Source organism: Sturnira hondurensis, unplaced genomic scaffold (genome assembly GCF_014824575.4).
Source record: "Sturnira hondurensis isolate 20B ecotype Veracruz unplaced genomic scaffold, ASM1482457v3 Scaffold0020787, whole genome shotgun sequence".
In the NCBI taxonomy this organism is placed as follows: Eukaryota; Metazoa; Chordata; class Mammalia; order Chiroptera; family Phyllostomidae; genus Sturnira; species Sturnira hondurensis.
Window position 1 is genome coordinate 1,108,195 of NW_028093418.1, and position 286,507 is coordinate 1,394,701.

At 47.7% G+C, this 286,507-nt stretch overlaps 2 protein-coding genes, 1 long non-coding RNA gene and 1 other non-coding gene across 6 annotated transcripts; 2 read left to right on the top strand and 2 right to left on the bottom strand.

The window, feature by feature from the left end:
- Window positions 1-21,445: 21,445 nt before the first annotated feature.
- On the bottom strand, window positions 21,446-25,914 carry LOC118976180 (uncharacterized). Its single transcript, XR_005064207.1, has 3 exons — window positions 25,618-25,914; window positions 25,140-25,234; window positions 21,446-21,504 (listed from the first exon to the last, which is right to left on the bottom strand). It is a non-coding gene; the product is annotated as an uncharacterized LOC118976180 (long non-coding RNA).
- A 7,387-nt stretch (window positions 25,915-33,301) lies between these two features.
- Window positions 33,302-237,882, top strand: MYRIP (myosin VIIA and Rab interacting protein). 3 transcript variants are annotated; one of them, XM_037030387.1, is made up of 18 exons: window positions 92,104-92,108; window positions 106,099-106,108; window positions 113,071-113,074; window positions 113,290-113,511; window positions 166,037-166,173; window positions 171,470-171,550; window positions 175,146-175,243; window positions 175,462-175,542; window positions 178,643-178,765; window positions 188,547-188,700; window positions 191,506-192,143; window positions 202,429-202,668; window positions 221,071-221,265; window positions 228,252-228,413; window positions 229,691-229,795; window positions 229,906-229,966; window positions 231,844-231,959; window positions 235,710-237,882. In XM_037030387.1, exons 4-18 carry the CDS (start codon window positions 113,294-113,296, stop codon window positions 235,740-235,742), a joined length of 2,442 nt encoding a protein of 813 aa, XP_036886282.1. In that variant the 5' UTR covers window positions 92,104-92,108; window positions 106,099-106,108; window positions 113,071-113,074; window positions 113,290-113,293; the 3' UTR covers window positions 235,743-237,882. The 3 variants fall into 3 exon arrangements, with proteins under 3 accessions (XP_036886280.1, XP_036886282.1, XP_036886281.1); XM_037030385.1 differs by lacking the exons at window positions 92,104-92,108; window positions 106,099-106,108; window positions 113,071-113,074 and adding exons at window positions 33,302-33,674; window positions 58,854-58,997; XM_037030386.1 differs by lacking the exons at window positions 92,104-92,108; window positions 106,099-106,108; window positions 113,071-113,074 and adding exons at window positions 109,722-109,739; window positions 111,872-111,874.
- Window positions 237,883-253,664: 15,782 nt separating this feature from the next.
- EIF1B (eukaryotic translation initiation factor 1B) lies at window positions 253,665-256,220 on the top strand. The gene is made up of 4 exons (XM_037030622.1): window positions 253,665-253,946; window positions 254,886-255,049; window positions 255,463-255,564; window positions 255,807-256,220. The coding sequence occupies exons 1-4, from the start codon at window positions 253,916-253,918 to the stop codon at window positions 255,849-255,851; spliced, it is 342 nt and encodes a 113-aa protein (XP_036886517.1). The 5' UTR covers window positions 253,665-253,915; the 3' UTR covers window positions 255,852-256,220.
- Window positions 256,221-279,850: 23,630 nt separating this feature from the next.
- LOC118976252 (U6 spliceosomal RNA) lies at window positions 279,851-279,957 on the bottom strand. The gene has a single exon (XR_005064227.1). It is a non-coding gene; the product is annotated as a U6 spliceosomal RNA (small nuclear RNA).
- Window positions 279,958-286,507: the final 6,550 nt, after the last annotated feature.

Consider the following 286,507-nt stretch of genomic DNA (forward strand, 5'->3'; position numbering starts at 1 on the left):
CCATAGAATTGGAAAAATTAGCAAGTATGGTTACGAATGAGACAGACATAGAGAAAAAAGATGGTGAAAAAAGGCATCTGATAGCAGGGAAGAGAAAACTGAATGACATGGTAGAATTCCATACCCATGAACAGGTAAAGAGCTGCATGGAATCCCATGTAGGTGAGTGTGTTTTGCTGGCTTTTGTCACCTAGAAATTCCCAGTGGCTGTTTTCAAACTAGTATTTCCAGTGTCCAAACTAAAATGTTTCATATATGCATTAAGTATAAAATATTGTGATATATATATATATATCAATGTTATATATGTTATATATATATAAATTATATAAAATATAGTCTTTTCTATTATTTAAATAGTTATTGTTCAATGTTTCAAAAAATCTTTGAACTGTTGGGAAAGGGCATATTTTACCTCCCCTTACAAATTACAAATAATATACAAATTATTAACTATTTTCTCTTTCATTCCCACATTTTCTAGAGCAACACCAAATGTATTCATTTTTTTTAAAAAATACATTTTATTGATTATGCCATTACAGTTGTTCCATTCTTCCCCTTCATTCCCCTTCACCCTGCACACCCCCTCCCCCACCATTCCCCCGCCTTTAGTTCATGTCCATGTGTCGCAAGTTCTTTAGATTCTATATTTCCCATAGTATTCTTGTCTTCCCCCTGTCTATTTTCTATCTCCTGTCTATGCTACTTAGTCTCTGTACCTTCTCCCCACCCTCCCTCTCCCACTCCCCTGTTGCTAACCCTCCATGTGATCTCCATTTCTATGGTTCTGCTCCTGATCTAGCTGTCCACTTAGTTTGCTTTTGTTTTAGGTGTGGTTGTTAATAACTGTAAGTTTGCTGTCCTTTCACTGTTCATATTTTTATCTTCTTTTTCTTAGATAAGTCCTTTTAACATTTTATATAATAAGGGCTAGGTGATGATAAACTCCTTGAACTTGACCTTATTTGAGAAGCACTTTATCTGCCCTTCCATTCTAAATGAAAGTTTTGCTGAACAGAGCAATCTTGGCTGTAGGTCTTTGGATTTCATGACTTGGGAATACTTCTTTCCAGCCCCTTCTTGCCTGTAAGGTCTCTTTTGAGAAATCCACTGACAGTCTGATGGGAATTCCTTTGTAGGTGACTGTCCCCTTATCTCTTGCTGCTTCTAGGATTCTCTCCTTCATTTTAATCTTGGCTAATGTAATTATGATGTGCCTTGGTGTGTTCCTTCTTGTGTCCAACTCCTTTGGGACTCTCTGAGCTTCCTGGATTTCCTGGAAGTCTATTTCCTTTGCCAGACTGGGGAAGTTCTCCTTTATTATTTGTTCAAATAAGTTTTCCACTTGTTGCTCTTCCTTTTCCCCTTCTGGTACCCCTATAATTTGGATGTTGGAATATTTAAAGATGTCCTGGAGACTCCCAAGCCTCTCCTCATTTTTTTTGAATTCTCATTTCTTCATTGTTTTCTGTTTGGTCATTTTTTTCTTCCTTCTGATCCACTCGATTGATTTTAGTCCCAGTTTCCTTGCCATTACTATTGTTTCCCTGTGCATTTTGCTTCATTTCACTTAGTGAAGCCTTCATTTGTTCCTCTAATTTGTGACTAAAATCAACCAGTTTTGTGAGCATCCTGATCACCAGTATTTTGAACTGTGCATCTGGTAGGTTGACTATTTATTTGTCGCTTAGAAGTATTGGCTCTGGGTCTTTGAGCTTCTCTTCTTCTTGAGCCATAATGTTTTGGTCTGTTTGCTCTTGTTATGTATGAGGTGTGAAGGCTTAGGTGTTCACCAGAAAGGGGCAACCCAGGTCACTGGGTTGTGATGCTATGTGTGGGGGCAGGGTCAGAGAGGGGCAAAGGCATTTTTTTATGCTCTCTCTTGGATTTTGGTCCCCTCTGCTGCTTCCCACAAGCAAATTGGGCCCTTCTGGTGCTAGTTCCCAGATGTGTGGGTTTGTGCACCCTCCAGAACCCTGTGGGTCTCTCCAATGAACTCTCTGTGAGCCTAGGAGCCTCTCCTGGCACCCTGATCCCAGAAAGTTTTTCCAATTGGTGCTGTTAGGCTTTATTACCCGGCACTGGGGCCCTGGATTGTGTGGTCTATCTCACTGCTCATTCCTTTGCCTGGTTTATCTGCATGTGAATGTGACCGAGGTCAGCCAGCCGTCTTGTGCCCTCACTGGGTCCGCCCATTGCCACCCCATCCCTGGGGTCTTCCAACTGCTGCCTGCATGTCTGGGTCAGTCTGGCAGCTTTTTCCTGTGTGATCCCTCTCTGCTAGCCGCTGACTCCTCCCCTCTTACCGGTCTGGATGAGTGGTTTGTTGTTGTCGGACTTCAGTACAGTTTAATTTTCTCTCTGTTTTGGTTGCATTCTGGTTTTAAAATATTTGTTGTTCATAAACTTGGTTGTGTGAGGAGGTACAGTGTTTCCACCTACACCTCCATCTTCTATATTCACTTTTTAATATAGCACAATTCTGCCCACATCCCAAGTCCCTGAGTCTCCCCTCTCTCCCTGAGGCAGATCTAGCTCCCTAAGTGGAATTCTAGAAATAACCATTGTTATAATTGTTGTATGTACAGTTGAGTTATATAACTTCCAAGAAGTGAAAATCAGATACATTCAGAGTTCTCCTTTCTGTTCTTTCTTGGGGGAAAGCAAGCCATGTATTAGGCTGGTTTAGTCAGTGTTGGAGTTACCTGTACCAGGTCCCCTTTGTGGAGCCAGTGGACCCACCTTCTCACCACTGTGAACGTTGGCTACTCCTGGCTCTCAGCTCTTCCCTTCTCTCAAGAAGACTTGTTTTTGGCCAAGGGGACCTTGCTTGGGAAATGCATGGGAGATTGTGTCTTCTTGCACCCACCCTCCAACTGATTGATATGTGGTTAAATTATTGAGTTGTTGAAAATAGAGAAATCTGAGCAGGAGGATACAGGAAATATCAAAAAGACTTAGTTCCTTTTTGGAGGCCATCCTTCACAGTTAACTGAACAACCCAGCCAGGGTCATTCTCCTGACCAAAGGAGTGAAGTGTAACATCTATGCCAACTCCCACCTCTACAAAAAGGAGAAGGCAGGCAAGTGGCTGAGCATGAGGCATAGAATCTAAAAGCTAAAAATCAAGACACAATGAAACCTAAAAATGACCCAAAAAGCCATGTCTGGGGGGACTGAGCAACTGGCAGCAAGAACTTTGAAGACAGTGTTGAAGGACACATAATGCTTCTTAGGAAGAGAGATGGTGGAGATTTATAGTTGGAAATGTACTGGAAACAACTGTAGAAGCACAACTAAAATTAGCTGCTATTGGTAATAAGAATCCTCCCATAAAAGTAGCAGTAATAAAAAGTAACAATAGCTATTGTTGACTGAGCACCTGCTGAGTGTGAGTTTGGTGCCAGGTTCTTTACATTTATTCATCATAGTCCCAGAAACTAATCTGTGAGGCTGGAATGAGACCAACACTCATCTCTTTATAATGCCATGTTTCCCCTTATTCCATTACAAACTCACAAGGAAAGAGTAGTGTGAAACAGGCAGAAAAAAAAAAGAAATGGAACCCTTAAAATTATTTTCTTCTCCTTAGCACACAGCACAGTGCCAGGCAATAAATATTTGTGGAATGGATTTGTGAAAGAACAGAAATTTAGATATCTTGGATGGTGGAGCCAGGCACTGCATTTTTTCTTTGTGTTGCCCCAAGCTTTCTGCATTAAATTTGTACTTTCATGAATTGGAAAATTGTGAGTAAAGATAACTATATCTAATGTTTAAATATTTTGAAAATTTAGGACCAATGTAATTCCTAAATTAAGAGGGAATTTTGTATACATAAGAGCTCATCTAGTGCCCCCCCGCCCCCTACCACTTTAGGCTTTAATTTGTTAGTACACATAAGTCCAACATTACGGAAATGCCTCTTTCATAGACTTTCAGCACACGGACAGCACCCATAGAATTCGCAGTGAAGGCGGCTCTCAATCCAGAAGGAGGGCTGCAGGAGCTCCCCCAGAAGAAGGGGGCTGCTATTTAGAGCTCCTTTCCTCTGGTTTCTGAAAAGGGAACCTCTACTTTCATTCATGGTCATGCAGATGTCTTTTATTTATTTTTTAATTTTAAAAAAATATTTATTTACTTATCCTTAGAGGGGAAGGGAAGGAGAGAAGGAGAGAAATATCAATGTATGGTTGCCTCTCATGAGTCCCTGCTGGGAACTGGCCTGCAACCCAGGCATGTGCCCTGAATGGAAGTTGAACCACAATTGTGTGGTTCGCAGGCCCGTGCTCAATCCACTGCGCTACACCAGCCAGGGCAACAGATGTCTTTTAAAAAGAGAGAGGACATCCTAAACACGTTCCTTCAGGCATGGGCCTGTGCTCCATGGCAGCCAGAAATGAACAAAGGCAATCCCAGGTAATCCAATGGCAATGAGAACCCCAAATTACGATACTAAGAAGTCAACCCTGCACTTGGTTTCCAAGAATTATGTCCTAAAGTTCTGTCCTTAGGTGGGAGAAATGAAAATGCTCTGGAATGTCACTTTCTTTGCCCCAGTGAACCCACTTTCTGATAAGCAATCAGTCCCGTCTAATAGGTCATATTGACTGAGGAACTGAACTGCACTCCCATTGTACAGATCAAGAAACTGAGGCTCAGAAAACTTGAGCAATCTGCCAAGGAACGTAACTAGTTGAAAGCAAGACTGAAACAAGAGACCAGGCTTCCCGATCATCTTATGCAGTTTCTGAGATACCCCCAGCAGAGGAGACTTTGTCCTGGCTCTTCTGGATAGTTCACAGTCCAGAAGTCACACCACCCTCCCCTCTCATCCAGGACCTCTTCAGCCACATCATCACCACCTGATTCCTAAAAGAATTCAGCATCTGCCTCACCTTTTTTCGTGTAGTCCTTTCCCAAGCCTCACCTGACATGTCTCCTGCCCTCAGCCTATACCCTGCAGGTCTGTTCCACAGCTCCATGGACAGGCCCAGTCCTGTGAAATCCACTTTTCTTTGACCTGTCTCTGCAAGGAGCCCCATTGTCCGACGATGCTGCTCCTTGCAGAATGCATGCTTTCTTCCAGCTGTCATTCAATAAAGCTCAAACTAGGTTCTGTTCAAGAGGCCTAGGTCAGGAGCTTAGAAACAAAGTAGCTACCTACACTTCCTGCTTGCCCTGTTCCTAGCCCGGCTTTTCTGACAAAACAGCATTTTATTTTATATTTTTGCCCTATTTGTAGTTGTGGGGAACTGTCCTCCTCCCCTATTCATGAGATCCTGCCTCTGTAATCTGCCAGCTTCCCCGTTTCCTCTGTTGGGCCCTCACTTGCTAGGATACCTGGAGAAAGGTTTTTGCTTCTTAACTCCACTCTAATTAGACATGCATTGATTACAGATTAGGCGAATTCATATTATCCACATATTTTACTTATATAAAAATGTCACTTTCATTTGGTTTAACTTCATATAGGAAAGTCCCACATGAACGCCAAGACACCAGACCTTGTTGAATTGTAACTGGATGAACTTTGAAAGAAAGGTTATCTTTCAGGTAGTATATTTTTATTTTTGGAGCACCTGACCTCTCTTCTCACATACATGCCGTATAGCTATACATCCTCAGGTATGCATGGGACTGTCTGTGTGTATTAAACACATATGTCTTGATACCTTTTATGTTATTTTTACTGACTACCCTTTCACACAGGAGCATTCTTGTTTATAATTAAAAACGAAGCCAAGGCCCTCAGTCCTGCACTCTCAGCACAGACCCAGAGGGGCTCCTGTTTCCAGCTGTGTCTTCAGCGGGCAGGTTCTAGCAGGGACCACAGCCTTCAGATACTCTGAACTGGGCATGGCAATATCATTCCACCGCAGGTTTGATTATCTGCCAAGAGAACAGCCAAGTTCAGAACAGAGGAGCCAGCGCATCTGCTTGCTTGGGAGGAAGTTGGGCTCAGTCACTGCAGAAGGCCTCAAAGTGGGGCTGGCGCAGTTTGCAATTAGACATTCTCATTTGCATTTTTCTTACTAACAGCTATTTAGAGAAGAGCTTTAGAGATGCTGGCTCATGATTAAGGAAACTGGGTCTTCTTCTATCCACAGACTTGCAGGCAGGAGGGACTTGGGCAAAGCTACCATTTAAATACTTAAGGGAAAATGCTTAAAAAGCACATACCCCACCTCATTTTCTGTGTTAGGAACACCTTATCATCTCAGGACTGTTTCACAGCAGATTTTAGGTTATGATACATTGTAGCTGGGGGGTCTTAGATAAAGCATTCAACCTTTCTATACCTCAGTTTCCTCATCTGTAAAATGGGTTAAGACTGTGTTCCTCATGGGACTGTTGGGAGGACTGTGTGGGATAAAGTTTACATTTTAACGGAGAAGGCAGAGAGAAAACAATGGCCAAACTAGTGAGTGTTTGGTTGTTTTTTTGTGATGAACAATGAAAAGGAAATATTCAGGGTACCACGAGAGTGACAAGGGGAGATGTGAGTTAGTCAGGGTGCCAGGGGCAGCTTTGTGTCTTAGGGAAGATAAATAGAAGAATGATGTCATTATTATATCTAGCTAGGAAAAGACAAAGTGAGCATCTTGAGATTATTACCAAAGTTTAGATTGGCATGCTTTGGATAAAAGGGGCTATACATTCTTTTTGTTCTCTTCGTATTTCTAAATATGCTTAGTTAAGCAAAATGAAGGAACTGCCTAAATTGGGTTCTCAACAGTGGCCCTGTTGACTTTTGGGGTGGCATAGTTCTTTATTGTGGGGTCTGTCCTGTGCCTTACCAGCATCCCTGACTTCTAATTACCTCCTAGTCATAACATCCAAAAATGTCTCCAGACATTGCACAATCTCCAATTGAGAATCACTGCTCTAGTGAAGTCATCTTAGAATCACAGAGCATTTGGAGTAAACCAGTAATAAATAGTTCCCCATGTTTGAGGATATTAGAGAATATATAAAGATGAATGAGAAAAACAAAAACAAAAACAAAGTTGGCCTGAGCCTTGGTCAGAGTCTGGAGTGGGTTGTGTGGCATGACTAGTTATGTCTGAGACATGACTATTGCCAACTTCATCAGCTGTAATGGGGTTGCCCAGATGTCCCATCCTGGAGTGGCTCCAGATAGGGCAGGTCACAGATAAACCTGTATAAAATCTGGGAGGCAGATGTGAAACACCAGCCGTCCCTCTCAGAAGGACTTCAGGGTCTAATAGAGTGATGGACAGATGTATGGCCAACTTCACTCTCCTCCACTCCTTGTCCAGTTCTTCTTTTCACCAGCTGATACCGCTGAGCCACGGCAAGCCCAGCTCACCACCAGAAATGTGACCATGGACATGCAGAACAGCAACCTTACAAAGACAACAGCTTCCTCTCCATGCAGTCCTGCTTGGGTATCTGGGTAACTGGGTAACCTGCTTGGGTAACTGGACACGCTTGGCTTCTCTGAGTTCCCGGCAAGCTCTGACTTGTACACCTGACTTGTGTATCATGAAGTCTAATTAGGCCTAATTTGCTGACCGCATAATCCCTCTTGTAGAACTTCGCTTCCCCAACTCCTCTCACAACTGGAAAGTGTCCAATTTCTATAATAAACCCAATCCCATACTCCATAACACTCAGTGGTATTTTAGTGATTGTACATTGATCATATCTCTCTATTGCTTAGCCCTGCCCAGAACTAGAATTTCAGAAGCCACTGCTATCTAAGCCACTGTGGTTACCACATCCGTCCCAAGGGAGGAAGTGTACAGCATGAATCATCGCCCAGGACAGAGGCTGAGAGAAGCAAGGCAGGCAGTCAACTTCCTTCCTAATTCAATGGGCACTAATCAATTTATCTCTACTATGCCTGCTCCCAGAGCTCAATTTGTTTTGTCTACATTGGAAGACGGTAGATTAGAAGAAAATTAACTCTTTGTAGGTTGAAAGAGTAAGGCTTTCCCACTAGCAGCCCCAGGTTTAGGATGTAAACCATGGTGATAATTCAGCAGAGCAGGGCCCGGCACATCTCAACGGAAAGTGGTGACCCCAGTGCAACCTTGGGCAGAAGCAGACCCAGAGACAAGGATTTGAGGCAAGTTGTTCACTTAATAGGTGATGTGTGGAGACTGAGAGAAGCATGGGGGAGTGAGGCAGGGTAGGGGAAGCAGCCAGTAAAGGGTTTGTTATCAAGCTGGTGGCTGCATGGGTAGCTGGAACTCAATTCCACTGCAGAACTCTGGAAACCAGTATAGAATGCACCAAGTTATTCCAGCTGGGGTTGGTGACTTTTGGGAAGGAAGGGTATTGTGCTCATTCTTGGCGTACACTTCTGACGTGCTCTACACACAGGCAGAAGACCCCAGCTGCCACAGATGCAGACGCCGGCAGCTTGGAATTGGCCAGCATGCACTACAATGCTAAGGCCCAAGGAAATGTGCAGAGAGGCACTGACAGCATCTGTTGCCTTCTGCAACACCAGGTTTTGTGCCTAAAGCTCAACATGCATATAAAAAACAGAGCTTAGAAAAGAAGCACATCAAAAAATTAAAAAAGATCTGTCCTGTGTTTCGCCTCTAGTCCCAGGAAGTGGTTTACACTCAAGTCCTGCAAACTAGAATTTTCTCTACTCATACTCCCCTGGTCAGTTAAGAGCGATGTGAAACAAGTTACATCTGTTTGCTCAGTTTATTTACTTCCAATTTTTCTGGCCTTATATCATCTTCAGACTTGATGCTCATTCCTCCTTTTCCTCTTCTGTTGGTATCATTGCACCAAACAGAGGAAAGGGGTAGCAGATTGTTATAGGAAACTCCACAAGGTGAAATTTGATCAGCAGCGGCCTTTGGGTGTGGATTTTAGTTTATTGGGAAAACCGATCCCACATCCTTTTGATCTACAAGAGGACCTGGTTCAACCTTATATCGTGGACTTAATGGAACACCATAAAGAAATGGCCCCCTAATTCCATTCTCCATATTGTGAGTTGGCCTTCGGTAGAAAGCATAAAGAGATTACAGGAATATTGCTGCACATTTCTCTCCTGCAGGAAGTGTCTTTAGCCTGTGAGGGTCTTTCATGGTAAAGGGATAGGATGGGACAGGGCAGGGCTCCAGGGCACTGACAGTTCATTCTGGCTCCTTAGGGCTGGCTCAGGTGAGCCCTCTAACAGAGGAGGGATAAGGGCCCTGGAGTTCCTCTGTGGCCCAGGGTTACTCCAGAGCATAGGTGGCAAACACCAGGCCTGAGAGCCAAATCTGACCCTCCACCTTGTTTTATCTGCCTGGCACCTTGTTTCTACCTGGTGACAGTGCCAAACTCTCGCTTAACTGTTAAGGAGTAGTTACATTTATTCAGTCCTAAAATTACACTTGGCCCTTTGAAGGCAGCGTTGAGGCTGATGTGGCCCCTGGTGAAAATGAATTTGACACTCCTGTTCTAAAGCATAAGGATACATAAAGGGATCCAGGAAAAGGACTGAACTAAGAATGAAATGCACCTATGACTGGAGTTCCACTTGTCATGAAACTCAAGGAAAAAGGAATGAAAGAAGCGGAAGGAAGAGGAGGAGAAAGAATAGAGAGATGGGTTAAGAGTGCTTCCTGTGTCCCAGCCTGTGAAGTGGGGTTATAATTTGAGATGATGTCCTTAAAGCTCAGAGAGGTTGGGTAACTTTTCTAAGATGGCTTAACTTGTCAATGGCAAAATTCAGATTCAAACTCAGTCTGATTTACTCCAAAACTTGCTCAACTTGCAACCCCACACAAGCATACTTGGCAGGCAACTGGGTTTGGTGCAGCCCCCAGCAGAGATAGGAGGACCCAATAAATGCAGGTATCACAGTGTCACTCACTACCCATTCACTCACATTAGTAATGGTAACTAAGTAATAAGTCATATTTGAGAAATTACTATATGCTATACACTGTGCATGCCACTTAATCTTCAGCACAAAGTTATTGCACATTAGAATTACTTGGGAAGCTTTATATTTTTAATTTTTATTTTTTAAATACATTTTATTGATTATGCTATTATAGTTGTCCTATACCTCCCTTTATTCCCCTCTGCCCTGCACACCCTCTCCCACCTGCATTTCCCACCCCTCTTAGTTTATGTCCATGGGTCATACATATAAGTTCTTTGGCTTCTCCATTTCCTATACTGTTTTTAATCTCCCTCTCTTTATTTTGTACCTACCATTTATGCTACTTATTCCCTGTATTTTTCTGGCATTACTACCCTCCCCTTTCCTGATGATAACCCTCCATGTGATTAAGGCTCCACAGATCTTCATTTCTGTAATTCTGTTCCTGTTCTATTGTTTGCTTAGTTTGTTTTTGGTTTTAGGTTTGATTGTTGATAGTTGTGAGTTTGTTGTCATTTTACTGTTCATATTTTTTTCTTTTTCTTAGATAAGTCCCTTTACCATTACATATAACAAGGGCTTAGTGATGATGAACTCCTTTAATTTGGCCTTATCTGAGAAGCACTTTATCTGCCCTTCCATTCTAAATGATAGCTTTGCAGGGTAGAGCAATCTTGGATGTAAGTCCTTGCCTTTCATGACTTGAAATATGTCTTTCCAGCCCCTTCTTGCCTGTAAGGTCTCTTTTGAGAAATCAGCTGACAGTCTCAAGGAAACTCCTTTGTAGGTGACTGTTTCCTTTTCTCTTGCTGCTTCTAGGATTCTCTCCTTCATTTTAATCTTGGCTAATGTAATTATGATATGCCTTGGTGTATTCCTCTTTGGGTCCAACTTCTTTGGGACTCTCTGAGCTTCCTGGATTTCCTGGAAGTCTATTTCCTTTGCCAGACTGGGGAAGGTCTCCTTTATTATTTGTTCAAATAAGTTTTCCATTTGTTGCTCTTCCTCTTCCCCTTCTGGTACTCCTATAATTCAGACGTTGGAGTGTTTAAAGATGTCCTGGAGATTCCTATGCCTCTCCTCATTTTTTTGAATTCTTGGTTCTTCATTCTGTTCTGGTTGAATGTTTATTTCTTCCTTCTGGTCCAAACCGTTGATTTGAGTCCCAGTTTCCTTTCCATCACTATTGGTTTCCTGTACATTTTCCTTTATTTCACTTTTCATAGCCTTCATTTTTTCCTCTAATTTGTAACCATACTCAGCCAATTCTGGGAGCATCCTGATTACCATTGTTTTGAACTGTGTATCTGATCGTTTGGCTATCTCTTCATTGCTTAGTTGTATTTTTTATGGAGCTTTGGTCTGTTCTTTCATTTGGGCTATTTATTTTGTCTTGGTGCACCTGTTACATAGTAAGGGGCAGAACCTTAGGTATTCTCTAGGGTGGGGCAACCCACTTCACAGTGTTGTGATACTGTATGTGGGGGAGGGGTCTGAGAGGGAACAATCCTGCTTGTTCAGCTCTCTTCCAGCTCTCAGTCACTTCCTCTGCTACCCATAAGCAAATTGGGCCCTTCTGGTACTGATTCTCAGGTGGGTGGGTTTGTGTATGTTCTAGGACCCTGTGGGTCTCTCCAAAATGAACTCTCCTATGAGTCTGGCAGTTTCTTCCACCTCCTCAACCCCCACAGGTGTTTCCAGTCAGAGGTTTTAAGGCTTTATTTCCCTGCACAGGGACCCTGGGTTGCTTGGTCTGTCTGGTTCCCCAGTTGTTCCTCCTGGTTTATCCACTCTCCAATGTGGGACTGCCTGCTTTGACAGCTGCTGCCTTGACTGTTTCGCCAGCTGCTGCCTTGTGGTGAGTTCTCTCCCCTCCACTGCCCCTCTCCACCCCTCCTACTGGTCTGGATGAACTTTTCTTCTTTAACTCCTTGGTTGTTGGACTTCCATAGAGTTCAGTTTTCTGTTAGTTCTGCTTGTTTTTTGTTTTTAAATTTGTTGTCCTTTTTTTTTTGGTTGTGCGAGGAGGTACAGTGTGTCTACCCATGCCTCCATCTTACTTGCGAAACTTTTAAACATATGAACTCCTGGTGGCCTCACCCTAGATCAATGGTATTAACTCTGTTGGGATTGGAACAGAGCATAAATATATTTTAAAAACTCACCTAGAGTACATAATGAACAACCAGGGTGAAGAACAGTGGTTTGCGGACTTGAGCATGTATCAGAATGCCCTGGAGAACCAATAAACAATTTCTGGGCCTCACTCTCAGAATTTATGATTCAGTAGATCTGGGCCGGGGACCACAATGTTGTATTTCTAACAAGTGCCCAAGTGACACTGATGCTGCTGTCCTGGGGCCCTCACTTTGGGAACCATCTGCTTAGGACAACTTTGAGGGTGGTATAGTAGTAATTCCCACGTCACATATTAATCAGTTGCGGTTTGGTGATGACCAAGCCAGCACTCAACCCCAGTCTGTGACCCATACCCTTAAAAATCTATGTTCTATTTGCCTCCTCTTGCAGAGAAGTTGATCAAGCCTGACGGCCAAGTGCTTCACTGAAAAGCAGTTACAGCTGAATTCCAACACTGCTTCAAAGGCTGCTTGTGGGCTTCACTAAATCAGTTCCAAATGCTTGCCTGCTAGCAAGAAGGAAGAAACAGTAGAAATGACGAGCTAATTTTGTTTCATTAATCAAGATAGCATTAATTGCTCCAATCTCCCTAATGAAGGGGAGCTAATGCGTACAATAACACTTCATCCAGCCTGGCTTCCAGGAGCCACCTCGAGGGCCTGTGCTTAGAGACTAAAGGAAACCTCTTCTGGATAAATGCTGTCTTGAATGGACTCAGCTCTCTGTGCTGCCCGCTTAGGCAGCTAGGATGACCTGTAGAAAGCACAGCTCTTGTTCCAGGTGATCCTGGTTCCAAGCCTCAGGTGCCCCGATGCTGGAAGGCTTTGGCTCATGTGGAATTCAGGGATGGTCTCCCAGGTGGATTTAGATCCTTTGTAAATGTCAGAAGCTAAAGCCAAAAGGCACCATAAGCAAAATGATTACAAATTTAGTTTTATCCAGCATTTTTTTTATGGTCGCGGAGGTGAATTTCAAGACCTTCAGATCCCAAGTGATAGCACTTTCAACTTTAATTTTCCATTGAACTTCTAACATAGGCTAAGAGCTTCAAGGCTCTTGGAGGAGGCCAGGCTTCCATTTTTGTGCTTTCCCTCCCTTCGAGCTTTCTCCTTGGAGCAATGATCCCTTCATTTACAAAAGGGGGTGGAGCTGAGACTTGCTGTGATAAGGCTGCTCCCTGACTCTGCTTTCTCCTTTCCATCTTCTCCTTGATCATGGTTTTTTTGATAGCCATTCAACTAACAAGCTGATAGAAAACAAACAAAAAATGATCTTTTGTAGATTCTCTAAAAACAGCCTGAGATGCATTGTTGTGCAAATGATTGAGGGAGTGGTTCCGGTTCCCCCTGAGAGTAAGGAAATAAGGCAGCAAAGCGAGAGAACCTAGGCTAAGAGGTCAGTTCAGCTGCCATCCAGCCTCAGCTTGATCCCACGGGCAGTTCTGGAGCAGGGGTCACAGCACAGTGTTCCTTCATTTTGGTGCCCTGCATCAGCAAGTGATTGGCTGCAGGCCACTGTTGGGAAGAGGGTAATATCTCAGAAATTTCCAGAAGTGGGTCTCAACAGATGAAGGGCAAGTTTCAGGATAAAAACATGAAAATAATCTGAGCGCCCATCAATAGATAAATGGATAATAGAAGGAGTGTGATGTATATACAAACACATGCATATCATACATATAATAATATAATAAATGATATATATGAGTGGGACCCCCAAAACAAAAATTTATTTATAAAAAATTGTGTATTTATTCTTGTATGTTTAAACTTCGGTTACTTTCAAAGTACTCTCCATTTGATGTGATACACCTATTGAGACTTTTTTCACTACTCAAAACAGTTTTTCAACTTGTCAGTTTCTATGCCTTTTAGTGCCCCTGCCATTTTTTGTTTCACTTCTTCCACATTGGCAAAACATTTCCCAGCAAAACATTTCCCTTCAAGGACTGTTTTCATTCAGGAAGATAAAAAAAAGTCATTTGTGGCAAAATTGGGAGAATAGGGAGGGTGGGGGATGGGGATCATGCTGATTTCAGTCACAAACTGCTGAATACTCAGCAGGGCATGGGCAGGCACACTCATAAATCACCCATCATGAAATGGGTAAATGTGTTGAGTTTAAAAAAACACTGAAGCCAAACGCAGCCTCTCACAACAGCGCCAGCTGGTACATTGATGCAGATGGGTTCCTAGAATACTCACCCAGCAGGGGAAACCTGTAATACAAGGGGCCTGCCCTCCATAAGATAATTCTGATTTTTTGGAGTGTCCCCCTCATATATAGTGAAATATAGTGTTGATACATGTGTCCCTTCTGTAAATAGAGCCAAAATATACTTTTTCCTAGTGTTAGAAGAAAACCATATAATAGCTGCAGTTTCTGTGATTTTGGTGGTAAGGCCAACCCTCTAAAACATTAAACTTAAAGATTCTGCAGGCAACATGCATCGCGGCTGGGCAGCCTAAAGTAAGAATAAACAGAAGGCTTGTGGGATGGTAAGTAAGCAAATAATCTTGCTGAGTATTTCAACTCTAAAAAAAAAAAACATTTGAAAGTAAACTCCGCCACAACAGGAAATATAACAGCTATTCCAAATGGTCATCAAACATGTCACCAACCTACCCGAACAAAGCTGGATTGCTTACTGGGAAGCAGTAGTTTTTCCAGAATATAAAAAATGTCAACCTTCTTTGTGCCTGTTAACTCCAATGTTGAGAACTACAAAGCAATTATAAACAAAATAGAAAAGATTATGAGAAAAATAGAAAGTATCAGGATTCTGGTTCCTCCACCTGTTGGCTTTGTGAGCCTAGAAAAGCTACTTAACTTCTGAGCGCATGCTTTTTTATTTTATAATGGAATTATTACCAATAACGTAGTGATTAGAATATCGTCACAGTGAATAAAGCGTTTGAAGCAGCGTTGATAACAGGGTGGGGCGAAAGTCCGTTGACAGTGCGAGTATGCAAAACAGAGTTTACTCTTGTATTATTATTTATTAATTATTGTATTATTTTTCATGTGAACAACTGTAAACCAATGTTTGCCCCACCCTGGAATAATATGTTACTTTTGTGTAAGAGAAATAATAAAATGAGACACTATACCCAGAAGTTCTACTGTGTGGAATTTAGCCTACGGGAGTGATAAGAGGCATTCATACCATGCCAATTCATTTACAATGCTCTTCACAGCACCCTTATGGGTATTCACAAGATATCGTCCAAACCCTGTACAATCAGGAGGGTGGCTATGTAAGTTATCATTCAAACAGGAATTCTTCTGAGAGTGAAAGGCAGTGGTATTAGTAATTAAACATTAAATATTATTTTAATTAATAATAATAAAAACCAGGATAACAGGTAGTCAACAGGGATGGTGCCAGACAAGCCAGCATGTATTACATATAATCAGGAAAAAGTTACTTGGAAATCTACTGAATTCTAACAGAAAACACAGGGCAATGAACCAAGAGAGGGCATGAGTTGTGGGGTCTTTCAGCTAATGCAGGCTGAGATGCTCCCATTCTAGCATCAAAGGGCTAGAGCGACTCAGAAGGAGGCTTTCCTGGGAAGCTAACTTCTAGTTCTTGGTCCTCATGAATCACCTGCTTACAACCTGCTGTTAGACATGACCCTTTCGTGATTCCCCACAGTGCACCTAGAATTTCTTCATCCAGAGTTTTGTTAACTTTTAGGTCATCAGAGCAATCTAACAATATCTTGAAGCCATAATTCAATGGAAGAAAAGTTACTCAATGATAGAAGGACATTCCTCTATACACACACACAGCTGCTAATGCGCCAAGAATGGCCATGCACAGAGGGAGCTTTGAGAGTTCGGTCCCAAGTGTTGTGGAGGCTCAGAGGGTTGTCTCATTTGGCCAGCCTTAGCAGAAATAGAATCAGGAAGGCTCTCTGAGCAGATGGGACGTGGAGGCAGAGGTTTGAAGGACGTCTTCACGTACTGAGGTGGCAGGAAGCCTTCATGCAGTTGATAAATGAGGTCTACCCTGAGAGCCCAAAGAAAAGACTCCAGGAAGGATGGATTGAAAAGGGTGCGCAGGTCCTTCTGCTTCTCCACCTTCCACAGAAACTCTCAGGTTGCAAGTCTGGCACCTAAGAAAGTCACTTCTGTTTGTGTCGGGGTGTAAGAGATCTGCTGGACCAAGAGCTGCCTGTGTTTTATTAGGTCTCCATGCCCACAGCCTCCTTGGGTGGAATGCAGGACAAGACACACAACTAGTCCATGCTGCCTTTGTCCTAACTCTGATGTGCCAGGAACTATCTGTTGGTGCTCTAGCTGCGAGGGGAGCTGAGAATGACTGCCATTGTCTATCCAAAGAAAAGCAGCAAGTCTGTTCTGCAAATGGGAGTACTTTAAACTACTCTGCCTGGTACCAGCACAGCCACTGTGAGGTCGACCTACAGGAATTTTCTTAGCAGCAACGGGTTGTCCCAGATATCTGAGAGGATTGGCGCTTAGGAAATAATCTCATTACAGTTTGCACCATCAGACAAAGGAACTCAATGGCAACATTATTAAAAGATAAAGTGGAGCTGATTTGCAGATCTAAGGCTGACTTCTCTTCTCTCCCTTGAATCCACTTATCACGCGTACGTGGAGCAGAACACCCTCTTTTCCCAGGGTCCACCATGTCAGTGAATGCCATCCCGATCCCCATAAACCTGTCTTTCTCTTACCCCCCACTTCCACTCCATCAGCAATCCCTGATCACTCTGCTTCCAAAACACATCCAAATATTGCCCCATCTCTCCACTCCTTTGCTCCAGCTCTGACCAGGCCGCCGCCAGCTCACTTGGCCTGTGGTCATTGCTGCCTGACAGGTCACCTGATGCCAACCACATCCCTCCACTACTGAATGTGCCCAACACAAAACCCAGTACCGTAGCAGGAGCATTGATATGTTCACAGGGTCAAGCTGAGTACCGCCTAGTCAAAACCACTCTAGTGGCTTCCCATTCCATTAAGAGCCTACAGGGCTGACCCCATAGGCTCTGGACTCCTTGCTATCACTCTGACTTCAACTCCCACCACCATCCACACTCCTTCCCGCCCCAGTCACTCTGGTCCACTTGACATTCTTGGGACCACACAGCAGGCTCCCTCCCTGGGGCCTTTGCAGTTGCTCAGACCAGTCTTCCCGAAGATGCCCAGGAGACTTGCCTTCCCACTTCCTTCAGATCTCTTTTGACTCAAACACCACCTCCTCAGGGAGGTGTACTCGACGACTCTAATGAACAAAGCACTGTCGTGTGGTCTCCTTTCCTCCATGACAGTTAGCAGGAATCCTCCCACCTCACAGAAACACACACTTGTTTGTCTGTCTGTTAAGTGCCTGTCAGCTCACTAAAATGTAATTTCCACAGACAGCCAGAAATTTGTCTTTTTAAAAAACAATATTGTACGCCCAGCCACCTAGACTAGTGCCTGGAGAAAGTCGATGTTCAATAAATACGTATTGAACAAACGAACAGTAACTGAAGTATTGCAAATCATTAACTTTGTTTAATGGCAACCCAAATGGTTCCTGTGATTATGTCACTGTGACTAACTCCCATTTTTAAATGCTTTCTTAAGTACAATGACCGCTGGGAACTGAGCCTTGCCCGGGGATCACAGCAGGACAGTGTCATGCACTTGAATATTATCCATCATATGTGTGACAATAGAAAAAAAAAGTTGCTTTCAACAGAGAGCAATTGCTCTAAAATATGATTTCTGGCCTCACTTTGCAGATATTTTTTTCTTCTGGAGGCATTTGGTGACGAGGCAAGGAGTATGACTCCAAGAAACTGTCTCCTTCTTTGGGAAGGAGGTGGGGCAACATTCTGTCCCCCCCCCACACACACAAACACACACCCTAGATAGGTAGAGATGTACTGCTATGTGTGAGTACACACCCACACATACATACAGATGTGCAGTAATTTTGTGTAGTATTTTTAGAGAGGGGAAGGGAGGGAGAAAGAGAGGGAGAGAGACATCCATGTGTGGTTGCCCCTCACATGTCCCCCACTGGGAACCTGGCCTGCAACCCAGGCATGTGCCCTGACTGAGAACTGAACCAGCAACACTTTGGTTTGAAGGCTGGCACTCAGTTCACTGAGCCACACCAGCCAGGGCTAGATAATGTTTTAAAGAAAATGTATATACATTTTGCTTTACAAATCAAGGCACAGTTTCCTTTAAATAATAAGCAGGCTTATTTAAACAATGACTTCTACTGTTGGGATGCACAAATAAGTAAGCACAAATTTTGAAGAGGAAAACGCTTCAGCTATCATGTGATAACCCATTACAAATCCTTTCCAGTGAAAAATGTTTAAGATGGATTAAAGGGAAGGCACAGGTAGTTCCATGGACAGTCTCGTGCATTTGTTCTGGGTCATTTTAGCATGTGATAGATAAATTCGGTGAAAAATGCGTTCCTTCTGGGATTTCCCCACTGAACAAGAGACAGACTTAAAAGGCTGACTTTTCAATATTAAGGCTCTGCTTTCCAGAGACTCAATGTCCCATTGTTCTCTAATTGGCTAACTGGCGGGGGCGGGGGTGGGGGTGGGGTTTCCACGGCCTCATCTGCCTGCATAGTAACGGGACCTTTAAAAAGCTGGGTGAGTTTTGGGTTGTTTTATTTTGCTTTGCCTGTTGTTTTTCTTTCTTTCTTTTTTTTTAATGAACTAGGCGAGGCTATTAAAGAATAGCCCAGAAAGGTAGTTAAAATATCATTTTTTAAAATGAGCTCTAGAATTTTCTTGGAAATAAGGTCTGGGTTTACAGATATGTGCTAATAATTATAATAAAATGTGGGGACCTTCCTATATCGTTTTGAGATTCCTTTTTTTTTGTATTTACAATTTGATCATTATAATGTGACCTTAAATGAAAGTTAATCCCAAATAAACTCACAACATAATTGTTTGGTTAATTTAATGAAAGTGAACTGAGTTGGAAGAATGTGTAGTAATCATGAACAAACACGAATTGAGGAGAGTGAAAGTCTGAGAAGCCCGAACACAGTGAATAAGTAGGAAGGGTGATACCCGTTACGTTGGCCCCTGGGTTCATTGTGCTCAAGGTGTAGACAGTTAATAGAATACTTGAGGAGCGGAGAGAAGAGACAAAGGTGCTTCATAAAATACTGCAGATGAAACCCTTCTTGTACAAGGGCCACTGCTCAACTTGCTTGGTGCCTATTAAACACCAAATTGTCCTATTTTTGAAAAACAGGAGCCCTGCGGAGCCCTTCTTTCTCTAGTCTAGGCTCACACCCTCCTTTGTCCAGCAGGATGGGTGGTGTGAATGTCAACAAACTTTCCCGACTTCGTTTTGCAGTGTTTCATGGAGCATCACCAAGCATTTCAGTCCTGTTAGCTGGGTGTCCTGGGGTCTGGGTCTGCCACGTCTCTCCCCATGCCTCATCCAGTCATCCCGGCCACGAGGGTCTCTGGGGGACAGGGCGCATTCCCCCCTGCAGTTTTTACCCTACCTATTCTCAGCTAAGGTTCTGCGCTAACCCCTCCCCTGTTTTCTAGCCCTGGTGAGTGGGGCTATAATCCTAGGCCCCCCACTTTTATCCTTCTGGACAAAGACCTAAAGCAGGTGGAGCTCTAGTGCCCACCCCACGGCCCCTCCTCCCCCTTATCGTCAACCTTCCAAGCAGGAGGTACCGTTTCATCACACCAGCCCCAGGAGAAAAACATCAGCCAGCAACAGGAGGGATGAACAGGCAAACTTCTCAAAGACACAGAACTTGTCTTATTCATGTTCACATTTCCAGACCTGCCAACAGTGCCTCACAGTCATAGGTGTTCAATAAATGTTGGTTACACTGAACTTGAACTTCTTTTCCCCCTCCCAACTTCATCCATAGAATTGGTGGCTCCATTGTAAGTTTCTTATGAAGCTGTCATAAAATATTTTACTTATAATGCCTAACATATATGATTTGTTTCCGGTGAACAAGATTTCCAAAATTGAGATGCCTTAACTTAAAATTTTTTAAGTAAGATATGATATATAATTTTGGACCTGAGGACCATGATGACACATGAGGTTAACTATACGCATTAGTCAAAAATTGGCAGTTCCTAAGGTGCCCTTCGATGGTTAAATAGATAAACTGTGTTATTCTCACTCAGTGGAGTACGATACAGCAGCAAGAGTGAACAGCCTACAACTACAAAGTGTGGCTGACTCTCATGGGTGTCATATTCAGAGAATGAAGCCACATGGTGAGTATAGTGTGTGAGTTTCTTTATAGAAAGTACAAAATAGGCTATATTAATCTATGCTACCAGAAGTCATAATAGTGGTTATTCTAGAGACAGATGTTCTCGGCCAGGCATAATTTGGTCCCCAAGGGACATATGGCAATGTTTGGAGAGTCATTTTGGTTGTCGCACTGGGGTAAGTGTTGCTTCTGACAGCTAGTGGGTGGAGGCCAGTGATGCTGCTAAATACCCCACTATGCACAGGACAGCCCCCACAGCAGAGAACGGTCCAGTCCAAAACACCCATGGTGCTGGGGCTGAGAAGCCCTGTCTGAGAGGGGCAGTGGCTGAAAGTGGGGAAGCTTCTGGGGCCGGGTAATATGCTGTTTCTTATCTGCATGCTGATTACATAAGTGTGTTCAATTGGAAACTTCATCACGCTATACATGTATGGTATGTATACTTTTCTGTATGTATATTACCCTTCAACAAAAAGTCTTAAAAAATTTAAAAAGTTATCAAGCTTTAGAAAACCCTTGTTTAATAAAAATATATCCTAGGACTGAATTGGAGGATATATTACACAGCTGTCAGTTTACATTGACCAAACCATTTAAATTTAATAGAAAACAAAAAAATGTAGAGAACATATTAAATGCTTAATAATAAAACAAGATGTAAATATTTCACTGATCACATCTCATTGAATGTCAGAATTTAGGGCACAGTTTAAAATAGCAACAGCAACTTTTTTAAAATCATCACCCGAGGACATGCTTATTGATTTTAGAGAGAAAGGGAAAGAGAGGGAGAGAGAGAGAGAGAAAGAGAAACATCCATGTGAGAGAGAAACATTGATTAGTTGTCTCTCACACATGACCTGCCTGGGAACCAAACCTGCAACCAAGGTATGTGCCCTGACCAGGAATTGAACCTACAACCTTTCAGTTTATGGAATGATGTTCCATCCAACTGAGCCACAATAGCCAGGGTAGCAACATCAAGTTTAAAAAAAAAAAAAAGAATTATACACTAACAAAAAAATGCATGAATGTTTAATTTATTAAAAAATCCTGTTGACCTGCAGATAAGAATCTGGCCAAGTCACTTTTAGAGTTTAGTATGTCAGCATCTGCAGAAACCAAGGAAGAAAATAGCCACTTTAAGAAAAATGCCTCTTGCTAGGACCTTTTTCTTCATCCTGAACATCTGCAGCACCTTCTGCTCTGTGAGTGTTGCTTTGCACTCTGGCCCCTTAAAGAGGGGAAAAAGAGACTGAAGAAAGAGGTGGGCCACTCCAGATTGGTCAGTGGCAGGTTTAACAAACAAGAGAATTTATATACAAGGTTTGTCTATGGGGCCACAGGACAAGTAAATCTCTGCACCCGCTTTCCAAAATCTTAAAAGTTTATCTAGAGGCTTTAACTGGGTTCAGTCACATAGTCAGTTCAGATGACCTCAACAACACCTACTTTCTGAAGACTGTGTCCTTGAAGCAGCTCCTAGTGTGGGAATGGTGGGCAGAAGGTGCATTCCCAGGACAAGGGAAGGGGTGAAGAGCCTCCAGTTGCCAGGGTCCAGCTCAAGGGTCAACTGGCAGCCACATCCTCTCAATGATCTCATCCAAAAGGGGAAAGATTCTCTGGTCCATCAAATTGACAATTTTTCACAGCGTGACTTGTGCTTAGAGGGTATTTTAAATGGAAAAGTCTACTATGGCCATTCAGCTATGCCTTGCATTTCCATGTTGGGTGTACTGGGTGCAAATAAGTTGTCTTTTTAGTTCACAGGCCTCCGACCAAGGAAGCCTCATGTGGCAGGATGTAGGTCCCCAAAACATGCACTCCAGTCCAGATGGAAGGAGATCTTGGCGGGAGGGAAGTATATTTTGCGTATAGAAGAGACATGACTCACTGGGATTTGAAGATGGATGGTGGAAGATTATTTACAAAAACAGTCGTAATTATTTCCTTTCCTCTAAGTAGACCTCCATGCAATGTGACTTTGTGGCTCTTCTCAGAGGAAGACAGAGTCTATTCCGACCCCCCCACTCCTGCCCCTGCTTTACATCTGAACTGGACTTGAGACTTGTTTTGACTAATAGAATGTGGAGGAAATGAGGCCATCCCAGTTCAGAGCCTGGTCCTCAAGGCCTTGCTGCTCCTACTCACACTCTCGGAACCACTCCCCTGACACCTGAATTGGCCGAGGTTGGTCTGCTGGAGAGTCAGAGACCACGTGGAATAGAGACAAACGATCCCAGGTTAGGCCATCGTAGACCAGCCAGGCCCCGCGATGCAAGGGCTGCCTGTAGACATATGGAACAAATCCAGCCAAGACCAGAAAGGGGGGGGGGGGACCCTCAGCTGAGTCCAGCTCAAACCACAGCCCACAAAATCATAAACTAAATAACTGGGAGTGATTATTTTATGGAGCATGTACCTTTGCTATCAGGAAGGTGGCTGCCAGCAGCTCTGACCCTTAATCTATTCATGTCAAGTCCAGTTTTACTAACAGGCCCTCTTTCTCATTGTTGAGGGAGAGACCCTGAACTGAGTGTCAGTGACCTAGCTCAGGTAACCTAACTCAGTCACTGGGGCCAGAGGCTTGGAGGCTTGGTGACCATACCTGGGTCCTGCCCAGAAAATGCAGCCATGCAATGGAATGAGAACGTGGTAATTCCCCAAAAGCAAAATACACAGGATACCCAATGAACAGTGTGCTCTGTATCTCGTTGCCTGTGACGTGAGAATTAAGCTGCTGGGGAGTTTGTAACTGCCTGGTTGTTCATGACTTCATAGATTCTACCATTAGCACAGACACTGGAGCAAGTCATTCGTTAATTACCCTACATACATAATTCAAAACATGAAATATTACCAGGAAAAAATGTCCATTTAGAACAAATTTTGTATTTTGGGTGCTCCAGTGTTTGCCTATGTAGGTGACTTATTGATATTTCCTACCATATTTTAACCTTGAAGCATACCGGAGGTCTTTTCTCCTTAAAATGAAGGAAGGATGTGTCTGGCCAGTTTTATGTCCTGACGTGTTACAGGATGACACACAGACGAGACACTCCTGTGTTTAAAAACATGAAGCAACACGTGAAGGAGATGTCAGTGCATAGTTAAAGTACAGGGAGAATCGACAGACAATGGACAAAAGAACACTCTTTCCTTTGATCTTATGTAATAAGCTCTGTCTTCTAGCCTTTTGATTTTGGCTTGTGGGTGTGCTTGACTTGGATTCACCTACCCTCAAAAATAATGAAGGCAGAGAGGCGGACAGGGCACATGAGTAAAAAAAACATCTGGTGGAAGAAACTGACAGTGCTTAATAATCTTTCAGCAGATGAAGATCGGATGGGTTCCTTCTGTTAAAACACTGGCTTGGGGATGGCAATTCACCACGCCATCCCTGTAAGTACACCACTCGGGGATCAAGAGATGAATTTGTAATACATCCATAGGATGGAATAACCTGTAGCTATTAAAATAGTGACATGGGAAAGCATACATAGTATTTTACCAAGTGAAAAATATTTCTAGAAGTGCATTATGTCATCATTTTCACAATGTATATATATTATATATGTAACAGTGGGGGGTCTCCATCATTTGAGAGCATTTCTCCCTTTAATGCTTCTTTATGCTTTACAGGCTCCCAGTGTAAGAATGTGTCATGTTGGCAATTGTAAAATGTAAAAATAAAATGCAAAATATATCCATTAACTATAATAGTACCACATAGAAAGTCATGCTGACAAAATATTTGCAACTGGAAAAAAATGATTCTCTAGCTCCTCAAGAGGTGCCCCTCTGCTATGAATTTTGAAAGCAGTATTACAGTCTGGTGGGGTATGTTTGAGGGCTGCCAGATTGAAGGTAAATTAAATAGTTACTACATCTACAGAGTATACCCTGTTCTCAGACCCTGTTCTAAGAATTTTACATGTTTTAACTTATTACTAATCACAGCAGCCTATGAGGTAGTTAGTGATGTTATCTTACAAATGAGAAGAAATGAAGTATGGAGATTTTAAATTAAGATGTGTTACAGTTAGAATCTGGGGCTCTGGCTCTTGACAGCTGTTCTATAGTTCTCTCCTGTGAGAAAGAACATTCCAGGTAGCACTCATCTGAAAAGGAAGGGTTTCTCAGAAAAAAACCCTTACGTTTAGCAGATCCATGGGTTTCTTTTGTTTAGCAGATCCATGAATGCAGCGTTCAAGTAGCCACTAGACAGCCTTGACCTCCTCCTCTTTATCTATTCACAGAGGAATTCACCTTGATTTGGGGGGACAGCATGTATCATGTAGAAGCTGGAGCACAGAAAACCACTAAAATAAATCATTGGTCACATGACTGCTGACTTACAATCCATTTTATTCAGTGAGTGAGGCCACCCGAAATCATCCAGCCGCCCGCTAACCTGCTTCCTGCGTGGGTTCAGCAAGATCAGCTGAACCAGTGCGTTTCCAAAGACACCTACCCAACCCGCAGAATGCTGAGCTAATAGATGCGTACTGTTTTACATTGCTGAGTTTTGAGATGGTTTGTTACACAGCAAAACCTAACTGATACAGTATTCTGGACATGGAGTCTTTCCCTTGGTAACTGACTCCACTTTGGCTCTTAATGCCTGGACAGAACTTCTGAAGTTCAGTCAAACTCCACATCAGGTCCTTGGCCTTGGCAAGTACCCTCACATCCTCTTCAACAGCACTGCCTAGTTCCTCCCCAAAGTGGTCCCTGCAGGTTTGCTGGCTCTCAACTCGCATTACCTTCAACACTGTTTCACAGGGAGTGTGCGGGGATTTATGGATTCCTTCTATGCTGTGTAAGAGCCAAGGAAGTACCAGGGTACCATCTCCTGTTCTTTCTTACTTTAAATCTGCCAGTTTCATTCCTCTTTGCCTGCACCTGCTAGGTTGCAAGATGGAAGCCATGTGAGGCTGTCTCCTTCCAGAGTTCCAGACTGGCTGTGGAAATAAATAAAGGCCATGCAAATAAGAAAAACACAATCACTTATGTTTGGTAGGGTCAAAGCCAGGCAGGGTAGCAGGGAAGCTCTATAACCAAAGTACTAAGGAAGGCATTAAGTCTTATCCTCTGATTAGAGGTTGTTGGCATAGGGAATCCGGATGCAGGGTAAGCAGAGGTGGGGCATCTATGTGATTGGTTTGGAAAGCATATTTATTTGGCTTTCTTTGGTTGGTCCTAAGTTGGAAGCTGGTGCAAAAATTAGAAAATCTGGCAATTACTAACAAAGAGTTAATTGCTCTGAACCAATTGCTATAAAGGGTGTGTTTTCATTTCCTGAACTGGTTGCTGCCGAGGCTGTAAGTCAGCATTCTGTTGTTACCTGCGGGCTGACCATTTCTGACTTGCATATTCAGACTCCCAGTCTCCCTTCCGGACAACCTCTCACTGGCAAGAGGCTGACCAAATCAGGAAAGGCTGTAAATCCAGATCTTCACTCTTTGGGGATTGTTCAGTTGTCTCCAGGATCAAGTGTTTTGCAAGATTATTTTGAACTTTCTATTGTTGTATCATCATGGTGATTTTCTGTTAAGAGAGCAACTATGCTGTATGCAATAAGCCAGTATTATAACCACTGACCCAAACTAAAATAATTAATAGCCCCTATAAGATACTTCAGAACCAGGATTGTTTAACACAGATCAGATAAACACATTAAAAAAAAATGGGTCCTGGCTGGTGTAGCTCAGTAGATTGAGCATGGGCCTGTGAAGTAAAGGGTCACTGGTTCAATTTCCAGTCAGGGCACATGCCTGGGTTGCGGGCCAGGTCCCCAGTAGGGGACACATGAGAGGCAACCACACATCGATGTTTCTCTCCCACTCTTTCTCCTTCCCTTCCCCTCTCTCTAAAAATAAATAAATAAATAAAATATTTTTAAAAATGGGCCATAAGAATCAACCTTAAAAAGTCAAGAAGGTTTCTCCTGAAGGCAATATACTGCTTGTTCTATTTTGCCTGTTTCATTAATCTAAATACAGCAAGAAGGTTTAGCAATGGCACAGACACCACCTTGACTAACCAGCAAAAAAATCTGCAGAATGCAATGGTCCATCACTACTTGTGACAGTGAGTTGAGATTGGTCTGTATTTCATCTGTGGTGAAGATAGCATTGCTATAAGTTCTGCCAAAGTTAATATTAAGTTGCTTCTAGTACTTTTTGTTTGTAGGATTTCCATCCTTGGGAACACTGCTTTCATCGTTCCTGTACGATGAAAGGATTGGATTATTAAGGCCTGAATAATCAAGGGTTGGCTTGTTTGGGAACTTGCATTGGAGTTGGCACTTCCTAAACTGGTGATTCACAGAATTAGGGTCTCTGTGTACAGATCAGTCTTGGAATGCCGTTCATAAAGTGCAGGATGTATTAGTCTGAGGCGCACAAGACCAGCCATGCTGGCTGCCAAAGAAGCAGTAGCCCGGGGGAGCGCATGGAGATTCAGGAGAGAAGGAATTGCTGATGACTGGGAGGTGGGAAGAAAGGCCCTCCGTTAGCCTAGTTACGTATTTGGATCTCTACTAAACTGTTTCAGGGGGCAAGTCATTGGCCCATCACTCCATGAAGGTTGTTGAATTCAAAGGTAGAGCCAATTGTAATTGGTTCTTTTCCTGGGAGAAAAGGGCACTACCAAATTCATTGGTTTATTCAAGGTCATTTGGCTATGTAGATGCAAATGCCATTAGCTGCAATTTCCTATAATCTTGTTTGATAAGACTGAACTTGTCCAGAGGGTTTTTTGGTTTTTTTTGTCATGATGATCTGATGATGGATGGCAGAAACAGCAATCAGTAAGATTCAGGCCAGTGGCTACGGGATAATCCACGAATGGTCTTAGAATGAGTACGTTCTGGCCTAACAACTATAATGAAGAAGAAACAAAAGAGAAAATGGGCCATTCTGGGTGGACAGCAATGGGGAGTCTGAGCAGAGGAATGGTTATTAGCGAGCAGATGAATCACAAAACAGGAATTAGTCAGGGATCTTGGTTCCATGTCTTGGGCAGCACCATCCACTACCCTAAATTATCTGCAGTTTCCAAAGATCTTGGGTCAGCTGTCTTCTTCCAAAGAGTAGCTGCTATGGGTGGATCTCCAAGAATCCTAAATTTGAGGTCTGTTTTAGGAGTAGTCTGCCAACTGTGTGGAATTCTGAGTTACAGCTTTAGCAGTGAAATGTGAAGCCAAGGATTAACTCTCTGGAGTTTCACTACTGAATTTTGAACAGTACCTGAAAGGTCCCTTCCAATGAAGTCCAAGAGGAGTTTTCCTCTGATGTCTTGTTGGATAGATGAAATCTCCTGGTTTAAGACCAGGAGGAGGCCGAGGCTCTTTGAGGACATGTGGAGAGCAGGCAGCCTTAACCTGTTGATGAGAGGGCTGAGTCCTTGCAGTATTTGGCCATCTCTGCATGTAGCAGGGCAGAATGTCAGAGGTGAGGCCTCTAAATACACAGGTCTTCCAGTTCCCCATGATAGCGGGTAACTGGTGTGTCATCTCTTAGGGAGTGGGCTCTGTGGCCGTAATCCCCTATAGTTCCATCTTTTCTCTGTGTGCATGATTGGATTATGGTCTAATCAAATTTTATTGGAAATGTTTTATGTGTGGCTTTTAGGGGACTATACTTGGGGTCTCTCAGGGGCTCAACTCTCTGCCCCCTTTGTATTCAGGGTCCACCTCAAATGCTACACTGTTTCCATCTTCTCACCATCCTCCCCAGGGGACCGAGAAAGATTCAGTCCCAAATCCTTGGGAGAACTGAATAGTGTTTTTTAGCCTCTCACATTAAGTCTAAATAACTTGCTTGTTTCCCTGGGAGAGAGAGTGCTGCTTTTTCTTTTTCTTTTTTTCTTCCTGTAGAGTAGAAACTTCTTCCACATTATATTCCCTTTCTCCCTCACCTTTAAATCTGTCTTCCAGTGGGATCCCTTTTTCAGTCTCCTGGAACCACAAGCCTCTTGTCTTAAAGGTAGTGGCGGTCATGGTGGAGGGGGCATTGCTGGGAGGAATAATATCCCCAGGGAACTGGTAATATCACTGCAACCAGCAGAGAGATCCATCACCTCTCAAAGGAACTTTAAAATATATTAAAATTCAGGTCGCCTGATTACCAAACATCGGGGTGAATATTCAGCAGGCGTGAAAGCTTCTGAGCATCTCCAACTTGTAAATGTCAATGGATGAGCATTTTCTCTGGCGTCTTCATTCATTCCATGTCTGTCCAGCACATCCTTTGCGCTAGGCTCTGTCCAAGGCGCTGGGAGATACCAGCAAACAAAACAGAAATCTCTGCCCTTGCACACATTTTATTCTAGTGGGGAAGATACACAATAAGGACTAAGCAGAGTAAGTGAATGGTGTGTTAAAAGGTGGCCCGTGCTATGGAGCTAAGAAAACGCAGAGCAGGGCCGGGAGGATCAGGCACCAAGGGAGAAAGGCAGGCTCATGCATCTCCTTGTCTTTGATGATCCCCGACTTGGCCGTTTCAATAGCGAACTTATTGCTAAGCCTCAGGGAAATAGAGTATGACAACGGAACCTTCCCCCGGGGTTTGAGGATTGTTATGAAAGAGATACACACTCACACTCTGGGCTCTGGTTAAGTCTCCGGATATTGCCGCTGATTTTATTAATCCTCGGCACAGCTGCAGGCTGAGTCAGCTGCCGCACGTCTCCACTGGTTCCAGATTCAGAGAAGCATTGTATCTGATGGGCTGTAGTGGTTATTCACGAAATCTGGGCTTTGTGGTGGAGACCTGATTTTCAGTCAAAACAGAGCAAAAGAGGAGAGAGTCACAAATCCAGATTCTGTAGGTTGGTAAGCACAGATACTTTCGTAAAATAACGTTAATATCAGTATCTCTCACCAGCATCAGGGTCCCGTATTGGATCCCCACGTCAGTGAGTGACAAGATGCCATTATTACTTCCACATCGTTCTCCAGAGATAGAATCAACTTTACTAAAGAAAGCAGCAAAGCCTTTAAAAAGCCTGTATGTAGTAGGGAACGAAGAGCTGTGCAACGAAATATTAATTATTCTAAAGGATAGCCTGGAGAAAAATACTACGTTTACCAGAAACAATAAATTCTTTTCTCTGCATTTCGATTTCTGTTTCTGCCAGTACAAGCTGTTTCACCAACTCGAGATACACACACGGTCACATGTCTTCTGATTGTTTAAAAAAGGTTTTATTTATTTATTTTTAGAGAGAGGGGCGGGAGGGAGAAAGAGAGGGAGAGAAACATCAGTGTGTGGTTGCCTCTCACCCCCCCTCCCCACAGAGGGGACCTGGCCTGCCACCCAGGCACGTGCCCTGACTGGGAATCGAACTGGCAACCCTTTGGTTTGCAGGCTGGTGCTCAATCCACTGAGCCATACCAGCCAGAACCTCTTTTGCATTTTCAAAAAATTAATCTCTGCTGAAGAACAGAAAATTGCAGAATCACCATTTTGAAGCCTCCCACCCACCTTGAATTGTCCAAAAACGTGAATATTTTCCTTACACAGTGAGCGGTTTGGATGCGTGCTGTGATCCCCTGTCTCGGGGTTGCTCGAGATAGGGTTGTTAAGGACTAGTCCTGTGTGGCCTGCTCTGCACAAGCTTTTATGTGAACGGAAGTGTTCAGTTCTGTAGAACAAATGCCCAAGGTGCAATTGCTGAGCTGTATGGTAGGTCTGGTTTTAGATTTAAAAGAAAGAGTCAACTTATTCTCCAGAGTGATCTCACCATTCTACACTCCCACCAGCAATGAATAGGTGACAGTTACTGTTTTCTCACCAGCATTTGGTGTGGCCACTATTTTTCACCTTATCCATTCTGTTAGATACACAGTAACATCTTGTTATACTTCTGATTTGCATTTTCGTAATGGCTGATGATGTTGAACATTTTTCCGTGTGCTTATTTGCCTGCAGTGTACGCTTTTCAGCGAAATATCCCTTCATGCCCTCTGCCCATTTTCTGATTGGACTGTTTGGCTTTTTACTATTGAATGCCGAGCATCCTTTTTTTCTAGACATGAATCCCTTGTCAGATATGTTATTTGAGAATATATTTCCTAGAATATTATTTGTCCTTTCATCCTCTTAATAGTTTGTATAGAATGGAAGTTCTTAAAAAACTTTTATAAGGTACCACTTACCAATTTTTCCTGTCATCCACTTACTTTTCATTCAACAAATAATTCTTGCATGTCTACCATTATAAAGACACTATTGTAGGCACCCACAGGAATCCAAGATGGGACATGGTGCCAGCTTCAAGGCATTCCCACTCTTGCAGCGGACGTTGGATGGAGATACATCCAAATAACTAACATTGTATAACAAAAAATCAGTGCCATGGATGAGACATATTTTTAAAAAAAGAAAATCAGATACATTTTGGATGATAAGGAAGTAGTAAGTGAAGGTTTCACCACTTCTATGCCAGAGAATACTACAAAAGGGCACAGAAATTGTCTGTATAAACTCACTTTTTCCAGGTTAAAATTATAATTTTTAGATAACTAACATATATAAAATTTCGTTCTAGGCAAAGCAATTCCACATACATTGTATCAAGTAATAACCACCGTACAGGGCAATGGAGAGGACCGTAAGTTTTCTTTAGAGAATCTAGGGTTTGGTGAAGCTAAGGAACCTACTCAAGGTCACACACACAGGAAGTGGTAAGGGCAGGCTGGCACTCCAGTCTTGTGATCAATGCCCTTTTAATTCTACCCAGAATCCTCCTGAGACATGTCCTTTTCCTTTTAGTATAAACTCATCAATCTCCTGGCTAAGAAATGGACTGTCTGATTTACATTTTAAAGAACACAAGATGCATTTCCTTGGTGCGCAAATCAACGAGCTCTTCTTGATCAGGAAAGACTGCATTAAAACTTGTACCGTGGTCCAGATCATGCCGTGGATGGAAAAACAAGCCCGGCCTGTGCATCACGAGGGCAAGAGAAGGGATGGATACTGCTGGGACTCAGCAGAATTTTGCTGAGTGACAGCTCAGGCTGGAGCCATCAAGGAGGTAGCATTTTAGGTCTTCTTCTTGCAGGCTCATTGGTACCCACGGCATCTTCCCATGCCAAACCTTTCATGGGGGATGATTTTTTAAAAAAATCAATAACAGCTCTGGTGAAGAATTAATGCTGCATCTGTTTCTGACCTGAAGGACGACCAATAGGGAACTGGGACTCTTTCACATTCATAACGTCTCCGCATTTCCATCTCTACTTTCTTTCTGTATTATTTGTGACCTTAACCAAATCACTGAACTCTTCTGTATTTATTTGCCTTTCTTTTAGAATGTTTACTACTCAGGCAAAATGTTAGGACTTGTAAAGAGGTGAGTTTATATATTTAGGTCAGTTTTGCAAACACCTGCGTAGCCTCATTCTTGCCATGATGCAAACACTGTAGGGTCACCTGTGGAGAGTAACTCTTTCGCATTTTACATTCACTTCTCCACTCATATACCTCACTTGACCCCCTCATTCCACGTGTGCCAGAAGTCAGACCTACCGTCTTGTGTAACAAAGAGTAAACATAAGGACCAGACAACTACATTTTCTCCAGGGGACTACCTAAGAACAGGATAGTAATGGTTGCCTCCAGGGAGAAGAACTGAGAGGCTGGGAAACAAGGGGTGGGAACTGTGTACCCACTTACACATTTTGAGTTTTGTACCACGCCAGTGCTAATCAAGTATAGATAAATAGAAATAAGTTGAATAAATAAAATAGAAACTAAACACAAACTTCCTTCTACTTTAACCAGTTTGTAGGTAATATTAATAAAATCCCTTTAAGAGAGGAAAACAGATCTTTAGAAAATTCAACTTCTTTACCTTCCAAGTTCCCTTCTGAGAGGATTTTTTTTTTTGTTCGTTTGCTCGCTTGTTTTTTCTGCTACGGACAGATCAACAAACAGGCGAGCCATTCATTTCTGCTGCGCAAATTTACGTGCTGAGAACAGCCTCAATTCACCGTCTTGACTGAGGATTCCCAGGGTTTTAGGAATCACCAATGTAGCTCCGCAAACGTTTTATTGGAGTGACTTCCATCCTGCAGCTAAAATGACGATGTGTTTTCCTAGCCCAGTAGTTGGAGTCGAAGCATTCCGCTGTCTTAGGAAGATTCCAGGCCTTGTGCCTGATGGATGCAAACGCGCCGTGAAGCTCTGGCCTGCAGCGGAACCTTTCGACTTCTAGCCACTCTTCCAGGACCTGGTGCTCCTGGCCTGGGCCCGGAGGCGTTCCTCATCCGCCGAAATCTTGGAGAGTCCTTCCACCAGCACTGGTCACTAACCCCTGGGTGCAGCAAGACCGGCTTCTGCGGATTTGGCCGCACAGTGGCCCGAGGCAGTTCCCCAGCCCAGCGGGAACCCAGCCAGTGTCCGGAACGAACAAGCATCACTAGCACAGTAAAGTCACGAGAATGAGAGGAATACAGACTAGGGCATGGGTCACTTCGTTGACTTTAAGTGCCCAGGGACTGACTGTTAAGGGAGGGAGGAGTGTATCTGCGGAAGCGCCACGCCACCCCTGGTGAGGATCCCCTGGTGAGGGTCGGACGGCAGGGTGCCCTCAGTCCAGCCTGCGACAGGCAACATGGAGCGGAGGGTCCGATGACCTGTCACTACATAGTCAGGAGAGCCCCCCTCCTCCCTCCGGCCACCACCCCACGCCGGGTTCCCAGTGGCTGGGGACAGGAAAAGCCTTACTTCGAAGCTGGGAGTGACCTGAGGTCTCGACTGGGGGCTCCCGGGCCGCCACTCAGACAGCGCACTGCGCCGCCAGGGAGAGCCCAGGAGGGGGCGCGGATCCCCGGCCAGGCTCGCGCAGCCCCAGCCCCGCCTCCTCCTCCGGAGGCGCCCCGCCCTCCCCGCGCGTGCCGCCCGCGCGCCGGGGGAGAGCCAGAAGAACCGGCGGGCAGGCAACCCCTGCCCCAGCGCAGGCGCCGTGGCACACCGCTGCTCTCGCCCGCGCCTGGCCTGCGCCCCCGCCCCGCCTCCGCACGCGCCCCCACTCGGGGCGCCTCTGATTGGCCGGCAGCTGGGCCAGGGTGTCAGCGGCGGCTGCGGCCAGGCTGGCCCTGGGTGCCTGCGGCACAGGCGACTCCATCGCAGCCACTGCCGCTGCCGCGCTCTCGCCTCCAGGCTCCTCCTGGACTCCCGCTGCGGCTGCAGTTCCGGCGGCCGAGCCCCGCGGCGTTGCAGCTCGGAGCAGGCGCGCCGACCCACCCGCACCCCTGCCTCTCAGCTGGCAGCCTCCTAATACACGCGCTGCGCTGCGGCAGGTGCCCCCGACACCCTGAGGCGTGGTGGCCCGAGCCTGGCCACCATCGATGACCCAGGTCACGGACCTACTTCAGCCTGGCTACCGCGTGTGAGTACCGTCCCCTCCCCTCCCGCGGCTTTGCGCCACCGTCCCTCTTATGTTGCGGCAACTTCAGGGGTGGGTGTGTGGAGGTGTCTCGCACGTTTCCCCACACCCCGCGCGGGTCCTGAGCCAGGGTCCCGGGCAAGGCCAGTCCACCTCTGCGGAGGGGTTTGGGGCGGGAAATCGAACTTGCCAGGGCACCGTCGCAGAGCGGGAGCCTCACCTTTCTCCCGCTGCCGGGGCTGGACTCGCCTCTGGTTTTCCCTGGCGGTTTCTGATCCCCACCGGCCACGTAGCTCTTGGGCTGCGGTTCAACGTGCACCTACTACGCTACGGGCGCACCGGTGGGGCGCCTCAAACCGTCGAGTAAGCGCCGGGATCAGCCCTGCGCAGCTGATTTGACTCTTCTGTACTCTTAATTTCTGTAAAATGGGGCTAATCAGGGACTCGCCCAAGGTCACGGCTGGTGCGCGGAGTAAGAAGAATCTGAATCGAAAGACTCTGGCCCGGTCCTCGGACTGTCTGGAGAGGGGCGCGCTGTTTCAGGGTAGAAAGTGGGGAGCGTGGGGGTCACCTCAGCTCAGTCCCGGTCTCTTCCTCATACTCCCCCCAACTCCGCCTTATTGGAAGAGGTCAGGCGCTGATCCCAAGGAACCCCTTAGGGGATCTTTGGGGTGAGTAAGTAGAGGAGCAATTCTGCGGGGGGGGGGGGGGGGGGGGGGGGNGGGGGGAGGGGCGGGCTTGGACCTGCGACCTGTGCGGCATCCCTTCCATGCCCCGTGAATTTGCTCACGTTTCGGCAGGGTTAGGGGAATTCACTAAGTGCCTCTATGCCTACATCCATCCCGTTCCGTCTCCTCCCAGATAAGTGCTGTCCTCGAGGACCCGTATCCCAGAGACTCTGACTGCCCACAGCAGCTTGGGCCCAGGGATTTCCTAAGAGAAACGGCTGGGCTCTGGGGTTGGCTTCCCCAGCACTGGCTCCCGCCAGCCTTTAGAAAATAAATGCCTTGAGTTTGGCTTCTTGTCTGCCCGTTCTCCCTCGCCCTTGATCTGGATTTCACACCTTCTCCGGGGGGGTTAGAGTCCGGTCCTGGAATATGTAAATGTTGTCAAATGTGAATAGTTTACGCCAGATCCTTTGAGGCAGCGCCTTTGGGGCTGTGAGCTGTTCTCAGAACTTTGGGCTGGGGAGAGGGTTGACCCTCCTCTTTTGAGGTCGTCACCCCGTTTCTCCAACTGAGCCTGCCTTGCCCCAACTCAGCGATGAGAGGACTCCTAAGATAGTTTCGTGAAGTCTGACAAACATCTTTGAGCCTCAACTTTTTAGTCTATGAAATGGAGCGATTCCTGTCTTTTGGGCTTCCCAAGGCAGTTGGGGTTCAGGGGACATGACATATGTAAAAGTGGAAGGAAGATGGTGGAGGAGGAACTGAACTGTAGGTGGCAATGGAGGAAATTAAAAAAAAAATTTTTAACAGCAGTCTCTAGGCCCCGATTTACAGACCTAAAAATCCCTCCTTCCTGAGAAATTTGGTTTGGTGAGACTTTGAAAATGCTACTTTCCATCCGCCTGTTGTTTTCGTTCCTGGCCATGGCAATTCAAACCAACAGAGGTATAGACTGTCTCCTTTCTCGCTGCCCAGAGGGACAGAAGGAGAGTTCCTCTGTGGCCTTGGCCTTGAGTGCAGTTGATTCACACAGACTGAAATACCTCCTAGAGAACTGAGCACGCCCCCTGGCTTTGCCTTCCTGGTTGTGACCATGGTGTCCACAGGCTTTTGTCTCAAAGGCCAGCTAAGGAGGGAAGACTGGCCTGAGCTAGGTGCATTGATTTTAATGTTACGCAGAAGTGTATGCATGGCAGGTGTCCACAAACCAAGCAGACCTGTGAACTAGTGCCCAGATTAAGACCTAGAATGTTCCCCGTCTCCCCATGACCTCTGTAGGTACTCTCTCCCAGGGGTAACCACCATCCTGCTTAGCTTTGTCCGGTGGCTCTTACTTTAATGAGTCTTACGATTTATTTTATCATTTCAGTTTCAAAGCAAAAATGAAACTGCTAGATGATTTTCTACTTCCTTTTTTTTAGTGTATACAAACCAAAGATAGTCAATTATACCTAAGCTGGTCCAGAAAGCTAGAAGGAAGAATTCGGTCCTGAGCCGTGGTTGGACTTTGAACCGGGTTTGCCCCGCCTGATGCCCTAGTCATCGGTTCTCCGCTGGCGCAACCCGCCGGACCCCAGATATAACAGGGCTGACACGGTTAAATGGAGGGTGGTTCATTCATAGTGTCTTTGAATAATGCAGATCTGAAAGAGTGTGAGAAGAAAATATGAACGAAGAAAATATATGAGTGAATTTTCCCTTGAAGCATACAAAGTGGAAATAATTTGAACTCCTCAAAGTTAAAAATCGGTGAAAATCACAGAATTTCAAGGCTGTGATTTTATGCGCTGTTTGCGTTGTCGCCACACGGTGGCGCTACATTGGCGGGAGAACTGAAATGCCCACCGTCCTTTCCAAAGCCCTCCGAACAGAATCGCAGGAATGAGATCCAACCGTTTAGGATCTGAAAGCGATTTCCAAACACTGGTTGAAACACCAGGACGAGGCAGGCATCCCCTCCGATGCCTGCTAAGTTCATGGATAGAGCGCTATCCCAGCGTTTTAGGAGGGTATCCTGTGGGTCGGGGCAGGTGGAGCTGGGACACTGTTGCTTTCTCTCTAGTAACTCCTGGAGCTGCAGCATGTCCTTGGAATTTCGAAGAGGGTCAATTGAGAAGCTAGTTAAGGTTACGTTAGGGTCCTTCTGGTGTCATTTCACTCCAGAATCTCCCAAAGATGTGAGAGAAGGAACTCTCCTTCCTGGGGCCGGTAGATCTTTCACTGTATCCAGCTGTGGAAACCTGTAGGGAACCCAGTCAGTGCCCTTCCCCCGCCCCCCGTCACCTTTTCATTTTACTGTTGGTGTGACCGAGAGGCTGTTTAGATGACTTTAGTCTTGCGATGGCTGCCACACCTCTGTTTGCTAAGCGTGTTGGATATTTGCCATGTGCTGCTGGATACATAACATATTGTTATGTATTCACTTAACCTTCACAACAGGAGAGTGGCTTCCCCATTCTGCGGTCCCCAACGTGGTCGCACCAGGAACGGTTTCGTGGAAGACAATTTTTCCCTGGATGAGGGTGGGGGTGGGGTGGGAGTCGTTTCCGGATGATTCAAATGCATTGCATTCAAGCTCACCTCCTGCTGTGTAGCCAGGTTCCTAACAGGTCCCCGATGATACTGGTCTGTGGCCAGGAGGTTGGGGACCCCTGTGACCAGGAATTTAAGGACCTGGGCCTTGAAAATTAAGCACGTCTTCTAAGTTTACACACCGTGAGACCCAGGACAAGGAGCGAGCCAGGTGTCTCAGACAACCTCCCTAGCTGAATTGCAGCCTTGTGCAGGGTGACAGAAGTCTTGTAGTTTCTCTTGTCCTTCCTGTACCCAGCATACTACTTTGCATTTAGTAGCTACTTAGTCTAAGTATGGGACTGACATGAATAGAACATTCTCTACTGAGCAAGAGGGAAATTCAGACACTGAAGGGTGAGAATTTGGGGTGGAGTTCACGTGACCTGTAATGTTGGGATTGAGTGCGTGCCTACTATGTCTTGTCTTCTTTCGTGCTTACCCTTCTCGGTAAATGGAGACCTGCCATTGATTTTTGTGATTGCTTTTCCCCCACCTGGTGTTGGTTTTGACACGTGTTAATTACATAGGTTGATAGCAGTAGATGTAATACTTCTTTGATATCCCAGAGTTTAAATGTTCCCCATTGGCGGACAGAAGAGATGTTCTTTCCCTTTGCTGTTGTAGACACTACGGCAGGGATCTCCTTGGTGGAAATGCACAGGAGTGTCTAGGGTGTGTGCCCCCAGAAGCTGAAAGTCTGGGTAGTAAGATGCTCTCGCATCAACAGCTGTCTGTTGCTGCGGCCCTACGACGTTTTGCAAATTGTCCTCTGAAGCGGCTGTGCTATTTATCACTTCCACTGGCAACCTGTGGCAGTTCCCTGGATCCCCATATCCTTGACTGTGGCTACTAGGAATCAGAGGCTCTAATTTTGGTTGATGTGATAAGCATGGAATATACTTCACTGCTCTTTTACTTTGTTTCCCTTAGAAATCTTTATACATATATATATATATATATATATACACACACACACACACATACATACATATATGTGTGTGTGTATATAGATATATATACACACACACTTTAGTTTTCAAGTTTTCTTTTCTATGCATTGGTATTTTTTATTAGGTAAAATTTTAGATCTTTAAACTCATCTGAGAGTTATATTTCTATACAGTGTGAGGCAGGGATCTAATTGGTTTCCATGTTGTAAACTATGCCTCCATCATTTAGTGAACAATTAATTATTGTTCATTTATTTTGCTGCTCTGTCATTTACCAGTTTCTGTTATACATTAGGGTCTGTTTCTTCTGTGGTTTTTATGTTTCCTGAGCTAATACCACTTTAATGTAATTATTAAGGCTTTATAATAAATCTTTCCTTCCTAGCCTTTTTCTTCAAAATTGTCTTGGCTATTCTTGACCATTTAGGCTCCTTCGTGAATTTTAGGATCTATCCTAAATATCCCTTTCCCATGAAAAATACTGTTATCAAATGTTGGGAAAAACACCAGATAAAATTATTGTTTTGTCTCTTCAACTATAGTGCTAATCAACTCTTTTAAGTTCTCCTCCTTCACTGTGAAAGTTTGGTTCCCATTTCATGTAAATTCACACTAAGTGATTCTTCTCTGGTACCAGTGACCCTTGATTAATAAGGCCCCCATGGATATGATTTTTAAAGTGAATGCAGTCTCTTTATATTCAACAACATATGAGCGGCATTAATATCAATAATTCTTCTCTGTCATTTTTATTCTCCTAATCCATAATTTATTCAACAAAATCATTCTTTTTAAAACACGAAGCAGTTATTTTTTACTGTGAAGCAGTTACTTTTTATTGTAACTTCTTCATCTTTGTACATAGTTTTACTTGCTTAGGGTGAATTACTTTGTCAACATTTGTTTACTCTTGAAAAATTTTTGATCCATATTGCCAAGTAATCCTCCAGGAAAGTTTATACATTTATTTTCCCACTGGCAGTGCCTGAGTGTGCCAGGTCCCGGTGCTGTGCCAACAGCAAATACTCATCACCATGGCCAATTTCACAGGCAAAGGAAAACCCCAGAATCTTGATTTTGCACTTGGCTCTTTTTTTCCCCATAGTGAGACAGAATGTATCTTCGTATTTATTGGCTCTTCACAGCAGATGTAACTGTAAAGTTCTCCATAAGTGTTGTATCTTTTACTTCCTGTAAAAGAACCAAACTTACATTATCACTTGGTGTTTTTAAGAGAACTATTGGATTGTTTTATGCACATCGTGTTTATACTTTAACTGTTCAATATCATTCCATCGTATGAAAGTGCCATAGTTTATTGACCTGCTCCTCCATACGGACACCTGGTGGCTTCTGTATTTTTTAGCTATTATTGGTTTGGCCAAAAAGTCTGGTGCGTTTTTTCTGTACGATAACTCTAGTAGCACTTAGTTGTCTTTAACTTCATTCTAAACTGTTTTGTTTGATCGTATTGTGGCAGCTGTCGTATCAGCATGCCTTTTAAAAAAAACTTATCAGACTTGGTGAATTTTTGTGCAGCCATTTAAATACTGAAGATGGAAAAAGGTATGCAACACTTTGGACAGTTATGCTTTATTATTTCAAGAAAGGCAAAAATACACCTGAAACACCAAAAAGAGAAATTGTACAGTGTGTGGAGAAGGTGCTGTGACTGACTGAGTGTGTCAAAAGTGGTTTGTGAGATTTCTCGGTACTATTGAATAATCCTTTGCTGCGGGGCTGTTTTGTGCATTGGAAGATGTTTACCCCTGGCCTCTGCCCACTAGAAGCCAATAGTGGGAGGTAGCTAATGTACTCAAAATGTCCAAATCAATACAGTTATTGGTGAAAGTGAAAAATGTGTCTTTTATTTTACAGAAAAAATATAATGGACTCTTTTGCCCAATATATAGCTGTGTGTAGTAACATTGTGAAACTCTATTTAGGCACATGCAAAAGGAGTTCTTGAGAATATACGCCCAGAAATAGAACTGCAGGGTCATAGTTTATATAAAATTAAAATTTGACCACTCGGTACCAAATCACTTTCTAAGGTGGTGATACTCACTTAAACTTCCAGAGCGGTGTATACATGTAGTATCTGTGCATTAGGAAACAGTAATACTAGAGAAGGAGGCACAGAAGTAAAATGCCCAAGGTCTGTCCAGAAAGTATCTATCCAGGTCATATGAAAAATAAAGGCACTTACCGAAGATGATGCCAGATACAAGAAACACTGTACAGGACAATGAAGCCTCAGTCCCCATCAAAGTCAGTGCCTTGGGACCTCACACAGTTCCCCCAGTGTCTCTTCCCCTGTTCAAAACACTCTGCAAAACCCTGTGTCGGAGTCGCCATCAGCGGCCCCATCATATTTTCCTGAATCTCATCGATGGCCTGAGATCTCTTCCCTTTCAAAGGTGATTTTGGTTTGGGGAGAAGCCAGAAGTCACAGGGCGCCACATCTGGGCTGTAGGGGTGTTGAGTCACCTGGGTGATGCGATGTTTTGCTCCCACAACCAGACGGAAACTCAGAGGCTGAGATCTTACGTTTCCCCTTCTAGACTCATTGTTGCGAAGGTCTTGGGAATAGGCTTTTGAGACTCGGGAGGACAGGCATTCAAGACCTCAGGGGAATCTGATGAAATGGAAGGATTTTAAGAAAATGCCATCTGGAGCACGCACACTCTGGAGCACCTAGCGCTCATCTCTCAGGCGGGGCTCCTGGCAGTCTTCCAGGTAGCAGCGAAAACAGTGGGGGGAAAAGCTTTATACCATTGCTTTGGTTAAAGCACTGTCCTCAGTGAGTCTGCTCAAATAAGACCGTTCAACGCTAGGCACGTCGTCACCTGAGTCCATTTTGCTCATTCAGGTGGCTTCGCCAGGTAGGTGTTGTCCTTTAACAGGGGCCTGAAAATGCGTCTCAGGGGCCGTAGCATTCCTCACCTTGGACCGTGTCATGTTATTTTCCGGAATCTAGCCCAAGGGGGACAGTCGTCAGTGTGGAAAGCCCTTTATGCACTTATGCACGAAGGTGTTCATCAGAGTTCTCTGTGAGAGTGTCCGAAGTGGGAATCAACCCAGGTGAGCAACACTGGGAGCCGGTCAGTAAGTCCATCCAGTTACTGTAATGTAACGTGACCATTAGGGGTGCTGCTTCACAGTGGTCAGACTAACACGGCGATGCACTGGGGATACAATACTCAGCGAAGAGGAGATGCTCCATCTGCGTGTGGAATAGGACAAAGCAGCACAGCTCCTGCAACAGGTGGGGGGAATGGCCTTCAACCAACTGATGTGTTAGCACTGGTTGTGTTTGTGCGATAGTGTCAGGTGATTTGTTTTCTTCTATGGCATTAACTAATTTTCTTAAATGGCATTTCTTTTGGTGGGCGGGGGTGGGCGGGGGGCTGAAAACCACACACAAACTCCAGAGGGGAAATCAGAAGAAAGAGAGGTTCCGAGAGCTGTGACAGGCTCCTCGTGATGAGCCCCTGGGTGGCGTGTTCCCTTTTGGTAACTGTTTTTGCAGAATTGAGACTTCAGAAGAAAGAGATGGTAGAGAGGGGGTCCGGGAAAAGGGCCCTGGCCAGGCCGGGTGGGGGCACACATTGGCCGGAGGCCGCCCCGCCCCATCTGTGGGAACTCAGAGCAGGGCCTCGCTCCTTACGTCTGGGCTGCCCTGCGTCTGACACATCTCTGGGTTCACGCAGGCGTTCAAGGTGTGCTTGGTGGCTTTGGGGCCCACGGGCACAGGCTGTGACACATCCCACTGCCCACCTGCGGAAAACTTACGCTGTGCTTTCAGGGCGTTCCCTTTGGATTTTGGGGGTGGGGGAGTGAAGAAAACATTCTTTTTCATTTCCATCCATTTTGAGTTAAATATCCATGGGCCTGACTGCACAGTCTCAAACCGCCTCGCCAGCCTTCTGTCCTCCCATTCAAATTCCCGAATTGCTTTTTTAAAAAAATAAAACTGCAGCTACTTTTGCCAGCTTGTGAAGAGTTCTATAATGTCATCGATGGAATTCTCTAGCATGCCTCAAATTATCCTGGAAGCAGCTAACTCTAATTAAAGCATGTGTCTCTGAAACTCCTACTGATGGAAAATGTATTGCGGATCAGGCTGCTGTTAAAGATCATTAAGCCGTTTCCCTCCGGCTGTGGTACTGAATTGGAGATTTCTTTTTCATCACCTAGGACAGCTTCATTCTCCTCTTCGCTGTCTATTCAATAAGATATTATCTGGGGTCAAATCTCTATAATGTTGTTGCTTATATACCTTTGAATATATCCACAGTTCGAATGGACTGGCTGAGCACACTATCTTATTGTAAGCTTTCCTATTTGAAATAGTTTCCTTTTGAAAGGAAGTACGCTCCCATCTAGTTTAAAAATTTATTTCAACTTTCATTATATTGAGGCTTCAAAGAAAAAAAGAAGAAAGAAAGAAACCTGTTTATTGCATTCGGACCTTGGGTGATTGAAGAAGCACAGCACGACAGAGTCAGATCAGAGGGGTGTTTTGAAAATCATCTGGGCTGGAGGCCGAAAACCGATCCTTTCACCAGGGAAGGCAGTGTGTGGTTCAGACTGGTGAATTCCATGAACGCGAGTCCATGCTAAAGCGTCTTTGCCATAAAATGAGTTTCTTGGTCAAGTCACAACGTGGGGGGTGGGGCGGACCATGACAGTGAATTAACTGTTCTCTAAGAGACGGATAAAAGTGCAGGCAGCAGCCTCTCTGGGCGGAGATGGCAAATCTACCTGTCTGTTGTAGGGAAGACTCACTACACCCTGCAGGACAGAAGGGTCCCTGTGACCCCTCTGCCACCAGGCGCTGACAGGTTCCTCCCCCACGTGTCCGGGAGGGCCTCCGTGCTAGGCTCTGCTGTCTGGGAGGGAAGGCCTCAGCGGTTTGCAATGGATAAAGCCCCCAGAGGCCGGCTGTGAGGTGGCACGCATGCGCAGCCGCGAGGTTGGGCCCTGCCGCTGTGCCCACTTTGCTCCCTGGTTCTCTGCCACCTGCCCTCCCGGCTGTCATCTCGCTCACTTGATTATTGAGAACTTCCACCTAGACAGTCAGATACCATCACACTGTGCTCCTCTGGCAGGTCTGTCACCCGCAAACCTCTTTCCCAGGTGTCCTGGCCAGTCCTGTTCTCCCCGATCCTGGTCATGCTTTTTTTAGTAACTGCCCATGAATTGGTGTAGGTCTGTTAGCTTCCAGGTACCTCTCAGTCCATGCACCATGGAAATCAATATACTGCTTAGACTCCTGCCTGCCACATGGACTGCCCACGGCCTTTCAGAGCCACCCCTGAGTGGGGCTGTGAGGCTGCAGCTGTCCCCTTCTGGGTGGTGGCGATGGCATCTCCTAAGCCCTCCACACATCAGGCCTGTGGTTTCTCCTCTTATGCTGTCTGGTCATCAGGAAGGTCCTGTGAGGTCGTGTGTGTGGACTGAGGGAGAGGTGACAAAGTGGCAGACACAGGAGCCGTGGGTCCGCATCCCCTGCCCGTGCCGCTTGGGGCCGCTTGGGGCTGCCGTTTTCTACGCCATTGCCACCGGATGGTGGGTGCCCACTGAACCCAGCCAGCGTACTAAGAATCTCCAAGCTGGGTGGTCACATGACCACCGATGTTCCCCAGTCAGGCATTCAACGCCAGAGCCCACTGCCAGCAGGGACTGTTTCTCAAAAGGAGACTGGCTGGCTGTAGAGGAGGGGGTGGCTCTATTGTAACAGCCCGAGAGGGCTTTGAAAAGCTTTCCAGAGGCTCTCTGCAGCTGCCCTACTTGCTGTGGACACCGGTATCATCGATATCATCGGTCTGCTGGGTCCTGCACGAACAAAGGGGCGGTGCGGTGTGCCCTGCTGCCCGAACTCGCTACAGAGCCTCCCCTTGCTCTGGGTCCTGCCCAGAACTGGCCGCCGTACTGTGGGCTCCGTATGTGGCTGAAAGCGGCATACTTGTCTGTTTCTTTGTGTTGTCTCCAAAATCCCAAAACGCCCACCAAACTTTAAGCCATTTTTTTAAAATTTAAATTTAAAGGCTAGGTGGTCATGATGACTGTGATAACAATGAGACAACAGCCCTGGACTGCCTAGGACAATCCATCAGAGAAAAGAGCCTAGAAGGGCTCAGTGTGTCCTGGCCACCCTCGTGTTCGTGACCACGGGAGCCATCAGTCCTGCCCCTGTGCCTCCTTCTTGAGGAGGAGGGAGGGAAGGCGCGACCCCCCCCACCCCCTGCGCTGTGGGGAGTTGAACTTTGAACTGCCTGAACGTTTTCCAGAAGGAAAGAGTTTTAGTCTTTCCAGAGAGTAAGTCAGTAGGGCTGAGTCGTTTTTCTCTGCTTTCTTCTCAGAGCTCTCATATGGCACACAGTGGCTTCCACTTACCTGCTTCTGCCCTGGCCACCTCGCCATCTTCTCCACCACTACCTGAGTGACCCCAGAGAAGCACAAATGCTGTGCCTCCAGTTGCTCACCTGCTTAGGACCCTGCAGTGGCCCTTATGGCCCTCATGTGAAGTCCAAGCTCTTTGACAAGGCTTCATAGCCTCCCCCCGCAACCCTGCCACAGACGGACAGAACAATAAGCACATCTCCCAGGGATGCACCAGTTCGCAGTCTTCACTCAGCCTGGATACCTGGGCCCCCTGATCCCCTTAGGGCCCTGGCCCCGGCAAGGCTAACTCCTGGGAACCTCCCTATTGCTCCTTCGTACAGTGGCTCACAGCCCCTTCTGCAGGGGGCCCTTCCCACGCTGCGCCCACCTGTCCTTTATCGCAGGCTGTCCCAGCCTGTACGCAGCGAAGGTGTGGGAGGTGAGGAGAGCCCTCTGAGGTGTGCGTACTAAAACCCCAGGCCCTGCAGCTGTTATTTGCTTAGACTATACTTGTGGTGTTTACATATAAATTGATACTTCTAAGTGGGTACCTGATAATGCTTTGCTCTCTCTAGAAGGTAAATGTTCTCCTTTTCTCATCTACTATTTGTTGTCGTAATTGCTTTATTTTGAGAACAAATGGAACAGTTAAAGTTTAGCCTATCATGTTTGATCACCAATTCAGAGTTGATGAACTCGTGAGTTTTAATGTATGTATTTTTTCTTAGTCTTATGATCTCCAGTGTAATTATGCAGTCTAGTTCCAAATACAGCCAGCTGCCAGCTCTTATCTCGATGTACTTTTATTGTGCAGACAGAAGAAATGCACCAGACTTTTAAACAGTAGAGACAGCAACAAGCATCATTATCCAGGTGAAACTGAAGAGGAAATTCTCAGTAGGCTGAAGAGTTGTGTACTTTCATTGCGTGTTGGTTGCACTGTCCTCCGTGCAGGGGACCAATGTGAAATCACCCGAGGGGTGGGAAGCAGACAGGGGCGCATCACAAGGCTCCCACTCTGTCTAGAGCCTCAGAGAACAAAAGCAGGGTATTGAAGCCGGGGCTCTGATTCAAGACGCAGAGAAACACCCTGGGCTCTAATGCAGATGCTGGGTTTTTGTCCCTTTTAAGTGCAGTCCCTGCAGAGAAAGCCAGAAACATGTCATCACGCTTTGTAAAGCAGGCCATCTATTTGCTAATAGCTTATAATTGTGTGTGTGTGTGTATTCACCAGAGTTCTCCAGAAAAACAGAACCACTAGGATGTGTATATAAATACATATATATGTGTAATACAGAGACATTTATTAGAAGGAATTGGCTCACTTGATTACATGGGCCGACCAATCCCAGGACCTGTATCTGGAGGGAGAACCCAGGGGGCCCATGGTGTAGGCCCCGTCCAAAGGCCAGCGAGCTTGTGTCTCAGGAAGAGCTGATGCTTCAGTCTCAGCCCAGGGGCAGGAAAAAGCCAGTGTCCCAATTTGAACACACCAGACAGAAAGAATTTTCTCTTACTTGGGGGAGGGCCAGCCTTTTTGTTCTATCCGGGCCTTCAACTGATTGGATGAGCTCCACCCACAGGAAGGAGAGCAATCTACTTAATTCAGTCCAGCGATTCATATGTTACTCTCATCCAGAAACCCTCACGGGCACATCCAGAGTCATGACTGGCCGAATATCTGGGCACACCAGGGCCCAGGCAAGTTGAGACATAAAATTAACCGCCACAGTGTCTGCGAGTGAACCCAGAGCCCAGACTGTCTGTAGTGATTTCAGTCCCTCTGTGCACTGTGTCAGGAATGTGAAATCAATATGAATCAATATGACCCCCTGCAAACTGGGCTGGGTGAGCTGGGCGTGTGGGGGCCACAGAGCAAGAGTCCGACCTTCGTGCCTTTGTGTTTAGACCAGAGCCCCTCAGCCAGGACACTCAGTGCCAATGACACTCTGGGCCAGGTGAGTCTTTGTTGTACCTCACAGGACATTTAGAAACAACCCCCGATCTCTACCCATTAAATGCCAATAGCATGTCCCTAGGTGTGACAACCAAAAACTTCTCCAGACTTTGCTGAATGTCCCCTGGGAGGCAACCTAGCCCTTGGCTGAGAGTCACTGGCTCTGACTCCTACTCTCCTGGTGCTCAGAATAGTAATTCTTTTGGATGAATCTTCCGTTGCAACCTCCACCTTGCAGGCTCACACTTGAAGTGTGGGAGTTATTAATATTCTTGAAACGGGCTGGATGTCCTCCAGGGTCTGGTGCTGGTTTGACAAGACTGCTGGCTCTGAGTTCAGTGGGGCTGACCTTTTCACAGCAAGCCATGTCTGTTACTGAAAGCTTGATCTCATTTACTGGGAGGTCAAGATCTGCTTTTTTGGGACATTTGGTGAGAGGCAATCTGCCTCGCATTCCTTCGGGTAGCCCACCAAGAAGATGTGACATGAAACAGACATTTTCTTGTGGAAGTAAAGATTATGTTTATAGAATGTGAGGCATGGGTTGGGTGATGTTAGAGTCTTTCAGGTAGATTGGAATGAATTATGCTATTTGGAGGCACAGTGGGTAGAGCATTGCCTCGGGAACGAGACCCATGGTTATTGGGATGACTAAGTTGATGACCTTGGGTAGATGACTGAATCTCTCCAAGCCTTTTCTTCAGGGGAAGAATCAGATTGTTGATATCTATTGCTTGGTTAGGTAAGAACTTATATATGTGTTATTACTTACATTCCTTTTTCTTTCATTTGTGAAAAACTGAAATCAACTTTGTCTCTATCATTTTCCTTTTATTTGGAATATTTATCTCTTCCTCCCTACATTAAAATCTCTACTATAAAAATTCATATCTGTCCCTGTGTTCTATAATTCCAGTGGATCTAGTCAATGAATTAACATGGTTATTTCTAAAAAAAAAGCTTTGTGATGTATACTTAGGCACAACATTTATATTTTTAAGCTTTAGCTTCAAATGCCTGGAAGGTGATTTCAGCACCTCTGTAGGTGAGGAAGTGGCAGGCCTTTTATTCATACATGTGATTATGCCCGTTTGGGTTCTTTTTCCTGCAAGGACATTTTTGGAAAGGGACTTGGAGACCTCGGAGAGAAAGGAATCGGACGTCTCAAAGGATCTTGGTACTTGATGATATGAACCCAGGTACTTGATGGAGAACCTGTTCATGGAGGGGCCTTGGGGATCACTCAGATCCAACTACGAACAACGTCTGGGTTACTTCATGTAAGATTCAGATTTCAGGGTGGGGGGTCTCATTGGCCTGGCCTGAGTCCATCTTGCCTGGAGAGACTAAAGCTCCAAGGTGGGTGGTCCCACCAAGACCTCCGGAAATGAGGCAGCGGGAGTTTCCAAGAGTGAAGTTAGGTGGTGGTGCCAGAGTGTGTGCTGGTGGGGGCGGGTCCTGGGTGGAGGAAAATGCCTGTCTGTTCTCGAAGCTTTATGGGAACTACCTGAACGGACCAAAGCCTGGTGGGCAGAAGCTACTTCGATGTGAATAGAATAGACAACAGGCTTTAAATTCAGAGGCTATGAGAAACCTCTTCTCACCCTTTCAATGGGTTTGGTCAATGCTTGGAAGTTCACCTGCTAAAGATTTATATAGGAAACTAAAGCATACACTGGAATGCAAATTCTAAGCAGTTTAAAACAAAGTTTTTCACCCGCCTTCTCCCTGGTTAACTTGCATTTTTTCCCCACTGAAAATTCCAAATTCAAACAGCCTTTATTTATGAGCTTAATTTCAGCAGACACTTTATCAGCCCCTTGAGCAGCAGGGCGATGTGATCACAGGGGTTTCTCTGGGTGGCAGCAGGAGCTTCTATAATTGGGTGATATGCCGGCTGATAGGTCTTTTAGTGTGACTTGAACAATGTCACGTCTTCAGGTTTTCCGCTCTTGATTCCTGCCAAAGAAATTATAATGTTGATATTCTGGCTGAGGATTTTATTCTCTCCAGTCTCCTTTCTTGTGTCAGTGGGCTGTCAGCCCTACTGGAGACTTGCTGAGATTTAGTGGCACATGCCCTGGGGACCTTCTGGTGCTGGGTAGATAAATCTTGCTCTGGAAGCTGCCAGGGTTCATCTGATCTCAGGTGCTGGTAACTGTGGCACAGGCAGAATGTACTCTGAGAAGCGTCATGGGGGAAGATTCTAGGGCTTGTGCTTGAATACATGCCAATCAAGGGCTTCAAGTGTATCAAACTGCAAGTTGGAATGTCAGTCACTGAAAATGTAATTATTTGTGGGTTTGTGATTCAAGTTCAAATGTGAAAACAGCATGGGCTTTAGGACTATCCTTTAAAAATTATTTCATACCCACGGAGGTAAAGATTTGGTCAGTGCAATGGCTTCTTCTGATGACCCTTCGAGGAGCAGGGTAGGAGGGTGAACAGGTGAGGAACACAGATTCCAAGGTCAAGTCTCCTCACTTTTAGCTTGGCACAGCCACTTACCAGTTGCTGACATTGTACTGCTTATCTAACTCTCTGTGCCTCAGTTGCCTTCAGTGAAAGAAGAGGACTGTAATAACTGTGATGTGACTTTTGACAGACTTTAGAACAGAGCCTGCTGCAAATAAGACATTCCATAAAAATGTAGCCACCATTGTTATTATTTAGTAACAAGCATCCTCATTATTAACATTACCTAGACTACACATTAGACTGTGGAGATACTGTTTGCAGTGATGTGACGATGTAGCAATAGAAATATTTCAGAGTCATCTGGAATCATTTTTAACTCTGTAGACACAATTTCTCATGTTATTAGCATACAGCAGAAAGAAGGATAAAAGGGCTCATAAAGCACCAAGCATTCTATACGTATTACAAAATATTACACAAAGTACATAGCAAAAAAGTGGACCCAGCACAAGCTGCTATGCGTCCTGGGAAGTTTTCTGCAGATGTCACACATTGTGGCCGCCTCGCAACTATCAGACTTTTGTATCTCTTTGTGTACTTGGCCCTCGAGGTTCATTTATAAAGTACGGACTACTAATGAATATTTTGTCTCATAGCCTGTCTTTATTTTTCAGAAACCATATTATTTTTCACTTACTTTTCTTCCAATAGGAGATATATATGCTCATATATCCATATATATCCATACAACTATACACACGTTAGTTTCTGATTATAAAGTTAATACTTACATGGAGGGGCAGGCAATCACTGTCTTAATATTCCAACGCTCTACACACTTTAGTCCAATTTTCCAACAGTGAGCACCTGGTACATTCAGAAGGTAACTAATGAACATTTTTGAAGACAGGCATACTACAAGTCTTCCTACCAAATGTGTTTTCTAAAGCATGTTTTACTAAACAATATGCCAAGGAGATATCAATGAACGTAGATATACCAAATTCTGCTCTTTCTCAAGGTATACAGAGTATGAAGCAATTTAAATTTGTCATAGCAAATCGACTTTGATACAAATACTACAACTTTGGCTTTTAAGTTGTATCACAGGAAAGCTTACCACTCAAGGAAAGCTGTTGGTAATATTTCTTGTGGTTTTCTTTCTGCGTGTTTCTAGTCTATTTACATAGAATTGTGTTGTTCATACTATTATTTTCTACCTTTTATTGAGCCATGCCGCACACAGAAGAGTGCACAGATAAAATGTGTGCACTGCAGTGAGTTTTCACAAACTGAACACGTCTGTGTAACCAGCACTGAGATCAGGAAACAGCATCTCACCTGGGCCCTTCCAGCCACTGTCTTTCTGCCCGGTGATGACCTCCCTGGTGGGGACCAGGACCCGCTTCTAACACTGCAGAGTGGGTTTGCCTGAGTTTGAACTTTAAATCACTGGAATCATCAGTATCTGTTCTTTGTGTCTAACTTGTTTGGCTCAACATATAATGTTTGTGACATTCACAGATACTGTTGTATGTAGTTGTAGCTTACCCATGTTTATTGCTGTGTAGTATTCCACTGGCTGAATGTACCACAATTTAGTCTCCAGTTGATGAATACTTGTATTGTTCCTAGTTTTGGTCTATGACACAGGTGGCAAACACAGGGCCAGAGGGCTGAATCTGGCCCTCCACCTTGTTTTATCCACCTGACACCTTGTTTCTACCTGGCAGCAGCTCTGAGCTCCTTGCCCCTGGTTAAGAAGTAGTTACATTTATACAGCCCTAAAATTATATTTGGCCCTTGGAAGACAACCACAAGGCTGCTGTGGCCCCCGATGAAAATGAGTTTGACACCCCTGGCTAGTATTAGTAGTGTTGCTATATATATTTTTGTATTAACAAGTGCTTTTGGTGAACCACCTGCTATATTTTTCATCTGATTTCTTCCCTGAACATTTCATACATGTTGTTCTTTTAAATGCATTTTCGTGGGCACAAAATATTCCATTGTGTGATTGTATCACAATTTAGCCAATTGTACTCTTGGACTTTCTGTTTATTTCCAATAGTTTTCTATAATAAAGAATACTGAGCTCTGGCTGATATAGCTCAGTGGATTGAGTGTTGCCTGGGAAGCAGAGGGTCGCTGGTTTGATTCCCAGTCAAGGCACATGCCTGGGTTGTGGGCTCGGTCCCCAGTAGGGGCCACACAAGAGGCAACCACACATTGATGTTTCTCTCCCTCTCTGTCTCCCTCCCTTCCCCTCTGCCTAAAAATAAATAAATAAAAATTTTTTTAAAAAAAGAATACTGAGATGAAGAGCCTTATATATCCATCCCTGCACATTTCTCCAATTTCTTGAAGACAGTCCTTAGATCGAAATGGCTGGGTTGATGTTTAGGCATATTTGGTTACTTTTGGATGGCCATATTGCCACCTAAAACATTTACATTTATAGTCTTCCCACTGCTGAGTGTGAGTGCCTGTGTTCCTCCAGTCTTATTAAGTGGAATCGCAGCTCACTATAACAAGCAATGCTTTGGTCTCTAGTGACGTGGAGTATTTGATCAAACTATGTTTTAGACATTGGTAGCTGCTGAATTGCTTTTCCTCCCCTGAGCTTTGTAATTTAATCTTTTAGAGAATTTGTTATATTTCTTAGTATTTTTAAAGGAGATTTAAAAGATTAAAATAATCATCTTTTCTGGTTGTCCCCAGATTGTCACTTGCCTTTTAATTGTCTTCCTTTGCTATGTGAACTTTTTTTATTTTATGCAGAGCAAGGTCTGATGTCATGCTTAGGTTATCCATCAAGTTCAATAGGTTATCCATCAAGTTATAACAGAGAATAACCTAGTCTCCAAATTAAATAATAAGTTTCTCACTCAGTAAAAGTTTTATTTGAGTCTTAGCTTCTGACTTGGTCAAACTGGCTGAGAGGTGATGTGGGACATAATGGTTAATGTTGCCCCGGCAGTTTCGAAAGGGAAAACACTGGCGGGGGACTTTCCATCCCAGGCTTTGAAGTGTGTGGCTGGCCTAAAATCCGCTGGTAGAGCCCCAGCGTAGGACAGGCCAGGACAGTACGGCCTGGGGAAGAGCTGAGTGTGTTTGTGTGCCGATGTGTGTGTGTCTATCGATCTAGTCACAAGATTGGTCAATAAATGGTATTGGGTCAGTGGACCAATCATATCAGGCTTGTGAGAGGTCTAAGGACTATTTGTTTGTGAGTTACAGAAACGAGCAAAATGGAAAGTTAATGTCAGTAATGAAAGGGCATTTGGTGGCACTCTTGGGCAGCATGGCAGCAGGCCACCACGACAGGCACGCTGAATGTCAGTACCATTCCCAGGCATGTGACTCTGACATTGAGTGCTGGTCTGGTCAGCTCTGCCCATTGGCAGAGCCCCGCCTGCTCTGGGCAGTTCCTGTGAAACACCCTGGAAGGTGAAGGAGCGGAGGTCAGGGAGCACTACTTGCTCCAAGGAAGAGTCGCCATGACAGTGTATCTCCTGTGTCTTCCTTTCCAGGCCAAGTTCGCCCCCTTCCCGGACCCCATACCAAGTGCTTTACGTGGGAGAGGCCTAATATGTAGATTTATGTAAATGTCTTATTTATAGGAATAAGACATTTCAGTTCTCATCAAGGTCTAGCCATGGGCAAAGAGGGAAGCCCCAGAGTATCTACCCTCTATCACTTTTAGGACTTTGGATGTCCCAAGTTAATCTTTTGACTTTTCTCTCTATATTAGGGGCATCATCACATACAGAAATGCACACCCAGGCTTACTGTGGATTTGTAAAGATCCCATTCAATCTTTTGTCCTTGACCTTTCTGTTCCCGAAAGTCACTTGTGTGTGTAAACATTGACTTTTCATGATGAACCTTTGTGTGTGTACTTCGTATTCTTGGAGTTCTGGTTTTCTCATTTGCAAGGTTTGTGCTAACCAGCTTCCCGTACGAGTGTCCATAACCTTCCTCATGCAGTTGCTGTAGCCAGGAATAGGGTGGACAATTCTACCTTTGTTTTGGTCTTCCCACTTTGCAGTTGTGTGCATTTGGTTTCTCTTTCCAAGCCATCATCTTCTAAAGCACCTCCAACTCTGTAGCTATGACTAAATCAATTCAATAATCATGTCAGAACAGCTTCTGGAGTTCGTTATCAGGGACAGATTTACTGCAGAACTTCATAGATTGGCATTTTTTGGATGTGAAGAGGCAGCTGTTACCAAAGAAAGAGGTATCAGTAGATAAATACATTTGAGAAATATAGGGTTGGGGGGTAGAGAGATTGAGGAAAAAAAATACAGGGTTAGATGGAACCACACTGGTTTGTCAGGGATAGGCGTCTTAGAGGCCCTGACAAGCTTACATGCATTCTGCATCCTCAGGCAGCTGTGCAGTTTGAAACATTTCTACAATTTGTTTAACTGCAGAGTTCCCCTTTCTCCATAGCGTGTGGGAACAGTAACCCGAGAAATAGACAGTAGGGAAATGGGGATAGAATTACATCTTGAAGTTGTATTAATTTTCTCATTACTTCGTTTTAAAATGTACCCTCTCTATGACCACAGTGGTTGGGTATAAAGCAGAGCAATCCACAGGCAGGCCCACGGGTCCAGGTGTCTGGAACCCTGAACCAGCTTTGGTCTGGGAAATCACGTCCTTCATCTGGGCTAAATCACATCTTTCTTCTGGGCTTGCAGTTTGTCATCTTTCCATGAAAAAATCCTACCCAGAGGGCCTCTGTCCCAGGGCAGTGAGGCATCTCCTGCTCTAAGATGCTATTTCTCTTGTTGCACAGGGATTCTATTCATGTTTGTTGTAGAGGAAGGAAGACGCTGTCCCCATTTCCCCAGAAATGGTCTCCTCATTATTCTCTGGCTTTACCCAGAGAATAGCAGCAGTTTAGAGCTGCTGCATTTATTTCTTAAATATTTTTAAAAGATTTTATTTATTTATTTAGAGAGGGGAAAGGAAGGAGAAAGAGAGGGAGAGAAACATCAATGTATGGTTGCCTCTCACACACCTCAAACCGGGGACCTGGCCTGCAACCCAGGCATGTGCCCTGACTGGGAATCGAACCGGCAACCCTTTGGTTCACAGGCCCATGTTCAATCCACTGAGCTATACCAGCCAGGGCTGCATTTATTTCTTTACCGAGACCATTTATTCCTCTTGGGTCCCAATCATTCTTCTTAGATTTGATATGATCAAAGCCTCCACTTCAGTCTTTTACTAACCGGCCATCTTAGAATCTCATTTAGAATTCTCAGAAGCCAAAAGCCAGTGAAGTAAAGTGAAAAGGACAGATGTGTCACTTTCTGGGAAACTCCAAAGTGCCATTATCACCTTTAATGGGGTGTTTTATAGAAAGAAGTCAGCCCGCAGTTTTACTGTGTCCTCTTTACTTGTTTCTTGGTAACCTTCAGAGAAGATGGCAGTTTAGGAAGCTTCCCTCTTACCTTTGCAGCTTATGGGTGGGGCCTTACTTCCAATTCACTTCTCGGGACCAGCAGGTGCACTAGGTTCTCTCACTGTTCCCCTTCCCACACTGCGCCCCTCACATCCCTTGGGCATGGGGGACCAAAGACTTGCTTTTGACAAATAGCATTACTAGCATGAAAAGAATTTTAATGGATGAAATATTTGTTGTGATTTGTTGGTTAAACCTTGAGATTAGTTTGCATCACACAGTCATGAGGTTTTTCATTAACAAGACTGTTGAGGACTGAGACTGTTCTGTTCTCTGTGATCACTGCCATTGTTTGGAGCAGAACCCCTTCGTCTGAATAGTGACCAAAGAATGGGACCTCCTGTTCTTAGTGGTCACGTGTCAGAAAGAGAGGGCAGAGAACTCTGGACCTCAGGTTCGAAAGTCTGAGGTCCAGGGACTCCCTCTGCCTCTCCCAGGAAGGTGTATGTGTGGAGTGGAGCTATAGCATCTGAGCCGGACCCAGGCACTGTCAGACCCTGGCTGTTATTTGTCATTTGTCTCAGTCAGAACATGTAACTATGAGCCTGCACATTCTCACTTGTAAGTGGTGACAATGGTAGTGATTGCCAATAGGATTTTGTGGGAATTAAGAATATTAAATATTATAGATGTATATAGATATATATGAAAAGGCAAAGTATCTGGAACATGGTATGTGTTCGGTCATAAATGGGTGATAGATGAAAATCACTATCATCATTTTAATTATAACTCTCAGATATTCCTTGAACAATCTTTCATGTTTTCACTTTGAAAATCATGTCTCCAGGAGGATGCATGATGTCAAATATTTGCTCTAATTATAATTCAATTCAATTTTCGTGCAGTGCTAGGTTTATTGTACTGCCTGTGCTTGCGAATGACGCCTTACAGGCAGTAATAATAACGACGACGCCGTAAGCAGCAGCAGCAGCAGCCCCTGCTGTCTCGCGAATGAGACAGAAGCCGCCAGAGCTCTGATGCCCTTCCTGAGTCTCCCCAGTCAGATCCTCTCTCTCCTCTCAGAGGTCTCGTCTTGTCCTTTATAGCTGTCCCACACTTACTCCTAGAGCATGTATATATTCTCTGGCTTTGTGTGCCTTCAAGCTTCATATCAAGGCCATCAGGCGGCATGCATACTGTACATGCAGACACAGGTGGTATGCTTTTCTGTCTGAACGTCGTGGGTTTGCGATGCAGCCACGAGGACAAGTAAGCCCGCAGTGTGCCCCCTTTCAGTGCGTTAGAGCATTCCATTGTGTGCAGCGAGTGTACGCCGTGCGTCCTGCTTTCTGCTGATGGGTGTGTGACGTCATTTCTAGCTTTCATTTATGATGTTTTCATTTATTCTGTGCTATTTTCCGTGTGGTCGCTACTAATATTCCTGTGGGAGATGGAGCTATGGAAAAGAGGAGTGTTTACAGGTGGAAATAGTACAAGCTTGGATGTTTCTTAAGATTCAACCCAGTTGGTGCATCTCTGCAAGACTGTATCTGAGGAATACATGCAGGTGTGGCAGAAATGTTAGTTCGGAAGGTACATGCATCTTCACCTTTCAAAATGACGCCTAACTGTGTTGTGAAGACATTGTACCAATTTGTCCTCACTACTTGCCATTGTCCCATCTCCTATCAGCCCTCAATGGAGGCTTTTTATTTCGGTGGGTGTGGTTTTAATGTGCATTTCTGTGACTACCAATGAAATTAAGCATCTTTTCCTATGGGCATTGGCCATTTTTGTGTCTTCTAGACAAAAATGTGAAAGTGGTTTTGGAACTGGCCAGTGGGTAGAGGCTGGATGGCTTTGAGGTACGTGCTGGGAAGAGCCTAGATATCCTCAGAGGACCTATGGGCAGAAATACGGACATTAAAGGGGATCATGCTGAGGGCTCAGGAGGAAAAGGAGAGCTGCAGAGAGACTTCTGTCACCTGGGAGGAGACACATGGGCGTGCACAGAATGTTGGTAGAAGAAATATGAGTGTCCAAGGGTGGTAGGGTGAGATCTCAGATGGACATGAAGACCCTGTTATTGTCACTTGGAGGAAAGGCATACAGTGGCAAAGAACTTGGCTGAATTGTGTTCTAGTCTTTTGTGGAGGGTAGTACTTGTGAGAGATGAAATGAGATATTTAGCTGAAGGGATTTCTGCGTAAAGTATTGAAGGCATGGTCAGGTTTCTCCTTGCTGCTTAAAGCAAAATGGGAGAGCAGAGAAATGCACTGAGGAAGGAATTGTAAAGCAAAAGCAACCGGCACCTGAAGATCTGGAACATTCTCTGTCCATACTGCAGAAATGAGAAAGCCTGTCTGGAGAGAACAGCAAGGGTGTGGCTGGACAGCCACTTGCTGGAGAGATCACATGGGTGACTCAGGGATCCAATGGACAACTCCTGCAGAAACTGGGAATGGAGATTCCGTTATCTGAGAAAGAGCCACTGAGGACCCTCTCGTCTGGTGGCTGCCCTCCCCCGCCACCCTGCACCAAATTCCACTGAAAGGCGACAAAGATTTGAGAACTTGGCAGTGAACAAAAACACTGCCAGTGTAGACTCAACAGACACTGGGTGAAATGAAGGCAGGCTGTTGGACTATTGCGATTCTACAGGGTGAGCCGTTAGGGCTATCTGGGTTCAAACATGTTATTTTTCAAGAAAAGGGAAGAAGGATCCTATAGACAATTCACAGGTCTGCGGGGTTGCCATTGCCACTGCCACTGCCACTGCCACCGCGGCCTGGTGTAGGCGGCTCTCTTCTCAGTTACAGAGGACAGGGCCACCTCCCTGATCTCAGCAGGCCAAGCCACTGTGGCTGCACCCAGGGCCAAGGGGGCGGGACAGCCATCCTCATGGGCTCACAAGGCAAGATCACCCTGGTGGGCACATAAAACAGAGCATGGAGCCGAAGAGGATAATTCTTTGACCTTAAAATTGAGTAGAATTTGCTCCATTTTCAGACCTGCTTGAGACCTTGTACCCCTTCTTTCTAATTCCTCCCATCTAGAGTGGGAGTGTCTGACCAATGCTGTCCCACCCGTTGTCTTTGGGAAACGGGTAATTTCTTGTCTGGTTGGCCAGGCTCACAACTGGAAAAGAATTTTCCTGGAATGAGTCAGAGCTCCAGTCTCGCCTATGCTTAATTTAGTTGATATTTAGATGAGATTTTGGACTTAGAGGTGATACTGGAATAGGTTAAGACTTCTGTGGCTGTTGGTGTGGGGTGAATGTATTTTGTACGTGAAAAGGATGTGAATTTGGGGGTGTCCAAAGTGTGGAGTGCCATGGACTGAGTTGGGTCACTCCCAAATGCATATGTTGGAGTCCTAACCCCCACACTTCAGATTGTGACATTATCTGGAGATAGGGTATGTAGAGAGGCATTTCCATTAAAATGAGGTTGTTAAGGTTGACCTGAATCCAATATAACTGGTCCTGTGATAGGGAGAGATGTAGACACAGACATGCACAGAGAGAAGACCAGGAGAAGACACAGGGAGAAGACAGCCATCATAAGCCAAGGAGACAGACCTCAGAGGAAACCAGTTCTGCCAACGTCTTAATCTCAGACTTCTGGCCTTCAGAACTGTGAGAAAATAAATCCCTGTTGTTCCAGCCGCCTCCTCTGCGGAGCTGTTACTATAGCCCCGGCAAACCAATACAGCTACCTGCAGGCCGGTAGCCTGCTATCTAGATTAACATAGCTTCGTAGTGAAGGAATCCAGTACTGATTAGAGGTGGTGAGAGTAGCCATTCTCTCCTCTTTCCTGATCGGGGTGAAACGTTCAGTCTCTTATCATGAAGTACAAGGTTAATTACAGGCTTTTGTTGTTTCTATTTTCCTTGGAAATAACCTGTGCGTGGTTGAGGAAGCACCTTCTACTCTACGTTTGTGGAGGTTTCTATTGTGAGTCAGTATTGAATTTGGTCAGATGCCTTTTCTGCATCTGCTGAAATGATTACAGGATTTTCCCCTTCTATTCTTTTAATGTGCTGAGTTACACTGATTGATTTTTGGATGCTGAACCAACCTTGCATCCCTTGGTCATGGTGTATAATAATTCTTCTGAAATCTCGCTGGGTTGGTTGCACAGATAGTTTCCTGAGGATGTTTGCATTTGTGTTTCTGGTGGCCTTCGTCTTCAGTTCTAGGTGATTTGCTAGAATTATTTATTGATTTCATCCCTGGGTGCAGCCATTTATTAAAAACGATTTTTAGACCTATAGTTCCCCATAATTATAAGGTATGCACTGCTGTGAGGCATTTCTTTGAAATCCTTTCTTTTCTACCACTGAAAAATCACTAAATAAAATTATTTTAGTATTTTTCCCTTTTGCAGAAGAGAATTTATTGATTTCCAGTTTCTATTTCCTAGTTATGTGCTGGGAAGTTCAAGGACGTAAAGTGTGTATAGGATGTTTTCTGAAGTATTGTAATTTACTTTATTTTGCAATCACATATACTACTTTGAATTTAAAACTTCAAACCATAGAAATTGAGAACTTTTGGGGTATTGTCTCTTGGTGCTTCATGGAAACCCACTCTAGGCCTCATGCATCGTTCATTTCGTTGAAGATAATAACTCATTTATTTCCAATTTAAGACTTAGCGTGAATGCAACTGGCAGCCTTGCTGACGTCGTCTGTGTTTGCTGACCCTGTATTTAATTTCATCTCAGGACAAAATTGGTTGACTTTACCCGTCCGTAGTTTGAATCTTGCCCTCACTTTGTGGCCTCTCCTTGATTTCTCAGGCCTTGGCCGATCGTCCGTGTTTGGCATTAAATCATGGGGAGGAAGCTGGACCTGTCCGGGCTGACCGATGACGAAACCGAGCATGTTCTCCAGGTGGTTCAGCGGGACTTCAATCTTCGGAAAAAAGAGGAAGAGCGACTGAGGTGAGATGCTTCTGTGGCCTTCAGGGGCGCGGTGAGCCCTCTGGGGACAAGTGGAAGCGGGTTTCCCGAGAAGGTTCCTCGCCATTGGCTCTGAGTTCGGGAGCTTTTGTGTCCCTTTGCAGAAAGGCTTGCCAGCTTCAAGGCTGAGCATCACAACGTCTGCTAAGAAACGTGACCGTTCACCCTCCCAGTCAAGGCTTTGTTTGGCCTGCTCACCCTGTCGAGTGTTGGCTGTAGACTGGGTGGGGTTTGTGATGGCTGGGGCTGCTTGGGCTCCGTTCTGGCTGTAGCTTTCCTGTTGGCAGGCACTCCTGAAAAATGACTAGTGTCCCGTGAACAGTTCTTGGGAGAATGACACCCATACCTACACAGTCGTCTGCCAGAATCCCCTCCCATAGCACAGGAAAGGGGCTCTGAAGGCCCTTTCTGAGTATGAAAGTGACGTCAGGTTGGAATAGGATCAGCTGGCCCAGCCCCGCCCTCCTCATTTTAGAGATGAGGAAACCGAGGCCCAGAGGACTTGGGTCTTCTGACTCCTCTACAGCTGGTGGGTCCTTGTGGGATGTTCTTGGAAGTCCTCTCGCTGCTCAGTGGGGCCGAGTGGAGGAGTCAGAGTGATAGAAACAAGGCCACGTGGTGGACCTCATGCGTTAGAACCAGGGGCAAGTCGGTCTAAGCTGCTGCTGGTCATCCTTATACCTGTTCTCCCTCCAGGTGCCATAGCTTTGTCATGCGCTGTCTCCCTCCTCAGCCGCTGAGTTCCAATCCCAGTCTTTGTTGTTTTTTTTTAAATTTTTCAGTTACAGTTGGCATGCAACATTATGTTGGTTTCAGGTGTACAACACAGCGATTAGTCATTTCTATAACTCACGAAGGGGTCACAAACCCCAGTCTTTGTCAGGCCTCTCCTGACTTGGTTCCTGCACGGGGCAGGGCTGGGCCCTGTGGGTTCTACCTCCTGACCATCTCTCCGACACCCCCACTCCAGGCCAGATGGCTCTTGTGCCAGTCCTTGCCAGAATCTTCCCTGCGGCCCTCCTGCCTCACTGTCTGCCACCGCTCCCCCAAAGAGCCTGTCCGCCCCAGGGATGTGCCCCCTCTCAGCTCGAGTCACACCTGGTCCCACTCTGTTACAATTGATACAGCGCATTTTCCTTTTCCATTTCCTTTTCTTGGGCTACCCTGGACTTCCTGTTTCTTTGCACTATTACCTCCTATGCTAGATTGTAAGCCACGCCTGTGTAACCATCTTTATTTCCATCGTGTTTTTGTCTTCCATATTGTAAAGTCTTAACATAGGAATGGGCAAAGTAGGTTTACACTTGTAAGTCCACAAAACACAAAGTTTATTCTTGTACTATTATTTATTCTTGTGTTATATAGTTTTCCATACAACTATAAAACTACTTTTGCCCACCCCTGTATGTGCTTGTGCTTGTTAGAAGGAAGACAAGAAGTCTGTTAATTAACTAATTGGTTTAAAAACCATGTGCCAGGCACTGTTCTGTCTGTTGGGGCTGTAACTGTGAGCAAAACCAGGCTTTGCCCCTGGAGTTTGTGTCCAGAGCCACACTGACCACACTGCAGCCCCCAGACAGGGGGCGGCTGCTGAGCCCTCGGGCTGTGTCGAGTCTGAATTCAGAGGCACTGTGGGTGTAGCAGATTTCCAAACTTGAGTACAAAAAAAGGTCAAATATCTCATTAATAATGTTTCTGTTGACTACATTTTGCAACACCAATATTTTAGATATAAGAGGTTAGAGAAAAACATTAACGTTTTTTTTTTCTGGTTTTTTTTTTTTTTTTTTTTAGTATGGCTATTAGAAAATGTAAGTTGAGAATTTTTGAACTCGAGAGTGACATGATCTGACGTCAGTTTTAGGGGGTCTGACATAGGGGGTCTACATCCAGCTGCTCTGTGGGGACGTAATTACAGGAAGGCTGGGGAAGCGGTGGAGAGGCCGGTTAGGAGGCAGTTTCAGAAGCCTGGGTGAGTGTCCTGCTGCTGGACCTTGGAAGCCTGTGTTGAGACCTGGCATCATGATGCAGAGGTAGCCTGACTCCTAAGAAATAGGTGGAGGAGAGTTGCTGATGGCCAGCAAGGGCCTCTGCGTGAGAAAGAGGCAAACCTTCATTAGGTGACGTCCCTCAGACCTGGGGGTTTACGTGTTATAGCCGGATAGCCTGGTGTTCCTTTGGCTAATGCAGTTTGTGAGGCTAAAAGGAATTCAAGTGTTCGTGCCTGCACCCTCGACTTGGCAGCGGAAGAAGCCGACTCCGGGGGTGCCCTGGCAGTTCCAGGCTGCGGTGCCAGGGTGACCAGCCTTCTTCTGCCACCTGGCCCCTTGGGTCGTAGAAGACACCTGTGGAAAGATCTGCAGATTTCTACTAGAATCATAGTTTATACCCTGTGATCTTGTATTTCAGGCACGTTCACAAAAAGTGGTTTTTAACAGGACCGTTAATTACACGGTACTCTGGTGTTCAGAGGGAGTCTTGGTGGCATTTAATGGGATAGCCACAGACTCGAAAAGTTCTCACTTACCATGTGCTTGCAAGACGCTAGTTAGCATCTGGATAAGGTCCAAAGGTTTGCTGCCGCTCTCGTGGCCTTGGCGAGTGGGGGCAGCAGGGATGATGTTTGAAGGACCGGTTTCCTGCAGCTGCGGCTGGCCATTAATTGTCAGTGTTTGCCGAACTGACAGCGCGCTCATGCCTGCCAAGGGCTGCTGGGCCCAGGCGAGGCCAGGCCCAGGGGAAGGAAGGGAGGGCCGGGGTGGCAGAATGACAGAGACCAGAGAACTTCCTGTCTAGCTTTTTTCCCTAGAGAGGCCAGGCCGCCAGGGTCCTCAGCTGCAGTGTGTCAACTCCTTTCCCCGGGTAAGGAAGGGAGCAAGACGTACTTGGAGACCCATTTCTGCTGCCGTAGTGGCTTCAGTGACTCCCTTGCTGATGTGGCCTGTGTCTGTGTGTGGGGGAGGGCAGTCTTCCACCGTCCAGAGTTGTCTCGAGGTGGTAAGGAAGTAAATAAGGCCTTCCAGGGAGCGCGGAAGGACTGCTGCAGGGAAGCAAAACCAGAAATAATGTGTGTGTCTAGTCTACGGAAAGTCCTTTGAGGATTCGTCAGTTTTTTTTAAACTAGAAAGAATGCATGTCCTTTTATACGAATTAAAATTGTATTACAAGAACTTAATTTTTCAAGAAGTTTCCTTTTCAGAAAACAAAATGCCTTTGTACGCAGGGTTCTTTGTTTGGACAGTTAAATTGATCTAACGAATTAACGAATATTCCTGGTTACCTTCTTCCTGGAAGCTGGCAATCTGTCTGCCTGGTCTTTGCTCGGTTGGAGCCAATACGCCCTACAGCTGATGAAGTAGCTGAGTGTGCACAGCGCACATCTGGCCCTTGGGGCTCTGGAGATGCTGCCCAGTTAATGCACCTGCTGTCTCGGGGTGGCGGTGCCATGAGGCAGGAACTCCTTGCTCGGCACTGGCTGAGCAGAGTGGCCCGCCAGTCCCCTGGCTGCCCTGACTTCGCAGAGCCCAGAGGAGCATTTCACGGTGACGCGGAGGGTCTGCCACTGCTCTGTGTGACAGTCGCTTTGTGATGGGAAAGGCCCAGAGGAGTCAAAATTGGGAGATGCCGGACGAGAACCTGGACATTGTGGGGGGCCAGAGGGGGACCCTCTGAAGTGGGGAGGAGCGTAGGGGGCAGTGTAGGGGGAAGAGTATCCATCTCCAATCTACAGGGGATCTCACAAGATTTTTAAAAATCTCCTTTTTATTTATTAGTATTTATTAACAATGAAAGGGTCAAGTATATTAAATCTAAGCTGTTGGGTATCCATTCATTTACTTTGGAATCGTATATTGAATGTCAACAGCTTCCTGGGCAAATGTGAAGGTGGGGGGGGGTGGCAGGAGTGGGGAGAGGGGGAAGGGCTCACCGGATCTTAATCCACCAGGAAGGGCCCAGAAGGGGAGAGAAAAACATTAAGGCAGACCCATGGAAATACTTGCATCTCAGGGGTGGGAGGCAGGAAGGAAGGCTTCCTGAGGAGGGCACATGGGATGTGGTCCTTGAAAGACAGACAGGATTTTGTAAGTGGACTGATACAAAGCTCTGGGCCACAGGGAGCATCTGGACAAAGGAATAAGGGTGGAAAACAGGACATGTTTTCTCAACCCAGATCAGGGCCTGTGACTTTGCCATGCTCTTGGTCGTGTTGAATAGAGTGCAGTGTTTCAGGAATATCACCTCTTCGCATTCCCAGAAGCCCTTGGGGGGTGGGCGCGGGGAGGTGAAAAAAACAACTATTGTTGTCTGTTTCCAAAATGGGGATGTTAATAGCTTGCTCTGGCTGCATGTAGTGAGATATAAATTCACACCCAGGCAGTGGTGCCCATAGCCAGGGCCAGTAACGGGGAGAGCACACGATTCCTGGTGCTGAAAACTGGGGCCCCCAGACTCCATGCAGCAGAGGGGGTACAAGAGGGGCCCTTTAAGAAATTCAGCACCTGGCCTTGCAGAAACCTGGCGTATGTGCAGGGATGGGGAAGTAGAAGTCAGGACACGGGGAGGAGGTCATTGGGGTGTTACGGGAGTCATCAGCAAACGTGTCCCCGAGCACCTTAAACGTGGCCTGCCCAAACTGAGATGTAATCTGAGAGTAAAATATGCTCCGGATTTCTGATCTCTAGAAGGAAAGAAGAATGTAAAGTCTCTTAGTAATTAATTTTAATATCAAAAACACCATCTAAATTACATTTCAAATAAAATGTATAATTTAAACTAATTTTACTTGCTTTTGAAAAATTTTTGTAAATATGACTACTAGAAAACTTTGTATATATATATATGTATATATGTGTATATATATACATGTGTGTGTGTATCTATCTATCTATCTATGGCTCACAGTGTATTTCTATCGGACAGTGCTGGTTTAGAATACCAAGTTAGGCAGTTTGGAATTTATAGGGCCCAAAGGTAAGATTTCTTCTTCAATTTTGTTAGGGGCTCGTCCTTTTTAAACGAGGTTTTTAGGTATCAGAAGGACCCAGCTGATGTCTTAGTCACCTGCTCATGTATTGGCCCTTGCCATATCTACTGTCGTCATCTCGGTCACATGCAGGTGGGCTCAGACTCGTGCACCGGGACTGGCGTTACTGCGGAGTTCAGACAGGACAGCACAAGGTCACCGTGGAGACGGTGCATCTCAGGACAGAATCAACCTTTTGATGCTTCTCTGAAGTTAAATGTTGATCAAGTGGGTCTTGGCCTTTGAGGAGTAAGTGACTTTAGATTGACCTCATATTTATACTTTTCATCATGTCAGTGGCACTATGCAATTGTAAGTTATCACCTGTTTGCCCGTGGGGGCCTGCCTTTACAGATGGCCAAGAGAGTTTAAGGCTGCCAGTGTGTGTTGATGTAGAAAAAAGGGGCTCATGTATAATTCTCTTTACTTTGAAATCTGCAGCCCTTCAAAGATGTATAGTCACTAATTTGCAGATTCTGGCTTCGTTCTCCCCATAATCCAATATGTTTCAATAACAATTTTCTCCTAGGTTGCTTTTGTGACTCCAGGTTCCTGATCTTATTTACTTTTCCATTGCAAATGTCAGAGGTTCAACTGTGCTGGGCTCTGATAAAGGTTTCGTGGCAGTGATTCTTGGCAGGACCTTCACCTCTCAAACCTCTGGCTGCAGAAAGCATTTCCTTGACATGAGGTGTGCATAGAACTCAAGACTGAAGAGGGAAGTCTGTACAGCTGTTACAAAAGCAGCCCTCTTCAACCATAGTCACTGAGGCACGAACAAAATCATTTGGCCAGAAGTGATCCCAAACACAGAGTGAGGAGCACAGCGGGGCAGTGTGGGAATCAGAGTTTCACTTCTTCCTCACTGTGCTGTTGGAAGGACAACTTCATTGTTCCCATGAACTTCAGTTCCTGGAAGTGGGCCCCTGTCTCTGTTGGACCCCAGAAGCCATCAGGCCCTTCTCCTGGTCCAGTCTCTAAGCTGATACCTTCATACAGAAATTCACCTACAGCCTCTCTGATTCTCAAGGTGACTTATAAGAAGCCCTGTCTCCCAGAGGGGAGATTCTTGTTCCAGCTTAGAGATTCCTTTTTAGGAAAGCATACCGAGGCCTTGGGTCCCCAGAAAAGCTGGGCTCCCTGTGTGACCCGAGTCCCAGGCCTCCGCGGTTCCCCTGCCCTTTCTGGTCCAACTTAAACAGGCTCCCATCTGCATCAGCAATTAACACATGTGGATCAAGCCCCCTTCCCTGGCTGATTCTTATCCCTACGCCAAAGTGCTCAGCTCCTGGGTGTCTGGCTGCATTTGGGGTTTCTACGTATGCCAGCCCAGTAGGTTGGCGGGGTCTCTGGTTCTGACCACTCCTGGAGCTAGACCTGGAGTGGCGTGTCTCCTTGGCCTCTGTCAGGCTCCCCCAGTAGGCAAGCAAGCAGTCAGCTCTTGCAGCTGAGCCAGTGACCCTGGTCGTCTCCCACCTTACAATGCATGCCTTGCCTATTATATCTTCCAGGCTGACCGCCTCACAGCCACCAGGCCACCAGGGCCTGTCCCCTGTCTGATGTAGGGTGTGCTGGGCTATGACTTGGCCTCGTTCGGTAGCGGGAATGTACCTGGGGCCTGGGCGTCCTCACTTCCCAGGCTGCTCCTGGCTCCTGGTGAGAGGGCCATGGTTTTGTGTTGCTCTCCAAACCCTATCTGTAGGACCCCCCACCCACTGCCCTCCTCACCAGCGCAGAAGCCTACCTGAGTGCACCTGCCCGGGACCAAGGCGCAGGCCAGACGACTGATGGCTGTGGCTTGTCTCCTTCCCTGTGCCACATCTCTGAGCCCTGAGAGGAGGTGGCTGGCGCCAGAGACCTGATTTCCCCAGGCCCTGGACTTTGGCCACCTAGCCCTGCCCTGCCCTCTGCCACTTCCCTTCCCTTCCTGCCTACTCCCACTTCCCCTACTGGGCCCGCTCCCCTGGCATCAGGTTCATTCAACCGGGTGAGTCCAGAACCAGACCTGAGAAGCTTCTGTTGCTGCAAGAGCACAGTTTTGTGTGGTCCTGAAGCTGGTGCAGTGGCCTCTGCTGTCTGTTTGCTTTGGGGCTACGTGTGGAGACAGGGGGAGAGGGGCGGAAAGAGACAGGGGCTATACAATTCCCTGTTGATGGTGTTCGATCCTCCTTTCTCCACACCGTGTTGATTCATTTTCCATGAACCTCAGAGCACAGGCATGGCGCTGGTATTTAAGGCCAGACGCCGCGCTGCTTGTCTTGCTGAAAATGCAAGAACTAAAGGGTTTATTGGTGCTGGTTTGTTTTGTAGCCAGAGAATCCTCACCTGATGTTTGACCTTGGGCGTGTTCCTTCATCTTTCTGTGCCTCCGCTTTCCCCACCCACCCCACCTCCCTCCACCCCTGTGACAGACCTGACCGGCACGTGGCAAGGGGTAAATGAATTAGTAGGTGAACAGCCCTGAGGACAGCCCTGGGACACAGTAAGGACGCGTGCAAACTCAGGGTCTGTGCGCAGCCTTCTCTTGGCTGAATTATTAGGTCCATAAATTAAATAAAGCGACCTTTAAGTATCCCTATCTGTGTGGTAAATTGAAGTCGTTTTATGGTTTGGCTTTTCCTACTGCCAACTGCTTTCCCTCTTCTTTTGTTATTAGAGAATTCCCCACAGGCAGATAGAAATGCGAGGGTTTGTTTGACAGCGGATGTTTACTTAGCTAGACCTTCCATGTCTCGCTTCATTTTGTGCGTTCACTTCTGTGCTGACCTGCTGTGACCAGAGGAGAATTAGCTGCCAGGATGTTTACTCCTTAGAACCCGAAACCCTGTTGCCTTTTACTTGCAGAGGTAGCCTTGTGCATTCCTGTCTTTGTCTGCATACCTTGCGTAGGGACTGCGCCGTGGCTTCTTTCCTCTGTGATTGTATCAACAGAGACCTAGTACGGTCACCCCTCAGTACCCGTCGCCTTCCGAACTCGTCAACCCCTGTTCTCGTCGCATTTTGACAAGAAAAAAATGTTTCAGCACTTGGTGCTTGCTGGGGACTCATCCCGCTTGCTGGAACTTGTACGAGTCGCAATGCTGCCCCGCAAGAGAAAATGCCTCCTCATTTCTCGCTTGCTCGGTACTCATCAGTTGGGGCACTCATCTCGAGTTCCAGAACGAATTAACAACGAGTACAAGGTGCCACTGCATTTCTATACGAGTGGAAAATGGGTCAGGGGTCAAATGCAGGGTGCGTTTCTGGATAGTGTCAGACAGGGGTGTAGGCAGTTGGGGTGACTGTCAGCTGTCAAGGACTTGGAGATGCTGGGGCACAAGGCAAGAAGAGGTCTTGTAAATCACAGGTCTTGGGTGCTCAGGGAACAGTGAAATTGAAAAATAAAGCGTATTCATGAGCTGAGTAGATTGTCAGAATCCAGCCCAGGAATTCCGAGGGGTGGAGGGGACCTTCCTCGCCTTCAGGGAGAAGCAGATCAGGAAGTTGGGGAAGTCGTTCTGTAGGGAGGCCAGGCAGACCCGGGGGCCAGGTGTCATTGGCTTGTGTCTCCACGTGGGACTTTCTTTCCAACATTACTCAGGGAATGTGTATGCTTCCCCCAATCCCAAGTCATGAGAAAAATCAGTAGAGACACCCCCAAAATAGAGGAAAGTGTTACAATTTTCTTGTGAGAAATAGTGCTTAATAATCAATGGCGAGGTCGTATTGGTTGGAAGGGATCCCACGATGCCAAACAAAAGCAAGAATAGGAAGCACTGACACATGGAGTTGACAGTGAAGGTCAACATTTTAGGAACAGAGCAGGGCAGATGGGAGAGGAGCAGCCGTGGTCTAATCAGTCATTCTGTTCTCTGTCGCTGTTTCCATGTTTTAAGTGTGTGCCTGTGGCCCCAGTGGCTGCTAACCTAAGTCATATTTGCAAAAAATAATATTACCAAGTACATAGGCATGCTACACTTTATACAGCTCCTATGAGTGATGTTTCAGGAAAGCTTGAAGACAAAGTAAGTTGTTAACTTGGCAGTTTCAACACGTATGTCTGTGTATTGCCCAGAGATCCAGATATTATGCCGTTCAGAGACTCCCAAGTAACATTCAGCCTCATGTTTTAGTGTTTGAGTATTTGGGACAGGCTGTATTCTTTGTAAATACTACAAAGCTGAGTACTTCTTTTTTTGTTAAATATATTTTTATATGTACCTAATAATAAGTAAAGAGTATAAAGAATGTTGGAAGTTTTTATGATTCTGAGATTTCCCAAGAATCTCCAGAATTCTGATTTCTTATCTGAATCCCAGGGATCACGTCTGTGGGGAATTCGGAAGCGCTAGCGTTGGCTGCAGTCCCTCCAGGGGAGGGACCACAGAGCAGCAACAGGGGATTCGTGATGCTGGACAGAGACAGGGATGAGAGAGGTCCACTGTGGGCCACCTGGATGGCTTAGCTGTTTGCTTACAGTCAGGGAGCTCCAGGTGTCCGGGAAGCGAACAAGACCGGGTAGGATGCAACGAAAGTCCTTGGATATGAGGCCTCTCTAGATGCTCACGTTGGCCTGCTGAATACAGTCAGGTGTTTCTCACTGAAACTCAAGGAGGTGGGAAGCTCCAGAAAGAGAGGAAGACCCGGAAGGCAGACCCTGTGTCTGCAGCACATGGAAGTATGCTTCCATCAGAACAAAACAGGGGTCTGTACCCCTGGCCCAAATGAAAGGGCGCTCAGGGCCTGGAGCTCATGGTTCTGGGCCCTTCCAACCTGGCAGACCCTGCTCAGGGCTCTAAGTACCCTCTTGGGCACGTACGAGTTGCACTTAGGTTTTAAATGTATATACATGTGCATATATGTGTGTGCACGTGTCTGTTCCTCTGGAGTGAACTAGCTGTCAAGATGCTTCAGACAAGTTTCAAGGTTGTCATTCTCTGGGTCCTGAACCCCCAAACCTCCCAACCTGACTTTGTGGTCTAGAATAGCTAGTGCTTTATGGACTTGGTCTAATTTAGTCTTCATTTCAATTGTGTGAGACAGGCATTATGATCCCCATTTACAGCTGAGGAAACAGAGCTCAGCGAGGGGAAGTCACCGACCCAAAGTCATCCAGTCCTGGGGCCTAGCCCATGTTCAGACCCCCGTCCTCCAGTCCGGGTTGAATCAATCCTTCGGTGCTTCTAGCCTTTGGATCCCAGACTTGAGAGCTGGAAGGGCTTTCAAGAGACTGTGGGCGGCCTGTCCCTCATCTCCCTGCAGGCGGGTTGTCTTTATCCCCATGCGCAAGATGAGCTGTTTGAGCACTTTTCGGGCGCCTTGCATGAGACCAAAGAGTAAAATGTAAAAGAGAAACTAGAGCCTTGCAGTTCCTTCTGTCAAACCCTGCGGCTCTTTTCTTGGCGTTCGCCATTAAGAATGGACAGTTTAGCCTCAGGGATCAGCGGATCATTTGAAAAGGTCTGTGCAGACCAGACCTGTCCTTGGCTCCTGCCCTGTATTTGTCAGCTTGCTACTCTGCGTGATTGGGCCCCCATGGCGAGGATGCCTCTTTCAGCCACCATCTGTATTTATCTGTCATCTATCTATCTATCCATTGTCATGCTACCTTCTCTTTTTATTGTATGTTTTCCATCACCATCTAGTCCCCTTACACCCCTCTCCCCCACTGCACCCCCCAGCACACTGCTGCCCACGTCCATGGGTCCTTTTTCCTTTTTGCTCGGTCCCTCCACCCCATAAACTCTGCCTCTTAGCTGTCACCCCGCTCTCTTATCTATGAGTCTGTCTCTATTCTGCTTGTTAGTTCAGTGTGTTCATCAGCCACTTCATTGAAAATCAGGTGCATGAATCTGGCTGCTTCCCTAGTAACAGTCTGACTCCAGGGTGTTCATCTTCCAAAGGTGGGAAGAGCGGCCTTCAGCATACCTGGGGCAAGATGCTTGTTGGGAAAATAACGAGGGTGTTCCTTATGACTGGTGTGTGATTCTTAATGAAAGATCAGCCTCTTTTCTGTCAAGTCGGGGTCTTTGACATTTTTTTCTTCACCAAGGTTTCTAAGGCAGAGATCCCATGCATTTGGCTCATGCCCTCTGTCTCCCCACTTAAAAAAAGGGGGGGGGGTGTGCATTCCTAAATGGCTTCTCTGTGCCAGGATCCCCTGAGCAGCCTCAGACCGGGTGGGGCCTCCGAACTGGGGCTCAGACACACTCCTGTGCTTTCTCCTCAGGCAAAGCCGGTTCCTGCCACGTGGGCCACCTGGAGCTTACATATCCAGGGCCTGTCGCCAACCAGAGGAGTTGGAATTTGTCCAATAGCATCAGGGTGGCCTCTCTCCGGGCCTGGACTTTATTGGGTGAGCCCAAATTTAAAGGAAGCTAATGAAAGGGACTCAAGTAAGAGCTGCAAAGTGACTTGAGGCCTAAAAGATAGCATTTCAGGAGAAAAATGAGCAACAGCTGATGATAATAGGTTAAAGTGCTGACTTTAATGTTCGTAACAGTAGCAAATTTTGTTTAGTGGTGCTCAGAGAGCCTTTAGTTTCCCTGAATGATAACAGAAGGAGAATTAACCTCATTGCATATAAAGGAGAAAAATGAGCTCGGGGAGGAGAGAGAGAGGAGTGATTTAGAACTATAATGAATGAAGTCATAGGTAGAATTGCAAAGCGAGGGAGAGAATGGGGTTCACGTGAAGAGGAGGAGAGACTTAAGGACGACAGTCTGGAGAAGCAGGTGCCAGCCAGCTGTGCCCCGGAGAGGCAGGGACGCGTGCCATCTGCCTTGAAAGTGAGCGCACCTGGGCCACTGGCATCCAGGTCAAGAAGCGGGATGTGAGCAGCTTCCAGAAGCCACTCTGTGCCCCCTTCTTGTCACCAGCCCTCAGAGACAAGGCCAGTCTGGACTTCTAGTGGCACGATCAATTTTGCCTAATTTGGAACCAGGAGACTCACACAGTATATGTCCTCTTTTGAGTTGGGTTTCTCTTGTTCAGTATTGCTTATGAGATTCAGCCACACGTTACGTGTAATTATAGGTTATGTATTGTTCTTGCTCTATAATATTTCATGGATCGATCCATCACACATCCAGAGGGCCATCTGGGTAGTTTCTAGTCTGGGCCCGTTACCGATGCTTCTGCTGTGGGCCCTCTGCTTTGAGGTGGCCATATGGATGCATTTCTGTTGGGTGCATACGTGGGGTTTCTGACTCACAGACAGACATGTATTAGCTAGAGCAGATACTGCCAAATCGCTTTCCCAAGCGAAGCAGCTGCACCGCGTTCTACTCTCACCAGCAGCACATGAGAGTTCTGATGATCCCATATTGGCACTGATGCTTGGTATTTTCTGTCTTAATATTAGTTTTTATGGTGATCCGCGGGGGCTAACACAACAGATGGGTAAGCTGAGGCATGGAGAGGTGCCTGTCATCCTGTTGCTTACAAGTGGCCAAGCTGGAGTTTGAACCCTCACAACCTGGCTCCAGGGTCTGTACCCCTCCCAGCAGGTGATCCTCCCTTCCTCCTTGGAGATGCTTGTCTCCTGAGCAATGCCCCACGCTGGTCTGCCCCCCGGGCAGCCTGCCTCTGTGGCTCCCCATGTCACATATTTTAACAAAATCTCACATTGTCAGCCATTCAATTGTTGAGCCAGTTTAAAAATGCGATTTCTGGACCTAGGAAAGCTGCAGGCTGCCTCAAAAATCTCACTTTGACTTCAGATTTCAACTCGAAATCCTGTAAATGAATTTCCTAACGAGCCACAAAATCAGCTCACTTTGGGTTCATCTCTGTCTTCTCCGGCCAGCCTCCAAGGCAAGAGGCCAGTTCCACCAGACGGGAAGAAAAAGAGCAGCAGCCAGCTCCCAGCAGAGCCCTCCAGCAGGGGACCGGCCAGCGTGGGTGCCCTTCCAGCTCCATCCAGTCCCCTGCAGATGCTCGTGGTGGATACAGCTACGTGGGGAAATGGGCAAGGAGTGGTGAAAAAAAGAAAGCAAGATCAAAAATATGACGATCACTGCGATTGCGTCCAATAAAGCACACACAGACCTGAACATGTGTGTGAAAAGCAGGAAGAAAAAGCTAGAGGTTCAGGCATTCCTTTTGCTCCACATCCTTGCCAGAACATGTTATTTGTGCACTTTTTGATGATAGCCCTTCTGACTAATGTGAGGTAGTATTTCATCATGTTTTTTTTAATAATTTTTAAAAGATTTTATTTCTTTATCTTTAGAGGAGAAGGGAAGGAGAGAGGGAGAGAAATATCAATGTGAGGTTGCCTCTTGTGCATCCCCTGCTGGGAGCTAGCCTGCAACCCAGGCATAGGCCCTGACTGGGAATCGAACCACGATCCTTTGGTTCGCAGGCCCACGCTCTCAGTCCACTGAGCTACACCAGCCAGGGCTCATCGTGGTTTTGATTTGCCTTTCCCTGATGATTGCTGATGTTAAGTGCCTTTTCATATGGCAAAGGGGAGGGAGAAAGGGGGTGGGCTAAAAAAATGAAGGGGGAGATAGTCCATAATGCTGTGGTGAGGGGATGGCGACAGGTGGTTGTTAGAGTCAGCGGGGCTGCCATCTTTACATATTGTCAGATGTAAAAATGTCAGCTCCCTGTACTGTACAGTTGAACCTAATACAGCTAATATCATATTGTATGCAAACTATACCTCAATTTTACAGAAGAAAAAAAGGCTAATGGTGATTTCCTAGGTTGTAGGATATTGCATGGGTTTATAGTTTCTTGTATTTTGCAGAATTTCCACAAATTGCTTATATTGGTTTTATAAAGAAAAATCCAAATGTATAATTTTTCTTTTATGTGTTGCTGCCTATATTTGGGAAAGTAGCTTAGAATTGTAGTCATTTTGGACACGTGGAATTTGTTATGTTTAAAAGCCCACAACCACAGCGTAGTGATGAATGGCAAGGTAGTGCAGGAAAGTGAGTAACATCTCACAGCCCATGTCGTGGGGAGGGAACAGGTCCGCACTAACCCATTCTGAAAGTAGAATGGAGAAGAATATAATCTCTTTGAGTATACCATATACATGTATCAACAGGTATGTATATGTCCATAAATATACACATGTACACTCAGACGGACTATGCACACATGTGTGTCCATATGTTATTTATCAGTTTATTTATCCTAATTCTTATTAGTCCATCCTCCTTCATAAGATACATAGGTGTGCTGAAGAATTGGGAAGTAAACCATGTATAATAATAGACAGATGTTAAACAGCTGTTACAGTTTCTATGTTAAAGTACACACTTTTATGTGTGTATTTTTTAACCAGAGTTGAACTATATGTACATAAATCTTCATGGAAGTATACAGAATAATATCACTGATTATTTTTGGTGATTCTGTTGTGAATTATTTTCCTTTATTGTATCTGCAAAATTCCTACGATGCATATGTGCTAGTGTTTACCAAAAAAGCCGTAAGATTCTCGCTAAATTTTGAAACTTTCAAGTGCCCCTCCTAAGGTGGGTAAGGGTAAGGAGGAAGAAGAGGCCGCATGGTGGAAACAGGCTGCTGACCTTTACTTCCTACAGGGTCACTGAACTGTGTCCTTCAGGACACAACTCTCTTTGTTTCCAAGCAGATACCATAGTAAAAGAATTTCGCATGTTGTACTAGACCCTTTGCAACGATGAGAACCTGTCCTCGGCTTTGTTCTCTTTTCAATGGTGTGTTTTGTCTTCTATCATGTTTATAGATTATTGGTCCCCACTTCTTTACTTGTCTTGACAGATAGTAAGTTCATGATTTTTTTTCAGTGACATGTGATTTCTTGTAGTGCTCAAATGTTCCAGTCTGCTTGGAAGGACGGACATATCCCACTGGGGACATTTACGTATTTATCAGACCAAGCAATGGCACAAAAATGTGTTAGAAAGCAAATAGGTATTATTTCATGTATTCAAATTTGTTTCTTTAAAACATGCTTTCTGATTATAAACATGCAAAATATAGAACGCTATGAAAAGCACAAAGAAGTTTAAAGAGCATAAAAATTACACATAATTACACCACCTTAGAAAAAAACCACTGTAAATACAGTGGTAAGTTGCCTTCTAGATACTTAAGCCGATTACAGTGAGTTCCTACCATCACTGGTGGTTACGGGGCTGTGTGCCGTGCAGCGCCGGTCTCTGGGGGGAAGTTTGGGAGCAGCACAGACATGATTCTGCCCCCTTACTAACCAGCTAACTAGCCGGGCATCTGTGTGTGTGTGTGTGTGTGTGTGTGTGTGTGTTGGGAGGTACACGAGAAGCAGTGGAAAGCAAAACAGGTGAATATTTTGGCAGTTCAGTGTGAGAAGTATCGTTGTGGGGGGAATGTAGTCTCTTTAAAAAGTGTGTGCATGTCTATGTACAGTTGGCAAATTTTTAAAAAGTAAAAGGGCATCCTGTGTCATTCCCTGCCTCCAACTTAATATTATATTCACAAACGGCATTAGATATGAGTATATTATATTATGTTCTATTGTAGTGTCATATCGTAAGTCACACCATATTATATCACACAATGTCATATGAATGCATCTTAATCTAACCATTCCTCGATTATTGGATATTTGGGTTATTTATGATGTTTATAACATAAAGAATGCTGCAATGAAATATTATAAAATTTTGTCATCTTCCCCAGCCTTTTTTCCCAAAAATTCATTTAAAAAAATAGAAAGACTGGTTAAATGTGTAAAATGAAGCTTTTCTAGGCTGCAGAGACCGAGGTGGCTTCCAGGGGGTCCCGCCAGCTACCGCCCAGGTCTGCTTGGTGGCGGAACGTTTTGCGTTTGCACCTGAAGCCTGTGGGCAGCATCCAAGTGAACGCCCCCTATGCCAAGTCCTTCGTGGCAAGAGCTGCTGGCATGGGTGCTGTTGATCATCGGTAAAGCAAACAGAGCCGAGTTCCACGTGCCACGGAGCAATGGCAGCGGCCCTGGGGGCTTAGGGCCCCTCTGCGCATGCAGACAGGAAATAAGTGCAGGCCAAAATAACCAGAGAGCCGTGTTGCTGCAGTTTCTTTTAAAATAATGTTTTACTTTTCAATTACAGTTGATGTACAATATGATATTATTTTCAGGTGTTTGACCCAGCGATTAGACATTTGTATAGTAAGCGACCACCCCGATGGCTGTGTCAGGCACGGGAGGCAGAAAGGACCACCAATCTGAAGACAGTAAGCTCTGGGCCCTTTGCACCAGAATAAAAATGGTGTTATGTGAACCCTGCTGAAACCGTTGTGTGTTACCTGTCTCCTAGGAATTAGGATCCATCATATAGGCCTGACTTTTCAGATTTGTGGATTTTATAGCAATAGGAATTAGCAAATTTCCCTTGTGGTTGAGACATATCAGTTTGGTCCACAAAGGTGACTGATGTTTTTGAAACCGAAACGAGATACTTGTTGGCTGCGGCGAAGCTGTGTGGACAAGATGGCGCAGTGTTTCCTACAGGCTCACTTTTAGTTCTGAGGACTTGGACTCCCGCGTCCTCTGGTTCATCTAGGGCGCAATGATGAGCTACATCTCATTCAACTGTGGGGATGACCACCCTTTATGACCACATTCTCATTTGCTTTACATGTTTATAAATGCTGCCCTTAGTTTAATGATATTAAAGCTTTATGCGTCCCATCCAATGAAGAAAAGACAACGGCAGACACCTTGCCATTGTTTCACGTCCTCTTTGCCAAGTCTGCTTGGTCCTGTTTTCAGAGCTGGTCCTCAGGCCTGACGTGGAAGTGAGAGTCCTCTCTGTGTGGGGAGAAAGCTCTCAGCTGGGGATGGCTGACCTGGAGCAGGCTTGGGGCGACACAGCTCTGCATGTTGGGGGACCTCTGCCTCGTGCTTGGGGCTTGATAACACTTCTCTTGTTACCATACCCAGTAGTGGATCACTGCCCTACGAGAGCAGTACATTCCCCTGGAATTACCTCTTAATTAATTCTTCTGGTGCTTAATCATCATAAGCCTTACTTAATATCTAGGCAGGGTAGGAAAGTGTCGGTGGGGTTTCTTATATCAGAAAATAGATGAAGTCCCTGGAGACTGTTGAATTGATTCCCATTAGACATGGATTCAGAGGACCAGGAACTCACCAGCTCTCTGCTGTTCTGGGCCAGGTTAGCATGTAGGTGGGCTTTGTGGAGACACTCAAGGTTGATGGACTCTAGACCATGGTCATTTTAGTGTGTTGGAACAATTTGTGATGTTCTATAGCAACAGCATGTGTTTTGCATTTTAGGGAAAAGACAGAGGATCAGGATTGGTTAGGGCACAAACCAGGGCCTGTCTGACTGTTTATACTCCCATCCCAAACCACCCAGCAAAACCAAACGAAAAGAGAATTGGGGACAGGAATTTGAACGTACCATGGAGCATGCTTTGGAACTATTAAAAAATAGGCTGTAGTCAGCTCATGTGTGAGTGAGTGGTAGTAAACTATTTCCTTTATGGAGAGCAATGTGACCAGTAACTATGAAAATCACAAATGTGTACAGCCTATAATCTAGCAGTCTCATGATCTCAGAGAGTTACCTGGAAATATACTTCACTCATTTGAAATGAAGTGTATTTGAAGTTATAATTGCAATGTTGTTTAAAACAGACACCCATGAGTTACTGGAAAAATAGACTGTAGTCCATCGGGATGACGGAATGCTGTGTTGTTAGGAAAAAGAACGGGGAGGTGCTCTCTCCTGAGGTACAGAGAGCTCCAAGGTATGTTACATAAAAGTGAGGTTCAGGACAATGGGATGATACCATTTTGTCAAAAAAAAAGGGACAAAAAATTGAAAATGCAGAGACAGACAAAGAAAGAGGGAGAGAGAGAAGCAAGGCGGGGCAGGAAGGGAGAGAGATTCCGTGCGTGTGTGACATACCTCTGGAAGAATACACGTGAATCACGTAGCTTTGTGGGGAGAGAAACTGAGTGGCTAAGGGACAGAATTAAGGGGGCACCCTTTATTGCAAACCTTCTAGGCTTTCTAAATTTTGAACCATGCCATTATAAAACCTCAAATCACTTGTAAATGGAGCCTAGAAAAACATTCCTAAGTGTCTTAGTTGCTTGGGTATTGGATAGATACTAAGGGTTCAGCAAAAGTTTATTTCCTTTTCCCTAGACTTGAAAGTAATGCTATTATGTATATACTTGGAAGATGCATTGTTTATGAGATTAAAAGTCTGCTTTTACTTTTAAACAGGAAGAGAGTAATACTCATTTATATATTTACTGTCCTCACTGAAGTTTCAACACATTTGTGTAGAGTTTATTAATATTTCACTGGAACCTAATTCCTTTCCTTTCATGGGGTATTTTTGTTAGTTTTATAGTTTTATAAAATCTTGCCTGGAAGAATCTCCAAGGTAGTTTGGTAGAGCCCCTGAGGAAAGGCTTCTCAGAGAAAGTCGAGGAGGTGCATGAGGTCCGCAGCTCATGCCAGGCGGTGTTCGTGTTTAATTCGCTTACTGTAAGAATATATCTCTGACCCAAGGAATCACAGTTATGCCCAGACATTTAACCTCATTCCCAAGGCCTGTCACTTTAGCAGGAGTTTCAGCAGCAAGCCAGAAGCAGTGAGTACTTTCCAGTCCTCAACCCAAAGGCCTCTCAGCTGTTCCAGAACTCAGAGTTACTAAAATAATTGAGTCGATTAAAATTTAATCAAAAGAGAGACCTTAGATTGAAGGAAAATGAATATAAAATAGACGCGGAGTAATTAAACTTTTAAAATTTGAGTTAGTGTTAAATAACGGTCCTTATGATTGTAAAGCTTAATATGGCATCAATATAATTAAGAGAAGGAACTATAAAAAGCATTAATGATCTGACTATAAAGGCTGCAGTCCGATTGGTGGTGGGTAAGAAGGTGGATGATTACATAGGCATATCTTTGGGTGCTGTTTTATTCTTTATGGTGATAGAGAAGATGATTAAAGTGCTTAAAATATGCAAATAATTGCTTAAAAAATTTAAAAGACTACATATTACGTTTGGATTACCAGAGAAAGAGAAAAGGGGTCCAGGGAAGCCTTTTCCTGAGAGGGAGACATATTGGGGGTGGTGGGAGAGGCAAGGGAGCAACAAGAAAGCATGAGATAAAATGACACAAGAAGATCAAATTTATTATCCCAGTTGATGTGAATTTGTTAAAATTCCTTTATTTTTATTTTTTAAATGATTTTCTCTATGGTAGACATCCTTTAAAAAAATATTTAATTTGTTTATTTTTAGAGAGAGGGGACAGGAAGAAGAAAGAGAGGGAGAGGAACATCAATGTGTAGTTGCCTCTCACATACCCCCTACTGGGGACCTGGCCCACAATGCAGGCATGTGCCCTGACTGGGAATCAAACTGGCAACCCTTTGCTTCACAGGCCCGTGCTCAATCCACTGAGCTACACCAGCCAGGGCAAAACTCCTTTATTAAAAAACAATAAAAACCCTCAAATTTAATAAAAAAGCACAGTTGGTGTTACTACCAGAGATCCACCTAAACAAAGCAACATGCAAAAAATAAAAATAGAAAAATCATGTTGGCAGAATTTTAAGCTGTCCCTCAAGGCTCTGTCCCATCTGACCCCCGTGCTGGGGCACCAGCCTGCGAATGTCTCTCGTGGTGGTGGTGATGTGTGATACAGCACAGCCAACTGTAAGAAAAGGAACTTACCCGGCTGGGCCTGGCTGAATCCTGTGAGCCCTATAAAAGCAGAGAGTTTCCTCTGGCTGAAAGCAGAAGGCAAAGCCAGAAAGATCGAAAGTGTGAGAGGATGCTTCCAGCACTTGGCTATTATAAATAATGCAGCTATGAACACTGGGGTGTGTGGGTTCTTTTGAATTGATGTCTCAGGATTCTTAGGGTATAATCCTAGGAGTGGAATCGCTGGATCAAAAGGCATTTCCATTTTTTAGCTTTTTGAGGAAATTCTGTACTATTTTCCAGAGTGGCTGCACCAGTCTGCATTCCCACCAACAGTGAGCTGGGGTTCCCTTTCTCCACGTCCTCGCCAGCACTTGTTGTTTGTGGATTTATTGATGATGGCTCTTCTGGCAGGTGTGAGGTGATAGCTCATTGTGGTTTTCATTTGCATCTCTCTGATGGCCAGTGATGCTGAGCATCCTTTCATATGTCTCTGGGCCCTCTGTATGTCCTCCTTGGAGAAGTGTCTGTTCAGGTCCTTTGCTAGTTTTTTAACTGGATTGTTTGTATTCCTGGTGTTGAGTAACAACAGTTTTTTATATATTTTGGAGAGCAATGAGGAAAAATTGGGTGAACCATAATAGAGCAATAAAATAAAAAAGTTTTAAAAATTAAAAAAAAAAGAAGTGTGAAAGGGACTTGACATCGGCGATGTTTTTTACTTCACAGGCCTCGGCATGAGGATTTTTGAGAGTTTCCCAGGTGGCACTAAGGTGAAGCCAGAGTTGAGAGTCATGCTCTAAATTATTCTGTGCAAAGAAATGTTACAAAGAACCTTGATATAATGGATTATTTTCCAGGAAAATATAAATTTGGGGGGATAAAATTAACTACGAATGTAATACATGATCTGAATAGATCACCAATCTTGAAATAAATATGTCAAATGGCAACTTCTCACAAGGCAAGGGATTTCTGTAGCCCAGGAGACAAAAGACCATGCCAGGGGCGCCTTTGGTGCAGGGCATCTAATAAAGCTGAGACCCACCGCTTTGATTCTCTGCATAAGAATGCATTAGAACCTCCCCCCCTTCATCAAAGGGCAAAGAATATAATTTATCAACAATCCAGGATCAAAGGGGAACGGAAAAAAAGATCTTCTCTGGTCTGCCCTAAGAATTTCTGACCATAAGGCAGGCACCCTTGCATTTGCTGCCCAAGTTTCAATGACCTGTGCGGCATCCACACCCACAAAGGTGAGTACATACAGGGGTCCCAGGCTGGTACTGTTCCCTGATGCCTAAAAGAAGCCAATACAAATTCTTCCTGCAGGAACCTACCTTCATTCTAGGATTGAACAAATTTCTGCAGGAAAAGTTTCAGTATGAGCAATAAATCATCGAAAATCACTAATCACTTAAGGAAACAAAGTAATGTAAGCTGGGGGAACCAGAACCAGGTCTGTAAAACATAGAGACACAAGAATGAACACACAGAGTACACAATAATGCTTACTATGCTAAAGAAATCAGGCAAATATAAAACATGAATAAAAACAAAAATTTAAAGAGGAAAAGAACTTACTAGGATAAAAATATATAATGATTTAAATAAAACCCTAATCAATACATTACATAGCAAATTAAACATAGCCAAAGAGAGAATGCATACACTGTAAAATGAATTTTTGAAGTCTAGAATGCAATAGAGAGAAACAGCCCCCTGCACGCATGAGGGCTCAAGAGCCAAAGAGAGGATGGAATGAGGAGGGCTTACCGAGAGTTCCAGAAAGCAAAAGAGAGAAAGAATAGAACAGAGACACTATTTGAAGAGATACTGGCTGGAAATCTCCAACAATTGCTGAAATATTCCAATCAAGATTTTCAGGAAGCCCACAGTTTCCAAGAGGGTTGCATAAATCTACAGCTGGACTCATATGAGTGGAGGAGAAGAACACCAAAGACAAACAGGAGATCTCAAAAGCAGCCAGAGGTTAAGAGGTGTAATTCAAAGGAGTATCAGCCAGACTGACACTTGATGGTCAACTGTAGGGGAATAATACTTCGGAGTAAAATTGGGAGGCGTTGGGAACGGATTGAACATGGGCTCATGGAGGAAGCATTTCAAGAGCACCGTCATTTCTGGGATGCACAAGATACCTTCATTGAGAGAAGGGACACTTAAGGAGAGCCGGGTTTGAGGGAGAGACATTCATGCGTTTGCTTTAGACAAGGTGAATCTGACATGCTTTGAGACCTCCAAAAGAAGGTGAGTTTCGTTTCCCACCCCCTTATCTAGCTCACAGATTCTATCTTGTCTAAAAACATGTTACAAGGAACTCAGTCACATGTCTTGTTGAAACTGACTTATGATACAGGGGTGGGCAAAAGTAGGTTTATCGTTATGAGTACACGAAATGCAGGCTTCATTCTGGTATTATAATTTATTATTATATGATTTATCTGTATTACAACTGTAAGTCTACTTTTGCCCACCCCTGTGTTTTAATGGTGATCCTTCGTTCTGTCAGAAATGAAATTCGTGCAGGTCCATCGCTTCTGTGTGACTTTGGACATAGTCACTCAATGTTTTGGAACCTCAGTGTCTTTGTTTGCATCCTGGGAAAAGCAGCAGGTGACTCACTGAGGTGTCGTGATAACTGAAAGATATGTTACCTCTGGAAAACCTTTTCTGTATAAAATGCCACACATTCTATTTATTTATTTATTACTATTTTGGCCCAGTGTTTTTTTAAATTTATTTTTATTTTTGTTGTATTTTTCATGACCGTTTAACCCCCTCACACCCCCTCCACCCAGCAATCACCACACTTTGGTCCACGTCCATGAGTCCTTTCTCCTTTTTACTCGATCCCTCCACCCCCTCACCTTTCCCCTAGTAGCCATCAGCCTGCTCTCTATCTACGGGTCTGTCTCTATTTTGTTGTTAGTTCAGTTTGTTCACTAGATTCCACATAGGAGAGAAATCGTATGGTATATGTCTCTTTCTCTGACTAAAATGCCGTACATCTTAGTTAGTGATTTCTAACTCCTCAGAATCAGCTTTTTTCCCCCAAATGCTTATTAGCCACCTGTTCCATTAACTGCCTGTCTCGAATTTTATTGGGCATTGATTTCAAGCTTTATGTTTAAATAGAATCTACCTTCTTTTCTTCTCTTTGGAAGAGTGGGTTACCATTGATTTGAATCAAAGACCTGGGTGCCTATCCTCGGAGACTGTTGACAGTGGTCTGTAATTTCATGTCCAAGTTCTTTCTGGGCCCTGGGATGTGATTTGGCTCAGGTGGGCAACTTGAAGCAGTATAAGGCCACCTGTGTGCTTTTTTGTTTCAAGTAATTTCATCTCTTGTCTTGGGTTCCAGTTTCTTATTTTAACTGGAAAATAGTCTCTTCATTGGAGAAGATGGAAGAGAAAAAAGATGTTGAAGAGTCCTGAATTTCCCACTAGCATCTGTTAGCTAGCATTACACCATCTGCCCCTAGCGACGCCACTCTGTGTCTTATTTCTAGTGCCCCGGAACATAATTTCAGACATGATTTATTTTTAGTGTCTTAGCTCATTGGGAGCTTTTCTGTATATGTTCGTATAGATCTCTGCCATTTATTTTTTATGTCCTTTTATCTTCAGGACATATTTGTGACAAATGTGCCTCCCTCCATCTTTAGTTTGTGCTTCTGGAATTGTTGCTCTTTCAAAGGATGCCCAGGGGCAGGCGGTTTTGCTGGGCTCTGCTCCGATTCCAGCAGGCTTCCTTTGGCAGCAAAACTGCGGGTCTTCATGGCTTGACCCGCTCTGGTCAAACTACCAACCAGCGACCAGCGGGCGTGCGGGGGTGGGGGTGTTGGAGAGGGGCAAGGGAGCAGCCCCCGGCTAAAACACACAGACTTCCAGTGCTCTTACCTGGGGGTCAACCGTTTTATTTGAATAAATGCTTTTGATTTGCTAGGTGCCTTTGGTCCATTTCCAGAGTCCGGAAACAGCTATTTTTGACAATTTTGGGGGGCAGTGTTTTACCTTGTCTTCCCTAGTCCACCAACGTGGGCAGGCTGAATTGAGCACTTGTGATAGCAGGTGTAAAAGAGACAGGAAAAAAGGCCACTGGGTCCAGGGGACCAAGCAGGAATGGGTGCCAGCTGCCTGGGCCTCCACTCACCTCCCATCCTCAGTCCCAAGGCAGGCTGCTCTCTTGATCTTGGCATCATTTCTGGTCACAAATGGGGCCAGCAGCAGATGTGACAGTGACCTGCTGTTCCAGTCCTCCATCGCCGGCCCAGGGAACTCAGAGAATCAGAGGGTTCGGGTCTTAGAAGTAGTGAAAAGTGAAACCCACTAATCCCACATCACGACCACTGTTCAGTATATGTCTGTGTCTCTCCTGCCACATTCTGTCCTGCACCTCCCCACCTTCCCCACACACAGCCCTCACATCCAAAGAGGGGACCAGTCCTCACTGAGCATTCATTCCTGAGACCCTCTTGTAAAAAGCATGAGCCTGGTTAGTAAAGCAATTGCTTCATTTTACTTCGGGAGGCAAAGTTTAGTAATAGCATGCAGCGAACTGTTGTTGCTTACGATGGTAAGATTGTACTTTCCCCCTTATCTCCCTAATCATAGCATTTGTAGTTCATGAACAGGCTGACTTGCTGTCCTTTCCTCCTCCACCAAACAGAACTTTTAAAAATCTGTACAGCTTTGCCGAGGAACAGTATTATATAAAGACAGCCCTGTGCCTGCAGTTAAATTAGCGTGACCAGCTCGAGTATCAGGTTAATGCTGTTGGTACCACATGGGCAAAAGGAGTTGTACAGTTGTTCATATGAAAAAATACTTGCAGGCTGTGGTTATTCCAGGAGCTTTATTAACTCAAAATAATGAACTCTGTGCTTCACATACTTGGAGCTGTAAACTTACTTTTGCCCAGGCCAGGAAAGTGGTTGTGGGTTTCTTCGGGCAAAGTTACAACGTCAGGGAATTGAATATTCCGGCGCACCTGTGTTGGTTCAGCCAGAACAGGTTGCTAATTGAGACAGAGGCAGACGCTGCCTTAAATGGGATCTTAGGTAAGCTATCTTAGTCAGTGCTGGCTCTAAACAATTGCATTTTTAGGAGGCAAGTTGTACATGGGATCTTTCTTCTGAAAAGCAACGCCTTCCCCTTCATGAGGAGTCCACGGTGCAGCCAGGAGCCACACGGGGAGGAGAAGTGTCACTTCGACGGCTGCTACGCTTTTAATGTCACGCTAAGTGGGACAGCACTTTGCAATCTCTCAACCACAGCAGTTTCCTCTTCTCATTCAAATCCGAGCCTACAAACATTTCCCTAACTACCATTGGAATCCAAATTGTTTATCTGGCAGACCTGCGCAAGCTGAATTCTGGAAGGAAATCTCGCTTTCAAAACATATCTCAGAACACTGTGTCCAGGGTTGCAGCCCAGGACCGCGAGTCCCACACATGCTCACATGCTGTTTTCCAGGCAATTTTTCTTGATTTTTTTTCCCTGAAGAAGCTAGACCGGTGCTTGTTGGTGGAGGGGAAATGGTAGCAGGAGTCCCAGAAAGCCAGGGACCCAGGCACTTTTCCCTGATGACATTTACTCATTTGGACCCCAGTCTGACTTCAGAGAGGATGTGATACAGCTTGCTGATGTATCTGCACCTCAACTAGAAGCGGGGCAAGAGGAAGGAGTGGAGAAACAGGACAAGATTGACTGTCGTTAGTTACTGCATATGTGTCTAACCTTTTCGCATCTCTGGGCCATGCTGGAAGAAGAAAAGTTGTCTTGAACCACACATTCAATACATTGCGACGCATAATCACACACACACACAAATCTCATAGTGTTTTAAGTACGTTTACAATTTTGTGATGGGCCACATCCACAGCCACCCTGGGCTGCAGGCAGCCTGCGGGCTGTAGGTTGGACAGCCCTGAGAGACTGGATCGTGGGAGAGTCCTATCACTCAAAGCTCATTTTCCTCCGGTGTTCTGTGAATCCAAACAGGAAAGGAGAGTATTGAATCTGGATGGCTGAGCTGGCTTCGAGGAACAATATCACTCACAACCCTCTCATTGGCTGGCCTCCCTCTCTGAAAATTTCCCGAAAATTTTCCAGACTTTGCAACCACCCTTCCATGGCTGGCTGAGGCATCTAATGTCAGAGGGCCACAGGAGAGCGTCTTCCAGTTCTACCCCATCACGTCTGGTTTTGTAATCAGCTGCCTCAGTGAGGCACATTTTCCTCTTCTGCCGTGAGATACCTACTTATCGTCGGCTCAGTCGGCCACCTGTCTGGCAATAATTAGGGCTGTGAGTGGGGAATTGCAACGAATGAAAGGCAAGTGGTTCCAGTGGGCCCAAGGCATCAGGGTATTCGGAGGTGGTCACATGGATGGAACAGCAGGGGTAGAATTATTACTGTGTGGTTGTATTTCATGAACAGAGGATGAGTGGACTTTCTCAAAAGATTTCACAAGGCTGGTTATACACAGTACAGTATAGCATAATCATAGGGACACTTGATGTCTAACTGCCTAATTCACTGGGGTTCAAACTGCAAATCTGCTTTTTTTTTTTTTTTTTTTAGCTGTAAGACCTTCAACAAGTAACGATTCCTCAGAACCTCAGTTTGCCCTTTGGTAAAATGGCTACAATAATGCCACCTGTCTCTGAGTGGTTGTGAGGGTCAGATTACGCACATAAAAAGCTTAGGCACTACCCGATATACAGTAACCCCCCATAAATGGTAGCGATTATTGTGTCTACATTTCTGGGCTTGTCGTTGCATTGTACCTCTGCATGTTCATTGTCGGAGGAACTGATAGTCAGTGAAAAGAAGTAAACGCAACTGTCAATCTGCTGGAAAATGATCTGGAGATGGGGAGGAACCCAGAAACACTGTTGGTTATGTATTCTCCAGGTTCGAGCTTTTTCACGCGTCCAGTGAAGGGATGGAAAGGGAGCGTCTGTAAAGTCCGTTCTCCAGTGGAAATCCTCTGGGGCTGAAAGGGTGCTGTTTGCTTGTCAGAGAGATGCGCACCCCTTCTGAGAAAGGCCTCAGTTGTGCTCGGAAAGGGGTGGGGGCCAAGGGCTCTGGTGCAGTTACCTGTAGAGACATTGGTCCAGAGCCTCCCCCACCTAGGACATTCCAGTGGTTGGGACAGAGGGCCAAGGGCATTCCTAAATTTTGGGGAATCAGGGCCTCATGTTTTAGAGCCCTGAACTGTTGTCTGTGAGCCTGACTTAGAATTACCGTGTAGGAACCCAGACCATTTCTGTCTGGCCAAGGTGCTGGGTATTGAAGTCTGAAGTTACTGGACTTGGAAATGATTACTGTGTCAGAGTGGTGGAATTATGAATGATTGGTTGATTTTTTCAACTTTATATTATAAAGTTATAATCTCAATCTTACGAAGGAATGTGTGCTTAAGACAAATAAGGCGATGGTGAGTTTAATACAATGATGTACAAGTAATGACATAAACTCATGTATAAGAGGGGCCTCTTATCACCTAGATGTGGTGGAAATGGAGACAGAAAACACACGGTTTGTCTTAGAAAAGGCCTGCATTTGAATCCAGCTCCAGCACTTTCTGAGTGGCCAGTGCCTGGACATATGACTTCTCAGAACATCAGTCTGAAAAGAGCACCTTATCTGAAAAATGGGCAATCTTACCTGATGTAACAGGTGTGCAGACTAGATGAGANTTTCATGAACAGAGGATGAGTGGACTTTCTCAAAAGATTTCACAAGGCTGGTTACACACAGTACAGTATAGCATAATCATAGGGACACTTGATGTCTAACTGCCTAATTCACTGGGGTGCAAACTGCAAATCTACTTTTTTTTTTTTTTTTTAGCTGTAAGACCTTCAACAAGTAACGATTCCTCAGAACCTCAGTTTGCCCTTTGGTAAGATGGCTACAATAATGCCACCTGTCTCTGGGTGGTTGTGAGGGTCAGATTACGCACATAAAAAGCTTAGGCACTACCCGATATACAGTAACCCTCCATAAATGGTAGCGATTATTGTGTCTACATTTCTGGGCTTGTCGTTGCATTGTACCTCTGCATGTTCATCGTCGGAGGAACTGATAGTAGTGAAAAGAAGTAAACGCAACTGTCAATCTGCTGGAAAATGATCTGGAGATGGGGAGGAACCCAGAAACACTGTTGGTTATGTATTCTCCAGGTTCGAGCTTTTTCACGCGTCCAGTGAAGGGATGGAAAGGGAGCGTCTGTAAAGTCCGTTCTCCAGTGGAAATCCTCTGGGGCTGAAAGGGTGCTGTTTGCTTGTCAGAGAGATGCGCACCCCTTCTGAGAAAGGCCTCAGTTGTGCTCGGAAAGGGGTGGGGGCCAAGGGCTCTGGTGCAGTTACCTGTAGAGACATTGGTCCAGAGCCTCCCCCACCTAGGACATTCCAGTGGTTGGGACAGAGGGCCAAGGGCATTCCTAAATTTTGGGGAATCAGGGCCTCATGTTTTAGAGCCCTGAACTGTTGTCTGTGAGCCTGACTTAGAATTACCGTGTAGGAACCCAGACCATTTCTGTCTGGCCAAGGTGCTGGGTATTGAAGTCTGAAGTTACTGGACTTGGAAATGATTACTGTGTCAGAGTGGTGGAATTATGAATGATTGGTTGATTTTTTCAACTTTATATTATAAAGTTATAATCTCAATCTTACGAAGGAATGTGTGCTTAAGACAAATAAGGCGATGGTGAGTTTAATACAATGATGTACAAGTAATGACATAAACTCATGTATAAGAGGGGCCTCTTATCACCTAGATGTGGTGGAAATGGAGACAGAAAACACACGGTTTGTCTTAGAAAAGGCCTGCATTTGAATCCAGCTCCAGCACTTTCTGAGTGGCCAGTGCCTGGACATATGACTTCTCAGAACATCAGTCTGAAAAGAGCACCTTATCTGAAAAATGGGCAATCTTACCTGATGTAACAGGTGTGCAGACTAGATGAGACAATGTGTGTGAATTGCCTGGTGAAGTTGGTGTTCATTCCTTCTCTCCCTCTCCCGGCAGTGGGGGGCTGAGGGGTCGGGGTGGGGAATTGATGGTGTGAGGAGTGACCTCTGGACAGATCCTCAAGACTAGTGTTGCAGGTGTTGGACTGTAAGAAGTGCGAACAACTTCCACTTTGTTTTCTCTTAAGCCTACCTGGTCATCCATCCTTCCTTCCATCCATCCTTCCTTCCATCCATCCTTCCTTCCATCCATCCTTCCATCCATCCATCCTTCCATCCATCCTTCCATCCATCCATCCTTCCATCCTTCCATCCTTCCATCCATCCTTCCATCCTTCCATCCATCCTTCCATCCATCCTTCCATCCATCCTTCCATCCATCCATCCATCCATCCATCCATCCATCCTTCCATCCATCCATCCTTCCATCCTTCCATCCATCCATCCTTCCATCCTTCCTTCCATCCTTCCATCCTTCCTTCCATCCTTCTTTCCTTCCTTCCTTCCTTCCTTCCTTCCTTCCTTCCTTCCATCCATCCATCCTTCCATCCATCCATCCATCCATCCTTCCATCCAACCTTCACCTTATTTATTCACATGTGCATGCATTCATTTATTCCCTTATTCAATCAGCCCTTTTTATTGAGCATCTTGCATGTAAATGTGATCCCATTAAAACCTTAAAGCTTAGTTCTAGAATCAAAGATACCAGAAGAAGGTGAATATGTATGTGTATATGTGTCTGTTTCTATTTCTACAAATTATTTATCTGTATTGAAAGTAAAAGCGGTATTTTTCCATGTGATCTGGCTCAGTCACTTAGTGTTTACTGATTACCAATAATCTGTATGTTTATATTATGTAGGAGAAGTGTACATCTTCAACATCAGTTAGTTTGGGTCTCTAGAGAATAAACCAAAGAGCAGGTCTGCGAGGATTATGTCTCAGCACTTACATGCCATTCTTTTTTAAAATTTATTTTTATTTTTAATTTCAATTTTCTTATATTAGTTGTTGTTCAGGTACAGTTTTCTGCCTTTGACTCCCATCCCAGCCCACCCCCCAGCCCTCCCCACCTCCCTCCCATTTCCACTCCCTCCTCTTTTTGTCCATGTGTCCTTTATACTTGTTCCTGTAAACCCTTCCCCTTTTCCCCTGAAATTCCCTCCCCTCTCCCCTCTGGTCACTGTCAGCCTGTTCTCTATTTCAGTGTCTTTGGTTATATTTTGCTTATTTGTTTGTTTTGTTAATTAGGTTCCTGTTAAAGGTGAGCCTTCACTCTCTTCCATTTCCTATGCTCTATGGGGGGCAGTATGTGGTGCTGCACCCACCATTCTTGTTCTTTTAGATTTTCTCTTTAGCTGCGTATTTAAATTGCTCTCACATGTCAGCGCCTGGCATTTCACCTGAGAGTGCCACCTGGTGCGCTCGAAATGGCAAAATATTTTCATCCTTCTCTAGTCTGTTTCTCCTGATTAATTTTCAGCTCTTAATTACCATGAAGAGCAACTTGGGTCCTATTCTGTTAGTTTCACTTCAGAAAGAAACTTTGTTAAGATTTTTTAAAAGATTATTTATTTATTTAGTTTTAGAGAGAGGGCAAGGGGGGTAGAAAGAGAGGGAGAGAAATGTCAGTGTGTGGTTGCTTCTTATGTGTCCCCGATAATATAGCAGGTAGGAAATTCCTGGCATGAGTTCCAAATGAAAGGACGCGAACATATCATGCAGCGACCATTCAGGAAAGAGGCTGTAGTGCAGGGCCCTGCTGACCATGTCATTCTAGCCCGAAAGTGATACCGAAGAACCTCGCTGTTCTCCGAGAGCCGTTTCTACTGGTTATTAAGTTGTTATAGATAAATTCTAAACCTCTGTTCAAGGCCTTTGCCTCCCCTCTTTAGGAACTGGACACAGGTTGTCTTTTGCTCATGGCAAACAAAGTCTTGTTTGGATGGTCAGTGAATGCCAAGGTCACTCTGAGGCCCGGCTGGGTAAGAAACCCTTACTTCAGGGTCAGTCTGCAGGTGCATCACCCAGAAGAGCTTGCGGACTCTCAACAAGTTGTCAGGAAACTGTTTTAAGAAGAAGGCAGAATCCTAGACACTGCTTGGAGAATCGCAGCAAGAATGAACATCTTGGGTCATGTTTATACATTCTCTAGCTCTCAGAGGAAAAAGGATAGGTGTACTTACTACATGTGATAATAAAAATAATGCTTTCATATTATATCTTTTCAATCACTATAGACTTTACATACATTTATAATAAAATTCATTGTTTTTGAAGTCTGAGGCATGGGGTAACAATTTGATAAAAGTTTTTTTAGGTACAAGTACAAAGTTAGAAGCTGTTCTTTATAATTTGTTTCATGTCATCCCAGAAGTCCCTTAAATGGACATGTTTCATATTAAATTAAATTTTGTTTCATTGACTTGATTAGTGTTATGACCTGATTGGATTTAACCTTCCTTATGTACATACCGTGGATCCCAGAAGCCTCCAGGCGAATTATTTGGATGATTTTTATACATTCCTTAAGACCATTTTCTGGATGCTATGCAACTCTGAATTGCACTAAAAGAAGAAAAAAGCATTTGACCCAACTAAGTGTGATTTCTTTCCATTTAAACTTTGAATTCTTACATTTGGAGCTACTTAATGATTTGCTATTTGGTCTTCTTCCCCTACCCCAAATCAGTGCAGGTTTAGTTTCCTTAATTACAGTGATAACGAATATTTTTAAAATCCCAACTCTTTCCTCTCTCTACTAGACATTTGTCCTAGTCGGGCCCAGTCAGAGAAACAGGAGGGGATCTGTACTGAGCCGTACTGCACAGAACTGGCGGACGTGGGTATGGGAGCCACACAGACAAGTGAGCGACCCCAGGGCAGGCCATCCCCGAGGGCCGGCTGGACCCTAGTGCACCAGCTGAGCTCTCTACACCCTCCCCCACCTTTCTCAGGGAAGCCTCCATTCTGCTCTGAAAGCTTTTCGAGGGATAGAATCAAGCCCACCCAAAGGATCTGCAGCAATCTCCCTTACGAAAGCCAACTCCAATTATGAACTTGAATCATGTCTACAAAATAACCTTCCTAGTATAACACACAGACTAATGTTGAAATACCTGGAAATCATAGCCTAGCCAAGTTGACATTCAAAATGGACCATCGCAATATTTAAATGTAAAAAATCTCAAATTCAGCAAAACGAATATGCATCATCGTGTGTGTTTGATACCAGCTGAAACCAGTTGTTCTGTCAGTATGGCAATGGAGTGAGAGTAAACGTTCCGGTCCCTCCTGTCTTGGGCGGGGGGAGGGTGTTAAAGAAATGATGGGGGTGGTTGTCCCCGAGCTTGTCTGTCCTGCAGCCAAGGCAGGCAGGCAGGCAGTCGGGTAGCTCCAGGCCTCCCAAGTATGTCCACCACAGTCCCTTCTGTCTTCTCTAGCTCCTCACAACTCGCCTTCCTGGTGGGCTCTGCGGAGTAAGTCGAGAGGGCTGTCCTTGGCTGGTGCTTAGAGTGTGTCTGTGGCGGAGCAATGATCCAAAACAGCTGGGTTCAAACCCAGATGCTTGAAAAGCCAGGCGAGGGCACCCTGAGCTTCACCCAGACTGCCCCTGGTGCCGGGGTAGTGGCTCCCCGGCCATTGCCAGGAAAGGGGGGTTGGAGACTCGGGGCATTCACAAACACCGCTGACCCCTGCGTGCTTTCCCCTCTCTCCCTCTGAGGATAAAGCTTCTTTAAGGCACAGACTTAAAGAGCATGTCACAGTGAATATCGTAGGGGGCAGTTTCTTTTTTATTAAATGCATCGGGGTGACAGTGGTTAATAAGATTACACAGGTTTCAGGGGCACCGTTCTGTGACACGTCGTCCCTATGGTGGACATCGTGTGCCCACCACCCGAGGTCAGCTCTTCTGTCACCAAGTATTTGGCCCCCTTACCCTCCTTCCCTCTGGTGACCACCATACTGCTGTCCATGTCTATGAGTTTTGTTTGTTTTTCTTCTCCGTTTGTTGTTTTTAGTTTTGTGTTCCACTTATGAGTGACATCACATGGTTCTTGACTTTTTCTGTCTGACTTACCTCATTAGCATGGCATTCCCAAGGTCCATCCCTGCTGTCACCAATGGCCGTGTTTCATCTTTTCTTATGGCTGAGAATTCACATTCCGTTGTGAATATGCACCCATCTCCTCCATCCAGTCCTCTATCGAAGGGCACTTCCGTCGTTTTCATATCTTGGCCACCGTGAACGACAATGCAATAAACCCAGGGGCACATTTAGACCTCGGGAGAAAACAGTGTGTTCACATTAGGATAATTTGAGGAGGGGCTAACATAAAAAGCCTATTGATAGGGTGTGGATTCCAGGGGGACCCCAAGTGGTACGTAGTACCTCGTAGTCATACTCATCGCCAGGGGAGAAAGAGGTCACTGGAAGTCTGAAGACAAAGTCTGGAGTGGAGGGACGCGGCTGTGGTCCCTGCAAGCCTGTCACATGGTGGGCACAGTGAGAATGGGTCCTGGGGGGTAAATGGGGGGTAGGTAGTTCCGGGTCTGTGACCTCGATAGAGCTGTGTCGTGTCTCTGAGCCCCAGTTTTCTCATTTTAAAACAGAGTGGTCATCATTATCTGGCTGGGTTAGTTTAAGAGCAGATAGTATATATAACTTTAACAAACAGGTGGCATTTAATAGAGTAGCAGTTATTGCTATTATTATCATTGCCAGCATTGTTATGTTAATTAACCCCTAACATAGTCCTGAGGTTCACATGCCAGTAAAGAGAGAAGATACTCAAAAAGCATTTTAAACTGTTCCAAAATAACCATGGCATCTTAATAGTATATTTATGTTTCCCCTTTAACCCAAATGCTGATAATACTAAGACAAAGCTCCCGCCTCCTCTAGATGCCCCCTTTTCCCTCCCCACGTGCCGAGAGAAAAGAGAAAACCAGTAAATGACACCAAGTTGAATTCCCTTCTGTCTACCTCATGGTGGAGAATCTAAAGAATAGAGAAAATGGCCAAAAGATTTACGTAGGGACAGCGGAGAAAAATTGAGGCTCATGTGCATTTCCTGACTTTCCTCTCACGGCAGTTCAATGTGATTTTATAAATGCTGTGAGTATTCGGCAGGTAATGGCATCGCGATACAATAAATGTGTCCACATCTGTCATTTCTCGTCCCTATAGTGCTTAGGATTACACAGGAGGATTTGCAGATACAATAGCATATAGATAATAGTGTATGAAGATAGTATAGATTACTGTGCTTTATTTACGGCTTAGACCACCGGTCAAATAGAAAGGCAACTGGAAACATCTCTGAAATTCATCTCTGAGAAGGAGCAAAGGGAATCTGTTATCTTTGCAAGAGAGAAATCTGCACCTTTCAGGTCCTGGGGACACGAGCCAAAAAAGCACACTGCTTTTGAAAGAAACTCTTACTCATTCCTTATGACAAGCGCTTGGTGCTGTCTGCATGGATGAGAATCCTGGCTGGCAATAAAACCAGGGCAGGGGCTTTGCTACAGTTTACCATATTACATCTATGAATAATTCATGAGCCATCTGTTGGCCAGAAAGCCAGTTAAGGAATTCTAATAGATACATGATTTCCATTCGCTCGGATAGAGCCACACTGTTGGCGTTTACAACCTTCCCGAGCAATGAGATGCCAGGGACAAATGTAACTGACAGTCACAGGCCTTTGGTGTTCCTACGCCTTAATCACCTCAAAGCACAGTATCAGATATCTTCTCTTCTAGGACTATTGGCAACAAACTGTTGGCAACATGTTAAATTTCAGTTACTTCTTACAATATCTTGTATTCATATGAGTAAGACGTAGTGACTCACAAAGACAGTTTGGAAGAAATAGGGATATTCACCCTGGAATTTTCTCTTTTTAACAGCAATAATTATTAACAACACTAGTTTCTTCTCTGAGGTAGTGACTTTTGGCAGTTCAGTTCGTATTCAGAAGGTACTGAAGATGTGATTATTATTAGCACCGCTTTCTTTCACAGAATGCAATTATTCACATATTAACTTCTTTTATGTGGGACAGGAAGAGCTCTGCATCAGCAGAGGGACGCACCTTTGAAGTCTCCCTGACACAAAATGACTTTAACATGGAGTTAAACTTGAACTGATAGGAGTTAGGGGGACTCTCAAATGTCATCAGTGTTGGCTTTTAAGAGCGCCTGAGCATGCTGGGAAAAAGAAGGACTTAAGTACACTTTAAAAAGTATCTCATTCCACTCAGATCTCTGATGTGTTGATGTTTTGCTTTAGCACATGCGCTCTCATTGTTTTCCGACCTAGGGGAATGTTCTGGTTACCCTGTGGCCGATGACAATGAGTTTGCATGAGAACGGACTGGGAGGGAGAGACCTGCGTTGCATGAACTTCAGGGCTCTCTGCTCACCCCTCGGCCACTTCTCTCTCCTCCCCTCAGTTTTTTCTTCTGAGATGAGAGAATAACCCCTTACAGTGGCCACGGAGCTCGGTTCTACTGGTGAGCAGCTCCTTTGGAGGAGAAAAAATTTCACACCCTGAACGCTTTGATTTTCTCTCTCATTTCAACCGGCTTGAGTGATGATGTAACTCTGCTTATTGGTCTGTCTTTGTGTTTTGACTAAAGATGATAAAATGGAGATACAGTGATGTAACAGTTTTCTGAATAGAGGATATATATATAAGTGTTTTTGTATGGATTTTTATTGTGAAAGGTTTGGAGGGAATATTGCTAAATGTTGAAAATGATGAACCCTGGGTGACTTTTGTTTTCTCTTTTGTACTTTACTTTCTAAATGTCCTTTAATTATTAAAAGAGTTGGGTTTTTAAAAAGGTGGCAACAAGGAAAAGTGCTCACTTCCCTCTGTACCTGGTCCATTGAGGAGCGCACCCCAAGGAGGCCCCATAGCAGTTTGGAAGGGGCTTCCTTGGGGTGCACAGGGGTGGGGAGGGCGTTCCTGCCAAGGACCGAGGGGGTCCCAGGGTGGCGGGTCCTTCAGGCCAGGCGCCGGCTCAGTCAGGTCCCTGGGGACAGACGGCTCACCTGAACCGGGCTCCCAGAAACTGACTGCCCAGTCGGAGCACAGGAGCCCCAGCTGACATTGGGGCTCTTCCCACCTCCTGGACGGGACGCCCTGTTGACCTGGCTGGGCCTTCTCCACCCTGCTAGGTACACAGCTGACGTTTGCTGCACACGGAGCCAGGGCAGACCCCATTCTCATGGGTGAGGTCTCTGGCATCCGCCTTCATGAGATGGGTGCACTGCTCCCCTTCAGGTGCCCGGCACGGGGGACTTCCCGTGAGACGTGGCTGGGACGAGGCCAGCCTTGTGAAGGGGAGAGATGCGTAAAACACAGTGAAACTAGAAGAATAGAACTTGCGATCCTTGGGGCTATTTAATTTCTAAGTCAAGTTTTATTCTCCCATCTTTTACGCCTTCTGACCTCTTCCTTTGTGCTTTCTTCAGACTGAACCTTCCAGGCTTTTCATGGAAAATGTTATCCCCTCTGTCTTCCCAGGCGGTCCATGTTGCTCATCACCTTCCACTCCAAGGTCCAGCTTTCCCCCTTTTGTGTTTGCCCAGGAATTCGTCCATGCATCAATGTTTGTGGAGTGCCGGTTGGAGGTGTGCGAGGGCCCGGGTGGGGTAGAGGTCTTCACAGACCCATTTATTAATAAAAGGGCTCTCCAACCCTCACCTCAGCAGGACCCCTTAGAGATGAGTTCCCTGTGGAGTTAGAATGATTAAACCGTGCCCTCCAGGTATACTTCTAGACCCAGGCTTGGTACCATCTTACTCCTGGTGAGGGCTGATACTAATGAATGCTTTTGAGTTGAGACCTGGGGTAGGATACAGTGTATCTGTGAAGTTATCAATATCTACCATGGACTTCGCCTATAACAAAGAAATTCAGGCAAGCTGGATTTTGTACATTGGTAACTACCAGACCCGTGTGATCTGGAGGTTTTGTTTTGACTGGATAAGGGTACTGATATGAAATCAAAACAGGGAACATCTCAGTTCGAGACACTGAGGTTAAGAATGAGTGATGAGCACTGGAAGTATTGGGGCATCTGCACTGTGGCCGATGTCTCCCAGGGAAGCCTGCTTTACCTGCCTGTCCTTAGGCTGAGGCGACCTTGGGGCTGTGCAAAGTCAGTGTCCAGCCCGTCCCCGAGTAAGTACCTCTTGCCTCTGTAACATTGTGAGAGTACCTGTGGACTCCATGCTCCACCTAGGATTGCGATTTCTCACTGCCGCACGTTTGTGTGGGCACGATCCAACTTGGAGCAGTTCTTAAATTCGAGTGCAATGCTCCAATCTTTTCTATTACTAAATTTATTGGGGTGACATCGGTTAATGAGATTGTACAGCTTTCTATGATACGTGATCGATGTTGCATCGTGCACCCACCACCCGGAGTTGTGTCATCCACCGTCACCATGTATTTGACCCCCTTCCCCTTGACTGCCCCACCCCCCTTCCTCCCACAACCACCATACTAAGCCTGTGAGACAGAAAACCAAAAGCAGCAGGTGAACAAACACGGAAAACAAAAAACTTAATGCTGTCATCTTCAAGTGGGTAGCTCCACAATCTTGTCACAGATATCGCTTGAAAAAAAAAAGTACTTTATAACTTCTCCTTGTGCATTATTTTCTTGGCGACATCAGAATCCTCCTGGACATCACCTAGATCCCCCGTCTCTGTGTTCTCAGTGGTAGCACTTTCCACAAAATATTCGGTACAGAATTTGCTTATTACCTCACTTTTGGAAAATGGCACAAAACAGGAGGAAATTATGCAGGAGGAGGAGAAGGCCCCCTTTCGAAATGGCCTGGGGGTTTCTTGTATTTCCGTGCTGACTACTGGATGAAAACAAACTCTAACTACTGAGTGCATAAGGCCTAAAGGTTTTCATACACTAAAGTTATGCGGAGCACTCAACCCAGACTCTGATGAGTTTGTCTCTTGGGATTTGCAGTGTGATTAGAACTAAACAGCCCTCTTGCCAGATGTGCTCAGGCGAACAGCCTTGTGTCGCACACTCTGCCGGAGGACGATTCCATGGCCTTGAATAGGTTTTTAAATGGCAAGTAAATTGGGTATTGATTAGCTTTTCAAATGAATGCAGCCACCGCAGAAATACTTCATCACCTTTAATAAGTATCAACATGGTACTTTGGCTGAGACAATGAACCTCAGTGGTGAAAAGGTTCTCACAAGATCTGCCTGAAGTAGCCAGTGAGTGAATGCAGGTTGCTCTGGTTCGTGCCGCGGACACAAAGGTGGGCACAGAAGTTCACTCTCCGGTGGGGAGGCAGAAATCAGTCCGAGAATCATAGAAGGAAGTGTGGAGTTACTATTGTGGCGCAGGTTGTGAAGGAGAGGGGTCCTCATGCTGCTTAGGATGGCTTTTCTAGAAGCGGAGTCAGGCTCAGGTGCCGCTCACCAGGTTTGCTGGGGGGGGGGGGGGGGGCGGNGGGGGGGGGGGGGGGGGGGGGGGGGGGCGCGGCTCTTAGGAAAAGGGGTCTGTCTAGAGCAGGGGCAGACAGGGAAGGGTGAGGTCTCAGCTGCACTGAGCTTCAGCCTGACCCCAAGGGGAGCTCTGGACCGTGCATTGCTCCAGGGCTACCCCCAAAGGGCTAGCCTTTGGCAGTCTCCCCAACCCTGCACTGGTCAGACATCAACCAGGGTCTGACCTGGGGGGTGGGGACAGTGCCCTGGGCAGGGGGCTGTCTATAAGACCAAGGGCAATTTTCCCCAGAAGGAGGGTGAGAACGGAGAGGAGGAGTGTGTGGAGTTGTGAGGGGCCCTGGGCACATCCAGGGCAGAGCATCTACTGCAGAGCACAAGATACAATGTTCTTCTTTGTTCACGTGGGTGGTCTCCCGTGCCACATAAAAAGAGCCAATGGTCTGAACAGGCCCGCCAAGGACGCTGAGACCTGGGATGCATTCCGACCTTATCTTACGGACATCTGTGCTCAGTTGTTCAGTGTGATGCTTATTGTCACTGTAGTTACTCTGTCCTGGCCGGATTTCCAGTTACCTTTGCTATGCAAACGGTAATGCAAGGTTTGGACATCATTTCACATCAGCACAGGCTGAGGCACGCAGTATCACTGCTCTTGGACATTTTTATGCCCAAGGTGTGGAAGTGTTCTAGAATTCTGCTTTAAGTTAACACCTGACATATGGTATGGCTTTTCTGCCGCTCAAGAAATCTTTTTTCCTTCACCAAACATGATCAGAATTTCTGTCTTCATTTGAAATGGGCCCCTGGTTGAAGAGAGAAGAAAGAGTCTTTGAAATCAACCCCCCCCCCTTTTTTTAAATTCCACACAAAAGGATTGCTGGGTACGGTAGGCTTTCTCATCCGGGCCGCCTCCCAACCTGTTACATCTGCGTGTTAATCGGTCTCTTAGATCCTGGCTGCCTGGGCTCTCTGCACAACTGTTTTCAATATTATCACTTCGCTTTATTATTTGATGTCCATTACTTTTTTTTTTTTTTTTGCTCCCTCGCATGCTTCACCTTTCTGAGTTCTACTGGAGCACAGTTTCCATTTCATAGCAAATCAAGGGAGGTTATTGAAATCTGGTTCTTCATCCAAAGAATACACTGCCTCCTGCGTTCCTCACTATTCCTGTCGTTGGGGCCCTCTGTGGAGGACATCGTGGTCCTTTCTTCGAGGCGTTTTGAGTCATTTTTGTGATCAGCCCGGCTGCTGGATTTAAAACAATGACAAGTTCCTGAAGAGACCATTTTATCTGACGGATTTCTTCCAAGTGCGGGAACGTATATTTCTTATAAGACCCATCTAAGGGCCAAGTTCACGTCGGAGGTTTCACAAATGCATGTGGCGGGCCCACGGTGCACTCGCCAGGGGTCAGGGTTGGGGGGAACCTCCTGCCTGCAGGAGGGGCTCAGGAAATCGGTGCAGGCTGAATAAAACGGAAGTGGCTGGGTTGGAGAATGCAAAGACAATCACGGTTTCACTGCACTCAGAATACGAGAAGGGGACGTGGTCCTGCCAAGACATGAATATAATGCAGCCTAGTGTGCCTCACTGTCTTCACCTAGAAACTAGGGTCAAGATTGATCTCCTGAGAGTATTAAATGAAGTCATGCCGGCGCAGCACTCAACAGAATGACAGACCCAGTGGGAGAGCGCTGTTTAGTCGGGAGCGATGCCCCACGGGGAGAAAGCAATCGATTCCGTAGAGAGTGGGTGGGCACGCTTACCCAGCAGAAGTCAGCCAACTTGGTGCCCGCGAGTTGCACAAGATCTGTGGGTCTTCCCTCCATTCCTGAGCTGCGTCGGCAGCGACACCCCTGTCCGTTGGTGGCACCGTGTAAGTACATTTATGTGGGATGAGAAACTGGACTCCTGTAGACAGGTGCGATCCCCTACTATCGATTCACATTTTTGTTCGTAGAATTGCCAGTTTCATTGCCAAAGGAGATTATCAAAGGCACCGCTCACCACTGCTGTTACACATTATTTACAAACACTCACTGGCCTTGACTGTGTCGGGCAACAGTCATGGCTGGGCGTTGTGGTTCAGAGGCCCAGGGCCTGCCGAGTGTCTGGGGACGACACAAAACTATTTTTGTGACCAATTTAGTCATTTCCACATCATAAAATACCTGCTGTGGAAAAGGAACCAGTAAATGTTAGGACTTTGAAAAAACATTTTAAAGGAGGGGTGTGTCTTTTTAGTATCTGCTTTACATTCAGTTTTTTTTTCCCCTAGTTGTTGCTTGAATTATGGTCCTAATGACGAGGCCTGTCTCCCCTGAAAATGGAATCTTAGGAACACCTTCTGGTTCCTGAGGCAAAAGTATCTTACAGTGCATTGGTGAAAACTCTGGCAGGATTATCTACCCAGTCACATCATCGAACTCGTAGACAAAATATGCCACCATCATTTCTCATAAGTTCGAGTTGCCTAGAATAATATGGAAAAGCATTCGTTGTGATGATGGATGGCTATGACGTGTTTAACCAACGTTTGGAAATGTTTAAAACCTAAGGCAACCACAGACACTTATTTCTTCAGAAATCTTTTTGAAATTTTATTTCTGATGAGGCTTAATCCATAACCAAATACCATTGCTAAATATAAACCTGAAATACAGGTTTCTGCTCTTGGAAAGGGTGGGCCCGGATGACCTTTCAGCTTTCGCAGGATCCAGGCGCTGCTAATCCCTGCCAGCGCCCGTGCCCTGTGTGGGGCCGGGATTAGACGCTGCCAGGAAAGCGTGAAATTGCGCTGCAGTGGAAGAAAGAAAATCTGAAACAAAACGGAACAAAGGGTAAAGTTACTTTCCTTAGCATATCAGGTACATGTCTGTATGTTTATATCAATTTGCTGTACACCATGAATCTCAACCCTAAAACTCGAGTAATAGGAGTTACCGATCACAAACATTCTCCATCCCAGATTATTCGGTCGTGATTGTGATGCTGGCCTATTTTGACCTTGCTGAGTACAGTTCCTAAAGGCTCTCCAGCTATATCACTGCACCCTGATGCCTGATCTATTCCACTTATTTATCTAACAATAGCCGACAGCCTGCCACTGGGCCCTGAGGGAGGGCCGGGCACGCAGTGGTGAGTCACCCACACAGGGAGGGTAGTTCACGAGCAAACAGACGAAGAGATATGGAAAGTCGTTAGCTGCAGGCTGTGGTGAGGGTGGTGCAGAAGAGACTGAGCTGTAAGCAGACAGGAGTAGGGACGTTCTCTCTGCAAAGCATGGGAAACGCAAACCTTTCTGCCAACCCGATCACCCACGCCACACAAGAACTTTACTTTAGAATTAGCATCCAGGAAATGTTCCCTGTGGTTGGGAAATGATGAACTTCCTTCTTTGTGAAACTGAAAGTTCTATGACATGCCCTTTCTCCTCCTTTGCCGTGGTTTTCAGGAAGCTTGGAGAAAAGTTTTGTGCCCAGTGAAAGCATTACAGTTTCCCCTCTGGTCAGTATATTTGTGCAGCACGTGAGCCGCTCACCCTCAGCCCCTGCACCCACCGGCCCCAGGGGTGTGCCGGCGAGAGAGTGGGTGGGGTGGGGCAGCCTGGGACAGCCCAGACAGACGGGGTGTGTGTGTGTGTGTGGCCGGGGGTGGGACAAGACTTTCCAGGCCGGAGCAGAGACAATTGAAGGGGAGTTTTTAAACAATGTTTCTCAGCGTGCTGTGCCACATAACTCCCGCCTCCAAACTCAGTGAAATCAACATCACTGTCCAGCGTCTGGTAGGAACTGGATTTGTGTTTGGGGGAGGCATTCACCTGTTGAGGGACCTGACACTGGCCATAGATTTAGAACAGATATCCCAAAGGGGCCAGCCTCATGTGGGTTCCATCTGGCTCCCGATTTTTTTTTGTTTTATCTCTTTTCTGATTTAATTGTATTTACACATTTACAAATAAGAACATTGGTGATATCTACATACAGGTCTTCCCCTCCCCTCTCTCTCTCTCTTTCAACTTTCCTAAGTACCTGGATTAAAATCTTTGCGCTGATACCTACCAGTGACCCCCTGGGACAAGATGCTTAGCAGTGGGAGCTGCGGCGCCCACCCAGGCCCCTGTGTCAGTCCAGGGCACTCAGCCCAGTGTCTGCATGTCTCGGCTGCTGATGGCTTCCAGCTGCTCCCAGAGCAGGAGGGTTTTTCTCCCTAGAGGTGGCGCCCTCTTTGGGTCAGGCGTGGAGTAGTGGTTTCCCACAAACAGGACTGACTAATACAAGGGTAGAAGAGGCTACCCTCTTTTCTCAGAGTGGGACCGGCATTTCAGCACCACCCATGCCTGAACTCCCCATGGGGTCAGACGGAAGCAGACTCCAGCTGAGACCACTGCACTTGCCTGCACTTGCCTCCTTCCTCTTTCCTGTTGTGTTTCTTTTTCTTCCCTTATTTCAGTAACACTCCTCCAATTAGTCCTGTACACAAGAATGCCTGTTCTTTGGGCTCTGCTGTCTCTGTTGCTCACTTTCCCCCAGGTACCTGTTCTCTACCTGCTTCTCCAGCACAGTGGGCTTTCTTATCCGTAAAGTGAAAAAAGACTTAAAAACAGGCCTTCAAGAGCTTGTGTGAACTGTTGTTACCGTGTTGAGCTACATCCTGTGACTAAAAAAATGTCAAAAAGCTGGAACCTTACCCAAAGACTGCGGAGTGTCTTGTTATTCATTTGGAACATTCTAGTCATCATGGCCCAATAGGTGACACCCAGTCAGCTTGCTGAGCAATAATCTTCTTTCCCCTTTCTAAGTTCAGGGCTGCCCTCTAGTGGGCACTGAATAAATGTCCATGGAGGATAATAGGCAATGAAACAGAACTCTTGCAGCCGCATAGCAAACTGGGTGCAGATTAGTGTGTCTAAGCGTCAGTCTCAACAAGCTTCTAGCTGCCTCCGCAGAGAAACTCCTACGACCAGTGAGAACATGTGTCCCTATTCCCACGAGGCCTGGGTTTGGAGCCAGAAGGAAGCTTAGGGAGATCTCGCCTCCAGCTTCTTTCTCATTTCCAGAGAAGAAACTCAGATGTCCGAGAGGTGAGGGTAAATGAGGGAAACTGAATTCTCGCTGTGGCTGGGCCCTGGCTTTCAACTCAGAATGCTTTCGTGTGGTGTGATACTGTCCATGTGGACGTGGATTCTTTCTCTATAAGTAGTTCCCATTTACTTAACTACATTATTCCTATTAATTTTTGTTATCTTGCAGCTTCTCCCCGTGTTTCTCACTTTTCCCTAGCCCCCTGTCCTCTACCACCAGTGGCCGGTCCCCACCCCTGTTGGCACCAGGGACTGGTTTTGTAGAAGACAGTTTTTCCAAAGGTGGGGATGGGTGGTTTAGGGATGATTCAAGTGCATTACATTCAAGTTCACCCCCTGCTGTGCAGACCCCTTCCTAACAGGCACAGGCCCCTACCAGTCCATGGCCCAGGGGTGGGGGACCCCTGCCCTAACTGCCTCTCCAGCACAATAGGCAAGCTTCCCACTCTAGGACATTTGCACTGGCTGTTCCCTCTGCCTGACATGCCCTTCCCTGCACTGCCTCCAAATCTTCACTCAAATGTTGCCTCCTCTCTCTGACCACCAGCACCCCAGGTCTCCCCGGACCCTGCTCTACTTTTTCTTTTTTTTTTTCATAGTACTTATTACCTATTAGACCACATAGCTTATTTTTTATTATGTAAAAAATCCCTGAGAGCAGAGATTTTTATCTCTTTTGTTCATCCACATAATCCATATGTCAGTGTATAGTGCAAAACAGGGACTCCCTAAGTACGCATCCAGTTAGTTAACCTTCCAAGATGAGTTCGTGATCTCATGGGAGGGCTACTGCCTCCTCCCCCTGCCACCTCCTCACTCCCGGCCAGTTGGGTCTTTTGCTTTTTGTGTGATTAATTTACTTATTTTGAACTCAGAATAAAAGTCACATGTTTCATTAATAGAGGAGCCCCACCCTTCCAGGCACGGCGCTCGTTAATAACAGTGAGCCAGTCACTGCGATTCCGTAGGCTTAGATTGGCCCGTAAGAAAAAGTCAGCCACCCACGACTCAATTTTTCCCTCTTCTGCTAAGCTTTTTACGGGGAAGTTGAGGTTTCAGTTATGTTAGTCTGACCTTTGTCCCCTCTGAAGGTGAGCGACTGCTGCTGTTTTCGAGAGAGTAGAGGCTGCTCTCTGTCCAAAGCTGAGCACTGTTAACATTTTGGTGTTTGTTATTGTAAGGGTTTTTACACTGTTTTTTATTTTTTAATTTTCTTTTTAATTACAGTGGACATTGGGTTTCATTTTATATTAGTTTCAGGTACATAGCATTGTGGTTAGACAATCATGTATTTTATGTGTTCCCCTCGATATTTCAAGTCTCCACCTGGCCCCATACTTATCAGTAGTTATTACAAGATTATTGACTACATTCCTTGTGCTGCACTTTACATCCCCGTGATTATTTTGTGACTACCAATTTGTACTTCTTAACCCCTTCTCCTCCTTCACCCGGCCCCCGGCACCCCTCCCATCTGACAACTGCCTGTTCTCTGTATCTGTGAGTCTGTCTCTCTTGTGTTTATTTTGTAGATTCCACATCTGAGTGAAATCATATGGTATTTGTCTTTCTTTGACTTACTTCACTTAGCATAATACACAAGGTTTTTAATTAAACATTTTCTTAATTCAGTGAGAAAACAAAAGCAATTGGAAGCAAACTACCTCATCTCTCTGCCACGGGTCTGCCCTGTGCCCCCTCAGAGCGGGTGACCAGGCGGTGCACATGGGTCGAGATGAGCAGCGCGGGCAGACCCCAGCGTTGGGGCCTGAGGTCACGGGCGCAGCGGGCCTGCGTCCTTTGGGTCAGAAGACGTGTTTTATTTACTCTGGGCTCAGGCCCCTTAGCCTTCAAAGACCGTCCACCTTCCCGTTAGCTTCTTTAACCTGATTTCAATTTAATAATGACATCATTTTAGATTATGTCTGCCTGCTCTGAGTTTTCCCATTAAATGGTCATAACTTAATTACTCAAAGGATAACGAAGTTGAGCTTAAAGTACAAACATTTCTTTTTTAACTTAAAGTGTAAACACTTTTTTCAGGGGCTTATAACTTGAGGTATAAATTTAAATCACTTGTAGTCTAAACATTTCTTTATAGACGTAGGGGAGTCCCCAAACTCATAGAACTACGCATGTAAAAAGGATTTGCGAATGTAAATTTGTAAGTGTCACACAGAAATGAGCACGGCCTGTGCTGCAGTCTGCAGTCCTGTCAGCCAGGAAGACAGTTCTGAGTGTTCCCAAGTGACTGCCGTCGCCCCTTCTTTACCGCATTACGTCTAGGAGGAGAGGAGGGATTGTGCTTGCAACAGCATCGGCTCTCCGGGAGAGGCTCCTTCCTTCCCACAGCGCGACTTCGTGTCCGAAGTTCCAAAGCCAGAGTGCCAAGCAAAACACCCACACAAACTGCCGCCAAAGGCCCTTCAGCCTGCGTGGAGCTGGCCATGTATCTGGCCAGCTCCAGATATCTGGTCCCTGGCCATGTCGTGGGAAGATCCACGCTGTATCTGTCCATAGACGCCTAGAAGGTTCTTGAGAGACTGGAACTTGATGGTCTATATGTTACTTTCTTTTCCTCCCTTAATTTTTTGGTGAGCCTTCATTTTGGAGATAAAAGCCAGACTACAAGGCAACAAAGCTGCTGAGATCGGCGTGAAGTCCCGCCCCCAGCTCCCTCTTCCCTTGAGGTGCTGGTCTGGGCAGTGCACTTCCGTGATGAATTAACATCCTGTGAGGTTTCACAGGTGAAAATCACACACACTCATTCGTTTTTCCTAACGATACTTTTAGATTAGAAATGTGGCTGGTGACCTTCTCCTTTCTCTGTTCTGGATCGGAATATCTGGAAAACATTGGAAGCTTCTGCATTTGAGTTTCAATTTTCATAAACTCCTTCAGTATAAACACTTCAGTGGTACTTCCCAGAATGTGGCGTGTGGACCAGATGAACGTGGGTGGTACAGGATTAAAAGCTTTTTTTTTTGGTTAACAGTTATGTTTTTGTTTTAATGTATATTAGGAAGAAATTTAACAGACGTATTTAGCCTGGTATTTCATGGATATAAATGCTTAGAATTAGTCAAAATGATATTTAGTGTTTTTAAGCGAGATATTTAAAAGAGAAATGTTAAGTAAATAGTAACAAAATTGATTTATACATTTGGAAAAAAAATTTTAAGTGGTGGTCCACAGGCTCACAGTGAGAGAGGGATGTGTTCAGTGGGCAGAGGCCATCAGACTGTGTCTTAAATGGCAGAGGATGTGGAAAGTTGTAGACACAGGTCCATGACACGCGAGAACTTGGCAGAACCCCGTATGGAGAGATTTCTTCCCAGGCCTTCAGGTTTCCCCCACTGGAGAGTGTGCAGCTGCCAGAGGTACTGTCCATGCAGAGTGGGGGTTATTTTGCTGCTCTTACAGGGTTTTGTCTCATGGAGACGTGGTGGCAACGATTCAGACTTTCACTTTCAGAGTTAGAGAACAACCACGCGGCTGCAGCTCAGTCCCTACAGTCACGTGCTCAAGAGACACCGAGGGGCTCCTCTGTGCAGGGGGTGGGGGCCGGTCAGGTGCTGGGAGTGGCGGAACGAGGGGGCCATCCATCACAGGGTTTTAAGCCTGCAAGTGACTTATCATGTTAGCACTGCTGAAATAGCACTCTGCTGTCCCGATGATGGGGTGGCCCACAGAAGAGGGGTTGGCCATGAGGCATGGTGGTGGCTTGGACTATCGTGATGGCAGTGGCAATGGAGAGAAACGAGCAGATTTGAAAAATATTTCAGGGTAGATCCAATTGGCTGTCGTGGCTGATTGCACCCTGTGCATGAGAGGAAGAGAGAAGTCAGGGGGGTGCTGGGGTGTCGGCTCAGGGGGCCCTGTGGAAGGCAGTGCCAGTCCCCAGGGCTCACCTGACATAGTGTGGAGTCCCCGGGTCACGCTCTCTAGGAAGACCGCAGTTGGTGGCTTGTGGGTTAGTCCCCACTGAAGGCTACATTGGGGCTTTCTTCAGGCACGGAGCCAAGCAGGTAAGAGGCGTGTGATCCATGTTGACTGAAGGGCTAGTCGAGAACCTGGGGATTAAGACCTCGTGGGTGGGCGACTTATGGTGCAATGCAGTCTCCTCTGGTTCGTTTTATATTTTATTTTGAACAAATTATTTTGAAACTGGACTCCAGTTTTGCCTTGCCACTATAAAGACCTGCATGTAAACACAACAGAAGCCCCAGTCTTTGGCCTCAGACCCATGAGAATGTGCTCAGTGATGAGCAGAGCTGAGACCATGGGGACAGCCTGGGGCGCCCAGATACTAGAGAGTAAAGCCAATCAAAGCCATGCATTAAAGTCAATCAATAGCCGTACATGGAAAAAATATCCATCGCCATACACATATCTGTGTTTATATACGTATGTCTATATCCATATCCATATCTATAGGCAGATAATTTATTTTAATAGTACTATAAAGCTAAATTCCAGAAATTACTCTGTGAGAAAATGTAGGCTCAATTTTCCCATCAATCAATGTAAGTGATTTACTTACAAGACTCTTAAGTGATTTATAGCCACTTTGGAAGGTGAGTGGCACGTTAGAGCTGACGGAGAACATGCAGGGAGTGTAGAACCAGGGAGAGGGCGACAAACAGGAACAAGGCAGAGAAGGTGAGCGAGAGGCAGGGCTGAAGTCAATGGCCCAGGACAACCTATTAGGATACGAAATAAGCCCGCACCCTGTAACAGCCCCTTGGTTGGGGTCTGTGGGGGAACTGGTGGTCTCTCTGGGAGCCCGTGAGGCATCTTCCTGAAAGGTACAGAGTGGATATGTCCACGTGAGGGTGGGGCCAGAAAAAGAACAAATCTAGGAACGAGACCTCCTTTGTGAATTGCTGGAAACTGGGCACTGAAGACCCGCTTGTCCGTGGGTTGAGTCTCTTGACACAGAATCTCCCTGGTTCAGAACAACTTGAACGCTGGAGACCAGGGATGGGGAACTTGGCCTGCGTCCAATACAGGAAATGTAACAGACCGGAGAGGATGTGCCGACCGCGGCAGCTCTGGGAGATGGGGCAAAGAGAAGGCAGCAGACTAGCTTTTCTTAATGCATTCTTTCACCATTCTGACAAGTTTTGGAGATTCTGTACTTTTGTGGCTAGCTCTATATATTCTATAGAACAGCGACTTTCAACCAGTATGCCGTCAGATATTTTAAACCATGCAGTACCTGACTAAATATTTAGTCAGGGGCACTGGCCTCTTTTTCCTTAGATTGCCAAATAAACAAATAGCAACAGCCAATATGATAGCCGTCCAGTGTGAATGAATCAAAATTGTACCTATTTTTGTTGTTGTTGGATTGGCAAAAAATATGCTCTTTGGTGTGCTGCAGAATTTTAGTAATTAGATTATGTGTGCCATGAGATGAAAGGGGCTGAAAATCACTGCTCTGGGATATATAAAGAGTTCCTATAGCTCTTTCTTCTCAGGCCTTTTGGGACTCTGGATGTGAAGGAAGACGGCTCCCCAACCAGGTCAGGTCCACATTTACTCAGTATTGGGGTCATTGTATTCTTGCTTCCCTCTCTGAAAAGCTTGCATCCTGACCTCCAGCTGTGCAGTATGCTTCGTGCTGCTTTCCTGACCCCAAAACGAAAGCTTTGGGAGGTTTATATATGAATCATTTTCTCAGGGCCAGGTGAGTGCTTCGGGGTTGTTTCAGCCCAAGTCCGACTGTGAAGTCTATGAACTTCCTGCTCTGCCCATCTGCCATCCTGACTACGTAAGAACATCCCGACAACCTTAGAGACTTAATCACTCTCATGGAGCCCTGTTCTTGAAACCCCTCGATGTCCATAAACATGTATAAATGCAGTGAATTTCAGCGTAAACATGTCTGACTCGGAGTTCCGAAACTTTCTGCTATAAAGACACTGTGATGTCTTCTCTGCCAAACAACTTTCAAAGGATTACTATTATTTTTTACCTTTACCTGAGTGAGGCAGAGGAACCAGAGAAATATTAGAGAGAGTGCACTTGGTAGAACTCAGAGCCACAAAGCAGCTGCTTTGCTTGAAAGGAGTCCGTGGCACCCCAGAAAGGGCCCGCCCTCCACCACGGTGCTGGGACAGGATGACAGTGGCACTGTGCTGGGGGTCAGCGTTCCACCCCGTGACGAGCCCACTCCAGGACATTCCCTCCTGCTTCTTCATAATCCCCACATGTGAGGTGTGTCTATGGTCATCATCTCCCCCACCTCCGGGCTCCTGGCGTATTCACCCACATCTGTGACCCTTGGTGCCTGGCACGGCGCTACGAGAAAGTCAGCATTTGTTAAATGCATGAAATAACACATGTCCACGTTCAGGCCTAGTTTTACCATCAGGTGTGGTTTCTATAATTAAGTGTATTATCTGGCTTTATTGGCCATAAGCTCTCTCTTTGTTAATTGCTCCAGCATAAAAGTGATGCACAAAATTAATAAGCCACGAGAATCATTTTTTCAGAATGGTAAGATGAGAAGTATTAGCACACGGGAAATAGACTTTAGAGGTGGGTGATTTGAGGCAATGCGATTTGGTTTCACAGACAGGATGAAATATTGAGTCGTGGGAACATCGGCAGCATTGCTCCTCACGGTTAGTGGCTTACCTTTTAGCGCAGCTGTTGCCCTGGATGTGTGTTTGAGTGTCCTTTGAGTATCTTGTCTGTATTTTGCAACACAGAATAGTATATAATGCACAATACTTTGCAATTCTCCTTTGGAACCAAGTCTAGGGTGGTGAAGTAGACATAAATGAAATATACTAAAATATAATGTATCGACGCACATAGACCGTCAGAATTGTGAAAAGTCTACGAAGGAGAAAACCAAGGCTCTGTGAGAGGAAATCACTGGGGGACTTAACTTACTCGGAAGGGTTAGGAAAAGCCTTTCGTGGAGAAATGGAAGGGGGTGAATGGACTTAGGATGAGCTTTCTTTTCTTTTTTTAAATTTTATTTAATCTTTATTATATTTTTCCATTACCATTCAGTCTTCTTCTACCCCCTCAGCAATCACCACACTGTTGTCCATGTCCATGAGTCCTTCTTCCTTTTTGCTCAGCCCCTCCACCCGCTAACCTCCTCCCCCAACTAGCTGTCATCTGTTCTCTACCTATGAGTCTGTGCTAATTTTCCCTGTTAGTTCAGTCTGTTTATTAGATTCCACATATGAGTGAAATCATATGGTATTTGTCTTTCTCTACCTGGCTTATTTTACTTAGCACAATGTTCTCCAGGTCCACCCATACTATCACAAAGGGTAACAATCTTTTTTTTACAGCCGAGTAGAGTCCCATTGTATAAATGTCCCGTGGTTGTTTCATCCACTCACTGTTGATGGACACTCAGGCTGCTTCCACATCTCGGTGATTGTAAATAATGCTGCAGGGAACATAGGGGTACTCATTCTAGGATGAGCTTTCAAGAAGAGAGACTGTGTAGGCAAACCTCACAGAAGGAAGAACAGGGGATTTTGGAAGAACAGCAAGAACTCGAACAGGCTGTGCAGTTAGAGCCTCCTAAGAGGAGGGGGTCGGTGTGGAGGCCAACAGGCCACGTGTGCTCCTGTTACATCTGGAAAAAATACTGGAACCTGTGAAAGCATGTGAAGCAGGTGGGTGACCCAGATTTTCATCCTCGAAAGGTCCTTCTTGCTGTGGCTTGGAGAAGAGATTGAGGAAGAGGAAGAAGTCTCCTGGGTTTACAGAAGGCTGAGGCCCTGGTCTCAGGAGAGATTAGACCAGGTCAGACTTCAGTGTAGGGGGGGGGCAGTGGGGGCGGTGGCAGCAGGCAAAGCAAAGATGGAGACAAGTGAATGAACGCCAGATCGTTTCTATCTAGAAGATACAATGTGTCGAACCTGGATTGACTATGATAGGTAAGGAGAGACAAGACCAGGAAAAAGTCCCGAGTCTGGCTTCAGGGGTTAGGTGGCTGGAGGAGTGGTTTTTCAGGGACTGATCAAAACTGGTGTTTGCGGTCCCGTGAATCAGGACACAAAGCTCATAAAGCCCAAGGGATTCTGTAGATTGAGTTCACAGAGCTGTTCTGATCCCCAAAGACTTTCCTTCCTGGATGTTTTCTTCCACTTAACTTAGTGTCTCTGAAATATCAGTCAAAGCTGGTTGATGGAGGAGGCCGTTCTTACACTGTTTACAGGCGTCAGAGCCACGGGTGACTTAGCTCGGCTCTTCATCTGAAGGCCTGGAAAACGGCATGTTCGTGCATCAAGACAAAAGCCCTCTCCTGTCTCCCTGCAAACATTTCGTTCAGCAGAACATATACATGCAGTGTTTTACCTCCTGGTATCAGGAGCTGGCCTAATGTAGCCTCCCCTTTAAACACGAGACTCAGGCTTCCCGTATTACCCAGTGCTCCAGGCACAAACCAGTATCGGAGAGCGAGGGGCAGAGTGCGCCCCGCATGACTGCAGGTGCGTGAACCAGCTCAGGACACGTGGAAGCCGACGCCACACGCACTCTTTGAACTGGCGTGGGAGGGTGTTTATGCTGTGCTGTCGGTGAGTGGAAAATGAGGTTCTAAAACCAGATGCAGATTTCCAACTGTGATGGAAGGGTGAAGTGAGCCTCTGCAATCCTTCTTTGTACTAAAAATACTAATGAAATATAAGGTTTAATATAAGAAAGAGAAAATATTTGCAAATCATAAACTGAGAAGGGACTCGTATCTGAATACATGCGAACTCTTTCAATACAATAAAAAGACAATCTGCTTTAAAATGGGCAGAGGATTTGAATAGATTTTTCTTCAGAGAAGACGTGCAAGTGGTCCGTACGTATATGAACAGATGCTCAGCATTATTTGTCACTAGGGAAGTGCACATTAGAACCACAATTACCGTATTTTTCAGACTATAAGACACACTTCCCCCTAAATTTGGGAGGAAAAGGGTATGTGTCTTATAGTCCGAATGTAGCTTGCCTGGCTCTCTGTGGAGGGGAAGGGGGGCGGTGGTGGAGTGGAATCACAGGTTATCAAATATTTTACTACATTTTTCACTTCAAAAAAATTTTTTTCTATTTTCCTCCTCTAGAACCTAGGCGCATCTTATGGTCCAGTGCGTCTTATAGTCCTAAAAATATGGTAGATATCCCCTCATACCTCCTGGTATGGCTATAACAGAGTTGGTGAGGGTGTGGAGAAATCAGAGCCCTCATATTCCAAGTGGTACAGCCATTTGGAAACGGTCTGGCAATGTCTTAAAAAAGCCAAACACAGCATTACTGTATGACCCAGGGATTTCCGTCCGGGAATTGAAAAGCTAGATCTGCACGAACACTTACACAGGGATGTTCAGCGCAGCCTTGTTCACGATGGCCGAAAGCAGCAGCAGCCTGGGTGCCCCTCAGCTGAGGAACGGACAGGTGAAACATGACACGCCCATGAGCGGGACATGATTTGGCAGCAAAAAGGACTGAAGTGCTCACGTATGCTACAACAGAGATGAGCCTTGAACACGCGCAAAGAAAGAAGCCACATCAGCAGGCCACCTGTGGTCCAATTCCACTCATGTTATGTGACCAGAATAAGCAAAGTCCTAGAACCAGAAGGTGGACTGGTGGCCAGCAAGGACGGAGGGGGCAGACGGGGGGGGGGGGGGTGACTGCATTAGTGGGGGCTTCCTTTCTGGGTGGAGGCTAGTGTTCTGGAACCAGACGGTGGCGGCGCTTCACAGAACTTTGTGAACATACTAAAAACTCCTGAATTGTACACGTTGAAGAGTAAATGTTATGGGATGTGAATTATATGTCAATTTTTTTTTTAAAGTCAACGGGGAAAGTAGGAACTGGGAAATTCCCAGGGGGTAGAAGTGAAGAGGGAATCTGAAACCTGAGTGATCAGCCTCCTCCACCAGGCAAAGCAGGGGCCGTGGGCCCTGCCGGCAGGTGGCTGCGTGTCCCCTTTGACCTGGCGGCGGGATACGCAGCCTGGGGGCAGGAGATGAGGCTTGAGCCTCCTGGAGCTGAAAATGAGATTCCTGCATAAAGTTCAGGGTAGAAGGCTAGGCACAAATAAGCAATGTTTAGAAAGAAAAGGGGGACATAATTCCTTGAATGGAACAGAGGGCTTAAATCATACGAGAAATCTGTGAACCGATTGGTGCCTACACACCCGAAAATCTAAACAAAAAACAGTTTTCTGGGCTTCAAAACTAAAACAGTTTCTACAATATCATTCCACTTTCAAATAGGAGGAATTTGGGAGGCAGAGAGAGGGAGGGACAGGAGAGGATGGACGCCTAAATAGCTCAGAGTAGTGGAATACAGGTAATTCTCACATTTCCCCTTTCCCCTAACCCTGTCTCACTAGTTGCCGCATGTGTCGGGCAAAGGTGTCTCCTCTCTACGCCGCCATTGTTTACCATTTATGTGGATTTTGAGAGTTTTCCTCTGGTCGGTGGACCAGAAAAAGGGAGTTGTCTTTTACCCAACTCTGAATCACCCCTGCTTAGGATGCGCCCATCACCCAGCTGCTCTTTATTGACTCGCATTGATTTGAAAGCTTTTAAAACCTCCGGGCGCTTCCGTTTCCAGGGCCGTGAAATGGGGCCAGCGCATCCTCATGGACCCTAGTCCCAGCAGGGCTGTTGTGAGGATGGATGTTTTAGCACAGTGACACAGTAACAGGATCTCCTGCTCCTTTGAGAAGGTGTTAGTTGATTAAGTTAAAGGTTTTGTTTTTCGAGGATGTGCTTAGTTTTGTAATAATAAAATGTACCTCAGTCTAGTGTCTGAAATAGAAGTAGTAAGGTTCTCGTGCTCTCCCTTAGAAAATGTGACATATGGAAGCACACAAAATTAGTTCCCGTTTGGGTACCATGTCGGGTGGTTGATCTCCGTGAGTTTTATTGTTGCCCAGGAAGACCCCCTGTGTGGCTCGGCCTGGGGAAGGGCTGGGGTGGGAACGCTCTGGGGAGAGAGCTCCCTGACCTGGTCTGCTCTTTCCTTCTCCTTCCCTGTGCCAGCGAGATGAAGCAGAAGCTGGACGAGGAGGGCAGCAAGTGCAGCATCCTCTCGAAGCACCAGAAGTTCGTGGACCACTGCTGCATGCGCTGCTGCTCGCCCTTCGCCTTCCTCGTCAACACCAAGCGCCGCTGTGGGGACTGTGCGTTCAACGTCTGCAAGAGTTGCTGCTCCTACCAGAAGCACGAGAAGGTGTGGATCTGCTGCGTCTGCCAGCAAGCCAGGTGAGTGGCGGAGTGTGCCCCCGGGTCTCGGCTGGGGCCACCACCCGTCTTCCTTCAGCCAGGTGCGACCAGCATGATTGATCGGCCTGCAGTGCTGAGTGCGGCAGAGAGATTACCCAGGGGAGGTGCTGGGAAGGATACTGTGTGAGCATCCCAGAGAGGACGAGAAGGGGTCATATTTCTCCTCTGGCCTCATCTGTTCATTCATTTACTCCACAAGTGTGTGTGGGCATCTTGGGAATTGGGCTGGAGGCCAGAACCGTGGTGCTGAGTGAGGCAGGTGGCTTCGGGGGTGATTGGACGCATGAAAGTCGAGATGCTGTGCCCAGCCGGTCGGGTGAGTCGTATGCAGCACTCGGCTCACACATCTGTCTCGGCTCCACTGGGCTGCCCACCCTGTGGTGGGTGCTTCGAGGACAAGGGACTGTCCCTGTCTCATTCAACTCCCTTTGTAGCATGTACGTAGCTTGACGTGTAAGAGGCGCACAAACCTCTGTGGGCTGAGCGATAGACCAGGACAGGGTTCAACAGCAGAAAAACGCATGGTTCAAACGGGGTTTTGGGAACTTTAACGAGAAAAGGATCCAGAGAGTGTTGGGGTGTCCTGAAGAGGTTTTATAAGAGGGGCCCCCAGGTGGAACTCAGGAGGAATCACAGAGCATTCTTGGACAAGGTGTGGCCTGCATTAAAAAGACAGGTTCCCAGGGTGTGGGGGAGGTCTAGAACAGACGACTCCTTCAGTGGTTGGTTTATGTGAAGAATTTGGGTTTGATCCTTAAGGGGCTGTGAAATCGTAGAAAACAGCAGCTGAAAATCATTGAAGTAGCAGTCATGAAAATACGCTATCCTTTACTGTTTTTTGATATATTCACCCACACACAGAAAGAAGAAATAGTATCCATACAATCTTTTTTTCTTCAGTTTTTCTGTTTCTCTTCTGCATGGGTCAGATAATCTCCAAATTTACTGAACCGTTAATCGCAGGGAAGCATACCGTCACAGCCTCTCCACCCCACATCCCGCCTGAGGTGTGTGTGTGAGTTGAGTGTCGATTACTCCTGAAGGTCACCCTGCTGCCATCACCCAGCAGTGATGGTAAGTGACGAGTGTGCTGCTTCGGGATCCCATCCCCCGTGGATGGAAGCACGTTGCCTCAAAAGCCAGTCTTCGGACTCCCATCCTGGGCTATTGTATTTACACCAGACTGTCTCAGGGAAGAGCCAGACATTGAAAAATAAGTGGTAAAAAAGGCAGCAACAGGCTCCTTAAGGCTACATTTTAAATTTCCATTTCCCATTTCTAGGCTCTTAATCAGGAGGCAGGTGGCTTAGGAAACACCACGTAACTAACTTTTGCATCGTGTCAGCGTGAGCATCCATCACAGTGCCCTGAGTCTCAGTGGTAGGACATCGGGAAGTGACAGACCACGCCTAGGAGCATACCTGGAAAGACATCCAAAAACCGAGTGTACGTTTGTTCCAATGTCTGGAAGAAAAGGGAGGGTTATTGAGGAGTCTTCCACGTTCGATGTGTCTAGCATAGACACAACACACCCCCAATTGTTTAAATCGGAACTGGCAGGAAGAGGTTGCTGAGGAGATGTTGGGAATTTTGCCATTTTCCTCTTGAGCGATGTCTGGTGGGGACATCTCAGGAGTCTTGGGATTGTTATTGTCTGAAATCAGGACGGATGGAAAAGGTGAGCTCATTTCTCATTTTTCCATATTGTTCCGGTTCCTCATAGGAACCTGTACAGGAAAGAAATGTGTGGTACCCAAGGCAGGATTTTGCCTCTTGAAATTGCCCTTGCACTTGATAGAGAAGCGTGTCCAGGTCAGAGTACCTCAGGTGTATGGACTGGGGCCCGACGGTCTTTTACACTTTTAATTACAGAACATCTCAGGGGAGGCAGGATGCCTCAGGGAAGCCTATTTCCCGTATGTAGTCACAGGGGTAGAAGCCTCCAGCAATATACGGGACAGAGCAAAATTCATCATGTGAAGCATTTAAGGCATGTTTTTTGAATTTATTGTTATTCGACGAATTTATTATGGAATGAATGATGGATTCTTTACTTGGGAAGTTATATAGCCAGTGGGATGCTACTGAGTCGTTCCCTTTGTCGTTTTTTATTATACATACACTTATGTCCTCGACAACTCGCGAGACAGATTCATTCAAACACAGAGCAGGACACCCAGCAGTTGCACTGGGAGGTCCTTCTGCCGGAAACACAACTTGCACAGTAAACACAGCCCATGCCCATCAACCTTTCTCGCTTGGGCTTGAACTGATTCAAGAAGGATGTTTCTGTGTTTCTTGGGAACAAATTGGCATCCTAGTTCTTTGCTTTATTATCAAACCTGTTCTCTCTGATTTTTTGTCATTTCGTGCAGTTACCTTTAACAGACCGATTTGAGAGATTGTTTTCAGGGAATGCGAGAAAAAGATTATGGTTGGAACTGAAATCAAAACACATCTCCTCATTATGCCTGTGGCATTTGCTTTGGATTCTCTGAGACAACATCAGGCTTCGTGTCTTTCCACTTGGAGTTGAAATCTTGGCGATCTGATCATTCGTCTCTTGGTATTCCACAGCCCACAGGATTCGCACATTAGCATACTGCCCTTTGGCATAAACTCCACAGTATGTTTTAGAGATGCCCAGTGGGGGTGCAATATCCCTAAGAATTATCGCTACGGGATAAGGGCATTTCCAGGTTAACAAATACGTAGGGAAATAATGAATCTCACTAGAAAGCAAGGGAATAGAGTTTATGCTTCGAGAGCTATTTTTTCCTCATTAGTGATTTTTTTCACCATTCTCCTCTGTTGACAAGGGTAGTTTGAAAAAGGCCTTCTCATTCATTGCTGGGGAAGTCGAAATGAGCATAACCTTTTACCAGCGTGTACCAAGAGACTAGCATGTCCAAAACCTTTGGCTCAGTAATTTCATTTTTGAAAACCTATAAAGAGGAAAAGACTATATTTTTAAATGCTTTACGAAAAATGATGTGTTCTGAATTATTTGTAATATAAAACCCAGAAATAATCTAAATGCCCAGCAAATACATTTAACAAATACAAATACATTTAACATGACAGAATATGACGAGACCTTTAAAAGAATGTGCGTATTGGGTTAACATAGGTGAGTTATTATGTTAAAATGTTAGATTTAAAACTGCAATGCAAAATATGCATGCACTATAATCACTATGTAATGAAGACAATATAGAAAAAAGACTGAAAAAATTAATGATCAATGCTATTTATAAATAATTGTTCTTTGGAAGGAAGACTTATGGATTATTTTTTCTTACCTATTTTCCATTGTGTTTTCAAGTTTTTCACATTTTGCCTGTGTGATTTTATAACCATGTATAAGTAAAACAAAAATTAAGAAATCTTGCCCTGGCTGGTGTAGCTCAGTGGATTGAGCGTGGCCTGCGAACTGGAGTATTGTGGTTCGATTCCCAGTCAGGGCACATCCCTGGGTTGCAGGCCAGTTCCCAGAAGGAGACCCACGAGATGCAACCATACACTGATATTTTTCTCTCCTTCTCTCTTTCCCTTCCCCTCTAAAGATAAATAAGGAAGATCTTTAAAAAAAAGAACAAAGATTATACAAAAAATAAATACAATAAATTTAAAAAAAAAAGAAATCTAGGACTTGGTCCCTGGCTGGTATGGCTCAGTAGACTGAGCACCAGCCTCCAAACCAAAAGGTTGCTAGTTTGATTCCCAGTCAGCGCACGTGCCTGGGTTACAGGCCAGGTCCCCAGTGGGGGGCGTGCGAGAGGCAACTGCATATTGATGTTTCTCTCTCTCTCTCTTTCTTCCTCCCTTCCTCTTTCTAAAAATAAATAAATAAAATCTTTTTAAAAATCGGAGGTTAGACCACCTCAGGCAGTAAGTGGGTCCATGACCCAAACAAATGCCGATCCCCTCGGGGAATTTGAATCTTGGGTGGACTGACATATCAGTGGAGGACAGTTAGAGCTGAGTCACCCTGAGACAGGTGACAAGTGTTGACCGTGGATAGCGTCCTGGTTGGCCAGATCACTCGTCCTGCCACCCCAGTCTCCGATGCTCAAATCTTCACTCAATTCTTTAAGGCACCAGACCACTCCATTAAATTTCCTTTTCACAGAAGCATCCAGAGTTCATTTCTACACCTTAAAACAGAACCTAAAGAGCCATCGCTGATGCAGGGGACACCATGCGATCAGAGCTGGAAGATGGGACGTTTAGTCCAAAATGGCCGAGAGGCAGGTGACCGTCCTGCTGTGGGACTAAGGAAGGGCCCTTGTGATTTCTTCCACGTTTTCTAATCTTCGGTCTCGATATTGGCAGGCCTACCCGATAATTAAGTGTGCCCTGCAAGAGAAAGGGTGCGTGAGTTTCCAATTTTCTGAAACCCCTGGTGCGTGGCAGACGGGAAAGGCTTCAGCTGTGGCACTAATTAAACGTGTGCTAGTGAGCCAAGGGCGGCCTCTAGAAATGAAAGGGGTGACTCCTTTCGTAGCTCAGGTGATTTCTCCTTATTTACTTTCAGCCAAGTTAATGGGACCTAAATGCCCGCTAAACATAAGGTGGGATCTTAGGTTACTATTTGATTTTTGACATGACTCAAAGGGAGTTCAGGGTTGAAGGATATCATTATTAAAACTTCTTCTATTCTCACCTATAGGGACAAATTTCCTCGTGGAAATTTTTTTTAAAGGCATAAAACTGGTGCTGAACACTATCTTATTGAAGTAGTAAATAATATTTCTCTATGCGGAAAAGAAACCAATGGAAAAGCCAGCTCATGATAAGATGCATTTCCAATAAATGTGTGTTTTCTGCTTATCAGAATTTTAATATATTTGTTTTTGATCACTTGTGTCTTAGTCAAAATTGGTAACTCAAGCCAAGATATTTTGAAACGTTGAACTTCGTGGCTCAAAAAAATTATTAAATTTAATACATTACACATGTTGCTAGGCCAAAGAATGACAACATGGTGATACATTTAAAAAACTAAACATAAAAATATATGACATTAAAGTAAAATTCTATGAAGGAAGCAGGATAGGAAAGAAATATCTGTTCAAGGAGAAAACTGAAAAATGTTCATTTGTGTTAAAAGAGTCAGCAGACTAAGGCCCACAGACCAAGTCTGGCCTGTGCCCTGCTTTATAAAAATGTTTTATTGGGACAGTGTTTGCTATTGTCTGGCTGCAGGCAACCACAACAGCAGATCTGAATAGTTACCACAGAGACGGCACAGCCCGCAGCCTCAACGATATTTACTATCTGGCCATTTCCCCAAAGGATTGCCGACCCCCAGCTTACACCAGTCAGGGCCCATTGCTGAGATTTCGGCACATTTCCACCCTGAGAGCATCGGGACAGCTCACCTGAAATGCCAACGAGGATGCAACGGCAACTGTGAACCTCGACCATGATGCACAGCAGGGCATGTCTGGGGATTTTAAAGGCTGGCAAGACATCACGCAGGCTAGTAGCATCTGTCCTGTTAATTGACTGCAGACCCGTGGAGCAAGGAACCCCACCGAGAGGGCCACACTTTCAGGCCTTGAAATAATGAGTGCACTTAAAAAAATAATGGAATCTTTAGCATCTTCACCCTTCTGACCGTGACCTGTCTGGCAGATGTCATCGTATCAACTTTGCGTGTTGACATGGTAGGAAAAAACCCCAAATTTTCCTCATTCTAGACTGGCATTAAATGTTTGTTCTTTTAAAGACTTTTCTTTGATTATTTGTAGAGAGAAGGGCAGGGAGGAAAAAAAAGAGAGGGAGAGAAACATCAATGTATGAGAAACATCCATTGGTTGCCTCTTTTACATGCCCGACCAGGGATCAAACCCATAACCCAGGCGTGTGCCCTGACGGGGAATCAAACCAGCGACCTTTTGCTTTGCAGGATGACGCCTGACCAACTGAGCCACACCAGCCAGGGCAGACTGGTATTTAAATTTTTGGATTCGATCTTAAGGCCATTCGGTATTTCTCAGCATCACCTTTGCAGCATGTAATTAACCTGGTACTTCCCCGTCAACTCCATCAGTGCTTGATGTGTCCAAGGGGCAGAAAGATGAAAATAACACCTGAAAATATAAGAAGCTTCTGGACTAGATATGCCGCGAAAGAGCCTTGAAGGCTTTAGGGAAAAAACTAAAGAGGGGAGTTTTATCTTTTGGGCAAACACTGAAATAAAGGAGGCCATTAAATCGAAAATGACCTGCTGTCACAGAGAATGGTTCTCATTTAGCCCCTAATTGATGCTACGTTCACATCCAGAGAGAAAATCGATGGAAAATGTTCTTTAAAATGGACCCAGCAGTCAAACATCTTGTCATCATTTGAGTGGGGGGGAAAAAGAGTCAAAAATGTAAAAAGTACCTGTGCCTCAGATGGTCGATGACTTTCTGGAGGTGGAACACGCCCTCCTCTCTGGTTCGCCTCCCAGCGTCAGCCATGCTACCCCAAGGACGGGAAGAAGCCTTACAAAAGACAATCCCCACGAGAATAATGCTTCTCCTCCCCAGAGCACTTCTCTGTTTTCAGCTGCCTCTGGTGAGGACACACATCCAGAGCAAAAAGACCTTGTAAAAATGCCTTTTCCTAAGAGACACAGCTCTTCTGGTCAGGCCAGGCTTGGCCCAGTATCTAGGCAGCAAGAAGCAGCTGGAAGCCCTAAAATAGGTTTCACTTTTAACATTCACTGGAGGTTCTCTTTGGCTAAATAATACAGAAACAAGAGAATTAATTCAGAATGACGGGAGCCATGCCCTGGACTTAAACCATGTATGGTCACTAACATTCGCACCAACATCACTGAGCAAATACAGAACACTGTGCATTTGGGTTCTAATGCTAAGGTCTGCTCCCTCTCCACCATAGGAGTGGTGAAAGCTTAGCTAGGAGTTAGGAAGGGTGTCCCTGTCCCAGTTCCCATCTCCATCCCCATTCATCTTCCCACTTCTTGGTCTGACCATACTTTCTCTTTGAGCCTTCCCAAGCTGCACAAGAGCTGTTCATTAATCTGGGGGTTTTGTAACAGTTATGAAGATGCAGTCCTTCCACTCAGATTTTATAGATTAGAAGTCTTTGGCAGGGGTGATTCTAAAGGCCCAGGCACCTCTGCTCCTCACTGGCACCCGCTCTGACCCATGCATCCCTGAGCTTGCCTGGCATTCCCTGCCTCTCAAGCTTGTGCAGGTCCCGAAAATGCCTTCCTGTGCTCTCAGTGCTGTCTGTGAATGCCTTGGGTTTTTTGCTTTTCAGTAGCACCAGAACTTTTAGCTGGGGCTTTTACTTAGGGAAGTGAAAAGTTTCTAAGGCATGTGAAGCTGAAAATGCATTATCTTATCTCCATTGGTCCTGGCCAGCATAAAGACGGGGCCATCTATTGCCCATTGCATAAATGCAGAGATTCAAGCCAAGAGGCTCGAGGGACTCACCCAAGTTCACATGTTTGCTGGATGGTAGACGAAGCCTCAGCAGCCCTTACTGAGCTCCTGAAAGCCAGGACCCAGCATGAGGGTCAGCTTCTGGCACATAACAGGCTACCAGTTATCCATGCTTGACATCATGAAAGAACCACACCCGAATCCTGGAACCCCTCGCCCAGCACTCTGTCAGGCCGTGCAGTGAGAAATGGCCATATCGATAGGAATGAGACAACGAAGGATTGACCCTGGTTTGGGAGAAGCCTTTGAACAATACCTGGGAATCAGATAGGGGAGGAGAAACAGGAGAGTTAACATTTGGGAATTTCCGTCCAAAACCATTCATTCCAAATACACTTAATGTTCCTTATTTTTGCCAACCATTGTTTTTTATGCTGGTCGAGGATATAGTAATAAATAATACATAGTATTTGACCTCACAGAACTCGTAGTCGAGGAATTGGGGTGAGGGTGGGGTAAATTGGGGTGAGGGTGAGGGTGGGGTGAGGGTAGTCTGAGTCAGTGTCTGTCAGGTAAGGGGATTGCAAACACTTTGGGAGACACACTCATTTCCTGCTTGGACCCTTATCATATGAATGAAAGCACTCTTAGCAAAGCAGGCTTCACAGGACTTTGTGAATGCTTTCTTATGCCCGATCACCCCGGATCCCGCTCTAGCTGGCAAAGGGCTGCACCACCTTCCCCGTCAGAAGTGTTTAGACTTAAGTGGATTAGAGCCAGGAAGCGCTTCTCCTAGATTGAAATGGGAACTCAGGCTATGTCAGAATACCCGGGGGGGGGGGGGGGGGGGGGGTCCATTACTCCCTCTTTGCTGCAGCCCCCGAGTCCTTCCTTGGTGGCCTCCCAAGTGATCATGTCTGGCTTAGGTTGCCCCCCTCGGAGGGTTCTTACCCATCACTGACTAACCAACCAAGTGTTGGGGGCAGGGGATGAAGCAGAAGCAGCGCTGCTGTCTGAGACAAGCTTTGTCTCCGTAGTGGCTCACAGTCTAGGGGTCGCTCACTCAGCCTTATCCATGGGGGACAGTTACAACTCCTGAAACCAGGGGCAGCGGTTCCCAACACGAGGGCAGGGAGTGGCACTTTGGGGATCGCCCACAGTGCTTCCAGAACGCCTGGGCCTTCTTCCTGTTCCCTGGGAGGTAGCTCAGTGTGAACATAGTGAGGCCAGAGTGGGTCTCCCATGCTCCCACCACACAAATCTGGTGATTCAGTTCCCTCTCATCAGTATGTGTGCTGCATTTTCCAATTTCACTATCAGTTCCCCGACAGAGGAGAGGGACACACTTTTCAGTCCAGTACCCATTGACATTAAGCCTTTGGCTTCGAGTTGGAGGCCTGCACCGCCATCCCTGGCACCCCCATCCCTGGCACCCCAAAGCACCGAGGGAACCTTCTTTGTTGTCTGCCCTCCAGTCTTCCCCGCCCCAGATTGTCTGAGCTCATGTTTTTCTTTCCTCCATGAACATGGCCATTGTCCCAGCTGTCAGAGCAGCCAGATTTATTAAGAGAGACTTTTATGTAACAACCACTTATATAACACTATATGCTAGGCAATGTTCTAAGAGTACTATAAACATTAATCCTTTTAATATTCATAATGATACTATGAAATACATACTGTTATTTTCCCCATTTTATATACAGGGAAACTTAAACATGAAGAACTTAAACAACTTAGGTTAAATAGGTTAGTTTTCATTAAATTGCCTTGGTTTAATCGATGGGATTGCATTGGCTGAAAAACTAATAGTGCATCACGTATTAAGCAGGTCAAGTTTCTTACTGAAGTCAGTCAGTCTGTGAGATGCGTCGGAAACAGCACAGACTCTGGAATTACGTAACAGGCAGAGTTTAAACCCGCCGTACATTGTGCTAAAGGATAGCAGTGCCCGCCCCTTGGAGTTGCTGTGAGAACTGAATGGAGGGAACCAGTTCAGTGCCTGACACTGAGTGCATGTCCGTTACTGTCGTTACTGTCCTCGTTGGTGGATGGTCACAGCACTGCTGGGTCTCTAGGGCCTCCAGAGAGCAGTGCCCTTAGTTTGTGGAGTGCACGGGTATTGACCTTCCCAGACCCCCGCCCTCCGGTCTCCTCTTCTCCCCCCACCCCATCCCCATGCTTGCCTCCTTTTCTACTGGATCCTGGCGAGCTCTGCTTGCACAGAAAGAGCCTCAGTTAAGATTTCAGAGAAGGCTGAACACAGTCTTATAGCTCAGGCTGCCTCAAGCCAGCCATCTTCAAGTTTTTCTTTAGCTCAACTCATCCAAACAGTTTTGTTCCTGGGATTGCATTTAGGGGCAAAGGCAACTGATCAGAAGAGCTGAAGCTTACAGACGGATCATTGAAAAGAATAACACGGCAGAGCCTTTGAGACAGATTCTGTGTGTCGTCGCTCATTACCAAGGAGAAAGATGCTGGCCAATGACCACAGGTGCCAAGTGCCTTTGGGACTCCCAGCAAGTCCTGCTCGGGGGCCACAAGGGCTCCTCTCAGCCATCTCCATCCCATTCACACCTTCCCTAGCATGGTGGTGCACACACGGAATGACGGTGCCTAGCACGTATTATCAACAAGGAGATGATCCCGTATGCTGGAGCCTGAGTTCATGGGAAGTCTAAATTTCCTCTGTTGGCATCACCTCCCAGAGAAGGGATTGGGGTTGGCGATCTCCCGAGATCCTTTTCCATCCTTCCTTCCTTCCTTCCTTCCTTCCATCCTTCCTTCCATCCTTCCTTCCATCCATCCATCCATTCCATCCACGTGTCTGCATCAGACCTGAATTTGAATCCTTGCTCAGCCACTGAATTGCTGGGTGATCCTGGGAAAATTATTTAACCTTCTTGAATTGGGGAGAAAGAAGATGATTCTCCAAAAGGTTTATTGTAAAGAAAGAGTGAGAGAGAGAAGATATGTAGATCACTTAGTGAGGCCTAGCCACAATAATGGTAACTATTATTATGTTGTTTTTATTGTGAGGTGGTTAAATAGCTATTTCCTTTCCTTTATAAAATATTCAGCACAGTATTATTGCCTGTGAGCATGAAGGCCTTTTTTGAATTTGCAATACTTATTTCTCAGCACAGCAAAAATAATTTAATTTTGATCATTAATTCCATAGTTTCTTTCTCAGCATTGACCCGAGGCAGTTAAAGATATCACCACTTGGCAATCTACAAATGAGGAGACTTGTGCATCTTCTGAAAGGTTTCCTAGGATCCCCCAGGGAGTGTGTGAGGATAGTAAGATGAAAACCATCACTGAATCACCTTGAGTGTGTATTATTTTGAATTTCAGTGCCCACAGGTGCTGGAAATCTGTGCCCAGCAGACTGTGGCTTCAAGTAGAAACATCAGGTAAAAATATTTGTGCTCCATCACATTACACAGTTCATATTTTTTCTGTTCTCCCATTGTCAGAGTGCATTTTTAGTTTTGTCTTAAGCCTGAATGCCTGTAAACATGTCTGATGTTGACTATTCAGCACTTGATTTTCTTAAGCTTAGTGTGCCCTTTAATCTATAATTCAGATCTTCTTTTATTTGGGGAAAACCTTTTCCTCTTATAGTGAATTTCCAACTGGAGTGTGCATCAAAATCACCTAGAGAGCTTGTTAGAAGAAATTGCTGGCCTTAACCGAGAGTTTCTGACTTTAATAGGTCTTGGAAAAGCTCTAAAATTTGTCTTTCTAATGAATTCCCAGGTGATGATGTTGGGCCGAGGATCCGACTTTGAGACACACTGTTCTAAAATGCTGTGACCTACAGATTTGCTATTGCTTTCATGTCTATCTTCTTCAGGGACACCAACAATGCGAACAGGTGACCTTCACCTGCTTCCATCTCCATCGTGTTATCTCTAGCCCTCTCTATCTCCTCTTCACTTCGCTATGTCTTCTCCAGCCCGTCCTCTGTGTCCTTGCCTGGGATCTCAGCAATGTCGCTTTTCCTTTTTGCCACCACTCATGTCATGAATTTCTGTAATTTTTCTTTTCGTTTCATTTCTTTCCAGAATTCTGCCATTTCCCTTTTTACCTATTTCTATTGTTTCATACTCTATTCTTCTTTGGAACTTTTTTCTTCTGGTCTGAATTTTTTGTCTGGCTACTGTTTATCATGTTCTTGTTTCTTCTTTTTGTCCTGAAGTGTCTTTACAAAAAGTAGGTGATGGTTTCTTTGAAGAATTTGGCTTTTTTGCCTGGAGAGCATTCTTTCTGGTTCTGCCTTTGGTGGAATATTCATGTGGCAAAGGAGCCTGAGAAACGGTCTAAATAGAGTAGCGGTTAACCCCAAATTTAGGTCTGTCGGCACAGAACGCTTTCTCAAGGGCCCCCAAGAACTCGCCCATACTCACAGTGAGTTTTGCGTCCACATCGTGTGAGTGTGCGTACATGTGTGCGTACGTGTGTGCGTACATGAGTCGTCAACATTTACTTTTCTAGCTGTCTGAGAGCAGTCTCTGGGGAAGCCTGCCACCTCTACTTTCTCCTTATCCTGCCAAAGTGACGGCTTGCTTCTTGCGTCATGGCTCCCGTGTGTTACCTTATTCAGCTGCCTCTGTCCTGCCAGTTGTGCTGTGAACCGCACTGGGGGCTCCCAAACCCCACCAGTACCTCTGCCTTGCTGGGGTCGCTACTGCCCTCTGGTGCCTGGGGGCCAGCCATCTTTCAGTACATGGGATAGTTGCAGGCCGAGCAGAGCTGGGCCCTCCGGAATTCCAGGAGGGTGCTGGTGAACAGCAGCAGTCAGCTGCATTGAGTGGGTTTTCCCCAAGGAGAGAAGAGGGTGAGGGACTTCCAAGCCAGTCCGGATATTGTACTCAGAATGAATGATAGGCCTACTTCTATTCAGAGAGACCCAGATGGCTCGGCCTCTGTTGTGAAGGGGGCTAGTGCACATGACGCCCAGTCTTTCTCTTTCTGATACACCCAAGATACCCTGAAACACAGCCTGAGACACAGTGATGAGAGTTCCAACATTGACATTATGGAATGCTTATCAGGAGCTTGGCGTTTAGTGTTGCAACTACAGACAATACTCCCATGAGCATCTTTATAGAAATGTCTTTTGCTTCTGGTTATTTTCTTAAGAAAATCTCTAGGAGTAGAACTCTTGGCTTAAAGGCTGTGTATGTATTTTTTCACTTTCCTTAAATAGCACCATATTGCTTTCTCACAGAATTGTACGGACTTATTCTGCCATTAGCCATAAACGTCAAGTTCAGCACAAACTCCAATGTCAGATTCTCTCATTTTAAAAAATTTTTCCTACTTTGCTGAGAATAAAAAAGTGTTTTGCTATAGGAGAGTAAACAATATCAGTGATTTTGAATGTTTTCCTCTGGTTGCTTTAAATGACTCTATTAACCTCCTGAGATGATTGGGGATGTAGGTCAGATTTGTGATGCTAAAACCAGGGTTGCTATTGAGGATGGATTGTTCAGAGTTTTCTCCCAGCAAGTTTGTTTAGCCGTGAAAGGCAAACAGCAACTCTGCACAAAACTCTGTCTTCATGAATCCTTTCACCCCTTTGTGGAGATACAAGATGGAATCAAGTACATATCGATCAAGGACAGGGCACTCACGTCATGCATAGGACAAAGGGGAAGATCCCCCCCAAGTCTTAGCCCCCTTGGCTGGCAGTGATTCACTGAGGCAAGGGGTAAACAAAAGGAAGAAACTGCCTTTGCTGGGTTCTTCATGAATGTTTTGGCATGTGGTTGTCATACTTTCATATACAGACCACTATCTAGACTTGTACTGGCAATGGAAGGCCGGAGTGTTCACTTCCACTGTACACGGTCGGGAAGGCTGCAGATGCATCAGGCCGTGGCCGATGCTCAGCTTGAAAATGCTGATTGGTGTCACTGGCTGCAAACCCTAGGCATAGCCCGTTGTCACCCACCCCCTTGTCATAGTAAAAAAAAAACAACAAAAAAAACAAACAAAAAAAAACATGAGAAGCAAAGCCTTACTTGTCCTGTAGATTTAAATATATAGTGGTATAGCCCTGCCTTCCTAAAGAAAATGAATGTATTGGTAGTTGATGATACTCAGGACAAATGATTAGAGAGGACAAATGCATGGAATAACGTGGCTCCTCTGGAAGAGCAGAAGTCATCACTCACTTTAGGAATGCATCTGGGCATCTCTTCTTCCCCGTATTCTGGCAACAGCCTTATAGATCCCACACTCACCACCCACTTTTTATCCTTACTGCCGTTACATGAGTGGTTTTTCAGGTACTTTTCACTTGCTCATTTCATCAAATTAAAAATTCGTAACACATTTTAATCCAACCTACCTCCAGGCCAAATCTCACAAGACATATAGGTAGGTAGATAGGTAGGTAGGTAGGTAGGTAGGTAGATATAGGTAGATTATACATTTTTTTACTTTTTAAAATGATGATAAAATATACATAATGTAAAACTTACCACGTTAACTATTATAAATACATAGTTTTGTGGCATTAAGTGCACTCATACTGTTGTGCTGCCATTATCATCATCCATCTCTAGAATGTTTCCATCATCCAAAACTGAAGCTCTTTACCCACGAAACAGTAACTTGACCTCCCTTCCCCATCCCCAGCTCCTGGCAACCACCACGCCACTTTCTGTCTCTGTGCCTGACTGAAAATGCCTCGATTATACCTTCGTTTGTGAATGTTATTTGCTGTGGTATAAAATGCTAGGTTAGCAGTTATTTCCTTTTACTACCTTCAAACTGTCTTTCCACTCTCACATCACTTCCAGCATCGCCACTGGGGAGTCAGCTGTCTGTCATTCCTTTAGGTAACTTGCTTTTTTTCCCCTCTAGACAATTTCAAGATTTTCCCATTATTCTTTATTCTCTGTAGCTTTGCTAAAATGTATGTAGGCACTAGTCTTAAAAAATGTTTATGCATCATTGGACTTCTTGAATCAGTATATTGGGATGTCTTTCATGAATTCTGAGAAATCAGACATTTTTGCTGGACCAGCCACCAGCAGCAGCTGTACACTGAGAAAAACATCAAAGAATATTTTGTAATAAATATGCACCTTTGGGATACCAAAGGTGGTCAGTACTGGTGGCTAGTTACAGTATAAGCCCTCCTATATATGCAGTCAGAACTCACTGGTTTGTAATTCCCTGGGGAATGATTCTATTGAAGTATGAATGTCTTAAACTTTTTTAAAGCTTAAAACATATAGATATACATTTATTCAATAATGCTTTAATGAAGGACTAAGGTATGTCCCCTGATTATGTACTTCTATATTCATAATGTTCTATATACACATTCTAATTGTAGCTTCTTTCAATTAGAACAAGAAGCTAAAGATATTTGCAAAGCGTAATAAAAGCAGAATTCTAGTTTATCTAGTTTTTTCAGTCTTTTATGGTTGTCATGCCCATACCTAAAGTAGCCTACCCAGTTTTCCCCAGACTTTCATTTTGTTTTAATAAAACAATTTGCTCTCATTTCATACCTCTTTCATTACTTCCCACAATGCTTACCTAAATTATATATAACTGGCATAAACATAATTAGATACTGATTCTTGATGCAATTCAACTGGCAGAAGCAGAAGCGATTCTGTGCCCTAGAGAGTAGGCCACTACCTGTGATCATTCCATGTACCTGAGGACCTTCCTGTCTGATAGGGGAAAAGGTGGGGAGGCAAAGAGTACTGATTGAGTAGAGGCTGGCTAAGACCACTTCTTTCTATAACAGCCCTACTTGTGAGAATTCATTACCACTGTCTCTTTCCCTACTTCTGGACTTTAAGTAGGAAATCCAGAAGTCATTAAAAGGCTTCAGAGCACAGAGAAATAATTTTTATACAGTGAGAAGATAGCACAGGAACAAGAAAAGTACAAAATATAAACATTTTAGATCAACCTAATTTATGGATGTTAATGCAAAACCCTTAAGTAAAAGATTAGTTAATATTGTAGAATTTAGGAGTGCATTTAAAAGAGCAGCCCATCATAATGAAATGGTGTTCACACCAGAAACACAAGGAATTCAGAAATCTATTGATTGAACATCACATATTAATCAGCCAAAGGAAATCAGCCATATGAGTCCCTGAATAGATGCTAAAAAGTGCATTTGACAAAAAATCCATTATCTTTTTTATTTTAAAATTGATTCTGAAAAAAGAAGTGCCCATTTTCTTAGTGACAAATATCTGTGTGTGTGCTTGCTTGCTTACTCTCTCACTCTCTCTGTCTTCTCACACTCAACAACTGAGTACCAGGAGCAGAGGCATTCAAGTCAGGATATTCACAGTCATCGTTGTGACTCAACATATCAGAACAAGGAATAAAAGTGTTAAAAGAGAAGGCAAAATCCTCATTATTTTAGATGATGCAGTTGTGAAGCTGGAGGCCTGGGGCTCCTGAAAACCAATTACAATCATTAAGAGTAGGTAAATGATGACCATGTGAAGATACAAAAACCAGAAGCTTTCTTATATAGAAACAAAGTTGAAAATAAAATGGAAAAGAACATCCCATGTGTAACCGCAAAAACAGCAAAAATGATAAGACACCTCAAAGAACTTAACAGGATATCCATAGACTCCATCTGGAAAAACAAAAACAGCCAACACTGGAAAGAGCTCAGTTCTTGAAATCAGTCTGTAAGTTTAATTAGTTCCCAAGAAAATTTTCAGCAGGATGTTTCTTAACACTGGGGGGAATGGATGGGTGGATAAATAGGCAGATCTGAGCATGGGGATGCTTCATGGTAGTGGAGAAGAGACTTCCATCTTCATTTTACCTTGCTGTTTGTATTTCCTGAATTGTTAAACTGTATTGTTAGGGAAGTTAATTTGTGATAGCAACAATAAGAACAACAAAAAACCCTTAAAATGTACTGATGTAAAGAGGTCTCTCTCCTTCCCTCCCTCTCTCTCTGAGCAGTCCGTGGTGACTATTCCAGGTTGGCCAATGTGTCTGCTCTATGTGGTCATTCAAGGCCTCAGGGCTCTGCTATCTCCTAGGGGCAGGTTCTCCAACTTGTCTGCTCACTGGAATCCTCTGGCGAGCTTTGCAAACATCACCTTACCCTGCCACACACCACACCCATTAAATCCAAATCCCCAGAGGGGGACCCAGGCATCCGCAATGATTATAGTCCCCCATCTTATTGTTGATGCCAAGGCCACAACGGATTTCAGCCACTGGGAAGGGGAGGAGATAATAGGAGAAGCTCACCTTCGGTATTCAGGGCCTGGCCCCAAACTGGCACACTTCCCTTGAGCTCTTGCCCTATTTTCGAGACCATAATCAATCCCATGGGCACACTTAACTCTGGGGGATCTGGCGACCACACGGCTACAATCTCATTACCAGAGGAGGAGGGGGAAAGAGATGGTGGTGACCAGCTGGCAGAGTCCATGACATAAACGATGCAAAAGTATTTCCTCTCCTCCTCCTCCCCCACTAGATCACAGCAAGGGTTATCTAGAAAGTAGGATTCTAAATTTTTTCTTTATAGATTTCTGTATTTTAGAAACACCAATGTTATTTTCTAAGGTGGAAAAAAAAGAAACAGTTTGCTTTGGAGCTCTGTGAAGTAAATACACAGTTCTCAACTTGGGAAAACGAGATGTCGTGACTGTGAATAAATGTGCTTCCAGACAGCTGTCTGCGGTGACATTCAAAACTGAGGCACTGTAACAGGCAAACAGGGAGATGGCATCTCGTGAGCAAACCCAGTGACAGAATCCAGCAGCCACCCCAAGGGCGAGGCATTAATATTGGTGGCCCTTTTTCCACCACATGTGACATTTTACCACACACTGTCGTACGACTTTCTCATTTTAATTAGAGGGTGAACAAAACCATGAGCCTTGCGTACAGTGATTTTTGTGCCACATTTTCGAATGCACCTTCAAAATTAAATGGCATCCATCCCCAAACCCTGCTAAATTCAGGACCCTCTTCTTCCTCTCAAGTTTATATTCGAACAAGCCTGCAGGCACCTGGCTTCTGGGAGGAAAGAGGCCAGGCGTCTCCTTTCCCTTCCTCGCCCCCTACGCTCCCAGATTTCCATGCGTGACCTTGCTTCTTATGCCACAGCAGGCAGGCTGTTCTGCCGAGAATTGGCTGTGCTCTGGAGGAAAGAGCCCTATTTTAAGAGAGACTACAAACCTTCCCTTCTGCCAAAGGAGATGGGGATGGGACTCACACCTGTCCAGGTGGGATTTGGAGTTCCTTTGGAGAGTACACACTCAGAGACCACACACCTTTCCTTCTCCCTCCATCACTTCTGGGTTCTTCAGCTTTACCTCCCTGTCCACATCACGAGGACCTCTTTAACCTCTGGAACAAGGACAATGTGAAAGGGCCTGAGGAGAACGGGCTAGATTTTCTACTTGAGTGGAGAAAACCCAGAAAGAGTAGATAGAAGCTGTAGGGAGAACGCCCTCCATTGCTATTTGTCAGTAGACATAAAGGAATTTTAAATATTGTCGTCTAGAACTTGATTATATGTAAGATCACATAACTTATTACTTAAGCCTCTGGGACACTTCTGAGTGTAAAAGGGAATGCCCTTAATTACACCAGGACCAATAGATAGAAACTAGAACTATTTTGAGCAAATTAGACTACACGGTCTAATGTAGGGACTACGTGGTGTCCCTAATTAGGTGTCCCTCCTTCCACTCAAAGGAACCCCCACTCAGTGTGGATTTATAACTTTTCAGTGCAAAGTGGGCCTGTACCCCTAGACCTGGGGAACCCTTACACAATCGCACTGAGTTAGGGAAATACAGCTCCAGCAGGGGACAGTTGCCAAAACCCACCTGGAGAGTCCTTTTGGTAGCTCACAGACTGGTCAAAGACAGCCCTGACCCTAACCTTAAAGACAGCTTTCAGACCCCGTATCTGAGCTGAACAGCTAGGACTCATTCTGGTTGTATATAAGATGGAGTAATGGGGGCCCAGGCACCATGCCTTGGCTAGGCATGTTCTCTTTTTGTGGGATTCTGGAACCCTTCATCCTGAGAGCCTTTGCAAACCAACCCAGGATTCTGAATGCATGTGTGCTGGCTAAACTGAGGAATGGATTAATCTTAGTTAGGCTCTTCTTTCCTTAGGCTTAGTACATGTAGTTACTTTATTGTTCTTACCTGATAATTCTAGTACCTGAGATGTTAGCTGGTCTGATTCTTCTATTTGTTGTTTCTGCTGACTCTTGTTCAAGATTATCCAGACTTAGCAGATACTCTCAGACTTGGATTTTTTTTTTAGCAATAAATGTAATGAGAATTTAGGCTAAAATATCAAGAAAGATTTGCAGTTATGACTTAAGGTGATAAATTTTCAGAGGAGACTTTTAATACACCATTTTCAAATAATGTGTATTCCACTCATCACCAAATGTTTTTTGCTTCCGCAGTCTGCATGATGGGTTTATTTCTAGGTGACTCTTACATCAACGGTATAACCGAATGGTGTCCAAGCCTTATATGGAGGGCCTGTTTTTAGATTTCTCTACACAGGTGGGAGCCCCTGAAGTTTATTTCTTATGTCTTGCACTCAACAGAGTTGTCAAAAGAGAAGCTACAGGTGATCTGGATTTGGCTGAAACCTGCTGGGCAAAATGCACCTCCATATTTGCTTACTTCCTTCATTTCTCATTTTTGCCAATTTTTTAGCTTTGAAGATTTCTCATTTTCTTTAGTTGTTTTCAGGGGGTTGGGATTCAGTATGCCATCCACCATATTGCCGGAAATGGAAGTCATCCTGTAAGTGATGTGACCAGGGTTCAGTGATCTAGTCTGCCGGACAGCTCTCTCAGATCTAGCCTGGCATTTCCGAACCTTACCGCAGCTGAAGCCGTAGCAAGAGCCAGTGGAAGGGATCAGTAGCTCCCCACCAGTCATAGTGGAACCTGCACTTAACCAATGCCAGCATCTTTAAGCTCTCTGAACATATCAGATACCTGTGTCTCATGTGTGTTTCATTAATGGTTTAGTCAATTTGTACTTAATTACTGAAATAATAAACTTCAAGCTTATTTATATTCCGGGCCAGAACTCAACAATTCCTCTCTTTAGTGCTTGGTGCTCTGTAGGCTTTTCCTGTGATCATTAGGCTTCACAGAGTTTTTTTTAACACTATCATTCTAATTAGAGAGTAGTTACCAGTGTATTTAAACTATAAATCTTAATTCCAAGTACAGGGGCTGAGGGAAAAGAAAAAAATAATGAGGCCCTGGCTGGTGTAGCTCAGTGGATTGAGCACAAGCCTGTGAACCAAAGCGTCGCGGGTTTGATTCCCAGTCAGGGCACATGCCTGGGTTGCAGGCCATACCCCCAGTATGGGGTGTGCTAGAGGTAACCATACGCTGATGTTTCACTCCCTCTCTTTCTCCCTCCCTTCCCCATCTCCCTAAAATAAAGAAATAAAATCTTTAAAATAATAATGAATTTCTACCCTGCATATTACATGGCTCTTCTCAGTATGACCACATAATCAGAAAGGGAAATGACATATACATATGAAATAGGTACATTCTTCATCTTGACTCTTGATAAACCAACTGCACTTCTTGGATAGATAAATTTGGGGAATTGGTTTCATAACTTTACATTCAGCTATCCAGATATTTCCTTAATATTTCTTTCTACTCTGCTCCAGTGAGTAAGGCTCCATGAAACCAGGAATTTGCTACACTTCCTGACTTTGCAAGGCCACTTCTGCATGTCTCTTGAGGAATCTCATTTTAGAGCATCCTTCTCTTTTGGCTCCTTTCTGTGTGCCCAACACCTGGCATGGTGGGTGCTCAGTGGACACTTAGTAAATAACTGCTAGTTGGAGGAATAGGCTGGCTACTGGGGAATGAGGGAAGGATCCAGGATGACTCCCAGGTTCCTGGCTTACCCTCTGGGAGGAAGGGTGGTCACAGTTTCTGGAATTAGAGGACAGTAATAAAGCACCATGATGACAGGTTTGGTTTTGCCTGTGTTGGGCCCAAGGGGCCTTTGAACTGGTGTGTCAGATGGGGAGCTGGTTACAACTCAGGGCTCATAAGTGCTTGGATGGTACCCAGGACAACAAGGAGCACACCAAGGAGGAATTGTAAGGAGAGGGGAGAAGAGGCCCTAGGATGAGCCTTGTGGTTAAAAACTTCCAGTTTCCTACAAAGGGCTCACAGAACATCAAGTTAAGACATGAACAGAAGAGTTTGCTACCCCAGCATAATGGGGGTGGTGCTAGCCAGGAGACAATACCTATTTCACTTCATAAAAACCTTGAAAAACATAAATTCTTAGAAAGGTCCTAGAGAAATAAGGCCTAATTTGGACAAGGCAGCATTCAGCACGAAGAAAATTCAGTTCAGTAGGACACAAATGTGGAAGGTGATGCTGTGTTTATTCTCAGAACTATAAACAGACCGCTCTTAAAGTCAGGATTCAAAGCTACTAGAATGCTTTTCAACTCCTTGGCTTGTCATTTGGGAGTGGGAGCAAGCAGCCTAAAGAAGGCAAGCTTTAATTCAGCATCACCTGTTGGGAGAGCCAATACACCTGCCATGTAAGGGGGCTGCTTCAGCCTGGACTGGGTAAGCTCTCCTGCCATCAGTGTTCCTAGGAATCCTGCCTGAGGTGTGAATTGCTCTCAGAATCATCATAAAGGCACAGAGAATATTGTGCTGCCTGTAATTTAAAGGCGGCATTAGCAGGGGAGTATTTGAATTTGTTGATAAGGACAGAATTGAAGAGGCATGCAGTTTACGACAGTAGAAGTGAGGATGTGAGATAATTAAGAAAAGAGGATCTAATTTATTCTAAAGAACTGTGCCGGGGACCCCAGCTCCCCAGGCAAGCAGCTTCCAGAGACTCCTCAGAACCAAACCACACAAGGACATCTGCCTTTTCCAAGGTTGAGTGTCTTTCAGGAGATTTGTGCAAGCTGAGAAGTGAGAGCCTTGCTCTAACCTCTAGAGACACATAGAAATGGCCTTGTAAACTCAGGAAGTGTAACAAATTCCAAGCAAGCTAAGTAACTTTAAAAAGTCTTTGTGGCAGCTGTGCCTCTCAGATGTAATCATAAAGCACTAAATTTGTTGCACTGCTTTAGTTGATTTAGCCTATATCTCTAACTTTGAAAAAAATAATAGACCAGTTAGTAAGTAGGCTGAGTCTTGGACATTGTGTGTTAGCAAAAAAAAAAAAAAAAAAGTAATTTCCTTTTCACCTTTTATAAGTTTCTTTGTATTAAATTTTGCCCTTTATGTTTAAAAAGTACCTTTAGTGAACCAAAATTTGTTGTATATTCTAATATAAGCAATGTCTGTATGATTTATTTGTTTAGTATTTATGTCAACTTGCAAGAGAGAAGAGGAAAGGCATCATTTAAATACAAATTAGAAAGAAAGAGGGAGCCCAGCAAAGGAGGGTAAAGTGGGATTCAGGGTTGTGACAGGGGGTGTCTTTTCCAGGGGCAACAAAATCTGTGTGCCTGAGGTGTGGGGTACATTGGGGTTGGCAAGGTAGTTGGTGGATGATGTTAGGAATTTGAGAATGCGTAGAGCAGTAGAGTTTGAAATGAAGCTAAGTGTGGGGAGATGTGAGGGTATGTTTCTGTGTATGGGTTTATTAGAGAGGTAAGAATGATCCCCTCTCACCTGGCTTCTAAGGCTTCATCAAGAAGGAACCTAAAACTGCTCAGAAAGAGCACTAAGAGAACGTATTCAGGCCTCTTCCTGTTAAAATAGCAAGATTCTTTCTTCCCTGTGCCCCTATGGCTAAAAATAAGAGAAGCATAATTTTTATAGCAAAACTAAACAAATAGAACAAAACTGGAATTTTGTGCTATGTGGTAGAACTGGGGCAATAGGAATCTTCATTGCCTTTGTAAAATTATGTATGTTCAGAAAAGGAATGTCTACAGACACCCATAGCAGCTTTTTGGTAGTACCCCCAACCTGGAAACTCCCCAAAAGTCTATTAACAGGAAAATGAGTATACAAATTTAGTATATTCATATAATGAAATACTATACAGCAATTAAAAAGAAGGAACTCTAGTTACATGCAAAAACATAGATGAACAGACATGTTGAGAAAAGAAGTTATACATACTGTGTGATTTCATTTATGTAGTGTTCAAAAAAGGTTCAAACTCATCTATGATGAGAGAAATCAAAATAGTGATTGCCTTTGGGGGGAAGAGGGATTACTGACTGGGAGGGTACAGAGGGAGCCCTTGGGAGTAGTTCAAGTGTTCTATGCCTTGATTAGGTGGTAGTCTTATAGGTGTATGTATAGTATGTAAAAATTCATTGAGTGTGACATGTATGATATACTATTGTATGCAAGCTATACTGCCATAAAGTAAGTTTTTAAAAAATCTGCTGGGATATTTACCCTGTAACTCCCACTTAGTAGCTGTGTGGCTACTGGCCAGTTGCTGAACATCTCTGAGTATTATTTGCCTTATCTGAAAAGTAGGAATGCATGATACTTGGCTCACAAGGTTGCTGAAGAATAAGAGAAAGATGAATTATCTCCATCATTGTGTCTGTCACATGGTTAGGAGGATGTCAATGGAGAGAACTTTTGTTTCTTTCACTACAATAGTCTGCAGGCCAGAGCCCCTGGCTCTGATGGCTCTTGCACTGATGGCACAGCTGGGAAGCCATGCTGAGACTCTGCAGGTGTGCCAGAGGATGACATTTTCTGTGACAAGGACATCGCTTCTAATTACACTCTTAAAAGAATTCCAGCTGCACTTTTATTGCAGTAGAAGATTTTTTAAGCATGAGTAGAGATGATTAGAAACTGCTAGATAAGTCTAGTAGGTGGTACTCAAAGGAAATGAAGACCAAATAAATATACTGGCTGATTTTTTAAAAGATTTTATTTATTTATCTTTAGAGGGGAAGAGAAGGAGAGAGGGAGAGAAATATCAATGTATGGTTGCTTCTCCTGTGTCTCCTCCTGGGAACTGGCCTGCAACCCTGGCATGTGCCCTGACTGGGAATTGAACCATGACCCTTTGGTTCGCAGGCCCATGCTCAATTCACTGAGCCACACCAGTCAGGGCTACTGGCTGATTTTGAGAAGAAAAAGAAAGTCATTCACTGAGAATACAGCCAGAATTCACTGAGAATAAGATCAGATATGTCCTTGTAACTCTGAAAAACAAACACACAACTAGGAAAAGCAAATATATTCAGATTCATGCCAAGAAACATAATAATTAAAATTTTGAAAATTAAAGAAAAAGAAAAAAGTATTGAAGGCAGCCAGAGAAAAACAATGTTTTTCCTATAAGGGAAGATCAATTCAGATGACAGCAGATTTCTCATCTGAAACAATGGAGGCCAGAAGGAAGTGGCACCACATTTTTCAAGTGCTGAAAGGAAAGAACTGTCAATTGTAAATTTTATATCTGGGCAAACTATCCTTCAGGAATGAAAAGGAAATCAAGATTTCTTGCAAGAAGGAAAACTGAAAGAAATGATAGTTGGCAGATGTATCCTTGAAGATTGGCTAAAGGAGGCTCTTCCAACAGAAGTAAAATGATAATAGAAGGAATTCTGGAGCATTGGAAGGAAGAGGAAGCAATAGAAAGAATAGAAATATGAGTGCACACACTAAACTATCCTTATAACTCATATATGATAATTGAAACAAAAATTATAACACCACCTGGTGCTCAGAGCAATATTTAAAAGTAGAAAAGGAAAAACAGACCTAACTGAAATTAAGTTAGGTTTCCATACTAGGCTTGAAGTAGGAATATGTGAAAACCAGGAGACTGTAATGAGGACCATATGTGTGTTGTGATGCCCCAAACCACCACTATGAAAACTACACAGAGATATGCTCTAACACTCCATAAATAGGGGAGAATCCTAAAGGGAAAGCATAAGAATACAGGAAAGGAGACAAAGGAACAAGGAACAAGAACTAAAAGAAACAATAGCAAAAGGAATTGCTGAAGCATTTGCAAAATCTGGGGAAAATCTCTTCCTGAATTTTTGGAAAGTTCTACATCTTCCTAGCAGAGCCCCAGGTCAGACTTAAGTCAGTAACTTCTCACTGTCTCCAAGGTCCACTTAAACCTGGGTGCCCCACAATGACTCAGAAGGAAGATGTGGTTCCCTAAGTAACCTGAAGTACTCTAATCTTAGCAGCCACCTTAAAACAAGCTAGAGAACTTGCTCTTCACTATGTGGAGGCTGCCTTGTAAGGGATGAGAAGACTTAGTGGCAGTGGGAGTTTCACACCTTGGCAGAACCTCTCCCGCACAGAGGGGGCTGCAGCTCACCCGTAGCAGGGTGCTGCTTCCCAGGTGCCAGGACAGGAGCCTGGGAGAAGGAGCTGCAGGGCACAGCTGTAGGCTCACCAGCATGGGGCCTGCATGCTCCTTGGGCCAGGTGTGAGGACATGGCCGTGGGAATTGACTCCCCTGGCCATTCAGGTGCCTGTCCCCTGTCTTACATTCAGGACCTCTGGTGTTGTGGAAAGAAGGCCAGTCCTGCTGTCACGCATGACTGGTTTAAACCCTGGCTTGGCACCTACTAGCTCTCTGTCACCCAGTCCACCACCCAATAGAACTGATGCTGGTTTGGGTAAGTGCCCACAGTAGTGGACCCCTAGTGAATGTTCCCCAAGGCCAGGCTCAGAGAAGTCATTTGGACAGTTGTGGTTTGCATTCAGAGCTCTAGTGTGGGCATAAGGGAAGCTAGCTCCATGCTCAGAGCCCAGGATAAAAACTGGGGGCTGTTGGGACATTCATAAGGTACCACAAGACATCATCAGTGAATTCACGTCGTGCATTTGCTGTGAGATGAAAACAGAACCTCAGTGACTAGCACTGGACATACATAGAGGCATGATTAACCCCCCAGAGGGAGGTCCCAAGAGGGAAGCACGGAAAATAACTCAGTGTAGTAGTGATGGGGAGGCGATGTGGCCAAGTTAGCTTGGTTTCTGATACCTGCCCCTCAGGTGTGGCTCCGAAGCCTCACTTTCCTCTTCGGTCAGGTGAGTGTACTAACAGTCCCAGCCTCCCAGTGCCGTGGACGAGATTCAGTGAGAGGCACATGCCAGGGCTCAGCCTAGCAGCTGGCCCAGAGTCAGCTCCAATAGATGTTAGCCATTATTATTACTGTTATTGTGTCACTGGGGAGTGAGCCAGGCAAGTAGATCAATGGAACCAAACGTACAGACTGAAATGTCTGCCTCGAGGAAGGAGGATGTTGTGAGACCACCAACTTTAGTTATGTTGCACCTGTGCAGCGAGACTGTGGCAGGTTAAAAAGCCAGGGCGAGACAGCTGGCCAGGAGTCAGTGGTGTCCTGGTAAATGTATAAGGACTAGCTCTCCAGGGATTAAAGAAACGTTTGATTTATAGCACTTGCCAATTTCTATAGTGTAGATCCTCCTACCATATATACTTTCAAGCTACCAACATGTCACAACTGAATGCTGCACTGAGGAGAGATGCTCACAGTCAACCCTTCTGAGCCAGGACAAGCCTGGCCCTGCATACCCCTGACTGCGGTGGAGCAGGGTGCTTCCAAGAACAACAGAAAGAGGCTCCTGCCCTCTATGATCTCAGAGTCTAATGGAAAGACAGCAAAGCCTAGACCATAGCCATACAGAGTTTGTGCCATAGCTGGGAAAGTACCCAGAGGCAGTGCAAATGCCCTGACATGTGAGCCAGGGAACCAGAGAGCATCCCCGTGTGCCCGTTCTGTAACAGTGGTGGGGGGAGGGGAGGAGGAGGCTGCCTGGGCTGAGAGAGAGTGCAGGGACCTGCGCTACAGGGCCTCCTCAGCCCTGTTCAGGAGTTTATGGTTGTCTCGAGAACAAAGGGCAGTCATCGGATGCAGAGGCTGGACGCTCTCAGATTCATGTTTTAGGAGGATGGCTCTGGATGCTGTGTGGAGGAGGGTGCAGCTGGAGGCAGGAAAACAGGACAAGGCCTCTGCAGTCACCCTGTAGACAAGGACGGGGCCCTGGACTTGGTAGCCATGGGAACGGAAAGACGCAGATAGATGTGAGAGTGATCCAGGCCTGTGGATGAGGGGTTGGGGGGGTGGGTGGAGTCATGTGATGCTGCAATTTCAGCTCTGCCCCTGTGATGCTCTCAGCCTGGGGGGAGAGCAGCTTGCAGGGAGGGTGTTGCATGAGTGTGAGGGCCTGTGGTCCCCCCAGTGTGACTGGAAAACGGGGGGCTGGCCAGGGAGTATGGGACAAATGTGGCCAACAACATCTTGGAAACAGGACTCTAGATTATTGAGAAGAATGCAGCGCAGCTATAGCTCATTTACCACTTAAGTTTAGGAAACTTTTTGCTTGAATTATGTTGTTCCAACCTCTCAGCCATTGTGAGGTACATGGAGCTGATATTATTCCAAGTCTGTAGCTGAAGAAATGGATGCTCACAGAGGTTGTTATCACATCACCCTTTCCATGTACAGCCCTCAAAAGCCATCTTTGAGCTTAGTAGCTTTCCAGGCAGGTTCTTAGGACTCCGAGATGCTCTGCCAGGCAGGAGACGGGGGTGTGTTCACACCGGAGGGCAGTCTCGACCCCAGATGTGGTTGGAGTGTGCCGAGGTACTGCAGGACTTGCGTGAGGCTCACAGAAGGCGGGCATGAGGCTTAACAGAATTTTTCCCTAGTTTCTCAGGACTGTAATCATCATCATAAAGCTTTTATACATTAGTTCTGAGGCAAATGCCTCCTTGTTGGATGTTTCCGCACTTACTGCATGGTAATGGCCTTGGCAATGAATTGTTTATGCAGAATTGTATTTGCTTTCCTAAGGCCACATTCTATAGATCTCTATTTTCTTCTCCCAAATTATATACAGGATTTTCAGGCCAAGGTGTGTGTGTGGATGTGCGAGAGCCCACGAGTCTATTTCAATGGGACAAGGTCAAGGAAAGCCACTTCCCATGCTGCATGCATCTGCAATAATAACATAAAAGCCCTTCTCTCCATCCTTTTATTTTTAACCTTGAGACAATCTCCCAAGAGCTTATGAAAAAGTACCTGGCGTGGTGTTTCTGGATGCTGAAAAACACTCCAAGAGTACTTGTTGCATTTAAAATTTCATCAAGAAAAGTCAACATATTCAATTTTGTTTCTAGTCAGACTTTGTTCTTGCTCACTGAGCTTTGATACCCTGTACAAAATCCCTGAGCTTTCTGCGTTCACCTATGAGGATGACCATGATCGGGGACCCCTGTGGCACGTTCTTCAGCGTGCCTGGGGGGCTGACCTGTGAGGAGCTGGCCGATGCTCTGTGCTGAAATTTGCCGATGTTGTAAGGGGTGATGGGCAGTGAATGTGTTCAGGCGGCCCCACCACTTGGACTTAGAGGGCAGCTGGGGAAGAGAAGGAGGGAAGGGACAGCCAAGGACTGTGGCCTCTGTTAGACGAGTGCCTGCTGGCAAGAAGCTGACATCTGCGGAGAGAGCCCGCTCCCCTCATGGGCCCACCAGCCTTTCTCCTGCCACCATGTCTGCTGAGGATGGTTTCTAGTGTCCAGCCCGAGTCAGCTGTATGTGTGACCAGACAGGGTTCCACTTTTAGGAAAGGAAAACCTACCTCAGCTGACCAGCTTCATTCATTTTTAACTCACCGCCTATCAAACCTGCTCCCTCGCACGTCCCTCTGCCCACGGCCTTCCCAGTAATAAAAGACCACAAGGTGATGTCCTCTGTGGCCCAGGCACCTAGGCCTTTCTTGCCCTGGTACTGGCACCCCAGGCCCATCTGGGGGGTGTGTTCTCTCTGCATCTGGAGGACATCCAGCCTGAGGTACGGTCCAGGGTGGTGGGGCTGCAGGGCCTCCAGTGGGCACCACGTACAGACTCCCTCCCCAGACACTGCTGCGGGGCAGGGGTGGGCTTCAGGAAGACTACGCGTGTGCTTCCGGGTAAGCCAATGCAGCTCCTGCCACAGATAGCCCAGTGGTCCTTGGCAGGAAGCGGGCCTGTATGCGTCAGAGAGGTGACCCAGCCAGAGGTCCCTCGGTGCTCACCTCTCCTTTGCAGCCCTCAGGCCTTCACTCAGGCCTTGGTCAGGCCCTCCGAGGGGCCTGGCCTCCTGGGGCTCTCCCCGAACAGAGGGGTCAGCCACTAACGGAGACGCCAGGGTGGTGGAGGGTCTGGCTGTTAGGACAAGACCGCAGGGTTTGGGCGTCCTGATCTGAATGCTTCATTCTTCTGGTGCCGGTCACTTTGTTTAAAATGGAAGAATATGGCGTTTCTCGGCAACAGTGGTTTTAGTGCCGTGTGACAAATCAAGGGCAACCCGGATCTTTTCATGGTTATTTTCCCATTTAAAAGTCTATTTTCCCATTACAGTTCACATTCTGTTTTATTTTGTATTAGTGTTAGGTGCTCTGCAGAGTGGTTAGACAATTATATATTTTATGAAGTGTTCCCTGCAATATTTCCACCTGATACCATGCCTAGTTACTATTTTATTTATTAGGATATTATTGACTATATTCCCTATGCTATGTGCTTTCCATCCCCATGGCTATTTTGTAAAGACCTCCCCATGTCTGTTTTAAATCACTTAGGCACACATATGAGCAGACAATTAACTGCTAAGTATATTCTTAGGGATCTGCAGTAACAGACAAGAATGGTTTAATGAGTATTAGCAGCATGACAAGGAGCATTTTGCTTGTCACTTCCAATTCTCACATCTAATAACACATTTGATCTACAAATAAGACTGTAGGATGCCTGTCCAAGCTGCACCACGGGCCGGGGAGAGCGGGGAGAATCCAGACAAGAAAAAGGATCTGTCTGGATTGTCTCCTGCTCTTCCCAGAACCTCCCAGAAGGACCCTTCATGCTATCATTGCCCAGGAAAGTCTTCACCTTCCTTTCTCCCCCCAGTAATGGGGCCAAGGGTTGAAATTGCCAGGAAGATGATGGTGTTGCAGAGAGACACATGCGAATGCATTTTAGAAGCCGTGAACTGCTCAGCTGAGCCTTGAAATGGACTCTGTTCTTGCAGCGTCCGCAGCGTTTCCATGGCCTTCCCGGGCCCGGGCTCGTCGGAGCGCAGGGCCCACCGCCATCACACAACTGCAAAGGGAGTACTCCTGGGGCTGCAGGAGTCTTTCCCTCCGGGTCTTGAAGCCACCATTAACTCTCAATGCGCAGACCCTGCCTGGGGTCTTTGCAGCCTGCTCGTGGTCAGCACCCCAAAATGTCCCCCTAGATGACTGGCACTCCTCCTAGGCTCTACCCTTTTTCTCTTGCTCACAACTAGCTGCCAGGGAAAGCTGTGGAAGGCATCCATCTACCCCACACAGTAGGGATGGGTGTGTCCCCTCCCAGGCAAATTTTATTTTCAGGGCAAGTTCTTATTCTGATTAGGGGTACTCTAGATGTGTCTGGGGCTTTACTCCAGGGTGCTTTCAGCAGTGCCTGGGGCTGTCACAGGTCTGTCTTGTCACATGCTAGTCAGCCAGAACCCTGAGAAAGGGGGGAGAAAAGGACTCAAAGTCACAGTGCACTTCCCGAGTGCTAGGCAGGTTGTAGATATTAACTCACCACGTGCTCAGAAAGCCTATAAGCAGGCTTTGATATACAGGGTAGCAGAGGGGCTCAGAGAAGTTAGTAACCTGCTTAAAGTCACACAGCTAATTAGGCACTGAGCTCGGATTTGGAAGCTAGTCTGTTTGTCATCAAGCAAGTTTATGTTCCTTTGGTGTTTACCCTCCTGGATTATAAGGCTCCCTCTCTGCTTTTGCCTACTGTGTTGTCCACAGTTTCTGGCACCTAATAGGTACTTAAGAAAAATGTGTTGAATGGTTAATTAAATATTTAATTCTTACAACAATCCTATGAGACAAGACTCCCCCTCCTACAGATGAGTGAGCAGAGACTTAAAGAGGTTGTGCTGGGACTTAAGGCTCAGTCTGTCTCTGGCACTGGTGTTTGTTACCCAGTGACAACCCCATGGCCCAACTTCTCAGCCCCCCATGGGGGGGGTTAAGGCTGGGTTAAGGCTGTCTGGTTTCTTGTCTTTGTGGCACAGGGACATCTGTTCCTGGGATGCTGGCTCCTCATTCAGACATCCACCTTCCCTGGTGACCGGGAGTCCTCCAAGGATGAGAGTCTTGCATTTAGTCACCTCCTCCCCAAGCACCTGTTGCTCTACCTGCCCAGTGCATCGTGGGTTCCTGGTAGGGGCTTGGGAATCCCATTCACCTCTGTTTTGGCCAGACCTCGATGGACCACCAGTGGCAGAAAATCCAACCTGACCTGGCTTACAGAAAGAGAACGTATTAGCTCGTATAATCAAAGAAGTGCAAGAGTAGTCTGTTTCAGGCACCACTGAATTCAGTTACTTTAACCTTCCGTTGCCTTCTGCTCGTGGACTGCAGTTTCAAACTCCTCGTGATAGCACGTGGTGGCCAGAGCTCTAGCCTCCCGCTTTCTCAATTGCACATCTCAGAAACCACCCGCTCCCGGGGCTGCACAAAAACCAAAGGCGTGGCTCACATCGGCCCCATCTGGGGTCACTTGTCTCTCCCTGCCCTAATCGCTGTGGCTGGGAAGAAGGGAAGAGGGCTGGTCAAGGCAAGACGCACTGTTGGAGCTGAGAGTGAGGTCAAAAAAAGAGAGCTGTGAGTGGGAAGATGCAGTTCCCCAAAGTTTGGGGGTGCCGTTTCAGCAGGAAGAGGATGAATGGATGCCACGGCAGCCTTCTTTTTCAATTTTCCGAACTGACCTCACATCTGCAAACTTTGCCGGTTCAGCGCCGTTCCCGTCCTTGGCGAGGATGGAGCCTGATGCCCGTTCCTCACATCCCTTGCAGGAAAACTTCCTGGTGCCTGGAGCTGTACCTGATCCCAGCATCCTCCCTCCCTGAGCAGAGGGTGAGTCAGCTTCTAGCAGCTGCCTACACAGGCTGTACTGCTCTGAGAAGCCCCAGCTCACGTGGGGCCAACGGCTCTGAGTGAGGAACAACCCACCCAGTGTATATATGGCCAGCCTTTCAGGTACCCAGAGCCAAAAATCAGGCCCTGACCAGCAGGGAGCAGGGCAGAACCCTCAGGGTGGGGGGGCCTCCTGATCCTCCGCCTTCAGACTTGGAGAAATCAGCCTTGCTTTAGAGCTAGTCAGAGGAGAGGATTCCCCAAAGCCCTGCCTGTGCTTCCCCAGGGAGCTGGGAGCTTTCTGAGAAGTGTGTGGGCCGGCTGTATGTGCAATCCAGGCCCTGGTCACGGCTGAGACATACCACACCCACACACCATACGCAGACGTGAAGTCACACCTGTACACACACCACAAGCACACGCTCTGCCTCTCTCCCTTGTCTGGCTCTCCTCCTTGTCCCCTTTCCCTCCCCTGTGTCCTTCTCTCTTGCACACTCACCATGTGCTCTCACACAGAGACTTTCTTGCATACTCCACGGTCCCTCTGCTCTCCCTGTTCTTCCTTCTCTCCGGCCCCTGTGCTTGATGTACACGGTGTCAGTCTCTCTCTGATTCTCTCACATACACACCCTCCCCCTTTTCCGTCACACACTTGTATAATGTACAGCACACCGCCTCTCCCCTCTCGCCCTCTTCTCCAGCCCCCAACACACACATGCACACAAACACGCACACACCCACCAACCGTAAGTCTTCGGACCATACCTGTGACCCCTGACCCTTCAAAGCCTCCCTCCATGGTTTTGTTTTTCTCGGGCCATTCCACATTTGCATATACCCCAAATGGCAGTCAAATCCTACACTTATGCTTCAACTTCAAATGTGATTCCAACACCATGCCGTTGTGGGGTGCCGCAGATGAGAAAACTACGGTCAGAGAGGGCAGGGAGCTGAGTGTGAACACACAGCCGCTGTATGATGGGGTGGGGGCGGAACCCCACCTCTGGACCTAGGCTAGGGTGTTTTCCGTGTTTCTCTCCTGACCGAGGGGCCTCTCCTAGGCCTTGAACCCTCACTGAGTAATACAAGACACACTGGGACAGTGGAGTCAGATGTGGCACGTGACAAAGGTGATCCAATAGGGAGATCTCTGCGAGTGGTTTTCATTCCATCGTTTCAGCTCCCAGCTAACAACCTGCCCCCCCCCTGTAAGTGACCGAAGAAATCAAAGATTGTTTTCAGCGGGTCTCTGTCAGCTCTGACCACAGGGGTGGCCACCCCAGGCTAGAATTTCTGTGTGACCTCAGGCCACTGCTGCACAGAGGGGTGTCTGGCCCAGTCCCATGGGAGCTGCTGCAAGAGCAGCCCAGGAAATCAGTACCTACCCTGGCAGCCCTCTGCTGGGCCTCCGTGTCACAGAAGTAAGGCTGAGAGCCCGGATGGGGACAAAGCGATGGACAAAGGCATCAGCGCCTCTGAAATGATGAAAACTTCCTTTGCCAGGCAAAACGACAACTGTAAGAAAAATCTGGGCACTCAGAGATAACAGCAGCTGTGCTGCTTGGCAAAGCCCCTGGTTTACTCTTTGGGTAAAGAAAAACACTCCACCCATCGTCCTAACTCCGGCTGTGTGCATCTGGGTGCCATGCATCAGCAGCCCTGCCAGCACCCAGAGCTAAGGCTCATCTATTGCGATGGGGGCTTTCAACTTCTCCAGGGGCTGGGCCTGGAGTTGCAGATCCCACCCTCAGCAACAACAGAGAGAACTGATGGAAACAGGAATTGCTTTTCTGTGTAACAGCGAACGTGACTGAGAGCTTATTCTGTACTGACTCACTGCTCTAGGCTCTCAGTTACCCTCATAACAAATTTATAAAGTGGTTGCCCCCATTTTTTTTTAAGATTTTATTTATTTATTTATTTATTTTTTAGAGGGGAAGGAGAGAGGGAGAGAAACATCACTGCAATGTATGGTTGCCTTTTGTGTGTCCCCTGCTGGTAGTTAGCCTGCAAGGAACCGGTCTGCAACCCAGGCATGTGCCGACTGGGAATCGAACCACGATCGTCTGGTTCGCAGGCCCGCGCTCAATCCACTGAGCTACGCCAGCCAGGGCTGGTTGCCCCCATTTGACAGATGCAGAAACTAAGGGAAGAGAGGCCAGGGAGCTTGCCCACAGTCTCATGGGTGGGATGTGGAGTCAGGATTTACCCAGGGTTGGCTGGCCCTATGGTTGACACGCTCACCCTCTGCATATGGTGCTCCCAAGAACTCTGAAGTCTGGAGACTTTCTAAAGGGTAGACGCTGGGGCAGTTCTTTGAACCCTGGCCTGTGGTTCCAATTTCAGTGCGAACAACAACAAAGAAGCCCCCTGAAAAGCAATTTATTCAAGGCATTTCTCAAGGGATATTTTTGGCTGTACACAGATGGACTGGATCTTTCTATTCAAAGCCTTGAAGTCCACCACGGTAGATAACACTAAAATAAAATAAAAAGCGGCCCACCACCCCCGCCTCCACAGCTGGTGTCTTTGGCCAGGCTCCCACTCTGGAGATAGGATTGTAAGGAACAGGCACGACTTCCACGCCTGAGGTACCCCCGCAGCGTGGTGCTGGGGCCCAGGCCTCACAACTTTCTCAGCAGGCACAAGCCTGCAGGGGTGTGGGATCACCTCGAAACCCATGTGAAGGTCCCCTCTGCTCAAACAACATGGACACTGGACAAGGGATTTGTGATCCTCTACTGACGACAGATAGGTGGGGTGGATCTTGATGAGGATGACCTCGGTCACTTAATGAGAACAGCAGTGTTGCCGGAGGTCGCGGCTGGAGGAGCGTTTCAGAGCCCCAGTGCTCTGCCTCCGTTGGAGCAGCCTCGGAAACTGCCATCCGCGTTTATTACGGCGCTTGCTTGTAAGTCTGACGTGCTTGCACCTTCGCCACCAAATGTCGTCTGGGTAGACTGGCAGGTCCGATGCCTCGCGTTTGGCCCTGACAGAGATCACGCCACAATTTCAGCTTATTTTTCAAATCAACCAACAAGAGCAGCCTTTTTTTTTTTTTTTTTTTGAGATTTACCTTGGAACAGAAGTTCACTAAGTTCATGTTTGATTTACAGAATGTACACCTATTCCCATTTTTGTAAAAAGTGCCCGTTGATTTTTGCACGAAAATGAATGGGTGAGGCATGGGCCTTTTTAGAGTTTGTGTTCATCCCCTGTGTAAATGAACAGGACCCATTCCTAATGCAATACACTGCAGTAAAGTATAAACAGGATTTTCCACACGTGCATTTGTCTGGAAGAAAGGGGCCCACCTGCGGAGGTCCCAGTGAGTTGGCCATGCAGGAAAGCACCTGTCTCTGCCTTACCTTCCTAACACCCTCATCATCTGCAGGTCCTTCCCTAAGTATCGTATGTTTTGGACCATAAGACACATCTAGGTTTTAGAGGAGGAAAATAGGAAAAAAATTTTGAAGCAAAAAATGTGGTGAAATATTTCACAAAATAAATAACATAGTATTTCACCAGTGTAAATGTAAACAGAACTCAACAGCAGCATTAATAACCATTATTCCTCCAAAATTTGGGTGTGGGGGAAAGTGTGTCTTATAATACAAAATACAGTGAGCACTATCTATATAAACAGTGGTGGGCTTTGGGCAGAGTGCCCTGGATCCCCCGGGAATATGCTGAGTCTCGCACAAGTACTCACACGGGGACAGGAGCTAGTGTGGTGACTTGCAGAATATCTTACCTACCACGTCAAAAAAAGGGAAGAGCACATTCTTCAAAATCCTGCTTTAGAGCAAAGCCTCCACAACTCTTTCCTTTCAAACGTTCTGCTCCCCTCACGCACGTGTGTGTGCGTGCATGTGTCTTTGAGCAGGGATTGTGACTCAAGGCATCTTGTTGTCTCCAGCCCCAGAGGGGAATCTTATCCAAAAACTCTGCCCTGGTCCTGTACTGAGAGCAGACTGGCCCAGTGGAGAGCTGGCACTGGGAAGGGCACTGGGCAATTAGGCGGCTTTTCCTGTAGAACTTTCTGCTCTAGTGGCCACCTGAAGTGGTCCTGCCTACCGAGAAGGGAGGGGGAACCACAGCAGAACAGGAGGGACATTGCAAGTGCCCGGGGTCACAAAGAGACGTCCTGTGATACCTCCTTCACAGTGCTTGTGGTCAGGGAAAAACATCCATGCGTATTAGCAATCGTGCTTTGCCGACGAGATGGTATGAACATTTGAGTGCCAACATAAGCAAAGTATTGTAACTTGTAGTGCTATAAGCATAGTCCATTTCGATCCATCCAACAAGGTGCGGGTGGGAATGGTGCCCATTGTACAGATGAGGATACTGAGGTTCACAGGAGCAAAATTCATTGCCCGTGGTCACAGCTATGAGTGGTCATGTCCACTTACCATGCTACAGCTACATCTGCACACTGGTGTCAACACGCCGGGCAGAACAGGTACACACACCCCTGGGCACCACAGGGAAGAGTGCCCGCTCGCCCTGCCCAGTGAGTTTTTCAGGGGTTCTCTCCTACCCCTTCCTGCTCCCAGCTCTTACCTCCACGGCAAGTGCGCCTGTGTTGAGAACGTCTAGCCACACAGATCCAAGGGTCTGACCGGTGGGGAAGCACTAGACAAAACCATGTCCTGGGCTTTTCTAGATCACAGAACCTTGAATTTGCAAAGCCAGAGAGTAACAGGTAGGTAGGTGGGTGGGTGGGTGGGTGGGTAAAGTAAAAATTCATGTGACATTTCCTCCACAGAGTTTTATTCAATTGGGCAGCTTTAAGTGAGTTTTGGTCCCTCTCGCTCCCTGCCGCATGCATGTTGATGGGTTTTTCTCAGCGTGGTTGTCTGAGATTTCACTGCTCCGTCACCTCCCTTCTGAAGCCAGTAATAGAAACAGCTGATGGCACTGTGCTGCGTCTTCTCTCGGGGGTGGCTCTGTGCCGGGAGCCCTGTGTCTTCCTCGGAAGGGTTCTCGCGTCACACTCTGCCTGCGGGCTTTTCTGGCCCTGAGCACATGGAGTGACGACCTGGGGACTCTGTTAGCTGTGTCCTGGCATTTCATTCTTTCTCCAGACACTTGGACTAGATCTGGGTAGAAGAACTGGGCAGAGAGAAACCTACTGCTTCCGGTAATTTTAATAATTAAGCAATGTTGACTTGTCCTTTGTTTCACATCTTATGGGTATTGATTATTTACCATAATCTGTTATTATTACGGGCTGTCTGGTTGTGGTCATTGATGTTTTCTACAGACCTAGGTCATTTTTGTCCTGTTTGGTGCATAAGTTCTGAGTGTTTTACATAGGACTGTCTGTGCAAACATTAAGAAATGAATTTTAAAGGGCATGGTGTACTACTGGTTTTATTTCCAAAATAGAAAAAAAGTGTTTCTCCTCTCTCTACTGACTGCCTGGCAAGAATGGGAAGGATTTTATTCTGCTGCTGACTAAAAAGAGGCGAGTGCTGTAGGCACGGCTGCCATCCCTGCAGATGTACCACCTCTGAGACCGTGGCTGGGCTCCTCACCTGATTCCAGCAGGGAGCAGGACAGGCCCTTCTGAACTGCAGGCTGCCTGTTCCAGGCTAACTCTGCACACAGGCTGTATGGGCAGCAGCTGAGGGGACCTGTGTCTCCTCAGGGGTGTCATTGATTCAGACTGGATTTTCACAGAGCAGTCACAGAGGGATAGCAGTGTCTATCACCCAGAAAGGACATTAAGAGATTTCTCAGGGACCTTGAGCTACGAGCTAAATCCTTGGGTCTTTATTTAATTTAACTGTAATCAAACTCATGTATAGGTACCTACTTAGAATGGCAACTTGTTCTCTTGATTTATTGTCTACAATGACTACAGTCCCTTGCCCCACCCCAACCCTAGTCCTGCTTCCAAATTTCTAAATAGCCTGTTTTTTTTAGTTTATCTCTTTATTCTTCAAAATGAAAAGGTTTTATTTTCTTAACTGCTCTAAACTCCCAACACATACACCCCACTTCCCACCGTTCTCTCGGTGTATGTACAACATAATCTTTGTTAGATCAGTTTTCAGTATTTTATTACTGTGACTATAAACACCAGCTTCCTGGTCCTGACGCTGCCATCCAGTGGTCCAAAGGCCCTGTGATATTTGATCCTCTGTGCATGGCTGTCTCCCCCTCCCAAAGTCTGGAGTGTCTTTGCTTTTGTCCCAGTATAATACAATTTCACAGTGATGGGCTTTCATTTAGGTCTTTTTCCTCCCCTTGTCCTGGGCTTGGAAAGAACCATTTCACGTTGGAAATGCCGCTCCTTCGGGCTTGGGAGGTGTTCTCAAGTCATTTCTTTGATTACTTTATCTCTTCCGTTTTCTTTGTTCCTTCTGGAGCACAGATATTGGACCTCAGAAATTAACTCTCTGGTTTTATTTTTCTCCTGAATTCTCTTTTTGTGGTCCTTGTGCTCTCTATTTTCTGGAAGATATCCTCAACCCTATCTTCCATTTTATCTACAAAGTTTTAAATTTTCCCTACAATTTTTTAAAAATTTGTGAGTTATTTTTTGTTTCTCTGTTCCTTTTAGAGTGGAATGTTGTTGCTTCAGAGCTGCAATATGCTCCCTTGTTAATATTTTTCAAAGTTGGCTTGTCCTTTGAATTTCTTTATTCTGTTTGTTTTGGTATTGGTCTTTCACAATAGACACTTCAGTATTTAATGACCCAGGACTGTCTGTTTATCCTTAAGAATGACACATTAAAAGCTCCTTAGAGGACCGGTGGGACTTGGTGATGGGTGGGCTTTAGTCTAGAATGCCCTGGCTGGACCATTTTATTGGGGGAATTGTCAGTGGGTCTTTGGAGTTTGGTCAGTTCCCCTAGAGGAGTGTTCCCGTCTCCCATGGGGATGCAAGTCTGAGAGTCAGTGTAGGGGAGCCCAGTGGCACAGGAAGGCCAAGACCAGCCCCAGCTTTCAGCACAGGAGCTTTCAGTCCACCCCTCCGGTTTCTGTAAGTGCCCTTGCCCTTGACATGTCTGGAGTCTGGTCCCAGATACCTGTATTGGCCCTTCTAGGGGTGAAACTGGTGTCTGCTGCTGAGGAGGGCAGCTAGCCGAACGGAGTGTAGAGGGAACCTGGGGGCCAAACTGCTTCCTCCACCTGCGCTCCCATTGCCAGAGGGCATCTGGGTCATTAACGTCAGAAGTACCCAGTGACCTTTTCTACCCAGCCATAAAGGTTGGAAATAGGTTTATGTGAAAGGATATGCTTCGAGGATATGATGCTTATATCACTATAGTATGCTACCGTAAAGATAATTTATTAAGCAATGTTCTACTCTTACATATTTAATTACTACCTTTTTCGCTGTGAAGACCTGCCTGGCGCATATCTTTGCATATAAGTCTAAATACGTGTAGGCCCTTTGACTGGGCTCTAGCTGCACACTGCCCGGTCTCTGCCCAGAAAGAACGAAACAGGTTTAATGCCCAGGTGCAGCGGGAGGGCCCATCGGACTACGTGCTGGTTACTTCCAGGTATTACATTTTAAAATGTATTCATCATTTTCTTCATGGGTACCACCTGTAGTGCCATGCTTAGAAAGCATTTCCAGAAACCCCAAACTTCTTTTGCTGGAATGTGAAGGTACCCCCCAGTAAAGGGCTATTTATCCCCGACTTTCCCCATGAGAAGATGGGCAAAAGTGGAATTCCTCTGCCTGTGATTGGTATATAAATGTTCTGAGGTGTAGATGTAGTCATCAAGTGTCTACTTAGAGGTAAATAAGTATTATTAATACAGTGATGTACACCTTCCATACCCCCCTTATGTATAATCACGTATCGATTGGGAACGGCTGCCTTTGTCGTCTCCCACCCCAGGAACCAGCCTCCCTGAAGCCCTTGGTTTCCATCAGCTCTCTCACCAGCAGAGCCCCACGGCGTCAGTACCGTGGCCCCCCAGCCCGCGGCTGCACGCCTGCTGGGGTTAATTTGAATCAGTCCGAAGCTCTGCCGCTGGCATTTTTCACTCGAGCCCCGAAGACGTGGTCTCACAATAGTAGCTTTCCTGTCCTGAAAGTGTATGATGTTGTTCTTCCCCAGAACATAGTTTATGTTTTATTTTATAAGGTGTTTACTTTCACTAAAGGCACATATGCACAGAGTTTGAAGAGTCAAGGTTGGTTATGGAAAACGCAGCCTTTCAACTATTCTTCGTCACCGCCCTCCCCCACTCACCCGCTTTGACTTACAGTTCTTGATAAAGTTGTCCTCCGTGTCTCTGTAGAGCAGGCCCACACTGGTCCTTGTTAACTGTTCGGTGTTCAGCATTATCTGTTACTTCCCACCATGGAAAAAGGGGATTCAGCCTCTTCCACCCCCACCCCCTCCCTTCCCATCCCTTGCCTTTCAGTAACTCACCATAAATCAATGCTTTATTACCGTCTGTATAAATGTGATTCCCTGCTGAACGATGTACTAAACTGTAATGTTTTTTACTCTTTCTTTAATTTTTTAAAAATCGAGAAATATGTCCTACCTACCAAAGAGTATATATCATGTACGTGCACAGTTTAAAGAAGAATGATAAAGTGAATGTGGGTTCAGGGAAACAACATTACTGCAGTCACACCCCTTTCTGTGCCCAGAGGCCTTCCTTCCAAACTTCTGTGTTAATCTGCCTTTTCTTCTCGGCTTTCCCACATCCACAGACATCCCTGGACAGCCCTCACTGATGGGTTAAAAGAATTACAGGGCCAAGGCTGTGCGTGCACTCTTAGGGGTCAAGGAGCACACGGGCACGTCCTGTCACTGCCCTGGACGCGAGGCCGTCTGACTGCCCTTGCTGTTTCAGTAAGTCACGCGGACCAGCAGGTTCTCTGCGCCTGTCTCGCCTACGTGTGAGAAAAGTACCGAACGGCAGGAACCTCCACCACACAGTTAGAGGTTTTAGTTATTTTGCGTGCTGTTCGTTGGTTTGCTTGACAAAAGAGTCACCTAAGAGGAATCTTGGTGGTGGAGGGAGGGAGAGATGTGAATGGCAAAGGGTTTGCATTTTCACGAGTGCATGTTTGTTATGAATGCCTGCCTTTGTAAAGTCACTGGGTTTTGTCTGAACAGTTCATCTACTCTGGAGAATCCATTGAGGCTTTCTTTATGTCTGGGATATAATTCAATTTTATGAATCTTCCTTGCATATTTGGGGAAGGGAAACAAGTCTTTTCTATTTCAGAGATATTGCATTTTATGCATATTTTTATCTATATTCCAGCCAGGCTGCTAATAATTCACTTCCTCTCTGTTCTTGTTTGATTTGTCAAAGAATGATAGAGCTTTTCAGATCCCCCACTGTGATTTTTAAAAACTTCCCTTTGTTTTTCTGTATGTCAGTTTTATTATCTAGCCCATTATGCCTCCATTATTGGTTATACTGTCTATCAATGGGAAAATAACCACCTGTCTTATTTAATAGGTTTTTTGTTGATTTTATTTAGTCTTATCTGCTCTCCCACTTTTTTCTTTGTGTTTACTTGCTGCTCTCTGGCCTTTTCCTTCATTTTTAATTTTCTCTATGATTTTTTTGGTCATATCTCTTATCAACCATACGTAATTCGGTTTTGATTATTTATTTTTCCAAGCATCTGTCTGCTAAATATAGGCTAACCCTCTTGACCTGTTTTGCGATAACTAATATGTTCATCACCTTTTACACGCTTTATCAGCGTATGATACCACTACAGCAGCCCACGATCTGTTTTTTTGATTGGATGGTGATGGGGTGGTAGCAATGAGTGGTGATATTCACATATCTTCCGATTCATAAATTTTTCAAATAGTGACTTAATGCCTGCTGGGTACCAGGTGCCAGGCCCGTGTCTGGAGATCCGACAGAGAACATGTCACACTCCCTGCCCCACAAGCAGGGCCACCTTCGTAGATGTCCAGTCGCTTCAAGGCCCCCAAGCTTGGTTTAACACTCTGTTCCTGTCACCTTGAAGTTCTTGACAATTGTTTCATGAGAGGGTCTGTTTCACTTTGGCCCTGAGCCCCACAGATCGCGTGGCCTGTGAGAGCATAAAGTCGTGTGAGAGACAGAAAATAGGAAGTTTCAATATGGCACAGTAAATGCCCTAATGGAATCAGCAGAGGGGACTGTGAGAGCACAGAGGGGCTGCGTAGCCTTTGTTTTCACAAAATAATACCCGTCTCATGGTTTTGTTTTCGGGACTGAGAGTACTGAGCTTGATGAGATTCAGTTAGTGGCAGATGTTGTTCATTTTACAGCAGCCCCAACAACTCCAATCAAAGAATTTTTTAAAGACTTTTTTAATTTCTAGTGCGAGGGGAAGGGAGGGAGAAAAAGAGGGAGAACAACACTGATGTGCGAGAGAAACATTGATCGATTGCCTCTAGGACACGCCCCCAACCAGGGACCTGGCCCACAACCCAGGCATGTGCCCTGACTGGGAATCGAACCCATGACCTCTTGGTTTGTGAGATGATGCCCAACCCCCTAAGCCAAACCAGTCCAGGCACCAATCAAAGTATTTTAATATGAAGAAAACAGTGACTTTTTTAACGATATTTTAGCCATCATTTAACATATTGCAAAGTCCTTGCCTTTCAATTTTCACAGCAATATATTGTGTGCATGTTATAGCTATGGTCCAGAATTAGTTACCATTACCAGTAATCAAATCGTCTTGTTCAAACAACCAGCATGGACTGTAATTTAAAGGGAAAGCACCACTATAGAGTGTGATGTTACCATTAACAAAATAGATGAATAACCCAAGTGTGAAGATGTTATCGGAGCAGAACTGGCATGTGTCAATATGTCAGAAGGTATGGGGCAAGGCGAGATCGGATGCAACTGAATGGCCCTGGAAATTTGGTTGTGGGAAGTTGTGGTCATTTGTATTCTGAGGACAAGGGAGGGGAGATGCCTGGCGTCTTCAAGGGTGCATATTGAGTGGTGAGGTTGGGAAGGAATTCGTAAGTGCTGACCTTGCTTTGCTGTCTCGGTCACCAGATCATCCCAAGATTTCCCTTCCGGCCAGTGTCGCTCAGAGTGCATGTTTCTGCCGCCGGAGCAGGGACAGCAGCTCTGCAAGCAAACCCAGTTAGATTCTCTTACTCACTTCAAGTTGATTCTGACAAATAAAAGAAGGAAGTCCCGATGAGCTTTGTAAATAAGCAGGCCAAAAAAAAAAAAAAAGCCGAATTTAAGTGGTAGTCACTCCTGCCTCCAAATAGCTGAGGCTAAAAGAAACCGTTGCATCCCCGAGGCCCCCAGACTTGACAGCTGCCTGGCGGAACATGAGTCACACCCGCTGAACCGTACCGTGAGGAGGGAATGAAGCCTGACGGTGGAGCCGAGAGCCTTGGAGGCCGCCTGAGAGGTGGGCAAGTCCAGGCCAGCTCAGTGCCGGTGGTCTCGAGTCCAGAGAGGACTCCTTGAGGGCCAGATAGGGACAGTTGGGCGGGTCCTGCCGAGGCCAGAGTGGCTGCAAAGCAGAGGCGTGGCTGTGCCCAAGCCCTACAAAGGACACCTGGGAGAGTCCTAGAAGGAATGGGGTACCCTGACACACCCACTACCGAGCCATTTCAGAAAGGTTTTCTTGGACTTCCGCCAAGATAGAGGCGTAGGTGGAAACACTGTGCCTCCTCTCACAACCAAGTTTAAAGTCAACAAATTTCAGTAACAAAAACGCAGCCAAAACACAGAAAATTGAACTATATGGAAGCCCGACAACAACAAACTGTTCAACCGGACTGGTAAGGGGGGTGGAGCCAGCAGCAGAGCGGGATCTCGAAGGAAAGATCTCCCAACCCAGGCGCACAGGCAGCCGTGGGTGGATCCCAGGTGTGGGGTAGCAACAGGTGGACCCAGTGAGGGCGCAAGGCAGCAGGTTGACCTCAGTCACACATTCATGCGCAGATAAACCAGCGAAGGAGCGAGCAGTGAGACAGAACTTGCAGGCCCCAGCGGCGGGAAGCAGCAGAGGGCACCACGATTGCCCCTCTCTGACCCCGCCCCCACATACAGCGTCACAAACCAGCGACTGAGTTGCCCCGCTCTGGTGAATACCTAGGGCTCCACTCCTCATGCGTAACAGGCAGGAACAGACCAAAACATTATGGCTCAAGAAGAACTCAAAGCCCCAGAGCCAATAACTCTAATAAACGACCAAGAAATAGCTAACCTATCAGATGCACAGTTCAAAATACTGATGATCAGGATGCTTACAGAACTGGTCGATTTTAGTCACAAATTAGGGGAACAAATGAAGGCTAAACTAATTGAAATGAAGGGAAATGCACAGGAAACCAATAGTGATGGCAAAGAAACTGGGACTCAAATCCAGGGAGTGGACCAGAAGGAAGAAAAAAAATGACCAAACAGAAAAATATGAAGAAACAAGAATTCAAAAAAATGAGGAGAGTAGGAACCTCCAGGATATCATTAAATGCTCCAACATGCAAATCAAAGGGGTACCAGAAGGTGAAGCAAAAGAGCAAGTGGAAAACTTATTTGAACAAATAATAAAGGAGAACTTCCCCAATCTTGCAAAGGAAATAGACTTCCAGGAAGTCCAGGAAGCTCAGAGAGTTCCAAAGAAGTTGGACCCAAGAAGGAACACACCAAGGCACATCATAATTACATTAGCCAAGACTAAAATGAAGGAGAGAATCCTAGAAGCAGCAAGGGATAAGGGGACAGTCACCTACAAAGGAGTACCCATCAGACTGTCAGCGGATTTCTCAAAAGAGACCTTACAGGCAAGAAGGGGCTGGAAAGAAGTATTCCAAGTCATGAAATCCAAAGACCTACAGCCAAGATTGCTTTATCCAGCAAAACTTTCATTTAGAATGGAAGGACAGATAAAGTGCTTCTCAGATAAGGTCAAGTTCAAGGAGTTCATCATCACCAAGCCCTTATTATATGAAATGCTAAAGGGACTTATATAAGAAAAAGAAGATGAAAAATATGAACAGTGAAAGGACAGCAAACTCACAGTTATTAACAACCACACCTAAAACAAAAGCAAACCAAGAGGACAGCTAGATCAGGAGCAGAACCATAGAAATGAAGAACACATGGAGGGTTAGCAACAGGGGAGTGGGAGGAGGAGAAGGGGGGAGAAGATACAGAAAATAAGTAGCATAGGCGGTGGGTAGAAAATAGATGGGGGAAGGCAAGAATAGTATGGGAAATGTAGAATCTAAAGAACTTGAGACGCATGGTCATAAACTAAAGGGGGGTAATGGTGGGGGGAGGGGGTGTGCAGGGTGGAGGGGAACGAAGGGGGAATTAGAACAACTGTAATGACATAATCAATAAAATATATTTTAAAAAAAAGAAAGGTTTTCTTACATAGGCCTTTCTTGGGTAACAGCATTTCATTGGTCTTTATCCCTCACTGCTGATGCAGGACCTGCCTCCTTCGAAGCTCTTCTCCACCCCAGTCCCACTCCCCCAGAGTCTGTAGGGCAAAAATATCAACAATATGTGGACTCCGTGGATTTCTGCCCCCAGCTTTCTTCTGCTGTTCCTTGTCCCCAGCATGTTCTGCACACTGCCACCTCCATCCCCGACAACACACCCCTAGATATGTCCCAGGGGTACCTCCTCCCCTGGGCATCCCCTTCTCCTCTGGGAACCATGGGCTTCACAGGTCACAGTTTCCCTTTCCACCAGCACAGCCGTCTCCCACCAGGCCTTTTCCTGCCACATGGAAAACTCGAGTCAAAAGTGCCCGCATGGCGCTGCCCGTCCGGGCCAAGGTCAGGGTTAGCAGGGCACTCACCTCGAACTGCAAAAAACCTCATAATCAAGATAAATAACACACAGTATGTTTAAAAGTAAAAAATAGTACAGAAAACTTATAAAGAACAAAGTGTAACAATTTAAAGATAGGATTTGTTAAAAGTCTATTGGAAAGTGAGACGAAAGGAACTGTGTCCCCCTATATAATGTGTTTATATATTTTTTTTAATATTTTATTTATCTTTAGAGGGGAAGGGAAGAAGAGTGGGAGAGAAATATCAATGTATGGTTGCCTCTCGTGGGTCCCCTGCTGGGAACTGGCCTGCAACCCAGGCATGTGCCCTGACTGGGAATCAAACTGCTATCCTTTGGTTCACAGGCCTGCACTCAATCCACTGAGCTACACCAGCCAGGGCTGTTTATATATTTTTGATGATTCATTCTTCTAGAATATTAAAATATCTGAAAAATATTGAAAAATTAAAAAGTAGGTATATTAAACCTAAAACATCCCTTCCAATATTTTATTTAAATCAAAACTATAACTTATAATTGTATTTTCCTGGCCTTGGTGGAAGCACACTCATCAATATTTTCAAAATCTGTTTTGTTCTCTCAGTGTTAATTGAGGGTTGAGAGAAAGTACTTTGAAGTCTGTTTGATGAATGTAAAACTTCCACTAGAGAAATTAATAAACCTCCCAAATTAGAAAATGAATGAGAAAGAAAATGGAAATGTATGAATTACTGTATGAGAGTATCAACTATTGTGGGGGAAAGTGCATATCAAATAGAAATTAAGATGATAAATGATCTAACTTCACATTGAAATGGAGATATGAAAATTAAACAAAAGACCTTCAGATTTTGAGTTTTGAACTTGAGAAAAGTTGTTTTCTGTGAATATGTCTTATTTACACACAGCAGCTAGTGATTGGGCTCTTACTCTGATGATTCAAATCCCATAGACATTTCCTCCAATGTGGTTTTAAGCAGCATGCAATATCACTAATTTGTAATAAAAATCACCACCATATTTGGCTCTTTTGAAACTGATTCATAAATTGAGCTTAGTACAATCTTATTCAGATTTGAAATTTTGGGATTTTTTAACAATACCAGTCACGCTGGTGTTCTGTGAGAGAAGGTTTAGCAAGTTGAGCATAATTCAAAACTAGTTAAGACTGTCATTTTGTCAAGAGACATCATTGCCAAATGTAGGCACTTCTCTTCATTGAAAATGAGGCTTCAGCTGGAGGGACACAGCAACTGTGACTAGAGGCCAGCCGGTCACCCTCTGTGCCCCCAGGGCTTCCAATGTGGCCTCCCCACATGGTCTCTCCAGCACCTTCTCTTGCACCACCGCTCAGGGCGTCGGACAGAGGGCTCCGAGGGCTCCCACCATCTCCAGGCACCTGGAATTCAGGTGCAGGGCTTGGGGCCTAACCCCAGAAATCCCAGCACAGCTCTCTGCCACATTTAAGGGCCAAACGAGTCCTCGAGGCCAGCACAGATTCAGGGAGGAGGGGAATTTACACTCTGCCTTTCAAAGACAGAAATAGCAAAGAATTTGTGGCCAACTTTCACCTCTCCCATCCCAGCGGAGAGACTCGACTTTCCGTTCCTCAGAGCTTGACTCCGAGGCATCCGGAAACTTAGGGGTCTGAGTCCCAGCGTGGGCCCCCCCAAACCGTACTCCCTCAAGCCAGGCTCGTCCACTGCACCCGGGGGTCTTGTTGAGTTGCTCTCTGTGACTTTCGCGTGTTTGGAGTTTTACAGTTGTGAATGGCTCTGTCTGAGGAAGAAGGCGGTCCCATGCTCGGTTAGTTCACTGGAAGGTGAAGCAGGACTGGCCACTGTCATGGCCAAGGCTGGTGCTGGAGATGACCGAGGAAGGGGACAGCCGGGTCAGCCTACTCACTTCCCCCTGTACACACTCTTGTCCTTATTTGGGGCATTGCAGGGAGGTTCAGTCATGGGGAGAAAGGCTGGCCCGGGGCAGGGGGGAGGTGGTGTTTGGGAACTGGCGCAGGGCTGGCAGAGATGTTCTGGGGGGTAGTGGGTGAGGAAAGGATTTGATTGGATCCAGAAAAGTTGAGTCCAATTAGATCAGCAACACGCAGCTGGAGGGAAGGGCAGCCGGGGTGTGTCCACAGACCCAGGCCTGCCGCCCCGAATTCTTCAGCAGCCGCTTCCTCATCTCCTCCAGAACTTTGACCGAGCTGCACACCCGCCTGGCCCATTACCTTTCTCCTTGGAGTCCCCCTCCCTTCCAGGACGAAGCCAGCACAGGGCAGTGGTGATGTGCACAGGTACAAAGCCTGGATCTGCCACTTACTGCCTCTGTCCTTGGGCAGGTCCCACAGCCCCCGGGTCCTCCTCTGGGAAATGGGACTCATAAGCGTACCCACCCGCCTTGGGTGGTTGTGAGGAGTAAAGAGGTTGTTGTATAATGGACATCGAAGATTGCCTGGCACTGTGGGAAGTACTGGGTTTCCATGTAATATCCACAGTCTGCGTGGTCTAGGCAAGATACAGAGGCTTGGCAGACAGATGGAGTTGCCTTCAAATCATGGTCCTGCATCTTACTGGCTGTGGGACCTTGGGCTTCTCCAACCTCTTTGAGCCTCCGTGTCCTCATCTGTCTCCCTCTAGCTGCCGTGCAGATCAGAGACCGTGTGCACAGAGGGCCCAGGGGCAGCTATGGGTCTGTCCCACTGGCACCTTCTCTCTTCTCTCCCAGACTTCTCTTTCTTCTTGCTATTTATCAACACCAGCTTCTCGCTTTTGACATGGGGCTTCCCATTAATGACATTTGTCACGAATCAACTGAGCAGGACACTTTCAGCCTCCTGGCCATGTCTGTCTGCAAATTCCCGGTGACACACTCAGGGGTCCCAGCGTGAGGGTTGTTCTTTTTCACTCAGCCTCTCTTGACGTTTCCAAACTGATTGCTCTGGCGCGGCGCTCAAGGGCCTTCACGCTGTCAGGACTGACGGAGTCTTGTTCTCCAAACACCTGACTGTCATTCTGCTGTTTTCCCCACAGCTCTGAATCGTGCTGTGCCCTGGGACATGCCAAATCTGTCCTTGAACTCGGTGGTTCTCAAGGTGTGGTCCTCAAACCAGCAGCCTTTTCTTATAGATTGTTTGGGGAACCTTGCTGTGTATAATGATTTGAGTTTGTAGCAATGGTATTTTTGGCATTTTAATTTTTTTGTAACTAATGCACCTGAATTTTTGAGTAGCATTTGAATGATTCTGTTCCTCTTCAAAGCTTTTTTTGTAATCCTCACTCAAGGATATGAGAGAAAAATCTCTGTTGGTTGCTTCCATACTCACCCCAACCAGGGATTGAACCTGCAACTTTTTGGTATATGAGACAACACTCCAACCAACTAACCACCCAACCAGGGCCTCTTCAAAGCTTTTTATCACCTAGCCCACTTCTTTTCTCTTGGAAAGGCAGCTAGTCTATCTCGTTCTACCTACAAAGATTGGGATCAAAATTTAAAAGAAAAAAACTCATGAGAACTCAGAAAACACCTAGCTAATTTCACTAGGCCGGCACTTATCAAGGTTTGATGAAAATAATTATCACTTGGGTATTGGCAGGTCTTGATCAAGGGGAGGATAGAAGGCAGGGAGTGTGCAAACCCTTTGAGCTTTTAGAAGGTGCCCACTCCGCTGATCCAAGGACCATAGTGGAAGAAGCAAGATGTCTCGAATCTGCTGGAGGCCCACCTATGGTGAACTCAGTGTACACAGAGCCCTACCGTGCTGGGCTGGTGGCCTCGGGAAGCCTGTCTTTGTCACTAGCAGCCAAGACCTGGGCACTGCCTAGGTTGGCAGCCCCTTCCTGCTCACGATCCGCATTATTTTCCTCCAATGAACCACAATCAGTCTGGCGTTCCTAGGCGAAGCTTTTGCGTGCATGTAGTTTTAGTGCTGCTCTTGCGTTGAGCTATGTGATTTCAGTCTGCCTTCTAATGAGAATGCATCATGTTTATAAATGTGTTCCATGTCTCAGAAAAAAATGAGAAAACTGCTTACACAAGTGCCTTGAAGTGATTAGTATTCATGATGTGATAAGTAGGATGTTTAGGGAAGCAACACAATGATTAGAGAGTTTCTCCTGACGCCTGTCTGGAGCTGAGAATTGGTGAAGACATTGGGGCACCAAGTAATGAGGTGAAGCTGAGAGAGGGGAAGAAAAACACACCGTTGATTCTCTGTGGCTATAAAAAAGGAGCTTGACCTTTTGTTGGGGTTGCAATGAATCTGCCAGAGAGAACTTTACCCCGAAGTGTCCCCCGGATGCCTTCCTAGCAATTCCCAAACCAATGTTCTTTCCTGCCCCGCTTTGCGAACCGAGCAGATTGGCCCTTGTAGATGTGCACCGAGACCCAGTCTGCTTCGACTGAGACTGCTTTTCCCAGCCCTTCTCCGTGCCCTGTCAGTCCCAAAACTGAGTGTTGTCTCTCTTTGAAGAGGTTAGTCTGGCGGTGCTGTTGGCTACGGGCCTCGTCCGTTTTCCACCCCCTACATTCCTAGCACAGTGCCTGCCCTGTAGTGCATTCAGTGAGTAGTGAAGGAATGAAAGAATGAATGAGTGAACCAATGCAGGACTCCAAGGAATGAAAGAATGAATGAGTGAACCAATGCAGGACTCCAAGGAATGAAAGAATGAATGAGTGAACCAATGCAGGACTCCAAGGAATGTGAAAGAATGAATGAGTGAACCAGTGAGGGAATCTATGAAGAGATGCAGATGCGCCTTCTGCCTTTCATTCCAGCAGGCCACTGACACAAGGCTCTGTCCTTCTCCTCTCCACTTGCCTGAAGTCCTGCCTGTCGGTGGAAGCTGGAGACCAGGGGGTGGCGGTGGCAGGGGGCCCGGCAGCTCTGCGCGCACTCAGCCAGTCCACACCCCCGCTGCTGGAGTCCTCACAGCCCTCTCCCTGCACCTCTGCCCCATGAACCACCTGCATCCTCTGAGTGTCCTCTGAGCCATAAATGTTAAAATACGTGAAATAAAAGCGGTAATACTGAATGAGAGCAATCATGACGGAGCCTTCCCTGGGGCTTCCAGAAAAGCTCTCCCCATTAACTTTAAGTCAAAACATAATCTAAAGCACATCACATCCTAGAAAAAGCTTTCTGCTCTCCAAAGTGGGCTATGATTCTGCTGCCCATTCTCCAAGGACTCAGCGCCTTCCTCCCTGCTCCCAGCAGCCCTGCGTGGTGCCTCGATTCCACTCTGTGACTTGAGCACGCTGAGGCATTTTATTTTAGAGGACACCAAGGTGCTTCTGAATGCCAGAAAGTTTTGGTCTAACCAGGGAATGGAGGGCTCATCCTATGATGAACTTGAACTCTTGGACTTGATTGCAAATATTATGGTAGAAACCCAACTATAAAAGGTCTAAGCAAATGAGGGGATTTATTGGCTCATGTCATGAAAAAGTCTAAGGGTTGACCTTGGACTTCAGTAGATCTAGGTGTTCAAAGTATAGCAATAGGATTCTGTCCCTTCCCACCATCCAACATTCTTTTGCTTGGAAAACCACAAACATCCCCTAAGTGATGGCAAAGATAGCCCTGGAAGCCCCAGGCCTTCATTCTGCCATGAGGCCAGCCCAGCCAAGACGGAGTGCCTCTTCCCAACAGCAGCCCCCACACAGACCCTGATTGGCAGAGGAGTGTCATGTGACCAACTGCCCTTGGCTGTCAGGGGTGGGGCTAGTCTTTCCAGAACAAAGTAGACTAAGTTGGGGAGGAGGAGACAATGTCCCAAAAGGAAAAAAATCCTTTTGTCAAAAGAATGAGGGGGACAGTAACAACCATTCCCATCAGTCCCATTCGGACCCTCTGGGCTGCAGGGCTGAGCCCCCCGCTGGTCCTTCTGAGAGGTGGGAGGCTCTGAGAGCAGGGTGGCATAGATGGGCAGGAGAGGCGCCCGAGAACATGTCTCTTCTAGAACTGCATTTCTTTTGTGCTCTTAAAGCGATGACGAAAATCATAAGTTTAGGGGGTATGGTTGCCAAGGACAAAGTCTTCTGTATTTTTTTTTTTTCAATTCTGATAACAGCTTCCTGGTGCTTTTGTTTTGTTTTTTTTAGGGGTAGGGGGCCAATCCTTACTGGAGGGATTCACCGTAAGTTGGTAACCTCCGTATTGAAGTCCTAGTCTTCCCCAAGCAGATTTTGCAGTGTTTTTAGAAGACTGCTCTCCATGTCTGACCCAGACAAAGCATCCTTGGACCAGTGGTCCAGTGGTTTGTGGATGGGGGCCAAGAGGCCTTGCTGTTGCCCACGTAACCATCCAGGTGGCTTTCTGAACACTATCTCATCACCTGGGCCTGCTCCCTGCACCCACCAGCTCCACACTGGACCTCCCAGGCTCCGAGTCCCAGCTCTTCAGTCTGATCCACAGAATGACATTCTCTCTGTCGCTTCCAGTTTCCCAGAAATCCGTCCAAATCTCTGATCCCGTTCTCGTCCTCCTCCGTTTTACAGATTCCTTTCCCGCTGGATGCCTTTTCCCATGTCACTGGCATCTGGGGAGGACGGTCAGCCACAGGCGCTTCTTCTCTGTTGAATTAGCAGCACTCACATTGGCTCTGCTTTTTGAACCTTCTGAAATGAGTGTGTCTTACTACATTCATAAGAAGGAAAGTAACCACCAAAGCCCTTCTTTAAATGAGAGGGATTGAGAAGTATGTTCTTGTCAGCCAGAAGAGAGATGAATTGTGTCAGGGTCTGTACCGACTGCCCCGGCTCCAACCACATCACTGCTTCCCAGTGCATCCAGCTGAACAGAGAAGAGGCTGGAGAATTTTGCCATAAAGCCTTTATCTTACTGGTGCTTTTTATTTCTCCAAGATAAATGAGAAACATTGCTAATGCAGTCACAGTATCAAACATAGAGCCTGCTATTAAACAGATGTATGTCAGTGGCTCCACACGACAAGCATGTATAAGCTTACTCTTGAGATGGACTCAGTGGCATGGGTCTTCTGCCAGTCTTACCTAGGGTCACTCATGCATCTCCAGTCAACTGGCAGCAGATGGCCTGTCTCACCTGTTGAGGTTTGGCTGAGTACCAGCTGGGGCATTTGGGGTGGTTGTGTCGCGTGGCCCTCATCACCCCAAAGACTAGCTTGGGCTTGCTGCCCAGAGCAGCAAGGGAGGAAGCTGCAAGGCTGCAGGACTCACGCACCATCACTTCCACCACTCTCGGAGGTCAGAGCAGGTCAGCCAGCCCCGATGCGAGGAGTAGGGAAATGAGCGCACGTCTCAATGGAAGGGGCTCCGACGTATTGTGGCAACCTTCCCTATCCACCATTCAGCAGTCCTGTTTCCTAAGTCCAATGTTCCCTTTTCTAATTCTGTGTTTTCTCCAGGCTTCTGAGAACCCAGTCTCTGGAATGGTTCTACAATAATGTGAAGAGCCGTTTCAAGCGCTTTGGCAGTGCCAAAGTCCTGAAAAACCTATACAGGAAACACCGGCTAGAGAGCGGAGCATGCTTCGACATCCTAGGTAGGCTGGCCGCCTCTTGCTCTGGGGGTTCTGGGGGGTGGCTGGGGATGGAAGGAGGCCTGTTTGGAGGCCCTGTGCACTGAGGTACACTCACCTTGGACAGAGAAAGCTCCTTAAATATCCGGTTCTAGGGCAGAGCAGAAACAGGACACATACCAAAACTTCTGTTAAGTTTTCAGTCTTTTGGTTCCAGGCTGGGCATGTTAGAAGCTGGGAGGACCAAAGCATCACTGCAGGAGGACACTTTAATTCTGGATCCCTTAGAAATGAAAGATTCTTGACCATGTTTCCCTAATGAGTAAAACACTGGAAAGGCATCATGGGCTGGTTGCATGGACTCGGGCTTCACGCGGAGGACGCGCCCTCCACTTCCCGTCTTCCCACTCCAAAACTGTCTTCATTCCGGGCCGGGAACTGACATGAGCGGAGAGTGAGAAGAATGGCCACTTCCCCCAGGGAGCTTGGGAGACGGGTCCTGCCTATGCAGTTTTATGTAGTCAAAACAACTGAGGTGCATAATTAGAAGTTGTAAGTCAGCCAACAGAAAGAAATTGTCGTCAGAATATGAAAAGCATGTCCTTCGAAAAAAAAGGAAAAGCTGTTTTTTTCCAAACTAGAGGCAGAGGCAGAGTTTTTTCATCCTTTCGCTGACACAGGTAAGTTTTTTTTTTAATCCCTGAGAAAGAGGAGGAAAAAATCTCCTGCATCTCATTTGGAGTTTTTTCACCGTCAGTATTTTGCATTCTCCATAAAGTCTTCAGTTGTGTCTTATCTAAAAATATGCCAGCCACCGAAGACAAGGGAGAAAATAGGATGGAAGCTTTAAACACGGAATCATTAGCGCCTTTTGTGGTAGTTGTTAGAATTTCTGTCTTTCAAAGTGCTCAGGAAGGCTATAGCTAAGAGAGCAGCGCCCAAGGTTGCCACGTATTATTTTTATCTTCTCTGTATGGGCTTTTCTAAAAATTTTCCTCTAGGAATGGAGGCAGAAAAGAAAAATGAAAAGCAATGGTATTATCAGTAGTTTTTCAACCCCAAAATATTTCTCAAGAAAGTTCCAGAACAGAACTGACTCACTCATTTGCACCCCATCTCTTCTTTCTTCTCCTGCACACCCTCCAGCCCGCTTTATGGGCCCTTTGCACAAGTCCCCAAATTCAAATCTCATGGGCATTCTTTATGGCTTAATGCAAATGGAGGGAAAAACAAACCCATGTGGAGATGACTACAGGGCAGAACACAATCTGGATTTCTTTCCCTGTCTCCCAGTGACCCTGTTGGTGGAGCAGGCCCACACGAATGCCAGGTGGGCCGGCTGAGGGCTTTGAAATCCCCCAGTGTCATTTTCAAAAGAGAACCAATTGCTGGGATTGAAGTGGATGTGGGTCCCAGGCCCTCTGAGGTTCACCATTTCCTCTATCTGGGCCTCATCCCGTGCACCACCTACCACACGGCATTCCACCGACAAAGCTGCCCCCCTGCCGACCACATGGAGACACAGCCCCTCTACCCAGTGCTCCCAAAGCAGGGCTCACGGCCTGGCGCACAGTGTGTTCTCTCCGGGTCGCACTAACTAGTTCCAGTCTTAAAGCATTTAGTGGGTATGGAGACGTTTCATAGAAGTATTAGGATTCGTTGCTTTAAAATGACTGATATCTCCATTTTAATGATGGTTTCCCTTTGATACGCATGAAGACAGGCAGACAGGAGACACTTTATGAGATAGTCCTCAAGCTTGTGACGCCACGACCCTAAAACAATGAGATGTATTCTACCCGCCACCTAGAAAATTCAGTTCCACCTCGCACACATACAGGGCCTCCTGGTTCCGTTGGACGATGGGGAGGCATTATTATCTCCTTCTGCCGGCCACCCAACACCTGTGTCTGGTTGTCACCTGCCATCCTCAGCTCTGGCCACACATTCAGTCACCTAGGGAGCTTTGGGAAAGGTCCCGGGCCCAGATTGTCTTCCACACTCGGTCAGTTGCTCCCGAGTGCCCGGAGGAGGGGCCTAGGACAGGCTCTGTTTAAAGCTCTCCGGGTTATAGGAAGGCATTTCCAGGGTCACTGTCATTTGTTCAGGAGAACTCTGAGTAAATGGTGGATCTTCATGTCATCTAAGGTGCTTCTTTTCAGAATTTTGATTGTCAGAACATAGCAGGCAACGTCCACAGCGGGCAAGGCCCGGGCTGTGCTCCAGGGTTCTCAGAGCAGAAATCCTTTGACCTAGGACACGCCTCCTCTGCGTGCCCAGGGCCATCTGGCACACAGACAGCCCACTGAAAATTCACTCCGTCTACAGACTCTCATGGGCCACCCGTCACATGACCACCTTGCATGGCCCTCAGTCCCTCCCAGGGTCAGGCCTAATCAGAGACCCAGCAAGTTAATCAGATATATCTAAGATGTACTTATTCCATCAGTAAACATTATTGAATGCCTACTGTGTGCCCACCTGGTTTAAGAGATGGGGAGAAAAGACCGGCAGGATCCAGCCATCTCAGAGCCAACCTTCCAGGGGAGAAGTCAGGTAAATAAGTAAACTAATGTATTAAAAAGTGTAATACACTCGTCCTGCTGGAGGAAGAGCACTCTCGTCCAGCAGGAACGAGCATTCCCATGGCTTATGTGATGGATTCAGCGTGACGTTTGTAACAGTCGTCCCAAAAAGAAGCACCACATGAAGAGACAAACGTAGCCGTCAGTAACCCCTAGACGACTGGATAAACGATCGATACACTTAGATTTAGTGTTGGATGCATAAACTGGGGGCAAGGACCCCTGCTTGATTTATTAACACTCTAAGTCTGCTTCTGGCATGAGCCTTGATAAGGTCTAGCACACTTCTCAGCTGGGATTTGACGGACAGACGTGCTTTTCCGAAAATGCTGAGCTGCGTGAAACCAGAGGTTCCTCCAACAGGTGAACGATACGGCTTGATGTCGTCTGGCTGCTGCTGGGTCAGGGCTTTCCAAAACAGCCCCACTGCGTTCTGCCCTTGGGAAGATGACATCATCCTACATGACATTCGAGCTCCCACCTATGCACTTGAAGGAAACAGGGAGGTGTTAAGCTGGAAGACTAAAGCCGTGGGGAGCCAGAGCGTGTCCTCTGGTCAGCATGGTCTCCCACGGACGCTTTCAGAGCTTCCCCCGTCTCCTCACACTCCCCTCGCCTCCCTCTCTGTTCTCTCAGCAGATGACCTCCCCTCCTCCTTCCCAGGGTAGGCAGTGTGCAGCTCTGCGTCGGGTCCCTGTCCCCTTCCAGGAAGATCTCGTCCCTTCCTCTTGCTTATTCAGCCTCTCTCTTAACCAGTCCCTTCCTATCGATTTGTAAACATGCCTGAGTCTCTCCCATGTTCTAAACCCATCCTGGCAGCATTGTCGCCTCCACTTCCTGTCCTGTCCGTCTGTCTCCTGTCCCAGGCACACTCCAGAGAGCGGGCTGCACGCATGGCTTCTATTTCCTACCCTTCCTCACTCTACCCCACCTGCTCCCCTTCCACGCAGCAGCCAGAGGCATAAATCTGACCAGCTCAACCCTGTGCAACCTTCACTGGCTTCACGTGGCTGCTGGGATCAGGACCATGACCAGTGTGGTCTGAGGGCATCCCCCCCCCCCAGGCTGCCTCTCCTCCCCACAGGCCAGCCACACTGCCCCTAGTTTAGGCCCTCGATGCAGCCTGCTGCCCCCACTGCCTGCCCTGTGCAAGCTGTCCACCCTTCCTTTTGGCTGGTTACTCACTGCGCGGGTCAGTCTTCCCTGCTGAATACTTGCACTATACTGTGAAGCGCTCAATCAGAGCACTGGACAGATCTGTAAGCTTCTGTTTATTTATGTAAATCTTCAATTAATGCATTCTTCTCCACTAGACTATGGAGTTTGTCAAGTTTTTCAGAGGATCTCTGGCTTTGCTCACAATGTACCCTGATACCCGAACACCCAGTCCAGGGCTGGGCACCTACAAGGTGTTCGTGGAACATTTGCTGGGTGAATGAGTGAATGAATGAGGGACGTATCCTTGCCAAAGTGATGGGCTAGCACTTAGATGTATAGCCTGGGAAAAGAGGAGATGACTTACCCGAAAGCCTTACTTTACAAGTGGGAAAACTGAGGCCCAGGAAGGAAAAGTTACTTTCTCAATGTCACACAGCTAGAATAAGTGGACTTCAGGCCTTTTGAAAGCCTGGTCAAAAAACACAAACACAGAGCATGATATATGGTTCCCATGAACCATATACTCAGAGACTGAGTTTCCCATGACAGGCTGCCCCCTCGTGGCCTATTTCATTACTGTAGGAGCCTGCTAATCCACTGCAAATGGCCCTCTTACCCTTAGAGTTCCCGCAAGGCTATCCCCCATCAAGAAAGCACAGGTGTGTCATGCGTATTGAAGGCCTATTGCTTAGGCTCAGCACCAATGGCATTTGCCCATTTTGAGCTGGAAAGTAAGCCCATATATATGTTTTTGGTTCTTTCAAACAGTGTTTTCCACAAGCGTTCGATTCAATAATTCTTTTGAGCCATCTGCTATATGGGTGCCATCTTAGGTACTAGGGATACAATATAGTGATTTTTTAAAAATACGCTATCCTCATCTTCAGAGTTCTCATTGATGTGAACACCTGTAATAAAAATCCCCAGCTTAAAAAGGGCGTGGGCAACTGCTCTTCCCAGACCGTCACTCAGACCAGGGATCTGTTCAAAGAGGACCAGAGAAGAGGCAGTGGGCCTGACACAACCAGATGCCATTACTGGCCTTGTCTCTGTCTGGGTTTGCTTCCAGGAGGGAAGGATGACGGTTGAACTGTCGGCTAAGGGCAACTGTTTGGATCAGGGCCGTGGGCTGTGGCTCAGCTAGCGATCAGACACAGGGGGCTCGTCGCCCACCACGAGGAGAGCACTCTCGTTGTTCTGTCTTTCTAGTGAAGAAGCCAAGGGTCAGACAGGGTAAGCAGCTCGCTCAAGGTTACATGACCAATAAAGTGCAGCTCCAGGGACTGACCTCACATCTCTCTGAGTCCAATCTAATCTCTGTCTTTGACTCCACATTGCCTCCAAAGAAGGTGCTGGAAGAAAGTTGGGGGCGGTGGCAATGCTACAGCAGGAGACCATATGATCGGGACAATGGGACTGGTCCAAAAGTGTGGCGTTGTTTGGTGGCCCAGCCATCCCCTAGCCTGTTTGCAGGGCTGCCCTACAGTGGGTAACGGTGGTCTGCCAATTCAGTGCTCACTGAAGACCTTCGGTGATCAAATTCATTCCTTCTCTTCCACCCCCCCACCCCCCACCAGGAGGAAGCTTTTTTGAGACGAACCTGGAGAATGAAGGAAGCGTTTCAGGCAGTGACTCAACATTTTATAGGCAGTCAGAAGGTAAGGTTGCTTAAGAAGTTACAGCAGATGGGAGGCTGGAGGAAGAGAAACACCTTCAGGTACGGCCAGCCTCCCAGCTGCATTGTAACGATACAACTGTGTGTCGCTGTGTGGAGTCTCCCCGGGTGTCCTGTTGTTGCCATTTGCATGAGTCCATCATCAAAGTAGGTAAAAAACCCAAGGTGTCACCTAGAGAAGCACATTCGCTGCCCGGCCATTAGATACTTCACGACCACTAGTGAGTGCTCCGGAGTTGGAATGTAAAAAGCAGTACACCTGTGCGAGTCATAGTAAAATATTCATATCAAGAATGTATCCCTCACTGATGAACTTCTACTTTTTTATATCAATGGGGTAGTTCCCTTAGAGCAGAGGTTAAAGAAACAAAATCAATTTTCTAGTTTCAGATAAAGCCTTCTCCAACACTGCAGCTCCTTCTCCAAAGAACTGCGCCTTGGGGGCCAGCGCCTGCGGCCACACAACCCTTCCATGCCCCCTCTCTTCTATTCTTTGGGCGCCTTCTCATGAAGATCCCATTCCCCCTCTCTCATTCCTTCTGCCTGGAATTTCTCCATGGGCTGCCCCACACCGTGATACGGCCTCAGGGCACCTCTGGTGAGGCGGAAATGCCCATCACTGACTTCAGCCCAGAGTTCTAGACTGTGATTTCTGATGCCTAGCTGACAGGACCTGCGGGTCCTCCAGGGACCATAACCTCAGCATGTCCTAATCAAGTTCCTTAGCCACGGAGGTCCACCCATAAGAGTTCCCCCTCCCTTAGCCTTCTCCCTGCCAAGTTCCTATCACCAAGTTCCTATTGGCTCCATCTCTGCTTTGAGCCTTTCCTTCCGATTCTGAGACCCATAGCTTCAGTGCCTCCCTGCCCACAACTTTCCTACGCTAATATTTCAGTGACCGTTGGAATCAGACAGGGTTCTCCGGAGAACCAGCACCAATAGAATGCACACAGCACGCACATGCAGATTTATTTTATTTCAGGGACTTGGCTCATGCAATCGTGGGGATGGGCAAGCCTGAAATCTGTTGAATAGGTCAGCAGGCTGGCAACTTGGGCAGGGTTGGATGCTTCATTCTTGAGGCAGCAGTTTCTTCTCTAGGAAACCTTGTTTTTTTGCTCTTACGGCCTTTCAGCGGATTGGATGAGGCCTTCCCACATCTTCGAGGGTCATCTCTTTTACTAACGTCAGCAGTTGTAGATGTTAACCACATCTAAAAAATACCTTCAGAGCAATGCTGAGATTAGCATCTGAGTGAGTAACTGGCTACAATAGGCTAGCCAGGTTGGCACATACGACTAACCATGCCATGGTCTACCAGGCACATTGACCTTCGGTCATGCTGCCTCCTTACCCGTCCCTTACGCCCCACCAGTTTTCTCCTGGAAACACCGACCTGAGACCTCCCTTTCAGCCAGAACATCTTCATCGCTCTGCATCACCCTCATCCAAAAATTATAAATATGGCATCCAGAGCCTTTTTGGTTAGGGCTCCAGGCCCCGACTTTGCGGGGTTCTGTGGGCCTTGGTCGCCATCCCCAGCCCAGGGTCTACTCACACCTCTTAGCAGTTCCTTATGCACCTGACCACCCAGCAGGAAAGAGCACAGAGTGTAGACGCAGCTTGCGCATTGGGGCACCATCACCGGGGACCCTGAAAGAGCCTGGCTCTCAGGAGGTCACCGGTAAACGTTGACGCAATGAGAGTTTGTGGGGCACCTCTTCTGTGAAAAAGACACTGATGAGTATCTGAAAAAGATAAGGTACTACAATATCTGTCTCCATGGAGACAACATCGGTCTCCATGGGTGTGGTGACAACTTAAATCGTCTAGCCTCTACTTATAGAAGCTTTGGGAAAACTGTGTCCAATCAGCCACAAAGCTGATGTGCCCATAGGCTGGCTCGATCACTTTGACCGTAACTGAGCTGGTTTTGGGGATTTTGTTTGCCGCATACCATGTTCTGTCCACATTTGTGTCTTCAGGAGCCGAATGAGCTTGAATTATGTTTTTTAATTGAGGGACTGATTAATTAATGAGTAGATGTATTTGCACCTTGTCTCATTCTACAAGGAACTTGAACCAGCTTTCAGACATTTGTGTTTGTTGGTGGTGTATGACTTGGAGGTTATAAATGAAAACAGGAGGCTGAACTTGGGGGGAAAGGAGGCTGAACTTGTACACAGCCCTCACGGAGCTGTGTGCTTGAACCTGACATGCATTGGGTTCCTGGGGTGAAATAAGAGGAATGATAGACATTCTCACCCTCAGGAAGAAGCAGAAATCTAAGTATCCTGGGGACACGGAATTCTTCCAAGCACTTAGCTCCAAAAACACTCTGTCACCTGCAGAAGTCCTTTGAATTGGAGATGGCACTTCCTCCCATTTGTTGCCATATGTGGGAAAAAAATACATTCACTAAAAATACGATAGCCTTTTTTAATCACTTGGCTTGTGCTTGTATTTATCTCGCTCTTGTGGTTAGAACTGAGGGCTTTGGAGCTGCAGAGTCCTGGATTCGAAACTCAGCTCCCTTACTGCCCCACTGCAAAACCCGGGCAGGTGGTCTGAGCTCTCGGTGCTCCAGTTCTTGAGTCTGGAAAGGGGAACCACTCGATGGGGCCCATCATGCCTGGGACACTCAGCCTGGGACCCAGCGTGGGGTCCGCCAGGGTTACTGTTGTTGGCAGAATTGGTCTCCAGTCTAAAACATCCTTCGTGGTTTTCGTATGTGCATTAAACCGTATGTACTGCCCGGTGCCCTTAGAACCCTTAACGGTTTTCATCCCTAGCTCCATAATGCTACCTTATATGCACAAAATAACACATAACTTTCATGTAGCAGAAGGACTGCTACATGAAGCCCTTTTGTCTGTGTGTTTGGAACTGTGCTCCGCATTAGGGTACAACGGTGACCTGCGGGAGGGGGCAGAGGCTTTCTGGCTCGCAGGGAAGCAATCTCAGAACCTCATCTGGACACCCAGCCAAAGGGGGGGCCAGAGAGACCTGAGATCATTTTTCAGAGGAGGAACCATGGGCCAAGAGTTGGGGTGTCTGGGAACCAGCTCAGTTACAGAGCCAAGAGCAGGGTGAGGATGGACGAGGTGATGGTGTCATGGATGGAGAGAAAGGGGCTCTCAAGGACTCACAGTGATTTGTGTCTGGGACAGGGTGGCAGGAGGCAGTGAGGCAGGTGAGAAGGGGCTTGCGAACCCAGGAGGTGGTGTGGAATGTATCCCACAGATCTAAGCAGAAGAGCTCATAGCGCTGGCCTGGTAGCTTAGCTGGTTGGGGTGTTGTCCCGCAACCAAAAGCTTGCATGTTCAATTTCCGATCAGGGCACAAACCTAGGTTGCAGGTTTCATCCAGGGTGCATACAGGAGGCAACTGATCAATGCTTCTCTCTTGCATTGAGGTTTCTCTCCCTCTCCTTCTCTCTCCCTTCTTTTCTCTCTAAAAGCAATGAAAAAAAAATGTCCTCGGGTAAAGATAAAAAAACTTTTTTTTTTTTTAGAAAAGAAGAGCTTACAGCGAAGTAGCCTCTCTCTCAAGGGCCCTCTGTTCTGTTTCCTGTCCAGGACACAGCATGATGGATACACTGGCCGTTGCCCTGCGCGTGGCCGAGGAGGCCATCGAGGAGGCAATTTCCAAAGCAGAAGCCTATGGGGACAGCCTGGTATGGACCCCCTTCTCCTCCCAGGGGAGGTGTGGGTTGGGGTCCTGGCCACCAGGACAAAGTGCCACTTGTCAGGAAACCAACATCCTGACAGCCACCCTTGACTGGAACAGTGCACAAGCTCCCCCTGCGTTTGCAGTCCGGACTCCTGAGAGAGTGATGGCCAAGTGCCCCAAACCTGGTCCGGCACACGGCCACTCTCTTCCCTCCCTCTGCAGGACAAGCAGAACGAGGCCAGTTACTTGCGGGACCACAAGGAGGAGCTCACTGAGGAGCTGGCCACAACCATCTTGCAGAAGGTAGGTGGCCCTGGGACCCTATGACAGGCCCGGAGCAGGGCCTCCGGCAAGCTGTGGAGTGACCACTGCCACTGTGGGTGTGCTGGGCTCTGTTTCTGTGCCTTGTCACTCCACCTTCTGTGCTCTCGGGGCTAATGCAGAGGGATGGCAACTGCAAAGTCTGAGATGAGGGACGCAGGGCGGCTGCCTTTAGGGACTGAGCTAGCGGGTGGGGAGCTGGGAACTCAGCACTGCGCCGGTTATGCACTGGGTTCCTGTTTCCCTGGCTTTGCTTGTGTGCGCGTGTGTGCATGTCCTCTTCCCATCCTTCTCAGTCTTTTGCTGAAGAAGCTTTGCAGTCACCACCTGCTGCCTTCATGCCCTACACTGTCCCTTGCATGCTACGTCGGTAATGACTACCTAGAAATGAGCCACCCCAAAACTCTGCGGCTTTACACAGGGTTGTGTCTGTTTCCCAGCCAGTTCGCCAACCCCTACAACTCAATTCAATTCTGACGCTAGTCAGTCAGCACCGACCCACAAATTGAGGGCTCAGTCCCACAAGGCTGCCCCACTTCAGACACCAGTGCAAGGCTCAGGATCCCCAGTTTGCTAGAACGACGCACAGAACTTAGGAAAGTGCTATGCTTACAATTACTCTTTATTGTAAGAGATACACATGAACAGCCGGATGAAGAGATAATAGGAACACAAGGTCTGTGGAATGGGTGTTCGAATCTTCCATGCCTTCTCTGCGCCCACCCCCCCGCTGTACACCAATGTGTGACCCAGGGAGCTCCCTGGGTCTCGGGGTCTCCGAGTGTTTAATAGAGCTCCCCTTAAGGAGGCATCATTTCTTCCATTCCCGGCCGCCTGACTGAGCTCGATCTTTAGTCCCTGTCCCCTTCCCAGAGGTGGGGGCAGAGCTTAAAGTTCCTTGTAGTACGTGCTTGGAGTTTTTAAAAATGTTTTTCAATTATAGTTGACATACAATATTGTATTAGTTTCAGGTGTATAACAGCATGATTAGACATTTATATAACTTACGGAGTGATCATCACAATAAGTTCACAGCCCATCCGACAGCACACACAGTTATTAGAACGCTCGTGACTATATTCCGTGTCCTGTACTTTACCTCCCCATCACTGTTGTGACGATAACTAACAATCTGCACTTCTTACTTAATCCCTTCACCTTTTCCATCCGGTGCCCTAACCTCCCTCCCCCTCTGGCCACCCTCAGCCTGCTCTCTGAGTGTATGGAATATGTTTTTGCTTGGTTTGTTTATTTTGTTTTTTAGATTCCACATGGAAGTGAAAGCATATGGTATTTCTCTTTCTCATGGTGGTTGTTTTTTTAAACCACCAGCCCCCAACTATCTAGTGGCCTTGGCCAAGTCACCTCATTAATATAACAAAGACATTCCCACCACTCAAAATATCGCAAGGAGTTTTGAAGCTCTTTACCAGAAATTGAAACAGCAAACGTATGTTTCATTATATCACTGTTTCTTTCTGGCTCATGCATCCGCAGTGGCTCCGTCTGAAGCAGTGGGTTGGGGCCACGTCTGCTCAGCGTGTCCACTCTGGGGCCCCACTGAGGCTTCTCTCGGCTGGGAGAGAGCACAGCGCAGCAGGAGGAAGCCAGTGCCACCTACTGGGGCCTCGGCTCAGCCCCTACACCCTGTTACCCATTCCCCCCTCAAATGTCATTGGCCAAAGCTGAAGGTGGGGAGTGCACTTGACCCTTCAACATCATGGGTGTTGGGGCACTGACCACCTGTGCAGTCAGAAACCCACATACAATTTAAATCAGCCTCCACGTCTGCAGGTTCCCAACCACTGGAAGAAAAACATGGTTGACCCTTGAACAATGCGCGTGTGAGCTGCGTGGATTCACATACACACGGATTTTTTAAATCTGCCTTTAAAAGACCAGGGCAGTTTGAATCTGTGTTATCCAAGGGTCAGCTGTCCCTTCTCCCTGTCCTGAGAGGAGCGCAGGGTCTTACAACAAAAGGCTGCACACAGGGAGCATCGCACAAATTTACCCTTCGGTCACCGTAGTTCATATCCCTTCCACAGGCCACATGCACTCACCCACCCAAAGACCCCAAGTGTCTCATGCAATCACCATTCAAAGTGCATCCGATTTGGACTCAGCCCCTTTTAAGATGGAGGCCTGTCAACTAAGTGCAGAAGTCATCTGTCCCCACGCACCCGACACACAATGCTGAAACACGGACGGGAAATTGGCACGACCCGGCCCACCTGCAAAGATGGGTGGCACCTGACCCCCAGCATGCCTGAAGTTCTGCTGGGCACCCGTGCCAGGTTCCCACGCTGTGGGGAGGGGATGTGCCTTCCCTGGACCCAGGTCTGTTCCTGGCAATGGCACCCTGGTTCACTGCTCTCCTTGGCTCTCTGCCTCCCTCCTCATCATCCCATCTGCTCTAAGGAGGCATCGAATATGCCCATCTTGGTGGCTTGGTGGTTTTCTCAGCTGCTTCCTGCCCGTAGGAGATTGACAGTCCAGAGACCATTGTATAAATGCACACATTAAATCCACATGGCCAGCCCCAAACCAGCAAGTGGTGCAAGCAAGCTGAAGCCCACCCTGGTGACTCCTGGCATCTTCCCCCTTTGTAGGCCTTCCTGATGCTTCCTATAATTGAGAATTATACCCAGAGACTCTGGTTTGAGATCCAGCTCCGTTATTCATGAGCTGTGCATCCTTAACTGATAACTTAACCACTCTGATCCTGTCTCCTCGTCTGTAAAATGGAGACAGTTACAGTATGTAGCTCTTAGAAGTATTCTGAGGATTAAATGAGGTAAAGCATCTACGGTGCCTGGCCTGGCATCCGGTACATGATAGGCACTTAATAAAGAGAAGAAGTCGTTAACATCGTAAAATGATTATCGTAAACTGTAACGAGCTGTGGAGTGCCCAGGCTGCACTGGTGTACCAGGAGGCAGATCCGAAACAGCCTGGCATTCTGCTGAAACTGAGCTCTTACCACTGAAAAAGAGGTCCCAACGGTGGTCCCCGTTACTCCGTGCAGCGCCCTGAGGCCTCCCCAGTCACCCGCTCCCTTTGTCACCCACCCCGTCTCCAGATCATCAGGAAACAGAAGAGCAAATGCGAGCAGCAGGTGGAGGAAGAGCGGGGGTGGTCCCAGCCCCAGAGCTGCGGGGCGAAGGCTGCCGACGAGGGGGCCGCAGCCTCCAACAGCCTCTGGGTGAGTCACCTGGGTGTCCCTCCTGCTCTGCCCGTGGAGGTGGGGACAGCACACTGAACCACCTGTGGTTGGCTCACGTGCCCCCCAGGCAGCGTAGAGGTCCCCCAGGGGCAGTGGGGAGAGGGAGAAACTGAGGCAGCGTGTGTGAGAGTGGAGGTTGGGAGGTGAGGGAGGAGGAAGAGAAATGCAGACAGACTGTTGAGGAACATGGAGGTGAGTTTTTACACAGAGACCAACTGAAGGAAGATAAACTCGTCAACAGACACTTTTTAATTCATTGCAGGGAGAGTCGTACTAAGTCCTCGAGGGGGAAACAAATAGCTTTCTCAGGGAGATCCCTTGCTTTTCTGAAAAGTGACAGGAGAACTGCCACTGTCATTGGAGCCACCAGCATGCTCACGTGGAGACATAGTCGGGAAGTCATGGTGGGGATCAGCCTTCTTGTCTGTCACCCTGAAATTAAGCCAAGGGCAGACTCACAGGCCACAGCGGCCTTCCTGTGACCCAGGGCTCTGGGCCTACTCCTGTCTGCAGAGAGACACAGAGGCTGACCGCTGAGCTGGGCCCTCTGTGCAGAGACTCAGAGCGAAGGGAAGGCGGGGCTGGCTGATAGCCTGCACAGAGTGAAATGAGGGTGTGCGGAGCAGGCACGTGGTGACGGCTGGCACCCTCACCTGCAAAGACTCTCCCCAGGTCTCACCAGTCGCCAGGAGCATGGGGGTGATGAGCAGTCTCTTTACAGCTTTATCAGAGATTTAACTTCATTGATTTATTGGCAGAAGCTTCCCTTGGCAGTGTGCTGGCAGCTTATTTTATTGCTGCTCTGTGCTCGGCTCCAAGGAAAACAAAATCAACAGAAGGTTCCGTCTCTGCACTCCAGGACTTTATAATCTGGTCAGCAAAGCAGGGGCCGTACAAGACAGTTCACAGTGGGCACGGTTGAACAGTTGAGTCTGGAAATGGAATTGTAATTCAGCGGAGGGAGGGGAGAGAGGACTGGGGCAGGTACAAGTCTGGTGGTCGGGGGAGGCAGGGAAAGCCTTCCGTAGGCAGTGGCCTGAAACTAAGGCCTGACCCCGAGGGATGCGGGCGCAGGGGGAGGAAGAGCATGCCCGCAGAGGGAACAGCAGGCGTGGGGGCCTGAGCAGGAGGGACCTCGCGTGCGGAAGAAGCAGGACAGTGACAGTGTCTGGAGAAAGATGGCTAAAGGGCAAATGGATGTCAGCCACTTAGGTGTCCGTGGGCATCATCCCCTAAGTGATAGCTGTTGTTCTTGTCACTATTGCCTTATTTCCACATTTCAAGGTCAAAGTCACTGACACCAAGTTATCCCTAAGAGTTATGAGATGAACTGCACAATGCTTTGGTGGGCTGGGCAGCAGGCCCAGACAGCAGCAGCTGTCCGTGTGTCACTGACTCACCTGCCCCGATCCCCAGGCTGCCCTGTCCCCCTCTGGGCAGGTCCCCACTTCAGGTGCTTGCAGGTGCTGCCTCCTCTTCCCTGCCCCACTGTCCGAACTCACGCACCGATGTCTGGGCACCTGCCACACCCAGGACTGGCCAGCTTTTCCTGCATCGGAGGCCAGAAGCTCCTTCCCTAACCCCATCCTGCTGTCCCTGGCACGGAGGAGACCTCGCTCCCAGTGTGTCCTGTTCATGTCAGCTGGTGGCAGCTCATCCCAGTAACCACAGTTCTTACACCAACCCCATCGACGAAGAGGTTCAGAGTCCTCACAGGAAACTCAAGTGGTAATAGCAGCCAGGGGAGGGTTGCCAAAGATCTCGAGGGCTCGCACGTGACCTTCCTCGAATGAACTTTAGAGCCATAATCGTTTGCACCGCATTTCATTCGATCCACGTGAGCACATCCTGCATTACCCCCATTTTACAGAGGAGTGAACTGAGGCCTTGATGGTCTGAGCCATTGGCACTGAGTGGAGGGCAGGGACTGGGGCCCAGGGCTCCTGCGCTCGGCTGGCTCCTGTTTCACTGGGAAGCTGTTTCACCTGGATGTTTTACATCCTGTTTCTCATGGATGTGAAAAACCCACTTTCCCACCAAATGGTCACCGGGCCTCTGTGCTGCCTACAGCCAAACCCAGAAATGGTGCCCCCGCCACCTGACAGAGACAGAGCGGCTGTGCACCATTAGAAATGCAGGACAGTGAGCCGCAGCACCTGGAGTCTCAACAGGGGCACAGCAGCGATTAGGGAGGTAGTGTGCCCTGTCCCCTGCAGGACCAGAGAGGCCTTTGTCCACACCCCTCAGCCAGCCTCGGGCCTCAGCCTTCTTAAGATAAGTGGCGATGACTCTTCCCGAGGGGTCGGCTCCCCTGGCCCCTGCGCTCGCTGGACGGCATCCGGCCCACCCGGGATGCAGGTGCTGCGTGGGCTGCCTTCCCGGAGGGAGCCGTTTAGAGGTGGAAATCAGCGCCGCCCAGGACTCCCACGTGGGTTCCAAAACACGTACCTCTCAGGGTTTTCTTTTCTTGTCAGAAAATCCGTCTCGCCCAACGCCTGCCTCCCACTCCACAGACTTCACTTTGGCTTCGATGCCAGTGCGGACGGAGTTGACTCACTTCTTCCTTGGTTCCGGGGCGGGGACAAGGAGCGGCGCCTCTTCTTTCTAGATTGGGGTCTAGAATAGGGCCTCAGGCGAGCCCCCTCTGATTCTAAAGCATCTTTTGAGTCTCTTTGCAAGCCCTGTCCACTTCCCTGGGCTGAGTCCACCTATGGGGGGGGGCGGGAGTCAGGAGAGAGCACCTTGGGGTTGTAGCTTGAAGAAAGCCCTTAGAGGACACTGGTGCACCCCCTGGGGTAAGCACCGCTTCCAGCATGACACTTTAATCCCCAGATCCTGCAGCCTGGCAGGGGGTGTGGCCACCTACCAAAGGGGGAGGATCATTGGTCAGTTCCTATTACTAGGACCTTCAGTCCTTAACGTGGGTGTTTCATCAAGGAGATCCCTGCCTGTCCCCTCGCCCTGTGAGTCCTCCCTGTGTTGTGATTTGCAACACGGATACAAGCATGTTTTCATCAACATTATTAGTCTGGAGATGCGAATGCTTTCTCTGACTTTCTGTATCCACACTTGTCCTCATGGGAGCTGCCCCAAACAGAGCAGCCTGAATCTGGGAATAAAGAGGACCCAGCATTCCACCCCTAACTGGTGTAGTTCAGTGGTTTGAGTGAGGGCCTGCTAACCAAAGGGTCGCTGGTTCAATTCCCAGTCAGGGAACAGGCCTGGGTTGCAGGCCAGGTCCCCAGTAGAGGGGTGAATGAGAGATTGAGGCAATTACACATTGATGTCTCTCTCTCTTTCTCCTTCCCTTCCCCTCTCTCTAAAAGTAAATTAAAATCTTTTAAAAAGAGAGAAATAGAGAAAGAACCCACATTCTCCACATTTCCCTCTAGCCAGCCCAGGGCACGAGAGGTGTAGCACATCCAGTTTACAAGGGCCGCTCAGATGCTCCGTGCAGTGTGTGGGCACACTGCTCACCCACGTGAGCCAAGCCGATGCCCCAGGGCCCCGTGCTTTCCCCCAGCTGCTGGCCCCCTGTGATGAAGAGTCTGGCCGGGACCACATCTAAGAAGTGGGGCCTGAGAGGGACTGACCCTGGTCCGGGCCACCACCGTATCACACAAGTCCGGGAGCCCCGTTCACCTGGAACGCACTGTGAGTGGCTCCTCCAAGGTTGTCAGGGCTGTGCAAGTGGAAGGGGACAGGAACAAGTGCTGGTTAAGGAGCAGGCGCTCCGTTTGCCCCTCACAAGATGGGGATGCAGGTATCGTTAGGCCCATTTTACAGATGAGGAAACTGAGGCCAATAGCATAACTTAAGCTAAAATCACCCGTGTTCTGATTGGCGGGCCTGGACATTGAATGCCTTTTTCCTGCTCCAGAACCCTTGCCCTGGCTTGTCCCTCTGGAAAATGAGATCTGTGGACTCAGGGTTCCTAAGGTTCCTTTCTGCTCAGAGATTCTAGGCTGCACCGTCCAACGCGATGGCTGCAAGACCCGAGTGGCGATTTACATTAAATAAAATTAAAAATCCCATTCTGTGGTCACACTGGCCCCGTTTCAGGTGCTTCATAGCACCCGTGGCTGGTGGCCACTACATTGGATGGAGCAGATGTGGAATATTTGTTTCCACCCTCCCAGAACAGTTCCTCGTGCAGCCCTGGCCTGGGGTTTAGATCAAGAAGGGGTGAACACAGGGCGTGAAACATAAGTGTGTCCAGACACCGGCCGGAGCCTGGGGGCGAAGCAGCAGGCCCAGTCTTGGTTCTTGGGGCCTTCACAGAAGGCGGCTGTCCTGCCTTTGTGTGAACTGTCCTCACCCTGGGTGCACTCGGCTCACCTGCCCGAGTCCCCTCGGGCAGGCCAGCAGGCTGCAGGCTCCCGCATGGCCCGTTTGTGGCACCTGCAGGGGGCTCCCCGACCTACAGACGGTGGCTGGCCCTAAATGGCGGCCCCCTGGTGGTGTGTCCTCCTTTCCCCTCAGTGCTCCAACAACCCAGACCTCCTGGCTGGGGCGGGGGTGGGAGGTGGGGGAGGTGGGGGGCATGGAGGCAACTGTTCCCAATCCCAGAATGCTTGGGCTTAACGGCAAAACCCAAACTTAATTCGCCCCCATTCAGCCCAGATTTCTCATCTGTTTCCTTGAAAGAGAGTTCACTGTGATTGTTCCCTTTTTAATTTCCTCCGTTATTGTGTGTTTCTCTGCTAGGAGCGGGGTTGGCACAGCTCGCCTTTCAAGGCCTTATGATGCAATATCCCAAAAGGTGCAGGGGTTGTAATTCATTCAGCGTGTGTCCCTTGGGGTGCGTGTCCATAATAATACGGTGATTCTGTTGGTGCCGTAACGGTGGCAGCAGAGGCCAGGCACACAGGATGTGCGGGTGACTGGGCCAGCCCCGACGGATTCTTCCTCGGTCTCTGCTCCGTCCTTTCCTCTTTCCCTCCGCCTTTTCCCTGGCGTCTCTGTTATCTTCTCCCTCACAGGTGTTCTCTCCTCTGACTGACAGGGGTACAGACCCAAATCGGTTTTCAGTGTCGGGACCGTTACTGGATTGAATTTAACAGCCGTGACTGACCCTATGAAGACGAAGCAAGGCTCTGTCTCAGCTGTTGGTTCATCTGACCACTGTCCTTGGTCCCTTTGTCCCCCGGCCCTCGCGGCAGAAAGCATTCTCTCTCTGTTTCTCCTTGGGCACTCCCTGACGGCAAAGACTCTTGTGAAGCCTCAGGGCGTCTGCCCTGTTGGCCGTGATGACGATTACAGCAGTCACGGTGACACCACGCTGTTCCCGGAGACGTAGGTAGAACATACGGCCGCTGACCACACGGGGTGCGGCCGCTACAAGGGGACGGTATAGTTGACCCATGAACAACATGGTTAGAACTGCACAGGTCCACTTCTATGTGGATTTTTTTTCAGTAAATACTATAAATGTATTTTTCTCTTCTTTATGACTTTCTTAATATTTTCTCCAGCTTTAGTATAAGAAAACAGTATATAATACAGATAGAATACCAAATGTGTGTTAAATCAACTGTTCATGTTATCAATAAGGCTTCCAGTCAATCGCAGGCTGTTCGTAGTGAAGTTTTGGGGCAGTCAAAGTTATACATGGCATTTTGACTGCACAGGGTTGGTTCAGTGTCCCTAGTCCCTATGTCGTTCAAGGGTCAATCATATGACAAATGTAGCAGGTGATCTCACTGTTTCACCCAGAGCCTCAGGGGTGGCAGGTTCAGTGGTGGGTCTGCTGGGTTGGGGCGCAGTAGCCAGGAGAGCTCTGCTCCCAGGCTTTCGGCAAAGGCTCAGGCCCCCGCCTAAGAGGGCGGGGAAGTGCATGCGCTTACAGCCAGATAGACCGGAGCCCAGTCCCTGCCTCTGCCCCCAATGGCCACCCACCCACATGCCTTGGGAAGTTGTTCAGCCCTGCTTTGGTTTACTCTTGCCCACCCAGTCCGCCTGGGAGCATGCATACGGTGTACGGCCCGGTGACAGACCTTCATAAACGCTCGTATTGGAACCAGTGTTATTGGAACTGAGTGCTTTTACGTGCCAGGCGTGACACTGATCGCTTTACGTGAGGGAACTGAAGCTCGGAGGGGTTGACGTTTCCCCCAGGATCCCGTGGAGCAACAGCGGGGAGCTGGCATGGACCCACAACCGAACACCCGCCCATTAGTTAGTACCTGAAGCGTCAGAGGCAGGGCCGGTGTGGGGGCTCGCGTTCTCGGGCCCCTCACTGCACTGCTCTGCTGGCAGCATCGCAGGACCCCTGGGCCCCACCCGCGGCCCCCAGCCCTTCTTGCATAGATGTGCGGACACTGTAACTCAGGCCAACCCTTCCTGCCACCACCAGCTCTGCTTCTTCCATGAACTTTAGGAGGGTGGAGGTTAGAGGAAGGGAAGAAAAGCAGGGTCTGTGGGCGGGAAAGAAAGGGTGGGTACCAAAAGCCCAGCCACGGTTGTGAAGAATAAATGACTCAAGTAATCCTGTCACTTCCTGGGAGCCAACAGGTGGAACTAACTGGTGAGTAAGAGCGTTGTCGTGGCGCCATCTACTGTTCCATATGTTCATTGCACCAAATTGGTGGTGGAGCCAGGTCTGGATCCCTGAACCGGGGCTTTGCCACCCTGGCTGGAGACAGTGGGCCATTGGTGTCCTGAGACCCTCCATGGGTGCAATGACACCCATGACAGTTTGTTCTCCATGACAGTTTGGGGTTTTTTGTGGTTATCAGGGTATAGTTTTTTCCTAATGTGAGGCGATGGTTTGCCTGAAATAGATTATAACAGTCCGATATCCCCAACTCTCTCATGAAGAACGCTTACCCATCTTTCCTGTTGGGACCCGAGAGGGATTTTTCATTTTGGGGTCTTGGCTTTTGCACCTTGGAGGGCATTTTTGTTCCGTGAAAATGGACCCCCGCCACCTTCGACACCTACCTGCATAAAATATCATTTGAGCCACCACAAAATGAAACATTAAATAGTCTCCCCTCCCCTTTTAAGACGTGTGCTCCGGGACTAACAGTGAGGAGCTTGGAGACGTAAAAAGGAGGGCCAGGGAATAGAAAGCAGTTTCTCTGAGGCGGCAGTAATATTGCACCTGGCAATAGGCTGTCAGCAACTCAAGGCCACACCCGAGTCCCACAGATTCAGTCACACACCTGGGACTGGGGACCACACCCACAAAGGACTGTCCCAGCCTCCGAGGAGCCCACAGTCTGTGGAGGAGCCAACAAGTTGGTACATGACCGTGACAGCGAACGGAAGCTGTGTGATCGCATGGACGGGGAGTCTCCTGGCCCCAGTGCATGTGAGCAGGGTGTCCAGGGTACGTCACCCTGAATACAGGGGGGCTTGCCATGGAAGGACTTGGGCCCTTCGTTTTTATAGTGTTACTTGCCAATGGACCATCAGCTTTGATCTCTGTCCTCTCCAGTAGCCACTTACTATCTGTCAAGGGTTCATCAAAATCCGAGCCGGCTCCCCGAGCACACAACCCCGTGAAGACCTAGGGACAGGAAGAGCACTTGCAGTGCCCTCAGAGGAAGCTGTCACACCAGCAGCCAGCCAGCGGTGTGTGGGTGGGCTGGGCTCTCCTCCAAGTGAGACCTTCCCTCTGTGATGTGAGTGGGGAGGATGGTGGACTTCCTTCTTTCTCTTGGTCCCTAATTATATTTAGGAAATTAGTAAAAAAAAAAAAATCAGGCCCTTCTGAAAGCCCACCCTGCAGTGAGCCCACCCTGAATCACTTTCACTCCATTGCACTCATTTATGTCCAGTTCTGGGCTAGCCAGTATGCCAGGGGCTGCGGAACATCGCCGTCAACAGGCCCTTAACTGCCCTCAGTCGGTCACAGTCTCATGGGGACTTCAGGCAGGAGGTAGATGTCCGCAGCAGGCTGCGGCGTAGCCCAGGTGAGCACAGAGGAAGCCCAGGCCCCCAGCCCAGCTTCCCACAGACCATGGCCTGTTTGAACTGAGTACATACAGCACTTTATCAGACTGATGAGCTGGGGGAGCTCATCTGGCCCCTGGGTTGGGCTGACCTGCAACCTTGACTTGAAAGGCAAGTCTGGGGGCCCCTCTGCCCTCTCCTGTCTTCAGAGGGATGCGAGGGATGTTGTGACCCTGAACATGGCTTAGAGGTTCCATGTTTGTTCTGCTGACCCATTTTTCTCCTAGCTCAGCCCCAGGGCCTGGTGGGAGAGAACAGAACAGGTTTCCCGGGACCCCTTCTGAACCGGGACGGGCCTGCACCACCCTCTCCAACGAGCTGCACCAGATGCCCCACGTCTGAGAGCTCCTGGGCCCTGGCGCGGTGCTGGGGATGGATGCTGGGCCTCGATCCTCCACGCGCACTGTGTCTTTTCTCAGACTGGTTCTCTGTCTTGGGGCCAGGCTGCCAAGGCTGCCCCTTGTCGCCTCCTCGAACTCAAGCCAGGGGGCTCGGTGCTGCCACCCAGACGTCCCGGTGCTGGTGTTGGCATTCCTCTTGTTTGTTCTAAACACCTTTTTAAAGCTCCCATTTATTATGCATTTACTGTGCGCGGGGCAGGGTTCAGTTTCCACGTGTCTCAAGAAATGAAGTCACTTTGTGTGGGTTCTAGATTTAGCAGGCGATCTCTTTGTAAGTTACATAAATGTCTCATACTATGTTGTCCACCCGAAACTAGTACAATTGCTTGTCCTTGTAATTGAAAAAGAAAAAGTGGGTTTTTTTAAAGTAATTAAGTCATTTGGCCAAGGCGTTAGAGCAGAAGTGATGTTGGAGCCCCGGCCCAGCTGACTCCTGGGTCCAGCTCCAGCCACCCAGGGCCCCGCCCACAGCTCCCCGCAGGCACAGGTGCCCTCCTTCGGCCTCCCAGCACCTCCTCTCATCTCCTCGGCACTTTTTTCTCTGGGAGAGGAGGCGTAGGGTGGTGCACTGAGACCTGCCAGCAGGTGGAGACAAACCACTCAGGGGACCTAAGTCAGTGGTCAGGCCTTGGTTTCAGGTTGTATCCAGTGGCTTTGCCCTTTCCCTCCTTAGTTATCCATAGAAAAAAAGACAAGTAACTCACCCACACGAGATAATCCCTTCATTACATGACAAAAAAAAATTGGTCTCTGTTGGGTAAAATTTTTTGGGTATAGCAATTGAGCTTCAAATTCTCTGTAGATAATATTTGTGACATATGTGTATGGCCCAATTTCAACATGTTTCCTGTTTGTCAGTTGTTGAATATCCCATTTCTCCCACATTCCCTTGGGGTAGAGTTTACTGTCCTTTCTTTAATTCGGGTGCTAAAACAGACTAGGACTAGCTTGCAACAGTCCTGGTCTTGTGGAGTGGCCATACTTGGCTCATTTATCTATTGCAGCATTTACGTTGTGCTTGCTGTTTACACTGCTGGAACTCAGGTTTGGAGTCTTGGAGGAAAAGATGCTTTCGCTTGTACCACACAGAGCCTGCCCTAAGGAATACTGGGGGCGGGGGGGTGGCTGGACAAGAAGCCCAGGGAGCACCAGCTGTGACTGGCCCCACACGTCTCCAGGGCCCTCAAGGAGGCCTGGCCTGCTTGCAGCGGACTGGACAGGAACCATTCTACCATTCTGTGGCCTCATAATACCGATTCGCAGCCTCTGAGCCTGAACACGAGAAGAGCCCACATGTCACTCCTGTTCCTCGCTGCTCAGGGTCTGTGGCAAAGCTGAAGGCAGTCTGCCCGGTGACCGCACCCCATGAGTTCCCCTCTTCCCCTCTTTCCTTCCCACAGCGGCCCCAGGCTGCGTTCTCAGTCACCAGAGGAGATGCCCTGAAGACCTCTTCGCTGGAGCCTGTGCCCAGACAGCCGGGGAACCCGAGCCACCAGCCGAGGGAGGAGTCGGCGTTGCCCAGCTGGGAGAGCGCGGACAGGCTGGACCAGACAAGTAACTGTTCTAAGCAGCATCTCGTTGGTCTGTGGGTTTCAAAAGGGCAGTTGGAAGGCTTCTGGTTGTCATGTGGCTGCTCAGCCCTTGTCCCGTCAGTCTGGGTGGTGTGTGCCCTATTGGGGCAGCCAGGCCGAGGACTCACGAGGCCTCCCGCACAGCACACAGTCCAGTGTGGCTGTGTTTTCTGCCTGGACAGTGTTCCTGTGAGACCCTTAGGGCAGCAGGGGCTCCCGGGCAGGCGCGTGAATCACTCGGCCCACTTCCGCTGCCTGTAGCATGGGTGGAGAGTAGGACTAGCCACTAGTCTGTGGACCAGCAGGGTGTGTCTCGCTTCTACAGGCTGGGACGCTAGTCCACCCTAGCAGGGCATGTCAGTGTTCCAAGGGATTGGGGTCCCAGCCCCTGGTTATTAGTGTCCTTTCTGAAACCTGGCATATCTATTTGCTAGGGGAACACTTGCAGCTATGCCAAATGAATCAAACATTTAGGTTTAATGCAATAGTTTCACTCCTCATCAGACAACAGGGCAGCTTTCTGCTGTCCTTTTGGGGCCTCTGAGTCCTCTGCTGGGTCATCCACATCCGTCCTGCAGGTGGAGGAAGAGAGATGGAGAAGTCAGTGCACCTGCTGCCCAGTGGCCTGAGCAGGGAAATGACACACACACACACACCACTTACACTCCCAGTCCCTGAGCCTGGGCTAGTCCCGAGGCCCCAGCTCAATGCAGGGGATCCTGGGAAATGTAGTCCTGGCTGGGAACATGCACCCCAGCAGCATGGCTCTGCCGTGAACTGCAGGAGTAAAGATACTAACCCCACCCCACACAGGTCAGTTTCTTCCTCACCTAGAAGCACACACTTAGGTCGTGGAAGCCAGGTACGTCTGTCCCCGCCCCGTGTTATCAGTCAAGTCTCGACCCGTTTCCTCAGCAACCACAGCCATAAATGAGCAGCAAAATACCCATTTTAGAAATATGCCTTTAGAGGTCGTGCTGCCACTTCTACTCTCTAAGGGAGAAGATTTAACTAACAGCTATGTAAGCAAATTCCACTGTTGTCACAGTACAAAAAGTAAAAGCACTAGCGGTTTTAAATAGTCATTCTAAAGATTTTCCGAAAGAGAGCATTTCCATGTGACCCTCCTAGTACCTGTCAGTAGAGACTGCAAAGAATTCTGTGAGCACATGAAATTTTCCTTGTGAATGTACATGGTTTAGGCTTTTATTTTTTAAGTGCAGTTTTCCCTTCCAGATATGCCTTCCTTTCTTTCTTTTTTTTGTTAAAGATTTTACTTATTTACTTTTTAAAAAAGATTTTATTTATTTTTAGAAGAGGGGAAGGGAGGGAGAAAGAGAGGGAAAGAAATATCAATGTGTCATTGCCTCTCATGTGGCCACCACCAGGGACATGGACCTGGCTCACAACCCAGGCTTGTCCCCTGACTGGGAATTGAACCAGTGACTCTTTGGTTCGCAGCCCTTGCTCAATCTACTGAGTTACACCAGCCAGGGCTATTTCTTTACTTTTAGACAGAGGGGAAGGGAGGGAGAAAGGGAGAGAAACATGAATGTGTGGCTGACTCTGGCACGCCCCCTTTTGGGGACCTGACCTGCAACCCAGGCATGTGCCCTGACTGGGAATCAAACCAGCGACCCTTTGGTTCACAGGTTAGCGCTCCGCTAAGCCACACCAGCCAGAGCTAGATATGCTTTTCTTTACCCCCCTCTGCCCAGCATATCCATATCCATTCATTCATTCATTCATTCCTGTTTCTTTTCTTTGTTTCTCACCATGGATTGAAAATTCTCCCAAAGGAGGGACTCTCAGATTCTACAGGACAGAAACAGCACTTGGAAATTCAAACTCACAAACTGATAAACTTAAAGGATATTATAAAGCCTTCTAAAAGACACTCCGTCTCAAAAATAGTTCCCCACTGAGCTATGAACACGCCAAATACATTTGCAGAGGGCTTTGGTTTTCAAAACATGATTGTTTGAGTAATTTTCTGTAAAATAAGGCACCCGCACCTAATTTACCAGTTGTATTAAACATAAAATTTAGTTCAACATCATCACACACACACACACACAAAAGATTCCCTACTCTGCCCAAACCTCCCTGCCTCTCAGGAGGAAGACTGGAAATGAAAATAAATGAATGAACAAAGCCCTGCTGGAGACCACTGCTGGTCCCCCTGAGTGACGCTGGGCCGAGACCTGCTGGCGTGTCCAGGCCGACTGCAGTGGCCCTGACGGCTGTCCGATGGGTCTGGCAGGAGGCAGATTCCCCCCGGGGGCACGGCTCAGTCTCAGCAAAGCACAAATGTAGAACAGGAGGCCCAGAGATGGAGGTCACCTTAGCAGAGGAACGTCCCCTGGGCTATTTTCAGCAGCTCTGTTTATGCCTTGGGGGAGGGTTGGTGCCTGGGCACCACTGGGGTCAGGGACTGGGACACAGTGGACTGAGCAAACCACGGCCACTCCGATGTCAGTCTCAGCAGCGCTTACAGCAGTAAATGGACTCCCCCCAACACACCATCACTTTAGAGACCTGGACGAAGCATCTCCTGGGGGCACAGCTGGGACATGAAATTCAGGGGACAGTCCCTGTGAGGCCTCAAGGGACTTCCTGAGGACCTTTAAGCCTGCTCCCAACTAGGCGTGCCCCTATGAACTTGCTAGAGTTGGCTGCTCCCTAAGTCCCCCGGGAGCCAGTCACAGGGAAAGAGACAGACAGCCATGCCCCCTCACTCTAAGGTGGTAACAGCCCTCTCTGGTCTCTCCCTCCCTCCCACCTGCAGATCTGGCCCCCATTTTGCAGAGTCCCGACGGGAACTGGCTGGCCTTGAAGGATGGCGCTCTGCCCCCGACCCGCCTGCTGGCCAAGGCTAAGAGTGGCACAATTCAGGCCCTGGAGGCTGCTTCCAGCGTGACGTCCGCCTACGATGAGATGGGTTCTGACAGCGAGGAGGGCTTCGACTGGGGTGCGGCCCTGAGCACGCTGTGCCCACGGCCCCCTGGTCTGCCCAGGACCCCCCAGCCACCGCCCACGCGGGCCCAGGGCTTGGACCGTGGCCCTTCTGCCACCTCCGCTTCCTCCAGGCTGTCCCCCAACCCCGAGGCCATGTGCTCTGACTCTGAGACCTCCTCCACGGGCTCTTCCCGGGAAGCTGGGCGTCGGGCCAGGCTGTCCTGGCTGCAGAGGAAGGCCCCCAGGAACCCTGCAGCTGAAAAGATGCACCTCCAGGGAGAGCTGGACGTGAACTTCAATCCCCAGGCAGCCAGCAGGGAGACCTCAGACAGCAGCGAGCCCGAGGAGGCCCCCCACGCCGCAGACCGGCGGGCCAGGAGGTGGAGAAGGGCCCGAGTGGGCTCCGAAGAGCCAAGCAAGGAGCTACCTTCCCCCAATGCCTGTTCCCAGGAGCTGAACCCACACCAGGTAATAAAATGGGTGCATGCAAGAGTGCACACACTCTTTCTGAAAGGATGTTCCCTCCTCCAAGCACAGCATGCGGAGAGAGTCCCAAGTTACAAATTCACAGACCCAGATTCTCCTCCTGGTTTTGGCTGCTAAGAAGCTGATTGACCTAGGTAGGTCATTTCAACAACCTGGGGTTCCACGCCTTCTCTCAGGGATGAGAGCTTAGAGTTCAAAGTAGGTTTGCAAAGCCTGGCCCCAGACCAGCAGCGTCAGCACCACCAGGGAATTGGTTGGAAATGCAGATTCTCAGGCCCCGTGCCAGGCCTGCTGAATCAAAAACAGAGGCCAGGGCCCAGCTGTCTGTGCTGTAAGGAGCTCTTACTGGTAATATGACTGTGCATCGAAGTGTGAGGGCCACCGGCCTAGGGGTGAGGGGCCTGGAGTCAGCCTTCCAGGGCTCAAATCCAGCTGTGCAACCCGGGGAAGGCATCCCTCTCGTCTCAGTTTCCTTGCCTGTAAAACGGAGGTATTCGAAGGGTTGAGAGGAGTGAACACCATAATATTTACAAAGAACTGTGCTCTGTCCTGGACACAGCACCAGAGCTGAGGGAACATTATTTCAGTGTGGTCATTCGGGGCGCGATTTCCTGGCATTTTGTGAATCTTTAGTCCGTGTCACACCCCTCTCAGAATTCTCGGTGGCTCTGCCCGTGTGGTTTATTCTTTCGTGTGGTGTGAGAAGGTGGTCTAGTTTCATTTTTCTGCATGTATCTGTCCCATTTTCCCAACACCATTTATTGAATAGACCGTCTTTATCCCACTGTATGCTCTTGCCTCCTTTCTCAATTATTAATTGGCCATAAAGGCATGGGTTTATTTCTGGACTCTCTATTCTGTTCCACTGATCTATGTGTCTGTTTTTAAGCCAGTACCATGCTGTTTTGATTACTATAGCTTTGTAGCATAGTCTGATATCAGACAGCATGATTCCTCCAACTTTGTTCTCCTTTCTTAGGATTGCTGTGACTATTTGGAGTCTTTTGTGGTTCCATATAAAGTTTTGGCATACTTGTTCTGATCCTGTGAAATAAGCTGTTGGTATCTGGATAGAAATTGCACTGAATCTATAGATTGCTTTGGGTGGTATGGACACTTTAATCATGTTAATTCTTCCTGTTTGTGAATATGGAATATGCTTCCACTTATTTGTGTCTTCTTCAATTTTTTTCTTCAGTGTTTTATAATTTTCCAAATATAGATCCTTTACATCTTTGGTTGAATTTACTCCTAGGTATTTTATTGCTTGGACACAATTGTAAGCAGGATTGTTTTCTCAGTTCTGTTTCCTTTTTCTGATCATATTGGTGTATAAAAATCAACTGATTTCTGGGTATTCCTTTTGTATCCTGTTGCTTTACTAAATTTACTGATCAGTTCTAGCAGTTTCTTGGCGGGATCTCTAGGGTTCTCTGGTAACCGGATTAATTTGATTTTCTCTAAATACATGCTGCTCATCCCCAGCTCTGTGCCTGTGGTCTCGCCCTGCCCTGTCCTCCCCCCTTCCCGGAGGAGGGCTGTGATCACCAGGGACCAAACACCCAGCCGTGTGGAGCCCACGCGGGCCTTCCCACAGCAGCATTTGCTAAACTCGGAACTGACGTTCATGGCTGGGAACGTTGAAGTGACCTTGCATGAGCATCGGGTTGCAGCATCTGAAACTGAGAGTGCTATGGAAGGCGTAGTCATGTCCCCTCCGCCCTCCGTGGGGACATCACCATCACTCTCTTGCATTACTATCAACTTTGACTTTTTACGTGCCTGGAGCAGCCACACGCACGTCCTGAGCGTCACTGCCCCTGATTCGGTAGTGCCCAGCCATCATGCCCTGCGCTCTTAGTTTGGGTTCCACCTCCAGTGGGTCCTGAGTCAGGGACTGGGATGTAGGTTTATGTGGGAGGAGATCCCAGGAAGCCCATGAGTGAGACAGGGAAGGGAGAGAGGCCAGTTAAGGCACATTATAGGCCTGGGGGCTCTGTCCTTCCAGGGACCCTGTGAGAAGCCTCATGGATCAAAGCTCAGAGCTGTGGCACTGGAAGACAGGGAGTAGTTACCATAGTCTCCCACCTCCCATTGGTGGGGACAGATCCCACCCAGGGTACCAGGTTTGCCTGGATGGTGCCTGACACAGGGAAGAAGAGGCAGACTGGGACTAAAGTAGGGAACTGTAAGTGGGCCAGAAACTGCCCCTTACGGCTGCAGGAAACTGGTGCAGATCTAGGGGACACAGGCTGGGGACATTGCCAGCATCTGCCACAATGCCAGTCTGTGAATGTGTCAGCCAGGTCCCGGATCCCAGGGGCCCCCATGAAGATAGCTGTGGACACAGAGGCCCTTAGGTCACAAAGTTCGGCATCAGTCCCGCCTGACCTGCTAATACTGTGCCTTCTAGAAAAAGCCCTACATTTGGTCCCAGCTCTCCCCTTGTCCTCTGTAAAGCAAGCTCATTACAAACCTGCCCCTCTGGGATTGTTGTGATGTAGAGTGGAAATATCACGTTCTGTGCAGCTGTGAGTCATTATTACCCAGCTCCAGTGCAGGCTGCTTTCCAGAGACTGAGTAACTTCCCTCTGGGATATTGTGGGTTGCCTGCACACTTGCAGGTATAAAATGCCATACATGCACCATAACTAGGTGTCTGAAGCTTCCTATGTATGCTGAAGCGGCCGGAAAGTTGCCTTCTGGCATTAATCTTTCAAAGCATCTACAGGGGGAGGCAAGGGCCCAGACAAATGTGTGGGGACTGGTGTTACGTTATGTCCACCTTCCTCGCAGTGTCCTCTTCTTCCCACTAGGTGGCGACCGCGTTGCATTTCCAGGGACTTCGAAACCCTGGCCTCCTGCCTGGTCTTCCCTTCTGTTCAGTTTACTATATATTGTAAATTTTCATAAATTTCATACATTTCAAAACACAGATATAGTCCCCCTTGACCACAACCCTAAGTCTCTGTCATCTCCCCCCTCAAGTGGCAGCAGTTGTATCTGTGCATTTACACACGCACAGTACATTTAGAAATACAGTTCTGTAAATGTATCTGTGTTTTGGCAAAACCAGCATCGTTCTCTCCATATTCTTCCGCCCCTTTCTCTTAACAAAAAGCAATAGGGATGTCAGCGCACACAAAGGTTCACACAGCACCTGCCAAAGATTGCATCGCGTGGTCCCAGGGAGGAGAGGGTGGGAGTGGGAGCCATCCCAGGGCGCACGCGGGCAATGAGGGTACAGCCCTTCCTCGCCTGGGGAGAATTTCTACGCAAACAAATCTAACAAAAACCTGTCCTTTAGTATCGCTCTGCACCACGCACGGAAAATTCCAAGCAAGGCTAGCAATGAAAAACGGCTCCCCACTGGGGCAGGCTGCTCCCCGTGCCCAGCCAGCTCCCTGGGTTCCCCACCGTCGCTCTGGGGGGTGGGGAGGAGTCAGTAGTGCCGGGAATGGTGGTGTTGAAGGCTTTTCCACGTCGATGTTACAAACGGTACTGCAGAGAATATCCTTGTGCAGGTCTCTTTGGAAAGGCACAGGAAGTGGAATTGCTGACCGGAAGGGTGTAAAGGCCTTTCAGTTTAGCGAGTACTTGCCAAGTCAAGCTCCCCAAACCTTCTGGCAACTTGCACGGCCTTAGCGTTGTTGGAGTGTCCACAGGACTGTGTCGTTAGTCTGTTTCATTGTTTCAAACTTATGTGAGGAAAAGAGTACATTTCTCTTCAGTTACCACCTTCATACTTACTGCTGAAGTTGAGCCTTTTTCCTCTATGTAAAGCCATTTGCGTGTTTTCTTCTGTGAAAGACACGTGTCCCTCCTTCTATTATTGTGTCGCACCATTTGCCTTTTTCTTGACTTTCATGAATCAGTTTTAGTTTGTAATTATAGTATTGATTTCAGAGTTTTTCTCTTTTTTTTCCTATTTTCTCCCCTTCATTCCCCTCCACCCTGTACCCCAATCCCACCATCATTCCCTGACCTTAGTTCATGTCCGTGGGTCATGCATATAAAGATTGTAGTTTTTTGATGGTTGCACATTGACAGTATTCTCCCCTGGTTTATCACTTCTGCCTTAAATTTATTTAAGTCTATCTGACATGAAAAAAATTTTGATACTAGTCATTTTTATAATCTTTTTTCTTAATAATAATGTATCAATTATTTCTTTTATCTTTTTTATTTAGTACCTCATTTAAGAAAGCTTCAAATCCCCCACCCCCAGGTTGTAGGAATATTTTCCTAATACTTCATAGTTTTGTATTTTACATTTAGCCCTTTAGTCCATTTATCCTTTACTTTTCTGGATGATATGAGGTATAAGATCTAACCTTATTTTTTGGATTAAGTATTTCTCACCAAAGCATTATTAAATAATTCCTCCTCTACCTGCTGGCTTCAGATACCCTCTTAATATCTATTAATCTTCTTTTTCTTCCACGAGCCTGGTGTTTTACTCTCTGTTGTTCCATTCGTCCAGAAGTCCCATTCACACACAAATACTGTATTTTACCTACATGAATTTTGTAATATATTTTGATATCTGATCGATGGTCTTCCCTTTACTGTTGTTTTTGTTAATGACATTTTCTAAAATGTCATTAACATTTGACTTTTATCAATTCTTTTACCCTTATAAATGATTTTTAAAAACCCACTTTCTAATACCAAAACATTTTTTTACTGTTTTGATTGGATTGCTTCGAAAGTATTTACTGTTTGGGAATAATTGACATCTTCATACATCCGAGTCTCCTCCAAGGTCCTGCCTCCTGGAGCTCGAATTCATTTGCCTTCATATCCGCCCGTCTTCACCTCCCTAATTCCCCCACTTCATCTCTCCTGTCTCCATCCGTCTGTGGTTTTCCTCCTGTCTGTCTTGTCAGTCCAGTGAGTCACCCAGACGAGGCAGCAGCCTGTGTCTGCTGGCTGTTCCCCGCCTCACCTCACCTCACCAGCCATGAGGGACAGATGCAGCCAGCTAGACACGGGAGTTCTTTCCTGCATCCTTGACCTTCCTCCCCGACCTCAACCCCCACCCCCCCATGCACGAGTGTCTGTGCGAGCTGCCATCACAGAGAGCTGAACACATCTTTCTGTCCTCTTGGATGAACTCCAGTGCCCTGGCGCCCGTAGGCAGCAGGAAATGTGTTGGTCAGAATCTCTTTTCCCCCATCTCTCTGCAGCAAATAATTTCAGCGTTGGGCTGAAGCCTGAAGGCCGCCTGACTGTCCCTTTGGACGGGGGTGGGCAGAGGGAGGTTTACAGTTGTTACTCCGTGAAACACAGACTGTAGTCCTGTATAATTATTGATCGGTGATTGTATTATTTTCTATCCGAACCACTGTAAACCTGCTTTGCCTCACCCTGTATATAACATTTGCTTCTCCTTTTCAAAACTATTTGATTTGTTGTTTCTTTAAAAAGCAAGCGTCCTTGCCAGGACGGTAGGTGTGTGTTTATTTCATGCAGTGGCACGGGATGTGTGCGCACTCAGGTACTTTTTCAACTTGGGGGCATTTTCCTCTGTCATTGTGACTGTGGCTTCTTCTGGGCCACCTGTCATTTGTATGCTGTTATTGACTCTCCGTCCTCCACGTCTGCATTCGTCTCTTACCATTTTCCCGCTTCTGTCTTTTCCTCGGCCTTCCCCGGTTTGTCCTCCACCTCGCTCCCGTTTTCCCAGGATCAATGGGGCTGCCCCCCTCTTCAGCCGCAGGTTCTAATCCCGCGGCCGTGCTGTCCCTCTCTTCAATCTGTTGTCTCCTCAATCTTCCCATTTCGTCTCATCCCGTGGTCTTTCAGTCTGCGTGCTTATCCCCTGTAACTCACTTTCCCCACTTCACGGACTCTCTGTATTATCCCTTTTTAATGAAAACGCAAAGCTGCTCACAGACTCTGCGTCCTGGTTGTCAGTAAAACTTGCGGGATGTCTTCTAGCTAACTTTTGCTTTGTTGCTCTGCAGTGTTTTCCCGTAGGTGCATGTTACCGTTTTCTGGTAGTCATTTTCGAATAAGGATAATGCTTTCTCCCACCTTTTGTTCACCAGTGTCTAGCACACTCGAGTCGTTTCCCCTCTGCTAGCTGAAGATAGGAGTTGATTCCTACCCTTACTGTCTCACACTGGGAGTCTTTGAACAGATGGCTAAGAACCTANTCCCACAGCCGTGCTGTCCCTCTCTTCAATCTGTTGTCTCCCCAATCTTCCCATTTCGTCTCATCCTGTGGTCTTTCAGTCTGCGTGCTTATCCCCTGTAACTCACTTTCCCCACTTCACGGACTCTCTGTATTGTCCCTTTTTAATGAAAACGCAAAGCTGCTCACAGACTCTGTGTCCTGGTTGTCAGTAAAACTTGCGGGATGTCTTCTAGCTAACTTTTGCTTTGTTGCTCTGCAGTGTTTTCCCGTAGGTGCATGTTACCGTTTTCTGGTAGTCATTTTCGAATAAGGATAATGCTTTCTCCCACCTTTTGTTCACCAGTGTCTAGCACACTCGAGTCGTTTCCCCTCTGCTAGCTGAAGATAGGAGTTGATTCCTACCCTTACTGTCTCACACTGGGAGTCTTTGAACAGATGGCTAAGAACCTAGCTGCACACTCGTAAACTGAATAAGGGAAGGGATAGAAAACAACAAAACTACTGTTTCCTTCTGCGAGGTTTTTATAGTCTCCATCCTAGGGCTTTCCATTTCGCGACCCCACGTCTGAGTATGTAGTTTGGCTCCACGGCTGGTTCCTCCCTTCAAACATTTACATTGTTGGGGAAGTGTGTCTTCCAAGTGGCCATAGAACAGGGCAGTGTTCAGGGGGGTTGGGAGAGGGGCTGATCTCTGGAAGCCTGAGGAGCCTGCCACCACGGCAGCAGGCTCAGATGCTGTGTTTTTGTTTACTTGTTTCACGATGAGCACGTTTCTTACAATCCAGACCAGGGTTTGATGCCGGGAGAATTTTCTCACTACAGCACGTCCTCTGAGTAACGTCATTTTGTTCGATGCTGTTTCATTGTAACCTTGATGAGGATAATAAACAATGCGTTCCCAGCCAGGGCTGTTGTCCGTGTGGTGTCTGCCCCTTCTCCCCATGTCTGTGTGGTTTTCTCTGGGGACTCCATTTCCCCCCCAAATCTCAAAGACGTACAGGGGAGGTGAACTGGCGTGTGTACTTCGTCCCAGCCTGAGTGGGTGTGGGTGTATGGGCCTGTCCAGGCTGGGTCCCACCTCATGCCCTGAGCTGCCCGGACAGGCTCCAGACCCTGGCAACCTTGAACTGGAATAAGTGGGTTAAAAAAAATAATGGTCTTACTTGTTTTCATTAGCCTTTCTGAAATGTCTGTGTCGCTCCAACTTATTTCCACGTTTAACATTAGAATTGTTCCGGGTCTTTCTTTGGGAATGTTTTTTGCGATTGGAAATACGACATAGGGACTTCCCTTCTGTTCGCGTCTGCTAGCCTGTGGCCACAGTGGTTTCATCGCATGTCGTGTCACTTAAAGTCACAGTTTCCAAGAACCTATTGGCAACGTCAGGGAGGCCTTACTGTATCAAAGTTTATGCAAGTCTTTGTGCATCGACCTCGTAACTGTTACGTGGCCAAATATCACCCAGTTAGTGTGGAAGCTCTGGTGGCTTTTGATAGTGACGCTTCCACCACATTCATGGCGTTGCACCTCCAGGGTGTCGGGTCCCCGTGCGCACGATGACAGGTCCTTACGGGACTCTGAGGCCGTCACTCAGCAGTGATGCAACGCTCAATTCAAATGAAATGTGAGGTCTGTCCTTACAGCTTTTAGGATTCCATCCTTTAGGGTTCTGCTCGGGTCTCACCTGTCCCAATTCCGCTTCCCCGACGACACTCCCTCCAACCAACCAGGGGGCCCCCCCGTGAGACCCTCCCTGTGTGTGTGTTGAACCCCAGTGCAGCACAACACCCAGCTGGGTGTCCGTCCCTCCCTCAGACCGTGACCTCCACCAGAGCAGGGACATCGGCCCTCTCGCTTTCAAGCTTCAGTGCCCATCCCAGGGCCCAGCACATAGTAGGCACCCAGTGCATGTTTGCCGGGTATGGACTGAATCGCCATGGACTAATTCTTCAAAAGTTCTTATATGATAGAAAAATGGGCGAACGCCAAAGTGGAGCAAAGCAATGTTAAGATGAATCGACGGCTGGGCGTGTAAGTCCGTCGAGTGAGGTGATGAGAGAGGGTCACCAGGTGCGGGTTTGCGGCCCGTTGCTGCCTTTCCGGCTGATCTAGTGCATAACGCAACAGGAGCAACCAAATTCTTCGCTGGGAAAAGCTCAATTCCTTGGGCTGATGCTTAGCGCCGGCAGTCAGCTCCAGGCCCACGTTCTCCCAACCCCCGAGCTTCTCACGCTCTCCACTTCTAGGCCGTTTTCCTCTGACTGTGCCAAGCAGGCTCCCCTGTCCTGGGTCTGGTTGGTCCTGCTACGTCCTCACTGAGAATGCCTGGCCTCATGTCTCTATATGGAAATTGTTCTCCCCTTTCAAGGACCTGCGAGTAGACCTTGTTCACCCATCAGTCCAGTGATTGTTTTCCATTTGGACAACCTGTGTCCTTCTAATCGCCTTTCTGGCATCAGCTGCCCTTCGCATTCGCTCCATTATAAACTGTGTCCAGCCAATGTGATGCACCAATACCATTAAGAACGAAAGAATGCTGCACATTTTTTAGAAACACAGGATGGTCCAGATTCTGGTTGCAAAACGTGTGGGATAAAGCCCTCTCTGTGGAATGACTTACTAAATGAAAACACCGCACTCCTGTCCCCATTCTTACACCGTGTACTCACTGATTCTCGAGTTGAAGATAATTCGCCTCAGACACGATCATCGGAAGACTCTCGGTCTGGGGTGTTGGGTCCACAATCAACTTGGACACTGTTGTCGAAGTCTAGATGGCTGTGCCCCACTTCAAATTCATCTGAGTCACCAAATAATCACAAAGGGTTGTTCTCTGTCAGTTTCTTCTCTCTGCCATTGAGAAATTTTGAATTCTCAACTGTACTCGATGAGCCGAAAAGCAAACTCAAAATGGTGATGATTGATTTCACTACTGAGTCATCCTTCTGGGCAATTCTATTCTTCTGTAAGATTGTCTGAGTCTCTTTGAGCGTAATTGAGAATAACTGATGAGTAATAATGAAAGATATTTCCCAAGATGGTGCAATAGCAAAATATTTCAAAAGTTAGGAAAAATAAGATCACAAAGATCCCATCGTGCACCTTAGATTTTTAAAAGGGCCCAACGTACCCATAGAGTAAATGCAAAATAGAATGAGTTATATTTTATTTAAAATATAAGTCAATTTTCTCTTTATTCCCTGGAGGCCCTTCATGAAATACTAAAAGCCATGAAATATCAAGCCTTATAAAGAGTTTGAACAACTCGAAGAGGAAACTCAAAAAACTAAAATTGGGTCTAAGAGACCCTGATAGTGCGCTGAGGGTTATGTTAACATTCCATAGACATCCATCCAAGTCAAGGTCAAGGATAAAGTGATGGGCAGAGCCTCCGTGTCCTCCTGGAGTTCCCCAGGCCTGGCCAGGGGTTTACTCACTGAAGGAGCTAAGGAGGTACTCACCAAGTGGGTAGCAGGAGCCATCAAGGTGATCACTACGCTATGTAATTATCACGGGACGATCATACAGGATTCCTTCCTTCCTTGCTCCATCTCAAAATCTTGGCCCTAGAGTCCTGTTCTTCCCTCTCTCTCTCTTTCAGCTGGGTAACTGCTATAGTTTGAATCTCAACTCAAACATCCCTTCCATAAGGAAGACTTCCCTGCCCCCAACACTAGCAAGTGCCCCTGGGTGGGCTATCAGAGCACCCCTCCTGCCCACCCCCCCATCGTCTCTGCAGTCACCATGGTGACAGTTAGTAGAGGAGGCATCACTGTGGCTGCTTCACTAAGAGCAAGCCAGGGTGTTCAGCCTGGCCTCATCAGCACCAGCACAGCGCCGCCCAGGCTGGGAGCCCAGGAAGCGTTTGGTGAATGAAAAGCACTGATGACTTCCCAGGTGTTTCTGGGTATACGTGCTCATCTGCCTGACCCCTTCCACAGAGGGCCAAGATGGGTGTGTGTGAGAAAAGAGAAGTAAAAAGTGAACGCCCATCTGTAGAGGACACAGAGCAGGTCACAGGTCTGTTCCCTTCTGCATCGATCCTTCGCTGGGTGTTACTGGGGACAACAAGTCATGCGCCTGTAGCAGAGGTGTCCTCAGCTCATGATTCCCATTTTCATTCAGGTGTCAGGTGATTTATCAGAGAGCGACCTCGACGCTGAGGCTCAGCACCCCGAGACCGGTGCAGACACCTCGGAGGACAGAGTGAGGAACAAGTTGTTCGAGTTGGCAGTGAAAATGAGCGAGAAGGAGACCTCGTCGGGGGAGGATCAGGAGTCGGAGTCCAAGACGGAGTCTGAGAACCAGAAGGAAAGTCTGTCCTCTGAAGACAACAGCCAGAGCGTCCAGGAAGAGCTGATGAAGGTAAGGGCTGTGGACCTGCCTGCAGACAGTGCGGTTCCTGCAGCTGGGGTTTGGGGAAAGATTCTGCATTTTCACAGAGATGGGGGGGGCCCACAGAGCTCTCTCTAAAATGGTCTCCCCCATACACTTCGGGGAGCCTGCAGGAGCCCTTCTGGTTAGACCTGAGTGACTCAGTCAGGAAATCAGCATTGCGTTTCATGGAAGCCTTCCAACACTTCTCATCTCCTGCTGACTGTCCTTCATTAACACGGCCCTTTGGTCTCCAGTCTGTAACTTCATGCCCACAGCCTCCCTCATGGGCAAGGAACAGGGTCCCTCACCCTCCCTTGAGGCATTTTGCCTATAGATTGGGAGCATTGAGCTGTCCCTCTTTTGGTCAACAACGAAGCCTCGGGCCGTGGTCTGTGTGTGCACGTGGCCTCCTGGATCATTTATCTCCGCGGTTTTCGAATCGGGCTTTGTTTGTCTTGGCCTCAGAATCCTTATGTGGAGTCCCAGAGTAGTAGACAGATTAAAAACACTGCTACTCCCAGGGGCCCCAAAGCCCCAGACGCTGAGCCTCAGCCCCACCCTCTTCCCATTTTCCCCGCCCCACTCCCCAGCCCCTGAGTTCAAAGTGCCTTAGTTGGAAAACCACAGAAGAGAGGCTCAGCTGCTTGAAGAAAGGGATCCTGGCCTCCCCGCCTCCAGCCTGTGCCCGGGTTCCCTCGACAGCTTCTCCAAACACGCCTGTGCCGCCCTTGGCCACTGTCGTGGGGGGATACCCCTGATGCCTCCGGTGGAGGGGGAGAAGCTGACACTAGTCAACTGTCTCATCTGTGCCTCATGCATTGCTCGAACTGCTGAGTTCATTTAATAAAACGTCTTTGGTGTAGATACAGCTTCTTTTGCAAATGAGGCAACTGAGGTTAACAGGAAGGAACTTAGCCCAGGCTCACAGCTCGTGGGTGTCAGAGCTGGGGCTGCCCCACAAAGCCATGTGGTCCAAAACCATCAGCTCCTTCCTTTACGACAAGCTGTCTCTTCTGTAACCCAGATAAGCTCTTGTCTGGAAATATCTAGATTTCTTTGTACTTGCGATCCGTTTGCTCTTGTTTTGAGATGATGCCATGTAAGCCAGCAAGTGACTGGTAACCCACATGCATGCATGAATAAGCCCCTTCATCTGCTTAACAGCCAAGTTGGGGTGCTAGGGAATAGCCAGGACGGCCTCAGAATGACCACAGGTGGTCAAGAGCAGGCCCGGAGGGAAGTGGGGACCATCCTCCATGGTTGAGCCCCTGTCCTTCAGGATCTCAGACTCTGCCTTCCACTTATCCCCACCCCGCCCCACCCCACAGAGCCATCAAGCTGGCAGGGCCCTCTGCCTGTGGGTGGTACACGCATCTCTCCCTGGGTGTGTCTGTGGCTTGGAGAGCAGAGCTCAGCCTTCGCGGGCAGCTTCTCTCTGGGGTGTGGGCTCCAACCCACTGCTTCCTCTCTGGTCATGAGCTCTGACCCTCTCTGTGACTTTAAGTGATGCCCATTTACAGTCTCATTTGTCTGCTGGAGACAAGGGCCACACGGTCACTGAGGAATATCCGTTATTTCTTACAATGGCTCTGCATCCTACCGCCTTGGTATTCCCAAGGCTCCAGAGCGCACGCCTCGCCAGTGGCAGGACAGCCCCCCGAGTCGGGCGCTGCCAGCCCTCATCTGCCTCTAGCCCCACCCTCTGAAGGCACAGCCACCGATCTTCGCTGTGTTCTCCTGGGCAGAATGAGAACAGAGAATGGAGGAGCCACAGGGGGAAGGTCCTGGCCACTTACTCAAGCCCCCCTTTCCCCGCAGGTTGCCTTGCAGAGTAAGAAATTAGGAGAGTTGCTCTTATTCAAAATCCCCAAAGGCTCGGTTTCTCAAAGTTTAAATTTTCCCCCCAGCCTATTATGAATCAATGAATTAAATATGAGCCAGGTACCGTGTTGCTGGATGTGAGAATCCATGGAGCAAACAGAAAAGATAATTAATATATTTTTCTCCACCAGGCATGGGCTACTCTGCTGAAAGGAAAACAGGAATTCAGGCTTTCCTGAGTATTATTTAGAAGCCAAAGAGTATAGACATAGGCCTCAGGATTAGGCTGAGTTTGAAACACAACCATGCAATTTACAAGCTTAGTCTGTGGACTTGGGTCAAGGTCTTAGGTCACTGCCCTAGAACTTGCCAGTCCCCCCTCGCCCGCTGTGTGTACACTACCTCTGAACCCTTCTCCCTGCCCCTCTGTGCTCTTCTTGGCCTCTCCAGTCGTTTCCCCACTGGGCAGCTAGAGCTGCCCTTGCTCTCCCAAGTCCTTGAACTTGCTCCCAGCATCTCCACACACCCACGTCCACCTTGTTTTTTAATTGATCCCTAGGACCCAGGCCAAGTCTTCACTGTTGGTTGGGTCAGAAATGTCCCTTCTGGTTTCTAAGAGTAATGGGTGAAATAGGATTTTGTTTCCTGGCCTGAGAATCACTTGCGATGCTGTTTACAGGACAGATGATGGCCTCTGAGTCAGGCTTTTGGAACAGGAGTGTCTGTTGAAGGCTCGAATTAGCAAATGCTTACATTATGACCACACTTGTGCCTCCAGTGTCCTGAAGGCATTTTTATTTAAGGTGTCCTTGTTTACTAATTATTATCACAAGTAGCTGAGTCATTGTGCTTTATTTTTCACAAGGGAGTCACACACAGGCCAGCTGTCATCGCTCATGTTTATAGTTTCATGGGTTAATTCTCACCCAAGTACTGAGACTTCACTAAACTAAGAGACGTCTGCGGGCCTCTTCTCACGGCTGCTCCCCGTCTCTGGACCCCGGGTCTCGGGGAAACGCAGTCCCGGTTGGCAGTCAGGGAGACAGGTGTGTCAACTGTTGTCCGAGCAAACCCTGAGCCTTGGGTTTCTGAAGTTTCCTGTGCTTGTGAACAACCATTTGTTCACAGCACAGGGTCACCATAAACTCAATTTGTCTCAATTTGACAATTTGTCCATGTGTGTCCCACCCTTGTAAAGTAACTCGCCATCCACAGGCGGTGTCACTGTCCTCCATCCAGGTAGCCCTGTGTTTCAGAAGTGTGTCTGCACCTTCAGCCGGTGCTGAAGTGAACGTGGTGTCAGGTACTCACTTGTGTCGTAGGAACTCCACTGATGCCGTAGCCCGAATGCCTGTGGCAGAACCAACACCTCTTTCCTCACTCTCTGTGTGACTGTGGTCGCCCAGGACAAAGACAAGCGCTAGCTGTCCGCCTACAGCTGCGGCTCTTAGGCACAGCGCTGGGACAGGTCGGGGGCACATTTGCTGTGGTCGTTGGCCTCCCTCATTCCCACAGCTGTGTCCTGTGTGCAGAGAGGCGGGGGAGGGCCTGCCGGTCTGGGAAGACGGAGTTCCAGGTTCTGTCCTGGATCACTGCAGCTTCAGCAGACTATCTGCCTCTCTAGGCCAAAGATGGACTGAGAACCAGAGAAAGGCTGGCCAGAACTCCAATGCAGAGCTTCCATCATGCCTCCGTAAACTGCAGGTGCTAACTGAAGGGTCAGGAGAAACTGATGTTGCATCGCCCACAGCAGTAGCATGGGGTATTGGACAGGTGGGGTTTGAAGAAAGACAGAGTCGCTCTAGACAGTTGTAAGGAGAAGGGTCTAGAAAACAAGGCTCCCAGGTGAGAGCTCTGACCCCGCTAAAGCCCAAAAGTAAGACCCCCCTAAGGAGAGGGGATGGTGGGAGGTAAGAGAAGAGAGAAAACAAAAAAGAAACTGTATGTCTGAAGGTCTGCAGAATGTGTAGGCCTGTGCTCTTGAAAAACAGTCTGGGTGGAGAGAATAGAAAAATGAAAGAGAGGAAGGAAAGGAAGGAAAGGAAAGGAAGGGAAAGGAAGGAAGGAAGGAAGGAAGGAAGGACTCAACTACAAACACATGTACCAAAGTCCCAAATAAAATACTAGCAACCTAAATTTTGCAATATTAAGAGAATCACAAGCCCTGGCTGGTGTAGCTCAGTGGATTGAGCACGGGCCTGCAAACCAAAAGATCCCGGTTCGATTCCCAGGGGCACATGCCTGGGTTGCAGGCCAGTTCCCAGCAGGGGGCACAAGAGAGGCAACCCTACATTGATATTTCTCTCCCTCTCTCCTTCCCTTCTCCTCTAAAGATAAATAAATAAAATCTTTTTTTAAAAAAAGAATCCCAAGCTGTAAGTAGTATACTTATTCTCAAGATGCAAATATAAAGTTAATAGCAGGAAACTTCATTTAGTATGTACTATTTTTTAAAAGCAGGTCACAATCTCAAAGAATGCCAAAATGGTCCTTGGAAAAATTTAATACATATTATACTGTAAAAATTCTCAAGGAAACAGATAATTCTGATTAAGAATATCCATCTCAAAGCAATACAGTAAAACCCTAAAGAGTTTTTCCTGGATGAGACCTCATTGTAAACATCAAAAAACGTCTTGAACATCACAATATTTTACTGTTGATGAAATAAATACGTGACAAAGAGTTGTGAATGTAAATGCTTTTACATAAATATGTACTTTGTTAATTAAAATAGCGTGTGCATATGCTTGAAAAAATAAGACCTATGTGTAGCTTTAAGATTTTTTTAATTATAGGTGAGTAATTTGGTATTGCTAATTGTTTTTTAAGTACCGTTTCCAAAGAAGGAGCAAATCTGTCTCTGGAAGTGTTATACAACCTGAACAGACCATGGAGGAAGTTGGCAAAGCAGTTAAAGAATTATTCCTCAGAAAGAGGCTAGATTCAGAGTCTCTGCCAGTAAAATCCATCAAGTGTTCATGGTACTAATCACTCCCATACTATTTAAATTGTTCTTTAGCATTAAAAAATTATGAAAGCATTCAAGTTTATTTTATTTCTTTAAAACCTTGGTCTGAATTGGATCCAAAATTCATCACCAAAAATTTACATACTAATTCACTGGTTAATAAACATTCAGATATTCTCAATGTGCTAGCAAATTGTTCCCAACTATATAATAAAATAATAATTTACAATGGCCAGGTAGGATTTAGCCTAGGAATGTAATCATGTCACTTTTTAGAAAATTCATATTTTCCATTATATTTGCAAGTAAAAGGGGAAAATCATGGTTATGTTGTTAAGTTCCTAAATTGGTATTGGACATAAAGTAGGAAATTCATAAATGTCAAGTGCAGAATTAATTTCAAACAACAGCTGATAAAGTTAAGCCACCATTTCTGATAAAAACAAACAAAAAAACAAACAAACAAAGATTAAAAACCCAGCAACAGCAGCTGTGAGCCTTTTGAGGGCTGCAGACCTCTTTAGGTTTTCAATGAAAGCTGTAACCCCTCTCTCCATGAAAGTGTAAAGAATGACAACGATTTTTATGTGGACACTCCCTGGAGGACTCTTGCTCACCCATGCATCAGATCATGGGTGTACAGACCCCAGCCATGACTCTGGACCCTGAAGTGGCCTGTGAACCAACTCCAGCCCCTCTTGGCCATGGCCCGGGAGCCCCCGGAGAACACTGAGTAACACAATGACCCATGGACAAGGGAGCCTTGGTGGAAGTCCAGGAGTCTGGCGGAGAAGTTCCAGCACACCCCTGATGGTGGAAAAATGGGGAGTCATCAACTTGGGAAGACCACAGGAGAGAGGAAGAAAAGAATAAGAGAAAAACAAAACAGCCAGAAAAACAATGAAAAGATGGCATTATAAAGTCCTATCCATCAATAATCACTCTAAATATAAATGGATTAAATTCTCCAATCAAAAGATATAGAGTAGCTGAATAGATTCAAAGAGAAGAAGAAGAAGCCCTGACTGGTGTGGCTCAGTTGGTTGGGTACCATCCTGCAAAGCGAAGGGTCACCAGTTCGATTCCTGGTCAGGGCACATGCCTCGGTTGCAGGTTCGATCACTGGTTGGGGCACATGTGGAAGGCAGTCAATGGATGTTTTTCTCTTGCATCAGTGTTCATCTTCCTCTCTTCCTCCCTCCCTTCCTTTCTCTCTAAAAAATATAAGTGAAGAAGGAAAAATTTTACAAAAGAAGAAGACCCAGCTGTGTGTCTACAAGAGATCTGTTTCAGCTTTAAGGACACACAGAGACCCAAAGCGAAGGGACGGAAACAGATACGCCGTGCAAGTGAAAATTAAAAGAGAGCATGGGTAGCTGTACTTGCGTCAGATGAAACAGACTTTAACTCAAAAGCTGACCAAAACAGTGATTATATACGGATAAAGGGGTCATTCGTCAAGAGGCTATAACGATCACACACATACACCGAACAACAGAGCACCTAAATATTTGCAGCGAACGCTAGCAGGTCTCAAGGGAGAAATGGAGAGTAGGAGACTTTCAGTAGCTCATCCAGACGAGCAGGCACTAAGGAAGCGCTGCGCTTAAACTGGGTGGCAGACGGCCCTCACGGACACACACAGGACACTGCAGGCGACTGCAGCAGGATGCATTGACACCCGCTTCTGCAACACACACAACACATTCTCCAAGATGGGTCATATGCTAGGTCACGGTATTCCGTGACCTTAACACACTGAAGAAGACGGACATCATGCCTAGTGTCTTTTCCTACCGCTACGGTATGGAACTGGAAGTTAGTAACAAGAGGAAAACTGGAATTTTCACACATCTATGGGAGTTAAAGAGCTCACTCCTGAACAACCAGCTTGGTGACTCAAAGCCATCACTGTGGGCACAGCCTTTGGTCCAACACTCATATGTCCATTCATTTGTCCTAAGGGGTAAGCCATGGGCAAGCAGCCAGGAGTATCACAATCAGTTCATTACGCATTGTATTCGTACTATAGGAAAAGGCCAAAACAACCTAACTGCCAACAACAGGGACCCTTGAGGAAGTGGAGGGGGTGGGTTCCAGAAAACAGGTGGGACCTAGTCATTGGAACAGCAAAGACAGACTGGTCCAGGTACCCGTAAGTGGGTGGAGGTGACGTCAGGGGGTCGAGGAGGTTTTCTTTTGTGTTCTATGCTCTTCCCTCCTCTCTCTGGCTCTCTGACTGGAAGGCAGGTTTGTCTTCAGAACGTACAGGGATGATGGGATCGGGGTTTCAGGACAGGGGAGAGGGTTTGAATAGCTATCACACAGAATGGGAGAGAGAATAACGTGGAGGAATCTGAAGGGTCCCCAGGCAACAATAAGGACCTGGGGAGAATCAGAGCTCACACACGTGTACCTGAGATACGCTGAGATACAGCGTCCATCAGAGAATTCTGCAGCCTTGCAAATAAGGGCAAAATAAAATTCAGTCTATTCGAAGAAAAGGTCTGTTAGTAGCAGGTCTGCTCATAAATCCACATAATTGCACAGCACAGCCGAAGTGGTTCTGAGATTTACGCTGGACCCCACGCGGGACTTTCTAGTTTAGCCATTAATGTGCCATCGACTGAATATGCAGAGGAATCTCAAACCAGATTGGGGGGGTGGGGCGGAAGGGCAAAGTAGAAACTCATTCCGTCCATAACAGCAGCAAAGAATATGAAATTAAACTTAACGCGAGAACTGGCGATCTCCAAGAAATCCAGCAGTTTGCTAGTGGCAAAGATAGTGGAAAGATGAATTCTTCCGAAATTAAGGGAGGGGTTTGATGGAATTCAAATCAAAATCCAAACCAGATATATTTTAATTTTCCAAAAGGATTTTTTAAATCCTCTGATAGAATAAAATCAAGAATAACTTAGAAATGTTCAGAAAAAATAAAAGAGTGAAGAAGACCCATCTATTAAGATAGTACATTTCATTTTAAAGGTGTAATAATTAGATTTGTGAATATTGATGATAGATGCAATGAAACGGTCCAGAGTACAGTCCAGGACATACAAAAATCGGACTCACTATTTATCTTATGATTTCTACCCACTGCTCACCTCTGGTTGTGACCAGATCACTTCCTAACAGATGCTGTTGGGACAAATGTTCCTTCAGGGAGGGGAGGACAGTGAGTGGGTAAGTCCTTAATTTTCACTCCAGCGAAGGAACCGGTGGATCTTGCTGGTTTTCGGGCCCAGTGACACGTACAGGACAGTGAAGAAGGACATGTCCCACTTCCCTCGGGAGTTTGAGTCCCTGTCCATTCAGCATCCGGGCAACAAATAACTGTTGGACCAAGAGCTGCAATGCGGCCAGAATAAGAGAGGGAAGCTCCCTGCTCGCTCGCTCTCAGAACGCACCGTCTGTCCAAGGAGACAGCAGATGGGTGTGTACACACGTCCAGGGGAAGATGTCAGGTGGTGACAAGCGCTAAGAAGAAGGCTAAGCAGGACAGTGATGGAGGCGAGTTGGAAGGAGGCTGAGTCCCGGATGGTCTGGCCCTTTCTGACCAAGTGTCCTGCAGACTGAGGCCTGAAGGACAAGAAAGAAAAAGTCGGGTAAAAATCTGAAGGCCGAGTTCATCGGACAGAGGAGCACATGCAAGGCCTTACCGTGAAAATGACCTTGACAGCTTCAGGGAACAGGCTGGAGATCCAGGAGGCTGCAGCAGGGTGGCCGAGGGGAGCGCGGTGGGGCGGTGACAGGGGCCAGGGAGGCAGGGCCACGTGGGCCAGGCGGGCCAGGCGAAGAATAAAGCACCTGGAGAGGTTTCAGCAGAGGAGTGACGAGGGGGACCTCACGAGTCCCCCGGGCTGCCACATGCCACCTCCTTTCCTAGTCAATGGGGAAGGTGGTTTCATGTCTCGTCAGACTTCAGAGCTGAGTGTGGGCCCTGGTTTCCAGTAGGAATCAGGGACCGTTTTTCCGCCCCCTGAGGAATAGCCAATATACAAAAGCAAAAAAATGCGGAGGACCAGGACACCTCCTCAGACTAGAAGGGAAGTCTGCCTGCTCTACGCCTGTGGGGAAGGTTCGGTCAAAGGTCACAGCCCCCAGCATGCTCCTCCTCTCTCACCCTCCCCAGGTCCTTGGTGGCCTTGGGCAGGGGACCCACGTGAAACAACAGGGACTCCACCCAGGGAGAGCAGGAAAACGACCTCCGGAAAACACACAGACCAGTGGGTCTAATTCAGGGACTGAACTGCAAACAGCACACCTTTAAAAATCCATTTCTATAATCATTTTTCAAAATCTCATTTCTTTCATAAATGGCCTGCCCATCAAAACCTAAGTGTGTTAAGAAACCACTCCTATAGGTTCCTTGTCTAAGCCGGGTGGTGCTTGGTTTCAGGTTATTACGTATGCTAATTTATTAGGTTTGTGCTCCAGTTTCTTTCCACGGTTCTGTGCCGCGCTCCTGCGTCAAGCCGCTCTTCGGGGACGTGAGTCTGTCGGTGGAGAACGTGTTTTGACGGGTTGTGGAGGCACCGCCGGGCGCCTTATGTTTCCTGAGCACCGAGACATGTTTCCGCCGAATTTCTCTAGCAGATTTCTGTCAGCTATTTAGGAGGACATATGGGGTTTCTTTTCTTACCTTTGAAAAGGAAAAAAATACACGACATGAGGGCCTTTGGACAAATTTCCTTGCTTGCTCTGTGAGTTGGAAAGAAGCTTTCCCTGACGCCCAGACCGCACCTGCAACCTGGGACCGAAAAGTCGTGGGCAGCTGCCTGGGGACTCTGGGTCCCACCGAGCGCGGGTGCTCTTAGAGACCCCATTCTTCCTCACTCCGGTTGTGCTTGCGGCCCCAGCCCAGGCGGCCTCGGTGAGGCTGGGAACACCGGCTAGTCACTCCAGCTGTCTTGTGTGGCTTGGCTGTTGGTGTGTCATATCAGTGGCCTCATTCTGACCGATGTCTGAGCCACCTGAGGGCTCCCCGCATTAGGCCTTTCTCTCGCTGATCTGTTGTTCTCTGATCTGATGATTCTATTCAATTCTATTCCATCACCACTTTCCACAGTCCACTGGGTCCCGGCAATTATGCACATGTCAGGGTGTGATATGACCAGTGGGAAGGAGCGTGGACTTTGGAGACCAAACCCTCTGGGCTCAGACCCCAGCTGTGTGTCTTCTTCGGTGAGCCACGGCTTCTTCCTCCCTTAAAGAGGGGGTTACACCCTGAACCTGGTCCGGTTGGTGTGAGGGCTAGGTGAAATTCCGTACTGCCTAGAGTCACACTCAGTGCAGGACAGAGCCACAGGAGCTCTGAGCTGGCTTCCTTCTCTCCCTGCTCATCCCCCGGAAAAGCTCTCAGGAGCAGCGTTCTGCAGGGGAGAAGCTGTGGCCCCTTTGTCTTGTAGGCGACCTGAACTGCTACAAGGCTTTTCCACCCTGCCTGGAATTCCTCCAGGAAAGCCAGCCTTTTGTGTTGTTCATGTTTTTATTTATTTACTTACTTATTTTTTACTTTGACTTTAGAAGGAGGGGAAAGGAAGGAGAAAGAGAGGGATTGAAATACCAGTGGGGTGCCTTCTGCAGGTACCCTAACTGGGGACCGAACCTACAACCCAGACATGACCAGGAATTGAACATGCGACCTTTTGGTTTGTGGGACAGTGCCCAGCCATCTGAGCCACACTGGCTGGGCCTCAACATATTAAAGATCTTTCTGTTACTAGAAATGTCCACCCCTCCCTACCAGCCTTCTCAAGGTCATTCATTTAGCTCCAGGCTGAAATGAAGACTGGGGGGACCCACCTTTTCTCATTTTTACTACAGCCAGCTGTGAAGGTTGTGTCCCACCCCCCCAAACCCACTCAGGAAACTTGACATAAAAAAATAATGGGTTCAGCCCTGGCTGGTGTGGCTGAGTGGATTGAGTGCCAACCTGCAAACCAAAAGGTTGCCAGTTTGATTCCCAGTCGGGGTTTCGGGCCAGGTCTCCAATGGGTGCATGTGAGAGGCAACCACATACTGATGTTTCTCTCACTCTTTCTCCCTCCTTTCCCCTCTCTCTAAAAATAAATAAATAAAACCTTTTTTAAAATAATGGATTCAAGAGAGAGTCTGAACAAATCACTTGAGGCTACCCTATTTTGACATTTGGTAAACAGTCTCTTGGGTTGTGAGAAAGGAACTTTGAAGTATTATGTTTTTCCTTATTTCAGAAGCCTCACGAACATCTTTCTTTCTCTCCTGGTGTTTAAGTCTCCTTGAACGGGGTCAGTGTCTTCCAAGACACCCAGCTGGGGAGCCCAGCAGCCAGCACCTGCCACTGCCCCCACTTCCCCCTCCCTCCCCCCGCATCCTCAGTCCATCCTGGAACTGGTGGCCTCTCATCCTTTCCTTCCCACTGCAGCCGCCCCACCTGGGACCCCTGGGTCCTCTGATTCAAGTTGCAGGAATGGCTTTCTGTGCTTTTCTCTTCCTCTGATTCTCCCAGCCCTGACCTTGACCCTGACCCTGACCCTGACCCTGACCCTCCTGTGACAGGCAGAACAGCTAGGGAGAGCAGCAAAGAACCTGAGCTTTGGGATCAGGCAGACCTGGGTGCAAATCCCAGCTCCTCAGGGCAAGCCCCATCACCTCTCCAGGTTTCCGTTCCCCACCCGGAGGACAGAGTGAGCGTATTACCTGTATCCCAGGGCAGGTAGGAGGGCTAAATGCGGGGAGGTAAACTAAGCGGGTATCCCAGAGCCCAGCACACACTCAACGTTCAGTAAATGGCAGCTGTTAATAACAAGGCTGGCGAGGACCTGCAGTGGCACCTAATGGCCGGTGGGACAAAACTCAGAGTCCTGACCTTGACATTCAGGACGCTGTAATGGCCGGCCCCTCTCTGCCTCCCTTTTCCCATTTGTCATCCTCTGCACACCCTGGCTGCTGTGCATTCCCCGTGCAGGCCCCGCCGTCACACTGCCCAGGCCTGCATCCTCGTATTCTTCAGTCACACGTACCCTTCTGCGATGTCTCTGTTTCTCAGCACCTTTCCCACGCTTCCAGTCTAAGCCCAGGCCACAGGCCAGCAAGGTTGCTTGTTCCCTTCGCAGGTCCACAGCCTGTTGCACAGGGCAGGACCTGTCTTCTGCCCCCGCTGGTGGGCTTCCTGTCCCTGTCCCCTCCTGCTCTCTAAGGACGGGGACCGTGGTTCGTTCACTTCTGTGTCCCCTTCCGGTCCTAGTGCAGTGCCTGGCAGAGACTAGACGCTTCCCGAAGACTTGCATTCGTGACGACGGTAGTAGATGATGTGTGAGGGCTGTGTGTGTTCCGCTTCCCAGCCAGGCAACGGCAAGCTCTGTTGTTATTGCAAGTTCGCACACACGGTTCAGTCTGCCCCCGGTGAACGGGAAATGGAGGGTCCTGCGTGTGCGTGTGTGTGTGTGTGTGTGTGTGTGACTTTCTCAGTGTCAGTGTCAGGTAGCTTACTGTCCTGTCTTTGTGAAGACCATTCTGTACCCTGATGTTAGGTTCTCCTTTTGTGAAACTGAAATCCCTTCTTGGGGAAGGTGTGGTGGAGGCAACTGAGATTGGAGCACAGGGGCCCTTTGCTCTTTAAAATGTTCTTACTTGGCAGGAGGAAAAAACTGGGAAACAGAGAGCAGCGTGTTTAACTTTTTTGCTAAAGAACGGTAAAACGCGTTCTGCGAACCCCCAAGCAGTTGGGACGTGGAGCTGTTTCAAGAGCACAGTGGATGGTGAAAGGGGTCTGGGCCACCAGGCCATCCCCAGTAGGGGCCCCACCTCGAGTCAGTGCAGGGGCGGAGTCTGGGAGGACGTGACAGCTCTGGACCTTACGCAGACACGTGACACAGGCTGTCTAGTTTGGTCTCTTCAAACTCTCCCTGAGCTACATGATGTTATCTCCCTTTCACAGCTGAGGCTCAGAGGGGTTAAGTTATTTTCCCAGAGTCACACAGACAGTGTGACCTGAATTTCCCAAGGCTCGTGGTCTGCTCGTTTGTGTGCCAACGAGGAGGTCACACGAGCCTCAGTCCCTGGTAGGAAACCACAAGACCAGACACCCAGCCCCCTCCGTCGTTTCCTCCATTGTCTGGGGAGGTCTAGGGGAAGGTCGTCTCACGTGGTCATGAACAGCGTTCCCACAGGGCCCTGCTCAGGGCCCTCACTGACGTCCAGGGGGGACATCAGTAGCCCTGAGGGACAAGGCCCATGAGGCCACTGCTGCCCAGGCCCTAAGAGCTGGGCCCCAAACTGACACCTTCTCACAGAGGGGCCCCAGATTGACAAGACTGGGAATTTATGCCTTTTCTGGATCCCAGAACGTGTGTTTCCTTGCCCCTCCCCCACTATTAAAAACATTTCAAATCATACTTTACAACCATTTGGGTATCATGATTAATAAATTAGTATTATGTATTAAAACTTGCTCCTGGACCTGAGAGTTCACTGTTTTCTTCCAAATTTAAGATAAATTAAAGCATTTTTATGAGCCCCAAGGAAATGGTGGGCCCAAGGCTTCATACCTGCCCAGGCCCCCCACGGTCAGGAGGCCCTTCGCCAGGCCCCACCGAAGCAGCAGCTCCCTCACACTGGCCCTCCCCGGAGCTCACGGACGGGCCCAGCGGCCTCACGGGATAGCCCGGGCTTCTGTGTCTCACAAGACAACCTGGAGCTTGTGTCCCTTCAGCTCTGCCGATGCAGCCTCTTTGCCCTTGTTGTAGGTGTGAGAACAGTCCCGCGGGTGGAGCTAGGGACGTCCTTCTGCCCCGGATGCCTCCTCCCCACACTGCGTGGGATTGTATCATACCAACACTAATGGCAAGTGGTATACACAGATGTCCCGGTCTCTGTCGAAGCCCCAGTTCATCACTCACAGCCAGGCACCCGCCCTGTTTCGGTACAGCTGAGACAGAAAGATGCCCATGCGTGCATTTGCCCGGGTACGGCTGGGGCTGGAAGGAGCCCTCTGCCATTTCGGAGTGCTCCCTTCCTGTTCCCCACCGCCCCGGGCCCCACGCGGGCCCCTGCTGCCCACGTGGTCACGAGCCTGAGCCATCCGGTGAGGAGCACTCCCGCTGAGCCCAGCTCGAAGTGAGTTTGCGTTTCTTGGCCCAACACGAAGCTTTGGGATGGACGAACGGCAGCCGCCAAGGATTGCTAACAAGCAGGTCTGTCTGGAGTGTAGGATGAAACTATTTTCTTCTTCTTTTAATTAAATTTATTTTTTCAAACACAGTCTCCAGCCAGTATTTCGTGGTAGTCTTAGGGGTGCAGCCCAGCAGTTAGACAGTCATTTACTTGACAAAGTGATACCTGGTATTTCCGGTACTCACCTGGCAACCTTACATAGCTACTGCAATATTACGGACAAGATAGGCACAGGATGTAAAGCACAGTGTAGGGAAGCTATCTTCTTTAGAATTCTGCAGACTCAGAGCCTCCCCCCCCACCCCGCCTCCCCACAACACCTTGTGTTCTGCATGTCTTTGGAAAACAGTCTCTATGGCTGTATAAATGGAGGGAGAATTTGTTTCTCTCAACTTGTGTGCCACGACACAGAGAAGTCTGCTCTGCCCCGCAGTCCTAGAAAGAAACAAACAGTGCAGCTTGGATTTGTGACTTGGGTCCTGACCTTCTCTTCGTTCTTGGCTCCACTGAAATGGCCACTGTGGCAGGTCCCCAGTGGCAGGGTGGAACCTAGCCTTCTGAGAGTTCTGCCTTGGTCCTGTTGTTGGCTGTAGCCGGACGGGAGGCGTGAGTTTCTGTTAAGGTAGACGCTTGTCCACTGCCTCGCTGATAAGTGACAGAGGACACCCCTCCTTAGGCCGAGAGGAGACCCTGGAGTGTTTCTTATCACCTCCTGTACCCCAAGTGGTGGACTGTTGATTCCAGCCTGTGGCTGTGACATTGATGTTGAGGACTGGAGGTTCCACATGGGGCTGTGACATGGACGGAGGCCTGCAGGTGGACAGTCAGGTTCTCAGGAGTGGCTGTCGGTGGTGGGGAGACGGAGGAGTGTGGGCGTGTCCCAGCAAATCCCACCCTGCCCCCAGCAGGAAGTCACACTGGTTCCTCGGCGTTTTGAAATGGAACCGCACATCCATCTGGCACTTAATAAAATTGGTTGTTTAATTTGTATGTCTTTGATCACTAGAAGGTTGAGTTTGGTTTCTCAGGGGGTCATGCCATTTCAGTGCGTTGTCTGTGGGGCCCTGGGCTGCAAATGTCGTTGGTCAACCTTCCCGGCTGCAGTGGCCCCTGCTCCGTCAGCTGATATTCTCCACTGTCACTTCTCCCTTGTTCGATACCGTGGAACTGTCACATTTGATTCCTCCTACAATGACTATCTGGAGCAGTGTCAGCTACTGGGATAGAAAGCTCACTCCAGCTCCCAGAACGTGCCAGCATGTGCTGTTCAGCTCGCGTCTGCAGGGCCGTGAGCAATAAAGCAGAAAGCACCCTTAGCTTCTCATTTCTCCCCCACACGGGGCTCCCTGCCAGCACGCCGAATCCACACCACATTTTAGCTGAACAAAACCCAGTGCTACACGTAGCCCTAGTCAGCATGACTGTGGGAGCTCAGCTTCCTACTTTTAAATCTGGGCTGGGCGGGGAACAGGACGTTTACATAACAGGCCATGCTTGCCCCGTCACAGACCTTCTCATCTCTGGTGTTGGGCCAGGGGGTCCTCGAGGGAGCAGGGAGGTGCCCTGCCCCTGCCTTGCAGCGAAGGAAGTCCCTGAGGTGTTTACTTCCGGTCCCACCAGCAGGTCTGAGCAGACCGCCCACTCCTGTGCGGCAGAGAGAAACACATGTCTCCCTGCGAGTGCTGGTGGATTCCTGCGTGTGCTTCCAGTAGAGAGCGAGACTGGAGCACCGCCAAACAGAGAGAGCCTGTCCAGTCCCCACAGAATTTTTTTCCAGACCACAGACCCCCCGGTGAAGCTGTGGTGTCCATGCAGACCCGCTATGCAGGACGGCTCACTGGACTCCATGGCAGATGCAGATGCCTTTACAGGCTAGGAAAGTGTCACCTCATCAGGAGGCGAGGGTGGGGCTAAAGACATGTCATTGGGGCAGGGACTTTATCCAGTGTCCGCTGCTTATCCCAGCACCTAGAACAGAGTCTGCATGCCATGGGCCCCCAGTAAAGGGCGTAGGATGAATGGGAGGTCCTGGAGACAACTGGGATGAGCCTATCCCAGGTGGCGTCCTCATCAGAAGAACATGCCTCTGGGCAATAGTTGGCTTCCGCTTACACTTCCTGTGAATGAATAAACAAGGCTATTTTGGGGTGGAATGGGACAAGGACTCCCAAGCAACACTGATGTCTAACTTACTGCTTTGACAGCAGATGTTCAGCTAGACCCCGGGTGCAGATCACTCTTTCGATTTAAGCACCTCTTCAGTCCGTTCCGTTAATAACCCGGGCTTGTCGATGATCCTGGACTAATTGGAGATTTGTATAAATGTTCATACTTTTCCTTCCATCCTGCCATGGTCAGGCTTTTTTTTCTCCTGAATCTCTTAGTCCTGTGTCTTTGTTTTCAAAAGATGTACAAGGGCACCTCTTCTACCAAATAAGAGGCAAACTTCCTAAATTCAGGCTTTATTCATTCAGAGAAGGGTAACGAGTCTTCTTTCAGACCTACAGCGCTGCCTTTTCTAAAACGGACTTAAGCAAACAGTGGCGACTGCTTCATGCCAAAGTCATTTGGAGCCTAATTCCCCCCTCACATCTGCCACATGAAGATCCGGGGTCCTGCAGGTTACCCCTAAGGTGACACGTTGGCCCTGGCTGCTCCTTTGGACACTGCTGTTATTCGTATGGATCTAGGTCACCTTCCCTTCACCCCCTTCTCCTGCCTCCCCAGACCCATTTGGGGTGGGGGGTGGTTGTAGCAAAGTCCCTTGAAACTTGTCTGTTGATTGAGTCAGTCAAGCAGTTACTGGGGCATCGACGGGCTGGGGAGAGTCCCACTGAGCACGTGTGCCCTAACCCTAGGACAGCTTGTCAGGTGTGAGACCATGTGCTTCTGCATGGAAGCCCAGGGCCAGCTTCTAAACTGTGGATTTGGCCACTAATGTGTCACATCAACACTCTGATTCCTGGGGAAAGGGGAGGGCTATCGAAAACACCCTGTAGGGAGGCAAAACCTGCAGCAGAATCTACTGGAAGGAACACCTCTGCAAAACCAAGCCACAGCCATCATTAATGTTTTGTCCAGGATAAAGGAGGTAGGTACCTTACAAAGTACCAAAGGCATTAAAATTCCAGGTTTTCTTGAAACGTTTTACTGGTTAAAAAAAAAAAATGCCATTGGGCAATATTTGACTTCCAATCTGTAAACTCTGTGGTGGGGATAAAACTTGATTACAGCTGGAAATCATTACTGCCCAACAATATTGAATCCCACCTCATTGCTTGATGCTGTCCACTCAGATGAACTCAAAGATGCAGATCATTCTTTGTAGTTGAAAGACTTCTGCCCTATTAATGACCTTGGCCCAGGTCAGGACCAACTGTAGTTTTGAGCCACGACTGAAAATAAAAGCTTGAAGTGACTTTGTTAGGAATATATTCAGCCATAAATAACCGAAAATCTGGCCAGTAGTAGCTTCAGCAGATAGGGGATTGTTTTCCTCGTATAAGAGGATGTTCAGCGGCAGGTGACTGATGGTGGTTCAGTTGCTCTAGTGCTACCTGGGCTCCAGTCTTTCTGATCCACGCTACCCAGCGTTTTGATATTCATTTCCACCTTTGCCGTAACTGCACACCTGTGATCAAGGTAGAAAGAAGTAGGGAAGGGGAGCGTCAGCTGCATCTGTTCACCTGTTAGGAAAACAAAAACTTTTCTAGAAACCCTCTCCTTAGCCTTTCCCTGCAGGCTCATTGGTCAGAACTATGTCACATGACTGCCCTTAGCTGCAAGGGAAGCTGGGAAATGGAGGACCTTTTTTCAGTTCAGCCTCTGTGTTGGAGGAGAGCGAGGGAGAATGGGCCAGAAATAGATGTGTGTGAGCTAACACTCAGGGATGACTGCACAGAAACTGCTTTCCAATACTCTCATTGTGCAGATGACCAAACTGAGTTCCCAAAATGCAGTGTAATTTGGCCAAGGTCCTGTGACTAAAGTTAGAGCGAATTCTAGAGCTGGAGTCTCCTAACTCCAAGTCCAGAAAGCCACCCACTGGACCACACCGTGGTTGTAATTTGACAGAGTCTGTGACAGAAGCTCTGTTGGGGAAGTAGAATATCCTCCAGAAAATGAGGTGAGGGACATAAACTCTCAGCAGTGGGCAGAGGACACAGTGGCTGCCACTTGAGCTTTCTTTCCTCCTTCCCTAAGAATCTGAGATAACTCAGTGTGAGTCCCAGAAGCTGGGCCAAGTCAGTCTGGGCCTCCTCCCAGTTCCCCCCACTGCACAGACTGTTTAGCATTTTGTTCCTCTGGTGCTGATGTTGCTGTGTGTCCTAACGGAAGCCATCTGTCTCCTGATGAGCGCCATGACCATGCAGAATTTCCATGTCCTTGTTAATGTGCTGTTCTTGTCTTCTGTCCCCTTCTGTTGTTGGACCAAACAGAAGTATTCTGCTGTTTCTCTCTGCAACATCTCCACAGAAGTCCTGAAAGTCATCAACGCCACGGAGGAGTTGATAGCAGAGTCAACAGGGCCGTGGGAGTCCCCACCTGTCCCTCCTGACAGAGAGAAGGGGACATTTCCTCTTGGAACAGACCAAGTGAGGCTGGACGAGCAGCTGACTTCCCTGGAAGAAAACGTAAGATGGAGTGGATGGGCTTTGTCTAGAGCAGGCCTGTGCGAAGCAGCAGCTCGTGCCATTATAACTGGTCACAAAGAGTGCAGGGACCCCTACACAACAGCAGCATCGCCAGCACCAGAGCAAACGGGTTCTCAGGAAGGCTCTTGGGCTGGGTCCCGAAGCAGACCTTGAGACGAGGATTTGCAGACGCGTTATTTAGTAGCGAAGTGCTCCCTATTAACGGGGTAGGTTAGTAAGGGAGTGGGGAAAGAAGGCGGGAGGGAGAAGCCAAACAGAGGCGCGATCACAGACGAAGAGGAGCCTCAACCTGCCCCTGCAGGGACCGCTGGGGTGGAAGCCGCATCTCAGGGTTATCCTGGTCTGAGGAAGAGGAGCTGGCCCTTCCTCTAGCCAGCAGGCTCCTCTGTCCCTCTGCATGCAGGCAGGGTGACAGTGGTATCCACAGGTAGCCTGCAGTGTGGATTTGAGCTGGTGGGGACAGGAGGGCACTGAAGCGCGAGGGGCATGGGTGGGACTCTGTGGAGACCAGCCAAGGGATGCGTGGGGGTCCAGGTAGAGCGCTGCCCACACGAGGTGGGTGGCCTCAGAACCTAGGTGACTTCAGCTGGTCTGTGCTGCTTCATGGGTAAGTCAGCTGGCAATAGAGTTTTCTATCCTTCCGACTTGTGAGGACAGAGAGAACGCAATACATTCTTATATATAAATATCCACGATCATTGCTGAGAATTTCACTCAAGGTCCAGTGAGAATTTTCCAACGATGCTGACCAGGGGTGACACAGAGATCTGGACATTAGCCACTCAGGCCATAGTCACCATCGCCAGCTGGCACAGTCCTGTCCACAAAACCAGTGTCGCCTCAAGTCAGCCGATCCCATCTCTGTAGACGCAGCAGAATGAGCCCTGGTGTGGCGGTGCTCTGATGAAAGCTATTCTCAGAAATCAGGACTGTTATTAGAGGGAATCTTTGCTAAAAGTTGAAACAACAAATCAAAGTAAGTCAAAGTTTTCCAAAAAAGCCGATGTTTATTCCACGTTAGACACTGAAGACTCTGTCCCTTTGGAGTCCCATAAAACCTAAGCCTATGTCTGCTGAACGAAGTACTCACCTCTCTCTGCTGTCCTTTCTGGTCACCCGTCTGTCTCTCCTTAGGTCGGCAGCATGTGCATCCCGGGTCAGATAATTCCGTGCTGTAAGGGGCCGCCCCGGTAGGGTGTTTAGCAGCATCTCTGCCCGTTAGATGCCGGGAGCAGCAACCCCCTAGTTGTGACAATCAAGTCTCCAGACATTGTCAAATGTTGCAGGGGGCAATGTGGGGAGGCAGGGGCCCTGTCATCCCAGGTTGGGAGCCAGATTTATAAATTCCTACAGAGCGGAGCCAGCTGGCTCTATCTGTAGCCCGAGCCCTAGGCCACAGCCTGACACGCAGGAGATGCCCCAAGAGTGATGACCTCAGATGAACGAGGCCCTTTTTTTCTTTCTTTTAGAGATTCATGTGAGAAACACTGATTGGTTGCCTCTCACACACCCCCAACTGGGGACCTGGCCCACAAGCAGGACATGGGCCCTGACTGGGAATTGAACCAGCGACCTTTTGGCTTGCAGGCTGGTGCTCAATCCACTGCGTCACAGCCACCAGGGCTGAATGAAATCGTTTTTTAAAGAAAGGATTTACTTCAACTGTGCCGGGTCTCTGTCCCTTCACTGTGCCTATAATCCAGTTCTTTCAGTGCTTGTGGTCCTAAAATGGCCTTAATCCTGGACACACTGAATTGAGAAGCTTAAAATCAAGATATGGTTCACCATGACAGGGATGCAGGGGTTTTTTTGTTGTTTTTTTTTTTTTGTTTTTTAAGCACGGTGCCAAGAAAACTTACAACGCGTGAAATGATTGGGATTTAAATGATAACAACCAGTCCCCACGGCACTGTTAAAGTAAAGGCAGCGCAGCTTTCTCCTCCCCCCAGGAGCGTGACAAATGTCCTTGTTGGAGTTGTCATTTGTTAAGATCTTTTTATTGCACATTATGCTGCTTTTCTTGGGTTTGTTAGCACTTCCCATTTGAAGCACACCCACTTGCCCACTGATTCGGGGTGTCGCTCATCCTAGCAGAGCCGCACGCTGACAGGCCAGCGTTTGTCCTTCACTGTCCAGCACCTCAGAGCCTCGCCTCCTGTCCCCAGACAGTTAGCTTCGTCCGTGCTTCCCTTCCCCACTCCAGCTTCAGGTGCCCCCTCGGAAGAAACCTTTTCTGTGTTCCTTTGAATTTTATGGGCTTTCTTGCTTGCTTTCTTTCTTTCAGCCAGGGAAGGGCTGACTCGTTGCTTTATCTCTTTAGACACCAGATCACAGAGCCAGGGCAGGATGCCTCGCTCCTCGGTTCCCAGATGGAATCCGTGTGAGCGGCAGGAGGAGGGCAGGGCCGGCTCTTACACTGGCCTCCGGGCGCAGCCGATTTCATTAAGCCGTGCCTTTTGTCTTCCCCCCTGAAGAGCACGCCTCATCCCTGCGCTGCCTTTCTCCTTTGTGCCGGGAACCCAGGGGCGGCCGGAAATAGAAATAGCAACACTTTTTCTCACCTTCTGAACGTTGGCTACCGCAGACCAGGACTCTGAGATGAAAGAGAACATTGGCTTGGGAATGTTTCGCCTTTAAAAATACTTCTGACGGCTTCAGAGCAGCGTGAGCCAAAAATGTCACATTCATATGTCAACTCTATGTTCATAAACTGCCTCGTTAATCCACTTAATTAGAGGAAGGCCTGGGGAGTTCAGAATTCCCTTCGTCTCCCCGCTTCGGCACGTCTCGCCCGCTGCTGCGCCAGCACTCCGAAATGAGCTCTTTCTCCCCCAAAGGCAGGAGGAACCTCGGGCCAAGGCCAGCCTCCCCTGCACACACAATGGGGCCTTGGTTTCTTGGACTGAATGCCCAGGTCTCCGGGGGCGCTTGCTGAGAGTGGGGAGCACAGGAGTCTGTTGTCCCTGTTGGGGGCTGGCTGCGAGAGGAGAGGTTCAGGAAAGGGTGACTAACTGAGGTGTGGGCACGGTTACGGGACGCTGTGGCATCCAGAGGGTAGCAGGAGGAGAACCGGGTCACCGGCCCAAAGCAGGGCAGCCCAGGGAAAACTGCATTCTTGAAGAGCACCCCTCTTCCAGGGGACGCCATGGCCAGGGAGCCTGGGCCAGGAGAGCCTGGGGGAGAGACTCCAACTTCTTCTCCTGACTTTGATCTCTTGCTGGTGTCTCCCATTGGCCAAACCCATCCCAGCCAGCAGGGGAGCCTTGGTGATGAGGTTCATAGAGGTCAGCTGCACATGGAACAGGGCAGGGTGGAGAAGGATGGAAAATGGACCGAGGGGTCAGTAGAGGGCCACTAGTGAGTGCCGGGGACCTGGTCGGCTCCCTCTCCCTCCCAGCCCCACCTAAGGACCTTGCTCCTTCTCTTCTTTGCTGAGTACTTTGCTGAATAACCGAGACAGCCAGGGGTATCCCGTCTTTCCCAGCCACGGAGGTAGGGGAGGGACAGCACCAGCTTCCCTTCCAGCTCTGCCCTCTAACTCTTGGCAACACCAAATGTGTTTGCCAGTTTTTCTGCAGCCTCTGGCAGCAGACACAGTGGAACTGTGTACCCCCCAGGACCCCAGCACTGCCACAGAGCCCAGGCACAGGATGTTGGTCCCCTCCTCAAAGCTCTCATAAACCCCCACAGCACCGGAGGGGCCGTGGCACTGTGACTTGTGGAGGTGGCCATAGCTTCTCAGGCAGTTCTCCGACCCCGGAGAGCAAGGAAAGACATCCCACCCATTACTAACATTGAATCCCTAAAGTGTATTCCATGGAAGCCCAATCCAGTAAGATGCTCTAAGATCAAGTAAGTTTGGGAGATCTTTACACGCCTTCTAGGGAAACTGAGATACACGTTAGCCCATGCAAGACTCTGGGAAGTCCTCTGGTAGAGAGGTCCGAGAACGCGCTCTATCTCGGGAGCTCTGGCCACAGAGGCCTTCTTTAAAGGAACCCCCGTTCTCACCCCTCGTCCCATGTTGAGAAAGACCTGTCACACCAGCAGCCAGTCAGTGGGTCATCGCCTCAGCGCCTGGAGTACGGTGAGGTCATAGATTACTCAGACACGGTAACCACAGTTCTCACCCAGAATGGGCCTTCACTAAGCCAGCAGTTCCCGGTGAATGGTTTTCAATGGGTTATTCTTTAAGGTTACAGTAACATTTTCATTATATGGCATGTTAAATTTTGTCACGTCAGCCCGGCCACAGACCCCCGTCCTGCCAACCTATAACCACAATAACTCCAGTGTCTTCGCATCAGAGTTTGACAGGTAAAAGCCAAGACATTCTGATCGCGGCGGGTATCACAGCATCACCGGGCAGGGCGCAGAAAGGTGTGGGTTCTGGCATCAGCCCAGGCTCCGCCCCTTCCCAGTGAGAAATCAAGGAAGTCACTGAGCTTCCAGGACACAATGTTCTCATCTTTAATACAGCGAAGGCACCAGCACGCCCCTCAAGGGTTGCTCGGGAGCATTCAATAAGTCACATATAGCCCTTAGCTCAGCGCCTGGCTCGATAAATTCGTGTCATCATCACCACCCTCCTCCAGCCCAGCAGGCACTGCCACCTTTGGCGGGGAGTCCCTGCCCAGCTGCCTTCGGTGCCAAACCACAGAACCTCTCCTGGTGCCAGGAAGGCAGGGAACACAGAGAGAGAGATGAACCTTCTGGCCTGGCCCAGGGCTCGGAACTATTTCCTATTGTTTTGCCCTAGCAGCGAAAGCAAAGAACATCAGTGGGTGACTGTGGAGACAGTGGGACAGTGCTGTCAAACTGACACAGCGGCAGGGGGTGACGACATTGAGTTGTGCATGTTTCTGGAAGAATCCAGGTTCCCAGACCAAAGTCACGTCAAGTTATGTCTAACCATTGCCAAACGCAAATTATTCATTTTACCTAAATAATACTTCCAAATGTTGTTCCATGTGCAAAACTGTAAGTTTACATTTACAATGATCAGAATAAGTTTACTGTGTGTGTGTGTGTGTGTGTGTGTGTGTGTGTCTGGAAAAAGCGTGATGTCCAAACTCAGAACCGCCCTGGCGGTCCTTGTCTTCTCCCCCCCCCCTTTCTCTTCTCATTCTCCTCAACTTTTCCTCCCCTGTGAAAAGTTCTTCAACTTGGAAACTGTTAAGAGACAAACTGTTAATTTCTCCACTTGGCTCTGAAATGCTCATTTCCTCCGTATAACGGAGTCACATTCCTTGTTTTGGTGACAAAGACTAAATGGCTACATTAAACCGTGAGGATCTTTTAGAAACAAGTTCTCTAATACCTGCATATGATAAAGAAAATAAAATTAGGGGAACATGAACGATGGCCAAGGCGAGCAAGCATTTGGTTGACGGCCCCTGTGAAGGCTGACGAATCTTTTAACATGACGTCCCCGCGCCCACCGCCCGGGAAGCCCCCGCAACCCAGCCCCTTGCGCCGGCTGGTGCACGGCCAGGGCTGCTCTCCTCAGACCCCCCCCGCCCACCGCCTTCGCTCTGCTTTGAAACGTCTTGCAGAGTTGTCAGTTTTAACGTAGATGTGTGGATCATGCCAAGGAACTGAGAGAGGGGAGCTCCTCGGGGTTCGTGCTTCCCACCGGCGCGCAGCCTCGCTCAGCACCGAAGGCGTGCGTGACTCTCCGGCGGTAGCTCTCAGCTTGCCTGATGCGGGCATAGTTTTAACGCAAGTTAAAGAAACTGTGAAAGGGCTGACTGGACTGGCTGCCTTTCATTCGCATCAGCCCTGACCGGCTGGGATGACGTGTCCAGAGCTCTACAGAGGCTGACTAAGCGTCACAGGCCTCTCAGGAATCCCCTTCTTTAAATACATCTTGTCCTCTGTGTTGGCGGTTGCCATCTTCCCGTCGTTAACTGGGCTGAAGAAGCATTTGTTCTCTTCACCCTGCGTGGGCGTCCCCCAGGCTGAATTATTCCAACCCTGTTACTTTCTGTTTGTCCACTTTTACAGAATCACCTTATAAACTCAAACACTGAAATTTGTTTTTCCTGCCCTGAGCAGCGTGGTTTGCTGGGCATTGTCCAGCAAAGCAAAAGGTTGTTGGTTCGATTCCCAGTCAGGGTACATGCCTGGGTTGCAGGTTTGGTCTCCGGTAACAGCATAAGAAAAGCAACCAATCAATGCTCTCTCACGTCAATGTTTCTCTCCCTCTCTTTCTCCCTCCCTGGCCCTCTCTCTAAAATAAATAAATATCAATGAGTTTTTAAAAATTCTTTTTTTCTTAATTTTTCTCAAATCACTTACTCCCTTTATCTGATTTTCTCTTTAAATCTCCAGTAGCTCACAGAAAAACTCTGAATTGACGCACAAATAGATTTGACATGCTTTTCTTAAGAGCACACTGTTTTCTAAGAAATAAAGTATTTTCCGACTATGATTTCAGGTTTAATTTCCTTAGCCTGTTGCAAGCAAGCTGAAGGTCATTAATCAAATATAAGTCACTCAAAATGTGTAATTGTTTTCAATTAATTTCACCAGTTTCATGTCCTGCACATTTTTCTCAATTACAAAATGCCATCCAAGATTTTTATTCAAAAAACCACATCGTACATTTTTCCCTTTGTTTCTTCCGTCTTGATAGTATACTTGTTACAGTCACTGGACAATTTCATAATTTACGCAGCTGATGTCACACAGTTTTGTATGGTTTTATTGTGTTTCCAAATTTTACAAGCTGCTTTTTCTTGCAGGAAAGCTCAAGGAGGGGCGTTGACAGTGAGGGGGTGGCGAGAGCGCATGCGGCCACCATTGAAGTGCAAAGAATGTTTATATGTAGGGGCGTTCCCTGTCCTTCACCCCCAATGATGAGTCTAGTTCCCTCTCGCTCCCCTGAATTACCCGGGTCCCCTGGAAAGTCCCACCGGTCCTGGGTCCGCAGCCCTGAGCTCCAGACCGCGCCTCCTCCACAGGTGTACCTGGCGGCAGGCACCGTGTACGGACTCGAAGGCCAGCTGAGTGAGCTGGAGGACGCTGCCCGGGGCATCCACAGTGGCACCAGTGAGACCGAGCTGGCTGATCTGGAGGACCAGGTGGCCACAGCTGCAGCCCAGGTCCACCATGCTGAGCTCCAAGTAAGAACTCTCCTGTCTGCCCATATGGGGGACCACCAGCCGAGAGGAGAGGGCACCCCCTCTTCCACAAGGATCATTTCAAAGCCTTCGTATCTATCACTTCGTGTTCTGTCACTGCCATTTCCACCGCACTCGCATGGCTGTGATTCCGCAGAGTGGGTTCCACCAGCTCGTCCCCTTTCAGAGGGCAGCCTTCCTCTCCCAAATGACAGCCTCGATAATATACCCGACCTTAGAGGCACGAAACGGCTGAGGCGGGGGAGGCAGTGGGGCCCTTGAGGTGCAGCGCACCCGTTGGCTGCTGGGCCGACGTTCGCCACTTGTCTGTGCCACCTCAGCGGGACCGCCGTGATCCCCACTTCCTCTCTCGGCTCTGCCAATCTTCTCCTGCCCCTTCCAGTGTGCCCGTGCCAGCCTTGGCAAAGTGCTCTGAGAACGTGGCAGCGTGGCAAGAGCAGAGGCCTTAGCACCAATGCCAAGGTCTGCCCAGACCACATTTGAGATGTGGGTTGTGTTACTTACCCTGTGAGCCACGGCTTCCTCATCTGTAAAACCGAGTGAATGGCGCCTATGCCACTGGATTACGGATGAGTTCATGAACAAGTTCACTTGTTTAAAGCAGTGGGTATGGTGGCAGCAAACAATAATGCCCTTTTCCAGGAGCAGGTTCTGTGTCTTCTTCATCCCTGGGACGGGGATGGGATCTCTCTACCTGCCTTAAGACGCTCTTGGAAGGAAATCTGAGCTCCTTCTGACCTTCCAGTGTTACAGTCAAGGAAACTAATGCCCAGAGAGAGGAAGGAGTTTCTCAAGGCCACTTGGCCTCTTAATAGAGGAAATGGACTTGAAACAGAGGTTGCGGGGGGACCCCTCCTGAGACTTAGCACTCTGGTTTTGGATTCAGGACGTCATTGGAAAATGAAGCTCTGAAAAATCGTGCTTGCTTTTCAAAGCTCACATGAAGTGTTACCTTCCATAGAAGCCTTCCCTGACCACCCCACCTCAGACTGCCCTGGCCAGAATTCCCATGGTTCCCTGGGCTTCTGTGCATCCCTGAGGTACTCTCACATGGGCAATGCTCTGGATTTACCAACTAGAAAGTTAAACCTACGAGGAAGGACCTGTGTTTTATTTTCTCCCTATAGCACTAGGTAGAGAAGTGCTTGGTAGAGGTTGAATGAAGCAGATTTGTTCTTTATAGATTTATAACACTTTTAGCAAAGACTCTCTCCTCCTATGCTTTCTCCCTGCTGATTCTGTCTTTCTGCTACATTAAGATTTCTGACATCGAGAGCCGGATTTCAGCCTTGACCATCGCAGGCTTAAACATTGCGCCGTGCGGGCGCCTCACGAGAAAACGAGATCAGAAGCTGAGGAACCAGGTGCGTTTGCCCCTCACTCCTTCTGTGGGAATTTTGCACAGTCTAGAAAATTGAGAGGATCAAGGTTTGCGCTTTGAGAAGGTGTGTTGACCGCTGTGCTCTGTTTGTAGGTACAAACTATAGACACATCGAGACAGCAGAGGAGGAAACTGCCCGCTCCACCCATGAAAGGTCCGCTTAAATTAAAACCAGAGAATTGAGCCCGACTCCCTGACTTTGAGTCACTCAGAAGTCTGCGTTTGAGGACCAGGTCTAAAGGGGGGGGTTCTGCCCCGGAACTGCTTCTATGGACAATCTATCTGGACTTGGATGCCCCAAGAAGCAGAACCTGGGACAAGGATAAGAGTGCAAGTCACATATTTGGGAGGTGATTCCAATGAGCACCGGTAGGGGAAGAGAGAAATGACTCAGGGGGGAAAGTTAAGCCAATATGAGGTGTTAAATCCTTCTGGGAATCCCTGGGAGACAGTATTGATGGCACCTCCGAGTTTCTTGCCCAAAGAGTAGGAAGATGAGGTGTTTCGACATTTACCCATCACTGGCTGCAGGCTGTTCCTGTGGGGCATTAGCTTCCTGGTACTTCCGACCTGCCCCAGGCCTGGGCAACAGGGAGTGGCCGTGCTGGCTGTGGGGTGCTGTCCGAACGTGCTGGAACAGTGACTCTCAGGGAGACGAGGACAGGGCACCCAAAGCGTTTAACCTGGAAGGGACCCCAGCCCAACCTGGAAGGGATTCCAGTGACGCCAACGGCATCACCCTTACCCTGGACGTTGTCAACAGTTTCTCTGGCTTCAGAAGCCACATACTGACGATGCCGAACTAGAAACTTAGGCCTGCACGTTAGAGGAGGAGAATGGCAGAAGAGGAGTGTTTAAACCTTGGTTCTACCATTCCTTGTTCAGGCAGTTATTGCTTGTCTACTTTGTATTCCACAAAAACTTATACAATTAAAATTTATTATAGCTCTGGCCAAGGGGCTCAATAGGTTGGAGTGTCATCCCATATCCCAAAAAAGTGTCAGGTTCGATCCCCGGTCAGGGCACATACTTAGGTTGCCAGTTTGATCCCCAGTCAGGGCACGTACAAGAGGTAACCAATCGGTGTTTCTCTCTCACATCAATGTTTCTCTCTCTCTCTCTCTCTCTCACTCACACACACACACACACACACACACATCCTCTCTCTCTAATAATCAATAAACACATCCTCAGGTGAGGATTTTAAAAGATTTACTATAGATCCATGACACCTTATTTGAAACCCTTAGGTCAATATATGTTTCAGAATTTCTTGGACATGAAGGGAAGGGACTTGGAGGGCTGGGTGGAAAAGATGAAGGGATTGAGAAGTACAGACTGTCACTTACATAACAGCCACGGAGGTGTAGGTTATGGCCTAGGGAACACGTCAGTACCATCGTGATAACTAGGTATGCGGCCAGGTGGGTCCTCGAAGCAGTGGAGGGGGACCACGGTTAAAGTACATGATCTTCTTACCATTGTGCTGTACATCTGAAACTAACACAGAATTCTATTGAATGTGAACCGGAATTGAAAAATGAAAAGAAGAAAGGTCATATGGCGTGTGTTCTGTATGTTTTGTAACAGCCTCCCCCGCACAGGGGTCTCTGGGGCAGCCCCTGATAGACACATCGGTGTCCTTGCAGGGAAGCATGAGGGTGTTCACACTTGGTGGAGTGGGTGTGGGCTTTCAACAGCCACGTGTCAGTTCAAGTCACATTTTGCCATCAGACAGTTTGGGCTCCAAAGTTATAAATGTGTCCAATTTTCAGAACCTTTTATATTTCCAAATGGCCAATAAGAATTTATGAGCTATATTGGATTACCTCCAAGCTACCTTTTCCCGGAAAGCTACTAATGACGCCTTATAAAAATAAACACAAAGTAAGTCCACGGTCAGACCCGTGGACCACAGTGAGACTCCAGGTCCAGAGCAAGCATCTGGGTAACCCGAACACCTGGCCTTTCTCAGTCCTAACCATCAGTGCCGCCTCTGGGTGACGCTCATTCTCATTGGTTTCCTTTTAGCTGAAAAACTGGAGGCATCTTCAGTGACCATGAAAACGTTCAACCGCAACTTCATTCTCCACGGCTCCTCCACACACAGGACTAGAGACAGCCAAGGCGCCACCGAGGATCTGATGGTAAATGCTGTTTCTGTCCTAATTCCCGTCACGTTCACTGTAGGTGGTACCTCCGTTCTGTAGCTGCCTGCCTGCAGCTTCCCCAGCACAGCCCCAGGAAGCGTCCTTTCTGCAGGGTCTCATGGTCTGTTGTGGGGGGCGGGGATCTAAGAGAAGGGGCAAACACCTGCCTGGTGTTGCTGGCCTCTTTGCCGTATGGATACGCCCTCTCCACCGCATCTCCACCTCCTTGCAGGAACCAATTTTGATGTAAGAGGAGTAAAGAGAGGGACACGAGAAGATGAGGTCTGGTTGGGGTGGAGGAGTCCTCATTGCGTTTCTGAGCCACGTTCACGCTTCCTCAGATTTCCTGTGAGCCACTTGCTGTGGTCCTGGAAAGAGCCAGCAGCTGCCCCTAAGCCAGGCGAAGAATGGGGCAGCAGACAGACTGCACCAGCCCTGGGGATCACACTGACGGGGCTAACAGACCATCTGCCTAAACACAGCGCAGGCTTCAGAACTTGGGCAGATGTTCGATCCCGCTAGTAAGGAATATGAGGGCCCAGCTAAAGTGCCTCAGGGGCACCATTATGCTAAAGGCAGATGCTGTCTGGGGTGACAAGACCGAAGCCATGACAAATACCACCTGTTGCCGTTTATGCATTGCTCGTCAGCCCCCTCCCCGTGCCCTGTCTCCTCGTCCTGGTGGCCTGAGTACAAAAGCACAAGGCAGTGGCATAATGCTGGGTATGCCTTTTTTTTTTTAAGATTTTATTTATTCATTTTTAGAGAGAGGGGAGGGAGGGAGAAAGACAAGGAGAGCAACATCAATGTGCAAGGGAAACCTCAACTGGTTGCCTCTCGCACACCTGCAACTGGGGTCCTGGCCAGCAACCCAGGCATGTGCCCCCACGGGGAAGCCAACCCATGACCTTTGGGTTTGCAGGGTGATGGTGAGTCCACTGCGCCACACCAGCCAGGGCCAGGCATGCCATTTTGAGGTACCAGTCACTGCATCTATTAAGGCACCAAGAGGCAGCATTCCTTCCTTGGCCAGCCATTACCCCTGACCTTTCCAAGTCCAATTATCTTGCTCTTAGCCATTTCTTTAAAGAGCTAAAAGACTCATTATTACACTAACAGGGCAGACCGCTAGGGCCAGGGAGGAGGTCTGTTATAAATCAGAGAGCTAAAAACAAGTTACCTTTTGCAGTGCCAGGCTGTGGACCGGCAGCGGCCAGGAGCCGTGGGCACGGGGGATGGGAAAGGACTTCTCGGCGGGTAAGAGGTTTTCGGTCACAGCGGCGGGGGCGTTTGAGACCGCTCAGAGGAGGTGCCTGCACATGCACCGTGCACGTGTTAGCTGTCACTGAGCCGTTCGCTCGAAAACGGTGAATTTCATGTTATGCGAAGGTCACTTTCATAAGTTATTTTAAAAAATATGTTACTTTTAAATAATACAGAGAGGTTAACGCTGAAAATACGGACAATATTAATAAAGAAGTGCAAACAAAATAGAAAAGGGGAGGAAGGCTGCTTTGAAACACACAGAAGGATGCAAGGCAAGAAGCACTTGGAGAGAAAACAAGGAGGAGGATGTTTGAATTTTGGTAAAATGAAGTAGGCAAACCACGAGCCTTTCTTACACTGGCAAACAGTGGAGCATGACATCTGAGCCGTGGTTGGGGGCTCTGCAATTGCCTTGATTCAGATAGTTGTCTAACTTTGTCCTTCGTGGAGGATTCACTTTCCAACCATCAACAGACTGCTTATAGCAACTGGTTTTATACCAGTTACAAGGAATAAATTCCCCAAAGCGGGGAGTACAAACCTCCCTTCTGGCCCCTGTTCCAACAATGGTGGAGAACAGCGCCCTGTCCGACCGACCTTTCTGAAGTGACGGAGATGCCCCGGTGCCGGCCCCGTGGGGCTCCTGAGCGCTTCAGCTGTGGCTGCTGCCTCGGAGAAACCGCTGTTTACCTCGTTGTTTAAGGTCTAATTAATCTAGATGTAAACAGCCACAGGTCTGTATTGGATGGGGCAAAAGTAGAACGAAAGTTAGAGTAGACAAAAGCGCTGTTTTGACTTGTAAAACCCGTGCACCCCCCAACAAGTACACATATACACAAACACACACCCACGCACATTCTGACACATGTTCCAAGGAGTCACGGATTGAAGAGAAAAGCAAATCCGCAGAGCGTTTTGACAATGCAAACATCATGTACAGCAAAACAAATGGGATCCATATAAAACTACACCAGTCAGATTTATAGTATTAAATGCCTCCTTTGTCACTAAAGAAGGAAGAGGCAAAACTAATGAACTACACATTGAATCTCGGATATCAAAGGTAAATGCAAAGACCAATTAGTTAAAACCAGAAAAATATAGAAATGATCATAAATTGAAGATTTTATCCTTTGGAAAAGTATAAAATAGAAATTTTTTTGTAAGCCAAATCAAGAAAATAAATAAAATAAAAACAAACATATAATAGAGATGTAAAATTTTTACTTATATATATAAACGTGATGTAAATCTATGTTAATAAATTTTAAAGTCTTAATTCTAATAAAATCAAATCTAATGAGAATATGAGTGAAAGGTTATTTAAGAAATAAAAGTTTAAAATGTATTAAACCTTCAGAAAAGATTCTCTGGCCAAGTGGTTTTGCTTGATAAATTTTGAAGGAGCAGTTCATTCCCATGCAATATAAAAGATTCCAGAGCAAAAAGTAAAACGAAATGACAAGATTTATGTTGTGAAGCCACTGTAGCCCCAAGCACCAAAGCCTGACGTGGCTGGTGACACCCCCCCACACACAGACCACACACCACACAGCACACACGAGTTGTCCTTCGGCAGAGAGACAGCGCACACTAAATACAGTGTTAGCAAATCAGGCCCAGCAGTCCATGAAATAGTAAGTCACCAGGCAGATTTTACAGGGATGCAAGGGTACCTCTACTACTGAGATACTAATAAATCACATCAGTAGTTCAGTAAAAGTGATTTCTCAAGTTAATGTATAGTTTGATTCAGTTCTCATAAAAATCTCAGGGGGATTTTTTTAAAGTTCACACAAGAATAAGTCAGAAGGAATAGACAAATGCATTGTGCAAAGTGAAGGTGGTTTTCCTGCCAGATTTTCAAACAAATTAAAAGCTGTAAAGGTATTGATGATGAACAGCATGGGATAGAAAGCTCAGGCATATACAAAAAGGCGTCATATGAACATTTCGAAGCATCAGGAACTGGTAGGGAAGGTATAGAGTTTCCCTTTTTTAATGTGCTTGGGAAGTTGGCCAAGCAGGTAGTAGTGGGAAGGACACCAGTTTGCCTTATTCCATATGCCACAATAAATTTTAGGTGGATTAAGATGCACATGCAGCCCTGGCTGGTGTAGCTCCGTGAATTGAGTGCGGGCCTGCGAACCAGAGGATCTCGGTCCGATTCCCAGTCAGGGCACATGCCTGGGTTGCAAGCCAGTTCCCTGCAGGCCAACTCCCAGCAGGGGACGCATGAAAAGCAACCATACATTGATGTTTCTCTCCCTCTCCTTCCCCTCTAAAGATAAATAAATAAATAAAATCTTTAAAAAAAAAAGATGCACATGCAAAAATGCATCACCTCTGAAACAGCGGGACATGTGTAGCTGGTCAATGAGCATGAGTACCTTTCATGATATAAAGAAACTGTGGAGGGGTCTCATCACCTCCACTCACTGTGCCAAGCGACTGACAAGTGTGCTCATGCTCTCGCCCCAGGAGCCCGCCCTGGAGTCGGCTGCGATGTATTAGCACCATGGAACACTCCACTGCCAGTGACCCACTGCCTCCGGCCGTACACGACAGTGCCTTGACCCCCACAGCCATCGAACACTGTGTGGATTCCACCTGAGGACAGGGCCTGGGGAGCCCCGGCGAACAGGGCTGTCCTGACACCTCACCCAGAAAGCCGTCTCTGACTTCAGCATCCCGGTCTCACCTCCTCTCTGCCTTAGGTTCCTAGGGGTGTCCAAGACAAGAAACCGAGACGCCGGCTTCCAACAGCAGAGCTCCACGTCAAAAAATGCGTCATTTCCCTGTTGGCTCGGCTACTGTGTGTTGTCTGTAGGACCTTCCTTCCTTGCTTCCTTCCTTCCTTCCTCCTCCCTTCCTCCCTTTTTTCTTTCTTTCTTTCTTTCCTTCCTTCCTTCCTTCCTTCGATTCACCTAGAATCACATAGCAACAATTTGTCCAAAGAAAAATAGTTGGTACGGAGGGAACAGTGGAGGGTAGGGAGATGAGTATTATCATTCAATTCATCATCACTTCTTCTTAATCTCTTACAAGCATCTTTGTCCTGCAAACACTAAGGGAAAACGTGAAAATGCCCCTGTAGGGACCATCAAAATCGGAGAGTGCTCAGCCATCAGGATGCAGGTCCCCCTTCAGCCACCTCCTTCCTGCTAGGCCCCAGCCCGCCGAACCCCCAGTCATTCCCATCGCTCTGTGGTTACAGGCCACAGAAGGAAAGCTCCTATTCGCCCATGCCATGCCCAGGTCCATCCAAAACAATGGCTCACTGAGAATTTAGCTTCTTCCTAGGACTTCCTGAGACTCTCCCCACTCTGAGGTGGAGACACACTTGAGAAAGACCGCCCGCCATTGGCTTAACTGTAGGGCACTGTCCAGAGTGGACATGACGTGGGTGAGCGATGACCATGTCTGCATGATGTTTAGGTCAATGCATTGTTGCAGACTGTAGCCAAATGTGAAAGTGTCATCCCCCAAAATGTACTTCCCAATAAATATTCAGCAAAAGTAGTAAAATGACCTTAAAGACATAAATGGTTAAGCAATAGCCAGAAAAGTTACAGGTATGAAAAAAAGCCAGGACAAATGGTGAATTGAATGGACAAAAGACTTCATACTAATTCCATGTTTCTGGTCTCAGACGCGTGGCTATGTAGAGTGAGTTTATAAAAGCAAATGGAACTGGAACTTCACTCAACCGACCATGTTGCTAATAGATTCTGAATCTGAGGAAGAAGGCAAAGCTGGGAGGCGAGGGAATAACACGACTGATGTTCATTATTATTCCCATTTTCATCTGTAGAGCAACCCTATTCAGTAGGTATCACCATTTTTCAGATTTGAAAACTGAGGGCCAGGGAGGCGAATTTGCCAAAGCCACACCTGCAAGCTCAGTATGACTGATATGCGTCCCAAGAGCACCCTTCTGAGCTGTTTCCAACTCCTACGTCCTTCCGCTGCTGGGCGCTTTCCCAGACACGACTTGCTGCTCTGAACTGTGTTGTGAGGCCTTCCTGGCGGGGTCCACCTTCCAACATACTTCTCGCCGATGCTGTGTATGTGTTATCCAACAGAAACGATGCCTTTGAAATAAAGTAAATCTTTGGGTTTTTGTTCCATTGGCGTGATTCGAAGCAAACAAATGCAAATTTGAAAAACACAACGAAAAAGGTTTGGAGTTCTAAATAGAGCGTTTTCTTTAAGAGGCATGAAAAGCAACTATTGTTGTGTGTTACAGTGTTAAAATATTCAGTTTTCCTCGACAAAAAAAAAGTGTGTGCTGTGTAAGCCTTGCAAAAAGACAAAAAAAGGAAGACGCCTGCTTCATGGCATTTGAATTTTTATAAAGGTCTCCTTGTGCCAAATAAGTGCAAAGATTTAATTTAGTATTAAAAACCATAAGCATATGTTATAGTTCCAGAAGAATTATTTTGTCATCAAGTGATTTTGATCTTCAGTGTCAATATTTATATTTAGATTAATTTTTATAATGAAAATATTTTACTGGTTCCAGAAAAGGAGGACACAGGACCATCTCTGTAATGACTTCTGAGAGATAAGCTTGCCTTCATGCTGTATGCACTTTGCCAAGAGTCACTGTCAGGAGAGACGATCAAGAAGTAAAAGTCATTTACGAAAATAACATTTCTAGCTGTGTGATTTTCTGGTTTGTGTTCGGTTTTCGGTTAGGGCAGGCCGTGCCCTAACTTCTCTGTCCCAGAGAAGAGGAGCTAGGGAAAGAAGTCAATGGCTAGTTGTCAGCGGGGCCAAGGTTCAAGGCCACAGTTGCCCCTGCCCCAGAGTCCTTCCAGGGACCCCCTTGACCTCTCCGTGGCTTGTCCTCCTGAGAACAGAATTTCCTAGCAATTAATGATAGGGAGTGGTCACCTGGGTAAGACCAGCAGAGCATCGGGGTGGGGGTGGGAATGGTGTGAGGGAGTGGGGGTGGGAGTGTGATTGTGCCTCTTAGGGGACATTTTCGATTGTCACAACATGGAGGGGTCAGGGTGTGTACTACTGGCACATGAGGCCAGGGATGCGACTGAACATCCCACAACACACAGGACAACCTCCCACAGTGAAGAGTGTCTGACTCAAAATGCCAGCAGTGCTAAAGCTGAGAATTTGGGCTGCCCCCCGGAGGTGAGGCTGGACACCGTCAGGAGACGCCCCTGCCCACCTGTGGAGCTGAGCAGGAAGCAGGTGGGGGGCTCCCCCAGAGTCTTGCACAGGTTCGGGGCAGCTGTTCCTCCTCTGAGTCTGGCCCGTCCAGAACATCGAAGCCAGACACTGTCCCCTACCCTCCGCAAAGAGGAATAGGAGCCCTCTGCTGACCTGAAATGCACGCACGTGAATGAACACACTAATAGAAGCCGTGTGCCTTCTCTGCCTGACGGTCCGATGCAGTCCTCAGAATCGCCTGTTGAAACACAGGTTCGTGGGAGAAATCTGTCAACCCCAGTCTTCCATCGACCTTTCTGCTCTCCCATCACTGTGCCTGGCACAACCGTGTTTGCTCACACTCACGACAAGCACGCTCACATTTCAGTCGATGGGGCATTTCTGATGGGGGACGTGGGGAGGACAGTATCAAGAGACCCCAAAACCCCTCCAGGCAGCATTTCCTGACTAGAACTCCTGATTTCTGCCCCCTCCCAGACCACATCCCCATCCCCATAAAATAGCAAGACAGTGAAGGGGGCCTAGTCCCCCTCAAGTCACCTGAGCACTCAGCCTCCCTAACCTAGAAGCCCCAAACCATGTGGTGAGCAACCAGCCTGCATGGACAATCTGACGTTCAGGAGAATCGATTGTGAGCCAACAATCTGGGTGTCGAGAGTGACGGGCAGCTACACTGAAAAACCGTGCAGTTCTGCTTGCTTCTGGGCACATAGCGACAAGATAATGTTTTCCCCTAAGAAATAAGTGCTTCGTTTTTCCATGACAAAAAATGAAAAAGTGACCAAGTATTCAAATCATTGAGGCTGCCAGAAAAAAACAGACTTCACTCTTAGAATTTCCACTTAGCAGCTCTCTGGCCAAGCACCTCATGGGTAAAATGGGGTCACAAATACCAAGCGTGTATAAACAAACATTGAGCTACTATAGCTTATGTAAATTATCTTGTATTATTTATGCTATTGCAGTTGTCCCAATTCTTCCCTATTTTCTCCCTGACCCCCAAGCCCTCTCCCGACTCTCTCAGGCAACCCCCACACTGTTGCTGCTTATTTTTGATGTTTCACAACTTATATATGAAATTGTAGTTGCATTTTTAGGAGGGTATCTATTTCCGTGGGTGCTGGTGTCGACGGTTCACAAAGGGTCCTCTATTCACTGAGGTTTTTGATAAAAACTTTAAAGCACAGGAGACATTTGGTTCCGTCCTTTAAAAATAACTTCTCACACAACAGCCGCTCTGTTTTCTCCCAGAAGTATTCCCCACACGCAATTTGCATTTAACAGAACAGTTGGTTGCGTGAGCCTTCTGTCTCCGCAACTGAGTTATAATTATGATAAAGTGCAGGTAAGTAAGTTGCATTTTAAAGAGATTTCAAGGGGCTGGAAAACAAGTGTACAATTTGAATGCTGGAAACCGCAAAGAAGTTATTCAGAGGGATCCAGTCTGGTGGCACCAAGTCCTAAAATACAGAAAGCGATGTTTTACATCAAAGTCGTCCTATTTGATGAAGATGGAGGATCTGAGGCCCTGCTTCTCGCAGGTTAACGTGCCAACTCTGAGTCGGCAGGGCCGGGCGTGGGCCACGGGTGCTGCGTTTGTGACGAGCTCCCAGGCAGACAGTGCTGCTGGCCACCTAAGCAGTGGGGCTCAGTAGGGTCCCTCCAAGAGTCCTCCGCAGGATCGAGGCCCAGTTACCCACAGCAGTGACCTGTTCACCGGTGCTTCCATTGTGACTTTGCCTCCCTTCGTGGTCTCACGTTCCCCTCCCTCAGCAGGTGCCCTGGGGTCACAGTCTGCTTTGGCCAGGGGACACCAGAGCTGAGACGTCCCCTGCTGGGTGTGCACACGTTGCACGTCTTTCTCCTGTTCTCATCTGAAAGCTTCTTGAGGACCAGGATCCCCTTTGCTCCACACAGAGCCTGGAACACGTGACAGGTGCTTGAAATACACTGGCTCACCGGGGCGGCCCCAGTGGCCGGCTCTAGGCTGCGGGTCGGCCACGCCAGGTGAGTGAACTGCAGACTGTGTGCAGTGAGGGAGCAGTCTCTCGTGGGGCTGGAGGTGAGCATCCCCCAACATGGGAGGAAACAGGAGGTTTCCTGATGCCAGGATGGAGGAGTAGGGGGCCTCTCCCAAACCTCTCCTTCACTCTGGCCCCGCTTCTAAGAGGGTAGGCAAACCCAGGGAGGATGAATGGCCCAGGCACCTGCTCCCCAGGCTCCTGTGTCCGGACGCCCACAGCCTGTGGGCCCCAGCGGGGCACCGGCAACTCTGGCTTAATTTAGCTGGGCCTCTTCAAACAGGGTCCCAGGGCTGAGAAAGAGTTAACACGAGTGCTTGGGTGCCATCACCCCTTCCTGCCATCGCCGATAAGCCCAGAGAGACTCTGAGATGCTCACTCCTTTGCACGTAGCCCATGTGCCCAGACAGGACCCTCTTCTCTGAATGGATCCTTCCCCTTCATCCTTTGCCCATAAAAGGCTGGAACCTAGAGAGCTCAAAGGTCAGAGCAGCATTCCCAACGTGGGGCTCCCACCACAGGGGGTGTAGAGGACAGTCAACTGGGAGCAGACCAAAGAAAATAGTAGGCCTTTTATTTATACTGATGTTTTTTATATGAAAGTAAGCTTTACCAATATTAAATATGTAGATAGATGAGAGTGCATGTAAATAATTTATAAATGGGTAGGTATATCCTGGGGAGTACAGGGTCAAACAGTTCTTACTGATGGGATGTGTGTCAAAATGTTGGGAGACCAGCTACTAGTTAGAAGACCTAGTAAGCTGCTGATGACTCAGATCCCCTCCCCAGCTAGTCCCACCCCCGCCCCATCCGGGCCCTGCTGGGTCACTGCTCACAGGGCGGTGGGAAGAAGAGGGGAGGTGGTCCCGAGCACCCCAGTCCGACGGCCGGGCCCTGTGATGAGTGTTGTTCCATCACTTTAGGTCAAAGCTTTCTGTCAGTCTCGTCTGTCTTCCTTACTCTCCTCCCAGAACCAGAGGGGAGACGTCTGTTTACCGAAGTTCTAAACACATCAGGTCACTGTCGTCCAGAAACAGCCCCGCAGGCTGCTTTGAGATGTGGAACTTCCCATTCATGTTCTTCGCAGCTCTTTGAAGTGGCTCAAAGTCAAATAAATCTCTCTGCTCACAGAGGTAAGAGCCATGTGGCATTGCAAGGCAGGTGAGCCAGGTAACAGCCTCCTCGTCCCTTCATATCCATAGGGCCCAAAGCCAGCCAGGCAGGGGCATCCGTTTACAATCCCAGCACCTGAGAACATTTGGGGAGTCTAGCTGTGCAGGAAAAGGGCACAGGAAAATCGTACCGAACACCCCGCACATCTGCCAACTCTGAAGATCTGCTATGAGTCCAGGAGTGTCTGTGCTCTGCTGTAATCAGAGCAATTCGGGGAGTCTGCCCTCGGCACTTCCCACGCAGCCCTACCAAGTATGCCAAGTTCTTGGCCTTGGACTTGCTCAGGGAGGTTTGAGAAGACAGGATGAAGGGCCTGATGGCCTCGAGAGTCCCCTGTGTATACCTAATGACAAGGAGCAATGCTGGCCCAGGGCCGCGCTGTGCCACAAGCTGGAGGTGTTAGGTGGCGAGGTGACAGGATGGGAAAGCCTGTAATTGCCGCCCTCCCTCGCTGAGCAATGTGGTAATTACTTAATTGAAAATGAAAGGGCTCCTGGCAGGCTCCAAGGTAGTGAGTGTCTCTGCTGCCCTGCTATCCGCCCCATGCCCTTCCCTGTTTCCCGGTAATGACAATAATTTGCACTTCCAAGCCTGTCCTTTCTGATTTATCCTTTCCTACTATTTCATTCATTTCATGGCAAACCCATTGGGAAGTCAGAAAAAGACACTTGAGAAAGGCCAGTCTTTAAAACGGAAGGCCAGACACATCTTCTTCGCCCGGGTCGATGTGGCCCCTGCGTGGTGAATGCACCACCAAGACCAGAGTCCACGAACGAGCATTTCCGCCCAGTTGTAACTTGGGTCTCGGGGGAACTGCCTTGCCCATGAACGGGTTGGTATCAGTTAGCAGAGCCGAGGCTCTCCTTTGTCTTTAAATGACAGTTACTGTCGTTTCCTTGCCTAGAGGCAACTCTTCTTGGTGACCCAGGGCTACTGAGATGCCAGCTGGCTAAGGTACAACAGCTCGGATGTCCCTCAGCCAGATGTCAGCTTGGTGCCCATCGACTGTTGAGGTGTCTGATGACAAAGGAGTAAGTCACCCCTTCTTGCTCTGGAGCTGTGAGGGTTCTGCTCTCCTGGCCTCCACTCTGTCTTTGATTGCATGGGAAAAGCACCACCTTGCCTCTTGCCAAACAGACAGACCAAAACGTGGCTGGAGAGTCTGTTCCAGGCGCTGCAGAGCTGGGCGGTATCTGTATAGGAATTCCGGACCACCGCTCCTGGCAGGGCCCCGTTTACCTTTACTAGCCCTCTGTGGGTCACAGGCTATTAAAGCTAGGACCTTTCTCAGCTCTGCATCTGCCCACATTGTATTCAGTCTGCTAGAATGCCTCCCTCTGGCACTGAAAATCCCTACCCACCCTTTCGCGAGGCTCAACTCAGATGCGACCTCCTCTCTGATGGCCCCAGGCCCCTCCGCAGCCCAGGAGCATCCCAGGGTAACCAACCCAGATCACTGGAGGTGGGAATCGGCTTCACGCCACTCAAAATCTGGGTTCAAATCTACACAGTTTCTCACCCCTAATTCTATTTCCGGTTAAGCCTGAAGCCTTTCCTCAAAGCCTGTGAATTTGTGCTTACGTGGATTGAAGGTGTCTGATCTTTGTTCCTTGGGGCAGCCTCTGTGTTGTACCCCATCAGCCAGACAGGAAATTCAAACCCTTCCCCACTTTCACTTAAAAGAGTGATAATAGGGGGGACCTGGGGTGCACAGAGCCTATCACCTAATAGCTGAAAAGCCCACTTAGACATTCCTGTTTCTCGAAAGTTCTTCTTCCCATCAGTAAGGGGCTCTAATGCCTTGGCCTCACTGAAAACTCAGGGCCCAGGTGTCCCACTTTCTGGCTCAAAACCCTACCCCGAGACAGTGGTCCACCTCGCAGAGTGCTGGCACCCGCTGTTAAGGTACCACTGCCCACCCAGCGGCATGGGTCATTTGCGTACAGAGTATTTGGCTTGGTCCCCCATCGCCCTCCCATCTATCACAGACGTCGCCCATGCGCACAGCCAGATCAATATGGCGCCTTTGGTCTTTAATCCGTGATTAATGGTAAGACGCCACAAAGTTCAGGGAGAAAGTGACCTGAGCAGATTAGTTGGGTTTTTTAAATCTTTGATAATTTTGATATTTTAATGTAAGGAATACATTAAATAAAATACACTTTGATATTTTAATGTAAGGAATACATTGCAGCGGGGTGGCGAGACGGTGGGGAGACAAATGAGAGATTTCCTGTTGAGCCCGGGAAGGAATCAAGACAGCTTAGGTTAAAGTGGTGAGGCAGGAGAATTCTGATGAATCCAGGACACATTTAGGAGACAAAGAACAGGATTTGGGAATTGGCTGGATATGGGTAGCAAAAAGGATTGAGGCAGGAAGGATGCTGTCAGATCTCTGGCTGAAATAATACAGAAAGCATTGGCCCACTTCCCTGAGCTGGGGGACGGTGAACGACAAATTCCGTTCCGGATACGTTCTGTTTTGAGATGCTGGCCAAGACGGGAGGTGAAGGAGGCAGGTGGATCTGTGTCTGGAGCGATCAGGACTGGAGTTAGAGGGCTGAGGGCTGTTGGGAGAGGGATGGGACTGGAAGCTGTGCCCTTGGTGGACATCATCGAGAGGGCTTCTGGAAGCAGATGAGGACCGTGAGTCCTGGCCCCGAGGAACTGCATCAGCAGAGGAGGGGCAGTCGGAAAGGCAGAAGGAGAGAATAGTGTCCGGGGAGACAAGGAAGTTATAGGAGGAGGAAGAGTGAGCGACTACTGAGCGGTCAAGCAGTGTGACGTCTGGGGACGTAGGGCTCTGACCGCATGGCTCGGTTCCACGGACCAACACAGAAATGGAAGCACGAGGTTGGGAAGGATAAAGGATAAGAAGGATAAGCACGAGGTTCCAGAATAAAAAAAAAAATCAATGTTTGGTCAGGCTGAGTTTAAGGTGTTTCTGGAACATCTTGACAGAGACGTGCAGATCGTGAACACACAGTCGCTCAGCAGATTCAGCAACACGGGCTTCACGTCTGCCCTTGGCCAGGCATGGTAACTGGCACTAGACAGCTGGAAAGAAAAAGGCACAGCCCTGCCCTCTGGACACCTGCAGTCTAGGGAGGGAGACAAGATGAACGACTGATGATGCTGGCATCCCAAGTACAGAGGGTCTGGTCAGAACCGGGCAGTCGGGTTGCCCAGAGAGAGGCCGGAGGCGGCGGTCCAAGACCTGCCCCGAGCATCTCAAGTGCACGCCTCTGGCTTGTCCTGCCGTCTGTCATGTCATGGCAGCTCTCCTCTGGAGTGAGTGCCTTTGGGTTCCCTTACTTTGCCTGAATGAGTCATTCGAGGTTTGGAAAAATCTTTCCTACTGTGAAAATTCTTGGATTCCCCTCCATCTTGAGGATCCATATTACACCTGATGCTCCTCACCATGTGGAAGGGAGAACCAGAATACCCTGGGTGTCTTTTAAGAACATGCGCCACCCTATGCCCCTTCCAAAATCCTAACAGTCCACACCATCTTGTTCTCTAACCACCTCCCCACCCAGGCCCAAGGTAATAGTAAGACCGAAGGCAGGAGCTGGCAGAGCGGAGGCAGACTGAGGCCAGCAGAAAGAGGAGGGAGGAAGAGGGTGAAGGCACCCGGTTCCTCACCAGGGCTCGGGGTCAGTGGCAGCACCATTAGTCAAAATAGTGGAATCAATATGGGAAATGCTGGTACTTTCTTTTGTTCTGAAGTTCGCTCAGTTTTTTGTTTGAACTGATTTCACAGTCTCTGTGCTTTTTAATGAGCTACTCTGGAGGGCATCTGAAAGGATCACTCTGAGCAACCCAACCGGGTCGTCTGTGGACCGGCTGTACATTCCCACCACTGTCTGTAACACCACATCCCAGCCACGCAACCAGGTGACTGCGTTTACAGCTCACAATCGATGTTTTTACAGCATCCCAGCTCATGCGTGGAGACAAATCTCATTCCATCTGCTTTCTCTGCTAATGGTCAGTGAGGTTCCAAGAAGCTAATTACAGCAATTACATAGAAAATAATGTGTTTACTTTGAAAAGCCATATTTGGTGTTTGCGATTGGATAGTTTTGACACATACACCACTATCTCTAAGAGGGCGAAGATCTTTACTCTTTGTCATCTACTTAAATAAAAAGCCACATGGAATCCCTTTCTGCAGTTAGCATGAAAAATGCCATTGAGAATATTGTCTGTTATGTTGCCTGAGGTCTTTTATTTTTAGCTTTGGAATTATTCTCCAAGAACAATGACATTGCCCTTCAAACTCGTGCCCATTACTAACAGCTCTGCAAATTCTCCTGTTTTGATTAAGGACCATTATATCAATAAAGGGGCCTAATACTCAAAGGGAACTAGAGTGAGCTGAAGTAAAGAATAGATTTTCTTTCATTTCATGCTTTATCACTATGTCGTACACCTGAAACACTCATATAACATTATATGTCAACTGTAATTGAAAGTATTTTTTAAATCTGTTCTCTCACCCTCTCCTTGTCCTACTCATTTCTCAGAGATGCCGTTGACGCAGAATAACTTCCTGTCTTCGTTTGTTTTTTTAGCTGCAGGGGAAATTCTAATGCATTTCCTTTGTGCCGATAGCTTACTGCAGCCAGTATGACCCAATGGAAATGGTCTGAGACCCTCCCTGACCCCATGAATGTTCGAAAACAGCTACCACCTCCTCCATTTCAGCTCCGTTCCCTCCCTTGGACACCACATTCAGCCTTGAATGCAAGGCTGAAGATGCCAAGCCACTGGGCAGAACCATCCACTCCGGACCCAGCCTCTGGGAGGCGTACTTCCTTCACCTGGCTTCTAAGACACCACCGTGCCCTGATTTTCCTCCTACTTGAAAGATCATGCTGGCACCGTTTGAGGAGACAAGGAGCCAGCAAAAGAGTTGGAAAAAGCATGATCAGCGACATGGAACAAGGCCGAGAGAGAGTGGTGTCAGAGAACCAAGAAAGGACCAGCTCATGCCGTGCGGTGCAGTGGGGAGGGTGCAGACGTGCAGTGGCACCGGGCGGCCATGCAGAGGCCCAGGACGCTTGGGCGGGACCGGCCCCAGCACCGCAGTGGGCACAGGTGCCAGTTTGGAGGGCTGGGGAGCTGTGGGTCACCAGCAAGTGGACAGAGTGACAGACGACGCTTCAGAAGAGCAGAGGAACAGGTCCTGGCAAGAAAAGGGTATAAAACCAAGGGACGCTTTCCTTTTTGTCTTTTTTGAGATGGAAGATTCTAGAGAATATTTGTATCCTTTTAGAACTAATACGGACGAGAGTGAGAAAAAATGCAAGGGGAGAAGCAGATCCTGGCAGTGCCCTTGAGAAAGCAGGAAAGGAAACCAGGGATAATTCACCCATTCTAACAAGGAGGCGAACAGCAGAGGCTCAGACGGCAGGGGACCTGGGCTTTGGTGCCCAAGATGCGGTCTGTTCCCCCTGACTTCCTCACTGTTGTCATTAAGGGTGAGCAAGGCCATGGCTGCAAATGAGCACAGGGGAAGGCACTGGGGTTGAGAGGAGAGAGAAATGGATGAAAGTGAGAAAAGGACCACCCTGGGAAGGGTAGTAAGGAGCGCGGGGCTCGTGGTCCGGAACCGAGGATGAGGTGCGCTAAGGACAGCAGCAGCGGCGCATGGGCATCTCTCGGCCCTGACCTGGTACCCAGCGCACACCCAGTCAGTACAGACTACCGCGATTCTGCCACCTGAGTCTTTGTTGTTTGTTTAGAGGAGATACAACTCTTTCCAAAAAAGAGAGAGAGAAAGAAAGAAAGAAAAGAAACAAAATCCTAGGCGAGCCTGTTTTACCAACATTGTAAATCCATTAAATACAGGCAATGCTTACTGTAAAGTAAGATTAAATTTCAAGTCGGGAAAATGTAGACCCTTCGGCCTAAGAAACTGACAAAACACGAAGAGGACGATATCAAGGGAGGTTTTAGGAAGACGTGGTGTCAGAGGTTGGCCTGTCCGGGCGGCTGTTGCCCTGCGCGACGCCAGCACAGGCAGGGCTGGCCTGGGGTTGTGTAGGATGGGGGGCGGACTGTGCTGTGGGTATGCTGAACACGTTTTTATATTCAGTGTGGCTGGTGACTCAGTTCAAAGAGAGATAGAATCGATTAAGTAGCTTTCATATTAAAGTGAGCTAAGAAAAGACTTCAGGGAAGCTATAATTACACTGAAAATATCAGCATAAAAATCTGAGACTTGGAAAGGTCAATGGTCTATCCTTGAAATAAGAAGCAACAATCTCCTGCATCACCCCACTTCCAGAAATTGAAGGAGATAAAATAATACGCAGCTTGAAGCCCAGGCTGTGGTCCTTGGCCCTGCCCCCCACCCCGGGGAGAAAGGGTGAGGGGGTAGGTGTTATCCTCAGAGAAGAGAATCTGTGAAAATCAGTCTTTCTCATCTTATTGAGATGACCAGAGAGCTGATGTCCTTTCTCATGCCGACGTACTGGGGACCAGGGACCGGTCTGGAGACTGGGGAGGATCGGTCTCTTCACCATGCAGTATAGTATCGTTTCTGTAACTGGAAGTTAAGGCCTCGGTGAGATAATACTATGTGGCTTCCCAAACGTCTATAATCAGCAATCCTTTACAAAGAGCTTTTCTGAAGTTAGCCGACTCACGACTGTTGATTCCTACCCTTTTCCACCCTGTCAAGGGGGCTGGTCTCCTCCCTCAAGAGGGGCAGGGTCTCCATCTCTTGTACTTGAGTATCTCCAAGCCTCCGTTCCCCTCCCAGGTGTTCCAAGGACTCTCTGACCTTACCGCCTGCAAGGCAACTCCCAGGAGTGGTCTTGGCTGCGTCTACATCGTAAAGGCCTGTTATTTTGATGTGTGCAGTATGGAGGGCTCCTCAGCCCCTGGCTGGTGACCACTTCTCTCTGGTCCTGCAAAACGGCAAACCCGAATTCAATTCTTTATATTAAGTTCTGAGTCTTCACTACGGTTACAACGTACGTATATGGATTATCCTGGCACTTCTGGATTAATATGTGCTTTTTGATATAATGCTGACTGGCCTTGTTAATATTTTAATATATTCACAGACAGTAAGAAACTCGTTTCCACTTTTTTGGCATACTTTCTTTTTATAAGTTTTATGGAGATATAATTCAGACCGTACAATTCACCCATTAAAAGTGTAGAATTCAGTATATTTCCGTGTGTTTGTAGACCTGTGTGACCATCCCCATAATTAATTTCAGGATATTCTCATCACCCCCCAGAGAGAAACTCATTAGCGGGAAGTACTCATTTCCCCTCAAACACACCCCCAGTTCCAGTCGACCACTAACTTACTTTCCGTCTCCATAGATGGGCCAATTCTAGATAATTCAAATAAGTGGAATTGTACAACATGTGGCCTTCTGTGGCTGGCTTCTTTCACTTAGCATGTTTTCAACGTGCAGCCAGGTTATGGCATATAACATGGTTCATTTCATAGCTAAGTAACATTCTATTGCAGGGACACACCAAATGTTTATTCATTCATTGGTCAGTGGGCATGTGGGTGGTCTCTGCTTTTTGGCTATTTAGCTCTTTGGCCTAGACTCTTAACCACTGCACCATGAACATGCCCTTGGGTCCCGGCACGGTCAAAGTGCACACTCAATCATAAGCCACCACTCCCACAGAACAGGTGTGAGAAACACAAATAAAAAAGAGTAGAGAGTAAGACACACCTATGGGCATGACCTGTCAGCACATGGCAGCCCTGTCCACTGGTGCACGTGGCTCATCTAGTGTCCCAAGAGCACAGGTAGCATCCCAGACTACAGAGAGGGGTCTGATGGATTGGTTGTTGGGAGAACCCATCCACCATGGCCCCCAGGGCCACCTGCGTGTCCTTGTGGGTTTGGCCAAGAATCTGAGAGACTGCCTTCTACTCCATCCATTTTTCATGGCTGTGTTTGCAGGGAGCAGTCTTGAGGGATGAGGTACACATCTCTCTCCAGACAGACTTATTCCTGCTCATACAAAGGACAGATTCCCCAAGCACAGGGCTCCTCTTCTGCAATGCAGCCTCTTTGGATGGGTAGGCATCCACCTCGGCCACCTGTGCGGCCCCTTGGGACCCGGGGGCCAGGGCAGCTGGCATGAACCTGGAGCTCTGGCTCATGCTTTTGCCATGAGGAACACAGTCGTTTGTCCCTAACCCTGGAGGCTCTTGTCTTCTGTCAGCATCCATGGAACAGTGGCAGGCCAATGTGTTAGTTTGCAAGGAGGGTAACATCTCAGACCCCTCACAGTTCTTGACAGCTGGAGGGCAGGGAAGAAACAGGAATGAATCTCTGCCTCTAGAACCTTCCTTGAGACTGGAAGATGAGGGTCACGGCCACGTAGCCACACACTCTCCTAATCATGATCCCCAGTTGAGACTTATGGCCACAGGGAGCACCCTTAGATTTCCGGGGTTAACTCTACTACGTCTTCAACTTCCCAGATCCCTGAAATTGTCTTATTTTCATACTTGCTTTATGATACCATGTTGGCTTGGCTTCGTTCTCCTTTAAGGTTTATAAGCACCCAGAAAATAAAAATAGATATTGACTCCTTCGTCTATGCACATTTTTTGCTTCTCTTCAATGTCCTGCTCTGTAGATACTTCACACATAACGTGCTCCATGTCGTATGTGGATCACCACCACTTTAAATTAAGTGTTTACACGCACAAAGCCTGTCACCCCTCTCCTTACTCTTCCCACACTACCATAACCGAGTACAAAGCACATGAGACTAGGAAACAGGCCTAGGTTATGCCTTTCTCTTTTTCGGGCGTTCTGATCCATTCTGCAGAAACTGACTCAGTAATCACTGTAACTGAGTTATATCCATTTTGTGCAAGTTGTTAAATCTTTTGGGAACATGGTTGCGGCCAGGAAATGCAACTTTATATAACCCTCATTCAAAGGTGAGATGTAGGAAGTACTGGTTATAATGCCCAGTGCGTGACTCAAACTCTCCTTCTTCATGTTTTCTCTTTGTATTTGGTCTCACTGGCTGGCCAGTTGGGAGAGATGATTTCCAATCTCACTGAGGTGGTGAGAAACTCTGGAGCCTCTCCCCAGCGGCAGGGGAGGGGGGGGGCAGGGGTTGTGTTTGGAAAGGAAGTGGGGGGGTAGATGGGGAGCCTTCCCTACGGAGAGTAAATTTGGATGCCTGTTCCAAGCACGAGGCAAAGATTGTTTTTGCCCATCAGTGGGTTAACATTTCCTTACCATCGGATGTGCAAGCCACATAGGGCTTACTGCGGGGTGCACACCCAGACAACAAGACCCCCTGGACCGCTTTTCTGTTGAAGGCCGTGCAGAAGTTCTCTTAGCCTCACAGGGTCTAGCACAGCTCTCTGGGAGATTTCAAGGTTTGGAGGGAAAGCCTTGTGGAAATAACCACTTATTTGAACTAGAACTGTCCTTCTACCTACCATTTCCTCACCAACCAGCATGGAGTTAGGTATACCACTCCATCAGATGGAATTAGATACACAAGGCATTTATTAGGGGAAAGACCGGTGAGGAAAAGGGGACGGAGCCAGAGGAGGGAACCTGTGGAGGAGAAAGGGAAGAAGGGTGGAATAAGAAGATTCTTAGGCTTCAGCACCAGTTTGAGACAGTCCAGCCAGGCCAGTGGAGGGGCCTTGAGGAAAGCGGCCTATCCAAGGGTCCCACATCTCCTGAGAGCAGGCCTGCCTTGGAATCCTTGCTCAATGGCTGAGCATAGTTGGTGGGAAGTGCAGCCTCCACAATGCTGAATTCCCAGTGCCACAGCTGGGCCCATCCGTCAGTGAGTGATGCTCAGTGAAGCAGGAAATCCGCACAGCACATTATCACACGCCTGCCACAACGGGCGACCTGTGGGTGGAGGGGGACCTGAGGTCCTAACCTGAGAGCATGCCCTCGTCAGAGGCAGTACAGGAAACAGCTGCACAAAGCCTACCCTTGTCCTCATGGGAGGCACACTGCTGGGATGCTGCCCAATACATCACAGTGTCCCCTTTATGAGGCCCAAGGAAAATCCCACCTGTGGTTCGGGGCCAGGCCAAGCCATGCCTCCCACACGCCTGGCATGCTCTCAGCCTGGAGACATATGGACTTTCTAGCTGACCTCTCTTTCTCTTAACCATTAGGACAGTAAGAGCCATTTGGGGGGTCTATCTCTAGCTCTGGGGCTTTTATTTTTCAACTACTCTACTTTTTCTTTTTTAATCTTCCGATTCCTTTTGTCAACACTACTGTTCTTGGCTAGTAATCTAAACTCCCTTCTGAAATAAGGCAGAGCATCATTACCTTAAACTAGCCTGGTACCATATAGGACTAAAAATACTAGGTTTTCAATACTTTCATTTATTCCTTTTATAACTTTACATAAACCTTTGCTATTTGATAGAAAGGGCATGCAGGCCACCTGTAATTTTAAATATGCTAGTAGCCCCATTTTAAAAAGTAAAAAGAAACAGGTGAAACCGAGAGTTTAAGTCTTGGAAAGGTCAGTGCAGACTTCCTACTTGGAGGGTCTCAGTGTGGGCCAGATACTCCTCAAGTGCTCAGGGGCCAGAGAGCCAGGAGAGCTTTTACGATGATACTCACAAGGGTGTCCAACCTGCAGTCGTAACCCGAGACTGGAGATTTCTGGGATCCTGGGGGTTTCTGATGTAAACACTACGTCTAAAAAAGGAGGGATTCAATTAAATCCAGATATTCTTCACCTACGGTCTGCAGCTCCTTGGTCCACCGATGAGTTGGGGAGGGGAGGAGCGAGGGAGGACAGAATCCCTAATCCTGGATAGGAGAAATGGTTAAATCTAAATTTTCACTAACTTCTAGGCACAGTATAGCATTTCCGCCACTAGAAATGCTGGCAACATCACAGTAGTATTATAAGGGCCTGTCCCTTTGCCCCAGTAAGGCACAGGTATGGTCCTATGTCTGATGTCTCAGACCTCTCAAAGTATTTTACCACCTTTTGAAATCCTAGTAGTTATTAAACCTGCTGCTAGATCTTGTTAATTAATGCAATAGCAAAGAAACAATACTATGTTCTCAATGAATTATTTTTAATTTCTATATAATGAGTTTCCTTTGTAACCTTGTTTTATTTCATGCACTTAAAGCATATTCTGAGCAGGGGTCCACTTGGGTGAGCTCATTCCCAAAGGTTCAGGTGTGTTTTTCTGGTACCTGAGTCTACATCTATTCACCTTTTCCTGAGCTCACCTTCAATTTCTACAAGCACCTATCATGTTCAAGGTTCTGTGTTCAAGTTGACAGGCTGGTTTTCTAGTGTGTTCGGTTGACACGTCCCTGGCCCCCACTGGATGCCAGGCCCCCGGTGAAGGTCAGTGGTACTGCTGAAGTGAGGTCCCAGACCAGCACCATCGCATCACCTGGGAGCTTGCCAGATTTACAAATTCTCGGGTCACACCCCAGACCTCTGAAAACAGAAACTCTGGGTCTACTCATCTGTTTTATCAAGGCTCCCAGGAGATGCACGCTGTTGTTTGAAAACCACCGGGCTGGGGAACTGGAAGGTGGCCCAACCCTGCGGGGAAGGGTCCTGCGTCCAACGTCGGTGGGGACTAACGGGGAGGCTAGGCTTTCGACGCAGAGGTGCTGAGGGACAGCCATCGAATCGCAAGCCGAGTGCTAGGGGGCTCCTGGTGCTCCTGCACCCCGATTTTACTTTCATTACCTCGGCCTATAGAGTGACTGACGGAGATGATCCCCCAGCACCCACCCATCGGCACCATAGCTCTAGGGTGACAGAACTGGCGAGCCTGCGAGCGCGGAGAGGACAGCCCCAGACCTGCAGATTATAGTGGGATGGATTTACACCCAGCTGGACCCTCCGAGTCCTGCGGACCAGCGCCGGACCGCGAACTCCCTGCTGGGAATTGCGGTCCCGCAAGCCCACCCGCCCCAGGCTTTGCGAGGGCTGTGGCCTCTAGAAAACTACAAGTCCCACAGTTCCTGGCGCGGGGCGAGCACGTGGGCGGGGCGGTGGGCGCATCCAAATAGTCTCCACGGCCATTTTGTCCGAGAAGCCGCAGCGCCGCCTCTTCTTTCGCGTCCTCGCATCCGTCTCCGCCGCCTCTGCCTCCGCCTCCTCCTGGCTTCCGCCACCGCCGCCGCCGCCGCAGCCGCATCCCAGTCCCGGGGCGAAGCGTTTTCTTATTTTCCTTCTCTCGCCTCTACAGCCTCTTGACACGGCGATCCGGGCGGGCCCCGCAGGAATTTTATCCCCTCACCGGCCTCACACTAGTATCGCATGTCCACTATCCAGAACCTCCAATCTTTCGGTAAGATCTGGTCCCCGCCGCCGGCGCCTCCTTCCCCCGCGCGCCCCTCGGCCGGCGGGCCGCCCGTACCCGCCGTCGCCGCGGCGCAGTCCTGCCCACCGCTCCCGGGGCCCCCCCACCCTGCTGCCCTCCCCGTACCCCGAGTGGGGCTTTGTCTCGGCGCCCAGAAAATGGCGACTGGCCCCCTGGCGACCCCCTCCCCGAGGACGGCCGGCTGACCGCGGCCGCCGCACCCCGAGCCCCGGCCGGGACCGGCTCCCGCCTGGCTGCTGCCCCCCGACGTCTCGGCGACCCTGCTGCTCGCCAGGGCGACGCCGGCCGCGGGGCTGGGATCGGCGTCCGTTGGGGGTCGCGGCTGGTTCCGAGCAGGTGTTGGGGGCGTGGAGTGAAAGATGCGGATGCAGACCTCTGAACGGGGGCCGGTTTCCCAACTTGCGTAGTAATTTGTAAAATCACATCTCTTGATGCATATATATGCACACACGTGTATATATATATATATATATATGTGTTGTGGGCTTTTTTTGTCGCCGTTACTTTTCGCACGGCACCTTTACAGTGAAGCTTGGGGTATTTGAATGTTTCAGTTGTTAACACAATGTAATCGAGATGACGCACATTTTTATAGCGGCTACAAAATTAAGGTTTTAAAATTTCGTTTTATTAGGGGACTCTGTTCAAGGGTAACATTGTGTATAACGATTTTTTGTCCAAGTATCGATAGACATGCCTGTTTAAATTGTTCTCTTTTCGGGAGAGTGCCCTGGGGGTTTCATTTCTGCCCCACCCCCATCACCCCCTGTCCCCACCCGCAAAAAAAAGCAGAGGCACTAGAAACTTCTTTGCATACTGTCTAGGCTGTGTAGTGTACCATGGATCTGGAAATTACTAAAAAAAATAATTTCTGCTTTCGATTTTTTTTTTTGTATCCCTTTGCAGACCCCTTTGCTGATGCAACTAAGGGTGACGACTTACTCCCGGCAGGGACTGAGGATTACATTCATATAAGAATCCAGCAACGGAACGGCAGGAAGACGCTGACTACTGTTCAGGGCATTGCAGATGATTATGACAAAAAGAAACTTGTGAAAGCTTTCAAAAAGGTACAGGTGTTGGGAAGGAGAGGTGGAAATTGAGTTACTGGTGCACACCTCTGACCTGGGTTGTGGTGCCTACAGCGGCAGTGCGGGGAAGATGCTGGGTCTAAGAAAGCTGTGCTCATCCTCTAAGTTAACAGTCAGATATTTATGTCTGGTCTCCCATCTGAAAGGAAGGCTCACGTGGCCTTCAACCACATGTGAAGTAATTTAGTTCTTGATGTTCCAAGTAAAATCGTTGCCTTTACATGACCTGCTGGTTCGTTGCAAATTAACGAGGGAATGTTGGGGCCGACGGGAGACAAACTCGTTCCTTGAACGTGGTCATGCCTGCTGAGTGGTTAGTGTTAGTCGTAGGGTGAGAGTTAAACCCCGTTGTATTGGACGCTGCTGTGTTGAACATTCATGTGCTTCTCCAGAAATTTGCCTGTAACGGCACTGTGATCGAACACCCCGAGTACGGAGAGGTCATTCAGCTCCAAGGAGACCAGAGGAAGAACATCTGCCAGTTTCTGTTGGAGGTGGGTGGCTGCTGTGCGCGGCCCTTAAAATCGCGTCGTGTTAGAATGACCCGGCTGTTTGCGTACCTACGGGGCATCTTCTGGCACGTGTTAGGTCGTTACTAACAGTTAATGCCACAAAAAGAAGAAAATGTTGCCATAAGCGTTTAGCAATGGTTCTTTTTAATGGCCGCTGCATGTTTCCCGATGTGAATTTATATTCTCCGCAAAGTGATGGTGCTGACGCCGGTTTTGTTTCGCAGGTTGGCATTGTCAAGGAGGAGCAGCTTAAGGTTCACGGATTCTAAGATGACCCCAAACACGTGGAGGATTTCTTGAGTAATTTTATTTGCTAAATCCAGTCTGGCTGCCTTGTGAAATGATGCTCTGCAGAAATTGGACTCTCCCTTTATTTAACCACTCCCGCTCCCGCTCCCCTCCGCGTGACGACAGAGAGCACGGGGTGTGCAGGCCAGCCACACACAAGGAGCCCGCCGTGAGATGGTAGCGAAGCCCCGCGCTCACCTTAACATGTTTCCAATGGAAAATACTTTGTTCCGGGTGTTTATTTGTTTATTGTTCGGTTCATTACTTTTCACTTGATGAAATTTTTGTTGTATTAAAATTCCATGTATGTTGCAGCTTAACAATAAAAAAGTCTATGAATTCTACTGTGATCAGTTAGGCTCTCAGATCTAAGCAGGTAAGCTGCATGTGTATTAGCTCTTTCTCAGTGGGAGTCCTCATCCTGTAAGTGCCCTTTCTAATTGGCTTTGCTCCAGTTGAACCCACAGTTAGAACGTGACATTGTCATATGTAGCCCATGTTCTGCATTTACTGACTTAAGAATAGAGCCCTGGCCGGGTGGCTCAGTTGGTTGGAGCATCATCCCATCCTCCAAAGGTTGGGGCTTCAATCCCTGGTCAGGGTGCATATGGGAGACAACTGATCGATGTTTCTCCCCCCGCCCCCTTCCTCTCTAAAATTAATAAACATTCTCTGAGGAGGGTTAAAATATATATAGAAACGAGCATAAACTCAACCAGGGTAAAGAATCTGAAAGAATACAGTGTTAAACCTTTTACAAAATAATGCGAAGTAAAACCTAAGTATTAGCACACAGAATGCTGTATTTTCAGTGGTTAAGTTGCAGTGTTGGCACAGGAAGTGTTCCTAGGTGCCCAATAATGTAGCAGGCTCATAACACATGAGTCTTGGGTACCTCCCTGCAAGTGTGGGCGATAGTTACACCACCTCTTCCACAGCTGGAAAGCACAGGGGTTCAGGTTAATGTCCCTCGAGTGCCAGAAAGTGACAGTTGGGACGTTCTTTCACTGCGTCGTAGAGTTGGTGTGTTCACCAAAGGAAGTGAAAGCCCTGTGCGCAGGGGGGGCGGGGGTGGCGCCAGAAATGATACGATCCTGCAGTTCTTTATCAGGAGTTTTCTGCAGCTCATCTTGAGTTTCAAACTTCTGCTTTTCATTGGGCAGCCATTATTTGTTCAGTTATACACGTTATGTTACCGAAACCACTGGGCAAGACAGGAATGCATCCGCAAGTGCGCACTTTCAAGCTTAATGCCGTAGAGTGACGATAGCGTGGAAAGGTCTGAGGCTTCAACTGCCGTGTCTGTACCAGCTGGCTCCTGGCCCCTATTTTGATGAGCCTGCTTTGGGGAAAAAGTCAGCCTCCCCCAGACTTCCCTCCTAAAGACACTTGAGTAGGTTCATTACCTTCCACCCCAGCCTACCCGCAGTCCAGAGAGGTAGGCCTGGTACGTGAGTACACCAAACTAGCCCAGTGGTAATCTCATTTCTGAAAAACACTTAACTTACCATGACCAAAAAGACAGGTTGGAGAGAATTTTCCAACTCACTGAGAAATCCTCGCTGTAACGTTTTGTAATGGTTCCACTTCCAGCTGAGGGGGACTGTGGAAACAGTTTGTGAAAATGATACAGCAGAAACTTCCATGAACCTGGAATTAAGGTGTCTCTTCATCCACCCGCTTGTCTGTTAAGATGAGTATGGAGCGAAGAGGCTGGAGTGGCCAGGGAGGCCTCGAGGCGGGGAGGGGTGAGACCCCTCCCCTTGGCCCCCACAGGTGAGCCTTGGACGTCCCTCTGGTGCCACCCCCTCCTGGCGGATGGGCTCCAAAGCCTTGAGCTGAATGATTTTGCAGGGAAATCCTCTCCTTAGCCTGGAGGCCAGTCCTGATCTTACAGCAAGAACAGGTTAGGTGCCCTTTCCTTTCCCGTCTTTGAGCAACACAATGGAAATAGAAGACAACTAAGAACACGGACTTACCCAATTTTACTGAAACAAGTCAGAGGATAAAGGTGGAGCGGCACCATTCTGCAGGGAAGCTGCCCGGGAGCCTCAGAGCCACCTAAGAGCAGTGGAGCAGAGCCAGCTGCTGCCAGCCGGCCTCAGGGGCAAAGGGATGAGGCGGCGTGCCTGCCAGGAGGGAAAACACCCAGTGCAGCAGAAACACCTGCCCGAATTGGGCATCTCCCTGTGCCTCCTGGGCGGAAGACCTCGACCTGCACTTGAGTGATCCGTGCTTTCAGGGTGCAAAGTGAAGAAGACCAAGTAAGGACAAGATTTGCCCCTGAGCTCCTAGGCCAGGCGGGAGTCTTGGCAAAGCCATTAGGAAATGGATGTTGGAGGCAGAGCCTAGTAAAAAGTGCGACCAGCAAGGATGACTTGGGCCCGCTGAGCCTGGCCCCCTGAGGAGGCAACAAGCCTGGGGAAGCAGCCTGCTCCACACACTCAGGACCTGGGGTGGCAGCGGTTCTCGGGGTCATTCTGGGAACGGGCTGCACATGACCGAGTGGAAGGAGCCGCTCTAGCCCCAATCAGGAAAGCAGATAACCCAAGTAGCTGGAGGCCTACAGAATGGTAACCCCTCTGGTGCCAGCTGTGGGCAGTCGGCTCCGCTGAAGGAAAGGGTAGTCACGGCGCAGGGAACATCGGCCTCCTCGGGCTGCCCGCCAGTCCTGTCCCGAGGGGCCTGTGAGGGTCCTCGTCCCAAGGCAGAATTCCACCTGGGAAGGAATGGGGCTGGGCAACTCGGCTGCAGCTAAAACCGAGGGCATCCTCATGGCCAGGGGGCGGCTGTCAGCTGCCCTCACTTGACAAGCCAGGCGACATTGCGCTCATCCGGGGGCCAGGTGACTGGATTGAACAGCAGTAGAACCACGTCAGCGCCGCCCCCCAGCTCCTTTCACAGGGGCCAGGCCGATGCTTCACTCCCTGTTTACCTGGGTAACAACGGAAGCTTGAGGGGGAAGAGAAGTTGTGAATTAGAGGAAGGGTTGTGTTTCTTCCCTCCTGGAAAACCGTTCAGTGTGGGCCTGGGGCCGGGAGAGGAGGGACTGGGCTGACCAGGTGCTGCTATTGTGCCGGAGGACAGGTGGTCCGTGGGGGCTTTCTGACCGACACGGAGGACTCACAGGGCAATTCACACTCGGCCTCACGTGCAGGCGCCGGTGCGGCCGGCCCTCGCCCGTTAGCACCTGGGTCCCGTTTGGGGTGTAGCAGAAGGAGCAAGTTGATCTTCCCTGGCCTGTAGCTGCGTCTCCCCAGTTCTCAGGGCGTGATCTGCCTCGCGGTAGTGCCTGCATCTCCAGCGTGAACACCCACAGACTTATCAAGCAAAAAGCAATTACACAGAGACGGGCACCATTCATTCGCTCAAAGCTCAAGAGAGACTCCAGCTCAAAGCCAAAATCCCCTGCGGGGAATCTGAGTGACCTCAGCCACCAAACTGGGCTTGGGCTGCAGCCCGCTGCTCCAGCCTGCAGGGTTTGAAGGGCCTCGGGGGCGCTACAGACTGTTCCGAAGGCCTGGCTGTAACCCCTGGGGGTTGGTCTCCACGCGCCCTTCCCTCACGCCTCAGCCCCCCAGGCCCCACCTCCTCATCGGGCAAGGAGGACACGCAGTCTGGACAGCAGCAGCAGCAGCGCCTTAATCCGTGTTGTCCGCCACCGGTTCTGCGGGGCAGACATCGCCAAGGGTGTGGGGGGAAGTATGATCCTGCGAAGGAGGACAAAGGCCCGTTCGCTCCCTGGTCACTTGATAGGTTAGACTATGGGAACCACTAGCAACCTAGTGGATACACCAGGATTGTCCAAACGAAACGACCTCGGGTACCGAGAAACAGTAGGAAGGAATTGAAAGGGGGAGGGGCGGTGATTAAGGCACGTGTGTAGCCCTCGATCGCCACCTCGTGGCCACTGAGAGGCCTAGCTAGCTCCTGGCAGTTCCCAGTAAAGGACGGCAGGTGTCCGTTGGCGCAGGCGTCGGGGAAGCACCAGCTGACAGGTGTGATCCTGTCATCCCTCAGACGTTACTCAAATTGATTTATCTAGTTCTTTATTATTGAAATCCATCAAAATCTATCACCACTAGCTTTTACCTGGGAGAGACAAGAAAATGCTTTAACGCTCTTGCCCTGGGGATGCATAAAACCACCTCACCTACTACCTACAATGTTATTGGAAGGAACTTAATCCGAAGTGGCATACCTTAAACGCAGCCATCTGCTTACGGCCTCCAGAGCACAGGTGGTTAAAACAAGGAGGGCTCCTAAACTGTCACATGTCGGGGAACACAAGCTGGAATTGCACGTGTACGCTCAGCACACAGTGGGCTCAGTTTGAGCCTCTGCCACACACCAATACATGGGTTAGTGTGCCTTCTTACCTGCTGGAGACAAGCCACTTGGCGGGTCGCTGGAAGATTGGCGGCTTCTGTTTGGGAGGAGGAGTCACTGAATGCCCTGTCACCAAGCCCATGACACGGGCACCCCTCAGAGATACTCGTTAGTTTCCAGACTGCCGCAATGAAGCAGGTCACGCTCTTCTCACGGGTGGAGGGTCTGGCCTGCGATTTGTAAAGGTCACGACATCCGGGAAGCACAATAAAGTGAGGCGTGCCTGGCCACGAAGCCGTTCCATCCATCCATCCACCCATCCTGCGGAACCCAGCATGGGACTCAGAAGCCCAGTCACGCGTCAGTACGCTCACTCGGAGAGGCTCTGCCAGCTCCCACCTTCACAGGTAGGTGGCGGGGTGGGGGGGCGGCGCTGAGAGCTCGGTGGGAACCTGGAGACTGTACCTGAGGGGTTTGATTCTGCTTGAGTCGGTGTCAGTGGCACCAGATGGACACCTGACCAGGAACCCCCAGACAGGTCCCGGGAGGTGTTTCTTCAGAAAATCTACATTGTCTCTAACAACCAGCCTTTGACCCTTTCCGCGTTTCTCCCAAGCATCACCCCTCAGGGTCTCCCTCCCCTTGCAACAAAAGTCAAGGTGGTCGACCACCTTTGAACATGTGTGACCTAGAGCTCCAGGGCCTCTGCATGGGTCAGCTTGTGGGCTCCATTCAGACTTCATGACCCAGCGCGGACGCCTGGCCTACTGCCCTCATTACACCCCGCCCCCATCGGTCCCTACAAATGACCTACATCTGTCTTCTTCATGCTCACCTTTATCCAAGATTATCCTGCCCGTTGTTTGGCTCTGCTGGTTGACTTCCCACCTCCCCCACCCCCACTGCCCTGTAAGGCACACAGATGCTCCTGGGAGATGCTGTCAGGGCCTCCCCCGACCCCTGTCCCCTTGGTGCCCTGTTCCCATGCTTGTTCACTGGTGCTCAACTTTGAGCATCTGTGACCTCTCTGGGAGGTGTCCTGTGGCCCCAGGAGGACCCAGGCCTGCCCAGGGCAGGATGGAAGCCCAGGGAGTTAACACTGGTCCCCACTCCCCACTTGAGCCGCCCTCCACCAAGGGCTGACGGGATAGACATGTCCCAGCTCCCGCAGCCGCAGTGGGGAGTGTCCTCTCCACTGACTTCCAGAGTTCTCCCGCAAGGCTGGACCTCCTCGATCCGTGATGGTGACTATCAGTGAGGCACGCTTCCTCGGCTTCCTCGCCTTTCCAGGCCCATCTCTCCACACTTCCACCAGTGCATTCCAATGTCACCTCCCAGAGGAACTGCTTGCACTCACATTCTTGTCACAGCCTCTGGGGAACCCCACTAAGGACACCTCTGTCTGTTTCACCCCCAGTGCTCAGAACAGGCTCTGGAACACAGTAGTTGTGCAATAAATACGTGTTGAAGGAATGACTAAGTCCCCTCTGACCTCCGCTCGCTCTGTGGGAAGTTCCGGTCTAATCACCTATCACTGCGCTGCGGAACAGAGCAGGAGTCCCGTGCACCCCTGAAGTGGGTGATGGCTAAGGTGACTGCCCAGGATTCTTTGAACACAATTATGTCTGTCAAGCACTTCCTTACTCCCTCTACCTCCCATGCTGTCTCCCCCAGAGCGGGGAAGAGCACAGAATTCAGTTCCAGGGGAGAGAAAGCTGCGGGGATGCCTGGCAGGGGCGTAGTCCACCGGGGACTTGGGGAGACCTGGGCTCTAGGACCCCCAGCCAGCCCCAAGACTCCTGTCCTATGCTTCGCCAGCTACCACGCCACACAGGGACAGGCCAGGCTGACCCCGGTCCTTCAGACCCACTTTCATCCCTTGTCACAGTGCCTTTTTTCAGTTTTATTGAGATAGAACTGTCATCCACAAAATTCATCCCGAAAGTGTGGCGTCCACTGGGTTTCAGTATAACCAAGAAGGTCAGCGACCATCACCACCGTCCCTTTGAGAGCATCCTCATTGCCCGCAGAAGAAGCCTTGGGCCCACTTTGGATGTTTGCTTCTGGGAGCACGTAGTTTCTGCTCTTGCATTTGTCTCTGGCCCACCTTTAATTGAATTCTGTGGATTGGTGTAAACTGAGCATCTAAATTCATTCTTTTACATGTGGATATCCAGTTGTCCCAGCATCGCCTATTGGAAAGATGATCCTCCCCCACCCCACTGAATGGTCTTGGCACTCTTGTTGGAAACCAATCAGCTGCAAACGAGGGAATTTCTAGACTCTCGATTCTGTTCCATTGATCTGTGTATCTGTTCTTAGGCCAACTCCAAGTTGTCTTAATTACCGTAGCTTTGAAATAAGAAAGGGTGTGTCCTTCATTGTTTCTTCTTTAGCCAGAAGAAAGACCGTGGTGCTTTTGGCTATTCAGGTCCCTTAAATGTCATCAAGTCATGAAGTGTCCCTTCGCCCCCCAGTGTTTGAGGCTATGCCCTATGTCCAGTGCTCTCTCGGGGACCTTGTGGGGAGGGCTTGATTCCAAGGTAAGGGACTGGCCCACGCATCTCCTTGGCTCACGGCATCCCAACCTCATCTGTGCGTGGAAGGGCGGCAGAATACCCCACCCTGAAACACGCCACTTCGGGGGATTCTGAGCTGAAGACAATTGAGGAGAAGCAGACACAAGACAAGCTCTCAGCCCTCCCCCGTTTTTCTAAATGATGTGGCACGAGAATCACGGAGCCTAGAGAAGCCTCGCACTGAACCGGCAGACGTGGGTTAGCGGCTCCTTCCACTAACGTGGCACTGGCAGGGCCACGGCTCTCCCTCAGCCCGTCCCTCGGGCTTCTGCCTGAAGCCTCTGGAAGTGAAGCCTAGCCACCCAGGAAGAGCAGACGGGAGCCTGGTTGGAGGTGGCATTTCCAAGCCAAGCAGGAGAGGGAGGCCTGAGTGACAGGCCCCTCCGCCTCCAAGGCTTGGAGACCTGCCCACAGGGAGACAGGGCTGTGTCAGGGCCCCCGTCCAAGACCAAAGCTGCATCCAGGGTTTCCTCTTGAGTCACAAAGCACCTCCCACTCCGTCCGGACAGGGAGAGGGGAAAACAGCGTTGGGAGTTGCCTTCAGGGCACAGGCAGTCTTGGTGTCCCCAGGATGTCTTGTCAGAAGGCCTGGGTTCTGCTGTCAGCTTGCTCTGTGACGGAGACAGGCTCCAAACCCAAGTGCCTGGCCCAAACCCACGCAGAACCTCATTCTGACTGCATGAGGGTGAGGTCAGTGGTACCCTTGGTCCCAAAGCTCAGTGTCCTTGTCCATCAAATGGGGGTGATGCTAACCTTGGAGACTCCCTGTGGGGGGTACCAGCACAGTATTTGGCACGTAATAAACATTTAATTTAATAAATATTGCTATTATCTATCACAGGAGGAACACTGGCCATGTCAACTTCATGGAAGTCCGTGAAGTGAGCACACGGTGTGAAAACAGGACAGTGAGTGCTATTGTGACATCTCAATCGTCAAGCCCAGCCAGCCGAATCCTGGGAACAACAGACACGAGGTTGGTGGCAGGGCGCAGCTCCCTGGTGAGCTAGGGGCCTTTCGAGAAGGACGGATGGGCTTTGACGGCGGGTGGCTTCGTCTCTTCAGCAATGCAGTCTCGGCTCCTGTTTCATTCTTATCTGTCCCCTTTCTCCTCCTCCTGTCCCTGATCAGTGTTGCCAGAGGCCGATCCGTTTTTCATTTAAAAATAAACCAACAACTTCTGCGGCTTTCCTGACCCTCCTTATTGTATTTTTCATTTTCCGTTTCCTTCATTTCTGCCCTCATCTTTACTTCCCACTTGCTTTGTTCTATGATTTTTGCAGCTTCCAAAGTTGGCAGCTTTGCTCATTAACTTTTAACGTTTCCTCTTTTCAACTGTAAGCATTTAAGGGTGTAAATCTCTCTGGCGCAGCCCCACGGGTTTTGATAGTACTTTCGTTGTCATGCGCTGAGAAACGTTTTCTACCTCCCCTTGGATGCGCTGCTCTCCACGGGCGTCGGAGCTCCAGGGTCCGCCCGCCCCGCCCCGCCCCGCCCCGCCCCCATCCGCAGGAGTGTGCGCTGCTCTCCTATCCTTCTGACTGTGGTTCATCCGCACTGATTTCGTCTGACTCTCCTCCAATACTGTGTTTGGAGATATCAGGGGTTCACATATTTCCTGAAAGTAGCACTTCCCTTTCACTTCCTTGTTCTTTTTGCTGTTTCTCTTTGTTAACAGTGTGGCAGGCGTATCATTATTCTGTCTTAACCACAAATCCCCAGGTGTAGTTTGTTCTTTTACTAGATAGTAATATAGTAGGCGCAGTACCTACATGTGACCAGTAGGTGATGCTATTGACCCATTTAACGCCAGTCCTTAACCTCTTTCTACTGTAATCTAATTGCTTTGAGTTTTACAGAAAAGACCCAAGCTCCTAGGTGGTGCTTGAGACCCGGGCCTGCCCAACACACTATGAGTAGCATGGATGCATGGCAATGGAATAACGACAGGAATCCATGAGGTGGCTTCAGAGAAGCTCCAGCATTTGGGATGGAAGCCCTGCATTCAAATCCAGGCTCCACCACTTTGCAGCTGTGTGACCCGGTCCAGCCTGCTAACACCCAGAGGCTCACATTCCCTCAGCAGCAACCAGGGGCATTTCACCGAGGGGCACCGTGCCCACAGTCAGGGCGGAATGAAGTGGCGTGTGTGTGGCACTGAACTCAATGCCTGGCCGTGGGAGGAGCTGCCGTGTCCTTACGGAATGTGAGACTGGAGGCAACTCGAATACTGTGAATACCCTTGAGGGATGCTCTGAGGCCCTTCTAGTTGTCATGAAAGGGACCCCTGGAATCGTTCACCTGCCCGATGGGGAGAAATTACCTGGGTCACAGGGAACGCTCGCTCACCCACCCCAGAGACCCATCCCCTCTCAGATCCTCAGCATCTCTGGAGGGGAGGCCTCGCCTTTGTAACGGGTGCTCAGTGGCATTCTTGAGATGGGGCAAACCCGAGACACTGGCTCACAGAATATCAAACTGTGGAAACACCCACCTCCGCTCTGGAAACTGGGGAAATAATGCCCTCCGTCTGCCTGGAACGGTAGCATTTTTCTGTTGGCTTTCATAAAGATGGGGTGAAAGGAAGCCCTGAGAGACAGCCCCTAACCCTTTAGTGAAAGATGGAGGAAGAACAAAACAGAGGTGACCAGTCACCAGACAGCCCCATTTACTTCAGAGGGACGTGGCCAGGCAAGGGGGGAGGGTGCGGGGTGTGGGGAGGAGAGTAGGACTTCCTGCTCAGGGCTGCACACCAGTCCTTGCCTGGGGCTGCTGCCTCTGGGAGCACGAGGAGAGAGAGGAGAGTCACTACAAAGGTTGCCTGAGATACTGCAATATCGTGCAGGGCACTTTATCCCTAGTACGTCAAAACGTAACATGAGAATGCCCAAGCAATTCCACTCCTGGGAATTTATGTCAAACAGAGAACCAGCCCATGGGGCAAAGTCAAATGCACGCAGATGCTTGGTGTATTCTTGTTTTTTACACTGTAAAGTTTAAAACTACCAACAGGAAACTGCGTAGTTCGATACACTCAGACTGAGGAGGATGTAGGTAAGCCGCACGTGGGAGGTGACAACCTTCAGAAAGAGGGCGCAGTGATGCTGAGAGAGTGAGAGTGAGGAGGGCACCGGCAGTAAGGAGAGGCTGGCATGAGAGGCAGGCAGGTCAGACAGGGCCTGGAAGGCCACATTGTGTTATTCTGAGACACTGCCGGGCTCTCAGCTGCAGGAGAGGTTCATTGCACAAAGCCCATGCGGCTGCTCCTGCCTGCCCCTCCCCCCCGTCTGTCAAATCACATAGGTATCGNCCCCCCCCCCCCCCCCCCCCGCAGAGCATCAGGAGGCCTGGCATGTAGACGTGTGAGAAGGAGACACGGCCAAGTTCGCCAGGAGAAGACCATGCTCCCCTGCAGAGTTGAGAGGGGGACATCAGAAAGAGGGGTCGTGCTCAAAGGCACCACCTGTTAACAGCCAGATGTGGTACCGAAGAATGTCGCCCTGCACCCCAACCGCCAAAAACGTCCTCATTGCCGGAAGGGAACAAACTGAAACAAATACACGTTGAGCTTCAAGGCCCTCCCCTGTCCAGGCCCCCTCCAGGCCCCTGAACCCAGAGTTGCATTCACACATTTTATTTTTCCTTCCGCAAAGAGCGTCTGTCAAATCACATAGGTATCGTGTTCCTGCAGGTCAGGATGTCCCTGCTCCCAGAAATCGGAGCTGGGAAATAACCAAGCAGTTAATGGGGTGGGCACTGCAGATCCTGAGAGGATAGGCGATGGGTGAGCCAGAGATTGGTGGAAGCTGGGGTTACAGGGCATCACTGGGGGGCGGGGGCTGATGTGAAGGTGCCAGTGCCCCCAGGGTGGTGGCCAGGAGTAAATGGGTAAATGAGATGATGTGATCAGGGTCTGAGTGTGTGCTCAGCACTAAGTCAAAGTTGCTAAACTTTGTTACTATTCTTAATACTATGATTAGCATTGTTAGTACGGTTGATGGGACCAGGAGACCTGTGAACTCCATTTGCGGCGGTGGGTCCCATTTCAGTCACTGGAAGGCCTGGCACAAGGAAGGGTTCTTTTGCAAATTTCTATGAAAGTCTCTGTGTTGCTCTGTCACATCCTTGAAATAAAGAAACCCCCACCTTGCAGTGGGAAGGGTCTGACTGGGGAGGCATCATCTGGGTGCAGCCTCCGGGGGGGGGGGCAGGAGACCTAACCCCCTTCCCACCGGTGGGTGGACTGTGGCTGGAGCCGCCCGGCCCCACCCCAAGTTCCAGAGCCAGCGTGGGAAGAGGCTGTGACCTGAACCTAGAAGGTGCTTTTCTGATCTCCCAGTGGCTTCTCTGAGTGGTCAAGTCAGCTTGGCAGTGGATGGAAAAGTCGGCTTATCCGTCCCAGTTGAAAGTATTGAATAGTTTTCTCTGTGCCCTAATTATGTTTCCAGGAAAGGAAAGGGTGGAGGGAGGGGTGCACGGGCATCGATTGTGGCGTCACCAGGGTTTGGGAGAGCATGTCTCCCTGAAGCAGAGGCCTTCCAGAAAACCCGAGCCTGGAGTCTTATTGAGTGTGGGAGGGCACAGGGGAAGAGGAGGGGTGAGGGGACATGGGTCCTGCCGAGCCCTGTACCCACCAGCTCAGACAGTCGTCCTGTGGCATCTTTCAGCCCAGGCTCCATGGGCTCAACAGGACGCCTTCCTTCCTTCGTTTTTTTTACTGAGTGAATACTCCTGCCTGGGGTCCTCTTAGCAGTTTTATTCCTCACTGCACACAAATCAGCAGGCTTTCGGCAGTTTGAGGGTGCGGGTGGCATGGCCCAGCACCCGGGGGCCTGGCTCTGCTCTGGGTAGAAGTCCAAAGCTGCACCACTGAAAGTGCCCCCGCTTGGCTGGGGGAGGGGCAGCTGTAGGAATAGGCCCCCACTCTTTACGCCCACACCAGCAGCAGGGAGGTGATGGGGCAGAATGCTCCCAGTCTGTCCCCCAGAAGCCGCTCCCACCTGGAGTTTGAAAGACAGCTACTGGGGGCTCCCAGGAGGTCACCCGGGCATCAGGGAGCCCAAGCCGACCGTGGGCTGGAGCAGAAGCTCCCCCCCCCACCCCACGACCCTGGCCCCCCCACCGGCTGTCAGTCTTTGTACTGCCATGTTCCTCTGTGGTTTTGTCCCACAGAACTGCCCAGGGACAGTGACCACACACGAGCCAGGGAGGGAGGTCCCCCATCAGGGGTCCTTGAGCTGCCCCTGTGAGCCACCCCTGTCCCCACCTACACTAACTGCCCACGAGAAAACAGGCCGCTCCATCCGCGTGCAGATCCATCTTTAATTAAACTTTAATTCACTCAGGCCTTGTCCCTGCGGCCACATGCTGCTGGGACTTGGCGCCACTGTGACCTGGACCCAGGCCAGAGCCTCACGGGAGAACAGCCAGGGGCAGTGCAGGGTCAGGGTAGATTTTTCCAGACTGTTCTAGCCAAGGCTCCAATGAGGGAGCCTAGGATAGCGCTCCCCCAGGAAGCCTGGGGCAGATCGTGTATGGGCAGAGAACACCTGCTTCCAGGAAATACCTTCCCCCCCCCCACACACACACACAGAGGTTTGAAAAAATTGAGATTATGCAATGACCCATTTCATCTTGTTTCTTTTTTTAAAGATTTTATTTACTTATTTTTAGAGAGGGGAAGGGAAGGAGAAAGAGAGGGAGAGAAACATCAATGTATGGTTGCCTCTCGCACGCCCCAAACCGGGGACGTGGCCTGCAACCCAGGCATGTACCCGGACTGGGAATCGAACTGGTGACCCTTAGGTTCACGGGCCCACACTCAATCCACTGTGCTATACCAGCCAGGGCTAAATTCATCTCGTTTCTGACGGAAGTCATCAAGATGAGAAGGAGAAAGCTGAGGTGTCCAACCCCTGACGTGTGCAAAGAGCTAACTGGGAGCCAGGCTCTGCAGGGAACTGAGATGAGGTCAGCTTTCAGCAGCCTGCCATGCCGATGCCCCACCCACCGTGTGCCTGCAGATCACCTGCAGTTCACCACCTGCCCAGGGCTCTCTACCTGGAACCGACATCTCTCTGGCTGTGGGAGCATGGGGCATGTGAACAGGACATCCCAAAACGCCGCAGAGTTAATGCCCCAGGAGGGCAGGAGACCCGGGACTGGAGCTGGCGGGTAATAAATGCCCCAGCTCCCTCACCTCTTGTCCACCTAGTCTCTCGGGGGGTCCCCAGTGGGAAGCAGCGGTGCCTGCCCGCCCTGGCCCCTGCGCGTTGATTCGCCCTGTATTGGCATCCATCCTTCTCTGACTGGCACCCTCCCTTGCCAAGCCTTTGGGAATCACACTTCAAATACACAGCCTGTACCCCAATCCTAGTCCCAGCATCTGCTTTTGGAGGAACTCAAACCAAGACTCTGCTTTGCTCTTGATCTCAGCAGTGATGTCTCCAAGTTAGCGTCACTGAAAGTGAGCATCTCAAAGTCAAATATCTACAGGCCCGAACCAACAACTCTGACGCCAGGTGCAGTCCCGAGTTCCCGGAGAGCCGTGTCCTCTCTCACGGGTAGCTGCCGCTCCACAGGTGACCTTTTCCGGGACCGTTTAAGTTGAGTGGTGAGACCAGAAGGCATGTTATGGAGAGTTGAGAAAAGGATTGGACGTGGGGAAATAGACAAAACCAGTGTAGATGGCTCTCTCCAGACCAGAAAGACAGCACAGTTCTTGAGGTCAGAGAAGTGTTTTAGGTTAACAAGTCTGAGAATACTTGTGTGCACAGAGGAAAGATCCAGTCATGAAGAAGAAGTTGAAGATAGAGGAGAAAGGCGGGGTAACTGAGATGAGGGTGAGAGTCCATTTTCAACACGAAGAAAGCCCAGCATTCTCTGAAGTGGCGGGGGGGGGGACTTATGGGTGTGGGGTGCATGACACCCTCAAGTGAGTGTCCTGAAGTACCCCAAGGAGGAGAGACCCATTCCTTTGAAAGTAACAGTTATTAGGTATTTTTATCATCTAATTACAAAGCTGATAACATGCGTATTGTAGAAATGTTGGAAATGCAGCAAAGCACAAAGAAGAAAATAAAAATTTCCTGTTATCCCACCACTTAGAGGTAACCGTGGTTTATTTTTGCATCAATACCTTCGAACTAGAATTATACTGTGCATACTGTTTTGTCATCTCCTATTTTTTACTTCATAACATTTACTATCATAAACATTAAGACACGATCAGTTACAGGTGCGTTGTATTTTCCAGAGATGCCTGCACCAGCGTTCATTCCATCCCACCTGCCCTTCCTGCAATGGGTCGCTGACGTGTCCCCATGGAGAGCTGGCATCTTCGTTCCTCCCTTTGAGCCCGGCCAGGTTTTGTGTAGCCGCCATGGTCAACAGAATGTGGCAGTGGACCGTGGTGTGTGACCTCCAAGGCTGGATCGTCAAAGGCTCCTGCCTGGCTCTCTTCCTTCCTTTTCGACTTTGGAATCAAGCCACTGAACCTGGGGGAAGTCCTGCTGGGTGGAGAGGCCATGTGGGAATGTTGCCACCGACCTACGCAGTCGACCCTCTTAGCTGACCATCCGTGCCTGTCAACGTGGGAGGGAGCGACCCTTCAGATGATCCCAGCCTTTCAGTTCTCCAGCTGGGCCCCAGCCCCTGTGACACAGGGATGAGCCCTCTTTGTTCCATCCTGCCCGAGCCCCCGGCCGCCGCCGAAACCGTGACAAGCAGTACATGATGGCTGGTAAGTAGCTCAGGTGGCGCGACGTTGCGTAAACCCCTAATAATTCTCCTTTCTTGGGCTTTGAGTTGTCTCCAACTTTTTGTTATTATAAACAACACTGAATTGAGCCTCCATGTGGCTGATTCTTTGCCTAATTGTCTGTTTACTAAGAATAACCTTAGAAAAGTACCATAAGGAGGGCAAAGGCTCCGATCACTCAAAGGGCTCTGGAAGCGCGTGGCTCACACGCTTCCTGGAGCGGCTGAGTCAGTCTGCGTTCCCATCGGTGGTGGCCGGTGAGAATGTGGGAACGCATCCAGTGAGCTATTCTTAGTCACCCTCCTCTGTCCTCTGGCAACTGCTCATTTCTCTTCCTCAAACTGCCAGCCCCACCTCTGTCGGCCACTCGTGGAGGTGTGCGGTTCTGGGGATTGGCGACTTGTTGGAGGACGCCCCGTTGGGAGTCCTTCAAGGCCAGGAGAGGACGGGACCTGCTGCTGGGGGTGCCGAGGGGCCCGGCGGCTTTGCTCGGGTCAGGGGGTCCTGGGAGGGCCCCCGAAGTTGATGCCACTGCACCCAGAGGTGCCTCCAGCCCTCTGGGTGGAGCCTGGGACAGCAGCTCCGGCCACAGCAGTAAACCCAGGGCTTCTAAACGGGGTTGGTGGTTAGGATGGGGGTATCTTTTCCTATTTTTTTGTTGGTGTTGAGATGAAATTCACATAACATAAAACCAACCATTTTAAAGTGATAAATTCAGTGGCATTGAACCAAAATTCACAGTGTTCTACAACTGCCCCCTCTGACTAGTCCTCTGTCTTTTATTTTCCAAAAGGGAGACCCCAACCCCAAGAAGCAATCCCCAGCCCCTGCTTTGGCCCCCAGTGCTTGGCAGCCGCCGGTCTGTGTTCTGCCCCCAGGGGTGAGTTTGTCCCAGTATTCCACATGGAGGGAATCCCGCAGGAGGGCGTGTTTTGTGTCCGGCCTTTTCTCACGGAGCATGGCGTGTCTGAGGCTCACCCACGCTGCAGCCACGCGGTCGGCACTTCGTCCCTCCGTGGCTGAACGGTATTCCATTGCATGGACACACCACAGCCTGCTTATCCGCCCGTTCAGGGGCGTCTGGGTTACTTCTGTCTTTTCACCAAGTACGCACATTGGAACTCGTCCCACACATGTCACCCTTCCTTGTCACTTCTTCGGCTGAACTGTCGCAAGTCTTTGACTCGATTATAAAGGAATATTCATCGCTCTACAATGCACCCCTGCAGACCACCTGACTCCTTATTAAAACTTCCTGACTTAGAATCAGTTGGTCCCATGTCCTCCAAAAGGAAAACTAAAGCCTCCCCTCGGAGTTTATCAGGCAACTCGTTTTTGTTTGTGTGTTGGTTTTGTCGTGTTTTGGTAGAATCGCTCTAGAGAAACTCCCTGCACGGCGTTGAGGTGAGCCACCAGCCACCATGTCCTAGCAGGCATTTCTGACTGAGCTGGAGCAATCTGGGCCCAATAAATGGGTCCCCTGAGATCCCTCGCCGCCTGCTCCCCTTGGTGCTTCCACATGCTTTGGTGGATTAAGCACTTAACGAAAAACCAGGGCGGGGGGAGGGGGGGGGAGGCGGGGGCGGGGGCAGGGGGAAGCAGGGGTGGGGGCGGGAAGCCAGTCATTGAGTGTTAGAGCAAAGTCACCGAGGAAAGAACCAGCAGCAGCGAGGTTTCTGCCCAGCCCGTCTTCCCCCACAGGCCTCCGCACAGGCCCCTCGGGTCCACGTGGAAACTCGAGGAAGGAGCCATGGCCAACACATCAGAATTAAGGGCTTGTGGCTCATTCACTTACACCCCCCCAAGGGTCTGCTCCCATCGAGGGCGAAATGTACCGTATTCGCTGGTCCATCTTACCTGGAGAGAAAACATTTACTGACCAGAGTAGCAATATTCTGTGGCCATGTTTTACTGACCATTTCTAGGTTTTGTCGTTAATGATTAAACATCAACCATCAACATCTTGATCTACTGAACAATTTATAGCAAATTTATCTAAACAGCATGACTCCTATTTCTTGTCCGAAGTAAACACTAGGCAAATTGCTGGAAGATTCTGTGTAGTATTTTCTGGTCCCAGAGATCAAGTAGATAGAGCATTTTGGTCCAGGTGAGGTTTTTCAGGTGCTGATGAAACCATCAGATAAGAAGCCTGAGGACAGGTGCCTCCCCGGGGGGCGGGGGGGAGGGGCTCTCTCAATTGGCAATAAAAACCTGGAGATTTCAGAGGTGAGCTATCTCCTCTCAGCCCCTGCTGTTTGGGGTATAGGCTATTATAGGGACGGGGCAGGTTGAAAGGGAATACATTCTGCACTATAAATAGAAGCATATATTATTAGTCTAGACTGTTTTGGTTATATGTGCCAGAAACATGCAACAAATTAGCTTAAGCCTAAGAAGATGATTTATTGGTTCATTGAACTTGAGCTTCATGGCCACAGCCGTCTGCTCTCACAGCGGGACCTGGGAGCTCACCCTGGGCCGCCTCCTCTGCCTTCCTCCGTGTCGTCGTCAGGGTTGGGCGGCGGCCGGGGCGGGCAGCTCCACCTGAACCGAAGCAAGGAGGGGGTAGTTTTCCAGAATACAAGCCAGAATCTTGGGGTAGACAAGAACAAGAGATTCTCCCGTGAGAAGTCACCAAAGAGACCTCCATGAATCTCGCCCTGAGTTGCCACATCGACTGATCTCAGGGTACCTCCCGAGGACCTGCTCTGTGCTGAGCACTGTGCTAAGTGACAGGGATGCGCCGATGAGCACGACACTCTGCCCTTGTGGAGCTTGTGTGTTAAGGTCAATATACTTTTTTATGACTCCAGCCAGACTAGCCTCTGTCATGAATCCATACGACAGCTGGTTGGGGAGTGTCACGGGCCCGACTGCCTCTGGTAGAACCTGAGACAAGTACTGGTAAGTATGATTTTCGGAGGAGCGGGGTCCTCGGGGGAAAAGAGGGAGAGGGAAACAGTGGAGCAGGGTGAGGAGCTAAGCAAGAACGAGGTCTCAGCAGGACTCAGCATCAGCCTGGTCCTGGAGCTCTGGAGCATGAGTTGCACCGTGGAGTTGGTCTGGGCTCCAGGCAAGAGGGCTGGCCCCGTGCCGGTCACTCCAAGGCTGTGGGCCACCCAGGGTGGACTGTGGGTATGATATTCCAGGCCAAGTGGCTCCTATTCTGCCAGGACAACTCTGAAGTGGGCAGCTGTGACTCATGAATGACCAGCGCTCCCAGGGTTGGGTCTGCTGTCCCCACGAAGCATCCGGGCCGGGGGTGGCCACCAACAGTGTCCATTACAAAGGGGACGATGGTGTCTGCCTTTTCAATGTAGTGTGTAAGGCCTATTTACATACTAGACAGCAGCTTGTCTTCAATTCTTCAATTATTCAATTAGTTAAACAATATGACCAAAGAACAAAATAATAGAAATAATAATATTGAGGAGATGAATCAAAACTCCCTTTAAACCTTTCCTGGGAACTTGGTGCCTCTCTTAGAAAAAAATAATCATAAAGCGAAGGCCAGTTTGTGAGCTGAGTCTTTCTCAATGATGCCCAGGGTATGGAGGGAAGTTAAGGGAATGGGGTTGGGTAATGTAAGATGGGCTGGATGGGTGGAGAGGGCCATGTCTACCGGAAGATCTTTGCTCCCTAAAAACAGAAGCTGATAAAGTTGGGGCGATTATAGCCATTAATCATCTGTAACTGAATGCTTGTAATGGAATAAAATGGCAGTTGAAAACTCCAAATCTGATTTGTCAGTAATGGACAAAACACTCCATCTAGACGGTCATCCGCTGCAGAGGAACAATAAGCGGCATCTTGTACTTTATTCAGTTTCAAATGATTTCACTCATCAGAAATTGCAGCTTCACTGACCGCAAAAACTTCACAGGCGTTAAGGTATTGAGCAACCCACCCCTTGCCTGGAGAGAGAGCAGGAAGCCTCGGGAGCCGAGTCACACCCTGCAGTCAGGGTGGGGGCAGGAGGCTTGCACCCAAGGACAGGAGGCATGGCACCGCTGGGTTTTGTGTGAGGGACTGACACCAACACACACCATGCTCCCTTCTACACACACGGCGCTCACTGCTACTCCGTCATATTTATAGGTGTAACTTCGCCATGAGGGAGACTTCTGCCCAGGAAAGTAGGTTAAACGTTCATTACGTGAACTTCCTTAAAGACATGTCAGTGCTGCTCTAGGAAGTATCAGCAGAAAGCTTACTCCCTAAAATGCTTCGAGTCCAATTCGAAGCCACTGTGTTATGCTCTTGACCCAATTCTAATCAAGCATCTTACTGAAAGACTTCCAGTTCTCAATAGCCCCAGCTTTGCCTTTGCCCCTAGTCGGCCCAGCAGAGCTCTCTGGCCCTGGTGTGCTTCATGTCTCTCACTGTCCAATCAGAGCTCCCATCAAGGTCAAGGTGGCCTTCCACGACTCTCCTCTCGGGTGTTGGTCACTGCTCCCCTCCTCACCCATTCATCCATTTATGTCTAGCAGTGAGCCTGCCTCCTGTATCTCCATCTGCCCTGACCACAGCTTTGCACAGAGTGCTTTATTAAACCATTCTAGAATTATGCAATTGGAGTGGGACAATTGTTTCCTGACTGTAGCAACACCCCCACATTAAAAAAAATTAAAGTATTTTGCAAGCCTCATCAAGAAAAAAAAAAGAAAATACATGCACATTAATATCAGCGGGGAGAAACAATTACAAATATAGAAGAGTTTTTAAAGGGTAAAGCAATTATATGAAACTCCATGTGAATAAATTTGGAAAACTGGGAAATGAATAATTCCCTAGGACTGATGATAAGCATTGGTTTAAGAAAAAGAAGACAACCAGAAAAGAAAAGGCAGCTAAATATCTACCCTAAACAAGACACAGGGGGCTAAGTGATTAAATAGGACAGGAGAACTTCCATGTCACGTAGACTGTTTTACAACTCAGTGAAGATGGGCACCTCAGAAGGAGATGGGCATCTTTCCAACTCAGCTACGGTCCTGGCGTAAACCCAGCACATTCTGAATGTTGTGAATTAGGAGAAAATGATCCATCAACTCTACTTAGGAATATGGATGAAAAACTATCCTAATGGAATACTAGCAAATTGAGCCTAGCAGTGGATTCAAAGAATAATATATCATGGGTTCATTCCGAAAATGGAAAGACGATTCAACATTATCTAAACATTATCTACTACTGTAGCAAGAGATTAAAGGGGAAAAATACCATCTCACTAGATGCTGAAAAACCCTTTGACAAAACTCAACACCTATTCCTATATTAGTTCGTTAAAAAACACAGCTCTTAGCAAAACAGAAATCGAAGGAAATTCCCCTGACTTGATGATGTGCATCTTCTAGAAATTTGCAGCCAGCAAGAAGGGAGGAGGAATTAGCCATATAGCATAGAACTCAAGGAAGCAGGGCCTTTGGATTTTTCCATTGAATTTATTTATAGTAGATAATGTTGCATGCATTAAAATTCAAAAGACATAAAATGGTATAGAGTGAAAACCTCTTCCCCGGGGCCGCCTGCCAGCGGGCCCTCCCAATAAACAAAGAGTATCATGGCCTTCTTGGTTCTCCTCCCAACGCTAGTCTGTGCATTTGTTGGCAAATTCTCAAATATTTGTTTTGCAACGGTAGTAAACACGAGTTCTTATTTTCTGCAATACATTGTTCCATGCTGGTACACGAAGACCTTCTTTGGTTTTTTTCCTGGTCAATATTGCATACATGTATTCACCTTGCCCTCCCCTGAGAGATACTTAGATTGTTCCAGACTTTTGCAGTGACAAACAATGCTGCTGTTAATAAGCTTTACACGTGTGTCATTCTGTGTGTGTGTGTGTGTGTGTGTGTGTGTGTGTAGGATTGTGTACTGAAGAACTTGGCCTTGACCAGAGAGACGGTCTGGCTTTTGCCCTCCAATTCTGAAAGGCACTCTGTACCGTGCTCCATAGGAGAGTCTTCGTTCAGGGCTCGGACCTGCCGGAAGGAGCAACCACGTGACTTAGGACGGGGCCTTCGGGTCACACAGCATCAGTCAACCTGGGTCCTGCATTCCAAGGTTAACTGCATGTTTTTGTGGTTCAGTTTCTTAACTCTTCTGAATATTGTATGAGTCGTATTTTCCTTTCTCTTTCAGAAAGCATGATTCGGCTGCCTTTTACTTTGGAAAGCTGCCTGCTCGATTTATGCCCTGAGGATCAGACACTCTTGACAAGGTAGAATAGAGCTCCCCTCGTCTCGTCTGAGTAAGTCACACTGCGCATTCTTCCCAGAGGAGGCCGTCCACTCTCTCAGAAACCTGGGCTTACTCCTAACTGCGTGGCAAGCCCCACGCCTCCCACCCCTCTCTCCATGTAATTTCCCTCCTCTTTTTTCCACCATGGCTGTGAATGTTGCCAGAGACTTTTTATCTGATTTCTGGTTACTCCACTTCCTGATTTCCCCCCCACGGCATCTGTCCCTCCCTCATCTCTTGAGGCTCTTACAGCTGTGGCCCACCTTCCCCCAGCTGAGTATGCCCACTCCTACAGACCACCTGGTTGACCGGGAGGGTCTAGGAGCCACCTGACCCTTGGGGACAGTTCCTCTCACCTTGTCAGAGCTGCTCAGTGAGTTGTTTCAGCCCATGAAAACTCAAGGAGCCCATTCAGTCACATTTTCAGAAACTTCCTATGAAAAGAATTGCAGAATGTTGTTCTTGACAGTCCTTTAATAATTCATTGCATGGACGCAATCAGAGTGGAAACTGGATTTATTTCAGTTCTGTAAATACCAGTGAGGCCCTAGGCCAGCTGCCCAATTTCACTGGGCCCCAGCTGGAAAGATAACTTCATAGGGAGTTTCCGGCTCCAGAATGTATAGTTCCAAATCCTTTGGTTAGTTGGGATCACAAAAAATAAAGACCATCTCACCCATGAGCTCCTGTCGGCCTCACTCCTCTGTCTATAGTTTCTTTTTTTTAATATATTTTATTGATTATACCATTACAGTTGTTCTATTCCCCCTCTTTCATTCCCCTCCACCCTGCACACCCCCTTCCCCACTATTCTCCCCCCTTTTAGTTTATGGCCACATGTCTCAAGTTCTTTAGATTCTATATTTCCCCCACTATTCTTGCCCTCCCCCCTATCTATTTTCTACCTACCGTCTATGCTATTTTCTGTACCTTCTCCCCCCTTCTCCTCCCCCCACTCCCCTGTTGCTAACCCTCCATGCGTTCTTCATTTCTATGGTTCCACTCCTGATCTAGCTGTCCTCTTGGTTTGCTTTTGTTTTAGGTGTGGTTGTTAATAACTGTGAGTTTGCTGTCCTTTCACTGTTCATATTTTTTATCTTGTTTTTCTTAGATAAGGCCCTTTAACATTTCATATAGTAAGGGCTTGGTGATGATGAACTCCTTGAATTTGATCTTATCTGAGAAGCACTTTATCTGCCCTTCCATTCTAAATGAAAGCTTTGCTGGATAGAGCAATCTTGGATGTAGGTCTTTGGATTTCATGACTTGGAATACTTCTTTCCAGCCCCTTCTTGCCTGTAAGGTCTCTTTTGAGAAATCCACTGACAGTTTGATAGAAACTCCTTTGTAGGTGACTGTCCCCTTATCTCTTGCTGCTTCTAGGATTCTCTCCTTCATTTAATCTTGGCTAATGTAATGATGATGTGCCTTGGTGTGTTCCTCCTTGGGCCCAACTTCTTTGGGACTCTCTGAGCTTCCTGGATTTCCTGGAAGTCTATTTCCTTTGCCAGACTGGGGAAGTTCTCCTTTATTATTTGTTCAAATAAGTTTTCCACTCGTGGCTGTTCCTCTTCCCCTTCTGGTACCCCTATAATTTGGATGTTGGAACGTTCAAAGATGTCCTGGAAGTTCCTAAGCCTCTCCTCATTTTTTTGAATTCTTGTTTCTTCATTCTTTTCTGTTTGGTTATTTTTTTTCTTCCTTCTGGTCCACTCCCTTGATTTGAGTCCCAGTTTCCTTTCCATCACTATTGGTTTCCTGTGCATTTCCCTTCATTTCAATTAGTTTAGCCTTCATATGTTCCTCTAATTTGTGACTAAAATCCACCAGTTCTGTGAGCATCCTGATCACCAGTGTTTTGAACTGTGCATCTGAGAGGCTGGCAATCTCTTGGTCACTTAGAGTTATTGGCTCTGGGGCTTTGAGTTCTTCTTGAGCCATATTTTGGACTGTTCCCGCCTGTTACACATGAGGAGCGGAGCCCTAGGTGTTCACCAGGGTGGGGCAACTCAGTCGCTGGGTTGTGACGCTGTATGCGGGGGTGGGGCCAAAGGGGAGCAATGGCGGTCCCCTCTGCTGCCTCCCGCCACCGCTGGGGCCTGAGTGGTCAGTCTCACTGCTCACTCCTTTGCTGGTTTTTCTGCGCATGAATGTGTGACCGCAGCCAGACCCCCGCCCTGCACCCTCACTGGGTCCGCCCAATGCTACCCGTGCTGCCTGGGCACCTGGGGTGGGGGGATCCTTCCTGCCCCGCCCTGCTCTGCTGCTGGCTCTGCCCCTCTTCCGGTTGAACGGTTCGTTGTTGTCGGACTTCCATACAGTTCAATTTTCTATTCTTTGGTTGCATCTTTGTTTACTAAACCTTTGTTGTATTCAAACTGGGTTGTGGGAGAAGGCACAGTGTTTCCACCTACACCTCCATCTTGGCAGAAATCCCTGTCTATAGTTTCTGAATGTAGCTTGGCACAGACATATGATAGGCAGTCAAAAAGTTTTGATGTTTGAGTGAATGAATAAATGAATACACAGAGTATGTTAACAGACTGTTTGGTGGCAGATGTGGCCAGTGACAGGACAGTCAGGGAGTTGCAAGAATTAACTTCTCTCATCTCCTCCACCGTGAAGCAGGGCAGCCTCTGAGGTTCCTCTTCCTCACCCCTCCCCCACCTCCAGCTCCTCCACTGGCTGAATCTCACTCACACTCGGGAATGAATCCTTGGGGCCCCGAGGAAAGTGCTTCACACACATGCTGGGTGAAACACGCTGTGCTTAATAACCAGTGAGGCTGCTCCCAAACTGCATCTCGTCTTTACCAATATCTGTAATTGACTCTTAGGAAAACCAGCAGCCGAACTTACCATTAGCTCTGGGAGAGAGTGCTACTGTCAAGTGTAAGGGCAAGACCTTTGGCTTGAAGACCGCATTCCTCTGATCCACAAAGTGGCAGCAAATGTAAGAAACTGAAATCTAAGGCTCGTGCCAGTGACGAGGGAGAAAAAGTGGTAGTTATTGTAAATTTGATGGTTTTTAATTTAATTCCATGCTTAGGTTTGGGGTGTTTTTTTTTTTAAATATGGAATGCTTCAGAAATTTGCAGGTCATCCTTGCTCCGGGGCCATGCTAATCTTCTCTGTATCGTTCCAATTTTAGTATACATGCTGCTGAAGCGAGCACGGATTTCTTTTGTTTTTTTCAGAAAAACTGTCATTAAAGCAAAGGTGACTATTGATGATCTCAAGAAATTATGACATTGTATTAATTTGCCACAAAAGTCACTTTATTGGATTGAGTTTAAATGTATTTTATTGGACCATGAGAGCTACATACGTCTATAGATTTTCTTCTTGCCTTACTTCCTTTTAAACTAATATTTATTTTAATAAAAACAATACAAGCAAATGATCTTTGGAACAATACACAAGGAAAAAAGTGCTAGTTGCCTTGGCAAAGGGGAAGTGGATGGGGAGGTGCAGAAGAGAAGGCGGACTTTACTGTACCATTTGAATTTTGAAACATGTGAACATACTTTCTACTGTAAAAAGGTAATAGTAAGGTAACACAGGCACATAATTTAAAAATTAATAGTATTAGGGCCCTGGCTGGTATAGCTTAGTGGATTGAGCACAGGCCTGGGAACCAGAGGATTGCGGTTCGATTCCCAGTCAGGGTACATGCCTGGGTTGCAGGCCAGTTCACAGCAGGGGCCCACAAGAGGCAACCATACATTGATACTTCTCTCCTTCCCTTCCCCTCTAAAGATAAATAAATAAAATCTTTAAAAAAATTAATAGTATTAAAAGACAGTTTTCTGCCTTCTCTCTCCCCATCCCCACCTCACCCCAACCTTCGGAAGCCTCATTTTCAACTCTTTTGGCAGCTGCTTCTTTTATGTACTCTCACATTTTTTAAAAAGATTTTATTTCTTTATTTACCTTTAGAGGGGAAGGGGAGAGGGAGAGAAACATCAATGTGTGGTTGCCTTTTGTGCCTCCCCTGCTGGGAGTTGGCCTGCAGGGAACCTGCCTGCAACCCAGGCATGTGCCCTGACTGGGAATTGAACCGCGATCGTGTGGTTCGCAGGCCTGTGCTCAATCCACTGAGCTACACCAGCCAGGGCCACATTTTTAAGTTGGGAGTTCTTATCACTACTTCTAATTTTATCAGTTTTAGGGGGTGGCTGTTAATTTCTAATTACAGTGTTTGGGAATTTAGTTCCCTTATACCCCATGACCTCCTGCTTCCCCATCTTCTTCCTCTTCTTCTTCGCAATATGGTTACATAATTGCTTTTTGGTTTAAAAAATAGCCAATGTACATATTGTTCACTGGTGAGCCCAGCCGCTCTATGACCTGCTTCCTTCTCTTATAGCTTTCTATTTTGTCCCCAGTTTTTATTTGCTTCATTTTCTGTGATTTTTTTTTTCAGGTAATCCAACAGACCTGGTACATGTCTAACAGTAATTTTGCCAAATGCCCAAGCACCTGGAATTTACCCTAGAATGTTTTTTTTTTCCAGTCTGCCCTCCTGAGATTATCAAGGCTGGTCATCAGCGGCAGCCTCCAAGGTGGTTTGCTCCCTTCCTAAGGGCCTTTGTTCACCCCAGCGCTCCACCGAGACTCTGTTACCAGCACAGTCCTACTTGGAAAAAGGTCAATTGAATCCTGTCTCCTCAAGGGAGGTGCCTGCCCCTCCAGGGGGCCGCCGAAACACCCTGCGAGTTCTTCCCTTTGAACTTCCTCTCCTGCTTCTCAAGGTAAGTGAAGCTCCAGGTATAAATATATTTCATCCGTAGGAGAACACATTTCAGCGTCACCAGCTGGCTTCAGCAGCAGACAAGTGTTTGTTTATGTGCCCAGTGCCATAGAGGATACCAAATATCAGGCACATTCCCAAGGGTCGAAGGCTTTGCAATTGGGTTTATCCACTGTAGAGGGAATAGTCACGAATCGTTAATGAGAGCTACAGTACTGTCCTTTTGCTTTCCGCCTCTGATGGATATTTCTTTCATGCCTTAAACATCACAGTCTTTGTCCAGTTTTCTATTTCTTCTCTCCTTTTGTCTCTTCCCTGTGTTACCTTGTGTGAGCATGGACATCTCACTGCCTAATCCAAGTATCTGTGTGATTTGAGGGGAAACTCATTTCTCCTCCAAAGCTTTCTATCTGCATTGCCTTTAACAAGGTGGTAAATCTTACCACATTTTAGTTTCTTCGTTTGTAAAATGAAAATGATAATACAAATTATCTATTAAATTTGTTGCAAGCATTAGATGAGAAGACCAAGGGGAAGAATTTAGCATATTTCCTGACACTTGGTAGGCAGTCAATAACTATGAGTTATTGGTTGTATATTGGAATTATTACTTTTTACCATCATTGTCATTGACCTTGGTCTAGAAGGGAATCTCAGTGCATGATTTTGCCGCCTTCCAGTGTTCAGTGTTGCTGTGAAGAAGTCTGAAAGCAATCTGATTTCCATTCCTTTGCGAGTGAACTGGCTGTTCTCTCTCTCACCAATCTTGTCTCCATCATCGACGTTTTGAAAATTCACAATGAAGTGCTTGTCTGCCTCTTTTCTCATCTATTGTGCTGGGCACTCCATTTAGCACTTTCAACCCAGACCTTATTTTTCTCCATCTTGGGGATTTTTATTATGTTACTTTTTACTTTCCCTCCTCCCATTTTCCCTGTTCTATCCCTGAATCCTGCAACAAGCACCATAGGATCGTTGAGTACTCAAAAGCCTATGCTTAGGGGGTCTCTGGACATAAAATTTAATTTTAATCTTCTACCTTTTCAAAGAAATGTGTGGAAAAGATGAGTAACCCCATAGAAAACATGAGTAAATGATCCATCCGTACTCCCAGTTCACCAAAACAAACAAGAATAGCTCATGGCTAATAAAATAGAAAACAATGCCAAAAAATATTGTCAATGCTTGGATAAGGTTACATCATTCTGTCTTTGTTATAAGAATAAAGGTGGAAATTTTTAAATTTCCCCAGATTTTATATTCTCACTGTTTTTTTTTTCCTCAAGTCAACAAATGTCTCTCCCTGGGCCCATAATAATTTTTTCCTGTATCAGAAGAACAAGGTAGGCTTACTTTGTTCAAACAAAAACAAACTCAAAGACAGAAGAGCCTAAATATATGTCCTTCTTTAGTCCTCCTGCCTGTCTTCTCTGATTCCCATTATCCACAGTCTGGTTTATTTTGGTAACGAGTCCGTGCTCATATCTGGGCTGTCAGTGAAGTTACCGATGTCATCTTCACTGTGGTAGTGGCAGAGCCTGACATTTCTATATTTAAAAACAACACTATACCACACAGATAAAATTAACATTTTAAAAATTGAACGACTAGCCCAGCAGGCCACACATCACCTCTTCTGACTTCGCTCTGGAGTCATGTTTAAATTACATCATTCAGAGGAATGCGGTTAGTGCTCTCTCCTCTCCTCTGCAGAGAACAAGAGGGGACAAAGGAATTTAAAAATGGAGGGTCATGAGGAAGGCCTTGAGGATGAAGTGTGTGGTTCATGCACGTCAGGATTTTGTCTCCCTGTCATCGGCTAGACTGTAGGGGGGGACCCCAAAGAGTCTGTCACGGTTCTGTCTCATCGACATGTGATGTAACCAGTACTTCTGATTGTACCCGAACCCATTTTAAGACCTTGTATTACTTTTGAAAGTTCCACCTATAGTCTTATCCAATCCTTTATAACATACCCATATCATAATAATTTATTGAATGTCTGCTCTACATTGTCCTAGGCATTATTCTAGGAACTTTTCATACATTAGTGAACAGAATTAAGATCCCTGCCATTCTGGAGACTTGATTCAATATAACTTATATACGACTAAGGAAGAGTTAGGTTGAGTTGAGTATAATTGAGTGGTTGGCATGTTACATTAAGTAGACACTTCTATTAGTCAGGTTAGGCTAGACTATGCCGAGATAACAAAAAAAATCCCTGTAATTTCAATGGCTTAACATAACACCAGGTAGTTAAGTTAAGTCAGTTATTTCTGACTCACTCCCTGTCCAGGGTGGGTTGGAGGTGCTGTGCTCTGTGTAGTCACTTGGGAACCCAGACTTCTGAAGGTACACCTGGTAGCTGTACCAGTGAGAACATATGACTTCTTCAGTTTCCGTACCTGGGAAGGAGTAAGCTGGAGAGTCACACGCTGGCTTTAAAATGAAATGTCCCATGGCAGGGACAGAGGCTACTTCCAGTCATACTCAACAGCCCAAACCAGGTCTAAGGTCCCACCTACCTGCAAGGGAACTAGGAAACAGGGGGCAGCCTGGGGCTATTCGCGAGTAGTATACGTCCCTTCCACAAAACTTATTTAATATCTATTGATTTTGTTTTGCAGTTTTCCTTTCATATTTTTGAGCCAATAAATGTTCTTTCAGGCCATGAATATTTGTGCATGAAGAGCCACATGCTCTGAGCGCTGTTCGGTAATGATAATAGTTTATATTTACTGATAGCTTGTTATATGCCAAGCACCCTATAGGAACTTCTATGCGTGTATATAAATGTGCGGAGAGCATTCCCACCAGGAACTGTACCTGTAACATAGGTACAGTTCCTGCCCCCCTCCCGCAGCTGAGGAAATAGAAGCACAGAGAGGGCGAGTCACCCAGCTAGTAAATGGCAGTGCCCAAATTTGTACCTCCTGGTTACAGTGCCTTTTAAGACATGAGGGATAACACAGCTGTGGAACTTTCAATGCTTATCTTGTCTGCCTATACCAACATTTATGGTTGCAATAATGAAAGAGCAGAGAAAAGAATGGGGAAAAACAGGACTCCTGCTGCCTAATTTAAGACCAGTAGCAAGCAGTTCTTGCTTACTTTTGGGTGTGTTTCCACCCAGCACAAGGCTATAAAGAGATAGGAGAAAACAGGCCACGGCCCTCACCCTTCAAAAGCTTGGCATTTCCATCCCCACTGCAGTCTGCCGTCTGATCAGATGAGATAAAACATGCAGCCAGAGCTGTCCCAGTGGGGTTCATTTGGTTTCCACAGGCACATCTAATGTGGTTAAAGAGTAAAAGTCATTACATAGAAAAAGTGCACCAAGGTAACGACCTTCATTATTGTGCCCAAAGCAAATACAGATGTCGTCAGTTCACTCAAGATGGGGCCTTACCCCAAACCTGGCGATTAGAGCCCTGGAGGACATCTGTGACTCAGCACACCCCCTCACAGACATGTCCTTTATGTCTGGGTTTCCTTCGATGTGTCACCAAGGAGGGCAAACAAGACTCAGCCGCACACAAGCATGCATTAGCACGCGCACGAGCCTTCGAGAGCAGCAGCTTTCAGCCTCTTTCATCTCACGGCGCGCATCGCGTAATCTCATTACTGAAATTCCGCCACCCACCCGAAAAGCTATTTTTTGCCGATCTGACCAAAAAAGTTGGTATAATTTTGATTCATTCACACCAGGCAGCTATTGTTGTATTGGCTGTTGTCATTTTTTAAAAATTTGCCGATCTAAGGAAAAAGGGGTCAGTGCCCCTGACTAAATAGTCAGGTACTGTATGCTTTACAAACTGCTGCAGCGCAACCGTGGAGATCGCTGACCTGGAGGGGAGGCCACATTCCAGAGCCCGGGCTGCGCCATTCATTTATATAAAGTTCAAGAACAGGCAAAACTCATTTATGGTAACAGAGTAATGATGAATCTCTGGAAGAAGTACAAGGGAGCATTCTGGAGTGATGGAAATGTTCTCTATCCCGCACTAGCTGGTGTTTACAGATGAAACATTCATCGAACTAAGTGCTAAGATTTGTGCATTTTACTCTAAGTATAGCAGAGCTCATAAATGTACTGTGTTCACTTCTCTCACTAGAAATCACTAACCAGAAAGTACATGATTCCGCCCACTGGGGTCAGACAAACCAGGAGTCGCCTTTATGTACATTGAAATCACTTAATCTCTCTAAACTCCAACTTCCACATTCTTAAAAAAATGCTAGTCATTACACCTACCTTCAGGCATTCCTTACCTATACACCCCTTAGCCCTAGACACAAAAGGCTCTATTTATATTTATGAATCCATATATACATATACATGTGTGTATATATGTATACACACACACACACACACACACACACACACACAAAACGTTGTGGCCCATCAGCACTGGTGCCAGAATCAACAACATCCAACAGCTGGTCCACAGTTCCTAAAGGAAGGAAGAACTTAATCTTCAAACAGTCCCGGAGGTGAGTGCGGAGGGGTGTACACTGAGAAATGCACCCTTGGAAGTGGATCCTGCAGAAGCTTCTGAGACAAAAAAGCAAGCAGTGGGGAGCAAGGGGAACCCGGCCACCCTGGAAGCCCCGGTGCCCAGCCCGGCCCAGGCCACGGTATTGGGCGGGGCCGGCTGCACAGGGCAAAACTCCAGGGCTGCAGTTCTCGTGAACAGTGCCCTCTGCGGCTGTGCCGGGCAGGGTCACCGAGGGAGGCACCATCTGAAGGCTGAGGTCTCGTTGCTGAATGTCCCACCTTCTCCAGAAGAAAAACCTCTCAGGCCAGAATCTCCCCTTGGCTGCACCAGCCCTTCACCTGGTGAGTTCTCAAAAGGGCAAAACTTATCACCAAGCAGGACTTGGTTCCCTCCCTATCGGAGTGTCCTGTTTCGTTCACCTCCTCCGGGAGGGTGCCAGGAAAACTGAAAGGCCATGGTGGCCCCTGACA

Bases quoted from the DNA above. Each gene is read 5' to 3' on its own strand.
- MYRIP (XM_037030385.1), top strand. From the start codon at position 58,888: ATGGGGAGGAAGCTGGACCTGTCCGGGCTGACCGATGACGAAACCGAG. The intron at 221,266-228,251 runs GTAAGATGGAGT...CCTCCTCCACAG, and splicing joins TGACTTCCCTGGAAGAAAAC to GTGTACCTGGCGGCAGGCAC. The intron at 228,414-229,690 runs GTAAGAACTCTC...TGCTACATTAAG, and splicing joins TCCACCATGCTGAGCTCCAA to ATTTCTGACATCGAGAGCCG.
- EIF1B (XM_037030622.1), top strand. From the start codon at position 253,916: ATGTCCACTATCCAGAACCTCCAATCTTTCG. The intron at 253,947-254,885 runs GTAAGATCTGGT...ATCCCTTTGCAG, and splicing joins CCAGAACCTCCAATCTTTCG to ACCCCTTTGCTGATGCAACT. The intron at 255,565-255,806 runs GTGGGTGGCTGC...TTTGTTTCGCAG, and splicing joins TCTGCCAGTTTCTGTTGGAG to GTTGGCATTGTCAAGGAGGA.